This window comes from Cupressus sempervirens, chromosome 1 (genome assembly GCF_028749045.1).
Source record: "Cupressus sempervirens isolate cs-2001-9-10 chromosome 1, ASM2874904v1, whole genome shotgun sequence".
In the NCBI taxonomy this organism is placed as follows: domain Eukaryota; kingdom Viridiplantae; phylum Streptophyta; class Pinopsida; order Cupressales; family Cupressaceae; genus Cupressus; species Cupressus sempervirens.
In genome coordinates this window covers 481,930,981-482,219,338 of record NC_143118.1, presented here as the reverse complement: position 1 = coordinate 482,219,338, position 288,358 = coordinate 481,930,981, and the positions used below count along the sequence as shown (strand labels likewise).

Sequence of the window (288,358 nt, the reverse complement as noted above, 5' to 3'; positions counted from 1 at the left end):
TCGGCAACAGAAAAAAAATATAATAATTACAAAGATGAGAGATATAGATGTTGTATTGCTATAAGTCATGGTGATAAGTGTTTTCAATGATTGAAAAGGAGGAGATATTGCTATAGAATATAGAAAACTCTTCTATTGCTATATGGAGAAGGCCTGATCTTGACATAGCAATGAGGGATGAGGAAAGTATATAACTATGACATATAGTAATCCCTTTTATTGCTATGTGAAGAAACTACAAAAACAATATAGCGATGAGTGATAAAGGAGGATTATTGCTATAACATATAGCAATCATCGATAAATGGAAAACAAATATAATCATCATAGCAATGAGTGATAGAGATGTTGTATCACTATAAGTCATTGTGATGTGTGGTTTTGGTGATTGAAAAGAAGGAGATATTGCTATAGAATCTAGCAAACTCTTCTATTGCTATACAGAGAAGGCCTAAACTTGACATAGTGATAAGTGCCGAGGAAAGTATATCGCTATGATATATAGAGACCCCTTTTATTTTTATGCAAAGAAACTACAAAAACAAATATCCCTTGACATTTCTTTTTCTAGCTTAGACATGTTCGTTTTAAAATGTTTTTATGCTTTATAATTGAAGTTTGTGGAGTAGCAATTTTCTTCTATCTCTACTTTTCAGTAGTTTATCATTCTTATTTACTTCTAGCTATGATCATGCAAAATGGGTTATCTTCAATGTTTCATGTATTCGTTACCCTTTTTCTAATTGCTAGGCCAACCTTGTGATGTCACTGTTTATACCAATTGCCACTTTGTAACTTTATTTCTTTGTTGACCATGCTGACCCGTGCAACTACAATCTCTTCATTTAAGATTTAATCTCTTCATCAAAACTATTTTTTTTTACACTTTACTAACCGCAACGAAGTAGCGATGACAATGCCAATAACCATTTTTGAAACATCGCTACCTCAGGATCTAACCACATCCTAGCACTTGTGAAGGCATAAAACCATTCATCACAACATTTGCTATCTGCATTCTTTACTATCACTTTCACTCGTGAAGTAGAGAAACCTTTTAGACTGACCTTTTCACAACTTCTTTGTAGTTAAGGACTTAACATCTTCATCTTTTGCAATATTGCAATGACTCAAACCTTAACCTTGTCACCTCTTTGAAATTGCCAAATATATATTGTTTTACACCTTGTGATGATGCAATAGCTATGTCTTTTAACTATTAGATTCTCTTTGCAGCTTCGTAACTCCAAATTTTAACTCATAACTTAATCATGTGAAGCTATGATTCTACAATTTTTCCACTTCACTACCTTGTCCTTAAGTCAAACTTAATCTCTTGCGAAGCTGTGATGGCTTAAAATTTAGCTATCCTGGCTCTTTGTCACTCCTTCGCAACTTAAAATATCTTAATTGATTTTCCACCCATGATGTTGTGATAACCATTTGAAGTTAACTATTACCTTGATCACAACCTTGCAACTTAAAGCTTTAACTCCTCATTTAAGCCCGCAAAGCTACACTTATGAGTGTTTTTAGTGATTGAAAAAGGAGGAGATATTGCTATAGAATATAACAAACTCTTCTATAAAAAAGGAGGAGACATCGATATAAGTCATGGTGATGAGTGTTTTTGATGATCGAAAAGGAGGAGATATTACTATAGAATATAATTAACTCTCTATAAAAAAGGAGAAAATATAGCTATAAGTCATGGTGATGAGTGTTTTTGGTGATAAAAAAGGAGGAGATATCACTACAAGTCATGGTGATGAGTGTTTTGGGTGATAAAAAAGGAGGAGATATAGCTATAGAATATAGTGAACTCTTCCATAAAAAAGGAGGACATATCGCTAGAAGTCATGGTGATGAGTGCTTTCGATGATTGAAAAGGAGGAGATATTGCTATAGAATATAGTGAACTCTTCTATCAAAAAGGAGGAGATATCTCTATAGAATATAGTGAAATCTTCTATAAAAAAGGAGGAGATATTGCTATAAGTCATGGCAATGAGTGTTTTCAATGATAAAAGAGGAGGAGATATTGCTATAGCATATAGAAAACTCTTCCATCAAAAAGGATATATCACTATAAGTCATGACAATGAGTGTTTTGGGTGATAAAAAAGGAGGAGATATTGTTGTAGAATATAGAAAACTCTTCTATTGAAAAGAAGGAGATATTGTTATAAGTTATGTCGATGAGTTTTTTTAGTGATTGAAAAGGGGGAGATATGGATATAGAATATAGAAAATTATTCTATTAAAAAAAAAGAGATATCACTATGTCATGGCGGTGAGTGTTTTTGATGAGAAATAAAGAAGGAGATATCGCTATAGAATATAGCGAACTCTTCCATCAAAAAGGAGGAGATAATCACTATAAATCATGGCGATGAGTGTTTTTGGTGATAAAAATGGAGGATATATCACTATAGAATATAGCAAACTCTTCTATTGAAAAGGAGGAGATATTGCTATAAGTCATGGCGATGAGTGTTTTCGGTGATCAAAAAGGAGGAGATATCGCTATAGAATATAGTAAACTCTTTTATCGAAAATAAGGAGATATCGCTATAATTCATGGCAATGAGTGTTTTAGATGATTGAAAAGAAGGAGATATCACTATAGAATATAGCAAACTCTTCTATCAAAAAGGAGGAGATATCTCTATAAATCATGGTGATGAGTATTTTTGGTGAGTGATAAAGAAGGCTTATCACTATAACATATAGCGATCATCAAAAAATTGGTCAAAATTTTGACCAAAGAAAAATTGGTCAATTTTTTGATGACAAAAATAGCAACAAAATAGTTTTTCAAAAATTTGACCAATATGAGTCAAAATCTCAACCAATTTTTGTCAAAAAATGAGTCAAAATGTACTAGTGTTTGATGTCTAAGTTAGGAAATGTTATGTGTTTTATGATTAATAAAATAGAAATAACAATTGCATGCAAATATATCTAATATCAAAAAATAATAATGCATATAGAGGAGAACACAAGTTGTAAAGTTTTAACATGGTTAACTCAATCCCTAAGTTATGTCCACAAAATGGTGAGTCCACTATTTTATTATCTAGTTATTACATTCTATAATCTCCTTACAACTCAATATAGCCGCAAGAAGCTATTATCACATCACACATTCTATAAATCCCTAACCCTAAATAATTTTATACAAGATTTTTGCTGCTTAAAAAATTAGGATTAAAATAACTACATGCTGGTTCGTAGAAAAATAGCCGATAAATAGCCCCAATTTTATTTATTAGGGGGCTATGCCCCCGAACTCCCAATAGTTGTGGGAGATATATTAGGGACTACCACCCACAAACCCCCATTTGGGGCCTACTTGGCTTTGAACCTCATCGAGAAATTATGGAGATTGTATAGTACTCCCTTGATCGGTCACCACAAAATAACAATCTCTCACCTAAAGACTAACCAGGCTCCATAATAGACAACAATCTACCACTTGGAGACTGATCCTGTAGCAATGCCACTACTCCGTGAAGCTCCCATTGGATTGAATCACCCTAAACTCAATTGTTCCTTAATTCTATTTAGTCTAGAAGACCAACCGAAGCTAAAGATGAATCCATTTTCTCCCTTGTCACTAACTTTGTAAATGTATCTACTAGATTATCATCTGTATGTATCTTGTCCAACTTTAACTATCCATCATCCAAATTTGGCTGAATAAAATGGTACTACAATTGTATGTGTTTTATCTTTGAATGTAGAGAAAACTTCTTGGCAAGATGAATAACACTCTAACTATATGTATATAGATAATTATCCCTCTATGGATGTCACAATTCTTCCAAAAATAATTGAAGCCTTATTATCTCCTTAGCTACCTCTGTAGCATCAATATACTCTGTCTCTATAGTGAATAGAGCATTCACCCTTTGTAACAGAGAAACCAAAACTTACTTTTTTCTCATGAATAGTAAATACATAACCTATAGTTCTCTACCTAGCATCAAGATCCCCTACCAAATCTAAGTCAATACAACCTTGTAAATATGTAGTAAAGACCCTAAAATGTAAACATTTACCAGATGTTCCTCTCAAATATTTAAGAATCTATTTGATGAAATTTTAATACTTGATCCCAGGATGATTCGTGTACCTCCTAACAACCCCTACTTCATGTGCAATATCTAGCCTAGTACATACCATGGAATAAATTGAGCTCCCTATAGCTAAAGCATAAGGTACCTTGGACATCTTGTCCTCCTCTTCTTGTCTCTTTAGACACATCTCCTTAGTCAATTTTAAATGACCAAGCAAAGGTATACTAACAGCTTTAGCATTCTCCATAGAGAAATATTGCAACACCTTCTCAATATAATTAGCTTGAGATAATGTCAATTTTTTGTTCTACCTATCTCTACAAATTTTCATACCAAGGGTTTATTTTGTTGCCCCAAAATCCTTCATAGCAAATGAATGTGCTAACTATTCTTTTAACCCCTTAATGTAATCCATGTTAGACCAAACTACATGCATATCATCAACATATAAACATAAAATCATGTAATTTTCATCATCCAACCTTTTAAAATAAACACAATGATCTAAATGATACATAGTATATCCATGTTCACGCATAAAACTATCAAATGTAAGTAATCAAAATACTGTCTAGGAAGATGTAGAGGATGTTGGCACAAGAAAAGATGGGAAAATACCAAAATCTTTTTTTTGGTATTTCTATGTTCTAGTATTTTTCAATTTTGGAGGCCTTTGGGGCATTTCTGAGCTTCAACAATGGCAAGAAGGTGTAGCTATGCTTAAACCTTTAGTACTTGAATGTAGAACTTTTGATGATTTTTTCAAAAATTTTGATAGTTCATGATTTTGACTGACAAGTAGAAATTTATGAATTCTACAAGTAGACATAAATTTTAATATAGATTTTTGTATATTTTTATTATTTTTAGAGTTTATTTGTAATTAATTAGCTTGTGGACTTCTCAGTTTCATTTCCAAGAGATAATAGTGACCCTTGGGATCCAACAAACTTGTATAAATTCTATTGGATCACTTTTGGCTTGGAAAAATCTATTGTTACATTTTAATGATTTTCAATTAAATCACAATACCACATGTTCTACACTAGTTAATCTAAATTCTCAATTCAGATTAGTAAGATACCATTATTGAGGTGCTTGCTTTAAGCCATATACACTTTTTTTCAAACTGCACACTAAATTCTTCTTATCTTTGACCTCAAATCACCATGGTTGTGTCATTTATATCTCTTCATCTAAATCACCATGAAGAAAAAATGTTTTAATACTAAGTTGCTCCAAATGAAAATATTCAGTAGCCACATTACTTAAAACAATGCGAATATAAGTCATTTTAATAACAAGAGAAAATATCTCATCAAAATCAATGCCCTTTTTGTGTGGAAATAATTTTACAACTAACATGGATTTAAATTGTTTCTTACCTCCATCATCTTCTTTCAACCTATAAAATCATTTTATTGTGTAAAACCCTTTTACATGTAGACAACTTACATAAATTTCATGTATGATTTTTCAGCAAGGAGCTCATTTCTTCTATTATTGCAGACTCCCACCGAAGCTTTATATCCACCTACACAACTTCAACATAACATTCAGGTTCACCAACATCTCTTAATAAAATAGAATACAAAGAGAGAGAAAATATTTCTGGAGGTCTACTTATCCTTGTTATCTAACATTCACTAGGGTGTGGTATTTATTGTTGCAATTATTACAAAGCATGATGGACTAATGGAATATCATCCTTTTGAGTATTATCTAGCACTACGTAATCATTTTATTTCTTCTCACGCTACTGCAAAAAATCTTTGCACAACACTTTCTCATTGAATATGACATCCCTATTTCTTACAACTTTATGATTTTCAAAATACCAAAGTGTATAACCAAATTCATCAATTACATATCCAAAAATATATATTTATTAGATTTAGCTTGCAGCTTGGTTTTATTTTCAGAATCTATATGTGCAAATGCTTCACAATCAAAGATTTTGAGAAAAGAATAACTCGCCTTCTTACTAGTCCATGCTTTCTTGGGAACCACAATCCAAAGGAGTAGAGTGACCTCTATTAATCAAATATACAACAATATTGATAACCTCCACCCATGTGTTTAAGAGTAGTCCAACATGCAACCTCATACTCCTTTCACACTTCATTATTGTCATGTTCATGTGTTCAACCACTCTATTTTCTTGTGGAGTCCTTGGAACAATTTTCTACCAATAAAAACCATTAGTGGAAGAATAATCTTCAAATTCATTGTTGTAATACTCACCACCATTATTAGATTTGACACATTTTAATCTTTTACAAGTCTCATTTTCAACCAAGCATTTCCATTTTGTAAAAGTTATAAATACATTAGATTTTTGTCAAAGGAAATAAACCCATACTTTTCTAGTTGCATCATCAATAAATGCAACATAATAATGAGAGACACCAATGTAAAATACCTGATCTAGTCTCCATACATGTGCATGCACAAGCTATATTTTCTCATTTTTCTTTTCCTTCCACTCATCACAAAACTAACTCTTTTTGTCTTCATACACAACTTTCACAAAAATCCATATTGACACATTTTAGGCCCGATAAAAATTTCTTTGAATGAATTAATTTCATACCATTCTCATCATGTGCCCAAGACTATTGTGCCATAGTGTTGCATCAAAATCTACAACATCTATTTGTTCTCCTTGCTCAACTACAACAAATGTTCCTGAAAATTCAATCTTCTTTGAAACAATTAAAGTAGGAACAATATGAGTTGTATTAAGATATAATGTTTCTACTTTAACACCTTTTTCTACTATAAGGGAGCCTTTTGAAGCCTTCCAATTTTCATCATTAAAAGTAACTGTGCAACCCTTATCACCCAATTTCCCTATTGAAATTAAATTCCTACTCAGCCTTGGAACATGTCTTAACTCTTGTAGTAGCAATTGTTTCCCATTTTGTAACTTAATCTTGATTTTTCTCTTTCCAACAATCTAACAGGGTTCATTATCCCCCAAATAAACAATCCCACAATCTCCTTGGATGTAATCAATAAAATAACATCGACTATAGGGAGTGACACGAAATGAAACCCTTGAATCTAAAAACCATGATCATCAACACTTTCTAAAGAAAGAAGAAAAATATCCTATTTGGATTTATTACTTACCACATTTACCTCCTTGTTCCCTTCTTGTTTGTCTCCTTCATTATTCTTTTGATTATATCAATCTTTCTTCTTATGCCCTTCTTTCCCATAGTACCAATAATCTCTTGGTCCTATTGATAGAGACCTCTTCCCCTTTTATTTTCCTCTTGATTTCCCATGATTTTCAGAATTACTTCCTCTCTCATTCGTTCTACCTTTGGTTTGTGCATTTAAAACACCTCTTGATGTAGATCCACCTAAAGTTTTCCTATGAGTTTCCTTATTCAAAATAACACCAATCACATCATCAAATTTTAGGGCATTAGATCTAGAAACATAATTACTCATAGCCATTACCAAGTCATTCTCACTTTTAGGAAAAGAACACAAAATCAATAGAGCCCTAATTTCTTAATCAAAATTGACATTTACAAAAGATAATTGACTAGAAACCATATTAAACTCATTTAAGTAATCTGCAATAAATCCACCTTCTACCATCTTCATATTAAATAAATGCTTAATGAGAAATAAATTGTTTGAAGTGGAGGGGTTTTTATACAACCTTGCTAGGGTTTGCATCAACTCTTTAGCTATCTTCATTTTTTTAATATTAAATGCCACTGATTGTGCCCAACATATCCCAGTCCTTATATGTCATAATAGTTGGTTTCTTGGATTTTCCTTTGGCTATTGTAAATCCTTTTGATAAAGATAGTCCTCCATTTGCATTTTTTACAACTGGAAGTTCTAACCATTAAATTTCTCAACCTTTTGTAGAGATCTTAAACTAGTGTACAAAGAACATTAAGAATTACCTAACATTCAAAAACTAAATAAATTAACACTACGTACAATATGATGAAGGGAACACTATGGAGGAAAGCATACCAAAAATGGTAAGCCCCCCAAGTGTAACCTTTATAACTTTGATGTGTCTGAGTATGAATGGATGTGTGCTCCAGTGTACTTCAAGACTTCAATGGGTAAGAGTCTTTGAATGGATGAAATATGGTATATGGGGTGAGTGAGGATTCTTGCATGGATAGGGTGTGGTTCAGTGTTGTGTTCTCTAAAGGGACATTATAAGTTTGCATGGAAGTTGAATGATTTGTGAGAGGGGAAGGAATTAATTTATAGGCTAAGGGTGGTGAGATGGAGGGTTAGTATGTGAGGATGGAGAAAGGGTGAGGAAGGGCTATGATGCAAGGAAGAGGGAGCACATGGATTGTGCTTCTTCAAAGCTCTAGCCTTGTGACAACTGTCACAAGGGGATTGGATGGTCAAAGTGGAGGGTCAAAGGGAATTATGAGGGAGGAAGAGTGTGGATGAGGAATGTAAGAGGCATTTAAGGGCCTTTATGACATGCAAGATGTAGTGCCTACCCCTAGTTTACTTTTCAATTATTATTGCCTAACTTTTTAAGGCCAAAATTATACCTATGCTTCATGATTAGTGACATTGTTTTTCAGATTATTGGATATCATTTTCATACTTAGTTGATTATATGATAAGATGACTTTGGTACTAGTTATTTCATGTATGCATGATTATATTTTGATGATGATTATTTACAGTCATTCCAGTTATTTATTGATATTAGTTAGATGGATTATTTACACATATTTTCTATGGTTACCCCATACTTGCATGTGTATGGTGTATGTGTATGTTTTCTGTATGTTTGATATTTTTGATGTGTTTAAGGAAGGAAATTGTAGTCACTTGCTAGTCAGGATCTACACAATGTACCACTTCCTGCCATTGCTTGTTTAGTTTAGAATATATGTATTTGTACATGCATAAATTTTATGCAGATTGCAAGTACCAGGTATCGACTTCCTTGAGGGTCTGTTTGGTCCTTGGAAGATGACAAGAATTGGCTTTTTCAAAATTCAGATTTGATTTTTTTTGCATTTATTTCAAAATTGGCAAAATGGAATTAGTATACCAAACTTCCAATTTTGCCTCAAAACTAGGTTTTCCAACTTTCTACTAGCAAGTAGGAATTGAAAATCAAAACCTAGTTATGTTTTTTGAGGAATGTAAAAACAATAGATTGAACTACCTTTTGAAATTTTCCTTCAACTCCAAGCTTATGCATAAAAATGCATCTTCACACACATCTTCCAATTGAAACAAACAGTTCAAGTAAAATCCCCAAAATTGGAATGAAGATATGCAAAACATTGATTTGGCTAAACCAAGGTTTGTAAAAATCCCAATTTTTAAAATTCCATGAACCAAACAGACCCTAAATTACCAGGATGAGCATACCTTATCACAATATCTTAATGGTAAGAGAGGGGAGATAAATTCTTGAGTCCAAATCCTAACTTTAAAACCAATTGTCCTAGAAATTAGACAAGTATCTAAGATGATTACCCTTTTGAATTCGTCATATAATATAAATTCGTGATTATAACCCTTGAGTTTGATCTTGTATGTTGTATTTTATAATGGGCTTTCATATTTCATCTTGTGGGTCTATAGTGATTTTTTTGTTAATTAAGTCAAATTAAAAGAATATTTAATAATTTAATTTAATGGAGAATTATTAAGATAATTTCAATATTTAATTGTATTTAATTAATTGATAAATTAATTAAATAAAATAATTAAATTTAAAGAGAAATTCATAGTTCTAATTTTAGAACGTAATAATATTTATTTAATTTAATAATAATATATTTAGGAGATCATTTTTAAATAAATACTAAATATTATTATTACTTAAGTTAATAAATATTTTTATCAAAAAATGCTTCAAAAATTAATTAAAGAGAGAAAGAGAAATTAATTTAATAAAGATATTTTAAATTGCAAAAACTGTGCATGAATATTCAAAAAGTAATAAAATATTAAAAATAACTATGATCAACAAGTTCCTTCACATGATTGCACAATCAGTGCCCCAAATTTAGGGGAGAACTCCTTATCAGAGATTGAGAGTTCATTTTACAGGGAGCGAGGATTTTGGAGGAAGGATTTTCAAAAAGAAGGGTTCCAGAGGAAAGAGGATTTTCTCACATTCTTTGTGCGGTTATGTATTAGCATCAGATTCAAGTAGAATCTTGTGTTTTATTCGCGCAATGATTTATGTTCTTCGAAATTCCTATCTTCATTGTGTTTTTTAAATCTGTTTTTAGAGTTTCTTTTAAGATGAATCTTTCATTGTGAATTTTATTGATATTCGTATTGAATTCATCTGTATTATGAAAATTGAGACATTAGAGAGCCCTCATTTTGAAAATTAAAATGTTGGTATTTTAATCGGGAAGGGTTTTGAAAGAAATTGAAATTGTAGAATATAAAATCAATTGGTTTATTGGGTTTTCCCTATCAAAGTATTTTCATAATTTTCTTATATATATATATATATATATATATATATATATATATATATAAAACGAAATTATGGGAAGGGTTATTTTATTTTATTTTAAACAAAATATATATATTAAAAAATAAAAAATAAAAAAAATTAATTGAATGAGGTTGGGGGTGAGACCACCAAACCCCACACACCCACCTCTGCCACGACTCAAGAGGCTACACATGACAGTTGTAACTACTATATGCAGCGGTAGTACCAGTACTACTACCTACGATAGCAGTAACGCATGTGGTCGCACAGTACAAGCAAGCCGACATGCCTTATAAAAATGCCAAAATATTTTTATTAATTTTTAAAATTTTTTATGTTGAATTGTTGTTGCCTGTGACAACAGTAACGCCTACGGCCACATAGTATAGGCAAGCTGACAGGCCTTATAAAAATGCCAAAATAACTTTATTAAATTATTTTTAAAATTTATGTTAAAATTTTAATTATACAAAGTTTTAGTTATTTAAATTTTTTTTTTTAAAATTTAAATTTAATTTAAATTTAATTTTTAATATGTTTTATTAATATGTTTATCAATAGTTTTCTTCAATTATTAAAATATGATAATTCATTTAGGGTTTTCATTGAAATATTTGTTATTAACAATTAAGTTAATTAACTTAGTTATTAATTAATTAATTGTTGATGGAATGTCATAAAAGAAATTGACTATGGAAATTCTTTATTTAAAATCTAATATTGTTAAATAATTGCAAACTAATTATTTAATAAATATCATTTAAAATTTAAGACCTTTATAGAGATGATGTTTGTTTTGTGAGTTAAGGATATTTGTGCATTTTGTTTTAACACGAAAATGGGTTAAATTGTAAGAGGAAAAGTGTGAACCTCATCAACTAAAAAAATTACATTGAAAACGAAAAACTTGAACCTTATTGTAAACTTAGACTGCATGTCTTCAAAATCAAACAAAACCATGATATTACACTATTTGTTAAATGCCTTCTTGTATGTTGGAATTGGGGTTGAATTAAAATGTTGACCAGTTCTAGAATGTTATGATTTGGTTTATGTGTACTTTCTTGGATCAATCCTGTTAGAATGATCGTATTAGTGACATTATACTTTGACCAAGTGATTTTGGTACTTGTCAGTTGCTTATTTAGAGAATTGATGTATGGTTTTTGGTCTTTTGAGATCTTTTTTCTTTGCTAAGCTTAGGGTAGGTTACCTATGTGTAATGTCAAAAAGTGGCTTGCAATGGAGGCCGGAGCCCAAACTAGCTGCCTAGGTAACCCATTGTAGGTTATTTTAATAAGTGAAAACACTACACTAAATGAGAGTAAAGTGAACTAATAAGAGTCTTTGTTTTTCCTCACCTATTCCTCAAGTGCTAGTATAGACTAGGATGGGAGTAGAGAGGACACTTGGTTGTGACAATGCATCATTAGTATGCCTTGTCAATACAAAAGGATACTATTGCTACATAGAGTCACTAGGGGGTTGAAGTCAAGTTAGACAACTAGGGTAACCTTAGAGTTGACTCATGTGATGACACTTGCCCACTTGCATAGTAGATTGCCTATGTATCTTTGGTTGCCTCTAGGTTTAGATGTCATTTATATCTTGGTACCTTGAGTTAGATTGCTTTCAGGTTCTCCCTTGACCTAGATATTATTTTTGACTTTTGGGATTGTTATCCTGTCTGGAACTTGAGATTATCTCCTCACCGTAGTGGGAGTGAACCTTTTTGGGTTACCATGAGGTTGGGTGGTAGTGCTTTTTAGTTTTACCATTGAGATCCATCGATTGATGTTGTGGCTGGAGTTCCTTATTTTGCATTTCCTTTCATTCTATCTTTGTGTATTATGATGGATGGTTATATCTATATGATGGATGGTTTTACTTATTGTATTGTATTTTATTTGAATAGATCTTAAAGAGATGATGTAATCTATTTTATGATGTATATTCTTTCAACCTTTCATACCCTGTGACATGTACAGTGGATGATTGTGCATTTTGATTATTGCCAAGTGACATTCAGAACAAATGTATATTATTTAAATAGATTTGAACTTGTAGTTAATCTTTAATGTGGATGTGTTCTTTATTGGATTTAGTTTTATTTAAATTTAAATGTGATTCAACGTCTTGGGATCCTTAAGGAATGTAATCTGTTATTTATTGCTTATGTATGAATGTATGTTATTGCTTTCACTAATTTATAATTTTTGTTATATGTTATCTTAAAAAAATAAAAAATGTTTGGCAAATTTAGTAAAACTTTAGGTTAGGTCTTTTGGATCCCTTGGCGAGGCATTACACAAGAGCCAATAATGCTCTTGGATAGGAATGCGAGAGGATAGGGGAGACTTTTGACTTTGGTTTGGGTTAGAAACTCTTAACCCATGCTTAAAGTTGTGCACATGTTTAGGAGGGGGATTAGGCTTGGCTTAGGATGAGATTAGGAGGCAAGTGGGTTGGGGCTTAATGAGGTAGGTTAATTAGTTGGCTAAGCGAGGTTAGCATGGGTCATGGTAAACCTTAAGAAACCCCCCTCTAGGAAAAGATATAAATTATTGGTAAATCTTTCATTACTTTGGGAAACCAAATTATTTTTATTGGTGAATCTCTCAATTTTTTAATTTTAAATATTATTTACATTGACGATTATTTTGGAATCATAATGTTTGAGTAGAAAATATTGGCGAATCTCAATAATAATAGGAAGTTCACTAATCATCATGGAATATTACAAATCAAAATTGAACATGTTATCTCATAGAAATTATGAGGATAATTACATTATATTTTAAATCAATAGTGAAAACTAAATATTGGTAATATATCCCTAAAGTAACTAATAGTTATGATAATTATTGGTGAATTAATTTTAATTTCTTCGATAATAAATAGTATTTAGGTGAATCAAATCTAATCATGTATCAAATATTGCGGTGAATCTTTGAGTTTAATTTTTTTAATAAAATAAATTATTGAGCGATTTTAAATATTATAGCACTAAATTTAGTAAATATGTGGCGATTTAGGTTGCATTAAATCTTAAATTTTTAGCCAAAATACTAGCAAAAAATTTATAAAATTTGCAAAATTACAAATATTCACCACTAAAAAATGCCCTAGCATGGGTGAAAGGGTTGAATTTGGCTAATGATAGAGTCTAGGGATGGTTTAGGGATTTGAGATTTTTTATTAAATGTTTTATTTAATAAAAGGACGATGTGAGACTAAATTAAATAGATTTATTCATTTATTTAATTTAATAGAGGAATGAGGATTTAATTGATAAATTAATTTTGGGTTATCATTTGATTTTATCAATTAGACTATAGTTAATTAAATTGATTAATTAACTAGGGGATGCCAATTAATTAATTAAATATGAAATATTTAATCAATAATGTCCTAGAAGATGACTAATTATGATTACTTAGTGGTGTAATCAAATTTAGGTATCTACACCTTGAACTTACTCTCATCTACCATTGCTTCCACTCAATCGTGAGACTTTCCTGTAGAGGATCACTGAAACAACTAGGCTCTAATACCACTTGTGAGGATTAATGAGATAGAAATAAAAATTAAATACAAATATATCCAATATTAGAAAATAATAATGCACATAGAAAAGAACACAAGACATAAAGATTTAACGTGGTTTACCCATTTCCTGGGCTACGTCCACGAAACAATGAGTCCAATATTTTTATTATCTAGTTATGACAACCTGATTACAATATGTAATCCCCTTACAACTCAATATTGTTGCAAGAAGCTATTATCGCATCCCACCTTTTGAGAAATCCCTAACTCTAAGCCATTTTATACAAGATTTTTGCCGATTACAAAATTAGGTTTAAAATAATTATAACATGTTAGCCCGCGAAAAAATAACAAATCAGTCACCATAAACTAACAATACGTGTGTGAAAAAAATAAAGATGTTAGATGTAATTTGTTGATTCCATCTATTCACATCAAGTTAGGTATGTCGATAAACATCATGTGAACTGATAGATGATGTATTTATTATGAAGTTTGAATCTTTGAAACTTTTAGGTGATGGCACTCAATTTTATATTTCAAATTATTTTTTTGTGCCCTATATATTGTTCTTGTATTATATATATACACTCAATATATCTTATGAAGAAATTTAAGGTTGTATGAAGAGCTTGAATGAAGAGCTTGTATTCTTTGATTGACTTTGTTTGGTCCTTATTTGCTCTACTCTTACTCAAGTGCTTTGTCATTGCTTTTATATTCACTCTCATTTGTTAATATAGTACATTTATCATGTTGGTGTTTTCAAATGAGGACGGTTCCAAATTACCCTGATGAGAATAAGGTACATCTAGGGGCAACTAACTCCCATCTTCAACATACCCTTTTAGACACCAGACCAACTATAAGGCTTGACTCTTCTTCTACTTCAGGCTCTACAAGACCTAGGCGGGTGGACCTTAGATTCAATTAATATGGTACTAGTGCTAAACATATTCTTGAATCTAACAAAGAAGATAAAAACCCTTAATCTCCTATTGACTCATGCAATAACATAGATCTATGATAGCTAAATGAAAATCTATGAAATTCACAAGTTGAGTGAGGGCATCCTTTTTAGCTCTTCAACATGAAAGGGAAATACAATTGATTAATGATGTTGAATATCATCACAACTCCAAATATGCAGCAACATGAACAAGTGATCCTGTAACTAATTAGTGCCTTATCTATTGGGAAATTTCACAAATTCAATACATACATCTGTGATATCCAGGACATATTTCATACACCTAGACATTAGATCTATCCTATCACTTTGTGAATTAGAGATCAGTGTTCATAAAGACCTCATTCTCATGAGATATCCTTCTTAGAATAACCAACAATCCTGTCAAACACATCAAACATTTACTTGGCCCTTTGTTCTAACAACAAAACATATTTGACATACAACCTTAAAGGGATGCAAATGGGTCTTAGTTCTTTGTTCCTAGACCACACAAGACTACAAATTAATGAAATAGGAGACAAGAATCAAAATAAAACTAAAGAAATTCTTGCTCATTTGTATTAATTTCTTTGAAACAAGACATTCAAATACATGAAATCAAAACATGAAAAACACCTAATAGATCTAAACTTTCTATATTATCTTCATTACTACTGTCATACAAGAGAAAAATATGTTGAAGAATGTGGTGTCACAGTAATGAGAATACATCAAGACTAGAACCCTAGTTTCACATATCTGAGAAAACTCAAGATTGGAATACACATGGTATCACAACAGTGAATATTTTTTTCTCCAAAAACTGGAACCAACAAAGAATGAGAAAGAGAATGATATAGAGGAGAGTGTATTCTTGGATCTTTTCTGCATCTGACATGTGTCTACTTGGAAAACATCTCCCAGCAGTGAAAAGAATCTCTCTAATCTCTCTCTGCAATTGGTAAATCAAATCTTCAATCAGTTTGGCTTACTAACTGAAAATTGGAACCAGATTATATCAGAATGGCATAATATCCTCAAAATTAATCCAACAAACCTTTTACTATTTGTTTTTACCAAGCCTATAATTGCATTTCTGATTTTCAGTCATTTCACTAAGAAGGCCCAAATTTTACATTTTTGCCTATAACTTGAACCAGTGAATTCTTGTGCGAAAACAAACTCCATAATAAAAAAGTTCACCTTCTCCCAGTTTTAGTGATATATAATATGTCTATGTTTGCCTATAGGAAACCCCCAGAATCTTAGTTTAAAAAATCTACCCCTCTGCTATAAAACTCTAGTCTGAACTTCAAATTTTCAAAAATTAAAAAATTTCCAAAGTTCAAACTTTAGCATATAACCTACTTTGATTTTAAAAACTAGGTATGAGACCCTTTCGAGAAAATATTTTAAATCATTTTTAGGCTCTACCCATGAATCTTGGGTCAACTAAGCTTTGGCTAGGCATGCCACATGTCAACCTCTGATTAGTGGAGCTCTGCATAGTCATCATCCACTAGGCACCATGTGGCACCATCCGGTTGGCTGACACATCATTACCACGTGTCAGCCCCTCATTCACTTCTCAAACTACCACTGGACATCCACCTCTGCACACTGACTGGATCACCACCTCATCACCAGCCTGGGCCCACTATCACATGGCATCTAGGTGCTTCCCCACATTATTTAACTATCGATCAACTTACCAAAGCAGGGAAATGCCCACTGTAGGATGCGGCAAGCCTGTGCCTTTGCCTTTGAGACCACCATGTCAACCTTTGAACTACGGATTTGTTTAAAATATATCTTTCTCCATGCCAACTTTCTTTGTTGTCTGGCCAAGCGAGGTCCACCAAGCACAAGTCTTGGCTCATGTCTCAAAAGGAATTCCTTTTGAGACAACTTCTAATTGAGTCTTATGGTATTTAAAGGATAGAAGTTACTTTCATTTCTTGCATGTGGGATAATGTAGTCATACGATGAAGATCCATGTGAAAAAGCATTGACCCCTGTTCAAATATCTTGCACAACACTTGGTCTTTGTTGTTATGACTGCATGGAGCATAAAATACTCATCTTCCATGGGCATTCCGATGCATTTGGATGACCACCAAGTCTCTTTTCTTCAACATTGGGCTCCCCTTTCAAGCTATGGCCTTTTCCTTCATGTATGGGCAACTCTTTTGTTGATGCTCTTGCTCTGTTTTCATTGGCGTGAATGCCCTCTTTGGTGTGGGCAACTACCCTGCCTCCACTCATATCGTGGGTGCACCATCTCTTTTCCATGTGGCTTCCTCTGATACCATGGAGACCTTGCTAGATGCAGATGCCCCAAAACATGGGCTGCACTCTTCTTCTTGCCGTCAAGTTCCATACCTCATATAATATGTCCTATACATAATCAAAAATTTCTAGAAAATTGGACTTGCTATGCCCATCCATGATTGTTGTCTATTTGATGGCTTATCCCTGTTGGTGTCTTTTAGAACTAGGCTTCCATAACTTTGATTCATTGATACACATTTGATTATATTCTTCTTTTTGTATCCCAATGTGTGCACAGTCCCTTACTTTCAAATGGAGTTAAAATGCTATATGTATATTGCAAAATGTATGATGACTTAAAACATTGTAACATTATCCTTTTAAAAACTCCTCTAATCCTAGTCCATATCTATGCAATCAGATGAAATTAGTTGGGCTTCAAAGCAAGTCTGACTAATTTTTTTTTCATTTCCAAACAATTGAGTTCTTAAATTGATCTGTTGAATACCTGACTCTGATTGGAAACAAATCTGTATCATTTTTTCAACCTTTAAAACTCATTTTGCCTCTTCTACAACTTGTCAAGTTGGTGCTAGGAGGTCCATTGACTGCCCTTAAAAATTGACAAAAATACCTAACTGGACTTTGAAACCAATCATACTAATTCTCTGTTCTGTATACTTGCACCACGTCGAAACTCATCTCATGATGAATTATTAGTCAAAAGATATTGACTATTGAAGTTGCCCTCTTAGAACTGCCTGCAAGAAAACTTGTCAGAAAACCATAAAACTTGTTCAAATTTGGCTTTGAAAACTAGGCAAATTGACAATTGGGAAAATGAAACCTGAGACATTGGTTCATTGTCATGAGAAAAACATAAATCTGGGATTAGGGCTCATGAAAAATAAAATGACGCATTTGGTGAGCGGTCAAAGTAGGCTACTCAAATTTGTACCTTAGAAACAATGGCAGAAAAACATTTTTTGCAAATGGAATTGACCTAGAAAAGTGTGTAGACGAATTCGTCAAGATTTGAAAATTGGAAAACTTGAAGTATTTTAGAGGGCATCATAGTGGTACAATCCATTCAATCTCACCTATCACAGATTCAGAGTTATGACATCACGAATAGGGGTACTGACAAATCTATACTTCTTGAAACCGGTAAAAAGTTAGAAATTGCATTTGGAATTGCATTTGAAAACTGATCAAACAGATTCTTCATAAGGTCAAAATTGAAACATAACATGTCTCTGACCTCTAGAATGCCACACAAAAGGAATTTTAGCATTTTGGTCAACTGGGTCAAAGTTATAAGAAGTCAAACAGGCCTTCCCAAAATTTTGAATAATTCACATCAGCATGACATCAATAAATGACCAACTTTGAGGGATTCAAAACCTAGTCAAAATGATTCAAAATGACACAAAATATGAAACATTGGCTCTCTGGTATGGACACTAAATGCTTCCAAAGTATTGAGTCATGAAAAGTTATTGGGTGCGAGATATTCAATTGTAAACACAACCTCCTGTCACTATTTGACACACAGGTGAAAATGCAGAATTGGAGATTGCTCAAAATGGGACTTCATGGAATGGCTCATTATGGAAATTTATCATCATGGAATATGTGGATACACTGAATGCAAGGTGTTAGAAACATTTAACACCTTATAGGCTTCTCAAGTACAACCGAGTACACATGCATCAAAAAGCATTTACAGGACTTGATTTTTCAATGGTACTCATAATTGGGGCTTCAATTTTGTGTCCCAACATATTACACACTTCTTTTTCCATATTTATTAACAATAACACGTTAGGTTTTGATACTTAAAGTAGAACTAGTTTATAATGTAGAGAATGAAACATAATAAGTTCTGTTGTCAGCCTTCAGGATTTCATATTCATGTCAATTCCCTAAAAATCCAAGTGAGTTTGCCTCCAACATTAATAACCCTTATGCATTCAACTGTTTAAAATCATAAATTTACCAACAATGTAATAATTCCAAATTGGTTGTGATGCTCCAATGATAATTTTGGAACTAAAATTAAATGTTGCCTTCAACAATTGTTTTGTGATTGCTTTGTTACTTCATCCTTGGATGTTGGGTGTTGAAGTCTATTTGAAATTGAGTATTATATTATCAATTTACCTTCCTCCAATCACATTGGTCCATCAAGTGCTTCCATTAACTTTATTGGTTTCTGTTAGTTAATAGTTTGCCTTAGAATGACATTGAAATTCACTCCACAAATACTCCGAATGAAACATAGAATAAAATAAATAGTTGAATGGACCTTTGTTGAACATATGACCTCCTTTGAATTTTAGGAGTACAACTCCATCTCATAATTTAATTAGTTTTTTTGAATGCACTTTGATATAAGAAACTAACATTTGCACACAAAGTTCAATCCCTCTCGACAAGAAAATAAAAATAATCTCCTTCAAATATATAAACACTTTAGATTCAAAAAACATTAAACATTCACACCTTTGATCTACCATAACATATAGAATTTCTCAAGAATGACTGTAATGGACATAAGAAAATCACAATCATAAAAAATATTTAACACAAAATCTAAAACTCCCTTTGTTTTGTGGACAAAATTACAAAGTTCAAAGCCTTTATTTTTGTATAATAAATCAAAACTGAAAATAATAAAGCCATCCATTCCCCTTACAAAAGAAAAATTAAAAAACTCCCCACCTTATCGATTCTTGGAACATCAAGATTCGAGTTTCCCTTTTAATACTTGGATAATTAATAAGAATACTTTTGAGAACATAGTAGAAGATAAATGGTTTCCATATTCCTCATGTGTCAATTCTTTGATGATTTCATTGAGTTCTTTAAATGCCACTTCAAATTGTATATTTCATCACTTTGATGCTCCTTTCATTGGATCTAGAAATAAATACACTCTACCCCTTTTAACATTCATAGGACAATATCCCTCTACATCATCCTATAACAATGTTAAGACTTAAATAGATATTTCAAATGTTTTATCTTGGCATTCCAAAGATTTTGGATTATTCTCAAAGTGAACTAAGTACAAAAGGGTAAGTTTGTAACTAACTAGTTCATCATAACTCGATTTGCAACTTCTAGTGGTATTTTTTGCATGTCTTCAATTCCATCTTCTTTTCTTCCTCTAAAGAAAATTCAAGTCCAACTCCAAAAAACTAATTAAAAATCTATTTCAATATTGTGGTTAGGTCCAAATGGCATTCTAACTCCTTGTGACATTAATTAAGCTATGTTCCAACAACAAATATTTCTTTCCATTGCCCATGAGTTGAGATATCATCCATGAATATCATGTGTAGAGAAGTGTCACTGTGATGGTTATATTGATAGTAGAAGGTGATCATAGTGATCGAATTATCATTTCTCTATTATGAGAATCCATTTTTTATCATCATAATTTGGGACTGTAAATGTATTCTAGTTCCTACCCATAAAAAAACGTACTCTAGTTTCTAACCAAGTTCAAATTCCAATTTCAATTTTACACACCTAAACAACAAATTAGAAATTTTTAAGATGGAAACCAAACAGGTCCTTAAGGACCATGTCGATCCCCACATAAAATCATTTTTTTTCTTTGATGGGAGTCTATCACTGATTTGGGAATTCAAACAAATTTAGCAGCCATGTTAGGAGATCAGATATATTCAAAACTTTTAAACTGAGCTATACATCTAACAATCACATTATCGATTTTTCAAGCATTCCCAAAAGTGATGTCGAGCTCAATATCCCACTGATAACCATATTATTAGCAAATCGCTCAGGAGGACAACTTGAAAACTATACATATTTGATGGCCAAAGATCCAAATTTCAAACTATCAATCAGGTACAAATTTAAAATGTTTTCTATTTTATTCTTTTTGATGGCCCTTCTCTATTGGAAATATCCGTGCTTCCAAGTAATTGGTCCAATACTTTGCATAAATTCATAACTTCCATAGTGTATTGCCTGATAATCTAAAATCTTACAAATTTGCCTTTCTCTGAGGTCCTTCATCCCATCATCGTTGACACCCTTCTTCATAATCTACACCCTCCTTCAAAATAGCTGGAACTATAGATTTAAATATCTAACCCTTGAGTGGTCTTAAAACTATTCACCATTACTCTATGATTAATTTCAATGAAATGGGGCAATTGATGGCACATGATATTAAAAAGAAAAGTTTATTATGGGCCATGGTCAAAAACATCCACAACAACAACTTTTCTTGTTTTATATTCTTTTTCTTAGCCATGGTATGTTTTATGTTAGTGCTAGATTATTATTTCAAAAATATTTTTTAACCAGAAGTATGATATGCACACTTTATTTAAATTTGGTGATCATTCTAATACATTATTCTTATTATAACTCTATAATTTTAATTAATGTTAAAATAAATACAAAATGTACACAAAAGATTAATATATTCTTTTATTGATTCATGAAATATTTAATTTTAGGTTTTGGTCACATGAGCTTGAATTCTTTGCTTGAAGAGGTTAACACTACTTTTTTAACAAAATAAATCAAAAAATATTTTATGAATGAATGTTTTGAAGATGCCTTACTTGTTAAGGTTGATATATAAAGAATAACGAGAGTGTGTGGAAGCTAAGAGTCAAGAAGGTGTGTGTAAAAGGATAATGTAAGGGATAAGTTAAATGAGAAAAAGACCCATATTGATGAATGTATGGCTAAACAAAGTAATTAAGTTTTTAATAACATTCTAAATGATAACTCAAAATTAATTTGTGTTTCATTACTCAAGCATTTGTACTATCAGTAAATTTTTTTATGTAGATATGTTTCTTGGATATAAAAATTCTCACAATATATATGTATTGTATTTTGATTCTTGCTTTGAAATGTCTCTAATGATAATTTATCCTACTCTCCTATCTTTGCAAGCCCTACCTTTTATAGGCAATGTTGGGGGTCCCTACTTCTTTATAGTGCAGTGCTAGGGATTTTAGATTCAACGAGGTTGAAGCTACTATTGTTTCTTTTGGTCTTCCAATAGATATTATCTATGACACTTCTTTCAGCTTGTTGGGACTCATAAGACAATGGTTTTCTCTCTATTGACAACTTTGCTTGGGGAGTTGGTAGCTAGTTTGATGATTTATGCTATTAGGGAAAGAGGTAATGTTCTAGTTGTGTGTGGGACAACTCCAGTATGTGACAGCTTTGGTTTTGGTGTGTATACTATCAAGGTTAGGCTTCCTTCCCTAAAATATAATTCTATTGGTGGAAGGAAATATGCTTATGCAACCAAATCTACTACTAAAATCCCTTTAGAGGTGAAAGCTAGAGCTATTTCCTTTGCCAAAGCCCCCCTCCCACACCATGGTGGTTTGCAATCAAATTGTAATAGAAAGCATGGATCTCTAATCATATTTTAGGTTGGTATGCATATTTTTGGGTGTTTGGCCCTCTCTTCCAAACTTAAATTGCCTAACTAAATCTTGGAAACCCTTGACTTTTGATGATATTGAGCTCTACTCTTGTGAAAAAGGTTTTTTATTGCATCTTTTTCCTCCTTTAAAGATCACGAGTTGACTTTGAACAAGTCATGGGTTTGGAGGAATTATTCTCTTTTCACCAAACCTCAGACAACATGTTTCAACCCTCTTACCAATCCACTCAATGTGTAATCAGTATGGGTTTGGGTTAATAATATCCCATTCCATTTCTGGGAGATGTCTTGCTTTGAGACCATTGTGAAATCTCTTGTTTGTTTCTTGAAGGTGGATCTGGTGTTACTACTGCATTGGGCCACTCTACTTTCAGTCACATTTTGGATTATATGGTTATTTCCACTCTACTTCTGGGGGATGTGGTGTTCATGGTTGGGGAGAGGCCATGAAATCAACTATTAGATTATGAGGGCCTTTCCTTCCATTGTTGATGTTGCTTCTCTATGGGGCACATGGCTTTTGAGTGCACCTTTTTTTTGAATGAGGGTCTAAATATGAGGTGAATAATGAGAGGTGCAATATCCATGCTTGCGAGTAAGAAACATTCTCTAATTATGGAAATAACGATATAAAAAAATGTTCTAGTTTGCATAAAAAAATACATCACCAAATTTAAGCTCAATTCAAAAGACCATTTGAAGAGGATATTAAAGCTCCTACAGTTGTCACAATTATACAAATATAGAATAATTATAATTTGAGGAAAAAAATCATAAACCAAGCCCATGGTAAGTAGCACTAGAGGATTCATTTGAGGTGTAAAATACAATTATCATCTCCTTGTGCATATGGTTGATATTATGATATCATTATGAGGATGTTAGGATATTGCTTATTATATTTTATTCCTAATATGAGAATGGTTTTTGTGGGTTTAATCTTCCTTATTTAAAAATTTTTATGCACTTGAAGGTGATATCTTAGAATATATGATTTGTTGATATAGTGGGATTGAAAGCTGGGGTATTGTTGAGGCTTTCAATTAGGATTGTAAAGGATGTATTACTTGAAAAACCATAACACCTTGAGATTTTGATAGGACATGAGTGCGATATGATTTATAAGTTTTTTTTTTTTTTTCTATGGATACTTCTTAGAGGATTATGGTTACAAAATTTAGTGTGATAGGACTTGGGAGTTTTATGGTGGCATGTTCCTAGATATTATGTACCACTTTGAGCAACATACATATATCATTACAATGTTTCTTTGCTACTACATGCTTTAACTATTTTTCACATCTTTGGGAGAAGTATTGGTTGGTAGTGTTGTTATGTGGATCTTAATAAGACTTAGAGGTTAATTTTTCACACTTAATTCAACACAATTTTGTCCCAGATTTTTCTATTGGGGTTTAGGGGCAACGGCTTCATGCTATGGGTCAACAAGAAATGCCCCTTGTAGGGTCCTGGGGTAGTTGCCAGGGTGGGCTCCTTGTTGTAATATAGAGAGGTATCAAGGGACTGTAGTGCCCTCAAAGCCAAAAATGAATTTCCTATTGTGAAAAGGCATCGAGAGTTATTTTTTCTTATTGGACAACTTGTTCTAGCCCTAATTTTATAAGTGTAAAAAGTCTTGTATTAAATGGCCCAAGGTTAGGGGATTTCATGATATATTATGATTTAGTAGCTTCTTGTAGTTATATTGTGTTGCAAGGGATTGCAGATTATAATTAGGTTGAAATCAGTGGATAATAAGAATATTGGACTCACTATTTGGTGGATGTAGCCTAGGGATTAGGTGAACTATGTTAAATCTTTGTGTCTTGTATTTTCTTCTGTGTGCTCTATTCTTTTTTGATATTGGTTATATGTGCATGTAATTTTTATTTCTATCTCACTAATCGTAATAGGTAGACTTAGTATGCCATTGTTTATTTACAAGTTTTTCTTTATCCATGGAGTTGATGTTCTTGGATGAGTATTATTCATTAACATATTTTCTTTAAGGCTCTTGTGATTGATGTTTACGCAATGTTGTGTTGTTTTCTTGAATTCTACTAATTTTTAAGATACTTTTAAGGTATAGATGATTGAATGAAGTAGAATTTTCTATGGGTGCTAATTCAATTCATGTTGATTTTTAACTAGATATTAATAATTAGTTGTGGTTGTTCTTCTAACTCTTTTGGAACATTCATTATTGATCATGTTTTAGGAGAAATACTTTGAACTTAAATTTGGATTTAATGATGATTTTGTAGAGTTTGTAAGCATAGTAGGGTTGTGATAATATTTTTTAGCCTTTTTTATCTCTTGAATTTGATACTTGTTCTCTTTGGATTGGTAAATATTCACCTTGACTTGTTCCTTTCTTCTATAGGTGGTATGTTGGAGGACGAGACATGTTTTTTCTTAATATGGTGGATGTGTTATATGTTATTGCATATAACTTATTCGAGCATGAGAGATGCTAGGAGAATTGTTATGATGTATCATTTTTTTGACCCTTTTATCTTTCATGGAATTTTATTTATTTATTTATTTAACATGTTAATTTCAATTTTTTCTCATCCAGTGTGACATGACACACAAGTTGTTTTCACTTTGAGAGGTGATATGGAAGATAAAAATAATATATTTTGTCCTTATATAGGCAAGTAGGGGTCCCACTTTGGTAGATATATTTTCCATGTGTTAGCATCTTAGGAACATATGTAAGTCATTTATTGTATGACAAATTTATTTGACAAGTTATTCAACATGTTCCTAAAATATGTTAAATAAGTGTTAGAAGACATCTTCGATTATGGTGGGCTATAAGAGATTAAAGTTATTTTTTCAGTCATTTGTGGTAGATTCTCTTACAATTGTAAATGTTTCCATGCATGATAGATTTTATGACAAGTGCAATGTGCGTAAGGTCGTAATTCATACCTATTATTATTAAAAACCAAGTACTCAAATCTTGAAATTATTAAAGATAAAATGAGAAAGTCTAAAATCTATTTTTACCCTTATACAAAAATATTAAATTGAAAACTCGAAGATTCTTAAAAGATGATGAATTTCATACAATAAAAAATTGAAATCACATCATCAAAGATCTAAAGATTTAAAATCATTCATCACATCCAAAATTAATCCACCCATTGAATGAAAAATAAAGTGTGAAATTAATCCTTTTGATTCCTCTTGTTGCCAAACATCTACCCATGCCTTCGCAAACCCATCTCCATATACATGTCATGCCCAAACTACGAGGGCAAAAACACACAATTTTTTTTTATAATAATAATTAAATTGCTCTAAGTTTTGAAATGATTGTGATATAGTTAAACATATGTTCTTACGTTTCTTATACAACATTATAGTAAGAGTTATTTAAATAATGATGTAGATGACTACAAAAATAGTTTAATGAAACAATTAAGCAAATTACGTTGACATTAAAACTTATTTTAGATGGACAATAACCATAATTCTAAAACCAATTAGTACTAAAAAATTCAGACTTACTTCAATACTAAAACTAAATATATTTAACTAATATATCATCAATATAAAAACTAACATTACTAAGAAAATTATATATTAAAATTTCGAACAATGGATTACACCAATAACACAAGTAATAATTAACTAAAACTTACTTAATTTACGTTTACAACTTAACTAATTAAAATAAATAACAATTAGCAAAAACATAATTAAAGTAACTATAAAATTGAATATATGCTACTAACTAAAAACCATTATTAAACAAAAATAATTTAAATTAACAAAATGAACAACTAACTTAAACTTTAAATAGTTAACTATCTACTAACACATTTAATTTACATTTAAAAATTTGCTTGATTAAAAAAAATATGAAAAGACAATAATAAAATTAAATACTTACTAAAACATATTTTACACTAATCTAATATTAAACAAAATAACTAACAAAAAACCAAAACTTAATACTAACTTACACCTAACCATCTAACTAACCCTTAACACCTAACTCCAACAATCTTACACTACCTATACTCTAACTTAAGTCATAAAACACAAATTAAAATAAATTAATAAAAAAACTAACTAACTATCAAAAACTAACCTAACCTAACTATCATACCATCTAACTCTAACCTCAACAACTAACACCCTATACTAACACTGCTCCACCTACAACCCACATCAAATCAACCCCCCTAACTCCAAGCAAATAAAAGAGCTACGCTTCCCAAGTGGAGGGGACAGGGTACGTCCTGACCCAGACCTGACATAAGAGGTGGCGTCCCCAAAGGAAGGTAAGAACAAAAACGTGTTTGAACAAACACAATTCCCAAACAAATAGCATGAAAACAACACTTCCCAAGAAGGCTTTTTCCAAGGTTGTAATGAGGGGACAGGGTGACATCACCCTCATTACCATAAGATGCCCTAGCTAAAAGATATAACATGAAGTCTTGTCAACATTTTATTATTCCATCCCATCCATGCAAGGAGATGAGCACTGGCCAAGGAAGGAGATGGGATGATGGGATGGGAGACAAGTGACGTCACCCTCCCATCAGCAATCCATAAAATAAAACAAAACAAAACCTTTTTAATATGCAAGTTGAAATGTTGCGTCCAAGGAAAGATGAAAATGCATTGAAGGCAATAAAGTTAATTAGGTAGTTTAGGATATTTAGGTTATTTTCTTTCTCTCTTTTTTTAAAAAAAAATTATAAAGAAGCTATAAGGAAATTTTTCATTAAATAAAGATACAAATAAATATAAATTTGGAGAATCTTTTGAGGATATTCTCTGTTTCCAAGTGAATTAATTTGAAACTCCCATACAAAAGGCAGAGAGTTTTTTTTACTCTCTTGGGCCATTTTTTTTTTTTTTAACAAAAATTGCTAAGTATAGATTTCAAGCCATGTTTTTTTTTTTGAAGGCTTTAAACATTGATACAATAGTTTAAGGTATATTAACACCATATTTAATATGAACTCCTATGTAACTTGCATTGCAGTATATCAACCATAGACATTAATTTCTTTCCTGAACATAGTTATCATTTGAACATATAAGGAACATATAAAGAACTTGAAAATTTGCTCAATCAAACTGAATCTACATCCATGATATAATTTTTTGTTTCCAACATAGAAGTAAACTTGAAATTTTACCAAATTGAACATCATCAATTCCATCCTATTTTTTTTTCTTTGAGATTCATCCATCTAAATTTAAATCATGAATAAATCACATGATAACCAATTTTACTCAAAACACCAATTTTATTGGCAAACCTGATTCAAAGGCTCAGCCGGGAAAGAACCAGGAAGAAAACCCAGCTTCGTTGCCATTTACAACAAAGTTTAAAAATACAATTTACAATAGGATATCAATCCCAAATTTCAACAATTTAATTGAATTTTCTTCACGACCCTAATCAAGGGATTTATAATATTTTCTGCAACACATTGCTAGAACCATGGAGGGAACATAATTCTGATCAGGTGATAACAAGCATAACCAAGAGACAATCAAACATGCATATTCATACATAATTTACACAATAGGATTCACAATGAATCAAAACTAGGGAAAGGTGGATTCTTCCAACCAGGAGAAGTCAAGCACAACACCAAACAGATGCCCAATCAGGGCTATATACCAAGAACTTCTGTTCTTCCATTTCAACATACTGAAGTCATACAAGGTTTGTGCTGACAGGTAGGGGCCCATAAAACCCTACCCTTTCTCCCTCTTCTCATCCTAAGAAGAGACTCTACACTGGTTGGAGTCTGACTAAATAGACCTTTCCCAAAATTGGTCACTTCTGCCCTCTCCAAGGGTGAGTAATACCAAAACACCCATGCAAGAAAAATCTCAAAATTGCAAACATGAACATGAAAGGAAATCATCCAAAAATAACATGGTTTTCAAAGCTTCCGAACATACCCACAAACATACAAACATTGAAACAACAACAAGGTAGCATAAGCATGAAACAAGAATAAAATCTGAACAAGGGAGATAAGAAATCCAACCTTCACAAAGAGGTAATGGCAATGAACAAGTTTGAGTAGGTTTCTTTCTCCTTACTTCAACCTTCAAGAACTCCTCTCTAAATGTAGAGATTGGGTAACAACCTCCACAAGTCCAAGAAGGGCCTCTAAATAGTCCTCCAACTCAACCACCCAAGGGCTCAATAACTACCCCCACCCACTAGAAATTCTAGAAACTCCTAACTCAACCTACACTATGGTTAAACCCTAAGTGGAGATGAGGTGAAGTAACTCAAGATAACCATGGTGAATTTTCGCACAAAGGCAAAAGGAGACTTTTTGAGTGACCTCAAAAGTCAATAAAAGGGGCTTAGGGGTTGGAAAAGACCCCTAACCCATACCCATACCCTTTGGGTATAATAATATCATGTTTTAAGCCTTAGGAAAGAGTTTTAGAGCCAACCAAAAATTTAGGAATAAAATAGGACCATCTAACTATTCTAACATTGCGGATTAAGCACTAATCCTGATTAAGGGATGACTAACCTCGATTAAGAACTCAAAAGCAAACTGACACCAACTAAACCAACTTAGGTCCAAAGGTTAAACAATTAACCCTAAACAGCTCACTGAAGCACATAAACAATTAACGAGTGTCAAACAACACTAAAAGAACATAATTACAAGCATTAACATTCATTAAACAAGAAGATACATACATATATCTCACAATACAATACGTGAATTACGAACAATAAAGTTTCCAAAATTAGCACATAGAGATCAGTTCTGTTCCTCCGTAGGGTTTCTTGGCCAAAATATCTGCACACTTATTGCACACATCAGTAGTCCCAAAAATCACATGTATACGTATCAAAAATTCACATAAATTGAACCATACATCAATCAGGGTTTCTTTCATCCTACTTAATTCTTAACCATTAAAAAAAACTCTTAAATCAAAGTATGAATCGTACATTTACCGATTTCATCAACATACATATACATAAAACATTAAATGACAAACATCAATATATCTGAAAGTAACATCACATATCATGAAATAATATAATATGCTCTAAGTATCAGATAATGTCTCGACATCTCGAGTCGTGAGTAACAAAAAGATAAAGTAACAACTAAGGCTACGAAGGGTCGGGGCGAGGCCTCACAATACACCCTTTGCACGACCAAATTCATTACTTGGTTCATCTCTATAACCATATACCTTTAATCCAAGATTTTACCTAATCACCATACATCCTTCGTACAACCTACCTCCCATTTCATTTTTCTTACATCGTCTAACATAGGAAAAATATGATACCAGGGTAAGATAATTTGCATATGGAAGAAGTCAACTTCTTAATCAATAAAGTTCACAACAATATTCAAGTTAAGAAAATTTTGACCTTTCATTATTTCAACCATTTATTTGACATCAAATTATGATAACAATATCACAAGATATACATTGGGACTAGATTTAAAGACAAAAAATGAATTTCATTTGAAAATATAAAACTAAGTTTTCATAACATTGGATTAACATGAACATATTTAATGAATTTAAATAAAAAAAGTAAACAAAACAAGCATCATTCTTCCAACACATAAAACAAATTTTTGTGCAAGAAATATTGTAAGATAAAAAAACCTAACAAGAAGAGAGGTTGAAAGTATTTATTCACTTTGAAATAAAGATTACAATACAATCATACTTCTATTCTTTTCTTTTCTTTCAATAATAGAGCTTTTATTCATGCAAACAATCACAAAACATCAAAGAATTTATCTTGGTCATGTAAATGATCCTCCTTATTCAATGTTCTTGTGATTCTTTACACTATCATGGTGCTCACATTTAAATACTTTAATGAAAGGAGAAACTATTGATGGTTTACAAAATAAGGAAGCTCATACCTTTCTAGTTTCCAGACCATAGATATCCACTAAGACATTCAATAAGATGTAAAGTACACTTGGCTAAAAGATCCCAACAACTCATCCATTAGCAAATTTAAAAAGTCAATCCAAAACTAAAATACAATGGAATAAAAATAGAAAATTGGAGACATTTTAGCCAATGGAGCCTATGTATGTTAGATAATTAAGAGGGGGAAAGAATCAATTATAACCAGTTATCCTATAGGTCCTTAAAACACTTTCCTACAACTTTAACATTTTAAACTTTTGATCACTCACTCAGTAATCAATTTAAACTTCACAATAACATTTAACTTATTCTTCATAGTAAATTGTTAAGTTCATATATCAAATACTAGAGTAAACTTCATGCATATACTGAGTTGCAACAATAAACAATAGATATGAAATGAATATGCAACACAATAAAAATTTACACATTTTGAAACAAGTAATTAATGTGGAAATTCTATAAAAGGAAAAACCACTTGGAATCGACAACCCAAAATTTTCAATCTTTTGAAGTGACCTCTGTTAGGATCCAACCTTGTTAAAGGTTACATACACATTGTTAGAGGATTTACACCAAAGATAATCTAGACCTTACCAATCTTGAATATGAGTAGTCTTCTCTAAGACTGACAAACATTCAGAGGAATGTCACCATTCAATGGATTTACAAATAAGACTGTTAAGTTCACTTGGTTAAGAGATTTTCTGCTGCAATGATTATAAAGTAATAGTGAAATGATTTGTTTGAAATAACACTACCTTTGCTTGTTCAGATCTCTACTTTGCTCATCCTCTTTTATTTGTTCATCCTTTTTCTTGCTTTTGACTCCTTCTGGCTGATCCACTCATATACACATCAACTTAGCACTTCACTTGTTTGATCTTTACAACAAAAATCTTCTTGGTTATCCCTTGACTATCACCTTTAACATCAACTTGATCATCAATAATGAACATCTTGTTCATCCCTTAAATAGATAACTTTTTCCCAATTTACCAGATTCTTCCATGTTTTTCCACTTAATCAGAATAGTCCAATCTCCATCCAGCTCTGATTCATTGAATCTAGACACTTGGGTATCATGCCTTCACCTTGAACTTTGTGCATATTCCAAATCATCGAATCTCCTTCATCAGATCTTCTTTGATTTTTTCTAGTTGTAGATCTCATAATTAACTTTGTCCTTATCCTTGAAATTTCTTGAACAATCTTAATTACCATCAAATGTTAGCCTCAAATCAATTCTTCCAAACTATTCTTCTTTCCCTTGCTTGACTAACACTGCACTTTGCTCTGTCAATACTACACTCGGTCAACACTGTTATGGCTTGGTTAGTACTACACTTCATTCATTCTAGGGAAAACTTTAAGAAACCCCCCTCCAAAAAAAAGATATAAATTATTGGCGAATCTTTCATTATTTTGAAAAACCAAATTGTTTTTATTGGTGAATCTCTCAATTTTTTATTTTAAAAAATATTTACATTGGCAATTAATTTGAAATCATAATTTTTGAGTAGAAAATATTGGCGAATCTCAATAATAATAGGAAGTTTGCTAATTGTCATGGAATATTACAAATCAAAATTGAACATGTTTTATCTCATGAAAATTATGAGGATAATTACATTATATTTTAAATTGATAGTGAAAACTAAATATTGGTAATATATCCCTAAAGTAACTAATGATTATGACAATTATTGGTGAATTAATTTTAATTTCTTCAATAATATATAATATTTGGGTGAATCAAATCTAATCATGTGCCAAATATTGTGGCGAATCTTTGAGTTTAATTTTTTTAATAAAATAAATTATTGAAAATTTTAAAATATTTTAGAACTAAATTTATTAAAAATGTGGCGATTTATGTTGCATTAAATCTTAAATTATTAGCCAAATTACTAGCAAATTTTTTCTAAAATTCACAAAATTACTAATATTCACCACTAAAAGATACCCTAATTCATTCACTTGTGTTCCATAACAACTGTAGTAGCTTGGTTAATACTAAGGTTCTTCGTTCATCGACCAAACTGTCTTCCACTTTATGACTTCATGGCTCGCTTATATGCGATCTCAACACTTAATCAAATCATGTGCAACAATCAAATCAACATTATACTGTCAAAGTCTAACTCATCAAATGCCCATTGAAATCCATACACTTATCAATACATTCTTCAAATCCTCTTCATCAATCAAATGATATGGCACTCTACTGAATTAGCATAGTGTCTTACAAATCAGATTTGGTATCAATGGCAACATAACAACTAATATGACTCTTTCACATACAATAACAACATTATCAGTTGGTGCTTACAGTCTATGGATCCAGATGGTCCAACAACATGATGTTGCATGTGGACCTAGTGTGTACCTTGTACTTGTTTATTTTATTTCTATATAAACCAAATTAATTTTTTCTAGTAAAATGCAAACTATTATGGAAAGGGTATTGTACACTTTGCAAAAGAAAACAATTTGTCTAGTACTTTGGTTGCATGAATTACAACATAATATATTAAAGTTTGTGCAATGGACCAAAATCCTAAGATGCTAGATTTTGTATTTGACACCATATTCATTTTTTTTCCACCTTTTGGTTTTGTAATCATTTTTATATTTTTTCATCTTAAATAGGAAACACTTGATGCATTTTTGTCTTTCATGCCATGCTCTCTAATGGACCATCTCTCATTGTTTTATCATTGTTTTAGGCATTTTAAAACATGGGTACCTAATATAGCTTCACTTCGTAACCCTTCTTTTTCACACCTAAACTGAACTTGATGGGGCTATTGGTGTAGTTTATTTATGTATTATATATATATATATATATATATATATATATATATATATATATATATATATATATATATATATATAACTTAAAAGGTTGAGTTTGAAAGTATAAACTATCACTATCCTCCATAAGCATTACATTGTCATTATTATATTAATATGGCATTGCCTTATTATTTGGAATTTACATTTTTTTAATGGTCATGGTGTTATCCTCCCCCTCTTGCATTTTTTTATAAAGAAACTCATTGCTTGTATTTGTTGCACGCTTAATTGAATGGAATAGCCATTATTTTGTTCTTCATTTCTTTGAGCATGTAAGTGATTAATTAGCCTTAAGTCATTTTGGAATTTGGATAGAAAATATTAAATCTCAAGATTCCTACGTTCATGGCCATGGATTTGAAATCACGATCTTAGATTTGATTAAAACACGTGTCCATAATATTTAAACTAGTTGTCACTAAAAAGCATTGGTATAGCATAGAATTGAATGATAAAATCTATATCTTGTCTCGATTATAAATAGGACTTGTTAGATCAACTCAACAATATTTATTCTTGTGAATGCATATGTTACAATATTCCAAATACTTGATTACAAGTGCACTTACAAATACAATAATAATGTGATGACTTATATAAATGGTTATACCATCTTAGGGATCGTTCTTTTGTATAACATCCTAGTATTTGAATTTGAATAATACCTGTTTTAAATTGATAGATAACAACTAGTTGCTTTTTCAAAATAATTAGAAAATCAAAGATTATATTGACAATTTTAAATCAAATATCATTGTACGATAGTACTTTGTTGAGAGCCTTGTTGAAATATTTGTAACTTTTTAATTATACTGTACAAATTATTTATAAAAACTATTTTATATATTGATATAAATCTGATGAATTTTCCTTTTTTAGTTTGAAAAAATTCAAGTCAAATTAAACCTCTAAATTCAAATCATTCTAACAACAAGAGCTCTAGGGAGCTATAGTCCTTGCATTTCATTGAATGAGAAGAGAAACAAAGGCAACAAAATTATTTTGTGAAAGTCATGTGCTCCTTGTTCATATTTGAACACTAACAATTTTGTATTACTATCATGAATCCCACATCTTGTTTATAATTAATATTTAATATTAAATTATAGTAACTTTATTTATTTAGAATATTTTAAAAATATGTTAAGACATAATTTTTATAAAAAGTAATGAACATAGTAGTTTGATAATTATAATTATAATGATATAAATTTATTATATTTTATATTTATATTATAAATTTATTTAAAAATTAATAATGTACCACATTATTAATTACTAAATTAGAAACTATATTATATGGAATTTGTTTAAATTTGTCAAATAATGCATCTGTTCTATAATCTTTCAAAGCTCAAGACCTATCAATTTAAGAAAAGGATATTTTAAAAGAAAAGAGCCAAAAAAAATAACCAGCTAAAAATGCATATTCCTATCTTATTAAAGAATTTATCAATTTAATAATAATACAATATTATAAATTAATTAATATTAACATTAAACATAAATATTTTACTTTACTTCAAATTGATTTTAAATAATCTACTATTAGAAAACAATAAATTCTAATAATTAAATATTATTTTTTTCAAAACTACTACTAGTTTTTTCTTCTTAGGGAACAAAAGCTTGTACTTTATTGAAAAACAAAGTGTAAATCAAAACATTTTCTTGTAAAAAAGAAAAATTTAAATCAATACCACATATCAACACTTTGAAATATATGAGAGTTCTTGAGACATGCAGAAGTTTTTCTCCTAATAATTTTATTGCCACATCATATTGTGCCACATCATGTTGTGTGTGAATGAAAGTTAGGCAAGTGTAAAATAAAGAAAGCAACTCGCACAAGTTCTCTCATTCAGAATTTGTATTGGATAAATTTGCTAACATTCAAAATTTTATTTGGATTAAAACAATGATCGTGCTATGTGAACCCCTCATGTAATAGGCATAGATTGACAATAGGATTTGATTTGATGATATAGGTATGGCACGAGCTATGAGGCTGATGCAAATATTCGACCAAATAGCCAATGCCTAATGTATCTACTACCAATGATTAATAAATGCATTTAATGCATACTTATCACCAAATTCTTTCTTTTTTTTGTTCTTAGAAAATCCCAAAAATCCCAACAAAATCCGTTTCAACCAATCAATAATTAGGAATTTGCATTCAATAATTATTTTTTTTAAATATAGCTTTTTTAAACTTTAGAATATGACATAGATTGTTTTTAGTTCCTTGCCTTTATAAGGCAGGGATTAATAAGTAGGATCAAAAGTGCAAAGGAGATACAATTGAAGATAAATGCACAAATCATAATTATTGAAACTCTTTAAAAATTCACATATAAAATGGTAAGTACAATTGGAAAGCCAAATTCAAGAATCTCTGGTAAGTACAAGATTATAATCTGTTAGAAAATGGATTTATAGAAAGCCTTTAGAAACTTTATAAAGCATATGCAATTAGCATAAGTAAAGAAAAGTCTTGCAGCCTTTAGCAATATCTTCTTTATCTGTGATTGAAACTGTGTTTCGGTTTCCATCCAAGAAACATGATAAATAAATTCTATAGATATAATAGCATGTGAACCATGGGTTCACAGACCATATAAAATGTTTTTCTAAAATACCTGAAGAAGTACACGTGAGGAGTTTCCCAAAATGCCTAGAACATCAAAAAGTGAATAAGGTACATGAAAGAAAATTGACAATGGACAAAATGACAATGGAAAGAAAATTGACAATGAACATAATGATAATGGAAAGAAAATTGAAGAACACATTAATTTCCATATAATGTAGAAACAGGAAAGAAAAGAAAAGAGAAGCAAATCGCAAACAGAGAGAAGTCGTCCAAAGGTCATACCTATTAAATTGAAGCTGAGAACCGAAGTGAAAAAACCCAATTGAGAACAGAAGTAAAGAAACTCTCAATTGTGCACACAAGAAGAGCAATATAGTTCACATTATTTGCAATTGTACTCAATAGTACAGGGATATAAATGAATATGCGAAGAGCAATATAATTCACAGTACCTTCAAAAGAAAAGTGACGACAAAAGGAAAGTTAGCCATTGTAATCTTTCTATTTATAAACATGCAAAAACCACATTGAGTGGGTTGTACAAATTTCAATGAAAAAAATCAATATTATGATTTAATAACTGGTAGACCAACACAAGTAGAAAAATGGAAATGATAATAATAAAACGCCAAAAAGGCTTACCAGTTTCAACACCCATAAACAATAACATCAACCAATCTCTTGTCCCAACGATTTCCTTTTGTAATTCTTGATTTGTCTTGCAAGGTCAAAAAGGTGGAGCTAAGGCAGTATGGTAGACAATGCCATTACCCATAATCTTTTAAAGGAAAACAGAAATGATTATATGCAAGACCTTATAAAATGTAATCAGAAGAAAGTCTCAATGTGTAATCAGTGCAAGAAATAGGTGAGAAGCAGGGCCACCATCATCAGAATGCATGTGATTCCTTGGTCTACGATGCTCCTTACATTCAAGCACAACATTTAAAATCAGTAAAATAACTAGTAAAATTCACAAGGTAAAGTAGTAAGCTTAGTTGTTTCACAAAGAATCCATCATAAATCTAAATGTTTACTGCAAAGGCTTCAATCCTCTAAAAAGATGCCAAGTTTGCCTTCAATTAAAGAAGAACCGCCAAATCTGTTGTGTTAATCTAGCTTTGAAAGTAAAGAAAGGCAAGCATAAAAGTTAGGGTTTATTTACCATCGCTTGTTAGGGCAGGAGCAAGGGCCGAAACATCCTGAGAACATAAACTAGGAGCTGAAAGGTGATGTGGTCGATGTAACAATTACATGCAGAAGGCCACGTTCATTATTCTGCATAGGTCTTCCCACTTCTTGCCACGGCATGCACCATTCCCACTATTTCCCACAAATTTTATGCTGAATTTTCCATGCAAAAAATTAGAAAAGATCACCGGGAAATTACAGGGGAGCCAATCAAAATATCCTAAATTTGTACATGAAATTTGAGTTTAATAAAACTTAATTGAGAGACTTTAATATATAGCAAATGTTTGGTTGTTTACACAGAGATTGAGGTAGGAACAAATGCAAAATAGAGCATTGAAAACTTTAGTCTCATGCCTTTACGGCAGGGACTAATAAGGTTCTTAATGAGTTCATTCAGATCAACTCTTCCCAATGCAAGGTTAGAGATGAATTTGTCCCAATGGCACCTCCATATCAAATAACAAAAATAAATTTATTTATAAACAATCTCCCATAAAAAATAAATACTCAAAGTCAACTCAAATTAATAACTTATTAACTTTTACAACCCAAAAATAAATAAAATCAAAACACACTTCTTCCAAATTATTGAACCAAAAGAAAATGAAAAAATTTAAGAGTATGGGGATGCATTCGTCACCTCTAATGATGTTGTTGGGGGCAGTAGCAGTAGATATATTAAGAAAGAAAAGCATGTGGATGCACTGTTTCTGAGACTGACTTTTAAGGCCATAGAGGATGTGCGAAGGATCAAATGTGAGAGGCCCTGCAACAATCCACGTGTGTGAGCTTCAAACAAACGCATTAAAACAACAAAAACCCAGCAAAAAGTCCAACCAAACAACGTGCTGCAGATTTGCCGAGGACAGGCGGCATGGGAGAAATACATTCGGCCCAAAAATTCAACAGTACAATGACGTCCACTTGCAGACAACTATAATTCCATGTGTGCGCCACTACAGACTGAAATCCCAAGAATATCAATGGCATTTGGCAATCTAGAGCTCGCGGGTTCGATTCACAGGAGACTCCTCGGCATGGAAAGCCAAGAACAGTGGAGTCTGGTAGAGATGTTAGCCAGTGAATCGACTATGCATTCGCAGAGGCTCTGGTCAATTCTCCAATCGCCTCTCCGAATGGAGAATCTAATTGGGTATATAAACACCCTCTCCGCCCAACAAAAGAAACTGCTGGTTGGGCGCGTCGCCCTTTCCTTGCTCAGAAAAATCTGTGCTTTCATGGAGGACGACGACAATGGTCACCCAAAATCTCATCTTGGAAACAGGGCACCCATGAATTTTCATCACGGGGCAATAAAAATCTCGTCTTGGAACGAACCGGAGGCTCCAAAATCTCACCTTGGAAACATGGCATCTGAGTTATGTCACATAGATGCGGCATTAGTGTTGCTGATTGTAGCTGAAGCCCATGAACACGAACGGAATGGAATGAATATATCACCAAGAAGATATGTGTGTGAGAACATTTTGAAGATGGGTTACAGTGTGCCTGGCCTGATAGTTGATGAAGTTTGGCTGAGATCATCTATTGACCTCCTTTGCAGCTATGAGAGGCTTCTTGGGGCATTCATGTCTGTGTCTCCTCCTCCTCCTCCTCCTGCTTCTGCTGCCACTATTTTCTCTCTTCCCTCTGCCATTTACACTGGTGGAGGAGTGGTGTGTACAATATGTGGGGATGCTTTGAAGAGTAGATTGAGTGTTGCGAGCTGTTTGCCATGCTCTCATGTTTACCATTGGGAGTGTATTCATTCATGGCTCAAAGCCAGGAACACATGTCCTCTCTGTAGGCATGAGCTTCCTACTGATGATGTCATCCATGAAGTTGCAAGGCACATCAGGAGGATTCTCTCTACTTATTCAATCACTGAGTTTTGATGTACACAAAAAGTACTTCTGCCCTTTGCTCAATTCGATGTGTTAATATGAGATACTAAGTATAGATATTTTATAGCAAGTGATAATTTCTAGCCACTTGTGGGTTTTTCACTTTTGGGGATTCTTGATGAATAAATTTAAAGTATAAATACTTTTTTAAATAAAATTTTAGTACAAATTAATTGATTAATAAATTAGTAAATAAATCTAAAATAATTTTATGTATTTAAAGACATGATAACTAAATGTATATATGTAGGTAGAGATTGTGGGGCATTTTTCAAGTTAGTTATATTGGGTTAGAAATTATATAAGGTAATATCAAATGTATATTTTTTATAGTAAAAAAGAGACAAAATTAGGGGACTGGTCCATCAGTACAAATAAGAGGCAGAGTCTTTAACAACAAACAAATAATAAAAACCAATAATAATACAAACTCAACCAATCCCATTTTTCAATATAAAAAACCCATTCCATCTATCGAGAAATAGCAGATTAAACCAACTATTCCAATTAAAACTAAGATATAAACTGAGTCTTATAATTCATCATAATAATAAAGAGAACAAACATGCTATTAGGATAACTATCAAACTTTGAAATGCTAAAAAATGTGTTCTAAGGCATGCATGACAATTACTCCATAGCAATAACAACAAAACTAGAGAGAAATATTAACAAAAATAGAAAAAACACATTCCTCTTTAGTGTTGGTCTTCACGGGTTTCGAGAGTAAGGCTCTCAACTAATAATCCACTAGGAACCTATACAACCTCTTGTAACTACCTTCACCATCAACTTTTGAGCCCTTCTCCTTCTCCTCTTGGAGGATTTGTAGTGTAGTGACTGTTGAGTGCACCACTTTAACAAAAAAGTTTGTTAGGGTAGAGAAGCTACATTGAATTTAAGATTTTGGTTGTCCACCTCCTTCTTGAAGCTTTTCACCTCTTCCATGAGGGGACCACAAATTATAGCATCTAGCTTTAGCCTTCATACTGGCTTCATCCTATACACAAGTAGGGTTAGGAAAATTATCTAACATTTTCTTCCCCATATTAGTAGGGCCACATAGAAGTAGCTATCATAAGAGAAGTGTCTTTATTAGTAGGACCACCAAGGGAAGTGGTTTTCATAGGAGAAGCATCTTTGAGTCTCTTTGATTTAATCCTTAAGGGGTGTAAAATCAATAGTGTTGATTTTGAAGCTAGCAGACACATGTTGGCTTTGCCACTTTAAAACCTAGACATCTTGCCTTCTCTTTAATATATTTGCTCCTCACTGCCTTTTCCTTTTCTCTCTCTTTACTAGCCTTCATTTTATCACTATCCCTAGACCCAGAACATGTACCCTCCTCAACTACATTTATATTTCTAACCATTATTTGCTTCTTCCCAAGGTTCTTAGCAATCCTATTAGGGAACCTACAACCTTCACCAATTTCCACATCCAAGTCACCAAGGTTAATAAGGGAGTCTAATTTAGGTTTTTTCTTAGAATCATGCTAGACATGTGTAATGTTCTTCTTCTTGCCAATGACAAATGTGATAGCTACATCCCATGAGGAGTAGGATTGGTAGAACATGCAATAGATAGGTGAGTAGAAATATTAGTGTTAGCAAGAGCACTCTAGATAATGATATTGCGATGAGGGCATAACACACGATTTATAGGAAAAAGATTAAGCCTAGATGAAGAATACCATAATTCTTGCCAAGACTCCTCTATTCATGGACTTCCATAACAAAAGATTCCAAATGTTGAAGGAGAAAAAATGAATGATGACAAGGTCATTTTAACAGAATTGATTTAATAGAGGGAATTGATAAGAATAACTAACACCAAAACGTCCCTCTAAAGTGATATGATTCGTGATGAGAGTGTCTACCATATTCTAGGGTTTAAAGAGTTGTTCATGATTAAAACTACCACGGAGTTTGACCGGTGCTTCCTTAGCCTTGAGGAACCTATTGAGACTAGTCTCATCGTACACCTTGGTCACTTTCTTCCACTTTCATCCATCAATGGATAAACCAATAGCCTAAGTAATCACTTCCTCATTTATTTCAAAAGTGATCTAGTTGATTGTAACCTTTATATCATTACTAGAATTCACTAGTTGCATGAAATAAGTATCACCATAACCCCTCATTGCCTCCATAAAAGGAAAATTTTTTCCTTCTTCAATATCAATCGAAGTGTAGGGATCTTTCTATCATTCATCCTCAATCTTACTTAGTTCAATCCTAACCTTATATGCCTCCATTTATAGGTTAGACCTAGGATTTTGTAAAATCTCCATTGTGATACCTACATAAGCTCCAACTAGGAAGAAAATCTTACAGAGAGGGGCGCTATGCGGATCTCCATAAAATATAAATCTCTTACAAAAATAGTCATAGGATTAGTATGAAAAGAATTTCTCACTTCGTAGTTAATATTAGACATGAAAATATGGAGAGCCACATTTCGCTAGCAAGAAGTCACGTGTGGCTTGAGCTCACTCCCTATACAACTTATCTTAGAGATTTCTCAAATAACATGCTTAGTGGGAAGGTTGTAATGCCCCGCTCGGAGATCCTTGGAACAAGGATTCAATACAAACCAAGATATATAAATTTTTAAACAAATATGGATGCACGCAACATACAACATATGAGGATCAATACGATCACAATGGAAGACTTAACCAACCATCAAAACACCAACAGATCTCCAAATATCACTACTGAACAAAATGACAACTATAGATGGCTACAAACCAAAGATGATAGAACACAAAACCTCTAATCTATCGAAGCATGGTAATTCAAGCAGTCCTAAAGGGTAATCAAATCGCCTAATCACGGTCTCTGAAAAAAAGTGGAGATGCCCCCTATTTTTTGCGCAAGAAAAAATAAATGACATTTTTGCATGAGGAAATGTACCATACCACATGAGAAACTACCTTCTCGCATGAAGGAATACTTGGCCTGACCACAAAACTCATAGAACTGGTGTTAAGGCCCACGTGAGGAAGTACAAAGAACAACATGAAGAAGTGCAAAGGGCCACACGAGGAAATGCAAAAAGCCACGTGAGAAAACATAGAGAGCCAGCGATAAAATGTAGAGAGTCTCGCAAGAAAATGCAGAGAGCCTTGCGAAACTTCACACTCTCGTGCAAGAAATCAAATCATCAAGCAAGGAAAACTAAGATAAAAAAGAAGGTAAAACTATTCGTCCACACCACGAAGTACCAAACCCACAAATCGAGGCTTAGACACTTGAACACAATAACTGCAAGACAAAAATAACCATATGAAACATAGCAGTAAAGGAAAGAATTGAAAGCAACATAAAAATGTACAACAACAACTAACTAAATGTGTGGTTCCTCCCAACCATAATAGCATCATGAGTCCTTGAAGGTCCTAGCCATCCCCCACGTGTAACATCCCAAACTGCCAACTAGATAGTTGAAGCTGTCTTATGAGGATGTCACTACTAAAACGTAATAACATCATAAGAATAGGAAATCTAACATGCTAACACAAGAAGTAATAGATACTCTAACTAAGCGAAACGCATCATCTAATCATATGATAAACATCATAATAAGAGAATGCATCAAATAAACTAACATCATCTAAACATGATATCCAAGAATTCCAATGAAAGCATAAATCACAAGAAAGCATACTCCAGAACTTGAAGTATCAAGTGAAGACATCAAGCAACGGTCGAACTAGAACAATAGACCATCTTTGTACACTAGTCTCCAATAGTGGTGAAGGTAGCTACACCTCCCAACCACGTGGAACCCATAGGTCCACTCCTACTGTGTTGATGGAGATAATGATCCAACCACAAACACACGTAAAGCAAACATCCATGGCTAACATTCACGTCGGATAGTAAGATGACTACAACCAAGATCATGAGACTATGCAAGTGGATTAGGTCATGGTCAGACACTCTATGGGTCACTATATAGGGGCTCGCTAGAGGTAAATAACTTAGCATCAACTTCCCAATGAAAGGTGCACAATCCTGGTAGTATCAACTTCCTAATGGAAGGCACACAATCCTGTGTCCTCAAACTGAATCGGGTGCTCACATAACAACTGTCCTCAAACTGAATCGGGTGCTCACTTCACATTTTATTTTCTTTCATTTATTACCTAGTTAATTTATTTAGTTATCACTTAATTAGAACTTCTTTACATCAACCCTCTGGGAAATAGTCACCAAGGTTGCGAGAGGAGGCCCTCCATACTACCCCACATACCCATACTCATCACAATAATGAGTGCTCGTAGGCATACATATTCCCAACCCAACCCCAATGAACATAACTCAACTGAAATAAAAACAAGAGATCGAGCCTTTTAAGTCACTTGACAAATGCACACGTGCGTGCTTGTGTATGTGATGCAAGAGCATCCAGAGGTATAAGGGCAATCCTGTGTCACCCAAAAAAAAAGTACTTAGACTTAGTTTCTATTTCATGTGTTTTCATTTTTGGATACCCATTTGGGTCAAATAAAGCTTCCAAATCTCACAGTTCCACTATCAGTGTTCTAGGATAGAGTATTTGAACACCTTGGGATACGTGTAAATGCCAAAAAAATAGGAGTATGCAATTGAGCCATCATTTTGGTGAACTAGAAGGTGTAAATTGGCTAGATGAATGTAATTGTAATTTAGAGCATTCCAGAAAAACAATCAGGTCAAAAGGCCCCACGGTTTGAAAGTTATTGTAGTTTTTCAATTTCTGGAGACCTCCTAAGAATGCTTCAAAGTCAGGTTAGGGGCATTAAATGACTTCGAAAAGGGCCGAAAAATGGGGGATGAGCAAAGCTATCCATATAGCTATAGAGCGCTTCGAGAGCTTTCCAAAAATGTAAACGATTTCATCAATCGGAGCTACGATTCAAAAGTTATGCCTCCCGAAAGTTTGATTGCCGTTTTTGGATTCTTCTAGATTTGCACCAACTTCAAACGCGGCTTCTAGAGCCTTCTACTTGGTCGGTGGATGCCTACTAGCACTTTCTAGAATGTACTCCTAGTCCTTAACCCTCTGGGGTCTATTTAAGGACATTACTGGCATTGTAAAAGGCAGTTCGGAGCGGAGTTTGAGAGGAGGTACCAAAAGGAGAAATTATCTCCAATTTTGTGCTATTATAAGCCCTTAGGGCATGTTTTGAAGTCTATTATCTCTGTACTGAACGTACTAGCTTATTTTCACAGTTAATACAATTTCCCTTTTCCCGTTGTGTCCATTATGTGCTTGGGTTGTGTCCCCATCAATATGGTGCACCACCATCACAATGATCATAACACAAGGGTTGGATGAGAACACAAGCAAAAAAATAACACTTAATTGAATAGAAACTTGAGAGAATGAATGTGACACACATCCCAATGCAACACAAAAGTGTAACAATGGTCTAATTGACATCCAATAGATGATCTAGGTCCATGACCAATATCATGCCAAGAAAGCCCGAGAAAATTGGGCGACATGAAAATCAAGTAAAAAACCCCAAAACTTGAAAACTTCGAAAATAAAACCAATTTGGTCTTTGGGCACAAAAGCCACGAAAATCCAATAAAATTCAAGCTCAAAACTATATGCAAAATTGGCCAACATAATGATGTGAAACCCCAAACCCTCATCCTAAAAATTGGAAAAACGTTCATAGGCGACCAACTAGGTAGAGCCATCAAATAGAAACGGAGGGGGACACTAGTTCTTAGCCTCCTAACAAATAACTATGAGATAGATAACCAAAAATAGAGCTGAAACAAAAAAACAAGAGAGCCCTACCTGACAACCAAAAGGGTAGAAACAAGAACCAACATAATAAAACAAATAACCCATAGAAGCTACTAGAAATCATGGTAAAACAAGGTCTCCCTAAGCTAGATCCAACATGACTGATCTCGTGAAGATCTCACACTCACAACTCTCACAATGAATAGAAACACAATCCTTCAAAAGAGGATTTTGAAAAAAGCTCTCAAATTCTCAATTTCCAAAAGTAAGAGGTCAAGAATTAATTTCCTCTTTCAATACTTTTTCACTTTTCAAGTGAATAATCAATTAGGGTAAATAACTAGTTAATCTAGCTAGACCTTTAATCAACCCAAATGAAAACAAGCTATTCCAAGAAATTGGAATTCATCTATGGAAAACTGCTAGAAATTAATGATCAATTAAATAAAGCCTGAAAACCCTTAAACCAAAATTACAGAAAGGTTTAACAACTTTGCAACAATGCGAAACTATAAATGCACAGACACATTCACATGTCTAATCACATAATGCAAATGAGTATGGATTTATCAAATCACCGGTAGGTTTAATTAAACATTTAAATAAGATATGTTTATCATATAGGGACAACATTGGTAAAATGAATAGCTAAATCACTACATGTGCCATTGCTAGGGATATAAATATTGCACACTCAAATACATGATCAAGCGCAATTGCATATAATAACAAAGTCGAAGCAATAAATGCATTAAATACCTAATTTAACCATTTAATCAATTATACTAAAATAATCCATTTACATCACCCACATTTGCATAAAGCATAATCAAAACTTGAATGAAGTAAATAACCATAACCTTAAAATCAACACAAAACATAATCAAAGATATGTCCAACTACCGGATAACCATATATCATCATAAAACACACGGTTATCTCAAAATGACATCATCAATCATATATGATCAACTAAACAACATAGTAGTCTAACATCTATGATACTGAAATCAAAGTACAACATCCAACCCTCAAGTCATCTCAAAATGTATAAATAAAATGAGTACAAGTATCTCTCGAATCAAAATAAAATAAGGTACAGAATAAAAACATGAGATGTACTGCATCCTCCCCCTCTAGGCATAGGCTTACTCCTAGAAGCCGACAAAAATATAGGGGTACAATCCTCTTAATTGTGTAGCATCTTCCCAAGTAGCAGAGGTCTCATCGCTTGGGTCCCACTAGACCCTTACCTACTCTATGTCCTCACATCTCAAAGTTAGTCTCGGATGCTAAAGGATACATATGGGCTCCAACGAAAGCTTCACGTCCTCCACCTGTAAAACATCCCAATCAAGAATATGGGTCACATTGGGAATATACTTTCTCAAAATAGAAACATGGAAAACATCATGGATGCATGATAGGCTAGGTGGCAATGCTAGTTGATAAGAAATAGGACCGATCCTCTCAAGGATATCAAATGGTCTAACAAAACGTGATGCCAACTTAGAGACTTTCCCATAACGGATAGGGCTCTTCCTCGGACACACTCTCAAAAACACCTTGTCACCAACAAAAAAGTGACAATCCAACCTATGGGTATCTGCATACTTTGTATTCTTGTCCTAAGTAGTAACCAAATGTTCTCTAATACAAACAACCTACTACTCCATATCCTGAAGCATCTCTGGACCTAAAAAAACTCGGTCCTCCAAACGATCCCAACTCAAGGAGGTACAACATTGTCTACCATACAAGGCCTAAAAAGGTGACATGCCAAGAAAACTATAATACTCGTTGTTGTATGCAAACTCAAAAAGGTATAAATAATACTCCCACTTCATCTGCCTATCCATCACATACATGCGAAACATATCTTCTAGAACCTCATTCACTCTCTTTTTTTGACCATCAGTCTCTGGGTGATAAGCCGAACTAAAATTAAGTGGCACACCCAAATCATGTTGGAGAGATGTCCATAGTGTTGAAGTAAACACTAGATCTTTATCTGAAATAATTTGACAAGGGATCCCATGCAAATGAACAATATCTTCCACGAAAACATGCACTACAAAAGAAGTTGTGTAGGATGTCCTCATGGGTGAAAAATGTGCTACCTTGGACAACCTGTCCACTATCACCATAATACAGTCATGTTGTCATGGTGACAGAGGAAACACTATGATTAAATCAATAGATATTGTATCCCATTTCCACTCTAGAATTGCATGCGACTGCAAAAGACCTACCAAATGTTGATGCTCTGCCTTCACTCTTTGGCACTTAGGACATCTAGCAACAAAATCAGCAATGTCACGCCTCATCCTTGCCCAAAAGTATAATTATTTAAGATCGGCATGCATCTTCTTAACACTGGGATGTGTAGAGTATGGTGTATGATGCACTTTTGACAAAACCAAGGTACAAAGATCACAAGACATTGGTACATAGATATGCTCCAAGTATCGCAGTAGTACATTAGACTCAAGCATATAACCTAAAAATATCCTCTCAAGGGTACGTCCAGACTTGAACTTCACTCTCACCTCCTAATACTAAGTTTCACTAGGCAAAGCCTCCAAGATACAACCTCACAAAATCACTCCCAATGAAAAGGCTGATATCTCATGTTGTCTCCTACTCAAGGCATCCACGATGACATTTTCTTTCCCTTTAATGTAGTGAACATCAAATTCATATTCACATAGGAACTCCATCAAGTGACATTGTTGTGCATTCAAGTTTGGCTGAGTAAAAAATATATTGCAAGCTCCTATGATCGCTATGCAAGTCAAACCTATGTCCCAACACGAAATGCCTCCAACAAAAAAATGCATGCACTACGATAGCAAGTTCCAAATCATAAGTGGGGTAGTTGAGCTCATGCTCCTTGATTTTCCTAGACTCATAGGCAATCACTCAACAATCCTGCATCAACACTGCACCCACACCTTACAACAAAGCATATGTACAAACCATGAAATCACCTATAGGATTAGGCACTACAAGGACTGGTGCACTAGTCAAACATTCCCTAAGAGAAATGAAAGTTGGCTCACACTGGGCTGACCAAACATACTTCTTGCTTTTTCGCTGAAGAGAAGTGATGGGATGAGCTACACATGAAAAATCCTTTACGGAGTGATGGTAATAACCCACCAATCCCATAAAACTACGAACCTTAGAAACATTAGTGGGTACTGACAAATCCATGATAGCTCAAATTTTCTCGGAATCCATTGCAATACCATCACGTATGATGATATGCCCCAAATACTTTACCTTCAACTAGAAGAAACCATATTTACCCAAGTTTCCATACAATTGATGATCTCTCAATATGTCATCCAAGAATACAATGATAGACCGATCAAGGTACGTGCAAAATACTCCATTCATCAAACTCATGAACATCGATGGTGCATTAGTTAACCCAAAGGGTACAACCATGAACTCATAATGCCCATATAGTGTACAAAAAGTTGTTCGATGAATGTCAACCTCTTGGATGCGAAGTTGATGGTATCCCAACTTATGATCAATCTTTGAGAACACTTGCGCTCCCTTCATCTAATAAAAAAAGCCATCTATCCTTGATAAAGGATATTGGTCTTCATCGTCACCTTATTTAATCATTGGTAGTCAATGCATAAATTCAATGAACCATCTTTCTTCTTCAAAAAGATGATTGGTGCACCCTACAGGGATACACTCAGACGAATATGGCCCTTGGACAATGATTCCTCCAACTATAATTTGAGCTCACTCAACTCTTGAGTAGTCATGCAATAAGGATCTCGTGAAATTGGGTCTACTTGTGGTATGAGATCAATCCAAAAATCAATTTACATGTTGTGGTATCTCATCAAGAAACACATCTGTATACTCATGAAAGAGTGGGTGATCATCAAGTGTCACTGTACAGATCTTAGCTTCCTCAAGATCACTGACAAAAACTAGAAACATCTGGCATCCCTTTTGGACACTCCACTTTAGTTGGTTAGTTGAGATCATCCAAAGTGAGACTGGTCTTTGGACCCCTATAAGTTCCACCTGCCCACTTGTGTCATCGATACACTGTATTGACTTATGGTGGTAATCTATATTTTCTTGATGGTTGGATAACCAATCCACACCCAACACAATATCATATGATCTTAGAGGTAGAATGCAAAGATGCACTATGGTGATGAAGCTACCCAAGTTCAAACTAAAACCACTGACCAAGGAGTCTACAACCACTTTGGATCCTATGACTAACTTTACCTACCACCTATTGACTTGATGTGCTGCCACGAGCCCAAATTGTTGAACAAGAGATGGTGAAATAAGAGAATTTGAAGCACTTGAGTCAAATAATACTGAAGATGAAATACCATGCAATGTTCCTATAGCCTTGACCACAATACCGTAGTTCTCAGCTTGATGGTTATCAACTGCCACAAAAACTTGATGGTTCTGACCAACATCTCGCACAGTAGGCTCTAATTTGGCTGCACCTCTACTATGTCCTATAGATGGTTTAATAGGACATTTCCATGCTTTATGGCCAGTCTAAGCACAAGAGAAACATTCTCCTAGAAAGTTGGAACTGTTCTCTCAACCACCCTGGGTAGCACTAGAATATGGTGCACTACCCTTGATAGAGTTTTGCTGGTTAATCTGAGAAGGGTGATTTTGATGAGGCTTTTGGTCATGGCTTTGGTCATTTCCCTTCTTCCATGAACCACATGAATTATGCCCACCTTTGGACCAATTTCCATTTTTATCAATATCCATGACAACTACCACCACCTTGTGAGGGTGTTGATTGGGTTTGGCCCTTTCCCAAGGACTGAGTAAACTATGCATCTTGTCCTGAATTATGTGCACTATGGTTCTAAGAACCCAATTTTCCATTGAAGTCTCTGGCCAAATTACTCTCCACAATCTGTGCCTTCTTTGCAGCAAGAATGAGAGTCCTAGGTTGATGTATATGAAGCTCTCCAATAAGGAAATCCTTAAGGCCTCAGATAAAATGCTAAGTAAGGAGTATCTCATCATGATTATAGTATGAGTACTGCCTAAGCTCAAAGAATTTGATCTTGTACTAGTCAACTATCATGTTCCCTTCTCTGATCTTATGGAACTCATCAACATAAGCCTCTCTAAATTGAGGAGATAGGAATCTCCCTCAAAACCTCTCCTCAAAGATCTCGCAGGTGAGATTTTTGATGCTGATATGGAGCTTCTTCTCCTCTACATTCCACCAAATGGATGTGTGATCCCTCAGTTGCATAATTGCACAATGCGCCTTTAGATTGGTTGCATATGGATACATGGTAAAACAACGCTCCATGTCCAATAACCAAGTATTTTCCCTAAGGCCACCTCCCTTGCCATCATATAATGGTGGTTTGGATTATTGAAGGGTCTTCATAATGTCCAAATGGATGAAATCCTCATCATCGCAGTTCACACCCTGATGGTACCTTCGGCCACCTGGTGGTGTACGAGATCATTCATGCTCCTCCTCTCAATGCTTAGATATGTGGGAATCTCCATGATGATATCCCCCTTCCCGACCATGGTCACGTTGGTTTCCCTCTAGATGAGGTACCAACTGAGATATGATTTACTATAGAAAAGGCATCAATGCCGCAATGCCACCATGATCATTTTTACCCTATTCTCTCTCTCCATCTTGTCATTCCTCTTCATGGTGTTTCTCTTCTTGAACAACTAGTCAATTATTACCCCGACAACCAGGTCTATGTGCAGGAGGCATCACTATGGAGCCACAAGAAAAGGTTAGAAACACATGTCAGAAGCGTAAGAGTTACAATGTTGCAACATGGGCTTTGATACCAAATCTAATGCCTTGCTCGAAGATCCTTGGAAGAAGGATTCGATACAAGCCAAGATTTATTTTTTAAAACAAATATGGATGCACATGACATACAACATATGAGGATCAATAAGATCACAACAGAAGACTTAACCAACCATCCAAACACCAATAGATCTCTAAACACCACTGCTAAACAAAACAACAACTATGGATGCCTACAAGCCAAAAACAATATTAAAAAAAAAAAAACCTCTGATATGTTGAAGCGTGGAAATTCAAGAAAACCTAAAGGGTAATCAAATCCCCTAATTGAATTCTCTAAAAAATAGCAGAGATGCCCCTTGTTTTCTATGTGAGAAAACACAAATGACAGTTTTGTGTGAGAAAATGCACCATGCCACATGAGAAACTACCCTTTCACATGAAGGAATAACTAGCCCAACCACTATACTCATAGAACTTGTGTCAAGGTCCACGTGAGGAAGTACAACAACCACACGAACAAGTGCAAAGAGCCATGCAATGAAACATAGAAATCCATGTGAGAAAACATAGAGAGCCCTATGAAAAACTTCACACTCTCACACAAGAAATCACATTAGCAAGGAAGGAAAGCTAAGATAAAAAGAAGGTAAAACTATTCCTCCACATAGGGGAGTACAGGATCCACAGATCGAGGCTTAGACACTTGAACACAATAATCGCAAGATAGAAACTGCATCTAACCATCTTAAACATTATATTAAAGGAAAGAATTGAAAGCAACATTGTAATGTACAAAAATAACTAACTAAATGTGCAGTTCCTCCCAACTACAATAACATCATGAGGCCTTGAAGGCCCTAGCCATCCCCCATGTGTAACATCCGAAACTGCCAACTAGATACTCGGAGATGTTTTATGAGGACATTGCTACTAAAATGCAATAACATCATAATCTAACATGCTAACACAAGAAGTAATAGATACTTTAACTAAGTGAAACACATATAATCATGTGCTAAATATCATAATAAGGGAATGTGTTAAATAAACTAACATCATCGAAACATGATATCCAAGCATTTCAATGAAAGCATAAATTACAAGAAAGCATACTCTAGAACCCGAAGTATCAAGTGAAGAAATCAAGCAATGATTGAACTGCAACAATAGACTGTCTTTGTACACTTGTCCCCAATAGTGCTAAAGGTAGGTATGCCTCCCAACCACATGGAACCTGTAGGTCCACTCTCTTGTGCTGATGGAGATAATGATCCAACCATAAACAAACATAAAACAAATATCCATGGCTAATGCTCATGCCAGATAGTAAGATGACTGCAACCAAGATCACGAGACTATGCAAGTGGATCAGGTCCTGGTCAAACACTCTATGGGTCTATTAGGATTAAACCACAGACAAAAATAATAATTACATGCAAATATAACTAATATTAAAAAATAATAGATCACAACAATAAAGAACACAAGACACCAAGATTTAATGTGGTTCACCCAATCCCTAGTCTACATCCACCAAACAACAAGTCTGATATTATTACAATCCAGTGATTACAACCTGATTACAATTTGTAATCCCTTACAACTCAATATCGCCATAAGAACCAATTTTTGCATCACAGCAACGCAAAATTCCCTAACCCTAAGCCCTTTTATACAAGTATTTTTCCCACTTTAGGGTTAAAATTAATTACAACATGTCGGCCATACATTGACGAATATAAACAATAACCAATTGATGAATAGTAGCCCAAAATTTTGTGCCATTGATGAATGGCGAATAGTAGCCCAAAATTTTGTGCCATTGGTGAATAGTAGCCCAATTTTTTTTTAGTACTTTCCTGATCAGTCACCAAAAACTAAAAATCTCCCACTTGGGGACTAATCAGACTCCACACTAGATAAAAATCTCTCACTTGGAGATCGATCATGTAGCAATACCGCTACTACATGGGGCTCCCACTGGATCAAACCACCCTGGAAATTGATGTTCTTTTATTCATGTTCAGTTTAGAAGACTAACCGAAGCTAAAGAGGAGTTCAACTTCTCCCTTGTTACTACCTTGGTAAACATATCTGTTGGATTGTCATCTGTATGTATCTTGTCCAGCTTTAATTGTCCATCCTCCAAAACTGACTGAATGAAATACTACAACTATATGTGTTGTGTCTTTGAATGCAAAGCTGAATTCTTTGCAAGATAAATGACACTCTGACTATCTATAAACAAATAATTATCCTTTCGAGGGTGTCCCAGTTCTTCCAAGAAGAACTAAAGACACATCATCTCCTTAAATGCCTCTGTAGCAATAACATAATTTGCCTCTATAGTGGATAAAGCATTAACCTTCTGTAACCTAGAAACCTAGCTCACGGCTGCCCCACCAATAGTAAAGACATAACTTGTAGGACTCTGCCTGGTATCGATATCCCTTGCCAAATATGAGTCAACATAGCCTTGTAAATTAGTAATAGAGCCCCCAAAGTGTAAACACTTATTGGATGTTCCTCTCAAATATCTAAGAATCCATTTGACTACATTCTAATGCATAATTCTAGGATGACTCATATACCTGCTAACGACTCCCACTGCATGTACAATATCTAGCCTTTTACATATCATAGCATACATCAAGCTTCCTACAACAGAAGCATAGGGTACCTTGGACATCTTATCCTCCTCTTCTTTTGTCTTGGGACACATCTCTTTAGTCAACTTCAAATGACCAAGTAAAGGTGTGTTGACAGCTTTAGCATTCTCCATAGAGAAATGTTACAACACCTTCTCAACATAATTAACCTAAGATAGCATCAATTTCTTGTTCTTCCTATCTCTAAAAATTTTCATACCAATGATTTGTTTTGGTGCCATCAAATCCTTCATAGTGAATGCATGTGCTAACTAGTGTTTCAACCCCTTAATATGATCCATGTTAGATCCATCTACAACCATATCATCAACATATAAACATAAAATAGTGTATCTATCATCCAACCTCTTAAAATAAACACAATGATCTGAATGACACCTTCTATATCCATGCTCATGCATAAAACTGTCAAATTTTAGATACCACTGCTGATGTGCTTGCTTCAAGCCATATAAATTTTTCTTCAATTTGCACACTAAGTTCTCTTGACCTTTGACCTCAAATCCCTGTGACTGAGCCATATATATATCTCTTCATCCAAATCACCATGAAGGAAGGTTGTTTTAACATCAAGCTTCTCTAAATGCAAATCTTCAGTAGCCATAATACTTAAAACAATACAAATAGAAGTCATCTTAACAACAAGAGAAAAAATCTCATCAAAATCAATGCCCTTTTTTGTGAAAATCCTTTTACAACTAACCTAGCTTTAAATATTTTCTTACCTCCATCCTCTTCTTTTAACCTATAAACCCACTTATTCTGTAAAGCCCTTTTACTTGCAAGCAATTGGTATAAATCCCAAGTCTTACTTTTCAGCAAAGAATCCATTTCATCTTTCATTGTAGACTCCCACTGAATCTTAGTATCCACCTACATATCTTCATCATAACATTTAGGTTCACCAACATCAGTAAGTAAAATAGAATACAAAATGGGAGAAAATCTTTCTAGAGGTCTAATTTGCCTTGTTGACCGTCTAACATTCACTAGTGTGTGTTGTATTTTTTGTTGTAGTTATTGCACATCATGAGAAATGGATGGAACATCATCTTTTGGAGTGTCATCCAACACTACATAACCATCTTCTTTCTTCTCATATTCTCCAACAGATCTTTGTACAATACTTTCTCATTGAATATGGCATCCCTTCTTTTTACAATTTTATGCTTTTCAAAATCTCAAAGCCTATAACCAAATTCATTAATGTCGTATCTTAAAAATACACATTTCTTTGACTTAACTTCCAATTTGGTTCTATTTTTAGAATCTATATGAGCAAACTCTTCACAACCAAAGGTTTTAAGAAAAGAATAACTCACCTTCTTTCCAGTCCATGCTTCCTCTGGAATACCACAACCCAAAGGAGTAGAGGGACCTTTATTAATGAAATATATAGTAGTATTGATAGCCTCCACCCACATGTGTAAGGGCAACCCAACATGCAACCTCATGCTCCTTGCACACTCCATTATAGTCCTTTTCATGCGTTCCACCACTCCATTTTCTTGTGGAGTCCTTGGAACAATTTTTTGTTTAAAAATTCCATTGGTGGAGCAATAATCTTTAAATTCATGACTGCAATACTCACCAACATTATTAGATCTGAGACATTTTAATTTCTTACCAGTCTCATTTTCAACCAAGCATTTTCATTTGCTAAAAGTTCGAAATACATTAGATTTATGTCTAAGAAAATAAATCCATACTTTTCTAGCTGCATCATCAATAAAGGTAACATAATAATGAAAGCCACCAAGGGAAGATACTTGTGTTGGTTCCCAAACATCAGTATGCATAAGCTCTAATTTCTCCTTTTTATTTTCCTTCCCAGTCTTCACAAAACTTACTCTCTTTTGTTTTCCATACACACAACTTTCACATAAATCCATATTAACACATTTCAGACCTGGTAAAATTTTATTTGAATGAAGTACTTTCATACCTTTCTCACTCATGTGCCTAGGGTTGTTGTGCCATAGCCCTATATCAGAATTTATAGTAGCTATTTGTTCTCCCTGCTCAATTGCAACAACTATTCTTGAACATTCATTTTTCTTTGAAACAATTAAAGTAGAAGGAATAATATGACTTGTACAAAGATATAAGGTGCCTACTTTCACACCTTTTGCTACTACAAGGGAACCTTTTGAAACCTTCTAATTTTTATCATTAAAAGTAACCTCACAACCCTCATCACCGAGTTGCCCTGCTGAAATTATATTCCTACTCAACCTTGGAACATGTCTTACCTCATGTAGTAGCCAATGATTCCCATTTTGCAACTTAATCTTAACTTTTCCCTTTCCAACAATCAATAGGGTCCATTATCCCCTAAATAAAAAATTCCAAAATCTCCTTGGACATAATCAATGAAATAACCTCTATAAGGTGTAGCATGAAATGAAGCACCAGAATCTAAAATGCATGAATCATCAACACTTTCTAAAGACAGAAGCAAAGCATCCTCTTTGGATTTGTTACTTACCACATTTGCCTCCTTGTCTCCATTTGGTTTATCTCTTTCATTTTTCTTTTGAGTCCAACAATCTTTATTTTTATGCCCTAGCTTTTGACAGTACCAGCAATCATTCAGTCCTCTCGATTGAGACTTCCTACCCTTTGACTTTTCTCTTGATTTTCCATGATTTTTGGAATTACTTCCTTTTTTAGTTGTTCTGCCTCGACTTTGTGCGTTCAAAGCACTTCCTGATGTAGATCCACCTGAGGTTTTCCTATGAGTTTCCTTACTCAAAATAATACCGATCACATCATCATATTTTAGGGTACTAGATCTAGGAATAGAATTACCCACAACCATTACCAAGTCATTCCATCTTTCCAACAAAGAACACATAATCGAGAAAGCCCTAATTTATTCATCAAAATTGATACCCACAGAAGATAACTGACTAGTAATAGTATTAAACTCATTTAAATGATCTACAATAGATCCACCTTTTATCATTTTTCATATTAAATAAACGCTTCATAAGAAATATCTTGTTTGAAGCAGAGGACTTTTCATATAGTTTCACTAGGGTTTGCATCAACTCTTCTATTGTCTTAGCTTTTGTAATATTAAATGCCACTGATGGTGCCAAGCATAATTGAATGCTTCCAAGTGCCTTTCTGTCCAAAAGATCGTAGACGTCATTTGACATAGATCCCTAATTCTTGGTTTTGCCTTCCAATGGCTTCCATAAATCCTTCTGATAAAGATAGTCTTCCATTTACATCTTCCATAACTGAAAGTTCTACCCATTAAACCTGTCAACCCTCAACTTACCCTCATCTGCCATCGCTCCCACTCAACCATGAGACTTTCTTGTCGAGGATAACTGAAAAACAACTAGGCTGTGATACCACTTGTTAGGATTAAATCGTAGACAAAAATAACAATTACATGCAAATGTTACCAATATAAAAAAAAAAATAAATCACAACAGAAAAGAACACAAGACATCAAGATTTAACATGGTTCACCCCATCCATGGGCTACATCTACCAAACAAAAAGTCTGATATTATTACGATCCAATGATTACAACATGATTACAATCTGTAATCCCTTACAACTCAATATCACCACAAGAACCAATTTTTGCATCACAACAACGAAACAATCCCTAACCCTAAGCCCTTTTATACAAGTATTTTTCCCACTTTAGGGTTAAAATTAGTTACAACATGTTGACCATACATTGGCGAATATAAAAAATAACCAATTGGAAAATAGTAGCCCAAAATTTTGTGCCATTGGTGAATGGTGAATAGTAGCCCAAAATTTTTTTTCGGTACTTTCCTTATCAGTCACCACAAACTAATAGGGTCACTACATAGGGGCTCACTGGAGGGTAAATAAATTGGCATAAACTTCCCAATGGAAGGCACACAATCTTGGCAGCATCAACTTCCTAATGGAAGACACAAAATCCTATGTCCTCGGACTTAACTGGGTGCTCACATAACAAGTGTCCTCAAACTGAATCAGGTTCTCAGTTAACATTTTATTATCTTTTATATATTACCTAGTTTATTTATTTAGTTGTCACTTAATGTGGAATGCATCCCAATGCAACATAAAAGTACAACAATGGTCTAATTGACATCCAATAGATGATCTAGGTCCAAGATCAATATCATGCCAAGAAAGCCTAGGAAAAATGGGTTGCATGCAAATAGAGGTAAAAACCCCAAAACTCAAAAACTTCAAAAATAGAACCCATTTGGTCTTTGGGCACAAAAGACACAAAAATCTAATAAAATTGAGGTTTGGACACCGTATGCAAAAATAACCATCGTAACAGTGTGAAACCCCAAACCCTAATCTCAAAAAATGGGAAAATATTCATACCCGACAAACCAAGCAGAACTAGCAAATGGAAACGAAGGGGAACACTATTTCTCAGCCTTGTAATAAACAACTACTTGAAACATCACCAAAAATTGAGCTAAAACACGAAAATGGGAGAGCCCTACCTAATAGCTAAAAGGGTAGAAACAAGAATTGACAAAATAAAATAAATAACCCGCAGAAGTTGCCAAAAATCATGAAAAAAAAAGGTCTCCCCCAGATGGATCCAACAAGACCAATGTTACAAAGATCGCACACCCGCAAATCTCACAACAAATAGAAACACAATCCTCTAGAAGAGGATTTTGGAAAATGCTCTCAAATTCTCAATTTTTAAAAGTGAGAAGTGAGGAATTAATTTCCTCTTTCAATACTTATTCACTTTTTGAGTGAATAGTCGATTAGGGTAAATGACCAGTTAAACTAGTTAGACCCTAAATCAACCCAAATGAAAATAAGTTATTCCAAGAAATTGGAATTCATTTATGGAAAAACTGCCAGAAATTTAAAAATGCTTAAACCAAAATCATAGAAAGCCTTAACAACTTCACGACAATGCAAAACTCTAAATGCACAAGCACGTTCATAGGTCTAATCACATAATATAAATAAGTCCGAATTTATCAAATCACCAGAAGGTTTAATTTAACATTTAAATAAGATACATTGGCCATATAGGGACGACATTGGTAAAATGAATAGCTAAATCACTAATGCCATGTGCCACTGCTAGGGATATAAATCCTACACACTCAAACACATGATCAAGTGCAAAAGCATATAATAACATAGTCAAAGCAATAAATGCATTAACTACCTAATTTAACCATTTATTCAATTATATTGAAATAATCCATTTACATTACTCACGTTTGCATAAAGCATAATCAAAACAAGAATGAAGTAAATAACCATAGCCTTAAATCCAAAACACATAACATAATCAAAGATACGTTGAACTCCGGATAACTAGATATCATCATAAAACATATTGTCATCTCAAAATGGCATCATCATGCATATATGATAAACTAAACAACATAGTAGTCTAACATCTATAATACTAAAATCAAAGTATAACATCTGGCCCTCGGGTCATCTCAAAATGTATAAATAACATGAGTATAAGTATCTCTCAAATCAAACTAAAACAAGGTATAAACTGCAAACACGAGAGTTACTACAAGGGTTGGGTAATTATTCCCAAAATAAATGCAATCAAGTATAAAAGTTCTTACAGGACAGTAATAAATCTCTTCTATAATCCTCACATTATGAGAGTTCTTCACTTTGTAATTATTATTAGACATGGAAATATGATGAGCCACATTTTGTCAATAAGAAACCACATGTGACATGACTTCACTCCTTATACAACTTATCTTAAACCCATTTTGGAGAATCTGCTTAGTGAGAAGGGTTGGGTGACTATTCCTAAAATAAATTCAATCAACTTACGAGTTCTTACTATTGGCAATCTAATAAGGAAATTACAATGCTAAGAGGGGGGTGAATCAGGATCTATAAAAACTTTTAATAGCTCCAAACATAAACCATGTTCATATAATTCACCACAGACATTTTTTCCTTAACTTTGAACTTATGCATGCACTAACATATGTCAACATTTAATATCACATCTAACATCTAATAACATGAATAAAACATGTAAGCAATGAATCAACACATCATAAAAAATTTGGTAATGCAAAAAAACTTCAAGTTGAAGGTATAACTTTAGTGGAGATAACACACACACAATCTTCACTACTACAACAATAAAGTGTTCTTGTTAGGGCTAAAAAGTTTGATCACTTCTGATGATCTACCTTGTGAGGGGTCTGCCTTGTTAAGATCTAACAAAACTTATTGAGTCTACCTTGATTAAAGGATTTAACTACACAATTAAGTGAGCACTTTTTAAAGAGATTTACCCCTAAAATACTTATTAAAATGTATCAATACCATAATCTTTCAATCTACACTCTAAATGTTGATAATAGATCACCTATTTCCAATCTGATATCACCTCTCTATGATAGATCTGCAATAGCTTCTCTCTGCACTGCTCGGTCACCTTACAGCTTCTCAACACTTAACTTCACTAAATTCACCTTCAGCTTCACATAAAACTTCTAACATGAAATCAACAAGAATTAGGTCATAAACCCTCCTTATATAGTTGTTTGATGAAGCTTCTACATCATGATCAATAATCTAGATATATCCTTTTTCCATTTAATCCTTCTAATTTTTTGATTGGTTGATCAACTCTCACAGGGATTGATGATTCTTAATTACATGCATAATTAACTCCTTGATTATCTCCTCGATCTATAAAACATGCTTCCATCTCAAAAAAAATGGTTTACATTAATGTTTGTGCCATTTGAAAAATTTATGCAAAACTATGTTACTTGTCACTAATAGCTTATTGATGCTTCATGCAAACTAATCCTTCATGCTGACCCCTAACCTTGACTACGCTCTAATTCTAGTACTATTTTTCTTAGTCTTTGTATCACTTGGCTAATGTTTCTTCTAAAAAATTCAATAATCACTAGAGTACTTGGTGACACTTGGATTTCTTGAAATAACTATTGCTTGACAACAACTAATTATTTACATAATCTACATAGCATTACTTAGGCTATAGAGAATCACTCGGTTGCAGTGTTGACCGAATAACTCTACTTAGTAAATGAATAAGTTTTTTGCACTAATTGACAATACTATATTGCCTTTAGGGTAAAAAACCCCCCTTTGAAATTAGTGGCAAAAAAACTTTGTCATGATCAAAACTTGTCATTTCAAAAATTCAAAATAAGTACCCCCATTAGAATATAATCCATACCTATAACTCGGTATATACATGTATACTACTCTAATTACATTTTTTAAAAAAATTATATCTCACATGTTGACCATCAATCTAACTAGCTCCTTATTACTCCAAAAATATATATCAATTTTTTTTTTTGATAATAAACAAAAATCACATATGCACATATTTTTCTCACTTGATCATGATCACTCTCATTTCCCCCTTATTTTTTTTACTTATGACTTGAACATATTTCCAATTTGGGTTTTGGTAAGATTCCAAATGCCTTTAGAAATGGATGGTGTAATCTAACAATAGTTGACATTGTGTTGTCCTAATTGGCCTTCAAAGTATGAAATACTTATTTTTCTATCTCAATCTTGGTTTCTAGATTCACCATATTATCTACAATTAATAAATGTTGATCCCTCACAAGATCCTTAGAAATCATGTGCCTTTTCTTGACTTCTATATGTGGTAGCAACCTTGCTTGAATTTCATTCACCTCATTTCTAATATGGATCTCTTGTAAAAGTTTTGATTGCTTCCTTTATAAGAATTTGATCTATGAATAGTAAACTGAGTTAGAGCTAGGATCCATGCTAAACTCTTTACTATTGTTCTTTAACTCTCCATCTATCCTATCCATCCCATGTTTTATAGACTTGCATAAAGAGGGAATATTTTAACAAAACTTTGCAAACAATGTTTTAACATTTGTGTTTAGTTGTTCTAGCTCAGTGACAAGAGTGGAAAGGTCAACTTTCTTCGTTGCAATCTCCTTGGATATTTTTCCATCACTCTATTATCATACTTCCTCTCTACTCTTTGCATTAATTTCTCTTGAATATCTACATCAAGATCATTTAATTTCTCCATAATTTTAATCAATTTATCCATAGTTGAAGCATTCTCATCGAAACCATCAATAATAATTGTATCAAGAAAATATCTTTGATATCATACAATACTTGCCTCTTTTGATGTTCTCTTCTCAATTTGACTTGCTTATCCTTTCTTACAAATAATTCACTTAAAATGATCATTTTCTCCTCATCAATTTAGATTTATCCCAATTACAAATAACAATGTCCTCATTTAGAGTGACAAGTTTACCTCTTATGGCTTGAAGTGAGTGTTTTACCATCTTCTTTGACTTCTTCCCATTGTATTATGGTACAATGGAGCTTGACATAATTATTTGTAAGCTTTGTGTTGAAGCCTCTAGACTCAGCTTCTATGACTCTTGAGCCACTTCTTCTTTCCTTGGTTTATCTCAAGACTTCTTCTCTTCTATTCTCATAAATGAACCTATATGCTATATTGATTCATCTTGTATCTTCTCTCCATTTTCAGTTTGGAGCTCACTAGTGGAGCTCAACTATCCTTCCTCCTTACTTCCTTCAATTTGAGGTCCCGAGGCAATTTTTCTTACACCTATAACAGACTGATCTACTAGATCATTTTGGCTCTCATTTGGTGCAGGAACACGCTAGGGTCTTGTTTAGATTTTAGTTCATTTTGGCTTATAGGTGGTTCTAGCAAACCACCAAGGTAATAAGTACTACGAACAAGGTCCCAAGTGAGTTTGGATGTGTGTTTGTAGATAGGTGTTCTTAGAAGTCATGCTTGTGGTCTATTTTCAATAAGTTTAATGCTAAGTCCTGGAAAAGTAAACATGGGTCAAAGGTTGACCAAATCTCCAAATGGAGTGGAAATTATACATTTGATTTTTTTAGATTCTTTTAGGACCATATGATGTGATTTGTGTTGAATTATGCATGGGAGGATAGTAGAAATGTCAACTTGCAAAAATATGTAAAGTTGCTCATGACAACTTTGCAATTCTCCAAAGTTGTCATGACAACATTTTCCTAAAATCTAGGAAATAGCCCTAAAGGAGCCATAACCCAAACCTTAGAGTCTAAACATGAGGGGTTGGTATAGTTAAGGTTAGAAAAACCCTAATGTGAGGAGTTGGTTGTCAGATTGTATGGTTGGCATTGGGAAAATACTCTAAATTTTGCTAACAAAGAGATCTTTTACCTTCATCGTAACCTTGAATGGATTGAATGGACTAATGTGAGGCATTGAGGATTTTATTATTTTTATGTAATTAGGTTTTTTAGAGTTAATTTGAATATTTTGAATTTTTTTTTATCATTTTGCAAATTCTTTAGTTTCCACTAGTTCATTGTTCTAAACAGTGCCAATCATGTACAAATGAGTCCTACTTGAATTCCCATGTTTGAAATTCAATGGACACTTGGAATCAAGGAAGGGACACTATAAATAGTGTAAATATGTGTTTTGAGGTTCTTTTTTGTATGGAATCTATTTTTTTAATCAAGCCCTAGGCGAGTGCAAAGGCATTTTGGCTAGGAGTTTCCATAGAACAGTAGCAAGAAAGCTTGCAAGATTGATTGGTTTGTGCCAATCAATGGTAGAAGTAAGAAAGGAAATGTGCCCTTGATAAGTGACTACAAGGAGAGGAGTAATGGAGTTGAATAGAGGATCTAATAGAAGCCAAGAACCTATACTGGTTCACATGCCCTAAAAACTCGAGAAAATAGGGTTTTGGTGACAGTCCTATGTACAGACACCTTGGAGATCTAAAACCTAGGAAATCTTGAAGCCTAGGAAGTCCTGAGAAAGAATCCCTAAATAGGTTGGGGGTTTTCTTGGAGAAGTTGAGAGTTGTTCCAAGAACACTGAATTTGGGAGGCCTAATTGGGCTACAAGGCCTAAAACTTGAAAAATATGAACTCGATAGAAAATCCAAAGAAGAACACATCCAAGGGGATCAAATTTGATTGAAACTAACTAGGGAATAGCAAGGAAAACTACTCCTAGTCGTAAGATCCATTTTGGATCAAAATGGCTAAGTTGAGCCCATGAGTGCATAATTGGATTGGGGAACATAGTTTGAGTGTTTGAAGTTTGTAAAGAGTTCTATAAGGGGAAAGTGTTAGGATTAACCACAGATAGAAATAAAAGTTACATGAAAATATAACCAATATTAGAAAATAATAGATCACACAAAAGAGAACACAAGACACCAAGATTTAAATCCAAGATTTTTATACAAGATTTTTACCACTTACAAAATTAGGGATAGAATAAGTCATCTAATAAAAATATAGCAATTGAAGCCTTTTGCAATATAATGTCATTTTTTTCTTCGAGGGAGTTGCCTCCAAAAAGCACATGGGGGCATTGCCCCTTGACCCCACCCTATACTACAGCTAGGAGCACACTTGGGACGCTACCCCCAAAACCCCATAGAAATAATCTAGGGAGAAACCACGCCGAATAAACCTCCAAGTTTGATTAGACTCCACACCACAAAAATCTCCCACTTAGAGATTGATCAGACTCCACGAAAATAACCTCCCACTTGGAGATTGATCATAACACTGCTAAATCTAAAGCTCTCACTAGAATATCAAACCACCCTGGACTCTATTGCTCTTTTATTCTATTCAGTTTAGAAGACCAACAAAAGTTGAAGAGGAGTTCAACTTCTCCCTTGTTATTTCCTTGGTAAACATATCTATTAGATTATCATTTGTATTTATCTTCTCCATCTTTAATTGTCCATCATCAAAAATTGACTAAATGAAATCATATTGCAATTGTATCTATTTTGTCTTTGAATGCAGAGAAGAATTCTTTGCAAGATGAATGACACTTTGTCTCTCTGTGAACAAATAATTATCCCTTTGTGGGTGTCCCAGTTATTCCATGAAGAACTAAATCCATATCATCTCCTTGGTTGCCTCTGTAGTAGCAACATACTCTACCTCGGTAGTGGATAAATCTTTAACCTTCTATAACCAAGAAACCCAATTGACTACTGCCCCATCAATAGTAAATACATAACTTGCACTCCACTTGGTATAATATCACCTACCAAATCTAGGTCAACATTTCCTTGTAAATTAGTATTAGAGACCCCAAAATGCAAACACTTACAGGATGTTCCTCTCAAATACCTAAGAATCAATTTAATTACATTCCAATGCCCAATTCCTCAATGACTCATATATCTACTAATGACTCCCACCATAATATCTGGCCTTGTACATACCATAGCATACATAAAGCTTCCTATAAATGAAGCATAAGGTACCTTGGACATCTTATCCTCTTTTTCTTGTGTCTTTGGACACATCTCCTTAGTCAATTTCAAATGACTAGGTAAAGGTGTGTTGATAGCTTTAGCATTCTCCATAGAGAAATGTTGCAACACCTTCGCAATATAATTAGCTTGAGATAATTTCAATTTTTTCCTTTCCCTATCTCTCTACATTTTCATACCAATAATTTTTGTTTCTTCCTTCAAATCCTTTATAGGAAATGAATGTGCCAATTATTCTTTTAACCCCTTAATGTGATCCATGTTAGACCAAGCTACAAGCATTTCATCAACATATCAACATAAAATTATGAAACTATCATCATATAACCTCTTAAAGTGAACACAATGACCTAAATACCAACTATTGTATCTATGCTCATGCATAAAATTGTCAAATTTTAGATACCACTGTCGAGGTGCTTCCTTCAAGCCATATAAACTTTTCTTCAATATGTGCACTATGTTCTCCTTACCTTGGACCTCAAATCCTTATGGTTGTGCCATAGATATCTCTTTATCCAAGTCACCATGAAGAAAGGCGATTTTAACATCAAGCTTCTCCAAATGCAAATCTTGAGCAATCACAATACTTAAAACACTATGAATAGAAGTCATTTTAACAACACGAGAAAATATCTTTTCAATCAATTCCCTTTTTCTATGAAAACCCTTATACAACTAACCTGGATTTAAATATTTTCTTACCTCCATCCTCTTCTTTCAACCTGTAAACCCATTTATTTTTTAAAGCCCTTTTACTTGTAGATAGCTTATATAAATCCCATGTCTTATTTTTTAGCAAAGAGTCCATTTCTTCTTTCATTGTAGACTCCCATTGAATCTTTGTATCCACTTGCACGGCTTCATCATAACATTCAAGTTCACCAACATCAGTAAGTAAAATAGAATATAAAGAAGGATAAAATCTTTTTTGAGGTCTACTTAGCCTTGTTGACTGTCTAACATTCATTGAGGTGTGTGGTATTTGTTGTTGCAGATCATCAAGATCTTTTGAAGTATCATTTGGCACTACATAATAATTTTCTTTCTTCTCATGTTGATGCAATGAATCTTTGTACAACACTTTCTCATTGAATATGACATCCTTACTTCTTATAATTTAACAATTTTAAAAATCCCAAAGCCTATAACCAAATTCATCAATTCCATATCCAAAAAATACACATTTCTTTGACTTAGCTTCCAACTTGGTTCTAGTTTTAGAATCAATATGTGAAAACACTTCATAACCCAAAGGAGTAGAGTGACCTCTATTAATCAAATATACAATAGTATTGACAGCCTCCACCCATGTGTTTAAGGATAACCCAACATGCAACCTCATGCTCCTTGAACACTCCATTATTGTCTTGTTCATGCGTTCAACCACTCCATTTTCATGTGGAGTCCTTGGAATAGTTTTCTATTTAGGAATACCATTAGTGGAGAAATAATCTTCAAATTTATGATTGCAATTCTCACCACCATTATCAAATCTGAGACATTTTATCTTTGTACTAGTCTCATTCTCAACCAAGCATTTCCATTTCTTAAAAGTTTGAAATACATCAAATTTCTATCTAAGAAAATAAACCCATACTTTTCTAGTTGCAACATCAATAAATGTAACATAATAATGAGAGTCACCAAGGTAAGATTCCTAAGATGGTACCCATACATCTATATGCACAAGCTCTAATTTCTCATTTTTTATTTCCTTCCCACTCTTCACAAAACTCACTCTCTTTTGTTTTCCATACACACAACTTTCATAGAAATCCATGTCAACACATTTCAAACGTAGCAAAACTTTTTTTGAATGAAGTAATTTCATACCTTTGTCACTCAGGTGCCCAAGTCTGTAGTGCCACAGCATTGTATCAGAATCTACAACATTTATTTGTTCTCCCTACTCAACTACAACAACTATTTCTGAACATTCATTTTTCTCTAAAACAATCAAAGTAGAAGGAACAATATGACATGTACAAAGATGTAAGGTGCCTACTTTCACACCTTTTTCTACTACAAGGGAATCTTTTGAAACCTTCCATTTTTTATCATTAAAAGTAACTACACAACCCTCATCACCGAGTTTCCCTGCTAAAATTAAATTCCTACCTAGCCTTGGAACATGTCTTACCTCATGTAGTAGCCAATGATTCTCATTCTGCAACTTAATCTTAACTTTTCCCTTTCCAACAATCTAGTAGGGTTCATTATCCCCCAAATAAAAGGGTTCTTGTATTATGTGATATTTGTTGATGATTTTTCAAGGAAGACATGGATATAGTTCCTTAAGTGAAAATATTCTAAAGAGATTCTTTCTAAATTTAAAGAATTAAAAACTATCATTGAAAACTCCTCAGAAAAGAAAATTAAAGTTATGATAATAGATAATGGGAAAGAATACACTTATGAAATATTTAAAGAATTTTGGAAACTTGTTGGGATTAAGAGGGAGTTCACAGTTCCCTACAATCCTTAACAAAATGGAGTTGTTGAAAGAAAAACAAACATAACTATTGTAGAAGCCACTAGGGCTATGATTTAAGATCAAAACTTGAGCATGTCATTTTGGGTTGAAGCATCTAATACAATAGTCTATATTTAGCATAGATGTCCTCACTCATATTTGGACTAAAAAACTCATGAAAAAGCATTTTTAGGAATGAAACCTAAAATTAGTCATTTAAGGATATTTGGATGTCCTGTGTATGTTCATGTACATAAGGAGAAAAGGAAAAAGTTATAACCTACTGGAAGAAAAGGAATTCTTATCATTTTTAGTGAAACAATAAAAGGACAGTAAATCTACATACCTAGACAGAAACAGATAGAACTTAGTAGAGATGTCATCTTTGAAGAAGATGTTGCTTTCCAAAACTTCAAATGCTCTAGATACATATGACTTATCCTGTTCCCTAGAAGAGGCTCTTTCTCTTGACATTTAGAGGGAGTACCCTAAAGAGACTTCAAATAAAATTGAGATCCTTACTGAGACTCAAGAAGAGAGTCTTGATAATTATTCTAAAAGGCCACTTTGAGCAAGGAAAATTATATAGGAAGGAGATGAATTTGCAACACCTTCAGGGACTTTTAGAGAAAACAAAAGACCTAGAAAATTAACATACAATACATTCATGTGTGAGAGTCCAAACTTTGAACCTTCTAATGCTTCATAAGAAGTTAAAAATCAAGCTTGGAAAGATGCAATGGTGGAAGAATATTAGTCGATACTAAAAATGATGTTTAGGATATAGTTTCTAGATCAAAAGAAAAATCTATTGTTTCTTCCAAAAGGCTCTTTAAAGTTAAGTATGTTGTAGATGGTAGCATTGGAAAACATAAAGTTCATTTTGTGGCTAGAGGGTTTTGTCAAAAGGAAGGAATCGACTTTGAAAAAACTTCTACACCAGTTTCCAAGTATACCTTAGTTAGAGCTATAATAGCCATTGTAGAAACCAAAGGTTGGAAAATCCATCAAATGGATGTAAAAATTGCTTTTCTAAATGGAATAATTGAGGAATAATTATACTTGGAACAACTAGAAGGATTTGTGACTCATGATGTTTCCTCTTATGTATGTAAATTGAAAAAGGCTCTATATGGACTCAAATAGGCTCCTCGAGCTTGGTACGAAAGAATTGATAAATATCTTCCAATTCTTGGATTCACCAAGAATGATGCTAATCCAAATCTTTACTTTAAAGTAACTAAAGGTGATATGTTGATTCTAATTCGTTATGTTGATGACCTTTTGATTCTAAGAGAAGAACATCTCATTAATCAATGTAAGAAAGAATTAGCTTCTGAATTTGAAATGAAGGACTTAGGGATTCTTCATTACTTCCTAGGATTGGAAGTTCGTCAGAAGTCTGGGAATATCTTTCTACATCAAAAAAAATATATTGTCAATATTATGAAAATATTTGGAATGTGGAAATTGATATAAAGTTAAAAAGCTAAGAAATGAAGATTCTCAATAGTGGGGAGTACCGGATCCACAAATCAAGGCATAAACGCTTGAACACTATAACTGCAAGACAAAAACTACATCTAACCATTTGAAACATAGCAGTGGAAGAATGTACTAAAAGCAACATCATAGTGTACAAGAATAACAAAACTCATGCACAGTTCCTCCCAATCATAATAGCATCATGAGACCTCAATGCCCCTAGCCATCCTCCACGCATAACATCCCAAACTGCTAACTAGATAGCCAAAGTTGTCTTCTAAGGACATCACTACTAAAGCATAATAACATTATAAGAACAATAAATCTAACATGCTAATCCAAAAGCAATAGAAACTCCAACTAAGTATATGACATCATCACATCAAATGCTAAACATCATAATAAGGAAATGTTTCAATACTAACATCACCTAAACATGATAACCAAGCATTCCAATGAAAGCATAAATCACAAGAAAGCATACTTAGGAACCTGAAGTACCTAGTGAAAACAACTAGTAACGGTCACACTAGGACAATAAACCATCTCTGTTCATTGGTCCCCAGTAGTGGTGAAGGTAGTTGTGCTTCCCAACCATGTGAATCTCGTAGGTCCACTCTTGTTGTGTTGATGAAGATAATGATCCAACCACAAACACACATAAAGTAAGATGCCCATGGCTAACACTCATGCTAGATAGTAATGATGACTACAACCAAGAACAATGTCAATGCATAAACTACAAGTCCTAGTCAGACACTCAATGGACTACTATTTAGGGGCTAACATCATGGAGAGTCGCTTGGCATCAAAAAGCCCAAGCTTGGATCGTGTCGCTCAACTCCCTAATAGAATGTTCTCGTACTAACATTTTATTATCTTAAATTTTATTACCACTCGGTGTTTTATTTTTTTATCACTTAAAAATTTTGGATGCAATTCCCTGGGCATGGACACCAGGATTTGGATTAAAGAAGCCCCCTACATATGTTACATTACCCTACCCATGCTCATGCAATGATGAGTGCCTGTAGGCATGCATATTCCCAACCCAACCCCAATTATCATAACTTCCAACAAGTCCACAGAAGATCGGGCCTCACAAGTCACCTGACAAATGTATGTGTACATACTCATGTGTGGTGCACCACCATCACAAAAATCATTACACAAGGATTGGATGAGAACACAAGCAAAATAAACTCAACCGAAAATAGACTCAGGAGGATGAACTCTACATGAATCCCAAGAACAATAAAACCATACATCATAAACTCGCTCAACCAGTCTTTGTTTGGGAGTATGGATTCTACATGAATCCCAATGATGCAACAAGACCAAACATCATGAACTCACTCAACTGGCCTCAATTCGAGAGTATGGATTCTACACGAATCTTATTGGTCATGAAATAATAACAAGGGTCCACACAAAACAATAACACAAAGTATACAATCACTCTATTGAACACAAAGTCGAGAGTACGGATGTGACACACATCCCAATGCAACATAAAAGTTTAACAATGATCTAACTAGCATCACGATAGATGATATAGGTCCACGGCCAATATCATGCCAAGAAAACTAGAGAAAATAGGATGACATGCAAAACAAGGTAAAGACCCCAAAACTCAAAAACTTCAAAAATATAAAACCCATTTGGTCTTTGGGCACAAAAGCCACAAAAATCCAATAAAATCTCAGTTTGGAGTCCATATGCAAAAACAGCCAGCATAACAGTGCAAAACCCTAGAACCTCATCCCAAAAAATAGGGAAATGCTCATACCTACCCAACCGGGTAGAGCTAGCATACGGAAATAGAGGGAAACACTAGTTCTTAGCCTCCTAACAAATGGATACCAAAAATAGAAGTAGAAACAGAGCCAAAAAAATAAAATAGGAGATCCCTACCTTGCAACCAAAAGGGCAAAACGAGAATCTGAACCATAAAATAGAAATTCTGTAGAAGTAGCCAAAAATTGCAACAATACAAGGTCTCTCCGAGTTGAATCCAATGAGACCGATCTCGCGATGATCCCATGCTCGTAGCTCCCATAATGAACAAAATAGTAATTCCTCATGAAGAGGATTTTGTGTTTTACTCTCAAACTTTTTAATTCAAAAGTGAGAAGTGAAGAATTAAATTCCTTTTTTGGATACTTATTCACTTTTCAAGTAAATAATCAATGAGGGTAAATAACTAGCCTACCTAGTTAAACCTTGAAATAACCCAAACAAAAATAGGCTATTCCAAGTAATTGTAATTCATCTATGGCAGAGCTACTAGAAATTAAAAACAATAAAAATAAAGCTTGAAAACCCAAAATCACAAAAATTTCCTTAACAACTTTTGTGATAATGCTAACCTCTAAATGCATAGACATGTTCACTGGTCTAATCACATAATGCAAATGAGTCTATATTTGTCAAATCACCGGAAGGTTTAATTAAACAATTGAATAAGATACGTCAACAATAAAGGAATGGCATTGGTAAAATATGAATAGATGAATAACTAAAGCCATGTGTCACTACCAAGGATATAAATCCTACATACTAAAATACACGATCAAGTGCAATTGCATATAATAACTTAGCTGAAGCAATAAATGCATTAAATCACCTAATTTAACCATTTATTCAATTATACTGAAATAATCTATTTACATCACTAACATTCGCATATAGCATAATGAAGCAAAAATGAAGTAACTAACCATAGCATTAAATCCATCATATCACATAATCAATGATATGTCTAAATATTGGATAACCAGATATCATCATAAAACATACTGGCATCATCATGCAAATATGATCAACTGAACAACATAGTAATCTAACATCTATGATACTGAAATCAAAGTATAACATTTGACTCTTAGATCATCTCAAATGTAAAACATAACATGAGTAAAAAGTATCTCTTGGATCAAAACATAACAAGGTAAATATCCACAACACATAACCAATGAATACAACATGGACAATCCATTTCTAATTATTTAAGCATTTAAAAAGGGTTATTTAAATAACATGAAAAGGCACTTAAAATACATAAGTGAACACAGTCATAAACATGACTAACCACTGCTACAAGAACCTAGTCTAGTGTATTAGGAGAATAATACATAGTGCAATCTCTACACACATCTCAGTGTAATCATAGAACAACATCATGATACCACATCGATCCTGGTAACCACTGACACAAATCTGGGTGAAATAATCTAACGCAACATAATCTCATAAATCAGCCATAAGCATAATCAAAGCAACTGATACAGTAACATAAATCCAATCACCTCAAGGGTGTAGACCAATCATGGTCCCAATCATGATCCCTTCTCAAGAAAAGATCAACAAGGTTGCATCCATCAGGATGACTTACATAAATCAAATGGGAGAGGCACTACATTATTCTCCTTCTTGATGCAACATGGGCTCTTATATTAATCTTAATTTGGATAACATAAGAATTCAACATGTGGTTCATGTGGTTTCAAAATATGAAAATGAGCTCTCTATTTTTAGTAATATTGGATTTCAATTAGGATTCCATGACTAAGGAGATTGCCTTATTGCATTGAAGTGTTGAACTTGGATTGATTAAAGAGTGAACTCAATTGATTGATTTATCAAGAGAATTGATTGATTTATTAACATAATTGATTGGGAAGTGAAATAAATAAATTGGATAGTTGACTGGGATAGTTAGCTTTTCAATAAGGTAGATTGATCAAAGGACTAAATAGGTGGATAAGATAATTGAATTGATTGAATTGATGATTGAATAGATTGATTAAATGAATGAAAATAATGATTAGATGAGGTGATTGAGGAGTTAGAAAATATGATTGATTAGTAGACTAAAACTTAGTGCTAGTCAAAACTAGGAAAAAAAATATAGTTAAATAAATAAATAAATTCAATTATTTGAGAGAATCGTAGAAAAAATGATAAATGCATTCATAAAATCATATTCAATTGGAACATCGATGGCTTTATAAACCATACATATGCCTTGAATAACCTCTTATGGGAATAACTACAAAATTAATTCTTTGTTTTATTTATCTATTAATCTAAAACTAACTTCTTTTTTATTTTTATTTTTTTAGACTGCAGGAATCGGTGCAACACGGCCCCCCTATAAACTGCAGTGCGCCTGGTAAACTTTTTAACGTGACCGGTAGCGCTGGCGCGACACGCCCATCGGTACCACGAGGACGGAGGAGACTAGAACCCATGACCAACCCCCTGCAACAGGGAAGATTTAGCCAACTGAGCTAGGGCCCCCGCCCTAATCTAAAACTAACTTATTTTATGTAATAATCCAACATTATTTTCACATGGGGGAATATAAATAAATAAATCAACCTTTTATCAATGAGAAGAATTGTTAGGATATTAAATTAATTGACATTTATTTAATATGAGAAAAGAATGATTAATTAATCATAATTATTACACTAATATAATAATAAATTAAACAAATTTAATTAAATATTTTAATTATATAATTAATTATAGCAACCTAGTGAATAATTAAATAACGGTGACTATTTCATTATTTTATAGAAGAATAAGTGATCAAGGTTAATTAAACATTTAATAATCAAATAATTGATTAAAATAAATCAATTTAAAGAATGTAGGGAGATGTATGAATTTGAATTTAGAATGTAGTAGAATAAAGAGAAGAATTTGTGAAATTGGCACATGCAGAAAACTTGTCAATTTTTGAGTTTCTACAGTTTCAAAGGATTTCTAACACATGTGAATGAGCAATGTGAATAAATGCTTAACAATTTCATTAAATCCTTCTATCACCCTTTGATAATACCCTACATACCCAAGAAAAAATCTAACATGAGTTTGAATTTTTGGAACAAAATCAAATTTGATCCCCTCTTTTGGATTGTGATGTCCCTAAGAAACTTACTTCCTTCTTCATAAGCGAACACTTTGCAAGATTTAATGATAGCTTATGATATTTTCATCTTTGAAGGACCTTATGTAAACACTCAATTTCTTCTTCAAATATTTTTCCATGAATTCTAAAATCATCCATGTATACCTTAAAACATGAGGCAGTTAGATCTATAAAAATGGTTAATGTTTACCTTTGGAAAGTAGCAAGCCCATTACAAAGATCAAATGGTAAGACTCTATATCCATATGTTCCCTAAGGACATGTGAACATTTTTTTCTTTGTCTTTAGGATCCCTTTGGATCATATTCTAGACACCAAACCCATCAAGGAAAGAGAAATAGTCACTGCTAGTTGGATTATCAAGTACTTGTACTATAAATGGAAAAGGAAAATTGTTCTTTTTATTGGGCTTGTTCAAATCTTTGTAATCAACACATACTTTCCACTTAAAACTTTTCTTAGGCACTATAATAAGTGAGGAGACCTACTAACTATAAAAATTTGGATAAATAAATCCTACTTGCAACAATTACACTAGTTCATGTTTGATAGAATCTTGAAGAGCTAGATTATTTATTCATTGTCCTTGACTCACCGGTTTAACATCTTTAGTATGAATGTGATGAGTACAAATGGTTGGATGAATTTCTCTCATATTCTTACACTAACAAGAAAATGATTCTATATTTATTTTTGAGTACTTGTTTCAACTCTTTTTCTTGTTTGTGAAACAATGTAGAACTAATGAGAAGAGGCTTATCATCCTTCAACCTAATATTCTTAAATCCATTACGATCATTTGATGGTTCTATTATGAGTGTATTCAAAGTAGAGGGGTATGGCATACAATAATTGAGTATGCTCTTGTAGTTTTCATCCCCACTCAGAAAATTCTCACTTAGAGAGCATTCTTCTATGTTTTATTTTCATGATGTGGTTCACACTCTTGTGGAGTGACATTAGAACCTTCTTCTCATTCCAAAAACTCTCTAAATTCTATAAAATGTCCAATTCAAGTAGCCATGAAAAATTCAAAAAATCCGTCTCCCTCTTGATCTAGTTTTATTTTTAGAGAAACTAACTGCCCTATTACATTGTGGTCGAGGAAAACTAAAATAAAATATGTGATTCAACTACCATCTATGCCTAAAAATGTTTAATCAAGACCCCTAGATAGACAAGATTTTGATGAAATCTTATTTAGCTTTGAATATATAGAAGAGGAGAAAGAATTTTAAATTGACTTCATTTGAAGGTCTACAAGACATAGACAACCACCTCAAATGTATTCACTTGATGATTGGAGATATATTTTTAATTTGAATACTAGATACAAGAGGCGTTCGTTATGAATCACACAGAAACTTGGAAGATTTCTATGAAGACATGGAATATTTAGGATTCAGAAACGGATGGAAATTTCTAATTTCCAATTTTCAATTGTTCGCGCGAATATTAAGAAAACATTTGTATGAACATTACCTGCATTTATGTTCACGCGAACATAATTAAATATAAATAGGAAATGTTTGCGCGAACATAAGTACTATAAAGGTTCGTGCGAACATACAAAAGTTACTATTTTCACTTGAAATTTGCCATTTTTAAAAAACATGTATTGGCACAAACATATTAAAACATTAAATATGTTCGCCCGAACATATGTTTAAAAAAAACTTTGCTATTTTCTTAGGAAAAATAAAAATAAAAATGGTGTTTTGACCCTCAAAACTGAGATCAAATGATCTCTTGCTATAAATCAATAAATGCCAAATTGTGCTTCTCGGAGCAAGCTTTCTAATGACTATAATTTTAATATGTATTATATTATTAAGAATTTCAAAAATGAGTTTAACTCATTATAGGTAACCTTAATGATTGAACATCAAATGACTTTGACACTTTGGGAAAAATTCTAGCTTAGGTCAAACAAATTTTGAAAAAGGTTATTGAGATAAATTTCGATTGAAAAAAAAAAATTTGATTTCTGATATATTGAGTTCAAGTTATCCTTGTCAAAATGAACGTCTGTCTAAATTATAATTGATGTCACTTCAAAACTTTATAAACTATACAATATTCAACCAAATTGAGTCAAACCAAATGGATCCTCTAGATATTGATGTTACAAATCCAACATCAAAAGAATTACCTCATTATCATTTATATAAAAAAATTTATGCTTGTCAAAATGACTACCACTCTTTAAAAAATTTAATTTTTCATATGTACCTCTTTTCGGGGAAGAATAAAAAATTGACTTAATTTTTTTAAAAAAATTAAAAATTAAAAAATATGGTTATAGATTAGGAACAAAGTACTAGAAATCACTATTTTATGTCATCTTCAAATTATTCATAGTTTAAGAGATATAGTCATTCGAATGTCAGGGTTGTTTCAAAAATGTTGATTTCAGTGTCAAAATTGGTCAAAAAGTGGTACCCACTATTGTGAGATCACCTAGATACCCCCTTTTCTTTCCCAAGGTGTTTTAAAAGTGGAAGAATGTTAGAAAATTGGTGTCTCAACCTTGCATTTACATAGGGTTAACATTTATAGAAAGTTTACATTTGAACACTTTTTTTAATAAAACTTACCTTAAAACTTAAGATGGGCTAGATAAGCATATTGATGATTTTTCATTATTAGATCTTATTAAGATTTGAAGGTATTAAAATTTGCATTTTTTAAGTTGCCAAAGAAATTTTACAAAATCAATTTTTAAGGCACTAGAGGTTCCTAAGTGACCTATAACTAGTTTAGTGAGTTATAGCTCGATAGAGAACATCACACACTTTAAATGACTCATTAATCAAATAGTTCACTTAGAGTTATGACCTCAAAAATTTGGGTATTCTAAATCAACAAATATAAAAATATGTTGGATAAATAAATGAGTTGTAAAAGGGAGTTACACGTGTTGATGTACAATTTTTTAGGTAGATTTTAGCCTATGGTTTTGTACTACTGTGATGACTTCATGTATTGTATCTCTTGTATATAAGGTGTGTGAGATGGATGCATGAGCTATTGAGTTAGCTCTAGATCTCTAGTTGGTGATACTTCTACAAGTAGTTTTCTTAAGACAACTTTTGGAGTGAGATTGTTCTCCCAAAAGGGGTTTTGTTAATGTTTGTGGCCTTTACAACAAAGATCAACAATAAATAATTAAATATGCAAAAATAAGCCAAGAGTGGCTACATATTTAATGGAAATATAATAATAATAATATAAAATATATTATTTTATTATATAATAATTCAATTAAATGGGAAGCTTAATTGGTCCCATTTGAAGTGTTATGTATTTTGAAAGACACACATCTTCATCTCATGTGTGTGTGTGTGTGTGTGCGCACACATGTTGGGTGGTGAATAAGTAACACACCAAAACATAATGTGCAAGTAATCATTCACCATTGTTGCACTATACCTCTTCTCTACCCTAAAATCTGAAAACTTAACATGGTATCATTACAAGTTCCTTCATAGGAAGCTTAACTGCTTGAAGGTATATCCTTTTAGATTTATAGGCATTTTCTTGTTGAATCATATGTTGGGAAAAATGAAAGAATCAAATGGTGTCCTTTTTCCTAAATTTGAGTATCTAGTGGAATTGCATATTGGAATCACAAAATGCTACGACATCACCTACAGATGTTCTCATTGTTTTTGTTGGAGTTGCTTGGAAGAGACCCATCACCCTACAGATTGTGATACGGCTAGAGAATGGGTGTTGAAGAACAATTATAATGTAGAAACAAAGAATTGGGAAATTGAACACAATCGTGCCTGCAATGTAGGTGTGTAATAGAGAATAATGAAGGTTGTGTGCATATGACATGTGTGGAAACATGCAAATTTCATTTTTGTTGGTTATGCCTTAGGGATTGGAAAGGACATCTTGATTTTTATTCCTACAACACATTTAATGTTGATGAAATTTAAAGTCAGAAATCAAAAATCCAAAATAGAGGAAGAGAAAATAAAGAGGGAAGCCATTAAATAATCCTTAGATATATACAATCATTATTATGAGAGATAGGCAAAGTCCAGGGCCAAAGCAGTGTCAAATCTCAAGAGCATACTTTAGATCAAACAAGTGGCTAACAATTCTTTTTTTACTTGAATCACATGTTAAATTAGTGAGAGATGCATGGGTACAGGTTGTTGAATGCACAAGAGTGTTAAAGTGGATGTATGTTTATGGGTATTATCTTGTTGAAATTGAAAATAAAGCACCTAGTATAAGGAATTGTTTTAGTATACCCAAGCTTCTATCGAATCCCATTTAGAACAACTTCAATAGTGTGTTGAGAGAGAGTTGCAAGTTTTTTATTGAGAGAAAAAAGCCCACAGAAGAATTTAATGAATGTTGTATCAAGCTTGATACCCTCACAAAAGCCACTAGCCATTATTTTCACAACCTTGTCAATGCAATTGAAAAGGAACTAAAAGAAGAATAAAACACTATTTAATGATTGGAATATGTTTGAGGAGTCAAATATTGATTTAAAATGTAGAAGCCTAATGGTGTATCCAATTCATAAAGGTCATGCCCCACTAGTCAAAGTTGTGTCAGAAGGTATGAACAATTATTTATTAATATCTTATTAAGATTGGGAAACATACTCAAAGTAAGACAGAATGGGGTTACTTCATAATTATTATTTTGATTTATTACATTTGTGTATATTTAAGATGGAGAATTATTGAATACATGTAAAATGAAGAGTTACCCTATGATGTTATATATATGAAGAAAATACATATACTTTTTTATTAAATTAATAACTTTAACATTCTAAGTATTGTATTCCTAATATAATAAACCTCTTTTATATTTATTATATTTCTATACATAAAAGCTATGTCCCTTGATCTTTTCCTCCGAGAATGTTTTTGTCGGAAAAGGAGGATTGATATCAAATTACATAGATGAAGTCACCAAATGTCAAAGGGAATCATTTTCAAGAGCATTCAAACATTTCTAGGTGCGCTCTAAACATAGTAGAATATTTTTCCATTTAAGGTTGAATGTCAATAGGGATATTACATTATATTCATTTCTGAGTATGACTTAAAGAATTAAAATTAGTTAAACCATTAATTATGAGATAAATCTTGACTAATTGACATGAACAGAAAATTCTCATGGTTTGATAATGACTCATAATCCCTTGAAAAGTTATCCATAAACTTTGGCTAGATAACAGAAGGGGATCTTGCAATGTACACATTGATAGGGAGTCCTACCAAAAGTAGTTAAACCTAAACTTTAGAGGGAGCAGATAGGAAACTTGTAAACTCTTCACTAAGGGAGTAGATCACATTAAGTGTTTGACCCCAATTACTTCAATTTGGTTTGACTTAAAATAGTCATGGATAAATTAAGAACTTGCATATGTGGATTGAATCCACCTTAGAGATGCTCGAACTTAAGAGGGAGTTTATATATGGGCCTACTTTCACCTAGTTTTGCATTATAAACTCCTCCTTTGGGGATTCATATGTATAAGCATTTCTTTTATCTTTTATGGGCTATGCATTTAGCCAAGACTGTTTTAGCCTAGGCTACATTATTGGTTGCATTTGTTATGATCATTGGCTATGTTATAGCAAAGACTAACTTGTTTTATATAGTTGAGTCTATAATTGAGAAATTTTAATATTTTGCATGATCATTTCTTTGATATGTGAATATAGCATAGACTATATTGTTTGTATGCATATGTGGCCAAATTCATCTATGTGATTATATTTTTTTATGATTTATGGATAGTGGCAATCCATGGTTTGAGTCTTCTTGACTCAAGGATTAAGTACTTGGTGGACTTAATGTTCAGATACTAGTACTCGGAGCACTTGGTGAATATCATGTATTTGATATGCAGATACCAATGCAGGAGACATTATGGATTTGATGTCGGATTTAGTACTTGGTGGACTTAATGTCCAGATACTAGTAAGGGTGACATCATGGATTTGATGTCAATCAAGTCCTTGTAACTCGTGGATCTTGGATCCATAGGTTGAGTACATGGTGACATCATGGACTTATGTCAAGAAGCCATTACTCGAAGCATTTTATGAATATCATGGACTTGATATTCAGCCAAAGCTTTTGATATCATGGATTTGATATCGGTTGAGTCAGGTAGACTCAAGGTTGAAGTATGTGACATGAGGGATTTGATGTTTGGATGAGGCAGTAGACTCAAGAGACTAATACTTAAGAGCATATAATGATGATTTTGACATCTTTTGAGATCTGTATGAGTTTTACATCATGAGATTATGTATGGGATATATAATAGATTTGAGATCTATTAAAGTTATGTTTTTGGTACTGCTACCAATTGTGAAGATAGAGAAGTTGAGGTCTTTTATAGACTGAAGATTTATTGGTTGATCCTCTTCTCAAGTCCAAGAGGGATTGTTAATGTTTGTTGCCTTTATGAAAAAAGATCAACAATAAATAATTAAATATGCAAAAGTAAGCCAAAAGTGACTAAATATTTAATGGCAATATAATAATAATAATAATATGAAATATATTATTTTATTATATGATAATTCAATTATGTGGGAAAGCTTGATTGGCCCCATTTGAAGTGTCATGTCTTTTGGAAGATGCACCTCTTCATCTCATGTGTGTGTGTGTGTGTGTGTGTGTGTGTGTGTGTTGGGTGGTGAATAAGGAACACACCAAAACATAATGTGCAAGTAATTATTCACCATTGTTGCACTATACCTCTTTTCTACCCTAAAATCTAAAAACTTAACATGTTTCCCCACATAAATAATTGTATTGTGATATGCATGCAATTTATGTGCATTTATGTTAAGGTTTCTATAAGTATTGTAAAAATTTGAATTTTTTTTACATAATTGTCCCAAGATAAGTATGGTAAGTTGTTTTCTTGGCTTAATTTCTTTACAAAACCTCATTTTCATTCTATGTGTCACCACTACAACCATTCATTGTAGAAGTTGTAATATGGAGCAATAAAATGAGTTCTACCTAGTTAAATTTTAAAGCTTGATGAACTTGAAAATAAAGAGCAAGAGTTTGAGCCATGAGCATTACCAAACAATAAAAGTATGCAATGAAGGAAAAAATCAACAACGATAAGTAGTAATTAGGTTCATTAAAAAAATGTATTATGTTCATATTTTAATTTTTCAAAAGGAATAATTTTAGATTTATAAAAGCACCACAATTCATATAATCCACATCCCATTAAGTTTATTAGGGAAGAAATATCATATTTTAAGTTTTAAAATATTAAATGAGATGAGAAACTCATCTATATCTTATTTTACTAATTAGAAGTATAACTACTATGTATCATGACAGCAAAAAAAAATGAACCCAAAGATGCAAATTAATATATTTTCAAACAATTGATATATCCCACAAAATGCATATTAACATCTTATTTTAAAAAACTTAATAATAACAAAGTTTGGAAAATAAGTTAAAGCCATAAATTAAAGTTCAAAAATATGCTTAAGATTTAACTATATCTTGATGAAAGTATTGATGAAAGTATTGCCATTGATGTCAAAGCTATGAAGTTGAGATTGTTGAAAATAACATCCTCCTCAACAAATGCATTTTTAACAGAGGAAAACGCATAGATGATAGAAATGGTTATGAAGACATCAATCATATAGTTTAGTATGAAAACTCAAATATGGTATGGAGTCATGATATTGGTAGAAAACAATTCACTTACATAAAGAATAGTGGAACATTGCTCAAATATTGAAAAGAATATGAGATGTGTGTGAGATCAAATGATTACATAATAGGAAGCAGCAATGGTCTTGACTATGGGAAAGAGAGAATACCACTATGTTTATAGAATATGAGTCATATATTCAGATAATACACACAGTGCGTATTAGAAAGTCTTCAGTGACAATATTTTGTTGGAATATTAATTGCAGATGGTCGTTTCTCCCTAGAGCCAAACGCCCACCTACCACCTGACGACCAACAGAATAGATAGAAACATAAATGCGGTGGGTGAGTTTTCAAATTCAGAAATGGGAGGAAAACATTTTGCAAGTATAACAAAAGAAATTATCAGATTCATTCGATCAGTGAGAAGAAGAGCAGATCAAAAGTTGCAGAGAAGGAAGAAGAGAGAAGTGATCAGTAGATCCAGATGTCAGAGTGCAGAGAAAAGGAAGTTCATTCCGTGCTTGCAGTTGCACGTGTTTCTTCTCTGATCATTCTGTAAGTTGAATGTTTTATTGTTTCATTCATCCTACTGAAGCAATGATTGCTCTAGGCGTTACTATATGCAGCCATTAGAGCTGCAAGTTTAAAGTTTCTAAGTATTGAAGTTGTTCAAGTTTTACCAGTTTAGGATTTTTTCTGGTTGAAGCCGAATGCTCCCAGATTTTGTAATAGTTTGAATCTAAGTTGAATAGAAAGCTAGCAAGCATATGTGAATTCATTGTCTCTTAGCATTTGTGAATTTTTTTTTGTTGAATATTTCAAGCTTTGGTTCTTTGGTTTTAATGGTGGAAATATTCACGTCATAAGTCTGAACTCGGTATTGTCTTTGGTAGAAGTCATTCTCTGCAGTGGCTACCGAGTTCACTCAGTGCCTTCTTCTACCGAGTTCCACTCTCTTGTGGCTACCGAGTTCCTCTTCTACCGAGCTCCACCTTCCAGTGGTTACCGAGTTCACTCGACATCCACACAACGGAGCTCGCTCGGTATCCAGTGTCTACCGAGTTCTTCATTTACCGAGTTGTTTCTTCATCTACCGAGTTGCTCTTCATTTATCGAGCTAACTCGGTAAACTCTCCTGCCACTTGGTTTCTTTGGCTACCAAGCAAAAACTGTCACTCGGTAATAGTTTTTGCCGAGTAGATTTTTAGGGTTAGGTTGTGAGTTTGAATTTAATTTTGATTTATATTTCTCACATATTTGACTAGATGGAAGATAAGATATTATAAAATACACTTATACTTATGATCACATTGAAGGATCAATATGGAAATAATTGTTTTATTATTGGTATTGAGAAAGTAATATAGATATATATCCGGATGTCCCATTGATCATAATCAAGGAAACCGATCTCTACTGAGGTGTCAAAGGTAGGGAATTGATGAAGGATTGTCTTTGAAGAAAGGAGATTGATGAGCATATTGAGTTAAGCAAGCATATTGACTCTACAGAACTATGTACAGCAAGAGCCCGATAAATCAATAGAATACAAAGACAGAAGTCAAATACTAAACAGAGATCTGCACTAAGAAAGATGGAACAGGGGAAAGTAGTCAAATAAGTATGGAGCTTCTTGGCATACAAATAATTAACGCCCAGACCATGGACGTGTAATCAACGCCAGACTTTGACATCATATATGCAGCGGCAACTTCTGCGCTTAATCAATGATAAAGCAGCTATATAAATAATAAGAAAAGTGGTGATGGTTATAAATGATACAGTGTCATTGGAGGTAGTCTTAAATCACTGTTACTATATGTCAGCCATAATAGACTATAAAAGCCCCTTTTCTTTCTATATTTTAGGGTAAGAATTGTGTAGCAGCCAGTAAAATAGTGATCATTAAAGGAACCAAGCGATGGTATATGGAAAACCTTCTATCATAAGATTTGAATATGTAAATAGAACTATGCAAGCAACAGCGTTGAAGACACAAAAATAATTGATGTCGCCTGCAAATAATGCTCGAACCACCTTGCCCGACATATTCACGTATCAAAGATCTTGGTGATTAAGGGACATTCGAATAGAGAGAAGGAAATTATTTATGGCATTGGTATAACATCATTCTAAAATAAGATCGTTTTTGTATGACTAATAATAAACGATGATAGCCGATAAAATAACGTTTAAATTTTGAAGACATGACCAGAGGTTGAAAAGTCAGGTCTCATATTTGAATGAGATATAAATATGAAAAGCTTTGAAAAAAAATATGTGGGATCGATGTATATGAAGTCAGTATGTGAAGAGAATAAGGAGAAGATAAATGTGGATAGAAGAAAAAAGAGTATAAAAGTGTGTGTGTATATATATATTGAACAGAAGTCCAGATTAGTTTTTATTAAAATAATCATATTATCATTTGGTGTATATATCTATTTATAAGGATATAAGAAATAGGGAAGTATATTAGAAAAGAGGTGTATTGAAGCAATAAATTAAAGAATTGGAAGTGTTCATAAAGAAAAGAAAAAGAAAATAAAGGGAGAGGAATTAAAAAAATTCAAATATATTATATTCAAAAGCTGACTTGAAGATTAAGTATATAAGCAAAGATTAAAAATATCAAATTGAGAAGGGAAGTTGTGCATTTGAATTGCCCGTCATCAATTGAAGTAAGCAACATTATTAGGGTGGGACAGAAGTGTGTGTGCAATGGTTGGTGCTCACAAAGATGGCGAAGGGAGTTGGAACTTCTAATAGGTCAATGCCTGCAAAAACTAGCCTCTAATAGTGAAAGATCCCTGATGGATGCCCTTGCTGATCTACTGTAGTTTTTAAATTAATAAACTATATTTTCTTGTGATTTCTTTGATGGTTTTTGAGAATGGACAGAAGTTGCAGAAGGTTTTGTTTTTGTTTTGTTTTTTTTGATAGTTTTTGCAATAGTAATGAATAATGAACAATAAACATGAAAGGAGACTGAAAATAAATAAGAGCATAGAGCCAAATCAGAATTGCTATAAATCGTACCAGGCAGATTTCTGATTTATAAAGCCAAATAATAAATCCAATGCAGTTCCAAGGGGCTTACATCCAACAATGATGCCAAACTGGATGGTGAATAATGAACATGAATCAAGGATACATCTGAGGCTGAATACAAGCATTCCCTATATTCCACGTGGGGTGTACCTGCTGCAAATGGTGGCCCTAAGACTGCAAGGATCACGTCCCAGCTAAAAGAATCAATCTACAACGCTGAAACCATAAATTTGCAACCTGAATCCACAATAAACAATGGCGTACTCTATCCCTGATAGTAACGCACACTGTCTGAAGAATCCAATGCCAATAACTGCTAAGGGCTATGTCCCAGCCAATCCAGAAATTGGAATTTGCGTCCCAAATGAAGAATTGCTCTCTTAGAGCCAATTCACAAAAATAAGCTTTTCAATATGCAAAAGATAATAAGAAATTAGGTCTCCATCTCCTTATATCCCCTTCCAACTGTAAATCGAACCCTAAAGGGAAATTACACTTTTCCCTTTAACTAAAATATAGTAAAATAACATTTTCCCAATTAAAGTCGTCCACACTATAGGAAAAACATTACTTTATTAAAATTCCATAGCTGAAGGCACCAAAAAGTCTACAAATAGTAAAAATCATGTATAATAATTCAAGACCTTTCCAACAAGCTATAACACATAGGTGTACCTAATCAACTGAAGCCAAAATCCCCTTATCCCTCTAAAATGGTTATATTATTAACCTTATTTTAATTTATTTAATCACCAACTTAAGAAATATTTAAATATATTAAAATATTTCTCAAATGGTCCCAAAAGGCCCAAAATGACCAATCAAACATGAATCTGACCTTGTCACCTATCTGTGACTGATGCCGAACAAGATGGGTCAACTCGCCTAAAATCTAAGGATGCTCCTAAAAAGTAGGAGATAGCCCCAATCAACCAAAATTGAGTCCCAATGACTCTCCTCTACTGTGTGCACCTCTGAGAGAACTGTCACTGAACTGGGAGTTCCTCCTAAAAAATAGGAGATGCACTCTAAGTCTTCAAAACGTTCGCCGAAGTCTCCAAATGCCTCCTAGACCACTCCTAGTCAATCCCTACAAATTAGGAATCCCTCCTAAATTGTAGGAAACTGTTCTCTACTGCTCTGAACTACTTGGGAAGCTCATGCATGACTCTCAAAGCCCCTAGGTTGGTTCCCTCTACGCTCTACTGGCCTATGGGAACCAGATAATAGACCAACCCTGCTAGATATGTTGTCACTAAGGAAGGGCAGAAATTGGGGACATGACAGTCCTCCCTTCCCAAAGATTGCTTGTCTTCAAGCAATGTCAATCCAACTCCACAAACATCAGGCAAGTCCATACCATAATCAAGAATGATCCCAGGGTCCCAAGCCATCCTGGAAGGTTTGTAGTTCCATCTTCTAAAAACACTGTCCTACACTGCACCCAAACAAATAACCTCCTGAACACCCCCTAAAGGAAGAGCAATCAAATACTGTACCAACTCTGTCAACTCCTCAATGAACTGCTTTCCGAAAGAACCAAATTGGAACACTAAAGGCGGAAACTCTAGTAAGCCTACATTGGCTTCCACATCCTCAACTATTGAACTACAAATCCAAGTGATTCCAAGATTCCAAATCCGCCTCAAAAGGGAACCACCATGCTGACGCTTCATCACTCTGATATAAATATTAGTGAACCACAAGTTGTGAAGCAATTCATTAGGACCCTGAAGCACCAATGTATCAATGAGACCAGGGCCCAGATCCCAAACCAAAATACCAAATGTGCTGAATGAGATGAAGTATCTCAACCGCACTCCATGAAACATACATACAATGAAGCAGACCAGCAAGGTGTGAAAGTGAACTCCCATAAACCAGTATTCCAACCCACATGACCACCTAACAATGCTGCTATAATTCTGACCAGCAACTCGAATGATATCATAGACGTCATCATACCAATGTCAAACAACAAATGTCCCAAAGAAACACTCCTCAATGCCCTCATACTGAATCATGGATGTAGTCAATGCCAAGTCAAGTAGTAAATGGTTCCAACTTGGACAACCACTAGTCCATAAGGAATAGAAGACTATGGAGTCACCAATCAACAAGGATACCACTGCCATATCAATGAATGTAGATGACAAACTCGAAGATGAAGTATGTATGCCATCATGAGAAAAACCAAAGCATGTGTCATTTGTACCCAACATTGTAGGATTATCAATTCCTGAATCTCATATCAATCTGAGAAATGTTGCTCCACCCAACCACTGCGCTACTATGATGTAAACATCTGTATACCAAAAGTGAAGCAACTCAACGTGAATCCACTGAAGAAATGCCCAACACATGTTGATACCAAGATCCCAATCTTTGCACTGACACATCCCTCCGGTATGTTGATACTCATTATGTTGCTGTTGTGAAACTGTACCTCATCTAACCAACTAAGAACTTCACTCCAAATGAAGCCACAATTACTACCAACAACCAAAGCTGTTAGGAATTCACAAAGGAGCTAATCATCGGCAAGGAAAGTTTGTTGAATACTTTTCCAAGTCCTCCAAACAGCTGTTGCAACTTTACCTATATTTTCACAAATTAGTGTGCCTTCATTAAAGGTTGTTAAGTAAATGTTTTGTTTAACCATGTAACCAACGAAGTCCCTTATATTCTGATCTTGAAAGCCCAATGTAATATTTAAAAAGTTTGAATCTTCAATCAAAAGGTACATCACTGCCCTATCATATGGAAGAGGTGATAAACCCATTGATGAATGAGAGATATTTCTAATTCTCAACAAAGACAGGCTCTTTGTAGCTGGTCCACTAGGTATGCAACTTAATATATCATCAACTCTTGGTAGGGAAGGATCAACTTCACACTTGAACACCCCAACTTGAATGCAACCAACCCAAGGTTCAAAGTTTGACTCATGAGATGAAAGAGAATTACTGTTCAAAGTCAGAAAATCAGAAGTATGTTCATACCTTTCCACAATGTTTTTACGGTCTTCTCTTGCCTCTCCTTCCAAGGTAGGTGACTCCTCTAAAGGTGTTGGTCCATGGGGTGTGTTCAAATGAATATAACATGTCCCATTAACTGCCTTAGCTGCCCAAAATCTGATCCATACCTCTATCTCCATAACTGATATGTTTTCCATTACTAACAAACTCCAAAGTGTAGTATGCCAAACAAACAAAACATTATCAAAATGCAATATCTTCTTAGTAAGCAGCCTCTTAGTCTCCCTAATCATCTCTTTAAGACAAGATGCTTCATATGATCTTAACAATTGTCCTTCCATTGTAGATGATGCATTACTAACCAAATCAGAATCAATAATGTTCCATTCCACACAAATGAAAATAACACTTGTGGTTGGTCCATCAAGTGTGAAACTAATATCATCATTGTTTGGAGCCTTTAAGGGGCTCTTTAAAAGAGGAACGTCATAAACTTCATGATGCAAACTAAACCAAACTGAGTTTTCTAAATCATAACTCTTTTCCTCTTCACACATCTCAACATGCTCTTCTTGTGGACTTACCTCAAGAAGCTCTTCCCTTGTATGCTCAACATCTTCACTTTCTTCCCTTGGAAGAAATAAGGATCTAATGTATAACTCTCTTTGTCTTCTTGCATTATCAAGCTGATTGCATCTTTCCTTGACCTCTTGTAAGTGTTGTCTTGCTTGGACAGCAAGCATCTTGACCTTCTTAGCTCTATGTGACCATCCATTGCATGTCTCTTGAGCCTTTTTTCACATCTTCCAAGGTGGGGTAAACACAATCAGAACCTTTGTGGTTTGAATCCACAATATAAATCTCATGTGCAACACATTTAACCTGAGTACCATCATAGGAAGACTCAACAACCTCATTATCTTCATGTGAAATGGATGATACCACATGACTAGAGCTACTGTTGCAAAAATTAGAATAGGTATCAGACCTTGCAAACATGCTTTCAGCATCCCTAATGGACTGATCCATGATTGTAATCTCTTCCATTTTGTGATCAACTTGATGAATCAATAGTGTGCTATGTGTCTCCTCCTGATCTAGAGTTATTTCTTCTTTAGGAATCCCACATGATGACTGATTTTTGTTTTTCATAGGTTGCAACTCAAATGATAACACATCTTCATGCCTTTCTTCTGCATACCCTGCAAGTGACTAATCCATTATGGTGTTTTTATCATGAACATGGATAGGTTGACACAAATCTTCTTTCTCACATGAAAACATATCATCAACTATGGCATGGTATTCCTTTTTTGCAAGCTTAACCTTATGACAAATTTTTGGATGCATGTCAATGTAATCTTTGAAATGAAAGTTCTCCCTAACATATTGAGGAAGACTATTATACTCCTCAAGTATGCTAATTACTTCAGTTTTCCTGTCTATTGCTACAATTGAAGCTTGAACTTTTGTTGTGACTGTTCCCATTCTTTCCACAGGGTTATATCTCTTAACAATTTTCCCATAATGAGCTACCACGCTAACCAACTGAAACTAACATGCCCAAGCAAAAATCGACCCTATACTACTAAAAACTAAGATGCAAAGCGAAATCCCAATAGGCTGGCAGAATCAAGGCTCTGATACCACTGAAAGATCCCTGATGGATGCCCTTGTTGATCTGTTGTAGTTTTAAAATTAATAAACTATATTTTCCTGTGATTTCTTTGATGGTTTTTGAGAATAGAAAGAAGTTGCAGAAAGTTTTGTTTTTGTTTTGTGTTTTTTGATAGTTTTTGCAATAGTAATGAATAATGAACAATAAACATGAAAGGAGTCTGAAAATAAATAAGAGCATAGAGCCAAATCAGAATTGCTATAAATCGTACCAAGCAGATTTCTGATTTATAAAGCCAAATAATAAATCCAATGCAGTTCCAAGGGGCTTACATCCAACAATGATGCCAAACTGGATGGTGAATAATGAACATGAATCAAGGATACATCTGAGGCTGAATACAAGCATTCCCTATATTCCACGTGGGGTGTACATGCTGCAAATGGCGGCCCTAAGACTGCAAGGATCACGTCCCAGCTGAAAGAATCAATCTACAACGCTGAAACCATAAATTTGCAACCTGAATCCACAATAAAGAATGGCGTACTCTATCCCTGATAGCAATGCACACTGTCTGAAGAATCCAATGCCAATAACTGTTGAGGGCTACGCCCCAACCAATCCAGAACCCGGGGTTTGCGTCCCAGATGAAGAATTGCTCTCTTAGAGCCAATTCACAAAAACAAGTTTTTCATATGCAAAAGATAATAAGAAATTAAGTCTCCATCTCCTTATATCCCCTTCCAACTATAAATCGAACCCTAAAGGAAAATTACACTTTTGCCCTTTAAATAAAATATAATAAAATAACATTTTCCCAATTAAAGTCATCCATGCTATAGGAAAAACATTACTTTATTAAAATTCCATGGTTGAAGGCACCAAAAAGTCTATAGATAGTAAAAATCATGTATAATAATTCAAGACCTTTCCAACGAGCTATAACACATAAGTGTACCTAATCAACTGAAGCCAGAATCCCCTTATCACTCCAAAATGGTTATATTATTAACCTTATTTTAATTTATTTAATCAACAACTTAGGAAATATTTAAATATATTAGAATATTTTTCAAATGGTCCCAAAAGGCCCAAAATGACCAATCAAACATGAATCTGACCTTGTCACCTGTCTGTGACTGATGTCGAACAAGATGGGTCAACTGGCAATCCATCCCTAAAATCTAGGGATGCTCCTAAGAAGTAGGAGATAGCCCCAATCAACCAAAATTGAGTCCCAATGACTCTCCCCTACTGTGTGCACCTCTGAAGAACTGTCACTAAACTGGGAGTTCCTCCTAAAAAATAGGAGATGCACTCTAAGTCTCCAAAATGTTTGCCGAGGTCTCCAAATGCCTCCTAGACCACTCCTAGTCAATCCCTACAAATTAAGAATCCCTCTTAAATTGTAGGGAACTGTTGTCTACTGCTCCGAACTACTTGGGAAGCTCATGCACAACTCTCAAAGCCCCTGGGTTGGTTCCCTCTACGCTCTGCTAGCCTATGGGAACCAGATAATAGACCAACCCTGCTAGAAATGTTGTCACTAAGGAAGGGCAAAAATTGGGGACATGACAAATAGGTTGTAGCCTACAAAACATTGTAAAAGAACAATGTGTACAAGAAAACATTTATTTCTTGTGGTTTTCTCATGCATTAGGTTTCCATGTAAATATTGTGTTATTTGTTCAAGTGCATAATTGTTTATTTTGGTATTGAAGTTATTGTTTGGATTAAAGTTTTAAATTGCAAAAGTTGTTATTATACTAATTCAACCCCCCACCCCCTTCCTCCCTCTCGGTATAATCATGTGCTCTTCATATCTTTCTTATCAAATGTTATTTGAATTATTGATATAATTTATGTAAGCACGAAGAGACTCTACTATAAAACTACTATGACCTCGAGACAAGAGCCTATAACACAAAGGTTACTTGTGAACTTCTCATGTGGGAGGTCTTGAGTTCAAGTCTTACTCAAGCTTAACACATAATAATAATTCATTTCAACAAATCATAATAAATAATCCAGATTTCTGTCCATTATTTATTGAAAAAAAAAAACTACTATAACCTACCTTAATATACAATAAAATAGATTAAAAAATAAAAGATAAAGAAATAAAAATATATATACAAGAACATATGTACATAATCACTTCTACTTGTTAAAAGTATTTTAAATTGTTAAATGTTTTAAAATTGTCTCTTTTAAGAATAGGAAAAGGTTGTGTCAAAAAAAGACTATATTTAGATTATTAAGTAAGATCCAACATATCAAATCAGCTTATATTGAAGATATGGCTTGTCAATCTTGAGATAATTAGTTGGTGTAGTAATCTTTGAATACCATTTCTAAGATTAGATAACAACAAAAATATTTGAACAAATAAAATTAAAGTAAACTTTAAATTAATTTGTTCTATTAAATAATGATGAAAATATGTATAGTGAAACATCAAGAATATTTGACTCAAAAAAACATCTATTATTGCTTTCATTTGTCTTGTCTAGACAAATTTCAAAATAGAATGCTCCCATAACAATTTTTAGCTTTCGAGTTAAGCAACAGTTCATATCTTGATGGATAGACAGCCCCCAAATTATTCACTACGACCTTCTCAATGGAAGCGGTCTTTTCTAAGGCATCGAGACGTGCCTACATAGTACAAGTAATGCAAAAACTAGAATCACTTATGCCACACTGCATATCTATGGCCACACGTAGCGAGCTTCCACTCCCTGCCCGATGGACACCATGATCCTTCGCCAATCTTCATGCAAACTTTCTCTCCAATCGTTGCAGCATAAACATGGGTATTAGCCTCCAAAATCTTTATAGAAGATCGGCTGTGCAAATCTTGTGACCTTCGAATTTGCATCTATGCATGGTTTCCAAATCAAAATTATCAGTTGAACTAAAAGCACGAGCACAAATCAAGACAAAAAGAAATCTACAGGAGATGAGCCTACGTGAGTACAGAACCAGAATTTTTAATTACATACATGTTTTCACTGCAATATTAAATTATGATCTCCAGTTTTACTAGTGTTTATTTAAATAATTTCCTTTTTTAACCCTCTCAAACCCTTCTGAAATTGCATTTGCAGCCATGCAAATTGAGAGAAGAATTAATCAATACATTACTTTTATTCTGGTACGAAAGTGGTAGGAAATAAAGAGACCACCGCTTACCAGCTTTATAATTTGATCTTGTATTGAACTTCCCCAGTCGAAGAAATGGTCGTAGAAGATTTTTGGTATGCCAGGATGTGTCAAAATAAAAGCATAGCCCTTCAAGACATATGCAACATGTCAGACACAGAAAATATAAAAAAACGATGAAAAACAAAGTTTGAAGAATTAGAATAATAAACTGTGCGTGCGAACATGCTTTTGAAAACACAGTGCTGTACAAACACCAAACGTAGTACTTTTGCAGAAACATCTGAGTCATTAATGATACCCATGGCTGTCATAGCCACCCTATTCATTGCCTTAAAAGAACATAAAATGTATTCAAGGCCTGCGCTTATTTTATAACTACCGTCTCCGCTTGTACTGCCAAGGGAAATGCAAGCAAATCAGCATCTTCCCCACAATCCAAAGTTCCAACTTTGTAAATAAAAAAATTATTCTGATTAGAAAAAGATTGTTTGATTTAATTTTTCAATATCCTTCCACATGCACTCCAATGATAATGATTTGGTAGCTGAACCATCCAAGGCCTACAAAGATAAAACCAAGCGTTCCAGCAATCCCATTTATAGACATCAACACATGTTGGGGACATTAACAAGGAACTTAAAATGGGAGATGTCTCTCCAACATCGGATGAAGATCCAAGGATTATATAGTTCAAACATTATCACACGAGATTCCTCATTGTTCATTTACTATCAGTTCAAAGCAATAGTTTGTAATGTCCCCTTTTTGGGACATTAGAAATATTAAGGGCATATTATATACAATATTAAAATTGACTTGGAGAGCATGGTCTCAAAATATAAAAGGTCAATTTAATATTACAAAGTGGGCAAAAAGGACAAAGAGAAATAAGACGAAAGGCCATAAAGGGAGTCGAAGAGTCATAGCTGTGAAGATAAAAAGAAATGAGACTCATTCATTGGATATGCTTGGTTTATTATTCAGATTTCAGTTTTCCTCTTGGGAGAGTAATTGGAAAGCTTCAGCTTTCCACTAGTATGAGGACGTAGCCCCTCATGCCGACAGATAGTGGACACAAACCCATTGTCCTTGGAGACGTCACATCAAGTGTCTTGCAGGTTCTTTTCTTAAGTTTTCCAATCTAACTATTAAACTGTGTTTAAGATTGAATTTTTTAGTGTTGGTTATTGTATTATTGTTGTCTAATGCAATAACATTTTTTAAGGAGTTGTATAAGGGTTTAGTGGTTTTTATATTATTGGTTTGTAACACATTTTCATATGCTCAAAATCCTGAATATTATTTTGGAAAGAATGGATTATTATCTTCTGATTTAATTGTTGTATCGTATTACATTTGCCTATGTTTGAGTTTTGAAATATTATATTCAAGAAGTTGGATTAATATTGGGAGTTTTTACTAGTTTCGATTTGGTTTTGTAAGACATGCATATTTTTAGTTCTAAATATATTTTTGGGAAGGATTGATCAAATATCCGGTTTGAGATATTTCAGAGGATCGAGCAAATATCCAGTTTGGGATATTTCAATGGTATCAGAGCTAAATGACCTACCATCCTATTGGGTATAGAGTTATCATCAGAAAAAAATTGCAGAAAGGCTTTTGACAAATATTTCTATGAATTTGTCCATAACTAGCACACATATTTGAAGAGAAGTCGTTGTCAATGCTTTCTGAAGCCAACTCTAGGGGTTGAACATTAATAAGTTCTATGAATGTTGGCTGCACTATTGGTGTTGGAGTATATAAAATCTCTCCATGGAAGCTTTAAATTTTTTGGTGTCGTCAATGAAAACTATGGTTCTCGACAGATAATGCATTGATTTGGTGGGTTCTGACCGTTGTTGCCATCATTTTTAGTGAAGGTGCAAGAAATATTTTTATTTTGAAGTAAAAGCTACAATTGATTTTATCGAGCTTCTATAGTTTTGTGTGGCATTGATATAAAAAGAATATTATCGAGTTGCATGTTAATATATGCTTCATCGGCTTATATTTCTATCTCGTAAAAAGCATTCTTATAGGCCAATAGTGGGTTTCTAATGGAAGATCTAAATATATTGTCGATTGAGCCTAAATCCAAAGTTATAAATAGTTTGGGTTTCTGTCATGATAGAGATAATAGGTCGAGCTTGGTAACAGGAGCGAAATACGGAATTGACAGTGACTGCAAGTAAGTTCTAGGAGAGTCTACGGTGATCACCCAAGGCACAGCATGCTTAATATGGTTTGATTGCTATCAGTAGTTGGAAATCCAGGCTATAAGAAATCCGCGTGCATCTCCCAACCGTCAAAGGGTCTAACGATGGCCTCTAGCGGCAACGGCAAGGTTAAGGTCTCCTTCCACTGTGAGCATTCTCCAGTTGGAAATTGGGAAGGAGTTTTGATAACTTGTAGAGCCACAATACTAGTCTACAGCGGGAGGAAGTTCTAAAGGCTTGCGGGTGTATATCAGGTGTGCGGTCTGACGGGTAGCAGTAGCAAAGGGCGTTAGTTTTGGAACCATAGTAGTATTTGAGAAGGATAGTTATAGAATTCAAGCACCAAAAATCGAATACCAAAGCGTTAATTAATTATGGTCGGTAGGAGAATTTCCGTTACATCTTCAAATTCTCCATATGTTACGTGAGGTGTCGACCATATCCATCTTCCGGACAGACCCCCTACGCAGATACAGGCAAAATTAGATCAGAACAAGGCACTTATGACGGAAACATCACTACCAGCTAGTATCTGATGTGTCTCTGTTCTATACGTTGGGAGTTGTAACACTGCTTAGGAATTTTTCTCCACCACGGCACCAATATAAGTATTGAAGGAAGCTATCAAGATGCCTGCAGCAATTTTGCAAACAAACAATTGTTCAATAACTATTTAGGGGCTAAAAATTATTGTTGAAGAGGATTCGTAACGACACTTCTTGCCATGACAAAAAATTGCTAAGGTGTGAATTGGATGGTGTCAATTACGTGTCAGAGTTGTAGAAGTTTTGCAACCTTAAATTTGAGAAAGATGAAAGCGTTATTTATCATGGATATTTGATTAATACATAGCCGTCGTGGGAAGCAAAATTTTGGAATATATGTTGGAAAATGACCTTGATGTTAAAGGTTAAACATTCGATAATCAGTAACACATCTTGAAACATCATAGCTGATGTATGGAATATAGTGTGTAGAGCTAGGATCTTGGAATGACGCATTGGGAATACAGAACACATGCACATTCTGGAATTTGTGAGTATTGTTGTGATCGCAGGTAGTCTAGAACGAAAGGCGGTATCCATCCTAGTCCATGCTACATGTAGAAAGCTAGACCATTTCCGGAAACCAAAACAGCAGTGCCCTTGCTGGATATACTCAGTGATATTTGTACTCTCATACCAAGCTATTAGTAAACAGTTGTCAATTGTCATCAGTCCAACTCTAAATTTCTCGTCAAAATAAGAGTAGAACTATTAAAGTAGTAAGAGAGAGGCCTGGGGACAACTTCGATGCACCAAGAGCATTGCAAGTTTCTTTTTGAATCTTTAGAGCGGTGTGCACTCATATGTAAGTGAAGGGTTTGCATTTCTTCTGTTTGCAGGCTACTGGAAACATATTGCCTGCCGTGGTCAAGGAAGCAGCAGAATATGTTACACAAATCGTGGTTATTTTTGGATTGTTAACTGCTAACGTGAGCAATGAAATTGGTTGCAGTTCAGAATCAGGAAGTAGTTGGGAAGCATTGAATCTTTAGTGGCCCCTTCCATTAACACTGCATGTCCTCTAAGAGATGAAATCAGTGCAACAACAAAGATGACATATGTAATGCTGAATTAATTTCAATCACGGATCCTCAGTTAGTGGAAATTGAAACAAATTAATTTCAACAGGGTTTAAGCTTAATGTATGCCTAGATAGAAAGTGAAACTTTACAAGAGGGCCTTACTCGTGTTCAGCATTGTATTTTGATTTGCTCCTTAGAAATGTTGATGATTGCCATACTGAATACGGAATCAATTGGCATATGTTCCCTCGCTGTTTGCACTTAGGGCAATCTATTTTCTTAGGTACCAACATTCCAAAAGTTTACACCACACTAGTAGCAAAAAGCTCCTTGGCTCTTGTTAGCACTTAGTATTTGTGGGGATTTGTCAAGCCATCATTGTAGATGGAATCTATCTAGATATAAAGGCAATCTTAAGAAGTAGATCAAACTACCTCGATTATAGATTTGAAAGTTATTATGGAACTACAACAGCAATTAGCCCAAAACTTTGAGCTTGACATGAGAGTAGAAATACTCAACATGTATAAGGAATACAACAAATTCCCTCCAAAGGTTCAAAATGACTTACCGTTTAGTGATTATATAGATTCTCACCTAGAGCAGCAAACTAAGACTGATATGGCAAAAAGAAAGTATTTAGAATTGGTTCAAGATCTCCTTGCAAAAGACTAGTGCAAAGGTGTGTATGAAGAATTTTTGGCAGACCAAAATCATTAAATAGAGGGTCTTGAAAAAGATTAGTCAACTACCATTGATTTGCAGCCTTCTCACGATCACATAGAAGATGTTACACAAGGTGCAAGTTTCTACATTGGCGATTTGGAGGTTAGCTTTGACAAGCAGGTTGATGAGATCAGTTACACACAAGGTAATAGTAGATTAGAATTCTTGAATGACGAACCATATATTTCTGATACCCATGACATGAATTTAGAGGAACTGCAAGACAATGAACCGCTTCAATAGGACAATAATGAAATGCATACCTTAAAGAATTAGTTGAAGGTTAGTAATGGCATGGTTCTAATATCGTTGGTATGTTATGAAAACACTCACAAGATGGTGGAAGATCTCTACAGGAAGGTTCAGAAGGGAGTGGAAGCAAATTGGCTTGTTTCTGATTTGCAATTGATCAAAACAACTCTTAAAACTATGAAATCAAATTATTTATTTTTTCTTTCCGACAAAGATAACATGCTTAAAGTTGCTGAAATGCATGTTGATCAACTAAATAAAAAAAGGAATGAGATTATGGAGCTCAATAGAGAGCTTAAGTATACTCATGAGGCATTAGATGATGCTCGGATTTCTTTTCGGGAAGCAAAAAATCAGATTAGGATCACGAATCACTCTCAAGAACATGAGGATAAAGAGAGGCAGGAATTTTTCTTAGAGGTAATTGATGCACTTGATACCATTCAGCAGACGTATGATTTGGATAGTTGCCCCAAGTGACCAAGTTCCAAAACTTCAGATCATATTCAGCTTATAGACAACCCTTTGTTTGAGGTAGGTGCTGTTTGGGTTTCCGATAACCCACTTTTTGAGGTAGAGAGAGTTCCTCTTGATTTCCAGGAAGAGGATGACCTTGACTTCAAAGATTTGGATCAAGCTACAGTTCTTAACAGCGAACCTTGGTCATAGGATTGGTGTGGTGAAGTGACTATTGTTGCCCCTCTCTCGTACAGCCTTTACATAGTTCCAAATTCTAACTTATATATAGGTTAGATGGATTTCTTATTTCAGCAGTTAAACAGGTCTTGGTGGAGGTTTGAGAAGAGTTATGTGTTAATCATAGGGAATGCTTTTTCAGCTTCATTCTTTCTCATGACCCCTATGTAATTAGGGATTCTTCAGAGTGATGATGGCAGTATTATCTTTTATGCGCCCTTGGTGTTGATTTCAGCTTGTGGGCAGCTCATTTCTTACATCATCTACTTGGCATGGGTCGTCACCATCTACTAGGGTACACAGTTTCTGGATACATTTTTATCTCATCATATCATTTGGTTATGCCATTAGCGTTTGGGATCCAGGTGTTGATAGCATGTATCTATGGCTTATTGAGAATTTTGTTATAGATCTACTCGATTTGAGATTTCATGCGAGGATAAGCAGAGTTTTACAGTCTACAAGTGCAGTGATATTTCATAGATTTATATGGGACCCAGGGATCAGGATGATGGATGGGTTGTAGAGTGATACCTTGCTTCGTAGTGTGTCCAGATTTGCTTTCAGATTGGATTACCGGTCTACCTGCAGATACGTTGGGACGCTAGTACTGATTGCTTAAGGACAAGCAATTTTAAAGAGGGGAGATTTGTAATGTCCCCTTTTTGGGACATTAGAAATATTGAGGGCATATTATATATAATATTAAAACTGACTTGGAGAGCGTGGTCTCAAAATATAAAAAGTCAATTGATTATTACAAAGTGGGCAAAAAAGAAAAAGAGAGATAAGACAAAAGGCCTGGAAGGGAGTCGAAGAGTCACAATTGTGAAGATAAAAGGAGATGAGACTCATTCATTGGATATGCTTGGTTTATTATTTAGATTTTAGTTTCTCTCTTGGGAGAGTAATTGGAAAGCTTCAACTTTCAGCTAGTATGAGGACGTAGAGCCACATGCCAACAGACAGTGGATGCAAACCCATTGTCCTTGGAGACGTCACATTAGGTGTCTCGTATGTGCTTACAGGTTCTTTTTTTAAGTTTTCCAATCTGATTGTTAAATTGTGTTTAAGATTGAGTTGTTTAGCATTGGTTATTGTATTGCTGTTGTATAATGCAATAACGTGTTTTAAGGAGTTGTATAAAGGTTTACTGCTTTTTATATTACTAGTTTGTAATGCATTTTCATATGCTCAAGTCTTGAATATTATTTTGGAAAGAATGGATTATTATCTTGTGGAGAATCTTCTAGTTTTATCGTTGTATCATATTACATTTGCCTATGTTGGAGTTTTGAAATATTATATTCAAGAAGAAGTTGGATTAATATCTGGTGGAGTTTTTACTGGTTTCGATTTGGTTTTGTAAGACATTTGCATATTTTTAGTTCTGAATATATTTTTGGGAAGGATCGAGCAAATATCCAATATGAGATATTTCAGAGGATCGAGCAAATATTTGGTTTGGGATATTCCATACTTGTCCTCCTTTGCCTCCAAGTTCTCCATTTCCTGAAGATCAACCCCTTCTCGTACACCCTTACCTCCATTGTCACCTCCAACACTTCCTAGTCCACCTCCTCCTTGGTCACCTTTCTCAACTCCTTTTGCCTACCAGCCACTATTGCCCCAGCCTTATATGGCACCTCCAACTATATCCATCTTATCCTTTTGCCTATATGTCTTTTAGGTTATTGAATTTTTTATTCACATGATTGGAGTTGCATTTTTAGTGGCAATTTTAAGAGAGATATAATTCTTCTTTGTGGATGCGAGTAGGACACTCAACTTGATGTATTTTCTGGAAGTAGCCAGCAGCCTAGCCATATTGCCAAGAATGAAACTATGCTTGATTTAATTTCTTACAGCTCCTCTTACATTTCACTATCTCAGATACATCTTGGATAAAACACGTCATTTAATTTTCCAAAATTGTTTGAATGGTTGCATGGTGCAACCTTCCATGGTAAAAATAGATTTTGTTGTTTATATTCATATTGCTGATCACATAGACAAATCTTTAGCTGAATTTTTAAGAGGGCAATCACCAAATAGCAGTCTAAGTCAGATTAAATATTGCCTAAGTATATTAAGTAACTAAGATCAAAAGGTATCAGATTTAAGAGGGCAGTCACCATTATGTTGTCTAAATCTGAGATCAAATATAAGCCAAGACTATGAAGCAAGGAAGATCAACTATTAGCTATGTCTATGAAGTAAGTGAGATCAAAATTTATCAGACAACAATCTAGCTACTGTTAGGAATTTATTAAAAGTGGAAGTCATTTTGAAGTGATCCAAAACATTCATTGTGAATGAGGCAGGAGTTTTGTAGGGGTAGTTCAATATTTGAGAAAGCTTATCAAATCATATTTCACAATCGCAATGCTAAATATTCCATGATGACAATTGTGTTAGTCCTTTATATGGGGTAGAATTCAAAAAATAACATTTGTTTAGTTCAAATAAAAGATTAACAAGACACCGGTTTTGGCAATACCTTACTTGCAACTACTATTTTAGGTGAAGGGCAATTTTAATAATAAAATTAAATATATTAGTTATATGTTAAAATTAGATATATGGATTATCAATTTTACATTATTTTAATTTTATTATTATTATATAACTACTAATATATATTATTAACTGAAATTCAGTTTTTATTTGTCCTATATTTTTAGTTTGACTTTTTCAAGTGCCATGTTGCAGATGCATGCTACTTCATCTAGAATAGGACATAGTAAGCACAAAAGAAACAATGATATCTGGAAAAAATAAATAGCCATGATGCAAATTCCATCGTGGAACAAAGTAGTTCTTGTACAGAGGAATAGACTTGATATGGAATATTTAGTAATTTGATCAATATTATTGTATGTTTGACAATAAATTCATTCACCTACCTCCATAATATGATCACTTGGAAAAGGCCAATGACCCTGCAAATATGGAGAATCAAGATCCACAAATTAGAAAATTTTAAAAAGGCAAACTATAAAAACATACCTAAAGCAATCTGTTGATGCATACTAGCATACTATTAGCTTAGATACAAGCATTATAGTAGACTTAATCATTAAATATGTCTCTTTCCGTACATGTCTCTGAATGTGACATGCTAGCTTGACATGCCAAGGAAAATTTCATTGCACCTGTGTTGATCCTGTATCATGGTTTTCAATGAAAGTAACAGATCTTGATGGCCACCATCCAAGAAGTCCAGCTGGCTTTCCTTGAGGATCACGTAAACGCCACCACTCACCCTTCACTGCTTCCTATATTGAAATGTGAAATCCATAAATTCAGAATTCCAACAGATACTATTAGTTTATCTCATGATGAAAAGAAGATGCCAACATAGTTATATTAACAAGTCAAACTGTATGAAACATACAAACCTGGAGAATTCCCTTTGTTGTAAAATCAAAGGCAGCAGAGAGCCCACCAGTACTATCAATCCAATCGACTATTCTCTGTCTATGCTTATCTGCAACAATTTATTGACAACTTCCTTAGTTTACAAAAAACAATACTAGCCTTTTACACTTAAAGATGCTTTCTGTAAATCTTAATTTTTCAACACACTTAAATAGCTAGAATTTTAGTTAATCTTAAGATGATTTCAATTTTATTTGATGCTAATGCACATAAGGACTAATGAAGCTTATTAAATAAACTGCTCAGTAACAACTTATCATATCTAGTTCTGACCTTCAATATGGAAAATCATTACGTAAAGGGCATTGACCATGTCCTCACTGCAGACAAGATCAATACAATGTTATGTAAATGCCTACAACAGCTGCTAAATCCCCAGTGGAAAACTATAGCTGGTGAAAGCTCCTGAATAGATCCATGCGATCCCTAAGCCTCAAACTTATCTTCCCACAAAAAATGGTTCTCTAAGGAATTCTATCCAGAACACGCAAGTCACATGTCAACTGCCAGTTAGGGCATAGACGTAACATGCAGCAATGAGGGTAGTAAAAGAAGCTATTTACTCCATGATAACTGACCAAATTCCATGCTAGACTTGGGATACAGAACCTGTAGAAGAGAATATCTCCCAATACGTATCTAATTTATGCTCTTACATCTAAATAGTTAGTTGTCCTCTTTTGCTGCCTGTTTTTCTGTTTGGTGATCTTTAGATCTTGGTTGGTTCTTCCACTGGAAAAACTATATTGCATATCAGATGGCAGTACCTTGGCCCTTCTTGATTAAGGCCTGGTAAGATGTATATTATTTCTGTTTGAGTAACAGAAGTTTTTTTTGCAAACAAGATTAGCATGGAGAAACACAGCAAATGGAGAGGCAGGGCACTAAATTATGTAAGGCAGTCAAATATTGAACATTCAGCAGTGCTGGAAATTCAAGTGAGAAAAACTACTATTTTCAACTTTGTGTGTTCATACAGGAAAGAAAAACAGGAAGACTACATCAAATCAACAATACATTACAAGAAAGGATTACAGGATAAAGTTACTGCTGAAGAAGATGGATATTAACTCCCAACTTAAGAAAGTGAGAATGCTGATATTTAGCTTGAGCAAATAGCTTAGGCAAGTGTATGGAACCCAAAATGGATGGTTAAATAAGTATGATGTTTCAACAAACAAGCATGACGCTTAAACCATTCAGTCAACAAAACAAGAAAACAAATACATAATTTCATCCATATCTCATGTACAACCATCCTCACATTATACTTGTACATTAAGAGAAAAGCACCAAAAAGTAAATGGAATTCAATTACATGGAATAACACAGAAGATTAAAAGAAACTATTATAAACATTAGAACATGGGGAAAAAATTGGAAATGTTGTATCATGCCATATAGCTTGCATGGAAAGCGAAAGAAATTCTGAAGTTCAATTATATGAATAAAATAAAGATCTAATGTTATGAATTACTTTGAGAATCTTAAACATTGTCATAGACTCATTACACATTAAAACAAATTCGTGAATGCACTTAAAGAAGCTTGATTTGCATAAGAGAATCTCCATAGAACCCTATTTTAGTCCTTGCAAATGAAGATTGGAAAGGACGCTTTGAACTTTTACATAGTATATCTACAACAATTCATTTAAGTTATTTATGTATATCAGCATCTTATTGTTTAACTTGTTATTTAAGCATTACTTTTCAATAAGATACTGGTATATGATTACAATTAAGGTTCATGCTTCTTTGTTGATCAATTAGTGCCAATTCTCTACTCAATCTAAAGCCTAATAAGAATGTAAGACTTGCCAAGGACAGAACTACACTCATTGATGGTTGACACGTCCAATGTATACATTTTCCCGAGCCTACAGGTTTAAGGGATTGAGGCATCCTATTATAGTCATTTGAAATACTTAATAGGCCAAAAGAGTTAAGGAGTCCTGTTCTTTAAAAATTTCATTTTGACTATCTAAGATACCTATGGGGTTGAGCCATCATCTATATTGAGTTGAAAAAAATTAGTTCCCTGCCACTCAAGTTGGGTGGATAAGTAAATCTAAATTTTCTCGTGAGATTTATTAATGGTAGTGTAAAAAAAGTACATGCACCTGAGTCTAGACCCACCCACACTGGGTACTGGAACATCCCTAGGACAGGTACGCTATGCACCCAAGCACCCCCACCAGCAGATTTTGGCAGCCACACCACCATTATCCCTATCCCTATCTAGAACTCCAAGGCGTGGGTGCGAGGGGGTGGGAGGTGGGGACTACCCAAATGTCCCTCGACTGCAATCGGGACGAGACAGGATGCTGCCAGCAACGGCAGCCCAAAAAGTGAAAAAAAATATTTTTTTTTTTTCTTTTTAAATATCCCTATTGAACCCTAAGACTATGTAGGTCCCATATAGGGCTCTCTAAGCCTTCAAAAGGCCCACATACTTCATTTGGCATTTACATTTGACATTCCTTTTTTTTTCGATAGCTGAGAGGAAACTGAGAAGAAGAGTTTGAAAGAGGTTGGAGAGTGATTTTGCAAGGGATTGCAAGATCAAGAGAAGCAATAGGAGCAAGAAGATTCAATCTTGCAAGTGATTAATGAAGCACAAGGTAGGTTTTAACTTATTTCTTTTACTATTTCCTTTGTTTTACATTTATTTTCAGATTTTCACTCTAATTTCTTACAACAAAAAAATCAAAATCTACATGTTCAAATTTGTCATTAGAGTGCATTGTTTGAGTTTTAACTTTAAAATTTTAAATCTTTAAGAATTATGTTGGTAGTTTTTTTGTTGTTAAAATTTAAATTTTGAATGATTATGTTGTTATATGATTACTTTTGGTTATTAAGTTAGGCTGAAAATTATAAATTATTTCAATTTCTGAAGTAGGCTGAAAGTAATTATATTTTTTATTTATTTTACGATTATGCTGAAATATATGATTTTGTAAAATGTAGAGTATAAATGGCCTCCAGTCAAATGTAGAAGACATGGAAGTGCATAAGGGAAGTCAAAGTGCCAATTTATCGGAGTATGAGCCTGAGCATGATGCTGATCCAGAGGCAGAGTACAAACCTCATTATGTTGCACCGGGAGCACCTTCTATGATTGCCCCTCTGAGACTTTGGCACCATTTTCTAGGGATCCTTTTGATCCAAAATCCCCTCTAAAACAATTTGCTATCAGATTTTCGCTCCCTACAACTACATGTGGTGGTACACGGAAATGGAAATGTAATTTTTGTGGTGTAGAATGGCATGGCAGCAATACCATAGTTAATTCACACCTCTTTTGGACAGGATATGGTGTGAGTTCTTGCAAATTCCTTGGAAATGCTAACAATGTGAGGTATAGAATTGAAATAGAGTTAAACAAATTGTGGTACATTCCTGATGATAGTGCAGTTCTAGTGCCTAAATCTTTGGTTGATAGGCAACAAGGGCAAGAAGAACGACAAGGAGAACAAGAAATTTGCACCATCAGCCCTGCCCCACCCAAAATTGGTAGAAAGAAGGGAATGCAAAAGAGGGGCCAATATTGTAGCCCATCTCTTTGTCGTAACACTTTGTACCAAATGCAAGCTCCATCTTATCAAGCTCGAGAAAAGTAAATACTACCTAAGAGGCTCCCCAACAATCATCAGGAATTCACAAGAGATTATTGTCCAAAATAATGCTATTGTGTCAGAGTATTGTGTTAATAGCCCTTTTTTTACTCAAATGCATTCGTTGAATCTCTTTTTTGGCAACGGCTATTTTGGGCGATGATTTTCTATTTAAAAAAGTGTCATAAAACACTTCTATTATCACACATGGAGAAGAGTCTTTTGCTAGCACTACCTTCTATTCAATAGTCTCTCAGAATGATGCATTTTTTAACTGATCATTTTTTAGTTTAAGCACCTATGATCATTAGGGAAAGGTTTGTCTACAGATTTGATATACCTTTAGGCAGGCAGATATATTTCATGTGCAACATTTTTAAATATAAGTGTTCAAGATGGAAATAAATTTGTTATTGTCGCTTTGATGAGTACACTAGGAGATTACACTGATCACAGGAGAGTATTGTAGTGTCATGTATTTTTTAAGGATGCAAGATTGGCCTGTTAAAAGATCAAGTTCATCCTGTTAGACATGAAGTAGATATGCATGTATTAGATGGTATTGCATGCCTAGCTCTAGGACTTATTGTTAAGCAAAGGGCATATTACAGAGCTGATTGGAAAACATTGGTGAATCTCTACATAAGCAGAAGAGATAAGTATTTTATTTTATATATTGATCTTGAATCTATGTTATGTAGTATGATTATTGATTATGGCTGATGTTATCAGCTATTAATCTCTCTTGGTTGTAGGATGCGTCTTGAATGATAAAAGATTAATATGAGAATGCTGATTGCAATCATGGGGAGATATTTTCTTAGAGGGAATGTTCAGCCTCAAAAGGAGGTTACATCAACTATCTCATTATGTCGATCAAAGCCATCCCTGCTGAGAGGGAGTCTCTGTTGAGAGGGTATTTCATTCATTGTATGCATGTTGTTAACGAGTTTCCTTATTTGTGATAAGTTATTGATATTGTAGGATATTGAGACTTGGTGGAAATGAGTCTCAGCTATGGTTTTCCTTCTTGTTAATTATCGATTCTTATTTATGTGAAATAAATTAAATTTATAAGGTTAACCTAATAACTCTTTCGCTTATGAGAGATTCATATTAGTGAGCATCATGTAGAGAGAGTCCACGATGTCATCACGCTGAGAGATTTTGCAATGGGAGTTGGAAGTCATGTTGATTGTATCACGTTGAGAGAATCCATGATAAAATGCTAGTTGTAAACCTTACTAACTTGTCATATTGAGAGATTCCATAACAACATCACCTTTAGAGAGTCTACGATAAAAGTTGATTGTGATTTTTGCAGGTTTTTCATCTTGAGAGATCCATGACAGCATCACATTAAGTGAGTCCGTGATGAAAGTTCAATGTGATTTTTGCAGGTCTTACATGTTGACTGATATCCATGATTGTTAGTTATGAATAAATGTTTCCATCTATCATGTTGAGTTGTTCCATGATTATTAACAATGACTAAATTGTTCTCTTGGTGTCATGTTGAGAGATTCCATGACAACATCACGTTGAGAGAGACTGTGATGAAAGCTGGTTGTGTTTCTTGTAGGGTTTTCATGTTGAGTGATTCCATCAATTTTATAGGATCTATGTTATTAGATTTTATCATTAACATTATGGTTGCAGCCTTGTGTGTTTATTTAGATAAAGATCTCTCTTTGGCTAAGAGGGAATGTTGGAGATTGTAGCTGCGATAGAGATCTTTATCTTTGGGCATTAATACCGTTATGGTCACCTTCAGCTAAAAAAGACATTTATGATAAATTATAATATTAAAATATTAAGACATGTGTCATACAACATGTGTTGAGGCATGGAAATATGAAGAGTTGTATTTGAAAATAAAGAGTTGTGTTTTGGGAAATTGAAGATACCTTTGGTTGTAATGTGAAGAGTCTCACTATATGTTATATATCAACATCAAGCAAAGAACATTATACATTTAAATATTTTATTATCGATAAAGTAATCTTTTCTTGTGTTGTCGGATTTTTCACTTCATTCTAGAATGGTTTTCCCACGATAATTTTGTGTGCCTCTTGTCTCTATTTTGGCTATTCCTTATAGCTATCTTAAATTTTTGGGCAAATATCCAACACACACTGAGCAAAACCCAAAAATACTGTTGTGTATTGTTAGACAAGATTACAATAATTGTAAAGCTCTAAAAGAGAGTAATTATGTCGAAATATAGAAATATGACTTGGCTCAAACTTGGAAAGATTAGTCTATTCAGTGACATAATTGACAAAGCCAAGTCAAGTCATCATGCCAAGGCAAAATTAAATATGTTCCTGTAAAGCTTGCGGAGTCTATAGACTTGGCCAGACAAAAAACATTATTCGTGAAATAAAGGAAAAAATTCATTGTATACACTTTTCTATGACACAATTTGGCAAGATGGTTTAAACTCTATGGTACACTAAGTTTCTAGGATGGGATTGGCAGGGGGTGGAAGGACACATTTCTGGGATGAAATTTTTAAGAGTTAAAAATTTTAAGATGTGAAAAAGGATGGCTATTAAAAATGGGGAAATTTTTAAAATATTGGAGATTTTTCAAATGTTCATGTAACAAGATTGACAAGTTGTGAGCTTTGGACTAGAAGCATCTGTCTTGCGACTTCAAAGGGTTAAGCAAATCCAAAACAAATTTTATAGCCTAGAAATATATGAATAAAATGCAATATTCGTACCACATTCTTTTGATTGAATTTGGTTGTTTCTGTGGAGTCTAAATCTCTGATAAAAAAACAGAATATAAACACAAGTCACTCAATTTAGATAGCAATAGACTCATCATTGTTTTCTAAATGAGCAGCAACCTTGGTAGATTCAAGAAAGGATGGATTAGAGATACTGAGGCTTTTGCTCAAATTTTGGAATTTAGAAATTGATGACACAATGAATAATGCAAAGAATTTTAAATATTTAATTTCTATTAAGTTCAAAGAGAAAATATTAAACAAAAATCAAATTTCTAGTGCTAGGAACTTAATATGCTATAAGATTATATTAATAATTGAAATCCTAGTTTAAATGGTTCAAATTATTTTTCCAACATTGAGGCTTTGAAAAATGAAATGAAGATTATTAAAATTGTATTTTATGCTTAAGATCTCCATAATAAAACTGATAAATGGGCAAACCTGAAAATGTCTTGGATCAAACAAATAAGCACACTTTTGCTAACAATGAAATTGAATATTATAACTTCCCTTTTTCTTTTCCCTGGCCTCAATAAAGTGAGAAATGACTACACCCAACCTAATAATTCAAGAATCTTTCAGATCCTCATCATAAACAAAATAGCTTGGGTGGCTTAGTTTCCATTGTGTCCAAATATAGAAACAATATTGTAAAGAATACGAAGTCTCAATTCTACTTCTTCCATGCACTATGGATAGCTTTTTCCTGATTTCTATTTAGCACAATGGTCCTAAAGAATAAATTGAACTAGAATTTGAATGATGCACCAAGGTAAGTCCTTCCATTTTATTGTGTTTTGTATTCCTCTCTACCATAGCATGACTTGTCAGCATTTGCATATTTCTTCACAAGACCCCATGTCCTTTTCTAATCCCTTTAGTACTCTCATGGACATCTCAATCAAGGTTGGGTCTGGCTAGCATACTTGATGTTTTTTCACCATTTTTATTCCTTTGTTCAAGCCCACATTTTCAACCTTGACTAAAGTTGCTATATGTGAACATAAAATGATTATATGCTTCATGCTTCCATTTACAAAAAATTATCACATTGCCACTTAAGGACAAAGAATCTAAATGCTAACCAAGGTAAAATTGTTTGCAAAGACAGGTCTTGAAATCAAACTAGGGTACCACCATCAACATATTTTAGGCATTAAGAAGTCCCTACAATATTTTATTATGTCTTATTTAACCTTCTTGGCTTCACCAAAAGATACATAGTTGTAATGCCCCCTTCTCCGCACTAGCATTAATAGCACATAGTTGGTCTATCTTTCCATCTAGATAACAACATGTGATTTAGGATGCCAACTAGTCACAGGAGTTTTGGTTTTGGTTTCAGTTGAGAAGATTTTAAATGGGAAATCCTAAGGTTAAAGTCACTTTATTTTATTAAGTTGAAATATAAAGTACTGTATTGTTTAAAGTCACTTTATGACAAAATGACTTAGGTGACTAAAAGACGAAATAGTCTTTTATCCAATATTGTTAAGATGTTTGTTTCTTTCCACACTTCGAGGTTATAAAAGAAAGCCCTTGCATTGGGATTGGCATCACGAATATATGTTGCTCTTACAAATCCTAAAGGTTGCTTAATGCGACTGGATAATTCGTAAGGACGAAACAGTGAGACTAGATGCAAACCTAGAATCTCACTTTTGCACTTCTGTAATTATGAAGATCTTTGAGGAGTGGGAGTTCAGCGGCAGAGAGTATACAAGTTTTGAAGACTTCCAAGAAATGAATACGTACAGGTTAGTGCTTATATTTTATGTTGGACGGGAGGCAAGATAAGCAGACTTTACCATTGCTAAGTAAGGAGAGTTAATGTGGATTCTGAAGATTACCATCTGCACATAGCTGGAGAATCGGGTCACTCACAGCAGGACATCACATAGCAGGGTTGGCAGCCGTTTTCCTCTTAGAGAGGTCAGGTGTGTAAGGTGGACCACATATCACTGACATATCTACAGTCTGCGATCAGTTAGCAGCACCACACAGGAGTTTACAGACCGGCAGGGTTAACAAATAAAGTGGTGGTCACGGCAGTTGCTCAGTTTGTTTGTAGAACCCCAGCATTGCGGAGACTTCACTTGGAGTATCACCTGTAGGTGAAGCAAAGATATAATCGCGGGTGGAGGAAGGTAGTAGTAACGTTGATTCAGGCTGCCGACTACAAGCTACGGCACATCATGTACACCAGGGAGTTCTGAAATTCATGAGCATTGTCACTCTAGGTGCTACGTCACCCTTCTTGCACTTAATATAATTATTAGAATCCAATCTTTCCACTGGGTGATTGTAATACTGTTGTATGCACGTTTTACTATCGAGGAAATGAGATTTTGTGAGTGAATTATCCATTCCTGAGGTTGATTATCTTTGCTGCTGTATGATCATTGTTATGAGATAGCCTTCTATCATTTCATAATAGGTGAACTGGAATTCTCAAGATTACTAGACTAGCAGTTTATTTATACAATCTACTTGACTGATATTTGTTCAAGAAAAATTGGTATCCGAGCATTTAGTTCAGTTGCTTGCAAACTGTTCGTGAAAATGTCAATGAAGAAACTCTGAAATTCGTTATAAATTAAGGAAGGGTTATTACAATAGTCCTACTATAGAACTACTGTGATCAAAGGGATGATTGATGCACCAAGTCAAGTCCAAGTAACCCAGTCTCCAATATATTTCATTTTAGGCATAAATGACAGTAATTTTGTTTATTTTACTTGTTACCTTACAAATTTCCATATGTATTCCCTGTTAAAGTGTATACTGAATAAGAGAATACTTCTACTTCTACACTAGAGGCTAATGACACAGAGTCCCCTTCTAAGTGCACAGTATGTGTCTCTCATATGTAAAATATTAAATATGCATGCATCCAAAACATCTATAAAGAAAACCTAGAAAATATATCTTGATATCACACTTAAAGCCTACTACTCTAAAACTATTTCGATAAGAGATTTCTATTAGGCTTATATTCAAGTGGATTTAAAGAGTGGCAAATGTGATATCAATTGTCTCAGTGATTAGATTATTTGGTAGTACTGGTTGAAAATGGTGATGTCTTACCACAATGCCAGATCCAATATATATAGGAGAATGTATTTGCAGTATATTCTTATAGATAAGAGGTAGCCACATTTACTGATAATGTAAATATGTTAAATGGTTATATGAACTACTATTGTATCTGCAAGTCCCCATATATCATTACAGATATAGCTATAGATAAGTTATCGTCACTAGTATCTCAAGGAAAATATGAAAACAATCTTCTATCATTTTGCCAAATACTTATCATATTTGTGTCCAGATGATTTCAAGAATGTTATTGCCTGATATTACTCTAGATATATGCAAGTTCCCTCTGATTTCAGATATTTTGTTCTACAATTTAGTAAGAATCTCCCATTCTATTACTTTGAGGTTCATTCAATCTGCTACCGTTCCTTTTCAAATCTGCTCTGTATTTGTCTTGTTTGATACCTTTAATAAACACCTTGATTTTCCTTTGGAAGCTACTACTAATGTGGACAGAGCAAGGAAAGAAGATATTTTGATGATTATTAATTTTTCTGATTCACCACTCATTTCTATTAACATGATCACTGTATGTATATATCAGGGGTAGAGGGTTGACAACTTCCAATAATATGACTCTCTGATATACATCCCCACAAAATGGTTTTTGTACGTGACTGAAGTGTCTATTTTGTGGCGATTTTACCCACTTAAAACTTCTGGACATAGACGTAATCTATGAAATTCCGATGCCATACTTTGACAAAAATGAGGCACTTCCTTTCAGATTGCACTCTCTTGTAATCATTACTAATGGGCTCTTTAATGATTCCTTATAATGATGGTGTTCATATTAATAGATTCTTGCTAAGGTTGATCCTCATTATAGGTAGATGGATGGATCGATTGATTGATAGACAGACACAAATAGAGACAGATAGGCAAACAAATAAACAAATAGATAGACAGATGGAAAGACAAATAGATAGATAGATAGACAAATAGCATTTGATTATATTTTTATTATTATTAGAACGTAATATAGATGAGAAATTATATTAATTCATATTAATACAATATCGTTATTAATATTGATATTATATTAATTATTATATCAATATTATATTATCAATTTTAATAGTTGATTATATTATATTCATTCATTGATAATATTATATATAATATTACTGATAATATATTTTTTCATTACTATAGCAATAATTTAGAAAACTATATATTATAATATATTATTACTTATTTAATTTTATCAGTGTAATTATAATTATAATTTTGTTTTCCCATTATTTTAATCTTGTACTTCAATTCTTATTATCATTAAATTCCATTCTAGAAAGGAGATACTGTAGTAAACCACAAAGCTTTCATAGTTATCAACCCCTCTTATTTACAAATTACAAGTGCTCAAGCTATTTACAATCGCATTGTCTTCGTAATTATTGGACAATGAACTTATATGCAGCCTTCAACTAGCTATTATTTAACAAATAGTCATAAAATCATAATTCAGGATGAAAAGGCGTGCCTTGGTTATAATCCAAATGATAGCTAGGAGGACTGTAATTGCATGAATCCCAATACTCTCCTACAGAAAACATTGGTCCTGCTGCCTCAATATATTCCTTCACAAATTTTCCTGCAAAACTGAAAATGAAAGCAGTGCACATCTCAAAAATGATGATTTCATGAAAAACATAACATTGTGAGCAAGGCCATATAATAATGTCATAAAACATGGAAAAAAACACTCGTGACCATACCCTTTAGCAAAGTCAAATCGGAAATCTTGAAAACCAACACTTTTCCTGAGCCATCGTAACCATTTTTTAATGTCATTGCGTACAAAATCCTGGGTGTGGTCAATATTTGGCACTCCATGGAAATTATCTCCTGTGCTCCAATTTCCCTAGACATATAATGATGAACAAATAAATTATTGTATGTAACAGAATGTGGAACCTCTAATTTCAGCTTTGTGTTAAATAGATAATATGGACACCATATTATATGGTTGATACTGGCAGTACTTAATATTTGGATTTGCACAAATAAAATGGAAAGACCCAAAGAAAATCTGATTGAAGAAGTACTGAATTGAAAACTTACAGTTATTTGTTCCTACTACCACATAACAAGATCATCATCCAGTTCTTTTTTTATGTAGAGCCTTGGATTGAGGTTGAATATTTCCTAGTTAATCTAATGCACTGAAGATTTGCTTAAGCTATATAATCTATTTACAGGATTTTTTATAGGTTAGCAGATCTATATGTGAGACTATAAATTAATACACTCATCACAATAAATCAAGGTTGCATGGGTACTCGTACCCTCACCCCTAGTACACCCACGTACCCAAGTACCGGATACACATATCCTAAGTACCGGGTACTCTGTGGAGAGCATCATAGCTAAGGACCTTGATTAAGATTTCGATTTTTTGTTTGCATATCAGCTCCTAATCAGTTTGAAACTTTGATACAATATTGATTAACGATAAACTTTATCACTATTCAAGTCAGAAGTTTATCATTTGCAATATGTCATTGTCATATGATTTATGATCTTCTTGTTCATGTTTAAAGTCTGCCTTCTCTGTTATGCATCTAATCATTTATCATTTATTATCATTACAAACACATAGCAAATCTGAAACTGAAAACTATACATTACATTTGCAAACTTTATCACAGTTCTTGTTTTGAAAAACCATTGTCATGACTCCTAATTTCAGATTTTCTATAAATATAAAAGTATAAATAAAAAATAAAGTTTGACATACCCAAGTACCCCCGTCCCCTATTATGAAAAATAGTCGTACCTGTACCCGTAGTACCCCAAGTACCCCCGTCCCCATGCAACCTTGCAATAAATATATTCATCAGATTAAAAAAATACAAGATCATCATTTTTGGAGTTATTTGAGATAATAAGAATGATTGCAGATAGATCCAATATGAGTTATGTGATGACCTACACATTATACTTGTTATTGAAATCTAAAAGAAAATCAGTGAACAACCATTAGGAATCACATAATGGACACAAATTTATTCACAACTAGAGCATAAGGTTATTTTTTCCATAAGGTTGCACCCATTTCTTCTAACTTGTTCATCAAGTAGACAAATTAATAAGTTCTTAATGTAACCCCTTGATATTTGCCCACACTTGCCCTGCACAGGATTGTAGGAACCTTCAATACTTCACCTAATCTACTGCTTGTTGGGAAACGGGAAAGAAGGTGCCTAAAATGGAACCTAAATTCTAGATAGGTGATGCATCAAATAATACTTAAACCCATGCCACTAATTTTTACACACGGATCATCAGGTACTGAGCTATTTATCTACACAACTCAACTATTTGGCATTTCTGCATCAATGTTTTATAAGGAAACTTGAGTTCTCATAGGTTTTCTGAAGGAAATGTAATTTTTCACAACAATGGACTGTTTATATCCATTAAACAACTTATAACTACAAAATGCATGTGTTTTCTGTTTCAAGGTGCTGGGATGTGACAACATCTCAAGGACTTATGAAAATCAAGGGTTACACCCATCAATCTTCATAATACAAACAAGAAAAACAGAAAGATAAAAAGGTAGAATCATTGATCTATTGATATGCAAGGTGCTGTGACAGCAGGATGTAGTCTGAAAATATCCTGAAAAACTGAAAATGCATGCTATTTCAGTCACAAAATGACTGGTTGAGAGTTAAAAAGTGATATCTCTGCTGAAAGAGCTTCCAAAACAGCTACAATCTTAGCCAAGAAAAAATAAGAACTAAAAAACTGCTACCAGGCATACCATATATGTCTCTAGCTGATGCTACCATTTTGGTCCATGTCGTGAAGAAAAATGACATATTGGATTTAGTTTCTTGGTCAAACCACATTTTTGGACATTGGAAAAGTCCTTTTCTTGTTTTATTATTGAAGATGCTTCTTTGTGTTGTGAGAATGAAGATGATCTTGCTAGTTGGTAATGTCCCCTTTCTGGCCAAGTCAGGAAAGCCAGGACAATTACTTCAGCCTCCCTTTCTACCATGTCAATAAATACTATCTACGGAAGACAAATCAATAGCTATCGCAATTCCTGATATTATCAATCTAAATGTGTGTGATTATAAGTATCAACCTATAAACAACAATGTCTCATAAAATTGATACGAAGTGTGCTCTGTAAATGTTGTTTTATTATCACTTCTAGTGATACGCATAATCTGATATACACTTTGATTATGAAATCAATATTTATTTCTTTCAGCAATGGCTAAAATATCTGATAAGTCTGATCATGTATGCAACAATTGATGAGAGGATGTCGCCAATGGCAATATAGATTGCTATGTCTGATCTTATCTTTATGACATATGCAATGGAGTCCAATATGTTGCTTATAGCAACAAGATTGCTGCTTCTGATTTGTAATTGAATACTTGCATGTACAAAGTACTAATCGCTTTAGAAGCGATAGAAGCGATAAAGTTTCTGTGTTGAATATGGAGATATGTACTTGCAACGAATGCTGATACTGAGTCTATTGTGTCTATGATTATAACTTGCAATCAATGATGGATATTGTGTCTGATATGTCTTCCCTAATCTCTGCAATCCTGATATACCATCTCTGATATACCAATATACACTTGCACCAAATGTCAAAGGCAAGTCGCTCTAAATAGAGCAGATCCATAAAGGATGAAATAACAAAAGAGAAATAATCCACAATGATTCTGGAATGATCAGATAGAATGAGTTCTTATAACTCTATCCTTCTACAGTCATACCTCTTGGATAAGTCAAGTCTGCATATTATAAGTGCATCTCTTTATAACAACCCACTTAAAGTCTACTTAATCATATGTCTAATTGTTCATAGCAACTATCCTTAATAATGATAGGTAGTAATAATGTTATCGCTTATTAACATATTGCCACTGTCGTTGATCACCAACGCACTTAGCTTGACCTTCCAACTGCAATTGTTGTCTATTCCCTAAATATGACTAATCCTTTGATGATTTGCTGTCCTCTTATTGGATTAAACTTTTGCCCAGTGTTAGGAAAAATTCCTTATCATAATTTATTTGATGATCTTCATCACTATTAACTATAACTTCCAATATTGCAGTATTCCTCATTACGGGGATATAATCCTTGTCTTCTTTGAGTGTTGATGATTCCAAGGTCGGTTCCATTGATCATTACCTTCATGGCTAGGAGTAAGCATTTATCAAGACCCACTGCTCATCTCATAAAGCTTATGTCAATTGCTTTTTATCATCATTGGACATACACAGTCGCTCCCTCTATAATGGAACTGTGTACCTTTGCTTATCTGTTCATATCCTATTAATATTCGGTCATACCCTTTTAAGTAGTTGATATTTTATTTCTTTCTTGGTTGAGTGGCACCTATGGTGCTCAATGTCATAATCTTGTGCTTTTCGAAGAGTCTTTTGTTTGAGAGTCTCTACATATAGATTTTATTAATATTATTATTTGTTACTTGCTGACTCAATATTAGTCTCATAGTCATCATTCCACTCAATGGTCAACTTCATGTTAGCAATAAACAAGTTGATGATAAGGTGGTCACTACTATGGTTGTCCTTGTACCGTTCTTTTTGCTCATTCTTATTAATAACTGATGCATTATCCTTTTGATTGATTAAAGCTACATACATTGCTTAGTCCATTGGCAATATAGTTTCTACTTATGAACTTTGTTTCTTCTTTTACAGAATGCCCTTTGGTTTATTTTTGCAAGTTTGACTCTTTTTAGAGACTTCTCAAAATTGAAGTAGCAGCATTGTGAGGTCCAAGTCGGAAACATTATATGGTAACTCCTATATTCATTCATGTCTTGTTCAAACTGCTTCCAGATTCTTGTAACTGCTATTTCCACTCTCCTAGATAGGTGCAACTACTGAAAAATGCTCATAAACAATCATAAATGCCATCACACTAGGTCAAAGGCATTCCCAAACTGCACTGTATCCTCATTCCACTTGTCAAACTGCTCCATTACAGTCTTAAATGCCATTAGCAAAGAGATAGGAAATGTTTTTTTTGAGAATTTGAGGGAAGCAGGACTTATTGAGGCATTGAATATCTTTGTAGAATAATATTTTGACACCACTACCATATAATCACCATGTATTCTTGTTTATTTTCCTGTATAACACCGACACTAGGGCACGTCTGGATGTCTGTACGCCAGGACAAGTTTCCGGGACGGGGGGACAAAGAGCCTCAATTTCAGGACAGCGGGGAAAGGCTGATGGAGCCCTAAGTTTAGAGTTTCCATTTCTTATGTGTTGAGAATGAGCAAAGATGGAAAGTTACTCTTGGTAAAGGAACAAAGGTTACCAAAAAGATATGAAAGAACACCTGAAATATAGCAGCAGTATTGTACCACTGAGATCACATACATATATCTCCAAATATTAGGGCCAAATAGCCATCTATCCAAGAATACTTGCCAGAATTATCAAGCAGACACATTTGAAGCAAATAGAAAGCAAGCCATATCCAATGATTTTCAAGGCCACATTGGATAATAAGGGCTGTAATGCAGGATAACAGGTTTTCTGATTGATTGGGGGGATATACACAACTTCATTGACTTGTCCTATGTGAATAATTATGTCCAGTATAGTGCCTTCTGAGTACGGGCGGCAAGTGCCACGATTTTGCATTGCTAATTGTGTTCCATAGGAAATTATAACTTTGGGTAATTGCATTTGTACAAATGACTTTTTATGTGGTCGACACTGAGAACAATAGTGTGTAGTGGTTGCCTTTCACTCAAGTCTTGCTGATTTAGGAAGTATTTGAGACTATTGTAATCTGTTTTAGCAGTAAACTTACTCCCCACTAAATATTGTCTAAACTTGGCAAGAGCGTGCATTATTGCTAGCATCTCTTTGTCATAAATTGAATGGCTCTTTTCAGCACCTCTCAACTTTCTACTTTCAAAAGCAATTGGGTGTTTGTTTTGTGTTGGGACAGCACCTGTCCCTTCACCCAATGCATCACATTTCAAGCTTGGTAAAATCAGGTATTGCTAATACGAGGCACGAACTCACAAGTTCCTTCAACTGGTCAAAAGATTTTTGTGCCTCATTTGACCATGCAAAAGCTCCCCTTTTTGTCAAATCAGTCAATGGAGCAGCCACCTGTGAAAAACCTTTGAAAAATCTCCTATAAAACCCACACAGACCAAAGAAGCCTTTCAGTTGTGATAAATTTGTAGGAGGGGGTCAATCTATGATTGCCTTGATTTTTTCTGGGTCAACACTAACCCCTTTAGAGTTGATAATGTGAACAAGGTAGAACAATTCCATTAAACCAAATTCAAATTTAGACTCCTTAGAAAACAAAGATACCTTCTCCAAAATACTAAGCACCTCCTCTAAATGTTTCAAGTGCCCATCCCATGTCTTGGTATATTAAAATGTTATCAAAAAATATCAAAACAAACTTGCAGAGCTGCTTGATAAAAATCCAGTTCATTCAAGATCGGAAGGTGGCTGGTGCATTAGTCAACCCAAAGGGCATGATTAGAAACTCGTAATGCCCATAGTGACACCTAAATGTTGTCTTCTCCACATCCTCTTCCCTTACTCAGATTTGGTGGTACCTGGATCTCAAATCTATCTTGGAAAGGAAGCAAGCTCCATGCAGCTCATCAATCAACTCATCAATGGGTGGAATGGGGTGATGGTTCTTAATTGTTTTCCTGTTCAAAGCCCTATAATCAATACACGTGTATGGTTTCATCTTTCTTCTATACCAAGACCACAGAGGAAGCAAAGGGACTCTTGCTTGGCCTTATGTGACCCAATTCCAACAGCTCTTTAATTGCCTTCTCTATCTCATCTTTATGTCTTTCTGAGTGCCTATAGGGTGTGGTTATGACTGGTTTAGCACTTTCCTCTAGCTCTATTATGTTTTCAATGCCTCTATCCGGTGGAATTCCATGTGGGATGTCACTAAATACCTTGTTATACTTATCCAACACTACCTTAATCTTAGGCTGAAAACTATTGTCTTGCTGTCCCAAATCTTTTGGTGAGAAAACACACTCTACTGCCCACTCCACTTGATCGTGCCTCATTAACCTTTCCATTCTTTAAAGGAAACAATCTTTGGACCGCCACTTCCTCTAGAGGAACTTCTTCCCTTCAACTTCAAACTTCATTTCCATGCTTTGCAAATTTATTTTAAATTCACCAAGTGACCGTGGCCATTGGATGTCAAACACCGCATCCGTGTCCACAATGCTAACTACATAGAAGTCATCCTTCAATTCATATTCTCCTAGTTGAATGCATAAGTTTGATATCTTACGTGTGCAAGTGATTGTGAATCCATCTGCAACCATTACTCTTTCCTTTTTAATGGCACCGTACAAAATTAGTTGGGTTTAAAGCCTTAACCCAACCCCTTAATGGCTCCATCAATCTGTCTATGAAGAGCACCGCCCTCATCCTCTCTAAAATATCTCATTGAGACTGAAATCTTTTGAAATTCTGAAATATAACTCTCCACGGTTCCCCATTATTTTAATTGTGCCAATTCTTTGAAGTCCAACTCAGGATCTTTCTTACCAAATCAATCAATCAACCTCTCGATGAATATAGCATAGGTTACTATTTGATCATGGCCCAAGGTAATCAAACCATGATACCACCAATCATGAGTGCTTCCCTCCAAATGCAAGGTTGCATATTTGATTGCTTTATCTTCAACCATATTTTTAAGCTGGAAAAGTATCCAACTTTTTGAACCCACAATCTTATTGTCATTTTTCCAAACCCATCAAAATACGGTATGGGTACCTTACCCACTCTTCGTTGGAAATCTTGACATTGGTACCTATCACCATTTCCCCTTCGTGGCCTGTTCCTTTCCCTAAAGGCAATGTACTTAGGAAATGGCATTTCATCATGAAAATCTGCTCCAAGTGCTTGCCAATTGGCCCATACTTCTCTATGGAAATTTTGGTATGTTGGCTCATTTGTTGCTGGTGTATTGTTAACTTGATTGAAGGTAGGGATTAGTGACCTGGAGTGAATCATTGAGCCATTATTCCCTTGCACATTTAAAGTAGAGCTTTGTCCCCTATTTCCATTATTTCCTTGGTTTGTGGTGTTGTCATGGTTTCCGTTATCTACATTGTTGAACCAATTGTGTGAGCATTTGTGTCATTTGTTGTTGTGATTGGACAATCAGATCCACCATATCTCGTTGTGTCCTTGCCAATTCAACCAGACTGTAATGGGCACCCTAGAAATGCCCAAAAATTGAACCAACTACTTATAGGAATTTAGTCAAATAATTTGCACCCAACTCTTAATTTCTCAATTAAATGTTAAACCCTCTTTATGGCTCCGGAAATAAAATGTTTGTTTGTTTTAATGTCTTTGCGTAGATTTGAAACTACATAACATGAACAAGAAGGAATTTATAATAATATGTAAACTGAAGATCGAACTGCTGCTGAAATAATATTGATTTTCAAACTAATAAAATCAGATACATAGCAACCTTTTCAACTCACTAATTACTCCAGCATTATAACACAATTTTCCAGTAATGACTTCCCATCTTGCTACCACAGTAACATGAATAGTGTCGTGATACAGTGATGCGAATAGTGTCACGCTACAATAATGTGAATAGTGATGTGCTACAGTGCTGCTACAGTAAAATCTGCCTTCAATCAATCCAAGACCCTCATAAAATCATCCCTTTAGAATGGCATAAGCATCGGACAAGAAGTGGGAATGATATGAGCAAACACCCAATCCGCCTGTAGTTGGAAATGCACTCAACCTGCTTGTTAATGAAGTTGATAGCAATGAATTCCAAAGGCCAAACCCCAAGGGAATGACGTCTAGAATGTCACAAGAGAGGATAGACGTCCTCTAATGCCAAGAATGGATCTGCAACTCACACATCAATTTTCTTCTCATATTCCACTTGCCGAATGAAGCCACTAATGCTCCCTTTTATTCTTTCTCCAAGAGTTGATTCAGCTCACATGAGCAATGTGGGATAAAAGATGTGCAATATAAAACATATTAAAATAATCAGTTATGTCTCCCTTAGGAGCCCTTTTCTGATTTGCACACATTCCCATAAAATTTAATATTAAAGTAACACTTTAATATTTTACAACTAAATTAAATGTTACTTTAATAATACTTCAAGCATTAAAATATATTAGCTATCAGACTCTGAATAGCATGAGTGATAGCTCTTCAGAAAGCTCTCGCCGAGTAGTATCAAATTCAATCACCAAAACTAGCCTCCCCTATGTCCTGCTGACTTACTAAAAATAGTGAGTATGCCTGAGACTAAGTAAATCAACTCCGTTTTGACCCAAACTGGAGATGACTACACCAAAACACTCTAAGATCCCTTTAAACCCTTCGTTAGCCCTTGGGACCATGTAGAACTAGGCTAACGCACACACACTTGGTCGACTGCTAAAGTGGGGACATTACAAGTATTCTCAATCCCACTAGTTTTTGCATCTTTGTCCATTATTTCTATTTGACAAGTTGTTTACCCAATCTGAGGCTGCTAGTCCAAACTGGTGTTTAACTTGTTCCTATAGATTTAGTGTTGTAATGCATGCATAACCAGATAGCTACCTAAGGGCTTATCAAAGCTAAGATACCACTATAGTAACCTGCCCCTGGTTACCAACCACTTCTTACTAGCCTATTTTCTAAATACTCCTAACTTACTAGTTTCAATTTGATCACTGCTTAATTAAGATAACAAATGAAATGTATTCAAGAGCAACCAAATACCAAACACGTATTTGCAAGTTCATGGAAGCATAACAGTAAAAATAATGAGAGACATACAATTTGTTCTTGCCTCCTACGGCAAAAGATTATATAGACTAGACAAAGGTGTTGACTACCCTTTTTGAAGGCTGGGAACACAATTAGTGTTAGTGTTGGGTTGACCTTGAGTCTCCAATGTCGTCCATCATGATTCCCTGCCCTCAAGTTTGCTCCAAGCTACATGTCACCACCTTACTCATAGTAATGCCATCAAAACGCACATCTTTGTTGTCGTCTATCCCCAGTCCGAGTGGCCTCCTATATGCTGCTGCAAATTTCTAAGGGAAAAAGACAGTTGTTCTTCACACTCGACTGTATTATTGAATAACTCACAAACTATCCTGGCTCTACTTCCAAACTGAAGATAGCAAGTTCTTTTGGTGAGACCCTATCCCCACAGAGGTCTGGCCAATGAGAAAGTACTTCAAGTGTTACGATTTTTGCACTATTCTAGGAGCCTCTCTCAGCTCCAAAAATAGCCTCTATCGAAATACCTTTCAGTTTTCCTCTGCCAAGTAAAAAACTCTGCATACAATTTCTCCTACTGACTACTAAACGCTTCCCCAACATATCCTTCCAGCTGAGTAACGCTTGCGTCCTCAAACCACACTGGCAAGTCAGGCTTCCTGAGCCACGTTGGGAAATCAGATCTTCACTTAAGGATTTGCCTAACCTTGTTTTTTCCCATATATGTTTATAATACCAAACATGTCATGACAACTCATATAAACATATATGCTATTTTAATAATTTACTAAATGCAAAGAAAGAAGGCAAGAAGCATTTAATAAATTATTCTCCAAGGTTCGAATTTAGAGAGGAACATTACACATCTTTCCTTTTCATATACACTTCACTATTTGATTCCAAGAAGTTTTGGACAGCTGACCTAGCCAATCTATAATCATTAGAAAACACACCCAACCTAGATCTTGCACAACTTTTTGTAGATATCGCTTCATCCTTCAACTTGCCATGCATGAAATAACAGGTGTTCCAATTCTCCTTCTGTATTATGCAACCTGTCCTCGAGCTGAGACACCAACACCTGGAGAATCCTATTTTATCATTTGAGACATCTGTAAGCCAGCTAGAAATCCAACAAAACCCTAAAGCTCTGTGAGCTCAAAATGTTAGTTTCCCCTTCAAAGAGTCTCTTTTCATGAAATATGTGCAGTTTTGGAGACTCTAAGTTAAGTTTAAAATCAAAATTCATGTAGTAACCTGTATAGCAGCAAATAGCACATGGTAATCCCTTTTGAAGGTGCAGGACTAAAAAAATGTAAATAGATAATCTTCGGAAACCTAAGAACTAAACTTCAGTTATCATACAACTAAAACTAATTATACAGTTATGTCTCATTCATTTGTAGAAGCATTACCTTTGTATAAAGTATAAACATCTAGCTGTCTTTACAGTCACCTAATCTGGAAATATTCAGTTCCACATAATTTCCATTAGAGAAGTTTAATCAAAATTTGTTTCAATTGTGTTACAGTGAACGCCCTCAGTCATAACCTATCATACATTTTTGACATGCCAATTTAACAAACAAGTCAGAAAAATTATTAATAGAGTCCCTATTGTGGACGAATCACCTATGCAAGACTTACATGTCCACCAGTACAGCGAGTGACAGCACGTTCATCCCAAGGTAACGGCATTCCATCATAGCGATTATGCATGCCCCCAGCTCCTTGAGTGCTCCCAACACGATGATTAATAACTATGTCGGCCATAGCTCTCACATTATTATTTTGCATTGTATTAAGTAAGCTTTTCAGTTGATACTCCGAGCCATATTTAGAATTGAGAGAATAAATATTCCGGGGCAGGTAGCCTGGAAAGTAAGAATTGGACTGCTCAATCTATAATTAGATAAAAAAATAATTATGTGAGTTTGTGTGGCACTACTAACAAATCAACATTTCCTCACCTTGGGGTGCAAGGGAATCAAAAGCAGGTGGCAACCACACAGATGTAAATCCCGCTTTTGAAATTAGTGGTATCTTTTGCTCCATACTTGACCACCACTGATGTTTATGTGACTCCCAGTTGAAGCCCTACAAAACATCATATTAATTTCCATTTGCTTTGGATTCAAACACAAGTACATTATTAATATTTATGCATTCTTTTGAGTAGGTGAATAATGAAAGATATTCATGTGCACACCGTTGTGATAAAAAAAAGTTGTCATATATTGTAAATGAAGTTTATAAAAATGATCAAATAACCACAGTTCCAGCTTTTGGAATCTTGACAATGGGCTTCAATAACTGAATTTGGATGATATCATCCTGAATAGTAAACGATGATCATACAACCATGAGAAATTACCTCTTGGCATGTTCCTTCAGCTTATTAGCTTCTATTAAAGTTAAAGTTGTCAAGGATAATAATACACAAATTAAATAAGAAACTAGAAAACATTAAAAATACCTTTTAACCACGAGTTCAGACTATATCCCTCCATGTAGCATAAAATAATTAGAGGATTTGAAATGAATATAATAAATGGAAAAATTGCTGTTTTCCCCCTGGATGGATGCATCTCCAAGGTAAAACCCACACACCTGAGAATGGGGATATTGCAGGGACAGTGAGACAAAGAACAAATGCACACTGCCATTCCCTTGAGTGCATCTTATAATGCAGGATATTACCCTCAACAGTGCAGAGTAAAGACATTCCTCCATTATCCCAGGGAAGGCAGTAAATAAGGAGTGTAGAAGAGTAGCTTATAGCTCCAGCTTGGAGATTTTAAAGCCCATGAGATTAAGATTTTATAATTGATGAATTTTATTTAATTTTCTTGTAAATATAATGAAGCTATTTCTTGCGATTTTCTGAGTTATTCTCTTTGTTATGCTATATACAAATATTGGGTGAAGTAATCTTATCTAGTCTAATAGAACATGTGTCTGGGTGTGTAAGGGGAGTATCATGTCAAAAAAAATCTTTCACTTAATATCCAAACAGCAGTGAAAGAAAATGAAGGTACAGGTAGTCTCCAAGAGAGGACAGATAGAAATGCAAGCTGGAAGACATCAAGGTGGAAGGTAGAACACATATTTCAGAGAGACCAGAGTTGTTCAAGACAAGCAAGAAATGATGACTGTGTGGGGAATGATCCATGGAGAACTTTCTGCAATATATGGACAAAATTAAACAGAAACCTAATGAAAAGGGGCGATGGATAGGTTCCCATACAATGGAGGAAGGAAAAAGGGGATTTACAGATATGAGATCCACACACAAGGGGTTTGCAAAGTAAAATAGGCCTGTTGGTCGGTTAAGTATTTGAATTACATATGCAGGTGAAGGTTTCAATTAGAAGTAAGGAGAAAGGGTTGCGATTAAATCTGAATAGAGAAATAGCGTGCAGACGAGTTGTCTCAGAAAACACTTTCTAACCTTTTTGTTCCTTTTGTTTAAGGTGAAATATTGATTGAGATTATTGTGGATATCAGTCAGAGTCTGTTTATACATTACAGCATTGTAAATTGACAGATTGTTGGTTTTTACTGTATTCCCTGTTTGCATGTGGCATTATGTGAGTGCTATGCTTTTTTTGGTAGATGAAGGAAATATTCAACCCAATGGATTTGAAACATGGGGTAATCATTTATAAGATTGAAGTGTTTATAAATTGATAAACAGGAGTACCTAAGGGTTTAGACATTAAGCCCTAAAAGTTTTGGCTTGTAAGACCTTAGTTAGGTCATGGTGTGAATAAGGACCATGAGCGAGTCAAATAGGTGGTTTGGTTTGAGTTTGACATGTTTGGAGTGGAGTTGTGCCAAGATTGGCAAAATGTTGCTCATTTGGGCAAAAAATTGTCAACTATGCCAAATGTGGGCATGTTATGCAAAATGGTATAATAGTGGTTAGGAGGTCATGTTTAGTGGCTAGATATGTCTAGGGTGGCTAAAGACATCATTTTACACCCTTAAATTGGATAGATGCATTGATAAGGAAAAAGTTGTCATGACAACTTTTAGAACATTCAAATATTGCATTCACAATTTTTGGCAAGAAGTTGCATTTTGTGCCTAGTTAGTTATGGGCACTAATCATCAGTGGAAACATGTTAAATAGGCATATTTAAGACCTCCCAAAGCATTGTAACAAGGTTGGTTGCTACTTTGAGCAATTTGAAATAGCAAACAATTGGCAGCTTTCTGGTTTAACTTGCATTGTCTACTTGCAACACGAGCAACTCGTGTGCCATTGATTGGAAATGATGTCTTTTTTATGTACATAGTTAGAATAGGATCGCCCCTTCCCTTGTGTGCTTTGGTGTTGCATTTTGTACAATTTTGTTTAGCTAAATAAAATCAAAACTCTAGACTATTGTTCACTAGCAGAATCAAGGTTTTGACCCAAATAATGTTTCCATCTTAAAACTTCACTATGGGATTTGCACGGCCATTCAAGATCTTTGAGAGAAGACTATGTACAATCTTTTTGTTTTGGTTGCAAGCCAGAAACTGCAATCCCTGATTTTTAAACTCATGCCCTAGGCAAGCTTTGTGGCACCCAGCTAGGTGATTGAGTACTAGTTTTCCATTTCTTGTAGGAGCGGATTGAAAATCACAATCCAACGATACAACGGTGTGTAATGGAGTCAAGAGAAACTTTGGATGCAAGATTAAGTCCAATTGAATCAATCTGAGGAATCAAGTGTAATTAAGCTTGTAAAGACTCAAACTAGGGTTTGGAACTATATGAAGGTTTGGGGAACCAAGAAACTATAGAATCTTTTAGGTCTCCCAAATCGATATTTGGAATGGAAATTTCTTTCCTAGGTCATTTGATAAATTTTTGAATTAAGCCCCAAAAACTCAAAAGAGAGGTCTAATTGGTGACCTAAAAGGCTAGAAGGCCTAGAAAGACACAATTTGGAGATCGGTAAGAAAAGGTTGAGAAGACCTAGTAAAATTGGGTTGAATCCTAGGTTTCTGAGTGAGAATTGAAGCTCTTAGACTCCTACAAGAAAGACTTGAAGCATTTGGTGATGCATGTTAGGGTTATGAACATGGATTTGTTGACAAGGTTGAACCACCTTGTTGAATTGATAGGGAACTCTGAGGTAGGACTTTGTCTTTGATTCTCATCTTACTTTTGGAAGTTTTGAACCTTTGGAGGATCTTGAGTAGACTAAATCAAGAAAGTGACCAAGAAAGATAGAACAGAAGCTAAAATCCTAGAGTGTCCCTATTAAAAGGATATTCTGCTCTAAAATATTAAAAAAGGGAATCTCCAATACCTTATGGTCCTATATAACATGAGTTATAACTTGTGTGAAAATGTTGAGGAGCTTTGAGGCCTTGACTAAGTTTGTTGGCTCGGGATTATTTGGTTAGGTGATCTAGCTATGGATTTAGCGAACCACAAGCCATTTCCTTTCAACCTGGTTGAGGGCTGCTGCCTCCAATATTTTTGTTTTGAAAACAAAACATAAAAAGTTGTTATGGGTTGTGATAGAAGGAATAGTATAGCTATTCCCCAATATTGTTTTCAAATAACAAAAACAATCCCCAATTTACAAATTTTCAGCAATATGTAGTCCCTATATTAAATCTCAACTAATTCAACTCCTTTTGTGCTTTTGGTATGCTGAGTCAATTCTGATTCAGAGTAATGGTACCATGACCAAATCGACTTATCTAAATTATTTTCTCTGTCTCATACATTATTTATGTATATTATGTGCTTATATTATATTTTCGTTCGCTTATTTTTTGTCATGTCCCTCAAGTACAAGCCAAAAAAATTGGGGGGCAAAAGCAAGTTTTCAAGCTGACTGTAACTAGTTTTGTATTGCAAACTTGATGAATCATCAAGCTGAATATTTTAATATAGATATATTCAGAATTTTGGTTCAACTAATTGTCAAATTGTTTACATAAATGATAAATTGTAATTCTTATGATTTTTTTAGTTAGTTTTCAAACATTGTATATTCTTGTAGCCTCCATGCTTCATTATCAAATTTTGGGAAAACATTTGCCACCCTTGAAACTCCTCCCCATATCCCCCCATACTATAGGCTTGATCAACATTGAAAATTTGTCATTGCCACAAAAATATATCCTTATTTGTCTTATTCTTGCCAAAATAAATAAACTCAACTTTCTACTTTGGTATGTATCAACTACAATATGAAAAACATCAAGTTTTTGACTAGAGTTGTGAAAAGCTTGTTTTAGATTTTCATAATCATTTATCCATTGGAGTAAAGATGAAGAATATGGAATCTTTTATAAGATTACAGGGATATATGTTAGTTTTTACTCATTCACTCTCATCAGGAAGTGTTGAAAAGTGTACACAGCCTATGTTAATTATAACTTTTCAAATGCATATGCACAGATTCCAAATCTAATATAATAGAGTACAAAAAACAACTATTCACATTTGAATGTCTTTTTATTTCTGTTAGACAGTTTTAAGTACCAAAGCTTCTAAAAGTTTTTAACAGGATGAGACATTTCAAATAAGAAATAACATAATTGTCTAGTCAATAATAAGTAACATACGTGCATTAATAATACTTAGAGTGAAATAATGCAATATTTTTTGTATTTACCAATCTGTAAAACACTCATGACAAAATTTTAATCTGTGGTCTGAGCTGTGTTTCATTATACCTGTAGGAGTATTTCCCTTCCTCTTTGAATTACACTTTGCCCTGGAAAAGAAAAATAAAACAATGTCAACTCCATGGTACTGGGAAAATATTAGTGTGACCGTGTTGACAAAGAAATGAAATGGGTATTTTGTAGATCATTAAATGCTATTAAATTCTAAACTTGATGCCGTGCAATAAGCATAAGTACAAAGTTGTTTCAAGGTTCACCATGTATTATGCAGACTCAAAACTTGAAAAGAAATATAATGTTTAAGCTCTACGCAACCAAGCCATTACATGTTTGATTTAGTACATGGACCACTTTTCTTTTTGGGTGACAAGACTGAAAGGACTCAAAAGATGCTTTAATAAAGGGCAAACGAATGACACTTTGTATCATGAATAAATTAATTACAATGTGGTCATATTCTCCCAAATAGGTGTCTGGATCAAATATTTTCAATAACAATTACATTCTCTATATTGTGTACCAATTCCATCGAACTCGGATTAGATACAAATGACAAATTTTAAATGCTATTTATTCTACCAATGTATAAGCAAAGTTGGATATAAAACAGTATATAGCATTTATTCCATTATGTTTTGTTTCCCTTGTCATTAAATCTACATTCTTCTTGAAAAAGACTGCCTCTGACATGGAATGACCATGATTTTACACTTTTTTTTTCTTTTAAGACGCTTAAATATGGCACTAAATCTGATCTTAGATGATTTTCTTTGAATGGGTAGAGTTTTTGGATAGCTTTGCTACCAAGACAGTGCATCATGTTATGCTATATTTTGTTAATGACTTAGGTGCCCTTCACTTAAAGAGGTGCCACCTTTGGCGCAGTTTTGCCAGTTATACCAGTGTGAAAGTGCATCATCCCTAATGTTCTAATAAACCTCTGCAAGGCATGTTGTAATAATAAGCTTCCACTTTTGATGAAGCCTTCTATTTGCATCACTGCTTGAAAAGGGTGACATTCCTTAGGTTTATTGTAGTGCAATTCATAAGATCATTGCCTAGTTTGACATTATTTTCTTTCCTTTGGCCACTTCAAAAGGTCACTAAGACAAAATAACGTGTCCTCTTTAAAATTTGGCATGGTTTCCAAGTGAGCTTGCTGCATTTGTGAGGTTTTAAACTGCCTTTGGCACTCAAATTGTGTGCCCTTCCTCACTAAAACCCTTTTCTATACTTTGGCAAAATATTAGCAGCTCCTTGCCAACATTTATGATGCTTGGCAAAACTTTTACTTGCATAAGCCACCAAAAACTGTCTATCCTTCATTTAACACCTTTCAAGTAACCTTAGTGCAATATTATATTGATTCTACAATTCCTACCCTCTTTTAAATGGAATTCTTCATCATTGGCACCACCTAATAATGTGCCAAGTTTTCAACTAATGATTTGTTCTTATTTGACAGATCTGTCCTCATCATAGTTTTCTGCTTCTGTCCTTTTAATTGCTCGATACTTCACAATTGTTTACTCTTGATCATCTTAAAACGATTATTTCTAACCTGCAAAAATTATTAGTTTGAAAGAACTGGACTAAACAATCTTCATAAACCAATTGGGATGACAACAAACGCCTCAAACATGATGCAAACTCAAAGAATAACTATTAACAAACTAACTAAATGAGAAATGAAAACTGACATTCATAGTAATAGTAACAATTCATCAAGACAAAAATAGTCAACCCTTATTAATAATAGATCTAGACGTAAATCTAATACAGATAATCAAGTTAGAGGAACAAATCAGTAAGTCAATCTTGTAAACAAAAATCCTCATGCCTCTAGCTGAAGTCATTTCCTCCTAGCTAATAATCTGTAAAAAAGATCAAGGAGGAAGGCAAGGCTTCTTGATCCTATTTTGCAAATGCTCATTCAAGCAAGGCTCATCTTAACCAATGGTATATATTTATTTCATTATGCATAAAGTAAATTATATTCTTATTTGTAAGTTAAATTTCTATCTAATAAATGAATTTTTTTTTTTTTTATGGGTAATCGGCCGAAGCCTAGATTATTTATTATTCATTTATTATTATTGTTAAGATTAATGATTATTATGTGTTAATCTCGAGTAGATTCGAACCCAAGACCTCCCTAATGAGAGGCTCACAATTTACCATTGCATTATAGGCTCTTGCCTCTAATAAATGAATTTCTTATATAATATTAGATAAGAAATAATAATCTTATTATTGCTAAATGGGCTCACAATTTACCGTTGTGTTATAGGCTCTTGCCTCTAATAAATGAATTTCTTATATAATATTAGATAAGAAATAATAATCTTATTATTGCTAAATGGGTTTAGTAAAATAATTCAATAATATTTGTAATCGTAGATATGTTGAATTACTATTATAAAAAATCAAGTATTATTATCATTGCCAAAAGCAATAGGACAAAAAGATATTTGTTAAATTATTATTATAAAAAGCAAATGATTTTATCATCCACATTTTGAGGAAAAAAGTACAAATGGAATGGTGAAATCACTATTGCATGAAAATTGAAAAAATAACAATCATAAGAAAAGTTGGTCGATTGATTTTAATTCTTTCTTCTCATTGGTTGGTGGTTTGACATTTAATTTTCTATTTGCATCCCAATAAGACTCTAGAGTTCTGTTAGCCAATAGAATTATAAATAAAGTATATTTGTAAAGAAATATGAAAAAAGGATAAACTTTAGAAAATGTTGCAAACCTAATTTAATTTTTTATGACGCTTGGTTGATGCTTTGACATTTAACTGATTTCGGTGAATGCACTAGTATCCTACTCGTGGCATGAACTAAAAATATTGGCCCTCCTCCAAAGCCAAATAATTAATGATCCAAAACAAGGTTTTCTCTAAACTTGTGATCCATGACTCCCCTCCATTGAAAGATTTAACTTTATTTAGCTTTAATAATAACTTGGCTTTTATCTTTATTTTATTTTGGGAGCCTTTTATTTTAACAAAGTGAATTATATTAGTCACTTGTTATGATTATTTATTGAAGTGCATAGAATAGTTTATTTAACACTTTACTTAGGAAATATGTAAGTATTTCCTTATTAATTATTTATAATAGATCAAAGCTCGAAATTGGCTCTCCGAGCGTTGCAATGAATTCCCTTTCCATCTCATAAGCCTATGCAAACTACAATAATAGGCCAACCTCTCATTCTTCCTCTCGCCTAGAAAGGGGACATTACATAGGAAAAGGGGTTGACTTGAAAGAATATGGAAGGACATTGGAGCCTCAACCAAAGAAGATAATCAAAGGAGACATGTTTATTGCTGAGCGATCATGGCATAGCGAAGAACTGATCAAGCACTACACTGAACAAGGAAAGCAGTCTCTACCAACCTCCAACACACTTTGGAAGGTAATCCCAAATCTAACGGGCCCACCTGCAATTTACAACAATGAAGAAGACATGGTTTGGTACCAATGATACAAAGGGCAGTGTGTCGACGAGAGCTATAAAGGAATTAGACGTGCTCCTTAAGTAGAAAAGATATATGATTTGGAATGCATGTGAACATGTTAGGACAACGAATTTTACCAGTAGCCTTTTAGAACATGTTGGTGCAACAGTGTGCCAGAAATCAGAATCAAATCCATGAAGAACCAAGAGGTACAAAAAGGAAAAAATTATGGATGCAATATTAGAAAGAAAGAAATTTATTGATGCAATGTTAGAAAAAAAAAGATACAAGGCAAAACAAAAAAATGAAAGTCTTATATAATGAATGAATTCAAACTACAAAAAGGGCATGAGACTCATTTGCATTGTTCATTGGGAGAAGCAAGTGTGAAGAGATTACATTTAGTTAGCAACTTGGAAAATTTGGCAAAACCAGCACCTCAATCAACCACCGTACAACCCCAACAACTCATTCCAAGCATGTGACTGCCATCTTCAGCTACCATCATACGGCTAGTAAGTTTTGCACAAGCATTGGTTCGGGCTACTTCTGCCATACAAGGGTTGTTTCAATACTATTTCATTATACGGAGTATTTCTAGCTTCCTTATCATTATATAGGAGACTCTCCTTCAATCTGTTGTGAATGTATAAAGTTTTCAAATTTTATATATATAGATATTTGTTGTTGCCCCTGTGCGGAATTTTAAAATTTTATATACATTTTCTACCACCATACAGAAGCCTCTTTATTTCACTATACTCATATGGAACTAGAAGTCTACATTTCTTGTCATGGTATGTAGCTTGTGTCACTGCCCAGTACAGGTAAGGAGGCTTCTGTTTGCTATTGCCACTACACTAATAAGGAAGTTTGTGCTAGCTATTGTCACCATATGAGTATTAGTAGAGTAACCTTAGGGTTTATTATAGCCTTTCTTCTTGTTGGTGCCAAATAGGTGGGTGTCAAAACTATACAAAGGATTCTATTTCACCATCTTATGCGAAGGAATATTTTATATTTGTCTTGGTTTTGTCGTACAAGCCATGAAGTTTCCATAGCCATGAGAAGGAAGAAACCTAAAATTGTCGTACTTGACACTACGGATGTGGCTATTCTTGCTCATGAAACCCTTCATTCCATTCAAAATCATTATATCTCCTCTTTTATTGTAAAGTTGGATATGATGAAGGCTTATGATAGATTAAGTTGGCCCTTTCTATTAAAGGTTTTAACAAGATCTGGTTTTCCCAAGAAATAATGTAAATGGATTATGGCCTATGTTTCTAGTACCCACTTCCCAGTTTTAATTAATGGTTCTGCTGTGGGCTATTTTTCTGCAACTCAAGGGGTTAGGCAAGGTGACCTATTATCTCCCTTTCTTTTTATCATTACAGCTGAAGCTTTAAGTCGAGCTATTACTGCTTCTCACTTGGCTGGTTTATGGCTTGGTGTTACCATTCCAAATACATCTGTTGCGGTTACACACTCTTTATTTGTTGATGATACACTTCTCTTTGGTATGGCATCTCTTCTTGAGGCCAAACAGATTCATAAAGTTCTTGATATTTATTGCTTGGCATCTAGTCCAAAACTTAATCCACAAAAATAAAAAATCTATATCCTTAATACTGATCCTAATCTTGCTACTAGGATTACTGGGGTCCTTGGTTTCTCTCTTGATGTTCTCCCATCTACGTATTTGGGAGTCACCTTTTTTATTGGATCAAACAAGGCCACTTATTGGCAATCAGTTGTCAATCGGATCAAAGCTAATGTGTTGGCTTGGAAGGCTAGATGGTTATCCCTCTCTGGTAGAATTTTGCTAATCAAAACTGTTTTATCAGCCCTTCCCAATTATTACTTTTCAGTCTTGCAAGCTCCTAAATCTATCCCTGGCCAAATTGATAAGTTAATTTGGGATTTCCTTTGGACTGCCAACATGACAAGTGAAAAGAAGCCTCCTCTTAGATCTTTATTTGAAAGGTTTTCATCCCCTTCTACTGGTGGTGTTGGTCTAAACAATTTGTTTGCTCATAATTTGGCTTTTGGTGGCAAACTTGTTTGGAAACTTTTTTCTCAACCTAATGCTAAGCAGTGTTGGTTGATGCAAGAAAAATATCTAGATAATCAGGACCCTGCTAGAATTTTGACAGTTTTGGATCCTCCAAAAGGTTCAGCAATTTGGAACTTTATTGTTAAATCTCGTCATCTTATTACCTCCTCTATTTCTTGGGAAGTCCACAATGGTGAATTGGTCAATTTTTGTTTATTCATGGAATGATTTACCTCCTCTTAACACCATTCAACCCTTCCTTGATATTTGGGTAGTTGCACAATCACATTGGGGGTCAAAGCTTGTTAATTTTGTCTCTACGATTTCTATCTATTTTGGACTGGTTCTTTGGCTTGACTTCTCCCTTCTTCCTATTGACCCCCAATCTGTGTCTTCTACTAACCTCTCTCTTTCTAAGCAATCTATCTTCTTTTCTCAATCTTCTGATTGTCTTTTTTGGTGTCCCTCCCCGAATGGTACGTACTCTGTTAAGTTGGGATATGAATTGATTCATACTAATCAAAATGTTAAAGTTAAACAATGGCATTTTATTTCTACTAGCATAAGTCTATTCTTCCTAAGGCAGGATGTTTTTCTTGGTTGGTTTTAAGAAATCGTGTTCTTACAAGTGATAGGTCGTCTAGACTCAACATTGCTAATAATTTTTCATGTGTGTTATGTAATTAGGCTCTTGAATCAGTTGACCACCTTTTTCTTAATTGTCCATTTGCCCGTGATCCTTGGCTCTTTGTCCTGGGAAAGCTTGACTTCTCGATGCCTCTTCCTTCGATTGTTTGGGATCTCTTTCAAGCTTGGCCTGTTCTAAATCCCAAATCCATGTTTTCATGTATTTGGATTTGCTCACCATCTTTGGTTTTATGGGCTATTTGGTGAGAAAGGAATAAATGTATTTTTTGAAACTCTCCTTCCCTACACATTGTGCTTAATAAACTTCATCACTCCATTGTTGAAGTTAAAAATGCTTACACATATAAATTCATGAGGGAGCGAGGATTTTCCTCTTGGGATAATATTATCTCTAAAAATTGGGTGGGATTGAAGTTTCCTTCTCTCCCTTTCCCCCTTTGCCCTAAGGATAGACTTCAGTCTCAGACCTCTGTTAAATGGTCCCCCCCTCAAGCTAGTTTTATCAAACTTAATTTCGATGGCTCCTCTAAAGGCAACCTGGGTAAATCTGGGATTGGTTTCATTCTTCATGATTATCATGGTACTGTTATTTATTTTGAAGCCTGCCTTATTGCTCCTGGTACTAACAATTTTTCTGAAGCTTTTTCCATGTTACAAGGTCTTTCTGCTGCTAAGAGATTACGTGTTTAGCATATCCATGTGGAAGGGGATTCCTCTATAATTATTAATGCATGCATTCAGAGATCTTCCTTTGCAAGGCATATTCACTATGTGCTTGAACAAATATGGTCCCTTCTTGACTCGTTTGCCAAAGTTTTCCTAACCCACACACTTCGTGAGGGTAATTCTTTAGCAAACTTGCTTGCTAATTATGGGGCAAATGATTGTTGCATTATCCACCCATCCACTAATGTGACTTTGGCTTCCCACTCGCCGATCTTCCACTTGATTCAATTCGAATCTATTTGAACTCTATGTCATCTTGCGAGTGTTTCATTATTCTATTTTTTATTCCATCTTATGCCATCTTTGTACTAATTGATGATTCCGAGTTGTTGTCGATCTTTGCTTTGATCTTATCGTATTTGTACTTCTTTTTAAACACATGTTTGCATTTATTTCTAATGTTTGTTTCATAAGTATGCAGGTGGTTTGTCAGTCTGGCTCATTCCCGCACGATTGTATATCAAAATATCTTTGTCCTTTGCTTGATTTGTTGTACTAATTTCCTGCAATTATGATTTCGAATGGGGTATTATTGCTTCATCCCTCCTTTCTATATAGTGTGCTTCAAACCGTTCTTCTAGCTTAATCTCTTCTTTTTTTCCTGCAGCGTATTGGATATGGCGTTTCATAACTAGTTATATTATTTTCTATGATCTTTTGTTTTGTATCGACTAACTTGCAAGATTTTGGTTGGCTCCTCTCCTTAGTTGCTTCCAGTTTCTTTCCATGATGATTTCTCTCTATCGATCTACAGATGCCATGGGATATTGTACCTATGTACTTCTATTGTAATTGGGTTATGGGTGTTATTAACTTTGTAATGTTTGGGGTTATCTCTACCACTTTTGTATGGCTCACATTATACTAGCAATTTTGTTCTCTGCCATTTTGTAAATTGGTTACTCGACTTCTCTTTGGCCAAGATTTTTGGGTAGTTTTAGGTTTGAAGCAACTAAACTATATCATTTTTTGTAATGGGTTATGAACGGAGTTTTCTTTCTTGGTTCTTTTTTTGGGAGCCCTTTTGAACCAAATGATTATTAATATAAATATAAAGTTTTGCCCAAAAAAAAACAATTGATTCTCACTTGGGAAGGATTGAGCAACCTAGAATGTGGCACTTGGTGGCATGAAACAAATGATAATGATGAAATGAAGAACTTTCTCAAGCACGTCGAAGTGGATAAGTGATATAAATGTCTATATTCAATTTCGGAGAGTTTGAACAGTTGCTCAAGGCAATAGTGCTATTGCTATGATCATCATGCATACCTATCATAACCCCTTTTCAAGGACAGTCAATTTTGATGCATTGTTAGCCCGTTTTGCCTTGATCCCATGGGCTAACCAGGGTTTCTCAAGGATCAAATCAAGTTTTGGCCTAAGCAATTTCAATTGCCAACAAATTGGAGTTGTTTTTTGGGGTGTCCAAATACTTACCATTTTTAGTAACACAGCAAACTCAACATTTTTGGCGTTTCAATGTTGGACTAGGAGCATCTCAACAAGATCTTTCCAAGGAGTTATCACACATGCTTATCCGAGTCCATCTAATCAATAATTTTTAATGCCTAAAGATTAAAAGGTTTCTTAATAAAGTGACTTTAATAGCTGAAGTTCATATTATCAAATGGCACTTTAATATTATAAGGGCACTTTATTTTCTGAAGTGGGAAAAGTCTATTTTAAACGAAATAAAGTAATATAGAAAGGAATGTAAAGAATCGCAACGTTGCATTTAAAAAGAAGAAAGAGAGCTCATTTGAAGGATAATTGGTTTATAATTGGATTTCTTTCTCTCTTGGAGAGTTTGAGAAAGCTTCAGCTTTCAATAACTTTGAGGACAGAGACCCTCAAGCTTGGAGACAATGGACAGAATTTGTTGGAGATATCAAAAAAGTATCTCACTTTTGCTTAAATTTCTTTTCCAGCTTTCCAATCTAACTATTATTTTTGTATTTAAAATTGGATTTTGATATTGTTTTATTGGAGATTAATGTCAGCTCCATCAAACACTTCAATAGACATGTACTACCAAGCCTTTTCAATCGAGCAAGCAGTTCGTGAAAAATTGCAATTCCTAAGCAAAAATTAAGACTAAGAACACCCAGGGGTATTACAAGTGATCTCAAAACTCAACTTTGCTTACAAATCTGCAATATTTTGTGTTTCTTTCTTGTTTGAGAATACTATATTACACATTGATTGCTGTTGTAAATAAAGTGCAAGATTGGAACCATTTGTAAGATTGAAAATTTGAACTCTACAATCAAGTGCACATCCTGTCCTGCAAAATTGTTTGACAAAATTTTATGAGATAAAAGACAGAATAGAACAATATAAGTGCAGCAAGTTTCAGTTATGGAGAAAATAAATGGCCTGGGAAAAGTCAGGAAAGATCGTGTTAATTTACAACAGTAGTTAGCTCAGACTTCACAACCTAATAAAAGAATAAAAATACTCAACATGTATGATGAGTATAACAAAATCCCTCCACACGCTCAAAAAGGATTTACTCTTCATTGATTACACGAAATTTTCATCCAAAGCTACAAAACAAGAATAATGTGAGAATGAAACGATATCGTGAGCTAGCTCATGAATTTTTGTCATATCCCCATTTTAAGATAGAATTTTAATAATAATTAGATAACACAATGTTATTAAATAAATAACGATAATAATGTTATATTAAAATTTAAAACTAATACTGAAATATAAAAATAGGAAATAATTATTATTTAATCTACATTATCAATGAAATGATATTTAGTATGATATTTAAAATATTTTAAAAACAATAAAATTAAAATGAATAAATAAAGAAATAAAGAAATAAAATTAAATACAAGAGACTATTGTAGAAAGTATGTTAACTTTCTAAATAGAATTTAATAATAAATACAAATAAGTAAGTAAATAAATAATATAACATAGAATAATATAAATTAACTAAATCTAATGAAAAGTCAAGAGATATTTAACAAATAGACATGACTCCTTAAAATTAAGATATAAAAGGGAGGAGAGTTTATTTTAGAGGGAGAAAAAGAGGAGAAGATAAGAGTTCAAAAAGGAAAAATGGAGAAGGAAAGTAATATGAAGAAAATAAAGAAGTAATTTTCTCAAAATGTATCAATGATATTGAAAGGATGTGAACCTTCAAAAGGGTCATAATTATGAATAGATGCAACTCTTCAAAAATATTGTAATTATAAAGTATTGAAACTTTTTCAAAGGATTTTAGTTATGAAGTGTTGTGACTTTTTGAAATGATTATAACCATTAAGTGTTGACTTTTAAAATGATTTGTATCATGAAAGGTTGTCACTCTTGGAAAAGAAGAAAAAAAATGTATATTTTATCATTTTCTTATAATTAGAAAAGGAGGAATTTTAGAAAGTAAATATAGAGTTGAGATAAACTAGGACTAATTCATTGAAGGCCAACTAATGATAGAGCCACATGGACCAAGCAAAGAGGAAGGTAAGAAATGTATGTTTATGGATTATATTTGTTTGATTATTTTTATGAATTTATTTATATTAATGAATCATACTTGTGGATAATTTATGCATAGACATATGTAGATGTGAAGATATAATTCGAAATGGATAACACACATGACTTAATGGTTAATGGTTTAAGATCAAGAGAGTCCCTTTTTAGGGAAGAGGGTGATGTTAATATGGTTAATAGCTTAAGATCTAGAGAGTCCCTTTGGGAAGAGAGTGATCTAATATGGTTATAAGGCTGGAATATTCTGTAGATGTTAACATATGCATACATGTAGATCATGTCTCTTTTAGGAGGGATCTTAAAGGGAGCACTTCATAAAAGATGGATAAGTAACCGGGGATGTAAGGATCCTCAAGAGGGCCATTGATCCTGATGTGGAGACGTCTTTAAGGTTAAGGTTGGGTTAGAATAAAGGGTAGAATAGTGAAATATATTTTATTATTGTATGAATTCTAACATTGGTTTTACAGGTATTATAGTCCTCGCTAGTGGGAACACTACAACTTCTAGCACAAAGAACTTGAAAAGAGTTGCATGAGGAGTTTACAGCAGTCAAAAATCAGCTTAATGGTGGTCCTGAAAAAGAAGAGCAATCAACTACCAATGCATTGCAGTCTTCACATGATCATGGGATACATGTTAATAATTGCACAGGTTTATTGATAGGTAGTTTGGAGATAGAGGTATCTTACAGGGCTGCTTACAATAGTACTCTTGTGAGCATGTTGATAGCCCATGTGAGAAGGTTGACCAATCAGCCAACAATGATGACACCACAACTTATGTGAGTGTTGATGCTTATTTTGATCTAGGTTTAGTGGTCCCTACATATAGTATGGATTCTTCTTGTGATGGTTGGGTTTTGATTCTTGAACATAATGTTGTCCATAATTCCCGTACACAGTTGGGCACAAAAGATGACATTGATATGTGTGATGAAATGTACTCCCCTAAATCATATGCAGTTGAATTCTCTTGTACACCTATGAGTTCACCTTACTTGGAGAGTCAAATGAAAGTAGCTAAAAATAAAATTGTTGCAGCTCTGTTGCATTTTTTAACATATATGAGATGGTTGAAAAGCATTTTCAGAGGGAACAATTAGAGAGAAGACAAAAAGGACTCAAAGAGGAGTTCTCACATTTACGGGTGGTTAAGGAAGGGATGAAAACAATGAAGTCGAATTATCTATATCTTCTTTCAGATCATGATCATCTTCTCAATCTCGCAAAGATCTCTTTTGAGGCGTTAAGGAAGAAGAAGTAGACACCCTTACTTGTGAGCTCTCCAATACTAAGGGCGCCCTTGAGGCTACCTTAGTAGCATTTCACGAAGCAAAAAATCAGATTGTTGAGCTAAATCACAAATTGAATTTGGCATGCTCTACTTTAGCTCAACGTTTAGATGTGAAAGTTGAGGAGGTTGTCAATGGTGATAGCACAAGAGTTGGTCGGGATGAGCATGATTCATCCATGTTCAGTGGGAAGATTGTATTTAGTGATGAGCCATTGACTAGGGTTGGATTTCTATACATTGAGGAGTGCTCATCATTTTACTTTTGATCACTAGTAAATTTGGACCTATTTTTCGATGCGATTTTGGTTGAAATTTTGACAGTTAAATGTTGAAAGTCGAGTCGCTAGAATTGCGTCGAACGTTCAACGCATTCCATAGTCGACAATGTATCGACGGGAAGATCTGTCGAAAATCATCCCCATCTATGTCAGATGTTGGTGCTAGACAACTAATTCAAAATGTTGAACTATTGATGCCAACCAAAGATGATTCGACGAGTTATACCATCGACGACAAACTGCGTCGAAATTTCGACGATAGCTAGAGTTTTAAAAAAAAATGATTGGGTCACAATACGCCTTTAGCACATTTTCAATCATATTGGTACATGTTCTCTGCAATACGCCTCTCAGCAATTTTCGTTTTCTTTCTCCTGGATGGGTTCTATATTAGATTCATCATCTTTACTTGAGCTCATCGTATAGTCTTTGGATTCGCCAGTGACTATAGTGAGAAGTAAGAACGAACTTGTTCGAGTGAGAGGAATTTGATCTGACACTCGAAGTTTCATTGAAGGGTATTCGATCTACTGATTTGCTGCTAGGGTTTTGAGAGGCGAAGCAAACAACACAAAGAAGTTTTGGAAGAAGTTGAAAATGGCGAATGCAGTGCAACACCCACGGGTAGCACCGGCTACCAAGACAGAAAAATACATTGACATCAAGCGCAGGGACATCATCCGGCATGCCAACATCATCCCAGCAAAGGTCGTTGTGGACGCAATTCAAACCTCACTAGGTCCCAAGGGCATGGACAAGATGCTTTGCACCTCCTCGGGCGATGTGATCATCACCAACGATGGTGCCACCATTCTTAACAAAATGGAGGTAACTCAACCAACTGCTAAAATGTTTGTAGAGCTTTCAAAATCTTAGGATATTGTTGTTGGTGATGACACGACAACAATTGTTGTCATCGCCGGTGCGATTCTTAAACAATGTGTGAATTTGTTGTCTAAAGGTGTTCATCCTACCATTATGTCAGAAGCCTTTCACAGGGCCTTTGAGAAGGTCGTTGATGTTTTAACTGCCATGGCTATTCCTGTCGAATTGATGGACCGTGACTTTTTGGTGAAAAGTGCGAGCACTTCTTTGAACAGTAAGGTTGCCAGCCAATATTCTACCTTATTGGCCCCACTTGTTGTTGACGTCGTCTTGAATGTCATCGACCTTGCGAAGCTTGACATTGTGGATTTGAGGGACATCAAAGTTTTGCAAAAATTGGGCGGACCTGTTGATGATACGAGATGGTTAAGGGTTTGGTGTTTGATAAGAAGGCAAGCCATATAGCTGGAGGCCCCAGCAAGATTGAGAATGCAAAGATTGGCATAATACAGTTCCAAATTTCACCTCCCAAGACGGACATTGAGCAAAACATTGTGGTCCCTGATTATTCAATGATGGATAGGATTTTGAAGGAGAGGAATTATATTCTGGGTATGACAAAGAAGATCAAAGCCACTAGATGCAACATGTTATTGATCTAAAAGAATATTTTACGAGATGTCATCACTAATCTTTCATTGCATTATCGGTCCAAGGCAAAGATTTTGGTGGTCAAGGATGTGGAAAGGGATGAAATCGAGTTCATTACCAAGACCCTAAATTGTTTACCCATTGCTCATATTGAACACTTTAGGGAGGAGAAGCTGGGGCTAAAAATGGTTGTCTTTAATAATTTAGACAATGCATTTTGAGGCATGAGGCTAAAAAAGGATGTCTTTAATAATTTAAATTTACTATTTTGACAACATTGTTGGTCTTGACTTGCTAAACTTATTCTTATCATTTGTATTATATGTATTGTTCATTATGTATTAACTTTTAAACCATTCTTTGCCAAAACATTGTGGAGCTCAAGGTGAAAACATCTTGAAAAATGTAATTTGATAATTACATCACAAAAACATAATCCAATGTCATATAAGCGTACTAAGCACGAGATCAATTTGGCACCACTTGCCACAAATTCATTACAAAATATTCAGTGCAACATACCCTAGCTCTTTATTTTCTTCCTCCGTAGAACTTTATAGAACTTCATTCACATCACATGACAGAGAAAGGAAGAAAAAAAAAATTAAGTACGTGGTGCATGTCAATCTCTCCCTGTTATTTATCTAAAATGCATTGAGTTCCACAATAATAATATGACAAAAAGTTCTCATATAAACTGAACAATGATAACTCTGCATAAATGTAGTTAATTTCACAAACCATTAAACAAAACATGTTCCCATTAACTCAAAAGCCGAGTTTAAGTAAAGAGTAGAGAACAATGAATTATTTGCACTTTCATATATCTTATCTATCCTTTAAAAAAGAAAGATATAATAGGAGTTGTACTTGGTTATTCACGAGATATAACAAACATATGCTACTAATTAAAAATATCAGAAAAACTAAGTATAAGACAACTACAAAGACAAGGAATGACAAAGAAAGGATCAAGCACACAAGAATGCTTTCAAACAAGAGAATAAATAATTACCATCCATTACAACCAATAGGATGTTGCTGCCTTCACTATGAATAGATATAAGTGACAGAAACTAAGGCATTATAATAAATTTGAACATGTATGTGACTAAGCATAAAACTTAGCACCTATGAAGTTGGAAATATAGGATGAACTGAATTGAAGGCAGCAATGGTATATGCTAAGAAGGAGTTTAAAATTGATATGACAAGGACTCTAAGGGAGCCACACAAGAAAGAGTATCCAAGTCAGCATGTGAGCGATAACTTTAGAGAGCATTCAATACTCCAATCAACACGTCAACGTCACAGTTGCTATGTCTCCAAGATAGCTAACGACAAATACAGAAACAAATAAAGTATACATATTAATGGGGTACACAAAAGATCTGTTGTTGGAGAAATATTAGAGTCAAACGTAATGAAGTTGTTATGGGATAATAAATGTAATGTCCCCATCTTTTTAGCATCTCAATGGAGTTCTCAACCTTTACATTCTCCGAAAGCTAAGTGGAGAAATAAGGAGAAATTGATTAAATTAATTTCTTATAAAGTCATTAAATAAATTAAAATTAAAAGGTGACTATATTTAATTGATTTAATTTTCTAGAAGCACAATTAATTATCGTATTGCAAGGGAGAAGCTTCTAGAGAGTGCATTTTCTAGAAATACAACTAATTATTGTATTGGAAAGGGGGAAGCTTCTGGAGATAATATTTTAATTCCTTCTAGAAGGGTGAAGGAAAAGAATAAATAGAAGTGAGAGCTTCATTGTTAATCATCCGATTATTGGGAATTGCATTTGATATAAAATTGGAAAAAGAAACTAAGGTTTCTGATTTCAGTCAGACATTAGAGAATGTCAACTCTTCAGTGTTGCAACCATTTGAGGTGGTGAAATATCCACTGAATTTGGTATTGAAAAGAGCTTTGATTCAGGAGTTCTATTTGTGCTTAAATTGGAGAATACATTTATTGTTGGCTGCTACAGTACGCAAGAATGATGCCACGGTACAGTACTTATGCTTGATTCATCTCCATTCTTGGGCATCACTATTATCAAGTTCCTTTTGCAACTCTTAGTAGTTAGCATTGTAATTTTTAGGCATATGATTTTGCTGTGATAATTCAGAATCAGATTTTGGCGTTACTGTAGTCATTATTGTAAGCCCATTTGTCTTGGCAAACTCATAGCAACGTTATACATGAGAATGAATTCAATAAAGGAGATACATGTTGCATACCATTTGTTTGACGATATGTCCATCTAATAGCATATATGATCAGCATAATAGTTGTATGTCAATTGTTTGTCAAAATGTCAGTTGTCTTTAGGTATGCATTCCATATCTAGTTTCCATGTATAAGCATTGAAAGTAACAAAAGAACTGCAATTGCATATTAGTTCGTTGTAAGAGGCATTGTAATATCATTTGCGAACATACTAAATTTCTTAGCATTGAAAGGCAGCATACAAGTGTTTGACAATATTCCTTGAGCTAAAATCAGTCAGTTTGGGCAAGGGATATTACATTGGTATCAGAGCTAAATCCTGTCATCCTGAGGGTTTAGCAATCACAAGCCACCTTGGGTTGGCTCTCACAGATTTTTCACTATCAGGCAAGCTTTGTTTGACAGGGAACAAGATTTTATCAGGTAGCCAGACACCATGGGTGATAGGCAAGAGCGTAGCCCACCAAGAGACAATAGGAATGAGGATCAGGAAACAAGGGAATTTTTCAAAGCAATAGTTATAGGACAAGAGCGATGGATCAAACTTTGCAGGTACTCACCACTATGGTTGAGTGCATGAACCCACATTACAGACAAAATTTGGAACAAGGGGATAACAGGAGTGCAGTGGGATCACCTAGAACTCATACAACTCTTTCCAGAACAGCAGACAGGCCCACACGTCCTACTTTTGTTAGACAGGAACCAACAAAGGAAGTTGAGGATGAAACATTTGCAGATATCCTTATGGCTGCAAATGATGAATGGGAATTATTGGCACCGCAGGTTTGGGAGAGGATGACCTTTGAACACTTTGTAAATCAAAGGAGAGAACATTATAGGTCACTCAAATAGGATAGGAGACCTAGGGGTCAAAATAGTGAGTTGAAGAGGGCTGCAGGCAAACTTACTATGCCTACATTTGATGGGAGTGCTAAGATGACAGCACAAGCTTGGATTCATAAGCTTGACACATTCTTGGCATTGAGGCCAATGACAAAGATTGAAGCTATCAAAAACGCCACTTTGCATTTGGAGGGAGTAGCACATGATTCGTGGTACCATGGTATGGTAACACTTCAGCATAATCAGGTGACACAGTACCAGGACTTTGTGGATAAGTTGGTTGAAACATTTGACAGGAAAGATCCAGAGGTTTACTTATGAGAATTAGCACAGCTGAAACAAACAGGCAACTTGGAGTATTTCATTGGTGAATTTCAGCGGTTCGCAGTCATGGTGCCAACATTTCAGAGTGTAGATTGATAGTTCTTTTCATTGAGGGCCTATCCGAACCATTGAGAGGTTGGATAAAGGCATTTGATCCCATTTTCTTACAGGAAGCTATGAAAAAGGCAAGAAGTATGGAACATGCAGTCTCAACAAACAAATTTCAATCCAAAGGAGCATCTTCTAGTAAGGTTAACAAACCATTTTATAAAAAAAAAAGAGGACTGATTTTTAAAATGATTCTAAAGATAAAACTCCAGTACCTTTTGACAGGGAAACATTAAATGATTTGACGAAGAAAAAATTATGTTTCTACTATAAGGGACCCTATGATGCAAACCATGATTGTCCTCTTAGACCAAAGGGCAAAGCTAACAGAATTATATGAGCATACTATGACGAATCAAAATCAGATAATTCAGACCAGCAATCTAATATAGAGGAAATAGATGGTGAAAAAAAGGAAGACAAGGCTGAAAACTTGTGTAAAATGGAGTCCACGGATGGGGAAGGAGATGGGCAACTTAGGGAAGCTCGTCTCACTAGTATTAAGCAGGAAGGATCATTTCAAACGAGAGGAGTACTTGTTGGACAGCGAGTTATAACTTTGGTTGATACTGGTGCCACTCATAATTTCATTGATGCTAGGTTGGTGGAGAAGCATGGCATACAAACAAAGGAGTTTGGGGGAATTAGAGTGAGAGTAGCTGATGGCTATGTCCTCAATTGTGATCGTAAGATCACTAGACTCCCATTGGAAGTTAATAATTATGCTTTTAAAATAGATTTCTATATTGTGCCTATGGGAGATACAGATATAGTCCTTGGGATGAGTTGGTTGCATGATATTGGTAAGTTCACTTTTAATCTCAAGGAGATGGAGATGAGGTTTAAAGTGAATGGGAAGATACAGATTCTTAAGGCAATCAGGGACAGTGATTTCAAAATGGTCTCTTTCCGAAGGATGGCTAGATTGATTCGACATGATCAGGTAGAGTGGGCAGCAGAGTGCATGTTAATGCCATCACAGGAGGGACAGCAACAGATTGAATATCCTCCTGATATTCTAGAGCTTAGAGTTAAACACTCTAAGGTGTTCAGTGACATTCCACCAAGTAGACCACCAGACAGGGGTATTGAGCACATCATTGAGTTAGAGGAGGGGGCTAAGCTCATCATGATTACACCCTACAAGCATCCGAAGAGGTTGAAGGATGAAATTGAAAAAAACATAAAGGAGTTGCTATGGGCCACATTAGACCAAGTAAATATCCTTTTGCTTCGTCAGCGGTGTTGGTGAAGAAAAAGGATGGGACATTAAGGATGTGCATTGATTACAGGGTGCTTAACAGGGAGACAATAAAAAACAGGCACCCCATTCCCAGGATTGATGAGTTGATAGATTAGCTTCATGGAGCTTTCTTCTTCTCAAAGATAGATTTGATATCAGGTTATCACCAGATCAGAGTTAGAGAGCAAGACATCGAGAAGACAGCCTTTAGATGTCCTTGTGGTCATACTGAGTTTGTAGTTATGCCATTTGGGCTAACTAACGCACCTACTACTTTTCAGGCAACAATGAATAAGGTTTTCCATCCTCAGTTGAGGAAATTTGTACTTGCCTTCTTCGATGATATCTTGGTGTACAGTAGATCTTGGGAGGAGCACTTGATTCACCTTGACACAGTGTTGGATATATTGGGCAAAGAGTCCTTGTATGCAAAGGAGTCGAAATGTGATTTGGGTATGACAGAGTTGTTGTATTTGGGTCACATCATCAGAGCAGAAGGTGTACACATGGATCCTGAAAAGATTTGTGTCATTGTGGAGTGGCTTTCACTAGTGAACCTTATACAGTTGAGGGGCTTTATGAGATTATGTGGTTTCTACAAGAGGTTTGTGGATGGATATTCTAGGCATGTAACAACCTTGACAAATTTGATGAGAAAGGGAGCTTTCTTGTGGTCTCCTGAGTTTTGAGAAATTTAAGGAGTTGATGACTTCCTGTCCAATGTTAGCGTTTCCTGATTTCAGCAAAACTTTTGAGCTACATTGTGATGCTTCCAAAGAGGGCATTGGAGCAGTGCTTATGCAAGAGAAGCACCCTATTGCTTATGAGAGCAAGAAATTAAGAGGGTAAGAGCAAAGCTTCAGCATATATGATAAGGAGATGTTAGCCATTATGCATGTTTTGGCTAAATTCAGGCAATATTTGGTAGGTAGCAAATTTTGTATCAAAACCAACCATAATATCCTAAAACACTTTTTGGAGCAGCGAGATCTCAATGATAGGCAAAAAAAGTGGGTGAGCAAGTTACAGTCCTATGACTTTGATATTACATATTTTAAGAGGACACAGAATGTAGTTGCTAATGCTTTATCATGTAGGCCCCATTTGAGCTTATTGACAGGTATATCAGAGGATTGGAGTTGCAGAGTATGCAAAGGATGTGTGGACAGTCAGATTCATACATGGAACTATTCAGGACAGCGATACGCCCTTGTGAATGAGCTCATCATTTACAAAGGGCGAATATTTTTGATTCCAGGCTCAACGGTGAGGAGGATGGTTTTAAATTCTTTTCATGATTCACCTATGACAGGACATCCTAGTTTCTACAAGACATACCGACAAATTAGAGAGCGCTTCACATGGAAAGGGCTCAAAGCAGAGGTACTTCAGTATGTTAAGGAGTGTCCCACCTGCCAGTAGAATAAGAAGGAACACTCCTATCCAGCCGGTTTACTTCAGCCACTTCCAATTCTTGATAGGAAGTGGGGGTGTTTATCTATGCACTTCATCATAGGACTGCCTAGAGCCCAAGGCAGGGACTGCATATATGTGGTTGTGGATTGCCTTACAAAGTTTGCACAGTTCTTTTCGATCACTGCTACATACATTGCTATATAGGTGGTAGAGGTGTTCTTCAAGGAGATATTTAGATTACATGGCTTACCTCGGAGCATTGTGAGTGACAAAGACAGCAAGTTTATGAGTCACTTTTGGTAGGAGCTATTCAAGTTGTGTGCGACAGAGCTCACTCCAAGTACTAGCTACCACCCTCAAACAGATGGTCAGACAGAGATAATGAATAAATGGGTGGAGGGATATCTCAAAAATTATATAGCAAGGAAACAAAAGGCATGGGTAAAGTGGAATTATCTCTATGAGTATTGCTACAATACCACTCATCACGTCTATTCAAATGTCACCCTTTATGGCCCTGTATGGGTATGAGGCATCCAATTTTATGGATCTACTTTTGAGTGATAGTAGAGTGCTCAGTGCAAGTGATTTGTTACAGGAGAGTCAAGACATTGTTAAGACTCTCAAGGATAATATAACCAAGGCACAGAATCAGCAAAGATAGTATGCAGACCAGAAGAAGACTGAGCGGACTTTTGAGGTTGGACATATGTTGTATCTTATATTGCAGCCTTACCATCAATCCACTCTCAAGAAGAGTGGTGCCGAGAAACTTAAGCCATGATACTATGGTACATTCAGGATTATCAGGAAAGTGGAAAAGGTGGCTTATGAGTTAGATTTGTCGGCAGAGAGCAAGGTGCATAGTGTTTTTCATGTGTCACGCCTCAAGAAGGTGCTAGGACATCATATTGTTCCTTCTACAATGATTCCACCCTTGGATGATGAGAGAAAATTGGTATTGGTGCCAAAGGCTATCATTGATTTCAGGGCAAGGAACTTGAGGCGGCGTACTATAAGAAAGTATTTGGTGAAACGGAAGGACCTACTAGTAGAGGATGCAACATGGGAGAATGAGGAGATTTTGCAGCATCCAGACTTGAAGTTGCTTGAGGACAAGCAATTTCAGGGAGGGCGGACTATAATGTCCCCATCTTTTTAGCATCTCAATGGAGTTCTTAGCCTTTACATTCTCTGAAGGCTAAGTGGAGAAATAAGGAGAAATGGCTTAAATTAATTTCTTATAAAGTCATTAAATAAGTTAAAATTAAAAGATGACTATATATTTAATTAATTTAATTTTCTAGAAGCACAATTAATTATTGTATTGCAAAGGAGAAGCTTCTAGAGAGTGCATTTTCTAGAAATACAAATAATTATTGTATTGGAAAGGGGGAAGCTTCTAGAGATAATATTTTATTTACTTTCTAGATGGGTGAAAGAAAAGAATAAATAGAGGTGAGAGCTTCATTGTTAATCATCCGATTATTGTGAATTGCATTTGATATAAAATTGGGAGAAGAAACTAAAGTTTCCGATTTCAGTCAGCCATTGGAGAACGTCAACTCTTCAGTGTTACAACCATTTGAGGTGGTGAAATATCCACTGAATTTGGTATTCAGGAGAGCTTCGATTTAGGAGTTCTATTTGTACTTAAATTGGAGAATACATTTATTGTTGGCTGCTACAATACGCAAAAATGATATCACGCTACAGTACTTATGCTTGATTCATCTCCATTCTTGGACATCACTATTATCAGGTTCCTCTTGCAACTATTAGTAGTTAGCACTGTAATTTTTAGACATATGATTTTGCTGTGATAATTCAGAATCAGATTTTGGCATTACTGTAGTCATTATTGTAAGCCCATTTGTCTTGGCAAACTCATAGAAACATTGTTCATGAGAATGAATTCAATAAATGAGATACATGTTGCATACCATTTGTTTGACGAAATGTCCATCTAATAGCATATATGATCAGCATAATAGTTGTATGTCAATTGTTTGTCAAAATGTCAATTGGCTGTAGGTATGCATTCCATATCTAGTTTCCATGTATAAGCATTGAAAGTACCAAAAGAACTGCACTTGCATATTAGTTCATTGTAAGAGGCATTGTAATATCATTTGTGAACATTCTAAATTTCTTAGCATTGAAAGGCAGCATACAAGTGTTTGACAATAATCCTTGAGCTAAAATCAGTTAGTTTGGGCAAGGGATATTACTATAAATATATAAACAAAGGCAGCAATAAAAATCTAGATAAACTATGTCAACAATAAGTCACGATAAGCATACAAAATCAATTGAAATGTATTGGCTATACAATATCTTTTCATCATCACACTCAAAACGGGATAGAGTGGAATTGCGAAGATGTTAACTGTATTTAGAGGAAGAACAGTTAAAAGAGAAGGAAGAAAGTTATAACGCACCTTAGAAAACAAAAAGGCAGAAATCAATTATATAGAGAGAATTGTATAGTGTGTGAAATGGAGTTGCTGCTATTGTTGACAGATTGTAATGTCGAAGAACACAAGGTTGTTGAGATTTGAGGGGAAAACTAGTTGTTTAACATAGTCAAAATTCAGAATTGTTGACCTCAATGCAATTAAATGGTACATGTTCCAAATGGAATTGGATGTTTGCTGGCTCAATTCTATCACATGAAGAGAAAATAATGTCTTTCTCACATGCCACACACATTTCTACAATAAATTATTAGAGATTATTTTAATGTTCTCAGCAGACAGGCAGATAAATACAAATAAATTAATAAGTGTAATTTACTGTTGAATGTGATAATATGTTTCTTTTATTAATGCCAACAGCCAAACAAATGCAATATCTATACTGCAGTTTCCCAACATTCAAGAACATTCAATAACATGTGAAATAAGGTATTTAAACATGCCTCAACCAATTATGATTTAGTTTTGGATCACCTACCTGATTAGTTTGGAATCTTGTTCTCACCAAAAATTATAAATTGTAAGAACAACTGTGCCAAAAATAACGTAAAAAGATGATTATCATGCACAATCATTTTTTTTAGCTCTTTTATCACAATCGTTCTTACAATTGTTTGGCTCAATTTCCAACTAGTCAATATGTGTTTTGAAAAATTATTCTTGGATTGTGAGTTAAGAAAAAGAGAAATATCAAACTTGAAAAAGATGTACATAAATGCAATTAATTTTTAAACTTCAATTTTATAAACATACAAAGAGAACCATAGAATTATAAGAAACTATCGTGGTTTGTACTATTTGAAAATTATAGGTACAAGTGATAAAGTTATATACATTTGATTTAGAGAGCACAAATAATGGAAATGAACTATTGTCAAAGGTGCAAGCTAAACTACCCCCCCCCCCCCCCCCATGTGGATGGCACTGTTCAGTAGAGAACAGTTATATACATACATGGTTAAGTGCTACCTAACTATGTCCAAGGCGTCTGCACACTGGAAGCAAACCTATCAGGTTGCCTACATACCTGTATACATGGGATCAAGACCCTTGAACTACTCACTCTAATAAATATGTAGTTCTGGTTTCTAATTGTTTTGATGTAGCTGTATTCCTATACCCAGTGGTGAGCTTTACACACCTCACTCACCTAATACAACTCTTCACCATGATACACCCACTCAGGCGAACCAAGCAGTTTCTATAATTACAATCATGTAATACCCTAGTGCAACCTTTGTGTTGTAGTTTACAGTTAATGTAAGGTTAACCTATATACGTCCTCACTCCTTATATAGTTATGTTTAAAAGCTTGTGACAATAATCAGTAGGTCCAAATAGACCAATCAAGTTAATGCTAGATACGAACAACTGATTGTTTGTTTTATTGTACCTAATCTAATGACAATTCTACAGGAATTTGCAATCAACCCAGCTAATCAACAACTACACCAATTGAACTAGGTTATGGCTTGTGACTTAGGACGGGTTGAGTGAGTTTTATTGTTTTATTATTTGGATTCTGGAATATGTATGCAGCTGGAACAATTTTTTTGTTGTGCTAATAATAAGCAACTTAAAAAAGATCTTTTTCTATATATGAAGACTACAAGTTGTGCATTTTGTCATGTATTGCATCTACATTTGCTTTGCCATTTCTTAAGTTATGAGTGTTTCAAGGTTGGGAACCACTTCAACATTCTTTGCATGGTTTAGAGGTAATGTCATTGTGGCAATGAGAATAACTTCAATGAAGTGTTGAGTGTAAGGAGTTACTACCTTGAACATTCGAGAAACATTCAATAGCATGTGAAATAAGGTATTTAAACATGCCTCAACCAACTATGATTTAATTTTGGATCACCTACCTGATTAGTTTGGAATTTTGTTCTCACCAAAAATCATAAAATGTAAGAAAAAATGTGCCAAAAAAAAGGGTAAAAAGATGATTATCGTGCACAATGATTTTTTTTAGCTCTTTTGGCACAATCATTCTTACAATTTTTGGGCTCAATCTCCAACTAGCCAATATGTGTTTTAAAAAATTATTCTTGGATTGTGAGTCAAGAAAAAGAGAAATATCAAACTTGAAAAAGATGTACATAAGCAATTAATTTTATAAACTTACAAAGAGAACCATAGAATTATAAGAAACTTTTGTGGTTATGTACTATTTGAAATTTATAGTTACAAGTGATAAAGTTATATACATATATACATACATACATCTGCATATGCAATTTTATCAACCTTGGAAGATATTGGAAGGCATTTGATTAGAAATATGAAAAAGTTGCAAAAATTGACAAAAAGTTGTCATGCAACACATATTGTTGCTAAGCAACTTCTTTTGCAAATTTGGAAGGTCAACATTCCTTGTTTTGATCGAACAAGTAGGAATGAATATGTAAGGTCAAGAGATATAGCCTATAAATGAATGTTCTTCAACCTAGGGAAGGGTTGGAGTTGATATGTACGGATATCTCATGTGCACCACTATCAACTTGAGTACGAACATAGGAAGACTCAACCATGTTATTGAGTTCATGTGAAATGGATGCTACCTCATGATCAAAACTGTTTTTACAAAAATCAAAATAAATGTCATACCTTGGTTACATGTTTTCAACATATGTAATGGGCTAGGCCATGATTGTAATTTGATCCATTTTGTGATCAACGTGAAGTCTCAGTGGTGTACTATGTGCCTCCTCTTGATCCAAGGTTTTTTTTCTTCTTTAGGGATGATTAACAAATTTCTTCTCTCTGAACAAATTTAGAGAATATTTTAAGAGGAAAAAAAATGGAACTCTCTAACTAAGAAAAAGTATGTCTTTGCAGCTCCTAACCTTGAGGATTACCTCTATTTAGATGTTTGGATTAATGGTTACCAGATCTGGAATAGTATCCATAAAGATAAGAACATGTTAAGCAAGGAAAAAGATGGAATCTTGGTAATGGAAAGAGGATCAAGTTTAGGGATGACAGTTGGGTTATGAATAATCCTATTTTTGAAAATCTTATCTTCTTCCAGCATGCAGGAAAATGCAAGAATTTACTAGGTGTTGAAGTTAGAAACTACTAGAGGAACAATGAATGAATTATACTTAAGGATGTAAATCCTGCTCTTCCTACTATCAACTATAATCCAAATTCCTATTTTACTAGACCGAGTCTTAACGATAATATGTTCTGCAATCACAATTTTGATGGAAGGTTGGTCAAGGATCAGTCAAAGTTGGTCAAAGGCCCTAAGGGGTATCATGCAAGGTCACAAATGAATTAAACATATAAATTGTAAGCCTGTTGGACCTATATATGGTGTCAAATAGCCATGAGTTAGCAAAAGAGGCAAATTGTCAAAAATGTGTTGTCAAAAAAATGTTGTTAACATTTTTTGCAAAATGACAGTTTTGTAGAAGATGGAAGGTCAACCATCTTGGACGAACTCTTTGGGGATTTGAAAGGTCTTCTATTACATAAGCAATGAATCTCATGAAGAAAATAGAGAATGAGATATAGAGAAGAAAGGTGAAGGGTATGGTGTGTGTGTGGTTTTGTATAATAAAAGTCAATTTTTTTTTTTGAAAATCTACTTGTGTGTGTGGTTTTGTATAATAAAAGTCAATTTTCTTCTTTTTTGAAAATCTACTTGTGTACTGGTATTTAACTGCAGTCATAATATCTTCTCCCTTATCTCATGGTTGTGATGATTCTTAAGTTTCATAAATAGGGAAATGGAGGCTAGAACTAATTCTGATGTTGAATGGATACCTAGTATCAATGGGGTTACTACCAAGGTCGATCTCAATACTCACTGCATAAACAGTTAATGCTGCACACTTTCAAATAAAAGTGCCACAGTGGCTGCATGCTTTCTTTGTGTAGAGATTAGGGAAGGTTTAAAGGTTTTTGTTGCTGTGTGAAATTTCCCTCTCATGGGTCTACACCATATCCCTGATTCCTATAAGGAATGGACCAAGAATTAATGAGTATCTGCTGTTGCATGCAAAATACAGTGAATCGGCATCCAAGAAATGTGACAGAGGCTTGAGTATAATCTGCATGGTGTTTGAAGGGTTGAAGTCATTCATGGGATGCTGAAGAACCCTTTGGAAGAGTAGAATAGGCGAGATACTAGAGTTTGGAAGACAGTTACTATATTTTTGTTATGTATCTTTGCAAATGAGAAAAGTGCAAGTATATGGAGTCAATGATACAAAGACTGAGATATATGATAGCAGCGATATTTTATATTTTTGTTCAGATTGTACGATTGTTTGAAAAGGATATGAGTTGACATGTTAAAATATTTGATAATGTAAAATCAAATTTTGGTTGTTCATTATTATTTCATATATGTTAGTCAATTGTTTTACTCGAATTTCATATGACATGTCAGTTAATCGTTATGCTTGAAATTGAAAATGAATATTATGGGATTATGTTTTATTTTGAAATTCATTTGATATTTTGAAATCATGGAAGTATGTTATTACTCCAGAACATTTCCTTTTTGTAGGAGTGCAATGACGGGGGGGGAATATCACCAAAATGGGAGTTAGGAATGGGGCACCAAATCCACTCACAAACCATTGGGTATGGAATCTAAACTACGTTGACTAAGGATAGACGACTTGGCAAGCAAGAGTAAACCTTGGACTACCATGAACTAACCAGTTATCATACATTATTAATTAAAAAACCACTAAGCATTAACAAAACTTGTTACCTTTATAATTTGAGAACCTTCAGTTGTGTAAAGCATGTTTTAATATAATGACAACATGATACCTATATATACTCATATGTGTACATACATATATATGTATATGTGTGTAAATCAATTAAGATGTATATGCCTATTTTGAATGTATACATAAAATACTTATGTTTAGGATTTACGCATATATGGATGTATGTGTACATACACACATGAGTATAGGTAAGTACAACAATGTCTTTATATTAAAACATTATGAGGGTGAAGCTATTATTATTTTTTCACTTTGGCTATGGATTAATATTATTTCATGCGTGGCCACCTTTCATTTTATTCCATCGAATCTTATAAATGTTAAATGGTTCCTTATAATTTATTATATTTTTGAGCCAATGGCTTTGTTGAACACCTTGCCACCTCAGACTTCTTGCATAACTGAGCATGCATTTGGTGAGTCTTTACATTCTACACTCACCTCTCACGATGGGTTATAATTACTTCTCCCATTTCAGTCTGCAGTTCAATTTCTTCACTTTGCTTCTTGTCGTGAATCATCCACTCTTCCATAGCTTATGTTCTTATTCCAAAGCGAGTGTGTATTCAATTCCATCGATTGCTCTAAGTGAACCGGCTTATTGGCTAGACTACCAATGTCCATCTATAGGATTAACATGTTAGTTTTAGTGATCACTGATAGATAAAACTATTACTGCAAATATAGACAATAATTGAGATCCTTACTTGAACAATGGCAGAACCAAAGATGCAGAGTTTGTTCTCTCAATGGTGATTGTTGAGCCTTTAACTTTGGTGCTGCGGATTGCTGAAGATATACTATCTTTACAATGGAGATTGCTGAGAGAATATGTTAATTGTCTTCCAATGAATAATGTTGATAGTTGTCCTGCAAAGTGAGTGTGCAAATCATTGGGTCTGTAATGCCTTAGATTGATTATCTTTCCCATCGATCTGCACTTATATTTATACATGTGAAAGGTCATGCCCCCGTAGAGTCACGACTCTACGTGGCCTTTGGCCACATAGGGTCATGCCTCTACGAAGGCATAACTAACCAACTATTAGTTAAGATAAACAACAAATTATGTGATCGGCAAAACCCCCGATAACATTATAATGTCTGCCGATAATATACACATTACAATTTCTGTCGATAATATACATATTACAATGTTTGTCGATAATCATCCAAATGTATGTTATGACAATCATCCAAACATATATATATACACGTCTGATGAACAAAATTCACATAACATAGTTTTATCATTACTTCTATTGATGCTATACATCAACAGAAGACTTGTGATTATTCTTGCACGAGATTGCCGACCATATTCAGCCTTAATTGATTATATACAGTGCTCAAGTCGAGCTTTACAATTTTCAGGTCATGATTTATACTCTGTTTATCTTTGTATTTTTCAGAATTCAGAAAACAGATTTATCTGATTGGCCTATCAAAAGAAGGCATCAATATCTTTCTTTAATCCAAAGTTTGGAATGATTCACAGCCTATGTATATATATTCTTTTCCTTTTCTCTTGTATCGATATAAGAATGTACCATCATGTTGATGGAAAGGATATGTCCATGAAGACACTTTCAAGTATGATTGTGCATTTTTAATTAATCTCTGTCAAAGAGTGCCAGTTCATACAAAGTATTGTCAATATACCTCTAAGATGAGTGCAGTGCATGTATGATGTTGGAACAATCTGAAAAGAATTATATGTTTCATCTTTAATGCCATAGGCCAAATTGGGCATAATGACATGGCAATGTTTATATTCAATAACCAATTTTCACTTATGGAAACACCCAAGAATTCATCAATGAGGACCAGCATGGTCGAGATTGTAGTGCCTCCCGCATTTGCATTCCGTACCATGGCCTATCTTGATTCGAGAGATACTTTATGATATTCATGTTTATGTGCACTTGAGATGCTTCAATGATTTGACATTATTTTGATTGCCAATTGTTGGTTCCCAAAACCGCAAATTGGAAATCCAAGAGCCTGCCACTTCTCCGATAGGACTTCTCAATCAGTTCTGGCCAACGAACAAGAATACATCTTGATTCCCCTGTACTTCAAGCTCTGCTACACCCAAGCGGGTAGACCTTCACCTTAAACGTTGATTGCTCGATTCAAGGCTTTTCTATAGCGAACTTAAACTTCTGGAGTTCTTCGATTGGCAAGGTTCTTGAACTCGATGAAATTGAAATTGGATGCTAAATATTTGATAATTGAATGTTTTGTATAAATTTTATTAATAATGTATTTTATGCTTGTAGAAGGAATATATAGATTTTTTGACTTCAAATAAAAGACTAGTGCCTTTGCTCATCCGGGCGATAGAGTCAACCTTAGTGAACTTTTACATACAACTTCATAATGTTCAATGCACTTATACTGCTAATAATTTTTATAATCCAAATGTGACAGACCAATTATAATGCAATATTGAATTAGTCCAAAGTGAATTGTAACTCCGCTGAGGAGACAAACTGGATAGAGGTACGGAAACAATTTAATATTTCACAACACCTATGATGATCAAATCTAAAATGCTAATTGACCATGTCCACTTATCTGATATCAAAATCATATACAAAATTTTAAAATATAATTACGAAGGACGATTTGCCTATAGTTTAAATCTCCACGCCATTTAAAAATAAACAAAAGACTTTATTTTATTTTAAAAATAAAATAATGCACTTTATATTTCAAAATCATAATAGACCCTTTATTCCTCCATACAATAATAAAATAAAAATACTTTTCCCCTCAGAGAATATAAATGTTCGGATGATACCATGATGTCTTGTTGGCTCAATGTTCTTATTATTATTTATATCTCTTCCTTCCTAAAGTCGTGCCTTTTTGAATAAAAGGTCATATCTTTTCTATATTTTTATCTTAAAAGGAACGTGACCTTATGAAATTAAAAATCATATCCCTAAAAATAAATCGCACCTCCTTTGAATTACTAGTCACGCCTTGTCAAGAATAAATTTTGGTGCCTTCAATAGTTTGAATGATTTTAGCATTTTAATTCTTTCCTTCAAAAATAATCCCCTGAATTTAAGTCACAAAACCTTGATGCCGATGGCTTCCATTATAATTTCTCTTCCATCGCATAAACTTCCATTACTTTGTACGTGATGAATATCACTCCCTGTGTGTTATACGGCTCTAGATGTGGGCGGCTTCAATTTTGGAGTTCGATTTTTCTTTTACATATATTTCAATGACCATTAACGGCAACGAAAGGTCCAAACCTTATAACTCCGGCCAATGGAAGTATTTGGGTTGCCACTGTGATCCGTATTTTCTACGTGAACATCTTATATTGACCTTTCATGTTTACCTTTGCTTCAATGTATTTTGTAGTCGAATCTTCACTTTTGGCGATGATGTCTGAGAATAAACTATTTCTATCTGTAGCTTCCATTCATATGCACTTACTGGAACGTGACTAAATTTTCTTGGCATGGAATACATTCATATTTCTTAACTCCACGGCTCAGGCCTTCACGTTGCCTCTATTATTTCTTCCCCAGCCTGAAAGTCGTCTCTGTGCAGAACTACACATATTTATCAATATCTTTATGCAGTTCATTTTATCAATCTTCATCATTGACTATGTGGCGTCTTTCTGTGATTTGGAACGAACGATGAAAGATGGTCCTTGATGGAGGCACTAAAAAAACCAGAGTAATTAAGCTCACAGGAGACATGCAGTCTAGCATATGAGCCACTAGCACTCAATTTGCATCCAGTTACCAACCCACAGGCAAGTGTAAAAATTCCACTTGTATTACCAACAGCAACCAGGCCTTGCATCTTCTGAACCGAGGAAAGAAACTCTAACACTTATCCCTGTCAACCTATGTGTCTTTCAGAATTTAGAAGCTAATATTTAGTCACTGTTGTGGCACGTAACTTCATCCGACCCAGATAAGATTAGGATTCTTCCAATCTTATCCGCGTTTTCAAACATCCATACATGTTACAGCAGCTGGAATTTATTGGGCATCTTGAAGAACCCCACAATTTTATAGGCAATTGATAAGCATTCCCAAGCTAGCAAAGTATTTGAATCAATCCCATATCTGAATTCCTCTATACTTGATAAACAAATAGTTCCCGAACCCCAGATCCTCCAAAAGATTCTTGCTTAGTAACGAATTGTATTTTCTCTGTCCTAGTCCAGTATAGAGGCCTGACACGTGACTTCAATGGTAAGTGGCCATGATCTAAATCTCTCGCATCAAGAATTATCTATGCTCAATATGCTTTAGGTTTTGCTTCTGATAGTTATTCCATGTATCAATTGGTAAGCCTCCTCATTGTACATACACATCCTTCTATTTGCAAGCTTCTAATCATTTGAACTGGTATGCAGCTTCATATCTTCACACAAGTTTGTTCATATGTGTTACTTTTTCTTCCAAAATTTGTTTCAATAACAATTCTCCTACTTGATTGCAATCGTGCATTGGAGCTTTCATAATCATAGCTAAAATATTTTGTAGTTTTCTTCAAAAGATGTAAGAGATAAATGATAGTAGATATCTTCCTTTGATCTTCCTCAACTTGAGCTCTATCAAGAAGCTTCTTTAAGGCTCTTCTTTCTTTCAACCTTTGGAGACACTATATCCAACCTATCAGCTGCTTAATTGAAAACCTCCGGTTTTGAAAAATTGCTACAACTGCTAGAGCTCTGTTATAGTAAAGTAATAATAGCATCCCCAACTTCCCTCAATTGTTTTGTGGTTAGAATATTTTAATATGACTAATCATAATGCTAACAACTTTCATTTGCAATCCAACTTATGTTGCTAATGAGAATATTTGGCAATTTTATCTCCAAAATTACTTCAAGAATGGAGGCCCAAAATTTTGCAAAATTTTGGGTTCCATCACCAGTATCATAGTTGATAGATGTTAGATGCTACACTGTCTAGTTTGATCATATCTACATGATGATGCTAGTGATGTGACATGATGCCTTATGATGATATTTGGTTTTTTTGTATTCGGATATAAGCTTTGTTTATGGATATATGATGGACTTTATCGGCTTATGGTTGTTGTGTTTGTTCTACAAATATTTATATCATTCTTGCAGTAAACTTTTGTTATGGTGCAAATGGATGACTTAAATAGGTTATGTTAATGAAATTAATTAAATGATTATTACGCAATTTCGCGCACTGTTGCTTCGGCTATTTTATTATTGTGCATCTACGCTTGATCGTGTTGTTTATTGTGCAGGACTTATATCCTCGGCAATGGCACGTGGAGTTAGTGATTTGGTCTTTCATACCTAGCCAATGTTGCCCCTGTATGGGAGACGTATCTTGTTTAATTAAAATAATAAACCCTTTGGTTAATTGGCAAATCTTAATTCACTATGCATTTGTGATTAGACCCATGAACGTGTCTGTGCATTTAGGAATCAGCAGTGGTCACAAAAGTTATTATTATAGTACGATTTAATTATTTGAAGGGAATTTTATATTTGGTTTAAAGTTATTTTATATTACTGACAAATTTGTCGTAGTTGAATTTCATTTAAGTGGAATTATCTGATTTTATCTGGGTTAAAAAAAGGTTTAATTTATTTATGTTATTTCTTTTTACTTACATGTCACTTTTTTTAAAGTGCATATATGGCCCAAAAATGAAATAATACTTCACTTCTCACTTTTGCAGCAAAATCCTCCGAGCCCTTTGTGAGAATTTTAGAGATTTGTTCGTTGTAAGAGCTATGCTTGTGGGATTGACACAAGAGTAGGCTCGTTGGATTCGGAGCGGACAACTCCTCCTATGCCGAGTGTTTCAACACTGTTGGCGTCTCCGTTATTTGTGGCGCCTACTCTCATTTTAGCTATGTGGTAGTGAGGTACGGCCTTCATGTTTTAATAGTTTTGGCTCGTTTTTGTTTCCATTTTCAATTGCTTTATAGTTGGAGGATGTGAACTAGTGTTCCCCTCCGTTTTCATAAGTTAATTTGGCTTGGTTAGGTAGGAATGAGTAATTAGGGCTTTTTGTGTGTTTTAATTAGAAGTTCGTATTGTTATGCTGGTCGTATTTGCCTACAAACTTGGAAATTGAGTTTTATTGTATTTTTGGATGTTTTTCCCCATTTGAAAAAAGGGTTTTAATTTCGTCGATTTTCAACAACTTTTGTGTTTGAGCAATTTTTACATCGCCTCATTTTGCATCGTCAGCTTTCTCACGTATTTCTTGGCATTTGATTTTGGTCATGGATTCGGAATGGATGCTAGGTTCCAATCTAATTATGGTTTCACTTTGTTTGTGTTGTGTGGATATTTTGCAACCGACAGTTTTGAGTAAACTCCAGTAACAAAATAGGATGACCAACCATAGTGTGTGAAGTAGAGTCTCTCCTACCTTAAAGGGAAGGCTCCTCCTTCTCACCATTTCTTGGATCAACTCAAAGTAAGCAAGAAATTGAGAGATTTTGTAAAAGGGTGTTATCAATATTCTTTCCTCTTCACTTTCAAGAAAGAATCCACTTACCCGTGGACCGAGTAATGGGCAAGATGAAATCTCTAACTACACTTCTATTTAATAGTTGGAAACGGTGATACGATAAACCAACACCAACTCAAAGGCTAGCTGAAAGTGTACCGATTTGGCTCTAAGTCCGGTCATAATTCTATATGAATAAACTTTACTATTGGAGCACAAAGACTTCCAAAAGTAAAGGATTTTTACTATTTTGTGAATCAAGAAAAAGATATAAGCTATAGATAAAGCTTCTAGTCTATATATCTCTACAACCGCTCCCAGTCAAAGCTTTGGATCTGATTGCTTTCTAACTCTTTTTAAACTAAATTATCAAGAATGCAAAACATGTGAATCAAAGACAACAAATGCAAATCATAGTCAAAGCTTCTAACTTGCACAAGTAACAATCTCACTCAATCAAAGTTAAGTCTGAATTGATTCTTTGTATTCACGTTTCTTTCAAAATGGCGCTATACAATCAAAGTTATGCTTGCACAATTTCTCCTGAGCTCTCTTGCATACAATAAAAGATAGATTTTACATTAAGAGAACACTCATTTATATAGGCCAAGGAGTGGAGAAAAAGATGCAGGAAAAAGTGGGAGCAACTCAACCAACTTTGACCGAGTCTAACTGAAAAAGAAATTATTCGATTATATGTTATTACACATGCAACTCATATTACATGTAATTACATAATTTCATGCAATACATCCTCTTTAATTTACAAACATAAAAACAAAATAAAAATCTTAAAGATCATTCTTTTGTGCTTTGAATTTGACGATAACATCACACACTGTAGGAAGATCAAAAATCTTCATTGTCTTTGATATGGCTTCCATTCTAACTACATTGTCATATGCTGATTTCACAATCTTGGAATTTGTCGCCAGTGACCCTTGCAAGTGCTTTGCCAAAGATTTATACAAGCCAAATTTATTCATTGTATAAGAACCAAAATCTTCAAAATCTAAATCAGCATTGATCCTGATTGTATATTCTGAAGTTATCTTTTCAACTACAACCAAATTACCATGTTCATCAAGAATTTGGCATCCCATTTGTTCTAAGTCACACGTGATCCCAACTTCTATTGCCTGGCAATTTTCTAAACTGGCCTACAACTTCGTTACAAGCTTTCTTAGTGTCTCTTCCTTGTAACCCATGAGCCCTTGACATCTGTAGAACATTTCACAAGATAGAAGAACATCACACGTAACCATGGCATCTAGATCAGATTTAGCAATCTCATCCCAATCATTCAAAATCTCTTTCAAAGTATTAGCCTCCTAAGAAAAAGATGCAGACCAATCATGTATCCTTTCTTCAACATTTTTGATATGTCCAAGAACTCTGGTCATTTCTGCAATGGCTTGTACTCCTTCAGAATGACTTCTCCCATCCAAGACTTCACAGCTTCTACTATCCTTCTCTCCTTAGATGTTTGAAATATAATAACTACATGTTGTGAGGATTGTTGTTGAATAACCTCATTTAAACAAGCAACCTCCTGCTTGAGCTGATTTTTCTTTTCCCATAATTCATGATTGCTCTTTGACACACATTAGTAAGAGCATCTTGAGCATCTTGTAAGAAACCCATTCGTGACTGCTTTCCAACTTCTACCTTGGTGAATTTGTAAGCAGAACGAGTAAGTTCTTTAGAATCAACTAAGATCCTTGAAACAATCTTATCTTTCAAAGATTTGGACTTAGTTTTCTTAATAGGAAGGTCATCTAGGGGTACGACAACCTTTCTTCTCTTCATTGTAATCCTGCTCAACCATGCAGGCAAACTAAAATTTTCATCTATGGAAGCAGGTCCAGTGGAGACCATTGGCATTGATCTTGATTGTTTCTTCGTTGTGACTGAGCAAGATTCAATTTGCATAGCTGAATTCATAGGTGCATGATAGGAGGTTTATGTCATGAACAACTCAAAACCAGTCAAGTATATATCAAGTTGAGAAAATTGACCTTCTGTAAGAGTTGGAAAATCCTCGAACACATTCCTTAAATGTTCACATCATTTAGATGTTAAAATGGAAGGCAATGCTAAAGATATAGGAAGAGCCAACGTATTGACTTCTAAGGTCGGGATGGAAGGTCTGAAAACAATGGAAAATGAATCCACATCATCATCTATCGTACCCAGAAAAGGTGCTTCCTACATGGATGGCTCATGAGTTTGTGCAGGTTTTGGAGGAGATATGATCATGACTTCTCCTTCTTCCTCCTCATCTTCTTCATCAAGTTCCTCCTCAAATTCTTCTTCTAACTCATGAACTTGTTCAGGGGTTTGAGATGATTTAAATCTCTTTCTGCCTTTTAATTTGAATTTGAGGAATTTCTTTATATCAGAAGAAGATGCTCCATCTTTACTGCCAACTTCTAATTGCGACTTCCTTCCAAGAGGACCAAAACTTCCACAATCTAAACCCAACTTTGGATTGACCCTTTTAAGACCTTCGATTTTCAACCACTTGGTGGTGTTTGCCACAATGGATTGAAATCTATTAAGGATAGATGTACCTTTCTTTTGTTGCCATTAAATAGGGAAAGGGCATCGTTTATCAAAACCAACGTAATGATATTTTGGATCAAGAATATTAACATCGTCTTCAACTTGAAAATCAGATGGGATCTCAAGCATATTAAGATCAATGATCTACTGCAAAGTCAACCTGCAATAGTCCATTTTCATTATATCCAACTCCGTCTACATGTTAATCCAAATATCTTCTATACAATGGACATGAGTAAATGCTCTCTTGATTTTTGAATTCATCTCTTTGTAATCAAAATCAAATCTGACATTTAACTTCTTCAATGTAACCAACTGAAGTTTTGCTTCCATGGCCTTTGCTTCATGTACAGAATTAATCATGTAATGACCAAACACCAAGGGCTTGACAAAAGAAATACCAAAACCTAGTCTATGCAAAGCATGTTGATCAGATTGTACCTCCATTAGTTGTCTACCGGTTCCATTGAAACAATCCTGTCGGTAGCATACCTAGGTAAGTTATATGGTTCTCCTTTGAAATACCCAATTCTTAAATAAGTAAAAGTTGGAAACTAGATAAAGATGCAACCATATTGATTAACCTTGTCCCAAGCCCCATCTGACACCCTTTTGACAGACACCTACCTATCAAACAAGCACCGAAAATATCCAAAGAAAGCATCTTGAACTCTTCTGTAATGGTATTTACTATTAGTCAGAGTAATCTGATCATAACACTCCTTAGCTAGAATTTGAAGGCGATCTCCTTTGAAATTGAAAGCCCAGAAAAAGATCCCATAGCAGCAGCGATATAGATGATAGGAATTCATGGAAAACAGTGCCGACATTCCTATATTGAGCAACTACTCATAAATCTGATTAGTTCTCCCCAAAAGATATGTTCCTTATTATCAATGATTTGGAAAATGAACTTATACATCCATGGTTCAAAATCATTAGAATCTTTGAGACCACATATCCTGTTGAAAAGGATAATTAGGTCTTTGTGTTCCCGCTTGAAACTAGATCTGTGAATGGTTTTTGGCCAACTTGAGAAATTGTTTCTCTTGGAATCCAACCAATATAGATTAACCTACTTCTAATAATTTCCCTTATTCACATTCCATATCTCCAAAGATGTTTCTTTGGTCAAATCTACACACTCTGCACTCTATGACACTTTGAAAATCTGCTCAATTACCTCAGGATCAAGGTTTATAATTTCATTACCATCAACATCCTTGATGGTTTTTGACTTCGGACTAAAACGTTTGCACATCCAAGAACAAATTCTAGTCCTAGGGCAGCCATAGGAAAAGAAGAAACCAAATGAATATAACTCCTTTTGCTACATTTCATTTCATGACTAGTAGGAGTTTCTATCTGTCGCAAAAAATCGGTCATATCTATATGCTCGATCTTTGTATTTGACACACTATCAAGAATAGATAAACTCTTTCTCATACTAATATTTCATTTTGCCTTTCGATCTTGTAGATGAGGGTATCCTTTGTGCTTGTGCTGCAACATGAAAATTTCAAAATGTGAACACATCATCACAGGATATTGCTTCCATAAAAGCATTGATTCTTGATCAACAACAAAGCTTCGGAGAATGGATTAGATACTTCAAAGATCTAATGTGATGATCTTGAAAAGAGACAAGATGCATAGGTGAAGGCTGGAGTACAGCTTGGGAGGATGAAAATATGGGATGGAAGTAAGCGTTTATGAATATGCTTTAAGACATGAAAGTGGAGTGCATGTGAATCCGTGCAAATGAAAACTTTTGACTTTTAAAAGGTGACTTTGAGTCAAAAATGGGATTTCAAAATGTCATTGCACGAAAAGTGAATTACATGTATATGTGACATGCAATTAGGAATGAAAAGTGAGATTGCATGCAAATGCGGATGAAAAGTGAGTTTACATTTAATTGGACGCAAAATATGAGATGCAATGTGTTGTGACATGAAATGGGAAATTACATGCAATTGCTTATGTAATGTAATGGCGGATACGAAATGAAATGATGCAATGTGCCTTTGCATGTAATGATGGAGGTGGAATGAAAAGATGCACTTGCATTCATTGATGGAAGATGGAGTCAAATGAAATGTGATCAAGTTCTTGGGAAAGAACTTGCAACTTCTTCCATATGAAGAAAAACAAGAAAGCAAGCAAGCAAACACAAAAACAAACACAAAAGAAACATGTACCTTCAAACATGTCAACAAGCAAGATACCTCAACACCCAAACTCGAATTTAGAATTTGGGAAAAAACCAAAAGTATGAAATGAGACTTTTCATCATTTTTAAAGAGAAAATGCACTTTTTATGGCATCAATATCAACAAATGTGAAGCATCGAGCTAAAAGATGCATCAAATCAGCAATATAAGCATGAATTGATAAGCAAAAAGGAAAATGTCCACTTACTTGAAGATTAAAATGCTAAAAACAAAGGGAATGAAGTTCCAACTTTGACAATTTCTCAAACAAACTTGGACCTCTTCAAACCTTCAATGACAAATAACCAATAAGCAGCAAATGAGGCATTTTTCATGTCCAATCCCAAAAACGTCATCAACACAGTTCAACACATATAGCATTTTTGGTAAAACACGCATCCTAAACCCGTTTTTGATAAAAACGTGGTTTCCCAAGGGCATCACATGCAGCGTTTTTGTCGTTGGAATGCAAAAAAGTAGCCCTTAATGCATCTATTACACCATAGAAAGACAAAACGGCCCTCCTTGGAGCCAAAACATGGACTCAAATGCCCAAATATGGGCATTTTTGGTAAAAAAAGGTGACTCCCCAAGCTTAAAATGAAACGTTTTTGGGCGAGAAAAATCAACGCCTAAAGCATGAGGATGCTTGGATTTGCAAAGACATCCTTAGAGGATATGATTTCAAGACATTTCATAAACAAATTTGGGCAAGATCACTAAAAATGTGTTCTTGGAGGCCATAAACATGGACGTTTTGCCCTTGAAATGCAAAAACGGGTCCTCAAGATGCATTTGCATGTGCTTTATAGGCAGATCGCACCTTTTTTGTGCAAAGACATGTTTTAAAAATGGCATCAAAAGCAAAACGCATCTTTTTAGTGCTATTGCATGTTTTAGAATTTTCAAAATTGAACTCCATAAGGCAAAACACACCTTTTTTTATGTCATGACATGTTTTTAAAATGACATCAAAGGCAAAACACACCTTTTTGGCGCAGTGACATATTTGCAAATGGAGGCATAAGCAAAACGCACCTTTTAGGTGTATATGCATGTTTTGAAAATATGCTATTAAAAAAAAAAATGCACCTTTTAGGTGCATATATACATGTTTTCTAATTACACAAAAATGGGTCTTATGGGCAAAAATGCACCTTTTGGGTGCCTTTGCACATTTTAAAACATATGCAATTACATGTTATTGGTGTTGTAACATAACATTTCCATTCAAAATCGCACCTTTTAGGTGCAATGACATATTTTGAATTAAAATGTGCTTGTAGACATGTTTGCACAACTTAAGTGATGAATTAAGCACATGTCAATTTAATTCTTGAATAAATATTACTCAAATGGAGCATATAAATAATACTTACACTATATAGTTAATATAGTATATACAAATATTATTTTAAAAGTAATATTTACTAGAGCATTTGATTTAAAACTCAAAAATTAAATCAAACTATATAGTTAATAGTCACTTAGGTGAAAAATCAAAAAGCAACTCAATTTAAAAATATAACATAAAGTGCACTATAGTTATTTTTAAGTAAAAAATTGACATGATAAAGTAACTTAAAACATAACATAAAATAAATTCATGTTATATTTTCTAAAAAGCGAATCTCAACTTAAAAATATAACATGATATTTTTAATTCATCCACTTGCACTTAAAAGGTCCACTTTTTGGGCACTAAAACGATCATATCTTTTGATTGTGAACTCCGATTAAGCCCTAAGATAGATCAAATCGAAAGAAAAACCGAAAGCAATGACTTCAGTAAAACCAAATGACTAAAAGCCAACAAACACACTCTCAAAAACAAGAAAAAGGATATCAAAGACTTCAAAAATCAAGCATAGGCTCGAAAAATAGAAAAACTAAAGACTTGACAAAAGCCTCCAGTAAAAGATTCATTATATCAATTGAAATCGATTGGTTGATCAATACTATCCAATAAAATAATGAACTAAACTCAAAGAAATGCGAAACTAAGTTGAAAAGTACCTACATTTTGTGATGACAAAATGCAAGACAACAATTTGCATTAGGATTCGTGTTGAATCCATACTCCTGACATTATGTATAGTTGAGAGTGTTTTACACTTGGTATTCTCTTGTTTCATTTGTTATTTTTCTCATATCCAACCCTTGCATTGGTATTATGTGATTGCATTTGTGAAGTTGGTTGTGCCCACACACGAACACATTGGCATGCGTATGATGAGATCTTGCAAAACCTGAACTCCCAAATATAAGCCAGTTGAGGGATTGTTCATTTGGCGGCTGGGTTGGGAACTTGCACTGCTTTTGGGCACTCATTGTGTGATGAGCATGGGTATGTAGAGTAGGCGTTGGAGTGGCTTCTCCCGTGTACCCCGGTGTATATTCCGATAAGGTAGTGTGCAGAAGTCCTAACAAGTGATAACTAAATTTATAAATGGGTAATAAAATTTAATGATAAGATAAGAGAGCACCTGTGCGATTAATCTGAGGTTGTGTACCTGTGCGGTCAATCCGAGGGCATGGTGCAATGGTTTCCTGAGGGACTCATTCCACATCGGTGTGATGGTTTCCTATGGGATTCCTTCCGCACCACAAATAGCTTGGGCTTTTCGATGCCAAGTGACTTACACTCCACTTGAGTCCCTACATAGTTATCCTATAGTGAATCTAAATAGTGACTTGATGTACTGCATTGTCTTCATAAGCATAAAGATGTTGGTATCATACTTGATCGGCGTGTGTTAGCCGTGGGTGTTTGTCTCATGTGATTGTGGTCGGGTCATTATCTCTGAGAGCACGAAGGTAGTGGGCTTATGGGTACCACGTGGTTGGGATGCGTAGCTACCTATACCACTACTAGGGACTAGTGTACAGAGATGGTCTACTTCTTGTTTGAGGCTGATGTTGGATGTTCACTTGGTACTTCGATGTATCTAGAGTATGTTTCCCTATGATTTACACTTTACCTTGAATACATTTGATATCATGTTTAGATAATGTTTAGTATGTCGACGCATTCCTTTATCATGATATATCATATTGCTTAGTTGAGACTTCTTACCACTACTTTGGATTAGTGATGCTATTGGTATATTAGCATGTTAAAAGTTTCACGTTTCATGTGATGTTATTGGATGGCTTATTGGTAAGAAATATCTCACAAGACAACTCGAACAATCTTGTTGGCAAATTGAGATTCATGCTTGAGGGTATGGTTAGGATCCTTGAGATCTCATGATGTCATTATGGTCAAGTGGAAACGAGCACAGTTGAATTGAGTTGGTTATATCACACGTGTGTTCTTTCCTTTTCACAACAACGTTGTTTATGCTCATTTCGTAGATTGATGATGTTGATTAGATGGATGTATGTTATTGCAATGTGTATTTTAGCTTTATTCAAGTTCTTAGATTTACTTTTATGCTCTTGAGTGATCATACCTCGAGTTACGTGGATTCATTACTCCCCAGTGTGGAGGTTTCGTGTTTTTATGCATTTCTTCTTGCTTTGGTTTTGTGTTGTTGGTTTTCTATCACCTGGGAAGGGCATTTTCTCGCGCAACTAAACAAAGTCTCACACGAGTATGTACTTACTAGCATGGCAGAGCAAAGTCTCACGCGAGCCTGGTGGGGCAACTTGCTTGGTTCGTGGGGAAAGCTCATGCAACAATAACAATGTTTTCTCGCACAACTAACAGAGGGTGTTTACACTTATCTTCCGAAGATCTGAATGTTGGTTTTGAATACCCTTTCAAGTTCTGCATCTTCTTGGATCAAATTAGATCAGTTACAAGGTGTATAAAATATATCATTTAAGTATAAGATTCTTATACTTAAGATATCTTTTATACATGCAAAGATTCATTTGAGATAGCTTCCAGCCCTCTAGGAGTTAAGATAAGTATTCTAGAATATTTTAGGGCTTCAGGATTTCAAACCTAGTCAAATTTTAGGGCTTCAGGATTTCAAACTTAGCCAAATTTCAAGGTTCAGCATTTGTCTTTCAGCATGGTGTCCAGTAGATGAGTGATGTAACCTCGAGCCTTTGTCTTGTGCATGAATATTTGAGGGTCTTTGCTTACTATTCTTGATTATGTTATGGTTAGTTGGTAATGGACATTTATGTTTAACATTGCTAGACACTTTTACTTTGGGTTCAAAATGAACATCTCCTTTGCGTTTCCTCATAATTCGGGTGATCTTTTATTCTAAGTTGGTAAGTAGTGACGCTTGGGGATCTTTGGTGTTGGTTTATGTTAGTCTTTCATTGCTTTCTAGTGTAAGTAGATGTTGTCGAATCTTGCTTTTTTTTTTAAATATTAACCTTTGTTTATCCTTGATCCAAAGATCTCCGAACGGGGCATTACAGAGATGAAGGGTGAGAATGGAAATACCCTTGCATGAAAAAGTAAACATAGATCAATAACAATAATCATATCTAAATAACTAAGTCAGTTCATGGTAGTCCATTGTATCATGCTTGTTGTCAAGTCGAGCAGTGGGTGATCGGGCTTATATATATTGCCCACCTATATCCTTGGCTAAGATAGGTTAGTGGCATGATTGATGTTGTGATAACTAGAAGTCAGAGTGCTAGCAATTAGAAGATAGGTTGATAGGAGGTGTTCGCAACCTCGCCAGCTAACTAGTTGACACTTTAACACCAGGATGCTCAGTGGCAGGACAGTGGTGTCCCAAGCCTAATCCCAAAGTAGGGAGGGTCTTTCTCGGTAGAGATTGTGTGGAGATACTTAAGGCTCCACGATTGGGAGGTTAAGCCCATGGAAATGGTTCTCCTCTCTCCCTAATGCCAAGGCTTGCAAAACACAAGGACATTATCTACATTACTTGGGTACTTACTTCATGTTCCTGCATTTCATTTGATATATGTAGATATGTAATTAAATTCTATTATTTCTTTACATTAGATATTAGGATTCAGTTACACTAAATAATCATGAGTTGGAAATGAAATAAATGTGGTAGTCTCAACAATATTTCATGTGAACGTAGATTAGAAATATTATTTTAATTTTCAGTTTTATGAATTGTAATTATAGTTAGACTCGTAATTCCCCTTCTTGTGAATGTGTAGAGTAACTCTTATAACTGTCACTCCTTTCATTCAGTTAAGATTGTAAAGATATTACATTTAAGTAATGGATTAATTGGCTACTAGAAATCAGCATGTTACAACCCATCTCGAGATAACATGTTGGTTGGATTTATACAAGCCTTTGTCATATTGTATCCCGACTTATTCCTTCTAGATTAAATTATAATGGCACTGAGCATGGATATTATTTAAATGAATTGGTTAATAAATAACATACTTCAAAGATACATAAGTCTTAGCAGAATCCTTCCTTTTGCGTTGATGGTGTCATTTATGTCTGATTGCATCAGACATGGATTTCAGAATGGTTCTTATTTGTTTTATTCCCCTTTCTAGGCATTGTGTGAAATAATATGTTTGTTGGATATGGGTTATATATGTCGTTATTGTGTTGTAGTAATTCAAACAACTCACTTCCAGATCAAATATTTGACAACCAACCGATCTCTTCAAGTTATTCCACAGTGGTATTAACTTTCAAAATTTTGCTAGTTCCATTTATCTAGGTTTATCTTCAAGATTTTCTTTTGAGATCATCTTCTCTGCAATACCTCATAGAATAAGCATGAATTTATAGAAGTAATTATCTGATGAACCATGGGCTAAGAAGTTTGTGTTTGGTTACAATCACCAACTACCTCCAGCATGGATGCTACAGCCAAACAACCGAACCCCATAAGAAATTTTGACTTAATTTATAAACTCTCAATAATCAACTCAATAAATTTCCTCTGATGAATTGTAGCCTTAAACTCGTATTACATTAATCAAAGATTTCTCTCAGTATGACACTCAATGCTTCATAAGTACCCTTCAGTGATTAACTCTAGGCTCATGCTTAGTCAATAAGATGGTGAAGACAACCTTGTAGATAATCTTGTGTCTCTAACAGGCTATTCAAATTGCACCAACAGACCGTGAACCTCCAACCTTCAACCCTGCAGTAATATGATGGCATGCCGCAACAAAGTTTAATTTTATTCTATCTCTGCAACTATGAGCTTGAGAAGCACACACAGAACTCCATGTCTTTGAGCCTGTAAATAACATTGGAAAGATTCTTTTCAATTGTGATCAGATCAACTATAGATATATTGAATGATGCATTTGATGGCACATACACCTCTAGATAACATTCCACTTAATTATTTAATCTGTCGCAGCCCTTGGAAATATATATATATATATATATATCTCAACACAATAAAATTAAAAATTGCCTACCATGACTCTTTTGTTTAAATATATATATATATATATATATGTTGAACTTTATGAAAGAAAATCCCTCGGCATGAATTGAGGTTTGTAGGCCATAAAGTTACAATAGTCATGACCAACGACGACTACAAAGGTGCGCTCCACTCAGCAAGTATTATTATGAGCTCTTTTAACTATACCAGGCCCACGATTTCCCTGGAAAGATATACTTTTCTCTGGTTTCAAAAATGCCATTTCCCAAGAAGTTTATGGCAAAAGGAATCAGAGCCTCGAATATTAAATTAAAGCTCGACCACAAATAATTATTATAATCTAAATGGAACCTTGTGTGTCAAACAACAATATGCAATATAATCCTTTTATGTATTTCTGACGGCCAACATTTACGAAGTTAAAGGTTGGCGGCAAAAATTTACAGTAAACAACCTTTACCATCTATAACGAATATTCAGCAATATACTTTCATAACTATAGTCAGGTCCACAAATATTTGAGAACTCCAATATTCAGAATCATAAAGACCTTTGAGTATGATTGTTTTATGCAAATTTGTCTTTGCAAGATGTCTAGGATGAAATGAAATTTGCGTTCCTCAAACCAGATAAAGACATCTTCAAAATCGTTACTACTTTAGTTACTTTTTTTTGTAATCTTGCAGGCTGGCAGGATACACAGATCTGATACCAATTGTGATGTCCCCTTCTAGGACCTTATATATTTTATTACATATTTCTCTATTAAGCTTTTTGCAGACAAATTGTATATATCTTGTTTTTCCCTTCTTATTTCTCTGTGTTCTTGTATGTTTATTTTTCAAGTTTTGTATTCCTTAATATACTTTTAAATAAGAAAAGGTGTCTATTTGTTTGATATTATTATTTATTAATAATGTTATTATGATTAATGTTTTTATTTATATTATTGATATTATTAATATTAATGCAATTTATATATTCTGATTAATTAATCATAACATTTAATTATTATTTGATTAATTCCCTACTTAATATATTATAACATGATTATAATGTTATAATTATATCAATACTAATATTGTATCATTATTTTATACCTTTATTTATTATTATTTATTTTTAATCATTCATTAATATTTTTTAATTGTAAAGATCTTGTTTTGATGGGGATATTACAGAATGTGAAGAGTCACCGGGTTGGGCATAAAAAGAAGAAAGGGCTCATTTGGAGGATAGTTTATGTTATTGGTTTTACTTTCCTCTCTTGGAGAATTCTGGAAAGCTTCAGCTTTCAGCAGTTTGAGGACAGAAACCCTTGGGCTTGGAGGCAGTAGACAAAACCCCATATCACACAGGTATTTAACTGGTGCTTAAATTCCTTTTCTAGTTTTCCAATCTGACTATTATTTTATGTATTTAAGATTGGATTTTGGTATTGTTCTACTAAAGACTAATGTAATATTCATATCTGAAAATATACATTCATCTGGATATTTTCTGGTATTTTTACTGGTAAATGTGGAATCTGTTGCAAGAAATTTTGATATTTCTTTGAGAAATTCGAGAAAATATCTTGTTGGGGATGTTACAACAGCAAACCACTATTCCCTATTGTGTCCATTGTTCTATTACGATTTCTTTTCAGCCACTTGCAAATATTCAAGATACCACCAAAGTTAGAAATGGTACCAAAGAAACAAATAAGAAAGATGACAATTGAGTAGAAGACGCACCAAATAAAGTTGGTATGCAAAAACGACCTATCAGGAAAAGACTGGAATAGAATCTAGCATAATAGTAGTAGCCTTGGGGTGAAGAAGACCTTGTCTACATTTGCTTGGAAGTGCACCTTACATGTAATAGAAAGTTGCCTCACAAGGGCAAGTCATGCATCAGACATTACAATATGGAAGATTAGTCTCATGGCAAATGGGCATGGGAAAAGTATACAAACGGGTGTTGGCATGTCTGACAAAATTCAAGAATTTCTCTCATTGGAGCACAGATAATTTTATGTGGCACAACATGTCATTGGCCTTTTTCTAGATGCCATACAAGTCCAAGTAACCCCAAAGGAATGGACCGATTAACACCGGCTACTCAATTGAGTAGAACTATCCTTGCTAGCTATTTTATATTGGACACACTTTGACATGCTCACATGAGGTGATCAACCACTTGGGAAAAAAAACACCAAGAAGAGTGCCAACAGGAGTCTCCTAGGTGGAAGTGAGGAGAAAGAGGATACCATTAAGGTATCTTTAGCAAGTGATAATGCTGCTAAAGTTACCTTGGGAGTCATAGGTCAGGAGGGTGACATAGAGGACATGGAGGAAAATGAAGACATCATGGCAACCTTAAAAAACACACCAAGAAGAGCGCCAATAGGAAGAGTTTCCTAGCAGTGGAAGTAAGGAGAAAGAGGATACCATTAAGGTATCTTTAGCAAGTGATAATGCTGCTGAAGTCACCTTGGCAGTCATTGGTCAAGAGGGTGACATAGAGGACATGGAGGTGAATGAAGACATTGTGGCAATCATACTTGTTACATCGGTAGTAGTATTTCAGCCTACCACACTTCTAGTTCAAACACTCACGCCACTACCTTCTATGGCACCACCAAGAAAAACCACATACCCATCGATGATAGGACAAAATGCAAAGGTGGAAATAACAACAAACAAGGTGATGTCACCATCATTGATTGTACTATTTGACCCACCATCGGCAAGGCAATAATAATTGTACGCGATGGGACAACACAAGTTGAAGGAGGGGTACATTTTGGGGGGAGATTTAATATCAGTTGAGGGTCAAGCATCACCAGTTGAAGGTATCAAAGGAGATATTCATGCTACCATCAACAGTTGGCTGCAATAATTAGAACCATCAAATGCCACACCAGTAAAGTCTCCCAAATTTATGTAGGAAATCACACGAATGGTGATAGGAGTAGAGAAGGGAATGAATCCCAAGGAAGCACAATCAAAAGCAGATTGGCAAGAAGAGCACTAGACAGATTTAATAGACACAAACATAGTTGAGCCCATGATGGTACCAGCTTCACAATAGAAGCACCATTGATTGAATGGGAGGATGTCGTGCTACAATTTGATGAGCCAAACCTACATGATTTGGTTGGCAAATTGCAAAGATATGGTTGCCAACTGGAGGAGATGGATCTCTTTATGACTCGATAGGAGCCATCAGTAGGAGCCTAGATATTGGCTAGAATCCCTTTGTAACCCATGTAGCAGAGAAGCTCCTTGGCTTCATACAAAGAGAATTCCATTAGAGTTTTTAGATGTTTCACGGCCCAAGAGTGGAGATAATGGAAACGACAACGCCTGGCAACCTCTATGGTCACACATTGGCAATTGTCATGGTCGAGTTCTTCATATGCTTGACATAGACACTTACTTTAGAAAGTTGCTATTACACCACAACCACCTCATTGTGGCATTGAAGGAGACTAGTACAGCCAAAAACAAGGCCACTCAGCAAATCAAGTAGGAATAGAAGGCTTATTCCGAACAGGCAGTTAAGAGCCAAATGCAGTTTGCTTAGGATCATTCACAAGTGACAACTTTAGAGAGTCTATGGCCCAACTTCTTGAGCTATTGTTACAAAAGGACTCGCAATTGGCAACCATGCAAGCAGGGATGAAAGGGAAGGACACAAAACTTGAGAAAGCAAGGAAGTAGTTAAGGGAGGTAGGTGACATGGTACTGGAATCACAACAAATGCAGATGGCAGCCACTCAATTTCTCCGACAATTGCAACAACAGCCTATTATACAAGTCTCATCGGCTCTAAGGGCATCCCCTTGCCCCTCTTCTTTGTTTTCCTCATGTATATTGTACCCCATTTTGGTTTCTATCATCTGGAAGACGAAATTTTATTGGGGGGGAACAGGGCTGATGTAGTCAGCAAATCTTCCACATGTAACTAAATAATACTTTGTTAGTTAATTAGTAATTGGCGGTATAATAAATTGCCTCAAAAGATTGCCAGTTGCTGACTGTTGGCAGCCTTAGCCATCCATTGAGCTCTATTTATATCTAGCTTGCAACAAGTTCATATTGTTATGGTATAGACTTTACACTAGAATTGAAATGAAATATCTGTCTGCCAATTGTATGCATTTTATCTAAATTGCTACGTTGTTTGTGTTCTACTCATAAACCTGTTTGCTATGAAAATTAAACATGTATAAGTAAACAATAGCATGGTTGGAGCAACAACAAAATGGTTCCATCAACTCACTACAGGTTGCATCAACAATTGGTAAACCATGCACATGAAGTTTCAATCACACTTCAAACCTGATGAAGAATATCACTTTAGAAAAAAGGGTAACAGTGAGTCCATAAGGGAGTTTATTGTTTGTACCATGATTATTCCAACTTGTAAGAAGAATCAGTTAATACTTTAAGGCCATGTCCAAAAATCCTACTAACTTACTTCATCAAAGCCCTTCAAATTCAAGAATTCCTTCCTAATAAAACTTGTGAAACTGATAAGCTTTAAGAAGCCCAAGCACAAAAGGTCAAGCTTGGAGATGACATGATCACTATCAAGGATATCATAAAAGACCTAATCAAGCAAATGGTCCCAAGTTCGGCATCTTCTCTCCTATAACGAGTGGTAAACAATGTGACAAACATGAAACAGTTTAAACAGAATGCTCTATTGCAACAATATCAGGGGTATGTTTCGAAGAAACAAGACAAACGTTCATTTCAAACTACCTTCTCTACTTCAATAATTTTCTTTGGAGGAACCTCATATAATATAATAATTTGTGCTCTCTCTAATGAGATTACCAAACATGACACTCAAATAGTGTTTGAAGCTACATTGCACAAGACATCTCATGGCAACTTCCAAATTAGATTATCAAAGATTTTTGTCTAACCTTCAACATCTTGAAGAGGAACTTGATGGCCACTTTACAACAGGATGTGATCAATACAAAGCAATTTGACATTGAAAAGTAAATATATTCGATGATTCTAAATGTTGATGGAATCAAACTACTATAATAGAGAAAAGTCTTAAAGAGAAGAGAGTACATGAGGAAAATCCATGGGTGAAGCCCCCTCATGATGACTTGTTTTCAAATAACCACATATCATTTGCTTTCTAATGAGGATAAACTATCTTAAGCATCCATAGAACACGAGGAGGATCAAAATATATTTTGTAAGCAAGAAGACACTAGTTGCACAACAAAAGAAGAATTGGAGGAATTTCTCTATCTTTGAGGGATTACTCAAAGCATCTACACAAAATGATATTGAAAGTAAAATTCAGCTACAAGTTTAACGATTTCTATAACATTCAAGAAAACAATGAGGCTGTGCAAATGGATCAATTGTCGTATTCACATTTCAAATTCAAGTATTGAATAAAATTAGGGGTTGAAGATTCATTATCGATCATCGATATTTTCTGCAGCACCTCAACAATGCTCAAAAATACATTGTACCCAAGAACAAACACTAGGTTAAAAAGTTTCGCAAGATTTATTTCTGGTGATGAATATCTTTCTACATCATGATTATTTTGAAGATGACCGAGTGTCTAAAGAGGAAACACAATTAGAAGATCAAGTTCCACCTACTTTTGTACCTGAAAATGATGGATGGCAGTTCACTATCAGTGGATATTACACGTATACTTCGATAATGATCTCATGGTAGAAGACGGTTGTTAGATGAAGATTTGACTGATACAGATAGTGGAGATAGCAAGTACAAGGTACACAATTATTACGAATTGCGGAATTGGAGATCAAGGACAAGAGACAAATACTGTGTCAATTTTCAGTCTTTCTAGCAAGATGATCTTCTACTAAATTCTGAATTCAATAAGAGAAAAGGATGAATAAGATGTGTAAAGATCATTATCCCTCTAGATGTGTTGCAGCAATAAGAACTTGCTAGATATCTTGAAAAGTGTGGACCTTTAAGTGCATTCCCATTTAGGAATCTACAGTGTAAAGTAGGTTTTCTGAGGTGTTTATTGTGCTACTTACAGCATGGGAAGTCCAAGTTTCTTAGAATCTTCCTTATATGTGTTGTTTGCAGCTCTCATTTTTCTTTGAGTGTGTCTCATCAGAGCTATAGATTGGTTAAACCAGCTCTGAAAGGAAGCTTGCACTAATTATTGTCTTCATCTGTATTACCAATGCTCCCTCAGTGAGTCTTTGTCCAAAAAAAAATCTGTAAACTGGTTGCTTTGAAAGCGACTTGTGCATTGTCAATTAGCTGACATGTTTGGAGAATGTAGCTCTAACGATCTTGGAAAGACTTGATAAGCCCTTTGACCCAGATTTCATTTTTAATGTATAAATTCAAAACTGCTGCAGTTTTAGAGTCTCGTTGTGTTTATGTGGTAGAGCTATGGCAACACATCACATGTAGTCCTAATTAACTTTTTGCTACTAGCAGCTCAAGATTCATGGTGTGTTAGGAAAGAACTTACAACACAATGGTAAATTGTGAACCTCTCATCTGGGAGGTCTTGGGTTTGAGCCTACTCAAGCTTAACACATAATAATAATTAATCTCAACAAATGATAATAGATAATCTAGGCTTTGACCCATTACTTATCAAAAAAATCATGGTGTTTTTTGTCAGGTCTATGGTCCCTAATCCAGGGTAGCTATAGAAAAACAAAAAACACTAGCTATTACAGATATGTTTCATGACCAATTAGCCCCATTAAATGAATATTTCAAATCATTTGTCACATTTTATGCTATCAAAAACCTCTTTGAGTTTCTATTTATTGTTTTAAATATAAAGCTCTACAAGATTACCACAAATTGTTCAAGATGATAATATATATGATTTCCGGAACATTCATGAAATTCCACAATTACAAAAAGTGTTTCATACTTGAAATCATGGAAAAACTAATCTTACCGTCAACAAACCCTGCCCATTGACTGCCTTCCCCATATTTCTATAAAAAACCAAGTAAATATAATCAGAAAATTATATCACAAAGCAGATTTGGTGGTAGATAAACCAATCATAACCAAATGCCATTTTCACAAAACTCTAATTAAGAGATGTAATTTGCACACTATTTCTGAGAATAACTAAAAAATAAGCTGAAAATGAAGAAATATGATTAAGTTGTGATACCATTAATGCATATCCAAGTACAAAAATACCTTTTCAGAATAGCCCATTTCTTTTTTTGATATATCTTAACGAAGTAGAGTACTTAGAGGCCCTGTGAAACATTTGGTAAATTAAACATCAAGACATAATAATGAACATAACCTCCTACTGTAGATTGTGAAATAGGCATATGCTACAGACTCAAAATGGGTATTAGGCTATTAGCTGATAAAAAGCAATATGAAGAGCCAAGAAACATCCACTTTGAAATGTGCGAAGGTAAATTTGAGAAGAACGAACAAACTTCTAGGGTGGGAACTCAATACAAGGAATTTGCTCAAGAATATCAAGGATTTAATCAATAGACACACAATATTGTAGGTAATCAAGAAAAATGGGGCCCTATCATGTGCCCATTTCAGAATTAATCTTATCTAAGAGACGTGTAACATATTTTTTATTTCCAAAAAGCTTAAGGATAAAATTAACAGAATAAGAAACTAACAATAATTTAGCTGATCTAGTTACTTTATTTTATAATTTCATTATGGAGTAATTTAAAAAGCTGTCATTTCCCTTTATAATGGGCCAAGATGAAATATTTTATTTATAAGTGTTTGAAAACACCTTTGGACATGATTTTCAGTGGGAAAAGATAATTTGATATTATATTGGTTATTAGCTTATTGTTATCAAACCCTACTTTCATCTAACTGGAAGGCAGGACCCCACTGAGAAGGGGAAAGAGGAAGTTGCTAGTCGATGCCGGAAGGAAGTGCATAACATCAATTGTTTCTCAACATCCATGGGTATGAATGCAGAGGGCCTCTGCATGCACACCCATGGATGTTGAGGGCTCCTCTTCCCCCTACTCTTCAGATGCTTCAGCCTTATGTTCATTTCTATGGCCTAGAGAAAAACTTTTGCTGCAGAGAGATAAAAATCACAATAACATGAGGACACATGCATCACCCCTCCCCACCCCAAAAAACAAAATGAGTGATGTGGGGATGCCAAGGAAACCTCCCTTCATTGACTCTTCACTACCACCACTACCCCTTTGTTGTCCTCAAACGGTTCCCTCTAGGATAGGACATCTTTGGGACATTTCCCTTTGTTGTGCAAGAAATGGAAACTTTGTAATATCCCTAAAATGCCCAAGAGACAGCTAGGAGTTTCTCGTCTTTGGAAAAAATGCATAGGTGTCTCTCATGGCCTTAAGTGGCAAAAGTTGTTTTTTTAAATTCAAAAAGAAGATGCTCTAAAAATGCAAAACCTGACCTTGATTAACAATTGGTCTGATCCCCATCTCCAAGGCCGCCCAAAAAGTTTGTAAAAAGAAATATTATCTCATTTCAAATCACACAACTCACAACTGAAGTAGAGTGCTTCAATTGGAAGGAGAAGAAGCCTAAGAGAACGATTCTAGGAAAGAGAAAAGGGCATCTGCCATCAAGATTCAAGATTAAGTAATTCAAGATTACAAGGTATGCTTTGCAAACTTCATTTGTTCATGGGTTCATTCTTCATTGTTTATTTGTTCAATGTTTTTGTAATAGTCTCAAAACATTTGCAAATTATTGTTCAAAATTGGAATAGTTTAATAAACATTTGTAGGTTGTATGTAATGTCCCCTTTTACAGTCAGTCTAGTGACTGTAGGATTAGTCCACTATTGTGACCCTTATGGGCTAGTCTTTTGGATAGAGGGCACATTTGTTCACTATTAATTGTTATTTTGGGACATCTCCAGAGTGCAAAGAGATTACTAGTCAGGTCTTGGCACATCAGCTTTTCATTTGGTTCAGTTCGAAGGACTTACTATTTATAGTAATTCAGATATCCTGGCAGTTACTATATTTAGTAGTATCTATTAGAGGTAATCATGGTACAGTGCAGAGTGTCATCAGTTGCAATTTTCTATTACCTTCATTTGGAGTGTTTCTTAAGACTTACTATTTATAGTAAGTCAGTTAACAGGGTTGCTAAATTTAACAGGGCACCTGATGACTAGTCAAAACTCCATCTGCAGTAGCAATTAATGGTTGACTTAGGAATTAAAAATAAGAGTACAATTAGTGATATTAATTAACTTATAATAAAACTATTCAATAAGTCATTTTAATGATCATTTAAAAGGACAATGGGGCCATGACCCATTAATTAGTTCTTTGAGTGACTTGATTTTATTAAAATGATGCCCAATTCAAAACTATGGAAAAGGCACAAAAGTTAGATAACTTATACAATTTTAAATGAAACAAAAGCAAATACAAACAGATTTAAGTTATGTGAAAAGTGGAAGAGAAGCTACTTAGTCAATTTGTGATGAAGAGATATTATAAAAAGCCTTCACAAGAGAATAAAGAATTCATTCATGACTTGTGTTTTATGTTGTTGTTTGCATGGATAAGAAATTGAAACAAGGGTTTCAGATTTCAAGCTTGAAGAATTGTGAATTCTTCTAAGTTTTCCAGCATAGTGAATTGGTGAAACACCCAACGAGTTATGTCAGGCATAGGCTTCATTTAGAGGTCTAGATTGTGCAAATTGATTGAAGTTTTTTGGAAGAGTGATTAATATTTTAAAAGTAAATCTGCAGGGAATTATTGCAGTGATTGATTAACTGGAATTTGTTGAATTTTAACTTTCAAAGGTTACACTTGTGCAAATTGGAGAAGAAATTCAGAGAATACATAAGGGTTTGAAGGCTGAGTTTGAAAGTCAATTATAGAATTATTGTAGCTGTCATTTGTTTACACAGAGCTACATTTGTTTGTTGAAGAATTTTTTTGCTGCTGATATTCTTCCTTTGAGAGGATTTCAAGGCATGTCTTACTTGTAAGTTCATGGATTGAAACTTCTAAATTTTCTAGGTATTGTTGATTTACATAATAGAAGATATTTAATCAATTGGGTTGTTGATATTTTGTAAAAAATATTATCTAAATTGATATTAAAATCTGAAATTTTCAGCTGTATATTCTTGATGTAATATCCAAATTTTGAGTTGAAACTATTATTGCATATCTTTTATTTTGCTGCTATATTGTTGTATTGAAAATTGCAAAACCTCAAAAACAAAAAAACAAAAAACAATTCTCTAGCATAGAGCCAAGAAGGCTCTTTACAGTGGTATGAGAGCAAAGCTCTTTACAGTGGATTGCTTAAAGCTAATGTAATGTCCTTGATGTACACAACCGACTCATGTACTATCAACACCCAGATAACTAATATCAATAACAAAATCTTCTGGAAATTAACTGCAGGTGTTCATGGAGCAAACAACTCATTGGAAGTCAACCCAATTGTAGTGCCAACTCTGTGAATACCGAAGTCCCAATAGAACTGACACTTGCATCCATCTACACTACAGAGATAGCAATAACCATAGAAGCTAGTAAGACAACCATCATCTCCAAAATCTGTCAAACTGTCTCAGATGTAATAATCCCAACCGTTTATAACTTCATCAAACACCAAATTCTTTTATAATTCAGTTGTCTGACATTTCGTCAAACACTTTGCAAGCAAGCTTTGATACCACTGTAATAACTTTGTTCGGTTATGGCTCTAACAATACCACTTATTCAGACATTTGACATTTCAACAAACACTAGGTAGACAATCCAATTATCACTGAATAGATGGCATTTATAATTCCAAAACATAGTATCAGAAAATACAACAATTGTTCACAAATTCAATTAACCTTAGCCTTATACATTGCTCAAATAAATGTCAAGCACTGGCATATAAATCTACTATGTGAATTTGCACATTTAAATCTGACAACAAATGGCTCACAACAAATTCTGAATTTATTCATTAACTTACTATGCTTCAAACAATATGCTGCAACAATTCATCAATGCTGAAAATAGAGAATTACACCAAATAGATATTGTAATATCCCCATTTTAGTATATAAATTAATTATACATAAAGAGTATATAATATTAATAATCGATAATATTATAATTATATTAAGATATAATTTATAATATTATAATAATCATATATTATATTATATAATTATAAGTATTAATTATACATATAAATATATCTATGAATATTATTATATATTAGATATTTATATGCCACAGATAATTAGTACATATCCGTATGACAATAATATATGATATTATATCTTTGTTATATATTAAAGTAATATTTAAATTATGATTCATATATAATATAATAATATATAATATATAGTCATATATTATTATTGTAATATATAATCATATATTATTAATATTAATATATATTATTAATATATAATTATATATAACTATTATAATAATATAATAACTACCTTATTAAATATATTAATATTAATGAAAAGACACAACCCTATGAAGTGTTGGATATGGATATATATATATATATATATATATATATATATATATATATGAGAATATCAATCGTAAAAGGACATCAGATATGAATTATCATGAAGGCTTATGGGAATTAAGAAGCAAATCAGATGAAGATATAATGAAATGAATATAAATTGAAGGAAATTCGTAAAGGTCCTAAAAGGGGACATTACAAGTGGTATCAGAGCATTTGATCTTGCCATCCTGTTTATCCAGAAATTTGCAAAAAATTGATATTTAAGTGTATGTGGTGATGCAATGAGAAAAGATGATCTTCAAATCAATCGAATATAGGAAGAATACATAGTCAGGACTGCGAAAGAGAGTAAAACAAAACAAAGCATTTACATTCAAATTAGAACTAGTCTCATGCATATGATAAAAGTTGAACTAATCATTGGTGCATATTAAATTTGTGTTCAGGAATATGATGGTTAATTAGTTATGATCTGCATTCATGGCCCATAGACAGACATCTATGGAGTTTCTTTGTCTCGAAGAAATCTGTCAATCCCAATTAAAAGCATAGCAAATTCTGGTAGTGAGAGCACAATTAGACCGCTCATTCTATGACCTGTAAAGAATACATAGGTATAAAGGATCCCTGTTCAAATTTGACTTGAAGGAAGACATCAAATACTGTAAATTGAGTGATGACATGTTCTCGGGATTTCTCAGCGCAATGAAATTTGTCGCCAATATCTCAAAAATTAATTATGTAAAGATGTGATTATATCAAGACACCTCCCTCTGTTGTTTGCGGGTGTTTCAAGAACCGAGTGATTGGTGAATGAAAAATACCTTCTAAATGAAATTAAATATATATATAGCAATCATTGTTGTAACACAGGAGATGTAAAAAGAGAAAAATGACCACCAGGAGCAAGAAAGAGAACTTCTGCCAAGGTTCAAATGCAATCTTATTTTTATGGTTAACAATCATTTGTTATTGGAGAATAAAGAAAAATGAAGCAGATGCCACCCACCAAATGCTCAGGAGACTCAAAGGACTGGAGGAACACATCTTGTGCAGCACGATACTTGCAGAAGACAAGCAAAGAAAAACGTTTTACAATGGTCAAAGACATCAATTTGAAGAAACATCGCACATGAGCCAATAACAACAAGCAGATGGGAATTTTTAGTGAGCACAATGGATATTGCATAACTTGGATGTTATTCTCCGCAATTATTTGGCCATCTGAAACTTTTGAATCATACACGGCATTCATAATGGTGGTTATATGAACCCGTTGAAGGAAGTCAACCATTAACAAGGAATGTTTCACATTCAGTCGTTACAATTTCTTTAGTGTAGTTGCATCTGAACTCAAGAGCAATGTAAGGAATAGGGATTATAATCGTTGAAATTGCAGAGAATGAATATTGAAGTACCCTTGATAACAAGCCGGTGATATTAATTTATTTCCTGATTTGATTATCATAGCTAAAGTGAACCATGCGATCGGTTGGTTAGTTTAGAAATGTATGATTAATGTTAATTATATGTGAAGAGGTGTGACTTAAATATTAAAAGTCACTTTCTTTTGTATTTTCAAATATAAATATGGAGCGGTGGTGAGAGACAAAAAATAAGACATATTCGACATCTTTTATAAGAACAAAAACATTAATTGTATGGAGGGATAAGGAGCAACATTATGACAGTTTGTGGATAATTGGGATTGCCTATTCCATCATCCAAGACTAATCCTCTTATGGAAGTTTATCCCACCATATGTATGCTGGCACATATGGAAAGAAAGGAATAACAGGATATTCAAGGGAGAAAATAGGACGGTTGAAGTGGTTTTTGGAGTGATGAACAAACTGTTGAAGGAAAATATGAGAGTAGCTAAATACAAGATGCCAAAGGAGGAACCCAGAAGAATTGAAGGCATTGTGGCTGAGAATTGGGGTTGTCAAGAGGACTTCTTCCTTTTTGATAGCTTTGCTAGGAGGAGGAGACAACAAACAATATGGAGACCACCCACCATCACACAGTATAAACTGAATTTTGACGGAGTTGCGAAAGGAGGACAGGGAGCGGCTGGTGGTGTGCTAAGAGACAGGAATGGTGATGTTCTATTGGTTTATGCAGGCCAGGTGGGGATTGGTAGCAATAATGTGGCAGAAGCTATGGCGTTATTATGGGGTCTACAACTCTCTAGGGAAAGAAACATTTTAGAGTTAACTATAGAAGGGGACTCCAAACTGGTGATCGATTGGGTAAAGGGGGAGGCAAAATTGGGATGGAAGATTAGAAATATCATCTTGGATATTAAAAATATATTGGAGGAAATGAGAATGGTCCACCTGCAACATATCTACCGGGAGGGTAATCAAGTGGCAGACGCTGCGGCTGCCATGGGGTTTAACGTTAGGGCAATCACGTGCTGGGAAAATTTAGTTGATATCAACGAAAATCTAAGGATGTTGATATTCAAGGAAAAAGGCAGCAGAATTCAAAATGATGATCACTAAATTTTAAAGTAAGGCCAATTTTGGCGAGATGGAGAACTTTGTCGCTAAATTTAACTTTAGCGTTTTGGAAATAAGAGACAGACATGGCTGTACAAATGACAAGTGGAGTAATTACAAATTAAGGAAATTGTCTTTTCGCAATTATGGTAACTCGGGGCAAGCCTCGAATCGCTTCCCAAATGGAAGTACGATAGATATTATGGATTGGGATGTTAGAAATCGATGGGGAGGGAAAATTAGGTTTTTTAATACCCACGAATCTCATAATAAGATGTTATGGGATTCTGGTGCTCATCATACGCGGGTCTGTAATTTTGATCCCTATTCCCCCAAAGGATTAAAGCAAGAGAGCAGCCACAGAGAATTGGAAAGCGATAAAGTTCTGATGCGTATTTCTGAGGAAGAGAGGCAGGATAGTGGTGAAATTGATATGGGAGGTGATCTGAATCGGTTGGAACCAACGAGACTTGAGAACTTCAACGACAGGATGGCGACCTAGTATCTTCTGAAGGAAGGGGGTTTTTTGCCATATATATGTTGTCCATGGCTGGGCACGATGAAAATTGTGCATTACAATTTGTGAATAATTGGGATGATAGGAAGGTCACAATCAACGGCATTACTTTTCAAGTCACGGAGGAGGTTATTGCCATGGCAATAGGACTCACAATGAAGAGAGAAAAGTGGAAGAAAGTCACCAAAGTCTCGGATGAGAATAGCATGAAAAACTTCTTTGCGGAGAATGAGGAGTCGATTCACTACAGAGGAGGGTTTAAAAGGGATAAGCTACCTGAGCCCTAGGATGATGTGTGTCTAGTCCTGATGAAGTATCTCACCCTGGAAGGCAGGTTTGGAGCGTGCTATTACTATCATTTTCCCTTGTTGAATCATTTTAGAAATAGGGATTTCATTTCCATTCCGTTTTTTCTTCTACATTCACTTGAGGATATGATTAAGGATATTAAGAAAAAAAAAGTAAAGGCCTAAACTTCACCATTATTCATCAGGGGTTAATTTTTCATCTGTATCAGTTCCACTTAGCTTTATGTCCCCCCAGAGAGGTTGTTGTGGAAAACCCCCGCCATAGTAGGATTTCCCCCCCGAGCTCCAATACGGGGACGAAAATCCATACTCCTAGGCCATCTCCTAGTAAGGATACTAAGAAAAAGAAAAAATTTGACATAGCCATAGAACAAAAGGGAAACAAGAAATTAAAAGTTGATAAGGTGGTAGAGGTTGTTGGAGAGGATTCTGGTGAAGATATTGGGGGAAAAGCAAGAAGAAGGTCTGGTAGGCTAGCTCAGTCCCAGGCTAGGGGTAAGCAGAAGTCAATTAGATACCCTGTTGAGGAAGTTGAAGAAGATAGCTCAGACAATGACAGAAGGGAGGAAGAAAGCATTTCCAACTTAAAAAAGGATGATGGTAATGAGGAGGGGGAAAAAAGTTTCAATTCTGGGAACATTTTGATGGATGACACTCAAACTCAAGTGTCGGACGGCAAAGAAAGGAATACTGAAACAACCCATGTTTCAGCTAGCTTCTCACTTAAACCCTTTACTTTTTGTGATGAGACGAGCAAAAAGGATAATTCCCCAATTACCATTTCTTCCCCTGTTAAGGAAAATTTGAAGATTTCTTCTAACCCACGAGTGCTGCAGGATAAACCAAAGGGACAAAAAATGAAGGAGGTTGCTGCTAAGAAGGTCAAGGAGCATAAAGAGGAGACGGTGACGGTGGAGGAGCATTACAGAAACCTGGAGGAAAGAGTCAAAGCTTTGGAGGAGGGGTTTTTCACCTTCTCCAAGTTTGGACTTAAAGTTACTCATGCTGCTGCAACTACCCTCCAATTGCTGGCACAGGAGAAGGAGGAAGCTAGCTTGGACATGGAGGACAATAAATTACTCTTTAAGTTCCTTGCTGACGACTAGGCCCAAATTCTTCTTCATGCAAGAGGAAAAGGGAAAAAAGAAATCTAAGTCTCTTTTTTTTATTTCTATTCAGTTATGGGGTCCATGGATCCAAAGACTTTATATACTGTTATGACAGTTATAGTTTTGCTGGTTATCAGCTGTAATTAAGTTTTTATTTGGCCTGGGTGCCTCGTTGGACTTTGGTTAGTTGCTAGGGTTCCTTTCTGGTTCTAGCTCTCTGGTTTTAGGTTCTTGTCTCTGACTGCTGGTTCTCCTGTTCTTTTTGTCTGTTTTTGTTACTGGTTGGTAATGTGTTGGTTACCAGCCTTTTGACTGTTAAGGGCCGACCCCCTTGCTTTTGGTTGCTTTTAATTTCAAAAACATTATGACTTTGTAATATAAATTCTATTATTTTATTTTTATAATAAAATAAGATGTCTTTTGTTTATTTTTAAATGGCATGGAGATTTAAACTGTAGATGAATCGTCCTTTGTAATTATTATTTGGAATTTTGTATACAATTTAAATGTCAGATAAGTGGACAAGGTCATTTAGCATTTAAATTCAATCATCACTGATAGTGTGAATTATTTAATTGTTTCCATATTTTTGTCCAGTTTGTCTCCCTACTAGAGGAGTTAAAGTTCAATCTGGACTAATTTAAGATTGCATAAATATTTGATCTGTCGCATCTTGATTATTTAGTTGTTGGCAGCATAAGTGCGTAAAACATTATAAAGTTGTAAGTGAAAATTCACTAAAGTTGACTCTATTGCTCGGATGAGCAGAGGCACTACTCTTTCTATTATGGAAGTCTAGAAAATCTATATCTTCCTTTCTACAAGCATCAAATTTATTATTATTCAATTATACAAAACATCCAATCACTACTTAGCATCTAGTTTCATTTTGATCGAGTTCAAGGACCTTGCCAGCTGAAGAACTCCTAAGTTTAATTTCACTTTAAAAAACCTCTGAACTAGGTGATCAAGTTCGAGGATAAGGTCTACCTGCCTTGGTGTAGCAGAGCCTAAAGTGCAAGGGAATCAAGAAGTATTCCCATTCGTTAGCCAGAACTGATTACGGAATCCTATCGGAGAAGTGGCAGGCTTTTGGATTTCCAATCTGCAGTTTTGGGACCCAAAAAACTTGACGGGGTGACTTACTATAAATAGGTGTTCCTTCCAAGATTCTTGGAGCCCAAACCAAAAGCCGAAAATAAAAATTGAGAGCATCATTCAACTCTTCTAACTCATCTAAGCTCATTGGAACCAACAACTTGACTTACTATAAATAGTAAGTCCCTCAAATGGAGAGAAAACACACCATAGGCTACTGAAAAGCCTATAACCCCACAACTGAGACCCTCAAATCTCACTCTCAACTCACGAGGGTGGCGATGGTGAACTGACCAAGCCAACTGCAGGACCCTACTAAAAATGGGGACATTACATCAGATGTGTTGACACTGCAAGTAATCCAATTTGCAAGTGTTGACCACATCTACAAAAAATGGTGCCCACTCATCCCACAATGGACAATAAAAACTCGAACCCAACCCACATCAACGAATCAACAAGTCCTTCACGTGTAAAGGAGATGATGAGCACTCGCAGTTGTAAACTCGCAATAAAACATTGCAATCTTTATCAACAACTCGTTGTCAATTGTACTAGAATCATGAGATGGCTCCAATCTTTGATCCGCAATTGTTGATGGGGAAGGTGTAATATTCCCAAGTATGGACAGGCCAAATGAGTGGCGAAGAGGAGCTCAGAGGTTCGTACGTGTGGACAGAACAGCTATGTAATACAGATGGGGATATCCGTACGGTGGAGAGGGGAGGGAAAGTACGGATTATCACACCCAAGAAGTTCGTACGGTGAAAGACAAGGCACAGAAAGGGTCGTACATTGTCTCAAGATGGGTCGTACTGTGTGTCCTAAAGGTCGTACGATGAGTGTGAACTATCCTGCGTACGATGAATAGTGTAGGGTGTACGGCAAGGTATTACTTCAGTTCGTATGGCAAAGTATTTCTTCAGGCCGTACAATGAGTTTGCTAAGTGATAGGGATGGGTACAAGGTAATTCAAAGATACCACTTCGAAATGCAAGTGCAGAGGGTCATACGGTCAAATTGGAAGGCTGTATGGTGGTCTTAGGAGGAAATGAAGGGTAAAAATGGAAGGCCATACGGTGCACAATGGTGATTGGAGATAAACGATCAGAGTTTGCAGACTAACAAATAATGTAAATAAGTAACTAGATTTAATGGCGATAAACAACAAATGGGGTACACAGAACAAAGAGTAGATCGAACCAATAGATATTAACAATATGATGATGTTCCAACTTGCCAAATCCGAGCGAAGTAATACATAAAACGGAATAGGGTGAGGGTTGAATCCCACTGAAACTGCACGAGCCAAATAGGGAAGATCTTTCACTTCCAAAATGGCGAACAATTCAGAACTCCAACAGGAATTCACAGTACAGAGAAATATATCCAAAAGCATACTGACTACAACCTACAAGTCGTGCTTAAATACCCATCGAGAAACTTTTCGAGGGTGTACAAAGATAGCCGACGGCAACACAAACTATAGAATCAAAAATAAAAATGGGTCTGAGATATATTAAATCAATCGGCCCGTTACAAAAGTTTAATTTATTATTTATTTTATAACGGGAGCATTATAGTCCTCCCATCCCAAATTTTGCTTGTCCTCAAGCAAATGCAACGCTGGGTGTTGGAGAATGTGTTCGCCCTCCCACGTCGCATCATCCAACGGCAGGTGTCGCCAGCGTACAAGTATTCCTTCATAGTATAGTTTCGTAGGGCCCTCTCACGTACTTTGAGGATCTCAGCAGGTTTCAAAATGAGCTTTCCTTCTTCATTGAGTGGCGGAAGGTCAGTAGCAACTGTGACATTTTGCCCTACAACTTTCTTTAGACAAGAGACATGGAAGACATTATGAATACGACTACCCTCCGGAAGTTCCAGCTCATAGGCAACTTCACCAATGCGGCGAGTTACACGATAGGGGCGATAGAATCGAGGTTTCAATTTCTCCTTTCCCTTTTCCTTCAGTGAGGATTGTCAATATGGCTGGAGTCAGAGATAGACCAAATCCCCCATTTCAAAGCTTCTCTCTATTTTGTGTCTGTTGGCATACATCTTCTGTTGATTTTGTGCCCTCTACAGATTTTCCTTCAAGCATCTCAAAATGTCTTGTCCCTCCTAAAGCCAGTCACTCGCCCTTAGTGCGTGACTGTCACCTAATACTGTGTCGATGAAGGAAAAGGGTTCGTACCTATACAGAGCTTTGAAGGGTGCCATTCTGATGGACATGCGGTACGTGGCATTGTAGCAATATTCTTCCAGATGGATCCATTTTACCCACGCTCGTTGTTGTGCCGAAACATAGTTCCAAAGGTAGCCTTTGAGCCATTTGTTCACAATCTCTGTTTGTCCGTCTGTCTACGGGTGGTAACTTGTACTTGGCGATAGTTTTGTCCCCACCATCCGAAACAGTTCTGTCCAGAAGATAATAATGAATTGTCCATCCCGATCACTAACGATGTTTCGAGGTAACCCGTGTAGACGAAAGACTTCTCTAAAAAACAGATTGGCAACTTGTGCGGCCTGAAGGTCGAAGGGGATGGCGAAGAAATGTGCATACTTTGTTAATTTGTCAACCACCACGAAAATGCAATCCTTTCTGTTCACCTTGGGAAGCCTTGTTATGAAATCCATCGATATACTTTCCCACTTACGTTGGGGAATTGGCAAAGGTTGTGTTGTGTTGTTATTGTTTTGTGTTGTATCTTTATTGTTTTGTGTTGTGTCTTATTCTTCTGTTGTTGGGAGTAGCTTATGTCATTCTCCATTTATTCTTGGCGGGAATTTTCTTTTTATTTCTGTCGGCCTTCCGTATTCTTTTGTAGTTGCTTTTCATTCAGCTGGACCTCTATCTTTTCAGTTTCTTGGTCATCGACTCTTCATGAAGAGAAGTCGTCTATATGCGTGCTTCCTTTATGAGAGATTAAAAAAAGATTTGGATTCATTAGAGCATTGGTGTTGAAGCGTCATAATGGAATTACCGGTTATCCTATTTTTGCAGTGATCATTCATGGCAGTAAAAATACAGAGGAACTTCTTGCATTCACACATTATGAGAATCTATCGTCAGGTAGTCTTCCTCTCTCAAAGCGCACGGAGTCAGGTTTATCGTATTTTGATATAGATTACAAAATCTTGCCAAGTTCTATATCATTTTTAGAATTTGGCCCAGATATATGATTTTTGTAGAGGCCCAATATCTTGGGCACTAACCTAGAGCAAGAACGATTTGGATTGTTCAAGTCAAATGTTTTTCGGAACACTAATGTAATGCCTTCTCATGAAAGAACCAGCCATTTCACTAATTTGAAATCAGGCATGATACATGGTAATATGCAAAAAAACTTTAGGGATTATCTCTCGGAGTGCTTTGAGAGTTAAGTATACTTCATAGGAGCTTAAATTATTAGGAATAATTCAAGTGCACAAATATCTCAATGTACCGAGGCAACAACAAATTCTTCGTCTTTCATTTGGGTGGATCACAATATCAAAGCTGAGCTTGATTAAGTACAAGGGAGAAATTCACAAGGTTCAAAATTTTGAAGCTAATATTCAAGCAATATTTGTAAATTATGCATTCATTTTAAAGGAGTAAGAGATGAGAACACTCCTTAGTACTAATTTATTATTCAGCTTCAGAATGGAAGGAGCAAATGGGCCTGATACAGATTCGCCTACACTCGGTAACCAGTTTGCACAATTTGGGGCAGGATGTTTTTGGGAAGTAGAACTCACATCCATGGAGTCGCCATCATAGAGGTTGGATATTCTCATGGACTCTCCGCAACCCTACTTATGAAGCTTTGTGCAGTGGCAAAACTAAGCATTCTGAAATTGTGAGAGTTCAGTACTCTCTCAATCGTCAACTTTGCTGGGAGTATTTGAAGTTGCTGGATGACAGGCAACTACAACATTTCTGATGTTAAAAAGACACATGTGAGTCAAGAAGACCAATGCTACACAGTTATCCCTACATCTGATTGAAACATTTCATGTATGAGCATATTTCTTTTGACTGTTAAGAGATAACAATTGGTACAATTTTTCTTCAGATTTTATACAATCAGACAATCAGAGATAAGTCGTTTATTTTCTTGAATTCTTATTATATAACTGGAAATAGCTGTAGAGGCATTATTCTAAATCTCTTTGTGTATGTGTGTTTATTGAAATTAGATCACAAAGAGATGAGTATTTTTGGTTATATTGCTTGAAAGAGATTATTTTTAAGCATTGATTGTTGATTTGGTTGCAGGATGCAACAAGATAAGGATCACAACTCCAGAGGGCGATTTTGAGCTTTAGAGGGAGATTTTAGCTTCAGAGGAGGCTTCATAATTAAGAGGGGGTGCTTATTGAATCTCCTTCATTTTCATATATGCTTTTGGTATTTGTAAAAATTTAAGACTTCAATAGAACTATGTCTCATTTTTATTATGCATATTCCTATTCGTGTGTGAATAAATGAGATTGTAAGATCAGCTATGATAACTCTTTCACTATGCAATAGCAAACATCATGTTGAGAGAGTCCATTATGTCATCATGTTAAGAGATTCAGTGATGAGTGTTGGATGCGTTGAGAGATTCCATGACAGTTCATGTTGAGAGTCTTTGATTAAAGGCTTAGTTGTGAGTCTTACAAATCTATCATGTTGAGTAATTGTTACATGTTTTCATGTTGAGTGATCCCATGATTATTAACAATGAGTAATTATTATAGGTTTTCATGTTGAGTGATCCCATGATTATTAACAATGAGTAACTGTTACAAGTTTTCATGTTAAGTGATTCCATGAATATGAGTAATTGTTATAGGTTTTCATGTTGAGTGATTCCATGAATATGAGTAATTGTTACAGGGTTTCAGGTTGAGTGATTCCATGAATGTGATTGATTGTTACAGGTTTTCATGAATCTTATAGGATATACGGGATGAGATTTTATCATTAACATTTTGGTTGTAGTCTTGTGTGATTGTTCAACTAAAGATCTCTCTCTGGCTAAGAGGGAGTGTTGAAGATGGTAGCTGCGATAGAGATCTTTATCTTTGGAAATATGAACATTATTACCGTTATTGTTACGTTTAGCTGAAAAGGACACTTATGTTTAAATTGCAATATTAAATGTAATGACATGTGTCATTTGACATGCATTAAGGCATAGAAACTCAAAGAGTTGTTATTGTATTTATAATAAAGAGTCTCGTTTTGGGAATTTGGAGAGGCTTTCGGTTGGAATGTGAAGAGTCTCTCCTTAAGTTATTTATATCGCATTAAGCGATAGGCATTGTACACTTGAACATTTCATTATCAATAAAGATATATTGTTGTTGTGTGGCTGGGTTTTTCCCTTCATTCTCGAAGGGTTTTTCCAAGATATTTCTGGTGTTTATTGGTTTAGTTTTGTCTACTTCTTACTGTTGTTTATCACCATTGTTTTTTGGGCTCTAGATTCAACAACAAGATGTCAGGAAACCACTCTGATTATTGTCCTTAATTAGATGTTATTCACACTACTGTGAATTATTATCTTTAGAACACAAGAAAGCTATAACAATATTCATAGATGTTTGCAACTATTGAGATCATGTCACATATAAGTTGCACAATTATTCAACTTCTCCAAATCCTGTCACAGTTTAAATTGCAAAAATATTCAATGTATCCAACTCCAACGGTTAATAATATTGCCACTGTTGTTAACTCACATAGTTTCTTTGCATTGTTTTCTCATGCACGCAATGATCATATACAACAAGGAATACTCACATAGTTTCTTTGCATTGTTTTCTCATTCGCGCAATGATCATATACAACAAGGAATATGTGAATAGGGGACTCCAATGAAGTTTTTGTAATTGGAAATGAGCTTAAAAATTAAACGACGCCAAAAGGAAGCACAATGAAACCAACTCTTATTCCACCTATTTGATAATGCACATAATGGTTCAGGTATGACACTACTGCTATTTTTGGCCACTTTTGGAAAACCATTGAAATGGAAAAATTCTAGAAAGGCATAATTTGCTCACAGTGATTACTATAATGCCTTTGGCAACCAACAATCCAAACGCCCTACGAAAGAAACCTTCCCATTTAAAATATTCACCGCGTGAACATAATAAACTTCAATGTTCTACAAGTGAGTATCAAATCAAATATATCGAAGTATGGACTAATTTACAAAAATCACTGGCAACTACATTAATTCCCAATTCAAATTTGAAGTCAATAAGAATTAAGTCTTAGAATTCTCACAATTGTCAAATTTTAAAGCTTGGTGAATTGAACTTTGGCAATTCTTGAGTAAATATTATTGTCCAAACATTAATACGATAGGCCTAATAGAAAAATTTAGCAAAGTATTTGATACCGCAAAAACAATATAGTGTTTGGGCCCACCACAATATGAACAATGATTGCTTTAAAAGACACCACTTCAAGAAACTCAACATTCATAAAAGAAGAGTGTGGACCCCATAATTATTTTGTGAAATATGAATAGATATAATAAGGGTCGAACATCCAGGACCCCATAAATATTTCCTTTGAAGGCTATGCATCCTTGGCCTAGGTTGAATAATTTCCACGATATTCACAAGATATCTATTTATTAAAATGCTGCTTGTCGGAAATAATAAAAGCCTTGTATACCAAATCCGAGACCTTGTCTATAATATTTCAGAAAGTTAATCATTCGAAAATGATACTTCCCCAGGATCAAGAAAATATCTACAAGATTGGAAGGTTTGGACTCAAAATCATACTTCGCTAAAAATTATTCACAGAAGCACCACATAACTGAATTGCCCAAACATTACAATTATCAAAGTCCTCAGTTCAATTATAGCCTTAGAATATCAAGAGTTTGAATTTACAATATGTTTAATTAGAACATTGAATTGCCCAAAATTTTCTTTTTAAATTAAATCCTCAAAGCTCATAGAACAAAATAAGATTTAAATATCAACATCCTTCAACTCATTGTTTTCTACTCATATTAATATCAACAAATAATCATCAATCATCGGCACCTTTAATCTCCCATATAGATGACCCCAGAAATCTTATTTCTCAAGAACTCCACAGGATGGCAGGATATTTAGCTTTGACAATACCCAACAGGATGGCAAGGTCAAAGCTTTGATACCACTATAATATCCCACTAGATATTTTACCCAAACTTTCTCACAATCAAATTTGAAAATATAGCATATATTTTTGCAAATAAAACCAATGATATAAACCAGCAAATACTCATTAAGACACTCAGTTCAAAACAACTTCAGAATTGCTATTGTATTATAAATCGGCAATACAACAATGCCTTCTTCCAGGTTCTTTGATTTGCTTCTACAAGCTTCTTGATGATAGTCACAATGTTCAAAGGGCACAAAATCAGCAGAAGCAATATGTTGATCAGAGGAAGATTGCCCATTCTTTTCAGGAGGGAGATATGGTGTGCTTGATATTACAGCCTTACAGGTAGTCTTCCATCAGGAAGAATGGAGCTGAGAAGCTCAAGCCTCATGGTTATGGTCCCTTCCATGTGATTAGACATATGGGTGAGATAGTCTACGAGCTTGATTTGCCACAGGACAACAGAGTTCATAATTTGTTTCATGTATCATGCCTCAAGAAGGCATTGGACAAGTATGTTGTCCCATCTTCTGCTTTACCTCCACTGGATGATGAGGGAAGATTAGAGTTGATCCCTGAGGCTATATTGGATACCAAGGAGAGGCATTTGCATTGGTAGGTCATCAAAGAGTTTTTGGTGAAGTGCCAAGGTCTTCCAGATAAGGATGCCACTTGGGAGCTTAAGGATCAATGAAACATGAGGACTCGCACCCCCTCCCAAACCTCGAAGTACCCATCCCCAAGATGTTCTAGCACCGAGTACTTGAGTACCCCCACCTCTGTCATTTCACAACCACACTGCTATTGGGATGGGTACTTGAATTTCTATTTGATTTTTGATTTTTCAATCTATTGGGTATATACTATCTTACTATGTTGAATGTTCAATGGTTCTAGTTCGTGTTGCAATTTTGCTATGCTTAAGTGTTTTAGTTTGGTATGTTATACTAAAACATCATTTCATAACTAGCATTTCAAGTTTTATATGTACAGTATACAACACCCCTCCTTATCCCATCCTCCCCTTGTCGCCATCCCCCCGCCTTCCTGAAATTGAGGCCAATTTTCCCCCCATCCTGTAAACTCGTCCCGACATACCTAAGTACTAGTGTTACACTATTAAGGATATACTTTAGAATCCCACACTATGATTGCTTGGGGAGGGATGAACTGAATTAGGAATTCAGATTACAATACCTGTTGTAGAACCTGCAGTATTGTGACTAAATTGAAAGCAATTAAAATGCAACAGTAGATGTTTCTGGAAGCCAAAAAGTGATCCATTCATTTCAAAAAATAGAGTTTATACAAGTTTGATGGATCCCAAGGGTCACCATTATCCCTTGGAAATGAAAATGAGAAGTCCACAAGCTAATTAATTACAAAATAAACTCTAACAACTATAAAAACTACAAAAATCTATATTAGAATTTATGTCTACTTGTAGAAGTCATAATTTTCTACTTGTAGCTCGAAATCACGAACTATCAAAATTTCTGGAAAGATCTTCTAGAGTTCTACATTTATTGTCTGAAGTCCTAAGCGTAGCTACGACTTCTTGGCCCTACCGAAGCCCATAAATGCCCTGGAGGCATCCAAAAATGCAAAATACTAGAACATAAAAAATACCGAAAAATTATATTTCGTATTTTTTTCCATTTTTACTTATGAAAACATCCTCAACATCTTCCTGGACTATGTTTTGATCAAGGGAGGACTGTAATGTCCCCAATTTAGCAGGTTCCAGTAGTTGGGCAATGTCAATTGATCATTGCAACCCTCGTGAATTAACACTATGTTTTGAGGATCTCAATAGACTGACTTGCTATTTATAGTAAGTTAGTTCTAGTCGAGTTTCTATTTTTAGCAGTGCAGTTGATGTACTTGGTGACTTGGCTTTTTCAATGGTTGATTGAGCTTCATTTTTTAATAGCATATTGCGAGTTATTTTATTGAGTAATACTTAATGAATAACTTAGAAGTCTTCCTTATAATTTGATGGTGTGAAGTTGAAGACACTTAAGTGAAAAGTGTAATGGTGAAGCTCTTGGGCGTTTGGTGTAAGAGAGAAGCCATCTTTCATTTAATGTTATAAAAAGGACTTCATGAGGAAATCAATTCATTCCATAATTGCTTCTTATTTTGTTTGAGTTTCTCTCCAAGGGGGTTTGGACATGGGGTTTGAGGAAATCTGAGTTCCTCTTTTGCACTTTGAGCTGACCAATAATCCAGTGAATTGTGTTTGTTGTTGAAAGGTGTAAGAGATCAATTGCTGCAGAGGTATACCGATCTATTGATTCTGGTTTGCAATTTTCAGTATGATATTCTACCATGTTTATGCCTTGAGATTGCTGCAATTAAGAGCTGACTTGACAACTCTTTGTATGGGAGTATTACTTGCAAATTCTAGCTGAAAATGTCACTGAGAGACATCTATGTGTGCTACAGTTTCCTGTGTTAGAGCAGTGTTTGATTTGGTAAAGCTGCATTTGAATTTAAGGGCATTCCATGAATTGCTTGCTGGCTGCATCAAACTACTAGCAGCATTTTCTGATTTTTTACTATTTGGTGGTGCAGATTTGTACAAACTGCTGCAAGTTCCTCTAAAACATCACTCATCATTCACAGGTGCCATTGTAATTTTGTTTGGGATTACAAATTGCAATTGGTACATTTGGCATTTAAATAAAGTTAGTGTTTGCGGTATTAGTTTTAATAATTGTATTTGTTTTCTCAAGCATTGGGAAAGGGAAAGGGGGCTTTTATAGTCCACAACACCAGCCATAGGTGTATGGGTTAACATATGGTGACAGTGTATGGGACTACCTCGTACTCCTTGTGGGAGGTACCTAACTGCACTACAAACAAGGCGTACATACCCTACCCCCTAGTGGGATTTGAACTTGTGACCTCTCTTTCTAGAGCACAATGAATCACCACTAGGCCAACTCAGCCTGTACATAAATTCTGAAACTTACAAAAAAAAAACATATACATTCAAAACTCAAAAAAATTGCAAAAACATTCAAAAACAAAACATCTATCCAGCACAGTTCTAGAGTGAGCCAGCAAGGCTCTTACAAAGGTAAGCAAAAATGAGAACACTACAAAATTCAAGGCAAGATAAAGATCAGGTTTCTGAAGGTCCACGTATACAAGTGCAAGTTCAAGCCATAACAATGAAGAAATTCCTAAGATGAAGAAGTTTAAAGATGAAGCAATTTGGGAATATGCCATTATATTGGCGAGCTTCACCATGTTGAGTATCAAGAAATGTTTTCCCTTCATCAAGAGATTGATCAAGTCAACAAGATAAAGATGATGAGATGGAACCTAGTTGTCTTCTACCAATCATAAAATTCAAAATACCAGTTTCAAGCACTCCAAGCATATTATGTGGAGTGTACAATTTTTAAATTTGCTCTCAAAATCTTTGTAATTTTCTTGTCGGCCCACAAGCTGGTGCCGTCATGTAATTGGTTGATATTATGGAAACCCTACTTGGCGTTTGTAGGGATAAATCTTAGCCCTTAATCTTGAATTGATCTTGGCCCTTCATTGTAATTAAACAACTATAGATAGCCAAGACCACCTCATTTGTAAGGAGTGAGATTGTAGAAGCATTAGAGAGAAGATCTATTAGATTAGGCTAGATAAGGGAGACACTTGAACAAATTGTTGCTATAATGCTATCAAAGTGATCGATGATTCATTGTTGGTCTTCATGTTGAGTCACTTAATGTTGCTTTGACGTGTTGCATGATTTCTACAATCCGTCACTTGAAGTAGATTTCATTTCATGTTGTAGTTTAGTTGGATGAAAGAAATTGTGGATGTTTACTAGGTTGACTCAATATAAATTAGACCACTAGCCTCTTGCTGATTGTAAGTGTGCCTTGTGTAGTTAGCTAGTGAAAGTACTTAAATTCATATCTGATCTTAAGGTTGCATCCATTTGATGGGATTGGAGAGGAAAATGGATGGGATTGGAGAGGAAATATAGATTTGAAATCATTCAAGTATACTTAAGAAGCTTGCACTAGGTGGATGGAGTCGCTGATAAGATCACATCTAGTAGAGTCCAAGTTCATCCATGCTTTCTTGCATCCATAGTTAAGAGTAGAAGTAGAAGTAAAGTTTAAGTTCAAGTTAGGTTCAAGAGTTGGATGTCAGAAATTACATTTTCATTGTACATTGTAAACCTAAATCGTTAGAAGTAGTTGATATCCATTGAATGAATAGCATAAGTCACCTTAGCGATCCCAGCAAATCATGGCATTTCACAGAGCGAGTATCCACAGTTGAAGGAACCTTGAAGTCAATTCATGATCTTACATTTGCAAGTTTAGCATAAGAAGTGACCTTATTCAAGAGAGGGTTGTTTATTTGGTGTTTCACCTTGAAACATTGAGTGTTTGATTATGTATGCTATAGTGAAACAAAACTCACTTCAACACTACTCTTGATCTTTAATTCAGAAATATTGAATACTACAATGCTCCATCAACTATTTGATGAAATGCCTATGTGCTTAAGATAGAAAATTTACAAGTTTGTTGAAATTTTTTTAATAGAAGCATTATAGTGGCATCAGAGCCAGTTTTCTTCCAAGCTTGTCTAGTTATCAGTTGAGGAAATCAAAATTGAGACCTCTTTTTGAGAGTAACTAGCACATACATATTCAACAAAAGAGGTTAGTATTCAGCAACTTATATTTATTGCTCAGTGATTTCAGCTTCAGCAGAAAATTGGTTTTATCACTGCAATTGCGGAAGATAGAGAAACTATAGGTTCCTTGTCATCTCTTAGATAAAATGGCTTGTCATTGCAAGGAAATTTTATCTTTACAAGTGTTATTCTATTATAAATTGGTAAATTATTCTTTCTCAAATTTGATTGGTTTCTTTTTTTTTTAATTTTTTATTCTCTCATATCCTGCAACTATTTAAAGCTAATTCTGCAAGGTATTTTTCACATTATCATTCTTGATGATGAATCACTATGAGTGATTCGAAACATCAAGAAAAAAACAATCACACAATTTTATCCAAAAAAATATTACATTACATTTAATTATCTTAAAAACTCAAAAGACACTTTTTAGGCAGAAAACTGAAAGGCAACTCGTGTTTATTTATTTATTTTACAGGGTTGCAAATGTCATAAAATGTTTTTTGAAAGAGGGCCAAAAGTGATAATGATAGGCATGGGATACAAAGTGGTGATTTTAAGATTGTTTTAAAAAGAATATTAAAAGTGACATGAAAATACGAATTAAGAGTAATATTGCTTGTTAATGGGCTTTTAGATGTTAATCCCAATTCAAAACTAAGCAGTGGTGTACGGTGGGAGAAGCTGGGGGTGGGGTGTACTAAAATCAATTTTGATGATGCTTCCAGGGGTAATCCGGCTCCATTTGGTGTTGGATGTGTGGCTAGGGACCAAAACAGAAATATCATGGTGATTGAGACAAAGAAAAGCCAAGAATTGGAACGAACGATAATGCAGAGGCACAGGCGGCAGTGTTAAGTAATAAACTTGGCATCGAAAATAAAATCAGAGCATGAACACCTGGAAGGTGATTCACAGATTGTTGTCAATGCCATATCAAATGGGCGACCTCATGTGTGGCACATTAAAAATTACAGCCACCCACATCTTTCGTAAAGGGAACAAGTCGGCAGATTCTCTATCCAAATTAGCAGTACCCTTCTCCAGTGAATTTGGAACCAACTTGGCAGAAAATTTGGCAACAGTAGCATTTAATGTGCAATGATTACTAAGTATGCAGGTGTACATCAGTAGATGGGCAGATGATGTAATGAGCTGCCATCTCACCTGGACTGGGTGTGTGAATGGTAAACTACGATGGCACATTTACGTCGGTGGCAGAACAGCAATTTGGTGAGAATTATTTCCATTTTTTGAGCATTCGTTGAGAATGTTTTTTGCCAACATCTCGATTGGTGTAGAAGGAAAGTGATAGTTGCAGTGGTAAGACGGAGCCAACCTTCAGCTTGGAGGTGGACAAATAGCAAATGTCTTTCTGGGGTCAGGTCATAGAGGAGAGATTGAAGATCATCTTCACTACAAATGATTCATTCTTCCTAATACTAGTCAGGGCACTGCTGGGAATTGACTTCATTGTCTCCAAATTCAAATACCACATGAACATCACAGCTTCCTCCATGTTCTATGTGTGGGGATTGGAAATGGACACTTGTGCAGGGGTAAGGCATATTTTTGAGAGGTATTGAACCTCACCAAATGACCAACTATATATAGCACAAGCCACTTGTGCTACCACATATGAAAGGATTTGATCAGTGGTCCAAATGCACAGTAATAAGTGTATGCGCACAGCTAACGAGCCATCACTGGGCAAGTCTTCAACAGAACAGGTCTTGCCCTCCGTGGTGATGCAGAAGGGCACACAAACAACCAACAATGCTCATGTGAACGCCAAAAGGACCCAAAACAACGCAGGAAATGCATGCTCTAGCCAGCAAGCAGCAAATGACCACGTCACAACACATGCACAAGTATGAATGGGAAACTTTAACATCTGTTTTGGGTGTTGCAAGATTGTGCAATCCCATGGATGTTGCTATATCAACAAACTGAAATAATATTGTTTGCATCTATGTCTAAGTACAACTAACGTAACTGTGCATTGAGCTCCAGAACATAGTGTCGCATGGCATTTTAATTTGTAATCCTTTGCATCAAGTGCATTGTTACAACCACATTCTGAAGGAAACTGAAATGGAACCACTCATTTTGTTACAGAACCAGGAAAACTATTGGCATCAAAAAGGAAATGGAAACAAAACAGGCACCGCTTTACCATTTTTGAGAGTTGCCGCCAGGTGCTACCTATCATAGACTTCAAACTGTGAATTCCTTAGGTCGATTAATAAAATCTCAAGAAAAATTGAAGTTACAAACTCGAAGTGATAATAGTCAACTCCAAAATGATTTATTGAGTCCAGAGGACATAGTTATAATTTTCCAAATTAAAGGGGAAAAAACTACAGTTTTTTTATATGTTTATTAATTTATTTACCCTGGGATCTTACCTATCACAATGACCGAGGGAAATATATCATATCAAGAATCACTCAAACCAGGATGATGATCAAAGATGTGAATCCAAAAGTCCTGGTAAGAAACGTTATACAGATTTTTCCACAAATTTCTCTGGACTGTGGAAGCTTTAAATCTCTATGATACACAAATAACCGGATTTATGCAAAGTATAATACAAAAAAATGTCGAAACCTTATTAATTTAGGAAGTGAGCAAAATGCATTTCACACTATAGCTAATAATAACTAAAACTTAGCCGGTGGCAACTTTATCAGTGCTGATTTTTTTGGGTCACCTGACTGCTAATATTTCCAAAGCATTTGTAATGTTCTTATGGAATTTGCCACCAGACCCACCCCACCATATTTAAATGATAGCGTCTGTGTATTAATGCAGTGGAAAGATTCTAATAATGTTTACTGTTTTATACAAAGGCTAAAAATCCATCAAAAAGTTTCCAAAGATTCCAATAAATCATTTCAACTCAAGGACAATTATAAAATTATTGATCTGATACAATTTTTTCTTAAAATTAATTTTACTAATAGAATGCCTGCATACCTGTTGAAAGTGTGTCAAACAGCAGGAAGGTAGTCCTGAAATAGCTTCAGCGGGGTATAGCCTGAACTGGAGTTATCCTTACTTGGAGGACAGCTCCTTGGTCGAGTTCAAAACTTCAAATAAGAAATCGACGAGTCTAAACTCGTTCCGGCGGACTTATATCGGTAGAAAAAGTTACAAATTCCAGATACCTATATTCATCACTGAACAATTCTTTTTATTTGTTGCAGTTCTGTTCTTATTCCCTGAGCAAAAGTTTGATGTATCACAGACACGGCCACTACCGACAAGTAGTTAATTGGGTTTTCATTACCATTTTCAAAGCCGTGTTATAACAGCTTACATGTCAACTTGAAATTCAAGAAATTTGTGAAAATGACTCGACTCTTGTTCTACTCAAATTTGAAACATCAGATTACCCTGAAAAGTCTTTCCACTTTATACGATGGCCTTTCAGCCCAGATGCTTTCCGATCTTTTTTTAAGGTCCAGTACTTTAAAATATTCTTGCCAATTGGATGTAAGGGAAGCATACCAATATTGGCGCACAAATATTCTACACGTGTACACAAATTTTTTAAGTTAAAATTATTATTTTTTGTGATATTGCTATCACGATTTAACTATGTGATTTTGAGTCAAGCTCATTGACCCATATTTCATGAGTAGTGATTCAACATGAATCCATCTCTCACGAGAATAATAGAACACTTAGCACTTATTGGATTTAGGTGATGCTCACAGGAGTGAAGCACCAAGACTTCTCAAGAGTCAAACTCATTGACTCATATTTTAGGAATAGTGATTCAACATGAATCCATCTCTCATGAGAATAAATAGAACGCTTAGCACTCATTGGATCTAGGTGATGCTCACAGGGGTGAAGCACCAAGACTTCTCAGAAGTCAAACTCATTGACTCATATTTCACGAGTAGTGATTCAATATGAATCCATCTCTCATGAGAATAAATGGAACACTTAGCACCCATTGGATCTAGGTGATGCTTGCAGGAGTGAAGCACCAGGACTTCTCGGGAGGTCACCCATCTCAGTACTACTCTAGCCTGAGCGCACTTAACTACAAAGTTTCCTCCATGTTTAAACCCAAAGCTTGCAACCCCATTTGCAAAACCTTCACCAAGTGTTGTACCTTATGAACCATTGATTAGAAAACCCCTTAAGCTCATCAATTGATAAGTAGGAGATAATTTCCGCAACAAGTCGAATTGTGATATTGCTATTAGGATTTAACTGTGTGATTTTGAGTCAAACTCATTGACCCATATTTCATGAATAGTGATTCAACATGAATCCATCTCTCATGAGAATAAATATTTGTTGGCTGCTAAACACGTCAACACCTATTCCCACCTAAGGAATGACACTTTATCAATGTTTTTGAGAATAGCACCTATAAACAAAAGAACCTAAATGGGGTTTTTCGTTGATTTGAGGAATTATTTTCCCCACAACTCCATCTTTTGCTTCTTCAGCATGCTTTTTGGGTCCTTAATTTCTCTACATGTCATTGAGTGTTTGAATGCAACTTCTTCATATAACTTCATCATAAATGTTGCTTCTTCTCATTTTTAGTTGTAGTCAAAGGTTTGAGTGTGTCATTTTTAGGTAGTGCCTCTATTCAAATTTTCTACTTTTTTCTATCATTTTTTTTTATATGGTCTGGGGTTTCACTAACTGATTTATTTTTTCATAGACTATGCACTTGGTACATGGAATGTGAAATAAAAAGAACATTGTATTGTTCTATTGTCAAGCTCTAGATTTTCAATCATGAAATGTAATGGGCTTGCATTATTATTCGTTACATTTGGTCTTTTTATCATAAAATGTAAAGAGTATGCATTACTATTTGGTTTATTTGGTTTACGATGCAAGACCTTTTATGGATAAAAAATATTTTTTGAAATCTCTAGTTTTTTTAGTAATGAGATTTAGTTGGTTAACATTATCATTCGAAATGTCTAGTCTTTTTTATCATGAAATGTAAAGGGTATGCATTATTATTTAGTTTAGAATGCAACAATTTTAATGGGCAGAGAATAAAATTTTGAGTTTATGGTTTTTAAATCATGAAATGCAATGCGTACACATTACATTTGTGAATATCTCCTTTTTGTTTCATAAAATATAATGGGTCTAAATTGTTATTTAAAATCTCTAGTTTACTTCTCGAAATGACATCAAGAGTTTGACTAAATCAATTTTTTTCTCTATATACTATGAAATCATTGCATGTAATGTGAAATAAAAGGATCAATGTTTTGTTCTATATAGAATCTCTAGTTTTAATCCATAAAGGGTAAAGGGTATACATTATTATTTAGAATATTTGCTTTTCTATTCATGAAACATAATTGTTGTACAATAATGCTTTTAGGATTAGTCATCATACATGTTGTCTTTGCATTCATTATCCTCTACCCACTTCTCCTTCTCTTTAAATTTAATGATATGGGTATATTTGTTGTTATCCACTTATATTCAGTCCTTAAATGTTAAGCCCATTGTCTACAAAGTGTTCCAACCAATTGACAAAAAGGTCCTTTATCATCCAGGTGTGTTCTTGGGTTGCCATGCATGCCCCTTGCTCACAATTAGCAATGTAATTTTTTATGTCTCTTTTTTATTTAGACAAGTAAAACCCTAGAACACTAAACCCAATTGTAATAACACATGTCAAAACAATAATCCATTCCTTACTTTTTGAGATGAGATGTGGGACACATCTCATTCCCTTTCTAAAAATGACTCTCATTCCATAGCTCCTACCAACTTACATATCTATCTCGCTGCAATTCCAAACTCCACTTGAACTATAGTGGTTGAGGTTGTGAATTCTTTCCAAGTTTTTAGATTACTACAAAAACAGGTTTTGGGGGGACCTAAAACCTCTTACAAAAATAAAAGATATATGATATTGAGCACCAAGTTTTAGAAGGACCTAAAACCTAAAGTTCAAAACAAGACATCAAAACTAGGTTTTAAAGGGACCTGAAACCGATAAAGTTTTTAAAATAGAAAACAAACCCAGGTTTTACAAGGATCTAGAACCTAATGTTTAATAGTAAACATCTGGAAAAACAACAAAAAAATAGAACCAACAATCCACCAAGGACCAGAAACTAGCATACCAGCAAAACAGATGTATAGCTAAATAAGCTCTTGATTACTTTTGCTAACTCCTTTCCTACCTCCTCAATGCTGTGGAGGATGTCTTCTGTAGCAAACCCTAGAGCCTCAGCAACTTTTTCCTTCATACTATTCTATCGTTCTCTTACTAGGACCACTTGGACTCTTGGCCACGATTGCATCTGGAGACATAATCTCCTTGTTCCTCTTCTTCCCTAAATTGGCTATTGTTGCACATAAGATGGAAGTAACAAGCTCCATCTTTTACCTACTATCTTTGATCAACTGATGAAGTTCCATTTCATTTTATGCATTCTTTCCAAGTTGTCATTGAAGGATGTGATAATATAAGGATGAAGCATAACGTCTTTATTTCTATTCACTCCTTCATTTACATTTTGATTGTCAAACATGGGTGATATTATTTAAATCTTGCCGACGTGATCTCCCTTGCATGCCATTGTTGAATAGGTTACACCTTGTTGTAGTAATTTAGGTAAAAATTGACTATATTCAAGTGATCTATAAATCGTGGATAATTTCAACCATGTCCTTGTACCACTCTAGTACTTTAGAGTCTTTTTTGACACTTAAATTTATTTTTGGCTCATTCATCTTCATCATAGTTATTCCCATTAACCATGCACATAAACTAAAACTAGGTATACCCAACTCTTTGTAGCACCCCCAAGTGACACTTTATTGTCATTAATGCTTGTACTTGTAACCTTTGTGTCATAAATTAGCAATTGTCTAATGAGGACAACTGGTGAAGATAGTTTCTCTATGTTGGTAAATAGATATGTTATTATGATTGCTTCTTTGAAATTGGCCTTATTTTCCCTACAAGAAGTGGCAATCATGCCAACAATTACAGAGATTGCAATAAATAAATAAATCCCTTTATATTTTAGAGGGGTAGCTTCCTTGTATGATGGGGGATAATAGTAAGTCATTAGAAATTGGTTTTTCCAAGACACTTGAGCTCTGCAACTATGTATGGAGCCATACATTTATGTGCCACAGCTCATGTACCCTGCAACATGTTTCTCGTCCATATTTTCTCTCTTTGTGCCCTTTTTTACCTTGTTTTTAATGCTTTTGTTTGCTCTCTTTTGGTTTATGCAATCTCTTGCTTATTTTTTCATGATTGCCTGAGTGTGTCGATTGGGCTTCTTTATCGGTAATAGGTAAATATTACCCCACCATTATTTACCCACCCTAGATCACTCGTGAGAGAACAAAGGGTTGCAATCATGAATGATGGTGGAGGATAGGTATATGAAGAAATGATGAAAGAATACAAGGATATAAGAAATACTCATGTCAAAGGTAATTCATGGATTTAGGAAAAAGAGTTACATGAGAAACCATCGTATAAGGCATTTGTGGAGGAACCTACAAAATCTTGCCCATCGTTGGCTTTTTTTTCTAGTAAGATCTATAAAATCGTTGTGGATGGGAACCAAAACAATAGACACCCAATCAATGGAGATAGGGATGGACAAAATACCTGAATAAGAAAGAAAATAGGGTTTATCCTCAACCCCAATTTCCAATAGGAATGATCCAAATTGATTAACCACAAGGAAGTGATCAATGCACAAATCAATCATGTAATGGAGAATAAGGAGAAAGGAGATCCTATGGTATTCCTATTCGAGATGTACATAAATCTTTAAATAGATGCTTAAATCTTGAAATAGATAAAACAAAAATACTAACCTTAAAGAAGGATAAATTTAGAAAATGTTGATTTTTGGTGTTTTTTTATGGTTTCAGGGATCTTTGTAGCCTTTACCGAAATGGAAATATTGAGACAGAGAAAACTCAGAAAACTTTTGTCCTTTTGAAGGGAGATCGACCTTGACCCTGATAGTGGGGCACAATCTTACCCCCAGGCACAATTGTACCCCAAAAAGTCAACCTTGACTTGTACTGCTCTGAAAAAATTTCTATTTGTGGATCCCACAAGTTCAACGAAAAGGGTATCCAAATCTACTCTTTGATTCATTGTTCCACACATGTATATGCAACAAAAAAGGGGTTTGTTTGTTTCAATAGGGGGCTTGCCTTAGACAAACCCCAGTTTGGAATCAACCTTGAAATGTAATTGAAATTGCAATATGTATAAACAAAGTAAATGGAACTATTCACCATGCTTATGTTGAAATCCTTGTGGAGGATTCAAATCCTTGAATCCACAATTATAAATGCTCCAAATGAATGTAGAAATGTATGTAGGATGTCTCAAATCAATGGCATTAGATCTTCAACACCAATCTTGAATGTATCTTTGCATAGAAAAAGGTCTTAAATGAATGTGGAAGGAGAAATCTTCAACAAGAGGCCTCTGTAGATATTGAATCCTTCAATAGCTAACAATGGACCATCTTGATGAATTGGATGCTTGAACACTTGAATGCTTGAATGCTAGTAGATCTTCACTTCATAGAAGGTGGATGCAGAAAGGTTATAGCTCGTCTAATATCACAATGCCTCTTATGAAAAAGTAGATGTCAAAATGAGGGAAGAAGGCTTCCTTATATAGAGATCTAGGGCACAAACTCCTAGAGAAGACCGACATGGGGGCATTAAATTCCATTTAACCTTAACCCCTAGAAATGGACCTAGAATAAATGTAATTTAAGAGTCTACCATTTTGAAACCTAAAATAGCTGACTCGAAAGTGGAAAAATGGAACTTCCTAAAGCCCAATGTCCTGAAACTCTCAAAACATTGAAAAATGGACCTGGGGTCAGGGACAAGGTCGACCCTACCCTAGGTCAACATCGAGGTCATCCTTGACCTAGGTCAGGGTCGCGGTCAACCTTGACCTAAAAGGTCATCCTTGACCCAGAAATTCAAAGTCTTTAGTTTCTCAAAGAAAGTTGTCATAAATAAGTTGGAAATGGAGAGAGAGAGAGAAGCATAACAAGGGGGAAACAACCAGATCCATGGAAAGACCCATTCAAGGCTCTTGACATAACCCCATACCACTTACTCGAAGGGCTAAACACTCTTAACGTAGAAGTGCTTCCATTTTAAAATGATACATTTAACCCCCACTTTAGCAAGAGTATGGACTTGATACAAACTCTTGGTAAAGTAGATCGTGTTGAAAAGATAATCTTATTAAAATCAAAGGGACAAAAAAATCCTCAAGCCCCTAGAGACTCAAGTCTTTATCAACTCAAAGATCACAATGATACATCTCTAGAAAAAGAGAAAAAGAAAAAAGAGTGTGATTATCTTTCCCAATGAGAACTTATGTCCCATTGTGAACCACACAAGGAAGTTGCGCAACTGGAAAGATGGAATTGAACCGCCTAGTGAATGTGGCTACTCACTAGTCAACCCATCAAGGATTCACTCTTAAGAATATTCTATTCTATAAGAGTAAAACAAAACAAAAAAAGAGATTTGATCTTAAGGACACCTTCGACCGTAAGGGATCAAAATATATTGAAATTGGAGGGATCGAGAGATCTTAAAATATAAATCCATGCTTTAAGGATTAGTCATTAATCTAAAAAGGAAGAAAAGGTATCTTGAAAAATAATATAATGTATTGAAAAGTGTGTGTGGGCAATAGGTGAGCAGAGTGTATGCCCCCACGTTAAAGTCATTGCTAACACTTTAATAGGAGCAATGGCTTTGCAAATGAATTGCTATCATTCCCCTAAGAAAGTAAAACTACAATCGCAAAAGAGGAAAGATCACATAAGAGATACGAAGAAGAATCTTTTCAGACCATGACCTGGAGACCAAAAAGAATCAGTGCTACCAAGTCGTGAATCCAAGTAGATTACATAAGGAAACATGTACGAACAATAGCACAAGTACAACATATGGAAGAAGAGAGATACATATAGAGGAATAATACAACATGCTCGATTCCTTTATCACCTTGCACTGACAGAGCAACAAGGATTGTATAAAATAATCTAACAACATTTAGCAAACACATCACAGGAGAAGAACAATACAACAGACAAACATACAAAAGGCTACCATGAAGGACTAGCCAATCAAGTGCATCACTTACTCTCCCCATCTTGTTCTATATAATTTAGGAAAGGTGGGTAACTCACAAGAGGGACTATATCCAACATAGTAGGAATGATAGCCAGTTCGAAACAAGGATTCTCTTGAGAATCACAATGTTTGATACTAGGCATAATTGTTAATTGTAAGGAAAGCATGTTAGGTAAATCAGTGTCAATGTCAATAGTTTCATATTCATCGTTAACATCATCAACATCATTAAGAGTGTCTTCTTCATCTAGATTAATCAAAATAGAATCTAAGAAGTGAATAAAATCATCAGAATCATGCAACTTAACATAATTATTAGCAACTTCTTCTAACACATTATGCATATTTATATCCAAATAAGGTAAATAATTTTGAGGAATAGAATTATGAGCTTTAGCTTGAGCATGGTGCTTTTTATGGTGTTCATTAGCAGATTGATTATATTTTGTCTTACTTGAGATGTGTTGAGTACTAGGAGGAACAACTATGGGATCCTTCATGGGTTCTATAGGAAAATTAGTTGGATAATCAGGAGATTGACAATCAACAGGAGGAACTTGATTAACAAATGTAGAAGCCATAGATAAAGGAGGTATAAAAGGTGTAGGCAAAAGAACATAGTTAAGATCCATAGGAGGTAAACTTAACTCAAGAATCTTATAATTCTTATAGGCTTGATATGAGTGGAAAAAATGATTGGGTAAAAAAAGACATGAATTAGGTAATGAAAGACAAAAGAAGTCAATGGTAGCAGAATCCCTAAGCCTAGAAGTATGATATAAACTATGATTCATCATCTTCACTTCATCATCATAAAAAAGCTTAAGACATTTATGAATAGGTGAAGCAACAACATGCATGACTTTTAACCATGGTAAACCAAGCTTAACTTGAAATTGATCAGAAGTAGGAACAACAACAAAGGTAGTATTCACAATTATTCCACAAAGTTCAACTAGTAAATCAATAGAACCAAATGATGGATAAAGAAAACCATTACAAGTTTGAATCCACACATCTGATGTATCAAAAAAATCACATTGCAAACCTTTCATAAAATGATTTTCTTCTGTAATCACATTAACTAAGGAGGTAGAATCAACAAGACAACCACGAGTGGATATCTTAGCAATCTTAGCATAAATATAAAGGGGACCGTCAGGAGCTATAATAGTCTCATAATCATCAAAGGTAATCAAAAGTTCTTGAGGTTGTTTTTTCTTAGGTTGCTATCAAGATTTAGGTTGAGGCTTTAATTTATGCTTAAGTTGCAACTAAGGTAAAGTTGAAACTTGAGATTGAAGTGGAGGTTGAGACTGAGGTGGAGATACAAATTGAACCACATGCTCCAATTGATTAACTACATGATTAATATCATCCATGTTTGAATCATACACAATATCCATAGAAGATGGTTGAGCAATAATATTAGTATCATGTGTAGGTAAAGGATTCATATAGATTTGAAGATTTTGATTAGGAGGAGAAATAGATTTATTCCCACTACCATCAAAATTATCAACAAATAAAGCATTAGAATCAATTAAATCTTGAACCTTATGTTTTAAAGAATAAATTTCTCAGTATCATGACCATTCTGATGATGATATTCACAAAAAGCTTTCAGATCAAAAGATTTAGATGTCATTGTAGTAGGTAAAAGAGGTTGAATTGGAGGTAAAGTAATCATATTAGTAGTTAACAACCTATTCATAATAGAATGTAAAAATTCAAAAAGAGGACTAAACATATGATTCAATCAAAAAGCAGTGGATGTAGAAGTGACATTATGAGATGCAACAACAACTTGATCAACAACTACATTTTCTTATTTACTTATCTTGACATAGTTGTTGAATTTTTGAACTTTATTTAGATTAGGAGCAACATCACTTTTATCAATAGGAATAGCAGTCACTGGAGTGGTGCTCTCAAATTGACTCACTTGTAATTGATAATTATGAAGCACTACACAAAGTTGTTGAAAATAAATAAATTCAATAACTAGAATCTTATCTCTAATATCCTTTTGCAAATTTTGAATAAGCATACGTTGAATATCAATATTAGGAACATGATAGAAAATTTGAGCATGCAAATGCTTAAATATACCAATAAATTCAAACAATTTTTCTTTAGAATTTTGTTCACAATGCATCAAATCAATCAAAGACACTTGCAGGCCAATGTTGTTTTCAAATTGTTGAATAAAAGCATTAGCAAGTTGAGGAAATGAAATAATAGTATAAGGAGATAAGGAAAAAAACCATTGTAATGCCTTGTCACAAAAAGTTCGAGAAAACAACTTAGCTAAAATCCTATGATTATGAACATAATTACTAGAAAGGATTTGAAATGTTTTAACACAATGAACAAGGTCTCCCTTACCTGTTATAATTCTCAAGACGAGGCATATTGACTTGCTGAGGAATGAGAGTACAAATAATGCCCTAGGACAAAGGACTTCCCATGTCACACGTAGGAATACTAAACTTTTTTTGAGTCAAGGATGCAACTTTTTGTTGTAAAGATGACACAATTTGAGCTATATTGATAATTATAGAATCATAAGAAGAAATAGGAGAACTAGCAACATTAAAAATACTAGGTTGTTGGAATTACAAGTAAGAAAGGTGAACTTCTGTTTGGGGGCGGGAGGGGGGGCGCGGTGAATCAATAGTTAAAACATGAACCCATAAAACTTTTCACCACTCATCAATCTCATGCATTCAATAGATAAACTGAAATAACATGTAAAGCACATACATCTAAATCATGTAAACATATAAGAAATCACACATTTGACACTAGATATGATTGCCCAGAAACCCTCCAAAGAGAAGGTAAAACTAGGGTGGAGATGACACCCACAAATCTTCACCACTACATCAATAAAGTGTAGCCAATTAAGGTTACAATGGTTTGACCATGAAACATGATCTACCCTTTGAAAGGCTTGCCCTCTTAAAGGCTTACAAGGATTGTTAAGTCCACCTTGTTAGAGGATTTCAACACCCTATTAGAAATGTGCCTGGCTAAAGGACTTTAGAACATTCACTTGGAATGTCACCCTGTTAAAGGATTTACAATAGTCTATTAGAACTACTCCACCTAGGAGATTTAGCTAAAATCACCTATTAGGATGTTTCAGCATAGATCTTGTGATTGGCTCTGGTTGCCTAATTAAAGATCAAATCCATACAGTGTTCTTCTTGATCCTCTCTAATCTAATGTGACAATTGTTGTATCCTTTTGTTCTTGCTCTCCTCCAACTAATTCTGCAATTCATTCTCTATAACTTCTAAGTCTCCATGAATGCTCTTTTTTCACATGCAAACTTCTCTATTCTTCTCCTTCAATCCCTTACACACTCATATGAAGTTTAGGGTTTTGTCCTCCTTAAGAAGACTAGAAGACTTAGGGTTAGGTATGAATCTACGGCTAAAATTCATCCTTTTGGCTACTTGATCCTTCCTATTTTTTGATTGGCTGCATGCAATTGCATAGGGAATCCACATACAGATTTTTCCTTATCTTCAAAAGATTGTATTCTATCCTTTTGGTCAACTAAAAAATGGTTTACATAGTTGTTTGTGCAATCACAAACAAGTATGTCCGATTTGTGTTGCTTGGCACATACTGTAATTTTGTTTTTGACTCAGCACCTGAACATCTTGGCATCTACTGTTTATTGGGCATTTGAATAACTCGACATGGTCTATTTGCTTGGCACTCATTTCAACTCGACATGGTCTTGTATTTACATATTATACTTGACATGTATTACTAGTTCAAAATAAACTTAGTAAATGACTTAAGTGTGTTGACACTCAATTGTCAAAACTAATTTGAGATCAACAATCTCCCCCTTTGACACGAGTGTCAAAACCACTTAACTATACATATTCAATCTAACCTTCTTGAGTATAATATATTCACAACTCGGCTTATATACAAAACTTCAAAATTGCCAAATTTTGTAATAGACTATATACCTCAAAATTTTCAACTCCCCTTGAGTTAATGTGCCTGATCTGTATCAAGAATCTATTCTCCATTTTGAGTATATTTGTCTCTTGTTGATACACTTTGTCTTCAATGTATTTTCAACTAATGCTCTATCATTTGATATGCTCTGCTTTTGTTCTGTGTTTATCTCTATATTTGTATTCTTCAAAATGTATATCACTAGGGGTCAAAAATTGATTTAGCTCCCCCATATCACTATTCTCTTCTTTCTTTATTTGTTTCTTTTCCTATTTGCTCACCCTTTGGTCTATTTTCCCTTTTTTTTTATCTCCCCCTTTTCATTCACTTGTATCTCCCCCTTTCTCTTTTCTTTTATCTCCCCCTTTTTGACACTTATGTCAAAGGGTCTATACACATAGAGTGTATTTGTCCAAAAAGGTTTTATGGACTTCCATGATTATTTTCATAGCAGAATCCCAATTGTCACATGCAACATCCAATGACTTTATTTGGATTGCTAGCTCGGTAGCTAGGTGAACTAGTCCATATGATGTGTAAAGATTAGGATCTTTATTCAAAAAAATTTCTGCATATCCTAGTTCTTTATGTAATATCTCCATATGTGGGGTAAGGGAGGCTTGGATATTAGTCAACTTGGCTCTTATATTAGCCTCTTTTGTTGTTAACATAGCTAGTTGACTTTGTGATTGAAGTAATGAGTGAAAATGCTTCTCATTCTGAGCTAGGTTCTGAGGTAATTGCATACCAGAGACTTAAATTTCTCTCCAAACTCAGAATTCTATGGCTTATTTCTTGAGTGAAGAGTGTGGGATCACACAGTTTGGTTTACAATGAGAATATGTTCTCAAGTACCTTCCTCACTTTCTCATTTTTTTGTAGCCAATTCAACTTGTGTTAGTGCTATGTCACCAGACATCTTTTCATTTACTTTCCCTTGAAATTTCCTTTCAGACCATTCCAAAAGTTTGACATTAGTGTCCTAGTATTTATTGTTCACCTATTCCACAATTTCTGATAACTTTTCTAATAACAACTTTGATTCTTCAGATCTTGGTAAGCTGAATGCATCTAAGAAGATGTCTTTGATTTCTTGTAATGCTTGCCTTTGTCTGTACTCCTTTCTAAATATTTCCTGATTTTTCTTCTTTTCCAAGGTTTTCTACATTATGCCTATCTGTTCTAGTGTTATGGTTGCATAATCATATTTAGGTATCACTATTACTTCATCTAGAGTTACATCTCCATAGTGAATTACCTTAGCAACCTTGGAGGAACTTGAGCTCGGTGATGAGGTCTGCATTGGTATAGCTTTAGTGCTCGGCTTCTAAAGGACTTTTGTAGGAGTAACAGATGTTGGTGATGTTACCAATGCTTGAACGACCTCTTGTTCCTTCTCCTTTGGTATGTCCTTACTTTCTTTAGATCTGTTATGATCAATTACAATGATCTAACTTGCACCTTGTGTTTGTGCATCACATTGATCATTTGTTATTTCTTTCTCTTCTATTGCAATCTGTTGCTATTCAACCAAATCAACTTTAATAGTTGTGTCAACCTTTGTGGATGTGTCTATTGATGTTTGTATTAAAGGTTGAGCACTAGTAGCTAAAGTGATGGTAGAAGGTGGTTCTTGTGTGTTCACCTTATCCTTTGTAATGTCAGCTACTACCTTCTAAAGTTCATCAACACTAACCAATATTGGATTTTCACACAATTTGACTTGCAGTGTGGATTGGTCAAGAATATTCTTTAGGTCTTCTACAATTAAAAGATTGATGTTTTGAGTAGAGACATTAGAGACATCCTTAATAGTTATAGTTTCTACAGGCATGCTTGTGTCATGTGGAGGGCTCATACTAGGCATTTGTGTGTCTTGCACACTCTATTCTTCCTGCTATTTTTCAGTTGTAGCCATGTCACTTTTTTCCTTTTTGTGTCTCCTCCACAATAGTATTATATTTTTTGGTTTCTTCCTCCTTGTCCTCATCTTCATCTCCATTGTTTCTGCCTTCAAGCAGATCTTCTTCTCCTTCTTTAACAATTGTCAATCCATAGATCAATTTCCACATTTGGGTGGATTTCTTGACAACATCTTCAATATTGTTCTAAAGGATGCTAAATGCCCTGTATTTGGTGCAAACTGTCCACCATATTGCTTATTTTCTTTGACAATTTGTCCTTTTCTCAATTATGGCATCACTAGGGGCTAGTGTGGATTCTCTAATTTGTTTCTCCATATTTAAACAATAATGCCACTTATTTTTAACAATAGTATACAAATCCTTAGGCATTGTATTATCTAATTCAAGTGGAGTGTTCTTGAATTTAGACATCATTTCATATATTGATTCCTCAATCAAATTTTGTTCATCTCTACCAAGTTTCCCAAAATCAATATTTTTCAAATCTGTCAAATCTGCATTATTCTTAACATTCTTGTAGATATTTTCAAGATTAGATTTTGTTGTGCAACTTACCACTCTAAACTGGCTTGTATCTTTAGATTCTATCCTTTCATCATCAGTCTCTAGTTGTGTAATGTATTTTCTCCTTTGCTTCTTCTGCTCTGGGCCCTTTTGTTCAGTAACCTTTGTCTTCTCTTTGGCTCGCTCTTTGGCCTTTTATGTAGTATCCCTTGTGTTTTCCTTGGTTGTTGGATTTGTTGGGTTGGGCTTAGTTGTCTTCTTTGCCTTTATATTTGCCATAGGTTGTGCCTTGGCCTTTCTTTTCTTAGGTTCTATTTTATTGGCACTTCTTTGATTTGCTCTTCCTCGACACCTTCTTCTTCAATGTCCTCACCCATGCCTTGGGTCAAAGCAAGAGGTTCTTGGGCTTGTTCCTACTCTTCTTCTTCATCCTCTTCATCCTCTTCTTCTTCCTCTTCACTTGCACCTTCACCAAATTTGGCCTTTAATTTTCTCACCAATTTGTCTTTCTTCTTCATTGTGGAGGTTGTCTTTAACTCCATTTCAACTTTGGATTTCATAACATCATAGTTTCCAAAGATTTTAGCTGATTTATCAACTTCTTTAGCTAGAAGTGTAGTGATGGCATCTAAGGCTTCATCAATATTGATCTCATATCCTAAGGGTCTTAGCCATCTTACCCTAGGTACTATTACCTATATGTATGTGTAATCAATATCTACAAGAAAACATATGTCATTGTAGTATTATTCAACTAAAGAGATAGGTATTCTCATTCTCTACTTCATATACTTCTTGAAGTCTTTAAAATAGCTTGTCATAACTGTTTCAAAGTCCTCACACATCTACTCAATATATTCATTGATCTGTACAACCACTGATCTATTTGTCTTTCAACCTATTTTGCCAAAAGATGGGAATGTGTTTTGAACATAGAAAAATATGCACACAAGTATTGATTCAAACTTACATTGTGCACTTTTGGTTTTCCTAACTACTCCAAGATTTTCCATTATTTGCTATAATTGAAGTTCTGCAAGATCATAAGTATGATCTTTCTTGACAATTTTATAGCCAACATTGACTGCAATATAGGGGACACTGTTTTACCTGCTTGACTGATAAAATTTATGAGCAATAACCCTAATTTCAAAGTCAAGTAGTGGGTTTGTGATGGTATCTATTGTCATTCCATGCCTATTCCATTTTGCACCTGTGTTCTTCTCAATTACCTCTTTTGAGTCACTTTGTAGGGTCTTTGGCCGATCTAGGGTTGGAAAACCAGTCACCCTATGAACAATTTTTCTTGAAATCTTGATTGGTCCTCCTTCCAACCATAGACATCCATCATGTATCTTGCTTAACACTATCTTGATCCATTCTATTTTGAACACTGTGGGAAAATCTAGGGCACAAGTCAAACCCTTTCTCTCAACAATTTTAAATTCTTCCTTTAAAATGTCATTTTCACACAACTTATCATAAGCTTTCCTTATTTCCATATCACCTATAACTCCTAGTTTGTAGCTATAACATTTTCTTACGTCTTGGACCATTATGACCTTAGGTGGAATCATGGATAACACACCTGATGGGTCTTGTTTATAAGCAATGTCTGGGATGGCTTTAAATTTAGTTGTTTGACCTCATTACTGACTAATTGGACATCAAAAACTTCTTTCTCCTTCACATTCTTTGAACTAGAAGCCATTTTTTCAAACTAGGGTTCATCGATTTTTCGAGGTATTCTTCATAAGCCGAGTTACGTGTCAACATAGGTAAAGTGTATGAAGCTACAAGAATAGAAGACACAACTGGAGGAACACTAGGAACTATAGTTGTCATAGGAGTAGAATAAGTAAAAGGAATATTAAGATAAGAAGGTTGTGATATAGGAAGGGACATAGGAGGAACACTCATTGGGATAGAGGGAACCATCACAGCCACCAAAGGAGTATAAATAAGAACACTAGGAAGAGGAACATAAGAATGTTCTACATTAGTGATAGGAGGAATCAACCCTAAATATTGAGCTTCTTGAGCTAAAGTTTTAATATTGGAATGCACAAGGTGAGTAATACCACACAAGAGATTAACACCTTGGTCACTATTACGAATCACTTTCTTAAGAGCCTTGATAGCTTGAATAGAATCTTGATTATGGTTTTCTTGAAGAATCCAATTACCCATTTTATCAAGTTCATTTGAAAGTTTTTGGACTTGTTCAAGAGGAACTCTTAAAGCATCATCCTCATCATGAGACGAGTGAGAAGAGTTTTGCTCCATAAAAGGATTAGAATATAGAAGAATCAAGTCTCATTCGAAATCCTAAGAAAAGGAGAAGAACACTCAGGCTCAAAGGTACCCATAAGTTTATGACTGTGTCTAACCCTAAGATTAAAAGTAGGACTAGAAGTAGTAAAGCTCATAAACCAATGCAATGTAAATGAACTAAAATAAGAAAACACAGAGCATAAATATTTTTATATTTTGAAAGAAATTTTGCAGTTTTTTTAATTTTTGAATTAAAATGCAAGAGCATAAACGAAATCTAATCTTAATGCAAGAAAAGACCTACCAAATATGAAATGAAATTTAACATCGCAAAATACAATAGGGCATCTAATTCCACAAAAGAAAAGAGGGTAAGTGTGTCAGGTTCATAAATATGAATAGAAAGAAAAATAGGGTTTATCCTCAAACTGAATTTCCAATAGGAATGATACAACTTGATTAACCACAAGGAAGTGATCGATGCACAAATGCATCATGTAATGGAGAATAAGGAGAAAGGATATCCTATGGTCTTCCTATTTGATAAGTGTTTGCTAAATCTTGAAATAGATAAAAGACAAATACTAACCTTAAAGTAGGATAAATTTGGAAAATGTTGATTTCTAGTGTCTATGTATAGTTTTGGGATCTTTGCAACCTACTTTGAACTAGAAATGTTGAGACAGAGAAAACCCAAAAAACTTTTGTCCTTTTGAAGGGAGGTTGACCTTGTCCCTGATAGCGAGGTGCAATCTTACCCCAAGGCACAATTGTACCCCATAAAGTCAACCTTGACATGCACTACTTCGACAAAATTTATGTTCACAAATTATGCAAGTTCAACGAAAAGAGTATCCAAATCTATTCTTCAATTTAATGTTCCACACCTGTATCTACAAGAAAAAAGGGGTTTTACCTTGGTCAAACCCTAGTTTAATCAACCTTGAAATGTAATTGAAATTGCAATATGTATAAACAAAGTAAATGGAACTATTCACCTTGCTTATATTAAAATCCTTGTGGAGGATTCGAATCTTTGAATCCATAATTACAGATGCTCCAAATGTATGTAGAATGTCTCAAATCAATGTCATTAGATCTTCAACAACAATCTTGAATGTATCTTTGCATAGAAAAAGACTTAAATGAATGTGGATGGAGAAATCTTCAACAAGAGGGCTTCATAGAGATTGAATCCTTCGATAGCTAATAATGGACCACCTTGATGAATTGGATGCTTGAACACTTGAATGTTTGAATGCTAGTGGATCTTCGATTCATAGAAGGTGGATGTAGAAAGGTAATAGTTTGTCTGATACCACAATGCCTCTAATGAAAAGGTAGATGTCAAAATGAGGGAAGAAGGCTTTCTTATACAAAGATCTAGGGCACAAACTCGTAGATAAGGCTGACACGGGACCATTAAATCCCATTCAACCTTAACCCCTAGAAATGGACCTAGAGTAAATGTAATTTAAGAGTCTACCATTTCAAAACCTAAAATAGTCAACCTAGAAGTGGGAAAATGAAAATTTTTGAAGTCCAATGTCCTAAAACTCCCAAAAATTAAAAAATGGACTTGGGGTTAGGGATGAGGTCGACCCTACCCTAGGTCAGGGTCGAGGTTGACCTTGACCTAGAAAGTCAAAGTACTCAATTTCTTAGAGAAAGTTGTTAGAAATAGGCTAGAAATGGAGAGAGAGAGAGAGAGAGAGAGAGAGAGAGAGAGAGAGAGAGAGAGAGAGAGAGAGAGAGAGAGAGAGAGAGAGAGAGAGAGAGAGAGAGAGAGAGAAGCAATAGGGGTAAAATAGCCAAATCCATGCAAAGACCCATTCAAGGTGCTTGGCATGACCCCATACCACTTACTCAGAGGGCTAAACTCTCTTAACATAGAAGTGCTTCCATTTTAATACAATATAATACCGAGTCTAGTGTCGATGGAGGAAAGGAGGAAGGTAAGCCTTCATCCCATGAATTAAGGACCCTTTCTCTCTTGCCAAATAAGGATATGGTAAAAACCATTAGACCATAAAAATCTTAGTTAAAAATAGTGTAGTTTTCTTTTCCTCTTTGGATAAAGGGTTCTTACCTTCCCAAAAAAAATTTGATGAATGGGTTGTCAATGTATGGGGTAAGACACTTGGGATTCATGTTAAATTCTGTAGAATGGTATGAAAATGACTCTTTCTTTTATTTGTTAAGACTCATAGTACACAAGAAAGAATCCTTAACAAGAAATTTTGAAATGCGGGTAAATCTCTATTTCGAGCCTTCCCATGGTCACCAACTGGGAATGTAGAAGAAGTTTCTACTAGGCTTCATTGAATTGGGTAGAAATTGAGAATTTGAAAGTTAAATTTTGGCCATTTATTTACTAGTTATTGAAGGCTATTGGCTCATTTTTGTAGATTTAACAATCTAAGACTACCCTTCCACATTTAAATGCTAAGGTTTTGGTTGCTCTTGAACCTGGAATTGTATTCCTTGGTAATATGTGTCTTATTATTGATTTTGAAGTTTTTTCATGGAAAGTCTCCTAACTTAGTAATCTAGGTGCTTGTTTTCATTATAAAAGGAATGGACATGCAAGAAAAGACCGTATGGATTTATCAAGACCTCAAACAACTAACTTTGAGATTTCTAAAAATATTGCTAAAAAAATCTAGTTTTGGAAAAGAGAAACCCTCAGCACCACCCTTAGGTAATTCTAATAGTATTCTTTGGATGGATAAGGTTATGGAGACTAATAAAAATAAGGTTTCTCATTCTTTTTTAGAAAAGGAATTTGACACAATTTCCAACCCTCTTTATCATTTTGAGATAACTCTTACTAATGATGTCATCCCTAGTTCTAAGATCATCCCAAGTGTTTTTAATCGGATAAAATCCATTATTTGTCAACAAGATAGTGTAGATCCAGTGCCCTTGGTTGAAACCTCCACCAAACTTAATGTTCAACAACTTGCTCTTAACTCTCTAGCTGGGAGGGCAAATCTTGTTAAGATTGCCAATCACTCTCTAAATGATAAGAATATGCAGTTGAATGGTTCGAAGCCTTCAGGGATGGAAATTTCTTTGGATAAAAATAGAATTAAGCCCCCTTTTGTTGTCATAAAGTAGGAAAGATAAATTAATTTTGGGAGTCTTGAAGGACAAAAAATATAAAGTCAAACTAGGGTATGAAAAGATAATAAATTCTCAATAATGGGATAAGATCATCTGTCTAAATCTATGTTGGAATTTGGTAGAAAGAAAGTATCTTTCTTTGGGTTTCTCTTCAAAAGAGAATTCTAATAACATAAAGGTTTACCAAGATGGGTTTTTAAGGACCATCTAGATGCCCACTTTGTGAAACAGAATATGAAAATTTTGAACACTTGCTTTATGACTATCCCTTTGCTAAGAATTCCTGGTATTGGTTATGTAGGAAATTAAACTGGAAGACGAAATTCCCTGATAACCTATCATTTTTTTAAAAAAATTTCCTGAAACATGGTTGTTCTAAGGTTTAAAGTAATTTATGGAAAATATCACCTTCCATACTCCTATGGGAATTATGGAAAGAAAGGAATAGAATAATTTTTTATGATGAAAAGATGGATCTAACGTCCTTTTTTAATAAATTGGAGGCTTGTATTATTGAGGTAGCTAACAATAATATTAGAAAATCATATAAGGAGGAAGGTTCCTATTCATACTAGGATGCATATATGCATACAAATTAGTTTAAACTAATTAACCCACCAATAATATACACAAAATCCAACAAGATCACTAGGAAAGAATGTAAATGGGAATGTCCTCCTGTAGGATGATCAAAGTTAAATTTGATAAAGCCTTTAGAGGTAACCAAGGACCAATAGACTTATTATATATTATTTGTTTAGATAATTAATCATGCCTAACTAAATGTGCCAAACCTTTATGTGCAATGTCAAATAACTTAGCCAATTTAGAGCCGATTTAGAGTCCCTGGTAGAAGGCTTAACTATAAGTAGGGACATAGGTATCAACAAATTAATTATCAAAGGATACTCACAATTTATCCTAAATACATTAAGAAATAGAGAAACTCCAAACTAGATCCTTAATTCTAAACTTGAATATGCCCTAGCTATCATTGATCAATTTGAAGAAAAAATCATAAAACATATTTATAGGGAAGGTAATAAAGAAGCACATAATCATGCTAATGAAGGAGCAGATGGAGAAGAGATTCTAATAAGACAAGCTAATATGATAAGTATAAGTTAGACATTTGTTCTTGGAAAAATTGGCATGGAACTTTTACTATCAAAATAAACATATTAATTTCTTTCAATAGGTTTTGTATGTCTATGTGCAAGTTGTATGATTGACCAATTTAGCTAATATCATGGAATTTTAATGTTAATAAGTGACATTTTTTTGTTATTCAATTATTTTTCCTTGTATACTATTTTATTTTAAAATTAAAGTTAAAAGGAGATAAGTTTCATTTTTTATTATGAAGTATATTTCTTTTCGTTCTAACAACTTGATCATAGCCAAGTTTAATTTTCAAGTTATATGTACAAGGAATTATCAAGAGTACAACTATAAATTTGGGAATAAAAGTAGGTGCCAAATTTGGTTAAATTTCTTTGAGATATTTATGTAAGGGCTACACCAAGGATATCTATCCATCTTTCATCTTTGGTGCCCAATTGAGATGGTTTTCTTATTCTAATTGCAATCTTGGGTCTCGTGGCCTTTTAGCTAAAAAAAAAAACTCCAAACCAACTAGGAAAAGAGGCCTCAACCATAAATATCTCATTCACTAATATCATGTCCAAAAACATATTGTAAGAGAATATATAACTAATCACATAGGAAAAATAAGAGCATCAGCAATAATGATACAAACTATGTGATCTAGTAGATACTACCATGAAAGAAAAAGAGAGAGAGGGAGAGAGATATGATTACCTTCCCAAGTAGGATTTGTGTGGCTTACTATGAATCACAAATGGTAGGATTGAATATTCTAGTAGGTTTGTGTGTCATGTAACTTAAATCCTATAAAAACTTTGTGCCTTTTGGCATATTTACATGCATGCATGTGTGTGCTCCTCATAAATGCATATTTCTCCATTATGCATGAAGTAATGTTTATGTACATCCCTGACACAAGGACAAGGTATATTCAAGTAGAGAAACTTGAACTTACACATACAAAAAGCCCTTCTTAGAGTTGCATACAGAAGAAATATAAATAAAACATGACAATGGAGAACAAGTTTCATATGAGGCTAGGTAAATGGCAACCACACTAGAGTAATAATTAAAGAAATTTTGTCAACATGCCTGGGTGTGAGGCCTTCTAGGTTTCAGTCATATACAAAGGGAATTATGATATTAGAGTCCAAGCTCGCTCGCATCCTATCTTTCTCTTCAATATTTCATGTTACTTCCCAATCATCATACTACCATCTCTTCAACATCTAACCAAATTTATTACATAGCTAGCTAAGCCACAAGTAAGCTAGTCAAGCATTTAATTTCATTATAGGTCCAACCTAGGAAGAGTAAACCAAAATCATTGCTAAAGAAAACATAAATCAAGGTGCACTCGAAGGCAAATACAAACGTGTCCTAGGAGCCAACTCCTAACTTCACAACACACTACATTAACATAAGAAACCCCACCAAAAGAAACAAAATATCTTAGTAGAAGGAAAATCTAGGAAAAATGGACCACAAAGAATGCTTCACAACTTCATAAATACAAATGATCAAGGCTTGCATATTTAGGAGAATGATCAAGGATAGGTCCTCACCATCATGTTAACTATACATAACATGAAACCAAAAAAAACAATGACTACTTCACAAAAAATTGACTGGTACAGAAAATAGGATATTTTTTTGGTTGATACAATATTGCTCCAAGATCCAAGATTTTCCTGCATCAAACACTTAGGGTTAATACATAACTGATTTGCACATCAAGATCTACTCATATTCTGACTTGGATCATAAATATCCAACTCATCTTGTGTAATCTATGAACTATCTTTATCTAGTTTGTCTTTCCACTAAACTAGGTATTCCATGTAGTCTTTTCCTTTCGTACTCTTTCTTACTATGTTGTTTAGAATATTTTCAATTCTTTCTTTATGTTTTCTAGGATAATGCGGGTTATTTTCATTCTTATCTCTTGATTCATAGTACTCAAAGATATCTACAATGTTGAATATAGGTGATATATCCATATCTTTTGGTAATTCCACTTCATAGGCATTTCCACTATTAAACTTATATAAAATCTTACAAGGTCCAAACATCTTTATTTTTAGCTTACTATAGGTACCAACTAGAAATCTATTCTTCTTCAAATGAATGATAACCTCATCATCAACTTCAAAATATTTGTGTCTCTTCCTTCTATCATCTCTCTGTTTATACTTCTGATTATTGTCTTCCAAATTCCTTTTAACTTCCTCATGTAAAGTCTTTATGAAAATTGCAAAGTACTTAGCTTCAACACTCCTTGTCTCAATAGGCAATTCTCTCAACTCTTTGGTTCCTTTAGGATGGAATCTAGTAATAGTCTCAACTGGTGTCTTCTTAGAACTTCTATTCACATAATTATTGCATGTAAACTATGCTTGTGCCAAAATTAAATCCTATTTAGTAGGCTTATCTCCAACTAAACATCTTAGTAAGTTACCCAAAATCTTGGTCACTACTTCAGTTTGTCCATATGTTTGAGGGTGAATTGTAGAACTAAACTTCAACTATGTATTCATCTTTTTCCAAAGTGTTCTCAAAAAATAACCTGTAAACTTAGTGTCTCTATCTCAAACAATAGTCTTACCATGCAATCTTACCACTGCCTTGAAAAATAACTCAACTACATGCATTGCATTAGAGGTCATCTTAAAAAGTATGAAATGAATCATTTTTAATAATCTACTACCTACTACCAAAATAGAATCATCACCTCTCTGAGTTCTAGGCAATCCAAGAATAAAATACGTGCTTATATTTTCCCAAGGTCTATCTGGTACAGGTAAAGGCGAATGCAATCCCACATTTTGACTAGCTCCCTTTTTTACGTGACAAATTCTACAACCTCTAACCATTTTTTGCACATATTTTTAAATCTATGGCAAAAAGTATCTCTTAGAATCAATTTAACAATCTTATCAATCCCAAAATGTCCAACAAGTCCACCACTAGCTTTCTCCTTTATTATGTTCTCTCTCATAGATCCTCTAGGTATGCATAATTGAATTCCTCTAAAAAACATATCCTTTTGAATTAAATAATAAGTCCACTTTTCACTCATTGCTCGTTCCTTACAAACTTTTCAAGGTTCTACAAAATCCAAATCAATCTCATATAAACACTTCAAGTCATCAAAACCAAGTACCGCAACTTTCATCTGTCAATAAATTTCTTCTTTTTCTCAACACATCAACAACTTTATTTAATTGTCCACTCTTATGATTGAATGAAAAGGAATTTTTTTGCAAGAACTCAATCCACTTCATACATCTCTAATTCAACTTATTCTGACTTTCCAAATGCTACATGGCTTTATGGTCAGTGTATAATACAAAATCCTTAGGCATTAAAAAATGTCTCCACTTCTTCAAATCTTGAACAATAACATATAATTCCTAATCATAAACTAAATATTTTCTCTTAGCATCATTCAATTTATCACTAAAGAAAGCTACATGTCTTCCTTCTTGACTCAAAACAACTCCAATTTCACTTCCACTAGCATCACATTCAACTTGGAAAACTTTACTAAAATCAAGCAAATCAAGTGTAGGCAATTTTGCAATCCTTTGTTTTAATGTTTCAAAACTCTTTTGTGTGCCATGTGTCCATTTGAAATATCTTTTATCTCCTCTCATAGTCTTAGTCATAGCATTAGAAATAGAACTTAAATTCTTGATAAACTTCCTAAAAAAACTTTCCAATCCATGAAATGATCTTACCTCTCCAATATTCTCAGGTTTAGGCCAATCAAGAATTACTCTCACCTTTTTATGATCCATTTTCAAACCATCAACTGAAATTACAAAACCAATGTACACAATCTCCTCTTTCATAAATGAACATTTATTCAACAACTTTTCCTCTTTCAATCTTTGCAATACTTGTTTGATATATTCAAGGTACTCTTCCTTGCTCTTACTAAATATTAGAATGCCATCAAGGTATACAATCACAAACTTACCCAAGAAACTTTTCAAAACTTCATTCATCAGCCTCATGAAAGTACTAGGTGCATTAGTTAATCCAAAGGCATAACCAACCACTCATACAATCCTTCACTAGTCTTAAAAGTAGTCTTCCATTCATCCCCCTCTCTAATCCAAATTTTATGATATCCACTTTTCAAATCAATCTTTTTAAAATAACTTTTTGCCAATCAAACTATCCATCATGTCATCCATCCTAGGAAAACAAATTTATAGCTCTAGAATTAGTGCAAATTCTCCATCCTCCATATTTCTTAGGTACCAATACCGTAGGTACAACTCACAAACTCAAAATTTCTCTAATCAACACCTTGTCTAGCAATCCCTATACTTGTCTATTTATCTTAATCCTCTCATTGGATGTTAACTTATGTGGTGTTTTATTAGGAAAATAAGCTCCAAGCATCAAACCCATTCAATGACTTATACTCATTATAGGAGGAAAGCCAATAGGTACATTATAAAAAATGATGTTATAAAATTCTATTAGCAAAAGTTCAATCTTAGGTGCATGTTCAAATTCATCTTGTTTCTCAATTTTCCTTGGAATCAAAGCATAGAGACAATTTTGTTCTTTCATTTCTCTTGTAAACTTTTTCCCCTCAACCAAACATACGCAGACGATAGTATAGTGACTTTCACTCAACTTCTCTAGCAAAGGCAACAATATTTGTTTCTTCCCATTCACCCAAATAGTATATTGATTCTATCTATCATCATGCAAAGCTTGTCTATCATACTGTCAATGTCTACCCAAAAGAATATGAAAACAATCCATAGGCATGATATCACACAAGACTTCATCATTGATAATTTCCAATTTTAAATTTGACAAGGCATTTTCACTTACAAGTAGTTTATGCTCCTTTTGGATCCAAGAAATATGGTAAGGCTTAGGGTGTCTCAACCTCTCCAACTAATATTTGCTAACCAACTCTTTAGATGCCAAGTTATTATAACTTTCACTATCAATGATGACTTTGCAACATTTTCTAATGATCTTACATCTAGTTTTGAATAAACTTCTCCTTAGAACTGATTCTTCATCAACTTTTTTTGGTCTCATATTAGTTTTGACAATTGAGTGTCAACACACTTAAGAAAATTCTAAGGTTGATGCCGAGTATAATATAGATGCCGAGCTACAATATGTGTTGAGCCAGAAATTCAATAGGTGCTGAGTGAACTTTAGGTGTCGAGCAAGTTTCAAGTGTTGAGTGACAAGTGATGTCAAGTCACTATAGGTGCCAAGAAAGTATAGATGTTGAGTGAGATAGAGTTACTATAGAAGCCGAGCAAGACATAAATGCTATATGTGTTGAGCATCAGTAATCAGTAAGTGTCGAGTAACACAAAATCAACATATGGGTTTGTACCTTCAATAATTCAGATGTAAACCATTTTTGAGCCGACTCAAGATGAATCTTGAAGGATCTAAAAAATAAGATCAAATCTTTTACATTCCCTATGTAATTAGCATGCAACCAATCAAAAAAATGGAGAAAGCATGTAACTAATAGGAAAAGTGTAAATATTTGAGTGGGAAAAGATGGATGAATATTGATCATAGGTTCATACCTAACCCTAAGTCTTTGAAGCCTTTAAAAGGAGGTTGATACCCCATAATTTGTGTGAGAGAGAGTTGAATGGAAGAGTAAGAAGTCATATGGAAATGTATGAGTAAATGCTAGCAAAGTTTTGAAGGAAGTTAAAGGGGTGTAAGGACTTAGAGGAAGAGCTATACTATAGAATCAAGTTGATCTAAACATAATATCAACACTATGAACAAAGAGTTATCAAATCAGGAAGGATCATATTAGATTGAGTAGAACAAGGATCTAGAATCAACAATTGAAGATTGTAAGTCATTAGATCAAGACATTCTACTATAATTTCTAACCATTTTATTAGGAGAATGAAAATCCTATGATGATAGGTTGGTTTAGCAACCATATTGTAGATCCTTAACAGGGTTGTAAATCCTTTAACAGGGTAACATTCCAAGTGAATGTTTGTAAATCCTTTAACTAGGTCACTTTTAATAGGGTGTAAAGCCTTTAACAGGGAAGACTATTAGAAGTGGTCAAACTTTGTAACCTTAATTAGTTACATATTGCTATAGTGATAATTTGTGGGTGTCATCCCCACCCAGTTTTACCTTCTCATTTCAGAGGGTTTTTGGGTAACCAAATCTTGTGCTATCTATTTTCATGCATATCTTCACTTTCATGTTTATTAGAAGATGTTAAATGCATGTGAATAATCTTAATTAAAAGTTTTAGAGGGTAAATATTGTTACTTTTGATTCACACCCCCCGCCCCTCTCAGAAGTAAATCTTCCCCATTGTAAATTCTAATAATTAGTATTAGAGCTAAGTTCTCATAGGGAGAATCCTTACAACTTGGAGAAAAAGATATGGAAATGGAAGTCTAAAAACTTGGGAAGATCATAGAAAACCAAGTGATTAATATACAACTCATTCTACATACTTTGGAAGAAGCCAGGGAAGAATTGAGGAAATCCTTAAAGAGAAGAAGAGAGATTGCCATAGCTAAGAATGATACACAATAAAAGGAGATTGACACCTCAAAAGTATTTACAAATGGAGATTCTAAAGAGTTTGATGTAGCAATAGTAGACCTAATGGAGAAGAATAGATCTCAAGCAGAAGAAATCAGAACTCTCAAGCTTGAACAAGAATCACAAGCCATGATGCTTTGTGAAGTGACTAAATAGAAGAAAAGAGCCATTAAAGATAAGGCTATGATAGAAGAGTACAAGAGAAACCTTGTTAACAGGTTGGAAGAAAAGTCAATTGAGTTTGCAAGAATTTCCAACATGTAGCTAGACACCCTAAGTCAGATGATGAATGCACATCATAAGTTGAATGCCAAGGACATTGAGATCTCCACATTGAAGATGCAAAATGAACAACTGCAAAATGACCTAAAAAGAGAGAAGGAGATTGAAAAGAAATTCATCAAACCCAATGAATCCATCAAGTGCTTTGAACAACTACTAAAATCACCAAGAGCCAACAATGATGCTTTAGGACTAGGATACACTAGCACTAAAAAAGGAGAATCATCCAAGACTGTAGAAGAAAAAAGTGACAAAGGTAAGAACACTAAACTTGCTTGTCATTTTTGCGGTAAAAAAGGACATACCTCTAATGTATGTAGGAGTAAGAGTGCCCATCAGCATGACAAACCTAAGAACATGGGTCACTGTCATAAGCGCAACATGTAAGGACATCAAGCACATGACTGTAGGACTAGAACCATTAGAGAACCAAGATTTGAAGGTCACTACCACAATTGCAAGAAGTATGGACATAGAGCTTTTGAGTGTAGATCAAAGCCTATGTGGACACCTAATCAACTAGCAAGGAGAAATAATCATGGACATCACTACAATTGGGACTACAACACTAGGTATAGCTGTCACCATTGTCAGGAATATGGACATATCCTTAAAAATTGCATATGAACACATTTTAGTGGAAACTACAGTAGATGGTTGAGACAAACTACATGCTTTAGTTGTTTGAAGACTGGTCATATCAGCAAAAATTGCCCAACGAGGTCAAAGGCACCCAACTTAGATTAAACAAAGGAAAAGGAAAGGTAGATGTTGAACACATTAGAGGAGAAACAAATATGACATGGAAGAATCAAAGAATGGATCACTTCACCCAAAAGGTCAAGTGGTCACACTTCATCCAACTAAAAAAAAAGAAGGTATGTGGAAGTAATCTACGAAGCTTTATCATACATCAGTTCCTAGACAAATAAGTACTAAAAAGAATAGATCAACATAAATAGAGATGCAAAGTTAAAAGTTCAAGTTTTTGCAAGCGTTGACGAGCTACCTTTAGATGTCAAGTGAAAAACATAATACATGTCGAGTTGTTTGCCAAAGTTAGTAGAAGCTGAGTGATTAGTTGTAGCCAAGTTAGTAGTGGATGCCGAGCGAAGGGAAATTTTAGTTGAAGCCGAGTAAGGGAAACTTCAGTAGATGCCGAGTGTTAAAAAGAAAATGGAAGCCAAGTAAAGAAGAATTGCTTAAGGAGCCGAGTGGATAGCTACAAATGCACTAAGCATTAAATGCTATGAAATTAGGGTATATGTTTGCATTTTGAATCATTTTTCACCATCACGAACAAAGTGCAAAGATGAAGAAGAGTGCAAAATTATTTCCAAGAAAAAATTTGAGCATTTGAGCATATTTCTACAAAGATTCAACACAGATTCTTTTATTCCAAGGTATTTATTGCCGAGCAAGTTTCAAGTGCTGAGTGACAAATGATGCCAAGTCACTATAGGTGCCAAGAAAAGTATAGATTTCAAGTGAGACAAAGTTACTATAGAAGTCAAGCAAGACAGAAATGCTATATGTGCCAAGCATCAGTAATTAGTAAGTGCCAAGTAACATAGAATCAACATATGAGTTTGTACCTTCACAAACTCAGATGTAAACCATTTTTGATCCAACTCAAGATGAATCTCGAAGGATCTAAAAGATAAGATCGAATCTTTTACATTCCCTATGTAATTATCATGCAACCAATCAAAAAAATGGAGAAAGCATGCAACCAATAGGAAAAGTGTAAAGATTTAAGTAGGAAAAGATGGATGAATATTGATCGTAGATTCATACCTAATCCTAAGTCCTTGAATCCTTTAAAAGGAGGTCGATACCCCATAATTTGTGTGTGAGAGAGTTGAATGGAAGATTAAGAAGTACTATGGAAATGCATGAGTAAATGCTAGCAAAGTTTTGAAGGAAGTTAAAGGGGTGTAAGGACTTAGAGGAAGAGCTACATTATAGAATCAAGTTGATCATAATAGAATATCAGCACTAGGAACATAGAGTTATTAGATCAGGAAGGATCAGATCAGATTGAGTAGAACAAGGATTTGGAATCGACAATTGAAGATTGCAAGTCATCAGATCAAGACATTCTACTATACTTTGATCATGTTTCTTTGTCAATCTTTCTTTATCTTTTAAAGAAAATTAAAATGCTTCCTCCACACTATCCATCTTAACATAGCCAATCTTATCTTGAATTGATATTCTCAGGCCATTCAGGTATCTATCCACCTTTTTAACTTCATCGTCCACATGTCCAGATATGATATCTAATTTGGAAAATTCCTCAATATATTCCTTCAAACTCATGTCTTTTAGCCTTAAATTTTGCATTTTCCTCAACAAGCTAACTTGGTAATCTGTAAGGAGAAAATTCTTTTCATATTTCCAAGCATTTTCATTTATGTCTTGATCTTTTCCTTTCCTCTATTCTGTCTATCAATTTGCAAATGACCCCACTAAAGAGATGCATGACCTTTCAATTTTGTAACTGCTATCTTAACCTTTTTATTATTAGGAGTACCTTCATACTCAAAATAATTTTCCATTTAAGATATCCAATCCAATACCACATTAGTGTTAAGTCTTTCATCAAATCAAGTAACTTTAACAATAGGTCTAGCATTTTCTATAGACAAAACTCTTAGAAGCCTTTCTTCATCTTGTTAAACTCCAAGTTTAAGATTAGGGTTAGATGCTACCTCTTCTTCATCACTAACATTTTCAAGATGTACACCTCTTCTTTGGGTTGTCTCAATGGCTTCAAGTCTGGTTATAATCTGCCTCAACATATCCATTATAGCATTGTCAAAATTTCCTCTACCATGAACCATCTTGACACGAGTTCTTACAAGATAATAACCTTTTTCAAGTTATAGGTTAGATCTCATATCTGCCACCCTATAACTAACCCAGTAAGGTTCTGCATGATCCAATCCACAAGAAAGAACTCACTTTGATACCACCTAACACAAAGACAAGGTACATCAAAAAAGAAAACTTTTAACTTAAACATACAATAAGCCTTGCTTAGAGTTACACATGGAAGCAATATAAGTATCACATGAAACAATGGAGAATAGTATTCATATGAGGCTAGGCAATTGGAAACCATAGTAGTGTAATAACTAAAGAAATTTTGTCAACATGCCCGACTGTGAGGCCTTCTAAGTTTCGGCCATATATAAAGGAAATTATGATATTAGAGTCTAAGCTCGTATCCTATCTTTCTCTTCAATATTTCATGTTACTTCCCAATCATCATACTACTACCTCTTCTACATCTAACCAAATTTCTTATATAGCTTACTAAGCAACAAGTCAATTAGTCAAGTATTTGATTACATTATAGGTCCAACCTAGGAAGAGTAAACCAAAATCATCGCTAAAGGAAACATAAATAAAAGCGCACTCAAAGGTGGATCCACATGTGAGTCAGCTCCTAACTTCACAATATGCCATGTTAACATAAGAAACCACACCAAAAGAAACAACACGCCTCGCTAGAAGGAAAACACAAGAAATAGGAACTGCAAAGAATGATTCACAACTCAAGAAATACTAATGATCAAGGTTTGTGCACTTAAGAGGAGGATCAAGGATAGGTCCTCACCATCATGTTAACCACATATAACACAAAACCAATAGCAACAATGAATACTTCACAAACAATTTATTGGTACAGAAAAAAAGCTCTTTTTTTTTTTTGATGCAAGATTTTTCCAAGATCCAAGATGCTCCTCCATAAATCCCAAAGATTAGTATGTCTATCCTCATAGGGTTTGCTTGTGTTTGTGGTCTCTATGGATAGATAATAGTCCATTATCCATAGACTTATATGTATGTCAATATGAATCCTAGGGATGGACAATGGCCACTTATACCCATAAGGGATAGACTGCATAAAAAAATAAATGTGAAAATGTATAATTATTATACAAGGGAATTTTTATGTATTCCTTCCTTTTTTTTTGTGGTGATTTATTGGAAAAATAATACACTTTTTTAATAAGGTTTGGGGTTAACTCACCAAGCATTTTTTTGCTTAACTCATCAAGCATTTTCTAAGATTGACTTGTCAAGTATTTTTTTAGGTTTAACTTGTTAAGCTAATATGATTCATGTAATATTGGCTTAGAGTTTCTTAAGAGAATATATATCATCTTCCAAAGGTATTGAGAGCTAAGGGAGATTGGAGATTATAATAGGTTAAAATTATCGAATAATAATATTAGACTATTTGTTTGGTGGACATAGCCCAAGATTGGGTGAACCATGTTAAATAATTGTGTCTTTTGTTCTATTTATGTGTGCTTCATTTCTTTGTGTTATTAGTTATATTTTCATGTAACTATTATTTTGTCTAAAGAAATCTTGACAAGTGGTATCAAAGTTGGGTTCTTTTAGTTATCCTCTACAATAAGGTCTCATGGTTGAGTGTGAGTCTCACATTTAAGTGGGAGTAATGGAAGATGAGGATAATTTGAATGTTGATAAGTTAAATTGGTAATATATAAAATAAAAATGGAAGACTATCTTTGTTAGAAGGATTTATGGCAACCAATTAGGAGGAAAATCCAAGAAAGACCCTAATATGTCATATGAGGATTGAGATATTTTGGGTGGAAAGGAACTTGGAAGTATTTAGTTATGCCTAGCACAATCAATAGTTTGATATTGTACCATCTTAGAATGGAAGCACCTAATTTTGAGTACTTTTAGCCCTCCTTAATGCAGTTTTGGTGTAATGACCCGTACCAATAGGCCACTAAACAAACCCTAAATTTAACACACTGCTAAAATATATTGCTGAAATAAAAGAAATAATAGTGCCAATATATTCATTCAATGAAAATCAAATGTTTTTACAAATGATATGGAAAATTCTAGCATCAAAACATTATGACATAGCACATTACAAAGAAACCCTAACTGGATGTATACATTTGAGAACTTGTTCCAACTACAGATTGAAATAAAGAACCTGGATTGATCAAATGTTGGAGACTGAATGTTGTAGATGATATGATGAAAGTGCAACTCCACTGGAAATTCCAAATCAGCAATTAAGCACAAATGAAAGGACTGAAATATCCTTCCCCCAGCTGCAATAATTCAAGTGATCTCTCACACCCTCAAAATTGCATACTAATTGAGAGTTTTCATTCTCAATGGTCAATTGTGACTATTTGTAGAAACCCTAGGCTCCACAACGCACATAAGCAAAAATCAATAATAAATCTCGATGATAGGCAATGAGCCCTCAATGCCTATTTATTCTTTTTTCTTTGATAGGTCGGCCTCCCTTTTTAATTTTTCCTCCGCTTCTTCCAGCAACCTCTAGAAGCTTTTTTTATTTAATTTACAAAGTTACCTTGTAATATATATTTTTTAATTGATAATCTTATAATTAATTCCTCCCAAATAATAAAAAAAATGGGACATTATAGATCCGCCCCTCCTAAAATTGCTTGGCCTCAAGCAATCTTAATGTTGGATGCTGTAAAATCACTTCTCCCTCCTAGGTAGCATCTTCAATAGGTAAATCTTTCCACTTAACTAGATACTCTTTGATTACCCTCTTGCGAAGTTGCTTCTCTCTACTGTCCAAAATGAATTCTGGCACTAAGATCGATTTCCCTTCATCATTCAAGGGAGGTAATACTGCAGAAGGCATCACATTCTGACCCAACGCCTTTTTGAGGCGTGATACATGAAACACATTGTGCACTCGACTATCTGTAGGAAGCTCCAACTCATAAGCCACCTCACCAACTTGTTTGATGATCTTGAATGGTCCATAATAGCGTGGCTTGAGTTTCTCTGTACCACTCTTCTTGAGAGTGGACTGCTTATATGGCTACAACATGAGGTAAACCATATCATTTACCTCAAAACTACACTCAATCCTCTTCTTGTCTGCATACTGTTTTTGCTAGTTTTGAGCTCTAGCAATGTTGTTTTTGAGAGTAGCAACTATATCCTTACTTTCCTATAATAGTTCAGTTGCACGGGGTGCTCGACTATCTCCCAACAACAAATATAAGAAACTAGGTGCCTCATAATTGTAAAGTGCCATGAAGGGTGTCATTTGTATAGTCATATGATATGTAGTATTGTAACAATACTCACAGAGATATATCCATCTGACCCAAGCTCGCTGTTGATCTGCCACATAATTCCTCAAATACCCTTCCACCTATTTGTTTACAATCTTTGTTTGACCATCAGTCTGTGGGTGATAACTGGTACTAGGTGTAAGCTCAGTGCCAGACAACCGAAATATCTCCTGCCAAAAGTGACTCATGAAGCAGTTGTCCCTGTCACTCACAATGCTCTGAGGTAACCTATGTAATCTAAAAATCTCCTTGAAGAAGACCTCTGCCACTTGAGTTGCTGAGTATGTAGTAACGATAGGGAAGAAGTGAGCATATTTTGTTAACCTATCCACCACCACATAGATACAATCATGCCCCTAGGCCCTAGGCAAGCCCGTAATAAAATCCATAGAGATGCACTCCCACTTCCTGTCAGGAATAGGAAGTGGCTGTAGGAGCCCTGCTGGATAAGTGTGCTCTTGTTTGTTCTACTGGAAAACATGACACTCACACACATACTACAAAACATCAGCCTTAAGTCCCTTCCAAGTGAATCATTCCCGTACTAACCTGTAAGTCTTGAAATACCTAAGATGGCCTATTGTAGGTGAATTATGGAATGCTCTCAAAATCAACTGCTTCACTTTCGATCCTAGGACTAAGTAAATCCTGTTCTTGTAAATGATCAAATCATCTATGAGAGTGTATCTAGTGTCGATTGTTGTCCCCTCCACTATAGAAGAGGCCCACGTATCTTTGGCATATTCTGCTACAATCAAGTGTCGCCAATCCTCTGATATCTGAATCATAGAAGTGAGGTGTGGCCTACAGGATAAAGCATCTACTACAATATTCTGTGTCCCCTTAGCATATGTGATATCAAAATCATATGCCTGCAACTTACTCACCCACTTTTGCCGACGATCATTCAGGTCCCGTTGTCCCAAAAAGTGCTTCAAACTATTATGATCAGTTTTAATACAAAATTTTTTGCCCACAAGATATTGTTTGAATTTGGCCAAGGCATGCATGATGGCTAGCATCTCCTTATCATATATGCTGAATGATCTCTCGGCCCCTCTGAGTTTCCTACTCTCATAAGCTATAGGATGCTTGTCCTGCATGAGTACAACACCAACTCCCTCTCCAAAAGCATCACATTGAAGCTCAAATGGCTTCATGAAATCAGGCAATGCTAATACTGGGCATGTAATCATTATTTCCTTGAACTGCATAAAACACTCCTGTGCCTCCCGACTCCACACAAATGCCCCTTTCTTCAGCAAATCTGTCATGGGCGCTGCATGTTGTGAGTAGCCACTAACAAACCTATGATAGAATCCACATAGACCAAGGAAACCTCTTAACTATGTAAGGTTCTCTGGTGGTGGCCAATCAACAATAGCACAAATCTATTCAAGATCCATTCACACTCCGTCCGCACTAATGATGTGTCCAAGATACAACAATTCTATCATCCCCAAATCACATTTGGACTCCTTGGCATACAAGGACTCGCTCTGTAAAATTCTTAATACTGTCTCCAAGTGCTCTAAATGTTCCTACCATGTCCTGCTATAGATCAAAATATCATCAAAGAACACTAGCACAAATTTCCTCAACTGATGGTGGAAGACGTTGTTCATAGTGGACTGAAAAGTGGTAGGTGCATTAGTCAAACCAAAAGGCATGACTACAAATTCAAAATGACTGTAATGACATCTAAAAGCAGTTTTTTCAATATCTTGCTCTCGAACTTTGATATGGTGATAGCCTGATCTCAAATCAATTTTTGTGAAATAACAAGCCCCATGAAATTTGTCTATCAGCTCATCAATGTGTGGGATGGGATACTTGTTCTTTATAGTTCTCTTATTCAACACCCTATAATCAATACACATTCGTAGAGTTCCATCTTTTTTTTTACCAAAACAACAGAAGATGCAAAAGGTGACTTACTTGGTCTGATGTGTCCCATTGCTAGCAACTCGTTGATGGTCCTCTCGATCTCATCTTTGAGTCATTTTGGGTGCTGATATGGTGTGATCATGATAGGCTTAGCACCTTCCTCCAACTCAATAATGTGCTCAATACCTCTATCTAGTGGCCTGCCTAGTGGAATCTCACTGAATACCTTCCCATACTTGATTCTCAATTTTTGAATGTCTGGATGATATTCAGTCATCAAGGCACATATTGCTGCCCATTCTATATTATTATACCTAGCTAATCTCTCCAACTGCCTAAATGAGATAGTCCTAACATCACCATTACAGATAGCCTTCAGCACATGAGTCCTACCATCCACCACGAATCGTATCTCCATATCCTCCAATCTTAGGGTAACCTCCTTCAAAGAATGTAGCCATTGCATCCCAAGTACTATGTCCATGTCACCCATGTTGACCACATGATAGTCTGCCTTAAACTCATAGTTGTTTAGGCACAAAGGTAGATCTCGCACCATCCTATCACAATGAAGAGTATATCCATCAGCTACCTTAACTCTTATTCCCTCGAACTCCTCAGTAATGAGTCTGTGCCTCTCCACAAATCGTGCATCAATGAAATTATGTGTGGCACCTGTATCCAACAGAGTAATAATCTTTTGTCCTGCCAAGACTCCTCAAAATCTGAAAGATCCTTCTCTTTGAATACTAGACAGACATGCTTCCTGTAAATGTATCTCTGGAGCCTCTTTTTTCTCAGCACTATCTACCTCTTGTTTACCCTCTACCTCATTAGGATCCTCATCATGGTGCTTTGAGATGTCTGAATCTGAACCTTCATAATAAGCCCACATCACCTAGTTAGCCTTCCCCTTAGGCTTCATAGGACAATCATGACCAAACTCATAGGGACCTTTGCAAAAGAAGCATAGCTTCTTCCTACACAAGTCATTAAGTGTTTCCTTATCCCAAGGTGCAGCTAGCTTGTCTTTTGAGTCACTAACCTTCTCTTTACCCTTGCTGACTTCCCCTTTGTTATCTCTAAATGATGACGAACCCTTTGAACTAAACTGATTTGCTGGAGTTGCAAGTTCCATACTGCGGGCTTTCTTAATGGCTTCCTATAATGTAGGAGGATCAAAGGCCTTTACTCACCCCTTGAGTGGTTCAGTTAATCCCTCTGTGAATAAAATGACTAGCCTCCTTTCTAAAATGTTAGGCACCATCACTGCAAGCTTCTGGAAGTCATTGATAAATTGTTCTAAGCCTCCTGACTATCTCAACTGGGCTAACTCCCAAAAATAAACTTCAGGATTTTTTTATCAAACCTTTCCATCAATCTATCCACAAACTCCTGATAAGTGGTTACCTGATTGTGTTGCAATGTGATCATGCCATGTGTCCACCAATCATGTGCTTCCCCATCTAAGTGTAAAGTGGCATACTTGAGTGCTTCAATTTCTGTCATAGTCTTCAGAGATAGGAAAGTATCCACCTTATGAATCCAAGCACGAGCAGTCATTTTTCCACTACCATCAAATGTGGGTAATACCAACTTGTTGGTGACTTGTTGCAACTCATTGTGTTTATCTACTTGCTTCTACCTGGCAGCTCTATAGTTCAAGTACCTGTCAAATGTCCATCCATCCTGTACATATTTTGGTAATGAATCCCACTCATTCCTTGCTTGTCGAAGTTCATCTACAATATCTATTACCATAGCATCAGGTGTGCGTGCTGGAGTTTCTTCTCTAAATGTAGGACGTGTGGGTCTATCAGTTGTTCTAGACCGTGTCCTATGTTGTGATCCTGCCATGCTTCTATCATCCTGATCATGATTATTTCTCCTATTCTCCCCAATCAAATGTTACATCATAACCATCATTGCCTGTGTACTTGCCTCTATTGACTGTAGAAGCCTTTCCTGTTGCTGTAAAGTCTCATCATTTTGCACACTTCTGGATGGACTTTGAGAATGTCTCTCAGCCATATTCTTAGTTATGCTGGTTCCTTTGTAAACTAAATTAAATGGTGGTTGGGTAACCCTATCAGGCTGGTAGGAAACCGCTCTGATACCACTATAATGACCCATACCAATAGGCCACTAAACAAACCCTAAATTTAACACACTGCTAAAATATATTGCTGAAATAAAAGAAATAATAGTGCCAATATATTCATTCAATCAAAATCAAATGTTTTTACAAATGATATGGAAAATTCCAGCATCAAAACATTATGACATAGCACATTACAAAGAAACCCTAACTGGATGTATACATTTGAGAACTTGTTCCAACTACAGATTGAAATAAAGAACCTAGATTGATCAAATGGTGGAGACTGAATGCTGTAGATGATATGATGAAAGTGCAACTCCACTGGAAACTCCAAATCAGCAATTAAGCACAAATGAAAGGATTGAAATATCCATCTCCCAGTTGTAATAATTCAGGTGATCTCTCACACCCTCAAAATTGCATACCAATTGGGAGTTTTCGTTCTCAATGGCCAATTGTGACTATTTGCAGAAACCCTAGGCTCCACAACGCACATAAGCAAAAATCAATAATAATCTCGATGATAGGCAATGAGCCCTCAATGCCTATTTATTCTTTTTTCTTTAATAGGTCGGCCTCCCTTTTTAATTTTTCCTCTACTTCTTCCAGCAACCTCTAGAAGCTTTTTTTATTTAATTTATAAAGTTACCTTGTAATATATATTTTTTAATTGATAACCTTATAATTAATTCCTCCCAAAAAAAAATAAAAATGGGACATTATATTTGGTATCTATCTCTCCTCTCTCAACTTGGCTCACATTTATAGATCATCTCTTGTCCTCCAATGTGGTCCTTTAGGTGTTACATTATCACTTGTTTCACAATATCTTCTAGCGATTCCATTATTTCCTTATTCTTTCTCCACATCCTCCAAGGTCTTTTGGACTTCTTTCCAAGTCCCTCCTCTAGAACATCTCAACTTTTTCTAGGATAGGTCAATTTGTTGTACAACAACCTAGATAGGTTGTATTTTTTTTGCCCAAAAAATAGTATAAAAGTAGGCTTGGGATCTTCATTTTCACATTTAAAATCATAAAGACTTATACAAGAAATAAAGTACACATAAGGCATTCATGCACTCAAGGAATTCATCATCAAGCAAGCATCTTCAAACATTCAATTTTAAGAATTTCCTCCTTGCATCAAACTTCTTCCTTCAATGTGGTAGTGGAGTTTGGCTTCAAAGGAGGAGATGTTCCATTCCAATTCATTCAATTTCTTCTACCCTTTATCATGACATGTCACATACATTCCTATACATAATGTTTTGATTTCTTTGATTTGCTTTTTGGTTTCTTGGAGTTAAGGTTATTACTTTTACATAATTGATTACATATCAAATTTAATTGCATCTACAAAGTTAATTGTATCTTTTATTTGATATATTCAATCCCACTAGATGTTAACATTTACATTATTATTATATTTAAATTTCAAGGTTGATTCCCCAATCTAGGGATTTACCAAGGAAATACCTCATCAAACAAAAAATTAAAATCCAAGTTTACTATGTGTAGGAAAAGTATAGAAAAATTATGGTTGCAGATATAGAAATTTCTCGTCGACAACTTTTAGAAAAATCTAGATCAAGCTAGTTTCAAGGTCTTGAGAAGATGATGACTTCATGGAATTGTGTCCAAACACTTTTTCTCTAGGTTGATTTATTCCCTAAGCCTCAGAAACAAAATAAGTTTTTGGGTTTTTCTAAGTTTTCTATTTTATTTAGGGACTCACGAATGAAATTTCAAAATTAGGCCTAGATCCACACTTTTCAAAGAAAAAAATCAATCTCCTCTATACATTTTAAGGTGATTCTTCTATCTTTCATTTCAATTTTTAGTTTAAACATAATTGCACTTCTTAATTGGGTTGTTTACATACATTTAGCCCATAGGCCTATCTTATTTAATCAACTAGATCAATTGCACTTGTACCTTTACACATCTTTAATCAAATTTACATTGCATGAAAGAGGACTCACTTATGTAATTCCTTGATATGATTTAAGTTTAACATTAGCATCTCTTTATCTACTTGGGTTCTTACTAATATAACTTGATTTGTATTGAGATTTATGTTTGGAAGTCCCTCTTTCTCTTGTATTAAAATACTTTAGCGTGAAAAGTGGAGGCCTTTACTCTATTAAGTGCTTGCATTTTTCACCTAAACAATATTGCAAAACTGAATAAAACTAAAGATTTGATAGAAACCCTAGAAAAGTTGTATGAAAACCCTTCCACTTCAAATAAGGAATTTCTCATGAAGCATTATTTAATATGAAGATGGTAGAAGGTGGGTTTGTTTCCAATCATTTAAATGATTTTAATATAGTTAACCATTAATTTATATAAATGCCAATTTTTATGTAGAAATTAGGGCTCTCTTAATCCTATGTTCTATTCCTAGAATATTGAATGGTTTCTAGTAACTCTATTTCTAGTCCACATAGCCTAAGATTTGAAGATGATGTTGGTGTTATTCTAAGTGAGGAAATTTGTACAAAAATCTTAGTGTTGGAATATTTAGAATAACTGAGAGGGGGTGGGGGGGATCGGTTATCCAAGGTCCAAATGTACAAATAAATTTTTTTAGTACTCACAAAATATATAAGTGCATGCATTTATTAGATCATCCAATAACTCTATAACATAGTAGGTTACTATCCTAGGTCAAAATAACTTTGTAGAAATGTAAGCATTAAACACCACAAACTTATTCACACAATTTGACACAAGGATTTAATGTGGAAACCCAATTTGGGAAAAATCACCAGTAATGACACAAGGAGGGTGGGAAAACTAGGGCCAATGGCACACCTAACAATCTGAACCAACCTTGTAAAGTTTAACACAACAAAAACATAAACACACAAAGAGAACAACACCATGGAGAGGAAACAAGATACTTTTATCGATTCAGCAAATGATTGGCATACATGCCTAGCCATAAGGCTTTCTAGGTTATGGCTAGATACAAAATCAATTATAATACTTGATTATCCTACTTCACCTTCTTCTTCTTACTATTCTCAGTTTCCTTCCTCTATCTAAAACTCAATCTTAGACCTCCTTAAATACTTGCCAAAATGACTTACAGAAGATTTTAGAACATAGGAAAGCCACAAGTCAGCTCACAACAAATATTAACTACCTATACCAAATTAAATGCAAGGAAAGTCATTCCAAACTGGAACCAAACAGTCTACTCAAAAAACAAAAGCTTTTCCAAAACTGACACTTGGCATCCACACAAGCTCGACATCTAAAGAATCACTCGGTAGCAACTATAAACTCGACATCCTCCAACGCTTGGTGACCACGAAGGACTCAACAACCAAAAGACCACTCAGTAACCAAAGGAACACTTAGTGACCAAAGGAAGCACTCGACAACCAAAGGATCACTCAGTAACCAAAGGAATCACTCGGTAGTAACTAAGAACTCAACAACCAAAAAAAATTGGTGCTCGATAATAACTAGAGCTCGACATCAATTGATAGAATGAGCAAAAGTGCAAGATTACAAGGCAACCTAGGATGCTGCTAAATCAGACAACTAGGGTTTGAAGAAATGATTCTCCTGAATCATTGAGATCTCACAACCTAAGTTGAATCCAACTCAGACTGAGAAATCCATGAGGCATATTCATTAGGTATGTTCTTCCACTTCACAAAATATTCATAGTAATCTTTTGCTCTTGTGCTCTTACTAACCCTTTGATCCAATATCTGTTCAACTTCTTCAATTTGCTTCTTAGGATAATCATTTGATACAAGAACTTCATTATCTGACTCATAATACTTATATAAATCCACAACATTGAATATAGGAGATATATCCATGTCATCAGGTAACTCAACTTCATAAGCATTACCACTATCGAACTTCTTCAAGATTTTACAGGGTCCAAACTTCTTCATCTTTAGCTTACTGTATGTTCCAATAGGAAATCTTCCTTTCTTCAAATGAACCATCACCCCATCACCAACTTCAAAATCATAATGTCTTCTAGACTTATCATCATTCTCCTTATACTTTTGATTACTTTATTCCAACCTCAACTTTACTTCCTTATGCAAAGACTCCATAAAATCAACAAATTCTTCTCCTGCAACACTTCTCTTCTCTTCACCAGTAATGTCTCTCAAATTTGATACTCCTCTTGGCTACATTCCAAAAACAATCTCAAAAAGTGTCTTTCCTATACTCCTTCTCACATAATTATTATATGTAAACTCAGCTTGTGCTAACACTACTTCCCAATTACTTGGCTTATCTCTAACTAAACATCTTAGCAAATTACCCAAGCTTCTAGTCACAACCTCTGTCCATCCATCTATTTGTGGATGGAATGTAGAATTAAATTTTAACTTAGTACCCATCTTCTTCCGCAAAGTCTTCCAAAAATAACCAACAAACTTACTGTCTCTTTTAGGAATAATACTTCTTGGTAATCCATGCAATCTCACAATCTCTTTAAAGAAAAGTTCAGCAAAATGTTCAACATTTAATGTCTTCTTACATGGTATGAAATGAGCCATCTTAAAAAATCTATCCTCAACAACAAATATAAAATCATATCCCTTTACTATTTTAAGCAATCCAAGAATAAAATCCATACCAATGTCACTCCAAGGTTTCTCAGGAATAATAATAGGTGTATACAAACTAGTATTCTAACTCACTCCTTTTGCAATTTGACAAACTCCACAACTCTTTACAAAATTTTGAACATCTTTATACATTTGTGGCCAATAATACTTCTCTTTCAATGAACTTAATGTCTTATCAATTCCAAAATGTCCAACCAATCCACCACTATGCTTTTCCTTAATTAGATTCAACCTCATAGAACTTCTAGGAATACACATTTGAATACCTTTGAACAACATACTTTCTTGAATGAAATACTCGTCATAGTTACTTATGTGATCTGTCAGATTTGATGCTTTGCACTCTCTCCACGCCTTAGAAAAATCAGAGTCAGTATCATACAACTCTTTCATTTCATCAAAACCAAGAACTTCAATCTTAATTTTAGTCAATAGAGAACATCTTTTACTCAATGCATCATCAACTCTATTAGTAACTCCACTCTCATGGTTAATGAAAAATGCAAAATTATGCAAATACTCAACCCACTTCATATGTCTCTAATTCAATTTATGTTGACTTCCCAAGTATTGTAAAGCTTCATGATCAGTATACAACATAAAATCCTTAGGAATCAAATAATGTCTCCACTTCTTCAAGGCTTGAACAATAGCATAAAACTCTTGATCATACACAATATAATTCCTTTTAGCATCATTCAACTTTTCACTAAAAAAAGCAATAGGTTTTCCTTCTTGACTCAATATAGCTCCTATTGCACTACCACTAGCATCACATTCAACTTGAAATAGCTTGATGAAATTAGGCAAAGCCAAAATAGGAAACTCAACAACTTTTTGTTTCAAAGTCTCAAAACTCTTGTCAACCCCATGTGTCCACTTGAATTCCTTTTTATCTCCCCTCATTGTCTTAGTCATAGCATTACAAATAGAACTAAAATTCCTTATGAATTTTCTATAAAAACTAGCCAAACCATGAAATGATCTTAGCTCATCCACATTCTTAGGCATAGGCTATTCTAGAATTGCTTTAACCTTCGTAGGATCCATCTTCAAACCATCAGCTGAAATCACAAATCCCAAATACATAAGTATCCTTTTGCATAAAAGAACACTTCATCAAATTAATCAGTAACTTCTCCTCTTCCAATCTCTACAATACTTGTCTAATATGCTCAAGATGTTCTTCCTTAGTCTTACTAAATATCAGAATATCATCCAAGTAAACAATAAAAAACTTACCCAAGAATATTTTCAAAACTTCATTCATCAACCTCATGAAAGTACTAGGTGCATTGGTCAAACCAAAAGGCATAACCAACCATTCATACAAAGCATCTTTTGTCTTGAAAGTAGTCTTCCATTCATCACCTTCTTTGATCCTGATTTGATGATAACCACTCTTCAAATCAATCTTGATAAAATACTTTTCTCCACTCAAACAATCCATTATGTCATCCATCATTGGCATAAGAAAGCTATATTTCACTGTGATCTTGTTAATAGCTCTGGAATCAGTATACATTCTCCATTCTCCATTCTTTTAAGGTGCTAATATAGTAGATACAACACATGGACTCAAACTTTCTCTGATCAAACCTTTCTACAAAAACTCATGCACTTATCTGTTAAGTTCTTTATTCTTTGTAGGTGTCAATCTATATGGTTCTTTGTTCAAAAAACTAGCTCCAGGAATCAGATCCATACAATGACTTATACTTCTCAGTGATGATAAACCATTAGGAATATCTTCAATAATAATCTCTTTTTACTCATTCAATAATTCTATAATTTCCTCTGGTACTCGACTATCGCAAGTTGCTATCACTTGGTCATTGCTACCAACACTCGGCCCTCTAGGAACTATAGCAAAACAAACTTGATTCTTCTTTACTTCCCTTTCAAATTGCTTTCCATTAACCATGCAAACTTTTATTGCAGTACAACTAACCTCATCTGGACTTTCAATAAAAGGTAGTAATATTTGTTTCTTCCCAATATACCCAAAGAGTATATTGTTTCAATCTTCCATCATGTATAGCATATCTATCATGTTTCCAAGGTCTACCCAACTAAATATGATAAAAATCCATAGGCATAATATCACATAACACTTCATCAAAATAATGTCCAATCTTGAACTTCAAAATACATTGCTCACTTACCAATATCTTATGCTCATCTTTGATCCATGAAACATGATAGGGTTTAGGATGTTTCAACCTCTGCAACTACAACTTGGTAACCAACTCTTTTGATGCCAATTTGTTGAACTTCCACTATCAATGATCACTTTGCAACATTTTCTAGCCATCTTGCATCTAGTTTTGAAAAGACTTCTTCTAAGAACAAGTTCCTCGTCACTTCCCTTATTACATAAGGTTCTTCTTACCATCAGATTTTCACTAGCCTCATGTTCACTTGGTGAACCCCCATCATCTCCTTGAATCACAACATTTCTGTTACCTTACCTTCTTTTAGAGGATCTACATTGAAAAGATATATGCCCTTCTTTACCACATTCGAAAAAATTACCATGAAAACCACTTTTAGAATAAGAATTACCTCTTCCTCGGTAAGAACCAATACCTTCTTAGTAAGAACTACCACCTTTCCACTCAGTCTTGTCTTTATCATCACTTTTCCATTTAGATTTGCCCTTATCTTGCACAAAATTGTCAGATCTACCACCTTCTCCATAAGATCAACCTCTACCTCTCTGGAATCTACCACTTCTACCTCTTTGTCTTTGTTCAAGCTTCTTTATCAAGATCTCCTTAGCTCTCAAGGCATATTGGTATGCTTCTTCCACACTTTATAATTTTACAAAACTTATTTCATCTAGAATTCTATATCTCAATCCATTTATGTACCTTGCAATTTTCTCAAGATCATCATCCACATGTCTAGATCTAATGTGCAATCTATAGAATTCCTTAGTATACTCTTTCACACTCATGTCTTTCTGCCTCAATTTTTGCATCTTTCTCAATAAGCTAATTTGTTAATCAACAGGAAGGAATTTATTCTTTACCTTGTTCACCATGTTCAACCAAGTTTTGATCTTCTCCTTTCCTCTGCTTTGTCTATCAATTCGCAAATGCTCCCACCACAATGAGGCATGACCTTTTAGCCTGATAACTGCAATCTTCACTTTCTTATTATCAGGGGTGTTTTCATACTCAAAGAATTTCTCCATTTCAAAGATCCAATCCAACACAACATTGGTGTCCAATTTTGCATCATAAGGAACAACTTCTACAATAGGCTTTGAATTTTCCCTAGATAATACTCTCAAAAACCTTGCCTCATCTTGATCTTCCTCAGGTTCTGGATTAGGGTTTGGTGCTACTGCTTCATCATCACTAAGATCATCAAGATGTGCTCCTCTCCTTTGGGCTATCTCCACAACATCTATATCTGGTTGCAATTTGTCTCAATGTGTCCAATATTGCATTATCATCATTTCCTCTACCTCTAACCATCTTTACAAATTATGTTCCTGCAAGATCATAATCCTTTGCAAGTTATAGGTCAAATTTATAGATCTGCTACTCCATAACCAAATTCACTTAGGGTTTTATATGATCCAATCACCACAAGGATGAACTAGGTTCTAATACCACCTAACACAAGGAGGGTGGGAAAACTAGGGCCAATGGCGCACCTAGCAATCCAAACCAACCTTGCAAAGTTTAACACAATAGAAACATAAACACACAAAGAGAACACCATGGAGAGGAAACATGATACTTTTATTGATTCATCAAATTATTGACATACATGCCTAGTTGTAAGGCCTTCTGGGTTATGAATAGATACAAAATCAATTAGAATACTTGATTATCCTACTTCATGTTCTTCTTCTTACTATTCTTAGTTCCCTTCCTCTATCTAAAACTCAATTGTATACCTCCTTAAATACTTGCCAAAATGGCTTACAAAAGATTCTAGAATATAGGAAAGCCACAAGTCAGCTCACAAAAATATTAACTACCTCTACCAAATTAAATGCGAGCAAATTTGGCCCAAATTGGAACCAAACACAGTCTACTCGACAAATGAAAGCTTTTCCAAAACTAGCACTCGACATCCAAACAAGCTTGGCATCCAAAGAATCACTTGGCAACAACTATAAACTTGGCATCCTCCAACATTCGGTGACCATAGAGTACTCATCAACCAGAAGACCACTCAACAACCAAAGGAAGCACTCAACAACTAAAGGATCCCTTGGTAACCAAATGAATCACTTGGTAGTATCTAAGAACTCAACAACTAAAGAAAACTGGCACTTGGCAATAACTAGAGCTTAGAAACAACTGGTAGAATGAACAAAAGTGTAGGATTACAAGGCAACCTATGATGCTTCTGCATCAAGTAACATGCTACCAATTTTTAGTCTTTTGAAGTGAGCTCTATGAGGAGTCAACCTTGCTAAAGGTTACAACACACATTGTTAAATGTGACCTTGATTAAAGGATTTCAATCACCCTATTAGGAGTGAGCCTTGTTAGAGGACTTTAGCACATTCCATTAGAATGTCACCCAGTTAAAGGATTTACAAAAAATTTAAGGTAAACCTTAATCCAAAGGATTTATCTAGATTTATACAATGGTTAGAAAGTTGCAGTAGGACTTGATCTGATAACTAAAAACAACTCACTTGTAGATCACAAATCTCTGATTTAGTCCTCCATTCTTCTTGGAATTCATACCCTTCATCTCTAATCACTTGTTCACCCTTCTAATCTTCACCTCCTTAAGCTTTCTTACTCAATATGCCAATAGAAGGTTCTTTCCTTCAGCCACCATATGAAGAAACACCTCGAGATTCTCAACAACTCTGTGACTTCTAGCCTTGTATCCCCTTATAAAGATAATTTTGATCTTTTTTTGCTTAATCAAAATTGTCCATCTCAGGATTAGGTCAGTTTCATTGAATCTTCCCTCTTTCCATTAGGCTCCCTCTAGAAACTTCTCTTACAATCCTCATTTAATTCACCTCAAAATGGTTTATCTTGAATTATGTGTCACTAGCTCATCATACTTATCTTTCACATGCTTCAAAAAATTCAAGAAATTGACCTTGGTGGCTTAGATTCATCAAATATTTGATTAAACTCTTTTTGTTGTCACTCAACTTTTACACTATTCACTTAGCAATAACATTCTTTTGATGCCCAATCAACACTAGGTTGCTCAACATGAACTAATTCTTCCTTGCTCGATCATTACTATTATTCCATTGATGCTCAACACTTACTAACTTTTTTGATGCTCGACACCTACTGATCTTTCTTTTCTTGGCTCACAGTAACTTTCTACTCGGAACCTACTGAATTCTACTCGACTTGAACTAAGTAATCTTTCACTTTAGCCTTAAGTAGATCAATAATACATCATATCATTAAGGTCTTATCTGGTCTTATTGCTCCTTTTATATACCATATAACTCAACCCTTCTCTAGGAACTCTTGTTATCCTTTCTTTTCAAATCCTCTTCATCAATCAATCAAATGATAGAATTCAAACCAAAAATTAGTTGTCTTACCAGCAAGTAGTAGGTTTGACATTAGTGAAAAAATAATGATTATTCCATGATAGGCTCCAATACTTCAAACAATCTTGTTTTCAACAATCTCCCTATTTGGCATTGATGGAAAACTAATACCAACAACAATACCAAAAAGAAACTTTAATACTTTAGAATGAAAATCTCCCCCTTTATCAATATGCGTCCTTCCTCTATACAGGGAAATGTAAACTCTTTCAAACTCTTCCTCATGACATTCAATGTATTTCTCCCTTTTACTTTTATTTCCCTTATAATTCTGACAAAATCTCTCTTAAGATTTTCAATGTATCTCTCCTTCTGACTTCTATCTCCCTTTTTGACAGCAATGGCAAAGACTTGTCATCTTTTTTATGTAGATATCTACAATCTAGGTTCTCCCTCTATCATCTTGATTGTGACTATAAATCTTATGTTTTAGCTCCTTCATTACTTTAGGTAGTTTCTAAAGTAATATTGATTACATTAAGTTATAATATATGACATTCAACTCAGTTGATGCAGGACATCTCTCTTGCTTTTCAAGTAGCTTGAGATAGAGGTATCACCCTAGCTCACCTCTAAGATATTCATGTGCATCCTTAGGTAAATCCTTTGTGAATATTATCAACTATTTGTTCCTTTCTATTCACATATTCCATTTTTACTTTTTTATCTTGAACCAATTCTTTGAAATAATGATATTTGATTGCAATGTGCTCTGTATTTGTATGCATCACAATATTTTTAGAAATGTTTATAACACTTGTATTATTAGAGTAGATTACTATAGGTTCAGTGATTTCCTCTTTCATTCCTTTGAGTAATTGTTTAATCCATACCACATTTATATAATTCACTATAGCAACCACATATTCAACTTCAACATTAGATTGTGAAATACAATTTTGCGTCTTACTAGTCCAAGTAACTAGTCTCTTTCCTAAGAAAAATGCTCCAGCACTTGTACTTTTCTTGTCATTAATTTTTCTAGCCCAATCAACATTTGTATAGGCTCTTAATTCAAATTTTTCATTTTTCTTATAGTATAGACCATAATATTTTGTCCCTTTAGGATATCTCATAATCCTTTTCATAGTCCTTAAGTGATTCTCTTTAGAATTTGTAGAAGACCTTGCCCAACAACTAGAGCAATATCTGTAATCACCTAAAAATGGCCATCTAGAGTATTAGCCCCCTTTTCAACATTTTGGCTAAATTAATTTAATCATTTACCTAGACCAAATTGCTAATAATCAATTTATTTGATTATAACCTATAGTTTGACTATGCTATCCTAAGTTCATTATTTGATTAAAAGAACATGTCCCCTTTTAATTAAATAAAAGACCCCATTCTTCTAACCCACTTAAAGTGCACACATAAAGTCCTTTTTCTATTTTGCAATTAAAAGAAAAGGCTTTGTGACTTTTGTCTTATATGATAAGTCAACTTATATTCTATTGGTTGACTTGTGTGTGCACATGGATCACTCCTCTTTTCAAATTTCACCGTTGATCATCCACCATTTTCATCTTGATCTCTACCATCTGTACAACTTTAAAAGAGAGAGAGCTTTCCCCCTCAAATCCATCCTCATTTGAATATTGTTATGCTGCAGATTTTCTAACAGGTTTCTTTGGAGCTTTGTGGAGAACTTCTATTTCTTGTCTACATTCTCTCATCCATGGCATCATGGCATTCTAGCTTAGCATAGCTTTAATTTTTACATGTAGCTTAATCTCACATAGCTTAATAATGGTATTGTAACACTCTCATACATGTTTTAGCATAGCTGCATTTTGCATTCTCATCTTAGCTTAATTTTCATTTGCATTGCATCCTTGAGGAACTCTTTGGGACATTTGCATTCTTGCATCTTGTCTTTGAAACCTCCCATTGCATGGTTTACTAGCAAGAAGAGTATCTCTAAAGCTCATTTGAGAGCCCTTAAACTTGAAATACACTCTCTTGCACTCCGTGGATAGAGAGCTCTAAGCCGGCATTCGAACATTCCAAACTCATGGAATCATTTGGATAGAAGGGTTTAGAGTGGGACACTTTCGAGTGTACATTTTTGGTGCCCACCGTGGGGCATGAATCAAGTTTCTAGCTCCATTTTCTTTCATTTCTTATCTCTGGTTTTTTTATAGCAGCATATTGGATCTAATCAAGTGCTTTTGTAGAATTATCACTTTGGTTTTAAGGCCAACCCATAAGTAGATTGGTTTGAAGGCCAAAAATCTAGTTGGTTTAAAGATTTGATCATATCTTTTAAACCGCTTGAAGTTTGGTTCTAAATTTTTTTTTTTAGGTTGGATATGTGTTCAAAATGTCTCAGTCTAATTTTTAGAGCATTTTGATGTGATTTGCGAGAGTTATGATTTTTTCTTTTTTTTTTTCATAAAAAGTCATTTCTGATTGTAAATTAGTGCATTTTTCAGAAAAACTTACATTTTCAAATTTTTTTTTGAATTCTAAGAGGGGTACTCTCTTTGTGTTTTGACTTTTGAGGTCGTATTAGGGATCAAAAACCCAATTTGATAAATTTGGCCTGTTTTGACAAAATTGGTCTCTAGGGAGCAAATGAAGAGATTTTTTTGAATTTCTTGCATTTTTGGAAAGCTCTCTGATTTTTAGTAGGGGTCTATTCTTTTCATTTTTGTTTTTGGATCTGAAATAATAGAAAAAAAGTATAATCTTGTTGACTAGATCAAAAGCAAAGAGTAAAAATGAGAGCATTTGTGATTAGTTTGCCCTTTCTTTACATATACTTGATTGGAAGATAACTTGGATATTTGAGGCAACTAACCACTTTTTATTTTAGTTTTTTAATGTTATTTCACACTAACTGGTGGTGCTAACAAGTTGTGATTGCAGGTTTCCATCCTTGTGAAAAAAATTAAAACATTGCATAAAAAGAACGCATGTCAAAGCTTCAAATGCACAAGGGCTACTAACGATTGTTTGTAGGGCTGCCCAATGCATAAAAACCCAATTTTGCTTTTTCTTTACTTTTACATGTGCGACATATACTAGTTGGTTATTTTTAGGCACATTAAAACTTACAATTGGGATCTTTTGGTGATAGGAGAGTATGCTCTTCACCCTTGTGGTGAATCAGAAATCTTGACTTACCATTTGATTTCAAGAGTAAGAGGCAACTGAATCTTTTTGGTGTGTTTGGGAGAAAATTATTAGAATAAGAGAGTATGCTCTTCACCCTTGTGGTGAATAAGAAATCTTGACTTCCAAAAGTTGATCCACTCTTTGTGTAGTTTAGAATCCTTTAGAGGGCCTGCTCTCGGACAACCTGAGAGGAATGACCCAAGTGGGGACAAGAAGATTACTTGGCTCTTCCAACCCACTATAAAATCAAGGCTAGCAAGGACAAAAAACCTTGGTAGACATAGTGATTATCTTCACCTAGTGTGATCGCTTATGGGATTTCAACCATAGGGAGATCACTAGGCAAGAATGCTTAAGGTACTCTTGTGGTCGCGAGATCGGTTGCTCATCGCAAGGTGAGGTGTCCCATAATTGGGAGCAAGAGGAACACTATGAATGGAAGCCCTATCTAAACACCCTAAGTTAGTAACTACCTTTTATAGCCGCTCAACTTCTTGGTGCAAGGATCGATTCTAGTGGACTACCCGGATCACCCCAAAATTTTACACTCACCATCTGTATTCCCTTGGTTATGCTTATGGCATTTCCATGACAAAGCCAATATCTCTTGTGGAAAACCACTTGGTGTGAGGCAAAGGAGCATCAAGCGTGGGCCAAGTTGTTGAGTAATGAACCATGTCCTTTAGGTAGATATTGCTTGATGTGTTCTCGAATGTGGTATACCTGTGAAAATCTTTTGAACATACACATGACGATAATTATAGGGAATTCTTTTGAGACCTCAGATATGCTTTTATCATTCAAGGTTTCTTTGTCCCTTGCTTGATTGTTTGAAGACTACTCCATGTGTCACTATCTTGCTTGGAAAGAAATTGCTTTTGAACATCAAACTTGCTATGCTATCAACTACTATCAAACTTTGTCAACCAAGTCAAAACATCAAATGCAAACATTTTCTTGTGTTGCTTGCTAAGGGGAGTCTCATCATTTGATTTTTATTTTCTATGTCTCTAGTTCTTGAACATGCTTAAAGTAAATCTTTGGTCTTGGTGCTCTTGGTCTTTTTGTCTTCATGGTCTATGTCCGCTTGCTAGTCATCCTTTTGCTGAAATGGTTACCTTGATTTCTTGACTGCACTCTTAGGTTGGGAAAGTTGTTCACTTGTCAACCCACTTGCTCTATCTACTTAGCTATTAGCTTCTTGCCTAGCTCTTGACTTGAGTCATTCATGTCGTAAGTTTCTTGGACATATTGTTTGACAAGTCACTTTAATCTCTCTCTACTATCTTGGCAAGTGAATACTCTACCTCCTATAGTTTCAACATCAAGTTATCTTCTAGGCTCTTTTATGCTTGGCTTTGCATCTAAAACTATGGGATCTAAACCTTGTGCTACCAAAATTCAACCAAATCTAGATGATCATGATATCCTCCATGTCACTAAAGAGTTTCAAGATCTATATGTGCAATACAAAGAACTAGAAGAGACAAATGATCTTTCTTACCTTCATCTCTCTAAGCGCATGACAGAAATGAAGTCTAAACTTGAGAAAAGGTTAGAGGAGAAGATTGCATCATTACATGAATCATCCTCGAGGTCTTTACATGCATGTGAGTTACCTTCTTTGAGGTCATCCTCTTCTTCTAGGTCTACATGCTCTACTTCAAGACATCAAATGTCTTCATCTTCTAGATCTAAAGACCTCTATAGAGAACAAGCATTTGAGCTTATGCAAAATTTCATGATGGACCTATCTTTGACCAAGATAATGATGAAGACATGGATGCATACCATTCACTTGAGAAAAAACAAAAGGACTCTAGACATACTTCTAATAGAACTTTTTCTCCCTTGGAAGTTTCTTATGATGACACTTTGCAAAAACTTCTTGGCAATAAGATCATCATGTTACCTAAGTCTAGCTCATATGGAAACCCATTCTTGGATATCTATTGTGCTTATCATCAACATAATGAGCATAGTACTTCAAATTGCATTGAGATAAACTATAAAATCCAAGATCTTATTGATAATGGAATTATTGATACCTCTAATGATTCATGTGATGAGGATACTTTTCTTGAGAAAGATCCTATGAATGAACCTATGTCTAGTGATGGTTTCCTTGATACCTCCACTTCTTCCAACACTTGTGCATCTCCCAACACTTCAAAGCTTTCCAACATGCCTCCACCAAATAAAGAACCTAATGCTTTCCACATTGACTACATGTATCCTCCAGGGCTACCTCTAAAAGAAACTCAAGCTAACCTTCACTTGGCTACAAACCTTTTCCATGCTACTAATCCTAAACATCCTCAACCTTCATGCACTACTATGCCTAATCCAAGCACTACTCCACTCACTCTTCATTCTCCCTTGTCCTTAGAAGTGGCTCCATGTCAAGAGGACTCTCAAAAAGAAAAAGATATAAGTGTCAAGAAAGATCAAGATCAAGCACCCTTTCATCTTCAAAATTTCACCCCTCCATATCCTATGTCTTTTCCATCCCCCAAGTATGATGAAGATAACGCTTCCATTATCTCCCTTGAGCTTACTGAAAATTATGAGAAAAGTTCTCTTCATATGCTATCCAAAGCTACTTGTCAAGATCAAAGCATCCCATCATGTTCTACTTCTCCACATCCACTTCAAAATTGTGCTCAAGTTTCAAGTGCTTCTATTGAAAATGTTGTTCCTATCAAAGGTACTCATGAGTCTATTGATGGCTTTGACCATGTTGCTCACTCTAAAGATGTTGATATCCCTTCCCACTATCCCTTTGCATCTTCTAAATCTATCCTTGGTCCTTATCAATCTAAGCTAAAGCATTCAAACCTTCCATCCATATTGGGGCATTATGTTCCTTCATCTTCTACATTTTCCACGCCTAGCTCATTCCCTAGCTCTCCTATAATACCTCAAGATCAACAAAGACACTCATCCTTGGTGACTTTTCACCCATCTATACATCTAAACCAGTCATATCATTCTTATTCATCCACAAATCCCAAGTCCTTTGGAAGTGAGAATAAACATAAGAATCCATTGAAAAAGAAAGATCACTATGTCCCATCTAATTGACATGTGAATGCTAAGAAGGAAAATGCACAAAAGAGACTACAAAGGGCCACTATTAAGAGAGCTAAATCAAATGAAATGAGGGTTCCTAAATCCATCATTGCACTCTCAAGCACCCAAAGAACAAGGAAAATCTAAAGCTATGTGGATTCCCAAGTCTCTTTTAAAAGACTTGAATATTGAAAATACTTCAAAGTTGACATTCAAGCTTCCAAAGGCTTCCATTCTATCTTCTTCCAAAAATCTTCCTAAAATTATTCCAAAGCCTTCCACTCCACTTTTTTCCAAATCTCTTCTACCACCTCATACATCTAAACCTCAAGCTACTTCATCCATGATTCCTCCATCATTCCAATACCCTTTAAGCTGTGTGTCAATGTTGATCTTGTCCAATATTCAACTACCCTCATGAAATTCTCTAAAGCTTACACTTACTTTCTATACATGAACTCTTATCCTCAATATATTCTTCCTACTACCATTTCTCTTTCATCACCCTATCAACATCTTTGAGCATACCTTTCTATGGTCTTGTCTTATCATGACTTATCTTTCCTATAGGAGCACTATCTACATTCAAAAAGCTTGATCTCTTTCTAAAAAACAAAAAACAAAAAATAGAAAAAATGAAAAAAATGAAAACCACGGTGAAAACCACTTCTTGTGGCACCTTGGTAGCAAAAGTAAAAAGAAATAAATTTATCCTATGGTGAAAACTACTTCTTGTGGCACCTTGGATAAGTACCATGATGAAAACCTGGCAAACAGGCATCATGTGTAATTCTTTCATCATCCATCTATCCCCTCTTCTCTCTTTGATCTTCACAATGTTAAGCTATCTTTGCATATTGGCTATCTTATCCATGAGATTCTCTATTTGTGCTTTCTCATTCCCTCATAGCCTCCATCTTGAGCTTTATTTTTATTACTCTATCCCATCACTATCCTATCTAGTTGACCCCTTGGTCTTGATCATAATAAATGAAACATGGTTCTCATAGGCCTCTTGACATGTTTGCTCTCTTGGATTGCATGCTTTCATGCTATCTCTCTCATTGGCTTCCACTGCTTATCCTATATGCTATCTTACTCATTGGCTTCCATCGCTTATCTTATATGCTATCACACTTGTTGGCTTCACTGCTTATCCTACATGCGATCTTTCTCATTACTTCCATTGCTTATCCAAAACATGCTTCATATGACTATTACACTTCTTTCCCTAGCTTGGGTACTCTTAAGGAGGCAATTCTTGAGGATCACTTTCACTTGCTTCACATTCCTTTCTTATGCATCTTTTCTTATCCATCGGCTTGTTTCTCCATCATGTCCTATACCTTGCTAGACATTGGGAGAAAATGATGTGATCTTGCTTGAGAACTAGTAATCTCTAAAAACCTTCTAAAAAATCCTAAAAATCAAAAAATGTCCTAAAAAAATGATCATCTTAGTGAAAACCTAGCAATAGGTGCTTTGATGTATCACCAAAAAAAAAAAAAAAAATACAAAAATACAAATTTTTTTGAAAAAAGTCCTAAAAAAATCTATCAAGTGGTGAAAACCTAGAAACAAGCACTACTTGAAACCCTTGCACCTATGTCTATCAACCTCAATCACTCACTTCACTACACATTTCCTAGCTTGGAATTGTTTCTTGTCTTTTTCTTAAGGGCATAGTTACTTAGCCTATTGAGGTATTCTTGTGCATTAGGGTTTCTTTGACAACTCAAAAAATAGTGTTTCTCAACACTTCCCCCACCTTGACATCAAGTGTTTTTCAACACTTTTCAGATAGTTTACCTACGGTCTCTAATGTCGCAATATTTCTCACTATCAGAATCAAGTCTTGAAGAAATGACCAAGTGACTGACACACACACACACATTTTAACACTTAAACGACTAAGCTATGCTGACCTTTATCTACTTTATGTGCTATCTATGATGATTTCTTTGCCATGTGTTCCCTCCCTAATAGTCTTTTGAGGATGTCATTGACTAGAAGACTGGGGGCATGGGACATGTTTTCTTGATTTCTTCTTGTGGGTATACTTTGTTTGTCTATAGTGTTGTAAGAATTTATGCTTGACCTATTCAACATTTTGATTTACAAATGTATCATCCTTGACTATTTTGCAAGACCACACTCCGGGGTTATCCTGGCGCTTATGCCTTGATACAGGTATAATCTTGCTAAATTAAACTTAGGGAATCTAATCATGCAGTTATCTTGACTTACATGTCTTTGATGCTTAGATTGGATTTCCACATACCTATTTGATATCAATCATATTCATATCCTCATAGTTATACTAGTGATGGTTGTATGATCTCATGATGTCCCTAATAAATGCTCAATGATGAAATTAAGAGTCTAAATGTTATGCGCTTCTTGTTGGTAAACCGCTTTGCATATTAGCTTGCATTTTAGGTTCATTTTCTAGCTTAATCCTATATTCTTGCATATGGGGAGAGCTCTCTCTTCATCTTTTTGTGGACATATCAGCTAACTCCTTTCATATATTTCTTTATTTTCTTCTTGTTCATGTCTTTTCACCTTCTTAATCTTTCACTTCATCTTTTTTCTATCTTATCATCACATTATATAAATTTTTGACCTCTTAAATAATTTCAACGTCCTAGATTCATTTTTGAGATCAAAATCCAAATTCGAGTTCATCTTGATGGTCAAAATTGTCTTTTAAAATTCTACTTTCTTTTGAGTAGTTAGTTGACCTTTTGAGGTCTAATCTCTGAATCATCGCTGGGGCATCTTCATTTCTTCATGTCTTCATCATTTCTATGCTTCATATCTACTTCAATTCACTGTTTCATGTCTAAAATCACCTTTCTACTCGTTTTAACCTAATTTTTATGCTATATCCTTCAAGGTCAACTCTATTCAAATTGGGGCATTTTATCAGTTTCTTATAGTCATTCTATGCTTCTAATCATCTATCTGTCATCTTGGACATTGCTATATTCTAATTTTTTCATGTCTAGCCAGTTTCTGCATCCCCTTACCTCATTTCAATTTCAATCTCGAGGGGGCAAAAACACTCTATCATTGCTTAGGAGCATTTTTTTGATCTTCTCACTTGCTTTCACTCTATCTGCTTTTCTAGGTGTTAACATTCTTCTTGAATTCTAACATTGTTCTCTTCCTAGTGTTTAGTACTATCACTATCAGGCTGTACATTTAGGACTTGCTATCTTTTTCTACATTTCATTCTTCAAAATCAAATATCTATATCTATCACTTCCTACTTGGCTTTCTATTTTCTTTGACATAATGTGTTCCCAGATCGATCATGCATTAGTCAAAGAGGAGCAAATGTAACCACCTAAAAATGGTCATCTAGACTATTAGCCCCCTTCTCAGCATTTTGGCTAAATTAATTTAATCACTTACCTAAGCCAAATTGCTAATAATCAATTTATTTGATTATAACCTATAGTTTGACTATGCTATCCTAAGTTCATTATTTGATTAAAAGAACATGTCCCCTTTTAATTAAATAAAAGTCCCCATTCTTCTGACCCACTTAAAGTGCACACATAAAGTCCATTTTCTATTTTGCAATTAAAAGAAAAGGCTTTGTGACTTTTGTCTTATATGACAAGTTAACTTATATTCTATTGGTTGACTTGTGTGTGCACATGGATCACTCCTCTTTTCAAATTCCATTGTTGATCATCCACCATCTTCATCTTGATCTCTACCATCCGTACAACTTTAAAAGGGAGAGAGCTTTCCCCCTCAAATCTATCCTCATTTGAATATTGTTATGCTGCAGATTTTCTAACAAGTTTCTTTGGAGCTTTGTGGAGAACTTCTATTTCTTGTTTACATTCTCTCATCCATGGCATCATGGCATTCTAGCTTAGCATAGCTTTCATTTTTACATGTAGCTTAATCTCACATAGCTTAATAATGGTATTGTAACACTCTTGACTCGTTTATTTAAAATTAACAAAGTTAATTAATGTCTTGCCCAACAACTAGAGCAATATCAGGTATGCTATGAACTACATGTTTTAATTTCCCAATCATAGACCTATACAATATTTGATTTACCTTAGCAGAATAATCATTTTTAGATAGTTTGTGTCCTATCACCATAGGAGTGCTAATTGGCCTTGAATCCTCCATACCAAAAATTTTCAATATTTCCTTTTCATACTTAGACTGAGTAATGTAAATACCATATTTCATCTGATACACTTACAAATGAATAAAGAATTTAATCTCTCCAATTTATTCATCTCTCCAAACACAGACATCGAAAATTCTTTCATCATTTCATCTACAAATGTCTTACACAATGCATTTTGTCCTCCAAATATGATATCATCAACAAATATTTCAAAAGTAAAAATCATTTACCTCTTTCTATCTTCAAGTATAGGTTGATGTTTTCATCAGTCTTCTCAAAAGAAATCTTCACAAGATAATTATGCAATCTTCCATACCATGCTTTCAGAGCTTTCTTTAAACCATAGAAAGCTTTATGCAATCTACATACCATTTTCTTATTGTTAGGATCAACAAATCCTTCAGTTTGTTCAATGTAAACCTCCTCTTCCCATATACCATTTAGAAATACTGACTTAACATCCATTTGATAAACTTTTAATCCTTTGTATGCATAGTAAGCAAGCACAGTTCTTACACCTTCTAATCTTGAAACTGGGGCAAATATCTCTCCATAGTCAATTTCCTCTTCTTGTGCATAAAATTTACAAACTAGCCTTGCCTTAGTCCTTGTCACTTCACCATTCTCATTGAATTTGTTTCTGTACACCCACTTGGTTCCAATAACATTCTTATCTTCTGGTCTAGGTACAAGTTTCCATGTTTTGATCTTATCAATATGATCAAATCTATTCATTCATGGCTTTAATCCTATCTTCATTCTCTAATACATCCTTCATAGATCTAGGTTCATGTATGCTCAATAGGCATGTATCATTTTTCAATCTATTCCTTGTCATTAGTCCATCTTCTCTTCCTCCATTGTATAACCTTGGCTATGTTCTTCTTTCTTAAACAATAGGATGTTCATGGAGTTCAATCTCACGTTCACTGTGTACATCTTTGTTAGGTAACTTGATATTTCTTTCTTGTAATCTATTCTTGACATTAGATTACAACTTAGATTCTGGATGCAACTCAACATTCATTATATGTTGCTCGATATCCATTGTATGTGACTCAACAATCACTAATTCTAGTTGATTAACAACTAGATTTTTACAATCATTAGTAGTTATGCATTCATAGTAGTATACAAAAGTTTTGTAATCTTTAGGTTCCTTCTCTGGTTCATCTTCATGAATATTTGTATACTCATCAACTTTTATATTTGTAGTTTCCACAATTTTGTTAGTGTTAGTATTTAAACACTTATAATCTTTACTTCTTGTGGAATAACCTAAAAATATGCCTTATTCACTTTTAGCATCAAATTTACCTTTCCTGTTGTCCTTATAATGTAGCACTTGCTTCCAAATACCTTAAAACATTTGGCATTAGGTGAATATCTATATCATAATACAAAAGGTGTGATATTGGTACCTTTCTTCACTTGTACTTGGTTCAAGGTATTGATAGTTGTACTGATAGATTCTCTCCAATATTTCAAAGCAACCTTCTTCTCCATCATCAATGTCCTAACATAGTCCATCATAGATCTATTCCTCCCTTCAACTATCCCATTTTGTAGAGGGGTCTTAGGTGCATAATTTTGTCTCTTGATTCCTCTATCATTGCAAGAAATTTCAAATTCATTTTGTGTAAACTCTCCACCTCTTCTAGATCTCAGATGCTTTAGAGTTTTACTAGTTTCCTTTTCAACTCTTTCCAAGTACCACTTAAACATTTGAAAAGCATCAGATTTCTCTCTCAAAAACATAACTGTCATCATTCTAGAATAATCATCAACAAATAAAATGAAGTATTTATCACATTTGTAGCTCTGTGCATTAATTGGTCCACATATATTAGTATGAACTAATTCCAAAATTTATTTTGAAGTATGAGTCTTACTCTTGAAACTAGACTTTGTCATCTTGCCTAACTGATAGTGTTTGCAAATCACATTATCAAGTTCCTTCAATTTTGGAAAACCTCTGACTCTTTTCATCTCACTAATACTAACCAAGATATCATGATTAACATTACATAACCTTTTTTTCCATAACCATACATCATCATTTTTTACAACAAGACAAGTAGCTTCACTCATTTAAAGATAGAATAGATTACCTCTAGTTTGATCACCACTTCTAATGAATTCACCATCAACATCATAGATCTTAACCTTCCTGTTTTGAAACTCAAATTTGCTTCCTAAACTATTCAATTGTGATACACTCAACAAATTATAGTTAAGTCCTTCCACATAGTGAGCATTGTCACACATGATCTTGTTAGTTAGTCCTACTGATCTTTTATCTTTTATCAAATAGGGTGCATCATTACCAAATCTAACACTATCTCCATTATAATGCAAAAGGGTTTTGAACTTACTTCTATCTCCAGTCATGTGATTAGAACAACCATTTCCAATAATCCATATGACACTCTTGTTCGCATAAGATACTAATGGAGTTCCCTCATCTTCATCAAAATAATCTTTCACAGCAACATACACAACTTCATCATGATGATCATCTAATTCTTCATTGGATTCTTCTTCAACAATGTAGCAAGCCTTCTTCCCTTTAACTTTATAGTCTCTGCTATTCTCATCTCTTTTACCTTTGTATTTGTCTCCATTTATGTTGTTCTTCTTCCCAAGACACCTTGTTGCAATATGACCAACCTCATTAAAATTGAAACATATGATAAGGTAACTTATCTTTTTATTTTCCTTTGCCTTTATGAAATATCTTAGCCAACAATGCTTCAAGATTTTCCACACCATCTTCATCTATATCACTATCACTAGAAACATGCTTGACCTTTTTATTACTCTTTTCCCCTCAGGCTCTATGAGTGACAATTTAGCTTTGAAAGAAGATTCAACATTCTTTGATTTGAAATTATCAAATTTGAAAGTTTAAAAGTAGTAAGTCTACCAACTAGTCCTTCTAGGGTCAGATTATTACTAGGAGTACATCTTAGTTCTTGTATACCAAAAACTCTAATAGCATAGATAGGAAATAGGGTTCTCAACACTTTATTGATCACACTCTCATCTTTAACTTTCCTAGTTAATCCTCTGATGGCATTGACAACTTCTTTGACTCTTGCACAATACTAAACTATATTATCACATTCTTGCATTCTCATTTCATCAAACTTTCCTTTTAAACTTTTAGATTTGGCTCTCAACACATTCTTATCTCCTCCATAGATCTTATTTAAGGCATCCCACATCTGTTTGGAACTAGTACACTCTTTGATATCATCAAAATCTGATAGCTTAGGGTAGATGCAATCTCCAACATTTCTTGATTGTGTTCTTTCTTATGTTTTAGTTATTGTATAGTCATAGCTCCAGTCACTTCTATAAATTCAGTAGTTATAGATGACATTGAAAAATCTCCAAGTCCTCCTAGATGCAACTTCATCAAACTTTCCCATGCTGAAATTTTTTTCTTGTTTAGCTTGGGTACCTCCTTTTTGTACATCTTGATCTTTAGCTTCTAGAAACTTCAAAATTTTTCCTCACAAGCACCAATAGCTCTGATACCAATTGTTGGAATATTTAGAATAACTGAGAGCAAGGGGGGTGAATTAGTTATCTAAGGTCCAAATGTACAAATACAAAATTCTAGTACTCACCAAACATATAAGTGCATGGATTGATTAGGTCATTCAATAACTCCATAACATAGTAGGTTACTATCCTGGGTCAAAATAACTTTTCAAAATTGTAAGCATTAAACACCACAATTCACACAATTTGACATAAGGATTTAACATGGAAACCCAATTTGGCAAAAACCACCAGTAACATGCTACAAATTTTCACTCTTCTAAAGTGAGCTCTATGAGGAGCAAACATTGTTAAAGGTTATAATGCACACTGTTAAACATGACCTTGATTAAATAATTTCAATCACCATGTAAGGAATGAGCCTTGTTAGAGGACTTTAGAACATTCCATTAGAATGTCACTTGGTTAAAGGATTTACATTTGACTACTAGGTCAAAAGATTTACTCAGATTGATATAATGGTTAGAAAATAGTAGTAGGACATGATTTGATAACTAAAAATAACTCACTTGTAGAATATAGATCTTTGGTTTTTTCCTCCATTTATCTTGGAATTCATACCCTTCGTCTCTAATTTCTTGTTCACCCTTCAAGCCTTCACCTCCTTAAGCCTTATTTCTTAGTATGCCAATAGTATGTTATTTCCTTTGGCCACCATATGAAGCAACACCTCTAGATTCTCAAAAACTCTATTACTTCTTGCTTTGTATCCCCTTATAAAGATAATTTTAATATTTTTCTGCTTAATCACAATCATCCATCTTAGGGTTAGGTTAGATTAATCAAATTCTCCCTCTTTCCATTATGTTCCATCTAGAAACTTCTCTTACAATCCTCATTATATTCACCTCAAAATGGTTTATCTTGAATTCTATGCCACTAGCTCATCATACTTATCTTTCACATGCTTCACATAGTTCATGAAATCAACCTTATCAGCTTAGATTCATTAAATCTTTGATTAAACTCTTTTTGTTTTCACTCAACATCTACACTATTCACTCAGCAATACTAGTCTTCTGATACTCGACCAACACTAGGTTGCTCGGCATGAACTAAGTCTTCCTTGCTTGGTCATTACTATTATTCTACTGATGCTCGACACTTGATAACTTTTCTGACACTCAACACCTACTGATCTTTCTTTGCTTGGCTCACACTAACTTTTTTCTCGGCTTGAACTAAGTTACTTGGCTTTCAATGTTTCCTAGGCCAAACTTGGCAAACACATTTGATACATAGTCTTCTTCTTGTCTTAGCTGAAGTAATTATTCACTTTAGCCTTAAGTAGATCAATAATATATCATATCATCAAGATCTTATCTAGTCTTAGTGCTCCTTTTACATACCATATAACTCAACCTTTCTTCTAGGTACTCTTGTTATCATTTCTTTTCAAATCCTCTTCATTGATCAATCAAATGATAATATTCAGACCAAAAATTAGTCATCTTAATAACAAGTAGTAGGTCTGACATCGGTGACAAAATAATGATTGTTCCATGATAGGTTACAACATTTCAAACAATCCTCTTTTCAACACTTAGGCGGATTTACAAAAAGATAGTGTTTTGAATGCATAACCTAGGGGAGAGAATGATAGAGAGAGAGGAAATAATTATGGATATCATGGTAAATCAAGAGTTAAATCAAAGGGAAAGAGGTCCCAATCCATAGGACCAAGAGATTGTTGGTATTATGGAAAATTGGGTCATAAGAAGAAAGATTATTGGTCTTAGAAGAATAACACAGGAGATTTTAAAAGAAGCAAATAAGGATGCAAATATGGTAAGTACTAAATATAAAGAGGATTCTTTACTTCTTTCCCTAGGAAATGAAAATTATTTATGGTTTCCAGATTTGAGGGCTTCATTTCATTCTATACCTCGTAGAAGTTATTTTATTGATTATATCTAGATGGATTTTAGGCTAGTATATTTGGGAGATAATGAAACCTGTTAGGCTATTGGAAAGGGAAAAATGAAGATAAAGTTACATACAAGAGGTAAGGTATGTTTTAAGATTAAGGAACTTAATCTCAGTAATGCAACTAGGAGATGAAGGTTGTGCAATTAATTTTGGGGATTAAAATTAGAAGGTCTCAAAAGGCTCCTTAGTAGTAGAAAAATGTGTGAAAGTAGGCATCTTATATATTTGTATAAGTCATACTACTCCTTCTACTTTAACTATTATATAGAAAATTCAATATTCAAGAATAGTTGTTGCGGTTGAGCAGGAAGAACATGAAATAATTATTGTAGATTCTAAAATAGCAATATGGTGTAATATACTTGTGAGGCCTCACCCTAACCTATGATACATTATGATTTGATATTTTGAGACATTACTTGACTGACTAGACATTGATCTGTATTATTATGCCATGTGATGATTACTCTAGTATGCTTTACTTATGATGATTTATGATATTTTATATAGATGAATGCATTATGATGGTTTATTTAAGTAATTTAATTTAAATTGATGAATATGCCATGGTATTTCAAATGTGCAAGCTAGTTATATTTAATCAATGTGCATAAATGGAAAATATTACTGAAATGAAATTTGGAATGTTTTGAGTTAAGTTTGATTATGAAAGTTAAGTTATATATATGTGATTTTTCTTGAACTACTAATATTTGAGAATTAACCATGGAATTAATCAAAGAACCAAGAACCAAACCTATGTGCAAACTGTGAGGCCAAGGTTGAATCTAATGAAGAGATTCTAACCTCGGTATCATGTAATTCAATTCATAATCATAATTTGAATGTATTTAAATTAGGTTTATTCATTTTGTAAGTAGTGACATGTCAATTGTATTATGTTATGTGATTTTATGGTGTCACTTGACACTTGTCATGTATATGTGTAAAATGACATGTCAATTTGGGTTGGCAATGTGACCCTTAACCTAAAACTAAACTTAATTAGGATCTTAAGTGAATCCCCTTTGTTTAGATGTATATGGTAAAGTCCCACCAAATATAAATTTGAATTCAAAATTTTAAGTCACTTTTAGAGGCCAAAAAGTGGTTGTAGAAGCCAAATTTAGAGGAATTTAAGTGTCCAAGTGGTAGGAGTATGAGTTAGGGACCCAATTAGCATCAATAGAAGGCCTAGGTAACTTAAAGGACCCTCAAAAATTCCTATTTCCCAAAAGTTGCGAAAATAGAGAAGTCTTGTGTCCTTACCCATACCCACACTCTTGCCCAAACTTGTATTAATGGTAGGAGACAAGCATGATGGCAAATGACATAGGTTCAAGTCAAGAAGTTATTGATAGTAGGTGGGTGGGATTTGGAGGCTTTTTTAGATGCCCTTGGATAACTTAGTGGGTTTTCACCCACTCTCTATCTCTAGAGACACTAGGGTTTGGAACTAGAGAAACAAAGGATAGGGTTTTGCTCAAATTTCTATTCCATAACACATTTGAGTAAGGTTGGTGATTCATTTGCCATGGTTGTTCTTCATTTCTTGCAATAGATTAGTATGTTGTAGTTCTTATTCTTTCATTTGTATGTATTGTTGTATTGTTTTTGTGGGGGATGGGAGATGGCACTATAAATATTTATTTTCTTTCTTTTTCTTGCATTTTATTGAGGGATTGATCATGGGTGTGAAGATATTACTCACCCTAGGATAGGGAAGAATTGGATTTGTGGGGTGAAGGGATTAGTTTTATCTCCATGGAAGTGTAGAGCCTATTCTCATGGAGAAGAGGGAAAAAGGCAAGGTGTATGGGCCCTTGTTTTCCAATGGATTTGATGTTATTTGGGGAAGATAAGGAGAGTATGTTTATTTGATTACAATCCTTGTGAAGACATGATGTTGTAAGTTTGTCATTGTCATCTTCTTCATGGTTGTTCCACCTTCACCCTTTGTCATGGGTTCATAGGTGTAACCCATTGCGATATCCTTGGTTGGGTGTTTCTTGTGATGTTCATGTGTTTGTAGTTTGAGTTTGAATGTGACTTGGTTAGTATTGGTTCTCCTAGCTTGGTGGGTGGCCTCCTTGAGGCCTAGGTTAGGATGTGAGCTCTCCATGGTATTCTTCATTCTTATCTGTAGGTTCTTTTTTGTGGATTCAAAGGTTGGAGAAAGCTTGAAAGCTTGATCTCTTGTTGGTGTCATTGTGAGAGAGGAGAGTTGATGCCTCATTTGTGTCACATTTTGTTTGGAGAACTCTCCATTTGTCTCCTCCTTCTTGGTTGCATGGTTGCATATTGTAATCACCTAAAAAATGGTCATATAGACTTTTAGCCCCCTTCTTAGAATTTTGGTTAACTTAATTAATCATTTACCTAGACCAAATTACTAATAATCAATTAATTTGATTATAACCTATAGTTTGACTATGCTATCGTAAGTTCATTATTTGATTAAAAGAACATGTCCTATTTTAATTAAATAAAAGACCCCATTCTTCTAACCCACTTAAAGTGCACACATAAAGTCCTTTTTCTATTTTACGAATTAAAAGAAAAGGCTTTGTGACTTTTTTCTTATATGGGAAGTCAACTTCTATTTTATTGGTTGACTTGTGTGTGCACATGGATCACTCCCATTTTTGAACTTCACCATTGATCTTCCATCATCTTGACTTTGATCTCTACTGTTTATATGAATTTAAAAGAAAGAGCTCTCCTCTTGTCAAAGGATCCACACTCTTGAGTATTGTTATGTTGCAGGTTTTTTATTCAAATTCTTGAGAGCTTTTGTGGAGAACTTCTATTTCTTGTCTAAACCTTCTCTCATGCTATAACATCTTAGCTTAGAATCATGTTGCATGTAGCTTAGATTTCATTTTGCAATACCTTAAATCACATAGCTTAATAGTTGGATTTGTAACACTCTCATTCTTGTTAACATAGTTGCACTTTGCATTTCATATTAGCTTAATCTACATTTGCATTGCATCTTTGAGGCACCCTTTGTAGACATTTGCACTCTTGCAGCTTGTCTCTAAGAAAACCTCCCATTGAATGATTTACTAATAAGAAGAACATTCCTAAGGCTCAGTTAAGAGCCCCTTTCATTTGAACCATACTCTCTTGCACTCCATGGATAGGGAGCTCTAAGCCAACATCCAAGCATTACAAACTTAAGGAATCACTTGGATAGAAGGATTTAAAGTGTGACATGTTTCTAGTGTACACATATCTGGTAATGCAAATAATGATTGAAAATTCATTTACAATGTATTTGGTATTGAAATATGATACATACACATATCAATAGATAGGAGATGTAAGTTAGTGGAGAAAGTTGTGATGAATTGATGCAATAGTTCTATAATTACTTTCATTGTAATCCTTGATCTCGAGTTGAAATAAAAGATATAATTGTTTGAATCATTGTGCGAATTCATTTCTTTGAATTTTGCAATAATGGTGAAAGGATGAAAGATTGGTTTATTATTTAGCTCCATGATTTTGTATTATAGATTAAAGTTTCAAATTTAAAAGAACTATATAGCTCAAGGAATAAATCACACTCTAATTAGATACATTTCTTAGTTTCAATACCATAGATCTAATAGAGTAAATAGAATTAACTATTAGTTTAATAAAGTCATTGAAAAACATTATGATTATAGTACTTAGGTGATAAATACCTTGTTAAACTAGTGAATCAAGACACTAGCAAAATTGAAATGAATAAAGGAATACATCTAATTTGGGAGCAAAAAGGTCTTGCAAATTTTCCCTCCTATTAGAGACCTACATGTCTCTAGAATTTATATGGGAGGAAAACTAAATTCCTCCCATACAAAATCTACACACAAAGTCAATAAAATATTGTATTTCCATAAGCCACTTGTTTCTTAATAATCTTAAATAGGTAGTCAAATAAAGAAGAAATTAAAAGATTCAAAAAAATAATACCCATAAAAAAAACCCATCATGAAATGTATATTTTAGTGCTTTTATAACACCAAGTGAAGGGGAGGGGGATGTGACTTATGTGGGCCCCACCCCCATCCATTTTTTTTCCTACCTACGTAGGCTTGGTTGTATTTATGTGGCATTCAAATAAAAAATTTCTAAATCTATGGTAAAGTATGTAGGAAGGGACCTTTAGTAAGGTGGGTCTCCTCCTCCTTCCTTCTCCACTTAATACCACATCTCCCATACATAGTACACTGCTATAAGTGCTGACTTAGGCCTATCATGGGATGTTCATCCTTGGTGAGCACTCCACTACCCTTGGGATACACTCAACCAAGTGGATGGTCCACTTGCCAAGTGGGGTTGGGGGAGGGGGGTAAGTTATTTTAAGTTATTTTTCTATTGTAATTAGTATTTTTTATGGTATGTGTAGTTAGTGATATATTAATATGTTAAATTTTTGTTAAATAGTATGGGAATTTATTAAGTAATTAGATTTAGCATTGAAGTAATAGGTTTTATGTTGTTGAGTAGTAAATTTAAGTTAGCAAATTATAGTTAAAGTTTGTTAGTGTTTATTTTATATTATTTAGTGATTAGTTTTTTAATTTAGTAAAGTTATATGTTAAACAACATGTTTATTAGATAGTTACTAAGGGGAGTTCAGTTAGTAGAAAGTGGGTTTTATAGATAGTGATTAGGAATAAGATATGTTTTGTTTTGTAATATGTTTGTTAGTTATTTAATTTATTGAATGCTATTAGAGTATTATTTTTTGAATGGGGATATTTTCCTATGATTCAGTTACTGTATATTCAAATGAGTATTTTATTTAGTGTAGATAGTTGGTAAGTATAATATAAGGGAAATGTTTGTAAGGTGCTTTAGGGTATTATATAGGTAAGGTCCTTATATATACCTTTTTTATTATTCATTTTTAAACTAGATATGATATAACATCTTATAAATACAATTATTACATGTTGACTTTGTAGGAAGGTTTCTTTAAATGTTAGGAAGATGAATTCATAATACGTTGTTATGCACACATGAACTTAATCCTATAAATGATAACCTAGTAATTTGAACATTGTATAATGAAATGAAAATCTAATTGTTTCCTTTCCTTATATGGTGTACCTACAATTCACAATAAAATAATTTAAAAAATTGAACCTTATCAACCCATATCAAGTGTTCTTGTAGCAACACATTTTGGCTTATCAAACTTAGTTATGATTGTCTTCATTATTGACATATGATTCATAGTGAAATACTTTATTCAATTCAGTTGTATTTCCAAACTTAGAAGCGAGAACAAAACCTTTTAAATGTACTTTAACCTCACCTTCCATCTATCACCTGAATGTTAATACAAACTTAAATTGAAACCCTAAACTCTTCTAACCTAATTGTGCAACCTGAAGACTTGAAAATTATAAAATTTGTCATCAATATGTTATCTACAACTCTTTCCTTGTTAGTATGTAAGATCAACTAGGTTATAATCGTCTTTAAAAAAAATTATTGGTGTGTTTTTATCCTAATTTTTGGGCATGACAATACTTGAGCACATGAGTGAAAAATGTATGAAATTAATTAATTCAAAGAAAATTTTACCGGGTTTAAAATGTATCAATATGGGTTTTTGTGAAAGTTGTGTGTATGGAAAGAAAAAGATACTTAGTTTTCTAAAGAGTGAGAAAGAAAATAAAAATGAGAAATTAGAGTTTGTGCATACATACCATTCAGGTATCTTCCCTTGGTGGCTCTGTGTATTATGTTACATTTGTTAATGATACAATTAGAAAAATATGGATTCATTTCCTTAGATATAAATCTAATGTATTTCAAATTTAAAAAAATGGAAAACATTGGTTGAGAACATGATTGGTAAAAGATTAAAACTTCTCAGATATGATAATGGTGGTGAGTATTGCATCAAATATTTTTGAAGATTACTACTCCACTTATGGTATTCATTGGTAGGAACTATTCCAAGGACTCCAGAAGAAAATGGAGTGGTTGAATACTTGAACATTACAATAATGGAGTGTGTATGTGTTGATCTTATGGCAAGACATATTATTAAGTAGTGCCAAAATACTTAGTTATCATGAGAAGTTAGTATTGATTGAGCTACTAGACAAACGTGTGTTAACCGAGCTCATGTATGGACCAAGCTAATAGTTTTAAATGAGCTCTAGTATAAACCAAATCAGTTTAGAATTCTTGTTTCAGAATGAGAACCAATCAGATAGAGTAGTGTGAATCGAGCTAGCTGAGTTTTCCAAGTGATTAGTTTGAACTGAGAATCCACTACCAATCGAGTGCCAGAGTTATCCGAGTTGACAGTGTTGCCAGAGTGTCTATAGTATCACCTGAGTAAGCTATTGGACCTAAGTTTCAACACTTAGTTGACTTGGCAATTATTTTTGAAACTATTGAATTTCTATTATAGCTAACCTAATATAGAGTTACTATTTGGATTGATATATAAGGAAGACAGTTGTTTCATCCAAAGCATCATCAAGTTACATTATTGTAAGAGAATATGGATAATGGAAGAGCAGATTGATTAGGAGGCTATTAAGCAGGATAAAGGAAAATAAGAGACTCATCTATCATAGTTAGGTGATCACTATATTACTTAAAGGACCTTCATCAAAAAACAAAGTTGTAAACCAGAGATTAATCCACTGATTCATCCTAATATGTGCATTAGTCAAATCCTCTAATAGGGTGGACATAACAATCCTTTGCAGAAACTCCTCAATGAGTACATTGTTAATTGTAATGTATAAATCCTTTCACAAGGTGGACCTAATAGTCCTGGGTATGTGCAAGATCATGGTCAACCAAACTATGGCCTTAAATGGCAGTGAAAAAACAACAAATTAGGGTTATGTCAACTTGACACATAATTTTAAAATGGTTTTGGACTTTATATCAAAAATTTGTAAGAAAATAATTTGTAGGAAATTGAATGTAGTTTCTAAACTACTAGGCCTTATCTGGAGAAAAATAATTTGATTGGTCAAAAGTTTGGATTTTAATGCAGTACTACAAAAATTTCAGGGTGAAAATAAAAAGTAGGTGTATGCTTGACCATCTTAATCAAAATAAAATTTTAATATTTTTAAATATAATTATAGATATAAAAAGTAGACTCATGCCCAGATGTGACACATATTTTTGGGTATTTTTATTCCAAATAAATAATTAAATATGAATTTTCTACTATAACTTTTTCAGAATAAAAAACTCCCATGTTTGACCACCTTAACTAATTGAAAATTGTACCAAATTAATTAATTTTTTCCCCCTTATACTAGGCAAAGCAAAGAATGTGATGCAACTTTTGGATTTCAAAAATGTTATACCGTTTGAAAGGTATCGCTATTTTTCAATCAGTATGTCAATCAACACTTTACAATCATCTTCATTGAAAATTAACTAATAAATACTTATCAAACTCAAAATTTGATAGAAATTATATTGATGGAATCTTGAGAGTATATAAAAAAACCCTTTTTGTTTCATTGAATTTTGATGAAAATAATATTGTCAAATGGCTACTCAAAGTTTGAGTGTCAGTGAAACCCTTGTCAAACACGTTTTTGAGTTGACCAAATAGGTTTGGTAAATACCAAGCCTAATTGGGTACCTGATTTCAAATTGAGTATCCGATTACAGTTCAGATACTCGATATGAAATTAGGTACCTGAAAAGTCCAAATTTTCCAATTGCCAAAAATTTGGAGGGAAACCACCCACATTGGAAATTTTGGAGGGAAACAACCCATATTAGAGGGAAACACAAATTTAGAAAGTGTGGGAATTATTATTATTACATATGATTATTATTATTATTAACTATTATTATTATAGATGATAATAATAATAATTATATATAGTAATATTATATTATTATTATATAGTAATATGTATGATTATTATGATTATTATTATTAAATATAATATAGTTATATATATAATTATTATAACTAAATATAATACAGTAATATATATGATAAATGTTATTATTAAATATATATAGTAATATTATATGATTATTATTATATATAATAATATATATGGTTATTATTATTAAATATAATATCTAGTAATATATATGATTATTACTGTTATATAATCTAGTAATATATTATTATAATACTAAAATATATAGTATTATATTATTATTATATTAAAATATATAGTATTATATTATTATTAAATATAATATCGTCATGAAATGCATCGAAAGGAGTGATAGATTAACCTATGACCCCTCTCGACGCATTTCATGACAACATATGTCCCTAGGGCCCCTAGTGACCCCTTTCGACACATTTCCAATGGGTCCCTGGGGGCCCTAGGGACATACGTTGTCATGAAATACGTCGAGAGGGGTCATAGGTTAATCTATGACCCCTCTTGATGCATTCAAACCAACCAAATGCATCCCTAGGGGTTCTAGGGCCCCTAGGGACATACGTTGTCATGAAATGCATCGAGTGGGGTCATAAGTTAACCTATGACCCCTTCCAACACATTCGAACCAACCAAATACATCTCTAGGGGTCCTAGGGCCCCTAGGGACATATGCTATCATGAAATGCATCAAGAGGGGTCATAGGTTAACCTGTGACCCCTCTCGATGCATTCAAACCAACCAAATGCGTCCCTAGGGGTCCTAGGGCCTTTAGAAACATATGTTGTCATGAAATGTGTCGAGAGGGGTCATAGGTTAACCTATGACCCCTCTCAACATGTTCAAACCAACCAAATTCTTTCCTAGGGCCCCTAGGGACATATGTTGTCATGAAATGCATAGATTAACCTATGACCCCTCTCAATGCATTCAACCCAACCAAATGCATCCATAGGGGTAATAGGGCCCATAGGGACATATGTTGTCATGAAATGCATCGAGAGGGGGTCATAGGTTAACCTATGACCCCTCTTAATGCATTCGAACCAACCAAATGGCTCCCTAGGGGCCCAAGATATACGTTGTCATGAAATGCATCGAGAGGGGTCATAGGTTAACCTATGACCCCTTTTGATGCATTCGAACTAACTAAATGCATCCCTAGGGGTCCTAGGGCCCCTAGGGATATATGTTGTCATAAAATGTGTCGAGAGGAATCATAGGTTAACTTATGACCTCTTTCGACGCATTGGAACCAACCAAATTGGTCCCTAGGGGCCCTAGGGCCCCTAGGAACATATTTTGTTATGAAATACATCAAGATGAGTCATAGGTTAATCTATGACCCTTCTCGACACATTCAAACCAACCAAATGCATCCCTAGGGGTTCTAGGGCACCTAGGGACATACGTTGTCATGAAATGCATCAAGAGAGGTCATAGGTTAACTTATGACACCTCTCAATGCATTTGAACCAACCAAATGTGTAGGCCCCTAGGGACATATGTTGTCATGAAACCTTTCGATGCATTGGAACCACCCAAATTGGTCCCTAGGGCCCCTAGGGACATACATTGTTATGAAATGCATTGAGAGGGGTCATAGTTTAACCTATGACCCCTCTCGACACATTCAAACCAACCAAATGCATCCCTAGGGGTCTTAGGGCCCTTAGGGACATACGTTGTCATGAAATGCATTGAGAGGGGTCATAGGTTAACCTATGACCCCTCTCAATGCATTTCATGACAATGTATGTCCCTAAGGTTGTCATGAAATTCCTGGAGAGAGGTCATAAGTTAATCAATGACCCGTCTAGACACATTCAAACCAACCAAATGTGTCCCTAGGGGCCCTACATTGTCATAAAATACAATGAGAGGGGTCATAAGTTAATCTATGACCTCTCTTGACACATTCAAACCAACCAAATGTGTCCCTAGGGGTCCTAGGGCCCTAGGGACATACATTGTCATGAAATGCATCAAGAGGGGTCATAGGTTAACCTATGACCCCTCTCGACACATTCAAACCAACCAAATACATCCCTAAGGGTCCTAGGGCCCCTAGGGACATATGTTGTCATGAAATGTATCGATAGGGCTCATAGGTTAAACTATGATCCCTCTCAACACATTCAAACTAACCAAATGCATCCCTAGGGGCCCTAGGGACATTTGTTGTCATAAAATATGCCAAGATGGGTCATAGGTTAATCTATGACCCCTCTCAATGCATTCAAACCAACCAAATGCATCCCTATGGGTCCTAGGGCCCCTAGGGACATACGTTGCCATGAAATGCATTGAGAGGGGTCATAGGTTAACCAATGACACCTCTCAATGCATTCAAACCAACCAAATGTGTCTCTATGGGTCCTAGGGCCCTTAAGGACATATGTTGTCATGAAATGCATTAAGAGGGGTCAAGTTAACTTATGACCCCTTTCGATGCATTAGAACCAACCAAATCGGTCCCTAGGGGCCCTACATTGTTATGGAATGTGTCGAGAGGGGTTATAGGTTAACCTATGACCCCTCTCGATGCATTCAAACCAACCAAATGGGTCCTTAGGGGCTCTAGGGCCCCTAGGGACATACGTTGTCATGAAATGCATCAAGAGGGGTCATGGGTTAATCTATGACCCCTCTCTACTCATTCGAACCAACCAAATGTGTCCTTAGGGGTCCTAGGGCCCCTAGGGACATACATTGTCATGAAATGCATCGAGAGGGGGTCATAGGTTAATCTATGACCCCTCTCAATGCATTCAAACCAATCAAATGCATCCCTAGGGGTCCTAGGGCCCCTAGGGACATACATTATCATGAAATGCATCGAGAGGGGTCATAGGTTAACCATGAAATGCATCGAGAGGGGTCATAGGTTAACCTATGACCCCTCTCAAAGCATTCAAACAAACCAAATGCATCCCTAGGGGTCTTAGGTCACCTAGGGACATATGTTATCATGAAATGTGTCGAGAGGGGTCATATGTTAACCTATGTCCCCTCTCAACACATTTGAACCAACCAAATGCATCCCTAGGGCTCCTAGGGCTCCTAGGGACATATGTTGTCATGAAATGCATCGAGAACCTATGACCCCTCTTGACACATTTGAACCAACCAAATGGGTCCCTAGGGGCCCTAGGGACATACATTGTCATGAAATGTATCGAGAGGGGTCATAGGTTAATCTATGACCCCTCTCAATGCATTTGAACCAACCAAATGTGTCCCTAGGGGTCCTAGGGCCCCTAGGGACATACATTGTCATAAAATGGATCGAGAGGGGTCATAGGTTAACAAATTTTGGAGGGAAGTGAACAAATTTTATGGGCAATGTAAACAAATTTGATTATTATATATGATTATTATTATATATAATTATTATATTATATTATTATGATTATTAAATATAATATAGTAATATATGTTATTATTATTATTATGACCTATAAATATTTTATATATATATATATATATATGATTATTATATTATATTATTATGAATTTTACTAATATTATTAAATATAATAATGTAATATATGTTATTATTGTTATTATTATTATTATCATGATCTATAAATATTATATATATATATATGATTATTATATTATATTATATTATATTATTATGATTTTTACTATAATTATTAAATATAGTATAGTAATATATATATATATATATTATTGTTATTACTATTATAATTATGACCTATGATCCATTTGGTTGGTTCCAATGCATGAAAAGAGGTCATAGGTTAAACTATGACCCCTCTCAACACATTTCATGATAACAAATGTCCCTAGGGGGCCCTGGGGCCCCTAGGGATGCATTTGGTTGGTTTGAATGCATCATGAGGGGTCATAGGTTACTCTCGACATAGTCAAACCAACCAAATTCATCTCTAGGGGTCCTAGGGCCCCTAGGGACATATGTTGTCATGAAATGCATTGAGAGGGGTCATAGGTTAACTTATGACCCCTCTTGATGCACTCAAACTAACCAAATGCATCCCTAGGGGCCCCAGGGCCCCCTAGGGACATTTGTTTTCATGAAATGTGTTGAGAGGGGTCATAGGTTAACCTATGACCTCTTTGATGCATTGGAACCAACCAAATTGATCATAGGTCATAATAATAATAGTAATAACAATAATAATAATAATATATATTACTATACTATATTTAATAATTATAGTAAAAATCATAATAATATAATATAATATAATAATCTCTCTCTCACACACACACACACACACACACATATATATATATAATATTTATAGGTCATGATAATAATAATAATAACATATATTACATTATTATATTTAATAATAATAGTAAAAATCATAATAATATAATATAATAATCATATATATATATATTAATATATATTATATTTATAAGTCATAATAATAATAATAACATATATTACTATATTATATTTAATAATCATATAATATAATAATCATAATAATATAATATAATAATTATATATAATAATAATCATATATATTAATCAAATTTGTTTACATTGCCCATAAAATTTGTTCACTTCCCTCCAAAATTTGGGAATCAATTTCGGTTAGCCGATTTCATATCGAGTATTTGATTTGATATCGGATACCTGATATGAGATTGGGTACTTGATAATATTGGCATGATTTTCCCAACATATTCCTTGTCATTGTAGACCTGAAAATCACACTTTTTGTAGGCCATTTTCATGGATTTGGAGAAAACTGACTTTTTGGGGCCCATATGATCGAAAAAGGTTTGATAATATATGATTAGGTGTCCGATATTATTTTTTGAATGGGGAGTAGTAGTCATCGAAAGGCTAAATGAAAATGGAAGGTATCAAATGAAGACATTGCAGCATATAGGGAAAGGGATAAGCTGAATCACTGAAAGAAGAGACAAAGAATGTTAAATGTGAGTCAAGTTGATGACATATTGGTTGAAGGTGAAATCATAGAGTCAGATGATGAATATGTACGATTGAGGAATGAAAATGTACTAATTGATAACGATAATGTCAGGATTGAAAATTTAGAGAATGAAAATTTGAAGAATGAAATGTTACTAGGTCATAATGTAAATTGCATGATTGACCATGTCGAAAATGACAATGCATAGAAACCTTACATATCTCCTAATTATAATCAACATGAAGGTTCTAGAAAATCAAAATGGATAATTGAAATTGATGAAATGACTATTACCAATTTGGAAGGGAAAAATTAGAAAGAACCATTTGGTTATGGGCTTTAAGACTATATAAGATTCAATGGTGGAGCAATGTCAAATTTTTATGCACTTATTAAAGATGTAAAAGATGAGACCTATGCTTTCTAAATTGAAGATTCGTGTCAATAAAAAATTGGGAAGAAATACCATTATTGTGAAGAATATTTTCAGTGCTCTCAATAGCATTGGAAAAAATAATAGAGAGAAGGATAAGAGAGCTGCTCGAAGGGTTATTACAACCTCTTTAGTAAGTCATCATTTGAGAAAGGGTAGATATATGAGACAAACTTGTATTGACTAGAACCTAAATCATACTACTTTGAGAAGAGCACTTAGTAGACGAGAGAGAATTGATGATCCTTTTCAAAATGAAACATGGGCTTTTGGTGGGAGACTTCCACATTTTGATAAGAAGCTATTCGATGATGTGAAGGAAGAAATTAGAAAATTTTGGCACTCTAGCTCAAGAGTATAACCCAATGCTAAAGATGTGTTAAAGTTGAGAATTGACATCAGAGATCACACACCACATCCTAAACATTATTTGGAGGTAAGTCAAACTATGTTGTTCAAACAATTCAGAGAGAGTCATCCAAGTTTTCATATATCACAAAGGGATTTTGAATCTTTGAAGCCATTTTATTGTGTGCCACTTAAAATTCAAAATACATGTTGTTGCAAATATCATGTCAAGTTTTCTATGCACCATGCACTATTACACTCCATCCGTTCTACTTTGCATATTAAAGAAATGTTGGAGAATTATGGTGCTAGTGGTCTTCCAAGATCATCAAGAGACTTGCTAGATCAATTTTTATGTTGTAGAGTCGATGGTTGTTTCTTTTATAGAAATGCTTGCTTAAATGAGAAGTGTTCAGAATGTGGTGGCTTATCCAAGTTTTACACATGTTTCCATGAGGGATGTGAACAAGATCTTAGGAAGACAATAGTAAAAAAAATGGTATATGAAATGGTCAAATACACATTGAAGAGTGGGGGTGAGGGCTCTAGATGTGAATTGGTTGCAAAATAAATTAATGTTGCTAGTTTTATTTTAGATTTCAAGACAAATCTTTTCTACAAGTATGCAAGACATAGTCACAGGTCTCAGTGGTTGGATCAACAATCTATAATGTGTAAGGAGACTTTTCCCATTGGCACTATTATATCAATTGTTGACTTTGCTAAGAACTACACATTGCAACCTCAAAATGAGACACAATCGTAGTATTACAACTCCATTTAGATTGCTATTTTCGTCCACATAACATATAGACATGCCCTTGATAGTGCAAAAGATAATCAATAGATTATTAGAGAGTACCATTTTTATATGAGTGATGATAGATCTCACTCTCACAAGTTTGTGTAACATTGTTTCGAGAATTACTTTGATTTCTTATAGGAGCATGCAATTTCTATGGATAGACATATCATTTGGTCAGATAATTATATAGGTCAATTCAAGAATGCTCGCATGTTTTATTGGTTGAGTAGGATGCACATAGAGAGGGTGGTGCCTCATATTTAGAGTTTTTTTGAGTCTGGCCATGGGAAAGGTGAACATGATGGAGCAGGGGAATTTGTGAAGAGAGCTCTACTTAAGGAGCAATTGAATATTTCATGAGCAGAGCTTCTTGATGCTTGTAGCATTATTGATTGATGTAGTTCAACATTATCATAGGGGGGATTCTTGATTCAGTAGTATGTAGGTTCTTTTAGTTGGTTGAGGAAGGGTCCATAGGTGATAGATTAGATTGAGCTATAGTGAGAGACTCATAAAAAATGCATTCATTCCAGAGCTCTAATTCTAGCACATGGACCATTTGGACATGACAACTAGCTTGCTTTTTTCCTTGTTGTTTTCAATGTGATTGGGATCATTGTGAGTCGAGTGAGTGGGTGGACACATGGGATCCACATTATCTTACTCCATTATCTATCATACCCTCTATCAGAAATGATGACATGGAAGTTTCACTTGAGCATAACCATCTACCAAATCTTCTTCAGCCAAGACATGTCTTTGCATTGGTTGCACCACAGGGGAATGATGAGCAATCATATTATTGGTTAGTACATTGTGTAAGAGGTAAATAAAAGCTTGCACAATTGATCACAGATGATGATGGATTCACATATCCTATTGGTTTAGTGGTTGTCGCTGGAACATGGTTGTGGATATACATGCTTAGAAGAAATGGAATTCCTACATTCGAAGACTATCAAAAGCACAAATTAATTCTTATATATTCACATCTTATTATAGCAACAAATGTAAAGTTGTTGAAGCATCAAGGAACACCAAAAGTAAAATAACTTTTTACTATTACTAATGCTAATCATGAAGCCCTATTGGAGACCCTAAAACAGAGATAGGACCCTACTAGAACACTTGACTAGGTATATTTACTTCTTATGTTATTTTGTTTATAATGATTCAGTGAACCTATGATGATCTTGGTTGATACAATAAGTTACTAATATTTTTTATGATATTGGAATGTAGGTACATCATGAAGAGTAGCCATGCATGAAGATAAAATACTAAATAAAGAGCAGAATGAAGAAAAATCTATTCTATTTTTGACAATATTTTTATTGACACTGCAATTTTTGACACTACTATTTTTGGCACTATGATTTTTGGTAGTTGTGTACTAATGTAATGATGATGAAACACTTGAGATATTGTAAATGTAAACTTGTTGATTCAATGTAAGAAACAAAGATGATTTTACTTAATGCAATTATGTGGAGGGACCTAAAAAATGACAATTTTAATACATAGTAACACCAAACTTGCACTGTGCCCCATGCCAGAAACTTGAGAGGTAAAAAGTAATGTTTTTGCTTAATACTAACCCTAGTGACTGTAACACCCCACCGAGGGGTCCAAAAGAATTAACCTAAAGTTTTGATTAAGTTTGCCAAATATTTTTTTTAAAACTAGAAATATAAAACATACACATCAAACACTTAGTAGTGGAAGCAATAACATACAATCAACTAAAAGCATACATAACGGGTTATATTTCTTAAGGATCCCAATACATTGAGTCACATTTAATTTTTAATTAATACAAAGTCTAATAAATAACACATCCACATGAAAGAATAATTAAAAGTCCAAAGTCCATTTAAATAATATACATTTTTTCTGAATGCCACTTGGCAATAAAATTCAGAATGCTCAATCATCCATTGTACATGTCACAGGGTACGAAAGGCTAAACGAATAAAAATATGTAGAAATAGAAATACATCATCCTCTTCAGATCCATGATACAAGTATAATAAAATAAATGAAACCATCCACCATACACTATATATCCATCCATCATAAAATATATAAACATCCATCATGAAATCTAACCATCCATCATAATGATACATAGAAAGAATGAAAGGAAATCTAGACAAGGAATGCTCCAGCCACAGTGACTATGGACGCATCTCAATGGTAAGAGTAAAAATAACTACCACCCGACCACATGAAACCTAAATGGCCCACTCCCACCACATTGAGGAGATAGTCTCAAGTCCCAAACAAGATATCAATCCAAACATTAAAAATACTCTCTAAGTCTAGGAAATCCTAAAAGTATTCTAATTCAAGGGTTCCAAGATAGGTCAACATCTATAGCCAGAGGCACATAAGACATGTAGGAAACCTAATATGTAAGTGGGCAAGTGTCATTGCACAAATCACGCTAGACTTACCCTAGTAGTCTCTTAGGACCCCGACCCCCTAGTGATCCCTATGTGGCCACTAGTATCCTCTCATACTGACAAGGAATACTATGGATGCAAGGTCGCAACTAAGAATTCTCTCTATTCCCATCCTAGTCTGTACTAGTAGTTGAGACATGGGCGAGAACATACAAAGACTCTTATTAGGTTCATTTTATTCCTATTTAGTGTAGTGTTTTCACTTATTAAACAACTTACAATGGGTTACCCTGGGAACCTCTTAGGGCCTCGGCCTCCATTGCAAGCCACTTCTTAACATTACATATAGATTAACTACCCTAAGCTCATGAAATCACAAATCAAAGAGTCATAGTAAAACCACCTCAGCCCTATACAAGTGACTGGAAAGCATCAAAAGATAAATCACAATAATCACATCAATTCTCTATGAGCAACTGGGAAGCATCCCAAAAATAATTGATCACAATCTCAAAATGGTTAAGTGAAATATCTCATAACAATCACCTCATTTTCACGCAAGAACAATGGAAAGCAATAACAAATAGTAAATACAAACATATAATAAGGTATACCATCACATTACCATGGTTGGGTTTAAAAAAAGATTGAGATCAAAACATCAACATGACATCAAAAACACATAACCCCTGAGCCTCTGGTAACAACCTAAGATTGGTCAAAGCTAGGTCAACCCAAACCCAAAAACACATACAACACATAAAAATAGAGTAGTCGAATAGTTTGGTTTGATCTTAAAAAATGCATTGTTGAGTTAAAAGTAAAGTTTCAATTTTCGTTTCAATATATATTCTAGGTAGATGAAATTTAGAGTATAGCCTACAAATTGACCCATTTTAATTTTTTGAATAAAATATAGATTTACTGCCATTATTATTATTTAAAAAAAAAAATCGATATCCTAAAAATAATAATCTATGGGTAATCTATTTAGTTAAATCTTTAAAATCGATCTTATTGATTTTTAAAAAAAAATAGATTCATTTATAAATCTGTTAACTTATTTTCATTATCAATTAAACTAGATTAAATAATACTTAATTAAATCACTTAATAATTATCAATAAAATGATACATAAAGGTTTATCAATTATTTATTAAATTTACAATTATTAATAAAACTATTAATATTAATAAATTCAATACTTAATTATCTATTAAATTCTTATAGGAATTATTTAATAAAATTAATAATTATTATAAATTTAATAATTAACATTTATAAAAAAATATTTAATAACATTAATACTAATTATAAATTTAATGTTTAATATTAAATATCATATAAAATAATAAACATAAATTAAATTAAAAACAAATACTTCTTACCTTTATTTTTATATGCCTTGTGGCTGCCCAAGGCAACCGTAGGCTGTCATTGGCAGGCGTGGTCTATCTTTGACCACCGTGGCTTGCTTTGGCAGCCACCGATGCCAAAAATGGAAGGAGAAAAAGGGGGGTGGGGGAGTGGTGGCCCTCGCCTCCCAAAAATTATATTTTATTTACTATTTACTAAAACTTTTAAAACAATTTCCCCAAACTGTATAAATATACTTTATTTTATTTTAAATTTTACTTTTAATAAAATTTAACCTTCCAAACCAATTACCCCCTTTTTTTATAAGACATATTATTATTGTTTTTTATAAATTTTCTAATACAGATCTAGTATGGAAATCCAGATTAATCAATTAAAATTCTAGACAATAAAATTTGTTTTCTTAACAAACCCAAAACTCGATTTCAACATCCAATAAATTTTCATATTTGTTTGATTTCTTATTCAACCTTATTCGAAATAAAATATAATTCTCTATGATATATTCAACAAGGTTTTCTAATTGGTCTTTCAATCCCTAAATACAGATGGAATTGAATAGCAAAAGATTCAGAATGAAGAGTTGAAGGATTCATACAATGAAATTTGAGAAACAAATTTCTACAATCACAAAGTAGATAGAAATATCGAATTGCATAATTCATTTAGTGATCAAAACAAAAGACCCTACCTGAGCCTGATGCTAATACACAACCACTCGAAGATTGTGAGAGAATTTGCTTCTATCCAAGAACTTCTCTCTGATTTTTTTTTCCAAAATTCTCCTTCCAAAATTCGCGGTCCATCAAAAATGAACCCCCAATTGGTGATAAGGAGTTCTCTCCTTAAATTGGGGCACTAATTGTGCGATCACTCGAAAGAACTCTCCACTCACCAGACTTCAACTCTAAATTAACTTTTATTTATCTTTTCCATGCACATTAATTGAATTATAAAATAACTTTATTTAATTTTTACTTGAATTCTCTTTTAATTGATTTATTAAATTTCAATTTCATGCATGCATTATGCAATCTTTAAAACTTTTCATAAATTAATATCTTTTCACTTTTTAATTTAATTTATTATATTTTAATCACATACATACTTTATGAAAATTTTAAATTAATATCTTTTCATGCTTTAATTAATTTTTGAAATGTTAATTGTTAAAATATTTATTAACTTAAATAACAATAGTATTTAGCATTTATTTAAAAATGAACTCTAAATATATTATCATTAAATTAAATAAATATTATCACGTTCTAAAATTTATTTATTTAACTTTTATCTTTAAATTTAATTCTTTTTATTTAATTAATTTTCTAATTAATAAAATAAAATAAAATATTAAAATATCATAATAATTTTCCATTAAATTAAATCATTAATTTAATCTTTTAATTAGACTTAATTAATAGAAATTTTCACCAAAGACTCATAAAATAAAATACAAAAACCCATCCTAGGAAAACACATACAAGATCAAACTAAAGGGTTATAATCACAAATTAACATCATTCAATGCATTTAGAAGGTAATCGACTCAGATACTTGTCCTAATTTTCTAGGACAAATGGCTTAAGGGTTTAGGATTTGGACTTAAGAATTTATCTCCCCTCTCTTACCATTGAGATAATGTGATAGGGTACACTTGGCAATTCAGGAAAGTCGATAGTTGGTACCTGCAACCTACATAAAATCCACACATGTACAAACACAATATTCTAAGGTAAATAGGCAATGGCAGGAAGTGGTGCATTGTGTAGATCTTGACTAGTAGGTGACTATGACTCCCTTCCTTAACTACATCAGAAACACCATACATAAAGAAAACATACATGCACACCATACACATGCAATATGGGGTAAGTATCCATAAGAAATCACATGATAATCCATATAACTAATCATCATTGATAACTGAAATCACTAAATAATCATCATGCATACATGAAGTGTAGAGTACTAAATAATCTCATCACATAGCAATTGAATTTGAAACAATATCTAATAATCTCTAAATAATGCTACTAATAATCAAGCATAAAACTAGCCTAAAAGAGTTCGACAATAATGACAAAATGAAAACTATGGGTAGGCACTACAGTGACACCCTTGTCCTGGCCATGGAGAGCCTCCATTGTCCCTAGCCACCCAGTATTGAGGACTCTTTAAGGTGCTCCAAGTTTGTGTCGAGGTCAATCTTTCGAGGGTCTTAACTCAGAGCTCATGGGGGCTATCGATGAAAAATCAAGTGCTACAAGATGGTCATGGAAAAGCCTAAAAAAACCTATCTCATTTTTGAGAGATCACATTCCATTTGGATTCGGCATAATGATCTCGCTTGATGCCAAAACTTGCAGTGTGCCTCAGTTCATAGGTGCATCACAGTGTAACTTTGAAATTGCTAATCTTGGCATGAAATCATTAGCACCATTAGCTCTAGATGGGTGGGTGAACCCTAGTGACACTCTTGTTCTAGCTGCAAAGAGCCTCCATCATTTGCGGCCACCCCATATCGAAGAGTCTTTAAGGTGCTTTAAGTATGTATCGAAGTCAATCTTCCAAGGGTCATAACTCAGAGCTCATGAGGGCTATCAATGAAATGTCAAATGCTACATGATAGTCATGCTAAGGCCTAAAATAACCTATCT

At 34.4% G+C, this 288,358-nt stretch overlaps 2 protein-coding genes, 1 long non-coding RNA gene and 1 pseudogene across 4 annotated transcripts; 3 read left to right on the top strand and 1 right to left on the bottom strand.

Annotated features, from left to right (window-relative positions):
• Nucleotides 1–38,208: 38,208 nt before the first annotated feature.
• Nucleotides 38,209–39,342, top strand: LOC149578367 (E3 ubiquitin-protein ligase SGR9, amyloplastic-like). The gene has a single exon (XM_089800324.1). The coding sequence runs from the start codon at nucleotides 38,313–38,315 to the stop codon at nucleotides 39,261–39,263; it is 951 nt and encodes a 316-aa protein (XP_089656450.1). The 5' UTR covers nucleotides 38,209–38,312; the 3' UTR covers nucleotides 39,264–39,342.
• Nucleotides 39,343–91,464: 52,122 nt separating this feature from the next.
• On the bottom strand, nucleotides 91,465–204,654 carry AMY2 (alpha-amylase-like 2). The gene is made up of 13 exons (XM_089828529.1): nucleotides 204,355–204,654; nucleotides 179,711–179,772; nucleotides 179,457–179,496; nucleotides 128,093–128,133; nucleotides 123,373–123,499; nucleotides 123,050–123,276; nucleotides 112,319–112,464; nucleotides 112,084–112,202; nucleotides 101,103–101,191; nucleotides 100,857–100,979; nucleotides 100,608–100,643; nucleotides 92,266–92,364; nucleotides 91,465–91,951 (listed from the first exon to the last, which is right to left on the bottom strand). The coding sequence occupies exons 2-13, from the start codon at nucleotides 179,726–179,728 to the stop codon at nucleotides 91,760–91,762; spliced, it is 1,257 nt and encodes a 418-aa protein (XP_089684655.1). The 5' UTR covers nucleotides 179,729–179,772; nucleotides 204,355–204,654; the 3' UTR covers nucleotides 91,465–91,759.
• On the top strand, nucleotides 91,912–203,553 carry LOC149578365 (uncharacterized). 2 transcript variants are annotated; one of them, XR_016364377.1, is made up of 4 exons: nucleotides 91,912–92,042; nucleotides 160,637–160,826; nucleotides 173,702–173,878; nucleotides 202,104–203,553. It is a non-coding gene; the product is annotated as an uncharacterized LOC149578365 (long non-coding RNA). The 2 variants fall into 2 exon arrangements; XR_016364378.1 differs by lacking the exons at nucleotides 91,912–92,042; nucleotides 202,104–203,553 and adding an exon at nucleotides 193,819–194,292 and having other exon boundaries at nucleotides 152,987–160,826.
• Nucleotides 140,639–141,738, top strand: LOC149578366 (T-complex protein 1 subunit delta pseudogene; annotated as a pseudogene).
• Nucleotides 204,655–288,358: the final 83,704 nt, after the last annotated feature.

What these genes read in the sequence shown, in the direction of transcription:
- LOC149578367 (XM_089800324.1), top strand. Translation starts at nt 38,313, where the DNA reads ATGTGTGCGCCACTACAGACTGAAATCCCAAGAATATCAATGGCATTT.
- AMY2 (XM_089828529.1), bottom strand. An exon ending in CGATTTGACTTTGCTAAAGG is followed by an intron (nt 112,203 to 112,318) that starts GTATGGTCACGA and finishes TTTCATTTTCAG; the next exon opens with TTTTGCAGGAAAATTTGTGA. An exon ending in ATGATACAGGATCAACACAG is followed by an intron (nt 100,644 to 100,856) that starts GTGCAATGAAAT and finishes CCATATTTGCAG; the next exon opens with GGTCATTGGCCTTTTCCAAG.